Below are 250,977 nucleotides of genomic sequence, written 5' to 3' on the forward strand. Positions count from 1 at the left end.
GTTGTGATTTTTACATGGCTTAATTATGGTTGGAGTTGCACGTTGTTCCCAGTATTTATGAAAGAAGAAATATCACCATAGTTATAGTGCTGTTGGTATTCTCATGTGTAGCTCAGAGTAAATCCAGAATTCCATTGTTCAAGATGGCTAATTTCCTGGCACAAATTCCTCTCTTTATTTCCAGCAGGCTGGAAGAAATATTTGTTCAGAAAACATAAATCTATATTCCTAAAGACTGTAAAAAAAAAAAAAAAACAGGCAGCAGGGTAGGTCAATTTGGGGTCCCAACAGCAGCGGCTTTGTAATCCTTGCCACAAGTAGATCAAAGAGGGCGATCTTTGTTTTCTTCTGCCATTGTTTAAATCCCAAGTAAAAATAGAACTCTGACCAGGTTCAAATGAAGGTTGTTCTGAGAGCAACTTGTTCCTGCAGCGCTAGGAAAGTTTCTTGCCGCCAGTGAATCTCACAGTGTGAAGCCTAACCAGGACAAACAAAGATATGCAAGAGAATGAAAAGACCAATCCCTGCTTTTCTGGAAGACGTGTAACCTCTTTTTAACCAAATAAAGATAACAGTACCCTGGCACAAATATAGGATAGGTAAATGTTACAATAGGTCCAACTATCATTATGGAATGGAATGCGGAAGTGTAGAAGGAAATACTTAGCATTAACAGTATTGCAAATTTTGTTCAGCTTCAGGCTGCAGAATGCATTCCTCTTACTTTCCTGTCTCTGCCCATGAAACCTTCTTTTCCCTCCCCACCCCCTCCTAATCTAATTTGGAATTGGATGCACCAAGTTGTGACTGCTACAGAACTTTCCTGCTGAGTCATGACATTGCTTGCTCAGACATTGCTAAAGCAGCCTTTTCATGGTTTGGTTGGTTTGTTTTTAAGGGAAAGGCTCCGCACCGCCAGCTTGCTGAAAGGATGTTCGCTAGCTATGATTGCACCTCACCAAAGTAATGGGCTCTCCTACTGCCGTCATTTGCCAATGCTTCTTGATGTGACATAGGCCACATGACTGGGATGTCCAAATGGCAAGTGTTGACAGGTAATGGTCACTAGAAGAAGGCTTCTGTTGTTTATCATGGTGCTACTGAAAGTCTACTGGGAGCTGACAGATGCCACTCCAGAAGGTTAATAAGATGAAGGCAGCTCCTCCAGCTGGACCATAAGAGGGATTATGTCTGAGCAGCAGATAAACAGCTTATTCCAGAAACAGACACTGCTTTTTTTCCCCTTGTTTAAACTTCGTCACTCTTCTCCGAATTCTCACTCCAGTTCTACTTTCATTCTCTCTGGGTGACAGGTGTGAGCTTGAGAATTTGCTCAGGTTTTCTGCATCGACACCTGTTATTACACATCAGGCCAGAGAGCATTCTAAACGACTTGGGGTTTGGCAACCCCTTTCGGGGGGGGGGACGCAGCTAGTAGGAAGTTTTGTTCCTAAAGTCAGTCCAACATAAGTTCTGTTTCCTGAATAACCAGCCTTGAACATTGTGAATGATAAAAAAGCAGCATGCATCTGAAAAGTGGATTAATATTTCTTATAATTTGGCTCGCGCTCCAAGTTCAAGGAAGCAAAGGTGAGTATATCTTAAAATACATTGATGCTTCAGTTGGGGGTGGGGAAGCAGGGGGTTTAGCTGAGAGGAACAAATGCCAAATTTACTGTGCGAATGTTAAAATGTGTTTTGCACTCCAGATTTGGGCATGCTTTCATCGAAGAGTAATTTTTGCTATAGAATTTGTTATTCCTATTCAATATCGCTGTATTGCAGAAACTTTTTGTGCTACCCTTCATAAAAATTCCTAGTATGCCTGATTCAGTCAAATTAGCCTCTGTCGATGATGCACTTCACTTTAGACCTTTTAGTAAGACACATATAATCTCAAAACCAAAAAAGGCAATAAATGTGAAGAGGTAAGTATGGATTTCTCCTGAAAATGTTTAATCCAGCTAAAGTTGGTCATTTAAGTTAGTTGCAAATTCACTACCAACTTTTCCTTTTAGTTTCAGTGAGGCTTAATTATAAATAACTTTTGGGTGAATAATGTGATTCCATTTCATTTTAAGAGAAACTGCTATAGTTCAAATTGCAGATGTATTTGCCATCAAGGTGTTTATGTGTTAATGATAATGCTGTACAGGGATTAAAAACATTATTTAAGTGTTTGCTGAGAAAGGCATGAACTAACAATGATAATAAAATGGTACATACTACTTTTGCAGTGAATTAATTTAAAAAAACAAACAAATAAAGTCTCACTTTGTTTTAGAATGGAGTCCTAATATAAGCAAAGGCATTTAGTCTACATCAGAACTGGGCTATCTTCCTTCTGATGAAGTGAAAAGTTCACATGCTTCGAATTTTGTGTAACAGAAACAGCATTGTCACTGTTACGTTTCCCTTTTTCTTTCTAGACAGAAAACAGCAATTGGGTGGGGGATTTTGTTATTATTTAGTAGTTCATTTGGTGTACTGATTTTCTTTCATTTTTAATAAATAGATAAATTCACATTGCTATGATTGGATTTTTTAAAAATGCAAGGATTCAGTCCACGTTCCAACTCTGGGTTTGTCCAACATATTTCCATGAAAAGTGAAGTACAAAAAATGAGTGGATTTTAGACTGCCTCACTCATTATTGAATAACTTCATACATATACCAGACATCTCCACTGTGCAGGTAAACGTCAAACAGGATTCAGGATCAAATCTATTTTTATTGGATTGTCAAAATGAGTAGGGATAGATTAATGACAGTGTGTTCCCAATACTGTTTTGAAATAATGTCTCTAGATGAAACAATGCAGTCATTTTTCTGCTATTTTTCTTAAGCTGCCTGATAATAGGAAGTATAATCATTCACTAACGTACTCAAATAGCTGTAGCAAACACTGATCAGAATCAACGTTGAGAATATTTGTCTAGAGAAAAATATAATTTAGCTAAGTAGTAGTACCACTTACAGTTGTCTTTTGAAACCATTGTTTGTTATTCCATCTTTCATTTTCACAATCTAGTTAATATAATCCTTTAATACTGTTTTAAAAATTGGGACACCTGGATGCTAGAGAAAAGTGAATGCTTATCTGCAGCAAGAGCTATAAGCAAAATGTGGGCAGAGATTCACTGCTCTTGCATTGAATGAACCTTTTAAAGCAATTAAAACAAACTTATTTGACAGATTGTCAATTAACAAGGGTATGAATCTTGTAGCCTTTAAAAAAAAAGGAAATTTATTATACGGAAATATATGTTTGTTCTTATATAATTCTTGAGGATTTCAACCCGTCTGAAATTAGGAGTTACTGGATGACATTATAGGAAGAAGAAAGTGACTATCTGAAACTTCCTGATAGAGATAATGAATTATTTCCCCAAGAAGTCGTCATTTAGAGGATAAGGCACAAGGCAACTACCTGGGTCAGGAGGGGATAGGAAAAGGATTAAATAATAAAATCTCTTTTTTTATATACTTTGAACCTGCACTAGACAGCTTAACTCAAGATTATTTCTGTGCATAGGGGCTATGACAGATCAGAAGATTTATCTTAAACAGTGCTGGTATTTGTCAGTTTGTGTTATAGTCTTCCCAATGTGATTTTCCCCTCCCCATTTTTCATTTTTGGAAGTATGGCATGAAAATGCATGCACATATTTTGATACCCCTACCCTACCTGCTTGATACTAGAGTCTTGTGGCACCACAAAGACTAGCAAATTTATCATAGCATAAATTTCATGTCCACAAAGCAGTCCACAAATTCATAATAAATTTGTTAGATGGCAATCCTAATTCCACAGACCCAGGGAGTAAGCCTCGTTGAATTCAATAGGACTTATTTCTGAGTCGAAATGGTTAGGACCACACTGTTAGGCTTTGTTGTTTTGGGTGCAGCAGGCTAACATGGCTAGCCTCTAGAGATTTGGGCAGATATATATTTTATTTAAATGTACTGCCAGAAAGTTGTCATTATACCTGGGCAGAGATTAACACTATGAGAGTTGCATTAGGAAACTTCAATTATTTGTTCGGATGAAACGACCACTTTGATACTGGGCTCATCATTTTCTTGCTTGAGTAAAGACAGAGACAGCAATTATGCAGCTGCCCCAGAGCACATTGTGATGTAGGTTCTCCTCATCCAACTATCTTTTGGAAACTTTCCACAACAGTAATGTCATCTTCCAGGAAGGTCTGTCATGTTAGATTCTACACTGGGATGTGGCTTTCTGTGATGGTGTGTATACGGGCCTACTCTTGACATAGCAATATAAGCCACATCCTAGAATTCAGTTTATAATCTTGGCTCTACCTCTGTTTTTCAGCAACTATTAGCTTTGGTAATGGGTCTCAGACACGAAACACCATTTCAGAATGAATCTGATACCCAAATGAAAGGCGGATGCAAGACATTCTGTCATACATGGACAAAGTGCTGCGAAAGCATTAATTTGACTTATATACTGACTTCCTACTTATATTTAAATAACTTTGTTATCCTTGCAACAAAATTCCCCCATGACACAGTTGAAATAGTGTATCTTCATGGTTTGAAGGTGCAACTTCAAGAACCTTCCAAATATCAATGCACAGGTATAAAGAATAAACTAAAATAATAATAATTGTAAGTCTTCTTGTTAGAGAATTAGAGGGAAATACACCCAATGTTAGGAGGAGACTTCCAGATGATTTGACCCACATCAGGGATATAGGAAGCTGCTGTTTACCAAGCCCAAATCCATTGCTCCCTCTAGCTTAGTTTTGTCCTTACAGTGATTAGCAGCAGTTCCCCAGAGCTTCAAGCAGTGCTCTTTCTCAACCTGCAGCTGCCAGAGATTGAACCTGGGTCTTTCTGCCTGCTAGCCACGTGCTGTGCCACTGACCTATGGTACTTCCTCATCCTTTCTTAGCACATTAAAGCTATTTGGAATTTCCTCTTAGGGCTCCATGAATATTAGGCATAATTCCAATGGTTGCTCAGACAAGCTAGCAACATACACATATCCCTCCTAAGCAGAATTCTAGTCATATTTTTCTTCCACACCCTGAACTACTAATATAAGATGCATGATCATTCTTGTCACAATATTATTGACTCCTTTTGTTATACATGAAAATTATGTAGTGGTGAAATGTTGCTGAAAGCATTAAAAAAAACCTATATTGTATTTAATTGGGTCAGCCACATGTGAATGTACTATCTCTTGATGATGTTCCATCGCTTGATGGCTTATCACACACTGTGTTGCCTTTGTTGAAACAGTGCAATATTGTTGAATGGCATCAAAGCATAATTCACACATCCGTGTTATCATCACATGATTCAGGAGTTACTCGGTGAGTCATATGAATATGTGGACATGTTCTTTGTCTAAATTACTTACACATTGGTATCAAGTACCTCTACATTGTGTCCTTTCCTTTTCAGAAAAGAATACGAGGATCATGTGGTTCATGGAAGCCTAATGTGAGTTTTAGGTCAGAGAATAAATATTCACCAGTTTATTCAGACAGGCGCACAAAAGCTTTCTATGTGCTTTGAGAAATCATTCTAATTACTTCTGGCTTTCCACTTCCCCTCCTGACGGCCTCAGCAGTGACTAGCAACTGTTAAAGATCTCTGTTTATATAACTGACCTCAAGAAGAAGGTTAAAAATATCTGTACCAAGAGGCCCTCATCACAATTTTTCTTTTGTTTATGCAAGGCTACAAGCTTTTGAGTGCTCATCGCCATTCCACAAGTTAATTTTTCTGTTCACAGTGGAAATGCTATAGGCAGTTGTATTGGCTGTGTTAAACACATGCAACCTGTTCTCTGACACAAGACCTGGGAGTGACCTTTTTGTATTATTGAAGTATTACTTATTAATATGACATAGGGATAAACTAGTCATCATGATAGATATGCTTGTCATATTTATTGTATACCATCCATCTGGGTCCAAACTATTATGTTTTAAGATCAGGAGGGGGGAGCCTTTTGCCTACTTCTGAAAGAAGATATATACAATGAAGTGTTTGAATTGACTGTGTTGGTCAGTTAGATTAGATAGAGGCGTTGCATGCTTGACTCTTTATAGCATGGTGACTAGTGTCTTATTCCTCTGAGACACGTAGACTTGATAATAACAGGGAAAATGGGGGGGGACTCTGGAGTGCGAGAACAAGGCAACTAATGCGAATAACAGACCCTCTGTACAATAATGATCCAAATCAATAGGTCCAAATTAATATCGAGTAGTAGGTGGCGCTGTGGGTTAAAGCCTCAGCACCAAGGACTTGCCGATCGAAAGGTCGGCGGTTCGAATCCCTGCGGCGGGGTGCGCTCCCGCTGCTCGGTCCCAGCGCCTGCCAACCTAGCAGTTCGAAAGCACCTCCGGGTGCAAGTAGATAAATAGGGACCGCTTACCAGCGGGAAGGTAAACGGCGTTTCCGTGTGCGGCTCTGGCTCGCCAGAGCAGCAATGTCACGCTGGCCACGTGACCCGGAAGTGTCTCCGGACAGCGCTGGCCCCTGGCCTCTTAAGTGAGATGGGCGCACAACCCCAGAGTCTGTCAAGACAGGGCAGGGGTGCCTTTACCTTTTACCTTTTAGTACTGTACTCTTGGCAGGAAGCTCACTCTATTGCAGTCTGTGGTCTGGTGTTTTCTTTTTAATTTCATAATTTTACTGTGACTTCCAACCGGTCAGAAGAGCATTGCAATCTGTATGCTGTTCAGTTGCCTGTGTGTTCAAATGGATGCATTTGCATCTGTGTGCCCTGGAGACGAGCTCTATCTACTCCCCCAGGAAAGTCATGTGCCCATATTTACAGAGGACAATCCTAGCCCAAGCCTGGTTTAAAGACAAAGAACCATAAAGAGAGACATTGAAGTTGCTCATCAACAGATTGATGAGCTTACAGATCACCTGATCGCAGTCTTCCCAATATGGTGACATGTACTGAGTTTCTATTTAGAACAATCATTTAACAGGAATCATTTCTAAACTAATTTGTATATATCCATTTCAGTTAACACATGCAAATTTAATGTCTTTACCTCCTCTTTTTTGGTGATCCCTATTCTAAGTCACTTCTATAGACTCTGTGGCAGGGGTGAGTGAATCGATGGATTGGGGTTTATTTGTTTCTCTTTTTTCCCATTTTAAGTTTACTTCTCCACATTTCCACATCCATTTGCAAATTCTTCTTTTTTAATCACAAAAATTCATCAGCGTTTTAGTGTGAATTTCTCCTAATACACACAATTCTATATGGAATTTTGCCTAACATTTTTATGCAAAGCAATAATACAGTTTTATGGTATCTTCATTAAGGTAGGCAACCTTTTTGTGCAATCTTTGCCATAAAGTATGCATTTTTGTAAGCATTACTTGACTGGAAAACTCACTCGCTTGCAAAATACAGAGTAGTGTAGATTTCTAAGGCTGTTTAGCTTTCAGTTCCTGTATTGGCACATTAGGTAGGTTCATCTTTAAATGCAAACTCAGGTGAATATCCCTCCCATCTCTACACTGAGGAAGGAGCTGGTCACTGAAGAATGGTAACCCTAGGAAGTCAAGTGAGCAATTTGTTAAGAAGGCATTTTGAAAAGGCACAGAAGGGGACCAAAAAGCCACCACCATTTTTGAAGGGCAAGTACCAAAATGAAAACTGTTCTTGGTAGACAGGAATATTTGGGCATACGGTACCTCAGTATATATACTTGCATGGGAGAATAATTAGTGTGTTTAATGTCCCTTCAATTGCTGTATTTTCTGAATTTTAAATTATTTATTATTAATAACTTCTTATTTATTCCACCTCTCTTAAAAGGTGTTGCAAGTGGCTTAGTGCATGAGTGTGTGTTGTGTTTTTCTTCAAAGAACCAGCCAGCTCTTTCCAACTCAGCTCCTTTCTTATTTTCCCTAGAGGACCAAATCCTACTTTGAACTAGTCTTCACACTCTTTCATAGTATAAGTTTGGAACTGCCTTATAAAGAGGCAAAATGTTAAGGTCAAGGCATGTAATGGGTGTGATGGCATTTATATAGAGCCTGTATAGCTCTATACATTTGTTGTGCTTACTGTTTGTATTTTAAATAGTAAGATTCCCTAAGGGCCAGCTGCTTTAGTACATCCAGTTGAGAGCTGATGAATGGCTGAGAAACCAAACTTTTAGCAAGCTGTATCCTTTCGCAGTAGAAGGGAGCAGAATTAGTCCTACTCTAGCAGCTTCAAATACACAGCCAAAGCTCTACACAAGCAGGAACTACCCTTTTAACTTGTATTATAAGAAAGGGAAAGTTCTGAATGTGAATATTCCTCCCCCTTCATTGAACTGAATGGGAAATTCTGCTACTGGAAAAATTTGCTCAAGTTGTATAGTATGTGAGTGATACGTCTTTCTTATTCAGCTGGCAGACTCAAGTATTATTTCTTTGTTCTGACTGTATTGCAATGTTCATATGATAATATAAGCATATTCTTGATTGGATTTGCCCATCTGCCACATTTAAATACTGATCTGTATTTAATTATTAAAGCTCCCTTTCCATCATTAGTTTTGCCTGGTAATTTAAATACAAGCAGTGCAGCAGCTGAAAATGTAATTCTTGTTCTTAGCTTGCTTAGCAGCATATATAAGAAAGCTAATAAAATTATCCACTTGATAATTTTTGGAAGGGGAAGTTGTCATCCAATACTGCTTTTGTCTCTGAATTTATGCAACTTTTCCTATTAGTAATTGCTCTACAGTGGTACCTCGGGTTAAGTACTTAATTTGTACTGGAGGTCCGTTCTTAAACTGAAACTGTTCTTAACCTGAAGCACCACTTTAGCTAATGGGCCTCCTGCTCCTGCTGCGCCGCCGGAGCACGATTTCTGTTCTCATCCTGAAGCAAAGTTCTTAACCCTAGGTACTATTTCTGGGTTAGCGGAGTCTGTAACCTGAAGCGTATGTAACCTGAAGCGTATGTAACCCGAGGTACCACTGTACTCTGAAGGCAGTATGCCTTGCTAATCAATCAGGCAATCCTGCCTGCATTTTTACAGTATCTTATGGGACAGAAATAATTTGCTTTTCATAGCTTTCCAGCATTAGGCTGACCTTCAGGATATTATTGCCCCTTCCTCCAAAATGATTCAAATTTCAGCAGGTTTGTTTTATGCGATCACCTACAGCTGTTTGGTCCACATTCTACATTTTGTTAGTCTTCTATTTTACATAACTATATTATTTATGCTTTTTGCTGTGGGCAGCTGTGACAGTGCCCCTCAACTGAATCCACTATTTGTCAATCAATTTGTCATCAACCAATGAAATGATCTAATGATCTAATGTTTGATGCTATCAAGTGCTGCCATGAATAGGGCACCAACATTGAGGGCTAGCTTGTTCCAGGAGGACTGTCAAAAGAATTTAGGTGGCATGGCAAGGGGAAAGAGTTGTTAAGAGAAAGAATAGTGCCTCAAAGACACACCAGTGAGTCAACATTTGCACAGATTTGTGAATAAGAAAAATGTTACATAAATGTTGAGTGATAATGAAAGGTCAGCGGTGTGTGACAGATGTCTGCCTATCTACAATTGAATTATAATTGGGGAGGAGGCAGAATATTTCCACAGCTGTCTTCACAGTACAGAAATCAGGAAATGCCTTTGCAAATAACCAGAACTAAGTAAAAGGGCAAAATTATCATGCTTAGCCAATATGTCACATGCAGATACAACACTGATAATAGCATAAAATATTTGTTATATGTGGCAAATCTGAGGCTGGAGATTGGCTATCCATGCTTCTGAGGTTATTTGAAAATATATGTATTGACAAACTCATATATGTAGTGCTTCTAAAGAGCGAGAAGCTGGATGGAGCCCAAGACTGACAAGTCCTGCCATTAGCTGTGGTAGGACTGAAGTAGAACGCAACATGGTTACTCAACAATGCAGGATACTCAAAAGCACTTCTTAAAACTGTTACTTTACATATTCTAGAATTGGTCATAACATTAAAAATGGATTCTAGGGCTAAATCCTTTCACAAATTACTAAAGCATGCTTACACCCAGCACAATTGAACAGCAGCCTCTCTTACTGAGAGAGGGAACTAAGCTGCCCCACCAAGTGAATGTTTTAAAGTGAGTGGGTGGGGTGCAGGATAAATGGGAAATCCTTCTCAGACTTGGATTTTAATCCAAGATGGAGAATACATTGGGGCTTGTGATACCATGCACCAGCCAGTGTGGTGTAGTGGTTAAGAGTGGTGGACTCGTAATCTGGGGAACTGGGTTCGCATCTCCACTCCTCCACATGCAGCTGCTGGGTGACCTTGGGCTAGTCACACTTCTCTGAAGTCTCTCAGCCCCACTCACTTCACAGAGTGTTGGTTGTGGGGCAGGAAGGGAAGGAGAATGTTAGCCGCTTTGAGACTCCTTCGGGTAGTGATAAAGCGGGATATCAAATCCAAACTCTTCTTTCCTGTTCTTTGAGCTGCCAAAGTTTCCTTCTTGGGACAAGCTAGGTGAGCTTCATCAACACCCCTACATTCTTGCCCTGCTTGTGGACTTCCAAACAGTTGGCCACTCTCAGACATAAATCTATATGGTCCGATTCAGCAAGACAAATTCATATATCCTTGTCCTGAATTTTCACACGATGTATATATGTGCTCAGTGTGAACAGATTAGCTATTTAATCCTGGAATACTCCTCTTTGTCACAAGCAATTGAATGGGAGGTTGCTGGTCTAGCACTGTGTTTTACAGCAAGGCCCTTTGCTCCTTTCTGGTGTTTGAATTGTATTTCTTTAGTTGAATATAGAGAGCAGCCTTATGCAGAGTCAGGCCAGCTATGCAACTTGCCACAGTTCAGAAAATGGTTAAGAGTCAAGACACACGGTGAGTTCTGCTACTATGCATTTTGCCCTCCCCAGGGAGAAAGCAGAACTACACCTTTAAAAATGATTTGGTTGGCTGTGGTATCAGGTGCAAATGGGAATGGATCGTCAACACCCTACTAATCAACTTCTGTTGACTTTTTAAAAAAGAGAGAACAGGTATATCACAGTTCACCTGTCAAGGATTTAGAATTATGTGAAGCTAGGATGAGTCAAGCTTAATTGCCTACAGAAGGAAAGGAAGGGAATTCATAGTAGTACAAGTAATTTTCATGTCACAGGACTTCTTAAAGGATATATTGGTACTGAGCAGCTATAGAACTTGGCAAGTGAGATATTTTAAAAGGTGCTCAATGTGATGGCCTGCATTTTGTTGGTTTTGCTCTTTGGTGGAAAAAAGGTATGTAATTACTAGTAACTATATCTATGTAAGTAAGATATAGGGGAGGAGCTGGTGAACAATGAACTTTCCAAGTGTGGAGAGCTTGAAGACACGGGATATTGGGTTTATCTATTTATATTTTAGAAATGGATTACAGGGGAGATACAATTACCTCACAAAGCAGGCAAATGTGTTTTCGTCTTTCTGTGAATCCTTTGTCTGGCTTACTTCCCCCTGGTCTGGGAGGGGAGGGCCTTGACTGTGCCCAGTGATGAAAAGTACATGAAAGATCATGTGAGAGCAAGTATGTGCGGTTTTCACAAAAGTGATGGGAAATGAAACCTCTGGATGCTTCCTTTTTGTCCTTAACAGCAAATATTTATGCCATCTGCAAGAACCAGCTGCAAGGGACTGTCTTTGTTTAGGCCAAAGTTTCCCAAACATAGGTCTCCAGCTGTTTTTGTACAGCTCCTATCATCCCTAGCTAGCAGGACCAGTGGTTAGGAATGATGGGAAATGTAGTCCCAAAACAGCTGTAGACCCAAGTTTGGGAAACCCCAATTTAGGCATTTTTAAGGGGAACCAACCCCAAAGAGACTTGCATTTGCACCATTTAAAGGTGTCAAAATGTAAGCACCAGTTAGGAAGGTTGAGGCTCCTAATTATTCATTTGCATCTGTGGCTTTACCTGCCCTACACCTAACATCATGTGGGCATGGCTAGCTAAAAACAGCTTTCTGAGCAAAAGTAGAACCCCTGATGGGCATAATTTAGCCTGCAGGCCAGAAATCCCTCCTGCAGTGGAGTGTTTGATGGGGACTAGGAAGGCCTGAGTTCAGATTTCACAATGTGTTAGTGAAAAACAGATCTTGAATGAAAAATAATAGATTTGTTTACTGGGCCCAGGAAAGAACAACAACCCAGCATGTGAACTACATTGTGTTGTCACTTTAATGAGGCAATCTGAGACAGTTGTGTCAGGCACCAAGCACCGTTCCTCCCACTTGCTTGCTTCACTGCCTGAACCAGCCATACTCTACCCATCTCTGTCCACCCACCTCGTGAGGCTTTTTGCCTCACTGTCTCATTCTGAAGAAGGGCCAGAGGTTTTACCATGACTGAGGAAGGGAGGAGGGGGGGCTGCCAGTACTGATGGCAAATTAGCAATACAGTGGTACCTCTGGTCACGAAATTAATTCGTTCCGGAGATCCGCTCTTAACCTGAAACCGTTCTTAACCTGAGATACCACTTTAGCTAATGGGGCTTCCCGCTGCCACCACACAATTTCTGTTCTCATCCTGAGGTAAATTTCTTAACCCAATGTACTCCTTCCCAGTTAGCAGAGTTTGTAACCCAAAGTTTTTGTAACCCGAGGTGTTTGTAATCCGAGGAACAACTATATAAGAAACCAGCAGTGCAGTGAGATAATTTTAGATCCTGGACTTAATGGTTGTGTCCATGTGCAGTACACCAGTTGTAAAGCACATGTTTAAGACTTCTCATCTGCCACCCTGCACTTGACCCAGTCTATGATTGCCACAGCCTCTACATTCCTGATAGATTCAAACCAAAACACCAACCAAAAATAGCATGGCAACTCTGTTTAAAAAAGAAATAATCTGAAAACGAACAATTTCTATACTTCACACTCGCTTAAACCATAATGTCATCTCCACAACAGGAGTGAAATGGAGTTTGCTGTGTCTCAGGAAAAGAAGTAGGAGAAAAGTGCAATCCCTTATGCCAGCCCTACATGTTGCTGTGCCTATTCTGCATGCTGGATCGCAGAATGAACAAATAACAACTAACTAAATAAAAATAAGAACTTTTGTGAATCAATTTAGGCCAGTGCTGGCTGGGGCTGATAGGTTCAGTATATCTGTGGGGCTTCAGGTTGGGAAAGACTAAATAGAAGTTTACAGCAAAATCAAGGTTTTATTTTCCCCACCCCTTCCTTAGAATTGTAGAGTTGAAAGGGTCATCTTGTCCAGCCCCCTGCAATGCAGGAATCATTTTGCCCAATATGGAACTCGAACCCAAGACTCTGAGATTAAGAGTCTCAGGCCAACTGAACTATCAAGAAGTTGTTCCATACATGCTTCACATTTGTGCCTTATGATTGAAAGTTTTTGTATAGTGCTGCTTTTCCACTTTGGCAGTGCCTTAGTTCATGCAAGGCTGTTGTTGTTATTGTTTACAAGTCCTTGTTAGGGGTGCTGTTTCGGCAAACTGTTTTATTTGTGTTTGATGCTCATTTTGCCTGGTCACAGGTTAGTGAAAAACAAATGATTGTTGATAGAAATGGAGCTGAGAAATATGGCAGAACCACATTGCTGTCTTCTCTTTCCTTGTTGTCAGTAAGATATTAGAAGCTGTGTGTGTGTGTGTGTGTGTGTGTGTGTGTGTATGTGTATGCCCTGCCCTTGCAACCAACACTAAGATTTGTGCAAAAGAATAGTTCTGGACCAGACTCATATTATCCAGGTGTTTTAACTCTCTGTGTGGAAGAGCACTTGTCTAAATGGTCTTAAAACGTACTGGAATAACTGTTCCCAGCTTGTGTGTTTTGAAAAAGACATCCATTGGAATGTTAATTAAGAAATTATGCAACAGTCCAATGCACAAAGGAAGCTACTTTTTCTCTGACATATTACCGGAAGTGTCACTCCCCCCAATTTTTTTCCTGTCAGTTCAGATTCAATTCATTCAATTCCAAATCATCACAATGAAGCATATATTCTCTCTTATTTTCTTTTCATCTATCTAACAACCACTGACATAATAATGAATGTTTACGGCTTTGCTTGAAGCTATATTCTTCATTTCAGAGAGTAAGAGAAAACTATAGACGTAGATCATTCCTGCTACGTGGAAACTTGTCATGCTCCACTAAATATTTAGCTCTTAGTTTTCCTAATATTCTTATTTTCTCGTAAGCTTGATTCTCTTGAAAGACATTTGATTCCTTTTCTCTGCCCCTTACTGAATTTGAACTATTTCCAAATGCAATTACCATCTACAGTCAATTCATTGGTATCTAAGTTAGCTACACACATATTGTTGGCCTCCTAGACAAATATTTTCTGCCTCAGAAAGTTTTCCAATTATCTACACATTTTACCATTTCCTTTTCATGGAAGGTCTTTAAACAAATATTGGGATGCTATTTACCTTTCCTTCTTTTAGGTTGCTTGTGCAATTAAAAGACAGAACTGCAAAAATGCTTCCAAAGCATCTTGAAAAGTTCATTTAAAATCAACATTATAATTTTTTTTAAGCATCAGTGAATAAAATTGAAAATATAATTACTTCACTGACTGCTCCTTCATTATCTCCATGAAACTGATAATGCAGCTTTTTTTTTTTTGAGCCATTGAAATTCAAAGCTCATAATTTCCTTACTGTTAACTTAAAAATTCACACGCACCTTGAATTAGTATGTCATGTATCAAGTTGTGTTAGGCATAATATCTAGACTAGCAAATACACTGTACAAAGTTCTGCTCTCGTTTATTAAAGATTACTTTCCTGCATAATTTCCCACAAAAAGGTTAGTGACAACTTTCCCAGTGCTTTGGTATCTTTCATGCTCCAGAAGCAGATGCATCCTGATGGGGCTGGGAGTGCCTGGAGTGCATGTGACTCAAAACAGCCAAGCATAAGCTGCTGAATGATGCAACAGGCAAACCCACTTTGACTTGAAAGAGAAGATAAATGTAGCACAGTGGACAGTAATGCATAGGTTAGACAGCAGATCTACACCCAGTTCCTTGTAACAGAGGCAAGTTATAATGAAACATTTGTCATGTTGTTGGTATTTTGAGGTAATAGTTTGTTTCCTTATTCTTCAGTAAATGGGGGTTGACTACCCACAACCATCTGTGTACTGTATAGCATTTTATTGATGTATTTTTTTCTCTTTGCCTTTCCTTTAACAGAAACCCCTAATAAAGTGAATCGCGGTGAAGCAAAACATCTTGCAGATGCTTCAGGGTCTGAAAAGTCAGAAAGAACGACAAAGAGGTCTAAAGTATCCACCATCCGAAGGATATTTGATATGGCGAAACATCGAACAAAGAGGTCTTCTTTTTTCCCAACTGGAGTGAAGGTTTGCCCTCAAGAGTCAGTGAAACAAATTTTAGCAAGCCACCAAGCTTATTATAGGCTAAGAGGTGAGCATGCCACAATTTGACCTGCTTTCGATATACCACGCAATTATTTTTGTAACAAGTACCCATAGCCTATTGGCCCATAACCTATTGGCCACATGTTTGCTTTTTCTTGCAAGAAAAGACTTTGAAAGCGACTCTGTAGGCAGTGTTATATCTTTCCTGATATAAGTGGTACAACACTGCCAGTATATTAAAAATGACCGTGTGGGGTCCCAGTGTTATACATCAAAGTTTGGCTGTGGAGAAGTTGGTGTCAAAATTCTCCTCAGCCGTGAAGATCAGTGGATGACCTAAGGCAAGTCAATGAAAGTCAGCCTAGGCCAGCTCACAAGGTTGTCTAATGCTAAAATGAGATAATTTTAAATGTATTTTATGGTGCTGCAATCTCCTTGGAGAGAGGGTGAGGTATAAATGTGACAAACAGTCTATAAGCAACAATTTATACTGAATCAGACAAACAGTCAGCCTGGTCTTGTGCTGTCAGTTCTGCCTGCGTTTCATCTCTTCATAAGTAACCATGTAAACCCAGGGTAACCAAAATTGTGTCCTCAAAATGATGCTTGACTACAACTCCCAGAGGATTTCACAGAGGAAGGTAGTTGACTGCTGTGGGAAATGGGACTTGATGAGCCCTTAGTCTTCTGATCCAGTAGGGTTCTTGTTGTTTGTTGTTTTCTTAAATTGCAACTTAATTCTAGAGATGTTGTGTTGAACCAACAGCATTCCAGAGGCAGCTTACACACTGAATCCTAGTACAGCCCAATGTGAGCTGTGTCACATGAATTTCTGGATGATGTGTTTTCATTATAGGAAAAGTAGCACAAGGCAGAAGTAGGATTCTTTTATGCCCTCCTGTGTCACTTAGAACTATATCTAACCTATGGACATCTGGAGATTTGTGCTGCACCACACCAAAAGAAGGGTGTTGGAGGAAGGTTTTCCAAGACACACAGGCTTTTGAGGCGCTGTTTATAATGATGTAGCTGCTTTGAATTAAAAGGATCCAGATAGCGTACACCTGCAGTCCAAGACAAATTTAATAGTTTAGTGAAGCTGTTTGAGTTTGTCTGCTAAATATGATAAATGCTGTCCCTCTTCTGGAGCATCAGCAAATGCAGAAAAATTGTCATGCAGTTCCACATATTTCTGCATCTCTCATATTTATGTTTTGTGAGTTAGAGTTAAGATGTTCCACAAGAATGTTTGTAGAACGTATATAATACATTATCTTGAATAATTCATCAGCCGCGGTGCCATAGGTTTTGTCACACATGAGTTTTGCAAATGGGTTAAAAATGATTCATGTGTATCAGGAACTTGTGGTGTTTACAGAAAAACTGCAAGCAGATAAATTTTCTGCCATTTTATAGAATGGAATAAATCCAAGCTAGAACTGTAAAAGTTGATGGCTTCCTATTTGCCCAGAATGGCACCTGTTTTCTTCAAGACCTAAATACCGCAAGAGGCAGCACTATTACTAGGATCACAGGGATAGGAGGAGTATGGTTAACCATTCCCTTTCCAGCAAGATCCTCTTCCTGCATAGTAATTATGCTTAGGAAGAAAACTGGTGCTGTGTGTGCTCCTGTTTTTATGCTATGATCCCAACAAAAATCCCATCAAAATCCCCACAAGATGTGGTGTGGGGCAAGGAGAAGGCATGGTTGGGTGTGGCCTGCAGATTGGTGTTCTCTGACTGCAGGTTTTCATGCATGCTCTGACTGTTACTTGGTATCATTAAACAAATAGTGATTGAGCAGGAGATGTAGTTCATCTGCCAAGGAACAGTTAAAGCATCAAAGACTAGGGGGTGGGGCGGGTTAGCATGGTGTGCTGGCATATTCTGGGTATAGCTACTTCAATAGCCTCTGAGGTACCCCTTAGGTAGTGGTTTTACTCAGTGGTGTTTCTCTGTTTGTGGAACAGCCCCCTCAGTGTGATGTTTCTGTCTCCTTTGCTCTTAACATTCAGGAAGTTGAAATAAATTTAAAAATTTAAAAAAATGTCCAGTAGCACCTTAGAGACCAACTAAGTTTGTTCCGGGTATAAGCTTTTGTGTGCATGCACACTTACACAAAAGCTTATACCCAGAACAAATCTAGTTGGTCTCTAAGGTGCTACTGGGCAATTTATTTTATTTTATTATTTATTTTTACTACATCAGACCATCATGGCTACCTACCTGAATTCAGGATGTTGTTTTTTTACATCATTGTATTACCCTTACAAAAAAGTACCCTAAGCAGCTACCTAGAATGAACTAATAAGGATGGAAAAGAAAGTTGCGCAGTGATTAACCCTTTTATTTCAGCAAGACTATGGCAGAGATGGTACTCTTGAGAATGCATTATTGAATTCACCAAGTCACAATGTTTGCTTCCATGAAGTAACTGTTTTGGGCTTCCTTGGCAATTTCCCACTCAAATCTATGTTGAATTTGGTAGCACCATGGCAACTTTTAGCAATCAGTTCAACAACACTTAAATCTTGCATGTCACCAGGTCCTGTACACCGTTCAGGTTTCTGTCCATGGATGCCTCTCGTCTGGTTGGTTCCATGGCCAACTGTTTTAGGTTAGTCATTAAGGGCACCTAGAAATGTTACCTCTTTTTCCTCACTGGAACATTGTAATCAAAGTCACTCATTATTACAATGTTTCTTCCTACGGCTTCCTCCTTTATTTCACTTTATATCTCAAAATCACTCAATGTTTTCAACAGGGGATGATGGTACCTTCCTAGTACTAAATTACTCTTAGGGCCTTGTATTGCCACCTAAGTGATTCTGTGGAGAAGTCCTTTTTGGATTTCTAGTTCATTCGACACTATAGTAAAGAATGTTGTGACTCCTAATATGCCCTTTCGGTTTGTATTTGTATCCAGAGATAGCCTTGTTCCACTGGCTTTCTCTCCACTTCACCATGTTTCTGTTTTGCCCATTATATTGATGCTCTCCTTTAAAATCAAGCACTTCATTGGTTCACCCATCTTGGCTCAGAAGTTTCTAGCATATAAACACGCGTACATGGTGCCTCTCTCCAAATTTCTCTGGCATGCGTGTTTTCCTCTATGGCGCTTTGGCCTTTGTGAATGCCTGTCATGCCCCTCTGCACTTTCATTGCCTAGTTACTCTAATCAAAAACATTTTCACCCTCATCCCTTAGGGATGATTCATCTGTAACTGCACGGCCCTCCCCTCCAGTTGGCTTTTTCCTAGGGATCAGTTTAAAAGTTGCTCAGCCACCTTTTAAATTTAAGCACAAGCACTCTGGTTGCACTCTGGTTCATGTGGAGCCTTTCTAGAGGTCTGGCTTGGCCCAAAATATTCTCCGGGGCCTAATAAATCGAAAACATCCATCTCATGCACACATTGAGGCTCATCAGCTGTAGATGGCCTCACATGTGGAAGAGGTTGCATTTGGAAGGTTCTGCTTTCTACCTAGCAACCTAAACTTTGCTGCCAAGATCACACAACTACTTTCCCTCATGTCATTGATACCAATACGTACCATGATCATGATCTCCTCCTGAGCTGTACAGGCTATCTAGATGACTTATGAGTTGTGATCTGCCATTTTGCACCAGGCAGGCAAGTCACCATGCGGTCTTGCACACTCATCACAAACCCAGCTATGTTCTGATTTAATCACCCACTGCCAGGAGCCCCTGACCCACTGAAGGACGCAAGGTTATTTATTCATCCTCCAAGGAATGAGCCCATTCAAAGGGATCATTTCAAAAGAAGGAATATAGTCACATCTATCATATCACTTTAAACAGAAAGCAGTGGGAAGGGGGACATAGTTCTTATTTTGTGCACATACTTTTGTAATATTTCTTACCTGTTCCGTGATTTATAATTTACTGTAGTGTTAAAGCTTCCGGTGGCAAAGGCTTCTTTTGTTAGGCAGTTGGATTAGTTGATGGCTCATCAATGGGTTATTTATTCACAGTATTTACCACTTTTCAGGCAGACCTCACAAAGCAGTTTACATAAGATTACTACAACAGTCAGCATTGCTTTTTAAGAAACAGTTGCAACAGAATGGATAAGGCAATTTGTCTGTTTGGAAGAAGCTGCTGCTTCTCCCCTCCCCTCTGGGCAAGGTGGTCCTTCAGAGCCCCCAGCCCCCCCCTCCATGGTGGCAGTTGGGCGGGCGGAGAGGCCACAGAGGGATATCAATGGTGACAGTTCCTCAAGTTTCTTTCTTCTCCCCTCCCCTCAGGAGAATACTTTATTTATGAGTTGCTTCCCAAGATACATTCCAAAGTGATTCATAATATGATCAAAGTTATATATCTTAAAACGGTTAAAGCAATTGCATATATAAAAAAGCAATCATATACAGGCACACATACGACAACAGCAGATACATAAAATCAAATCCAGCATACCAACTTTTGCTACCAATTTAGATACCCAAATACTAATAATGATGATAATAATAAAGGTGCATTGATTATTTAGTATGTAAACTAGTCTGTCTCCTAGTATTCAGCGATGGTAGTCTACTGTAAATTTTTGGGTTTATTTGCCTAAATTATGTATTATACTACTTTTCCTAACTATCCAATAGTAAGATACAGATTGCAGCTGCGTGAGCTTATTTCTGTAATCAGTCCCATACCTGAGTTGAGCATCAAATTATGATGCCAACCCGGGCCTTCACCATGCAGGGCAGCAACACCTATGGCAGCACTTCATGTTGATTATACGAGATGCACAATAATGCTTCTATGTGTGGTTATTCACCACCATATGATTAAAGAACAGCAGTTGTTCTTCCCAATTATGAAGTGTGAGAATATCTGTCTTTATGAGGTTTGTGATAAAAGCTTACGGAATCTTTTTTTCGTTCCTTCGTTCAGTCATTCTTTCTTGCATTCATTCTTCCTTGCATTTTCTCTCTCTATGCAGTCCTTGCCTATATATTCTACAAATGGATTTTCAAAAACATTAGCAAAATTAAATTGCATAGCAATTCTTGATTTTAGACTGCAGTTCTCTTCATGCGTATGGGACTGAGCTTTCTTTTTCAGGACTGTCTTTAAGGTATGGAGGTTTTTATGTCATGAGTTTCATTGCATCTAGAAACTAAGCATTTCATATCCAGGTGAATATGGAAAGAACTCCCACAGGCACCTGTTATATTAGGGTTCAAAAAGTAAAATTCCTGACACCTACAAAGTTGTTGAGCCCCGAAAATAGTGATTTTAGGCTTTTAGGCTTTTAGCTGTTTCTGCTACTTTTTCCACCATATTGCCATACATCTGGGTTTTTCCTGGCACCAAGCACCCCCTGGCCAGCCCCAGAGGCACCATGCACCTCGGAAGCTTGTAGCCTGGGCTGCTGCAACAAACAGCTGTGCAAGCTTTTGGTAGGTAGAAATGTGAGAGGGCATCAGAGAAGGGAGAGAAGGAAAAAGGGACAGAGGCCAGTGTTGCCCACGGCACTCCTGACCATCATTCAAGGCATCACAGGGTGCCATGGCACACTGGTTGAAAAACCCTGTTCTGGGGAAAGGCCCTGGCTGCCAGTTTCCTCCTCTTCCTTAGTTTCCATGTTGCTTTTGTAGAGCTCAGCAGGGAGGATGGAGGCATTAGAAGTAGAATTAGTTGGCTCTGCCAGTCATTGGCTCTAGCGCCACCTGCTGTTGGCTCCCTCCTTTCTGCCCCACCAGTTCCAATGTATACCAGCCACTACTGCCATCTTCCTTTGCATCTATACCCTCCATCCATTGTTTGAGGACAGGATATTGTGCTAAAAGCAGTGGATCAAGGCCACCATTGATATATCTCGCTCCCCATCAAAAAAGGGGGGAGAGAACCAATTGAAATTTGTTTTTGGCTTGTTTTTTCCTCTCAAAGACTCCCCTCAGACAACATACGTTTCCTCTGTGTAGTGCCCAGCTCCCTTTTAAAGCTATTCAAGCTGGTTTGTACGATATGGCAAAAAAACAAAACCTTGTTGCTTTTCTTTGTTAGGAATTAATTAATGGGCTTGTGTAGTCTGACATGCACACATTCATTTATGAACAGCAGGTTGTTAAATATTTGTGTGCACGTTAGTCCTCCTTTTTGGAGCTTGTTGTATTAATTGCACTAGGCTGCTGACAGAGGCTGAGCAGAGGGGACTCTTGGAACTCTTCCTTGCAGCCATGAGATTTTACCCTACTGTGTGTTTGTTCTGAAGCGTCATCCCAGCCTTATTAGTTTTGTGCGTTTGCACATGCTTGCTTTTATTTCCCCAAATGATACAGAAGCCAGCAGTTGTTCCACAGCTGCGATGGCTGTTATTTTCCACCAGTAGCTACAGTTTTGGCATGCGGTTCGGTTAGTTATTCAGCATCGAGAGGGAGCACTTTAACTTTTAACAAATTAGAGCCAATGTACAAAAGAGGAGAGTTGTTTCCATGGGGACTATACATCAAAGCAGGTTTTCTTTTCTTTTTCCTGGAGGGTCATTTGAAACGACAACAAATGAAGCAGGAATATAGATGTATAGGACCACATAATTATACTTCGGACAGTATAACATTTATGAGTCAATAGATTCGGGAGGGGATAAAATGTACACTAGAATTGGCATTATCTATGGCTAGATTATTTCCATCTGTGCCTAGGATTCTTTCTGAGGAACAATAGGAGAGTTTTTCCCTTTTACCACAGGATTCTGATCCTGCTTCAGTAGCTTGGTTACTGTTCAAATGTAATGAATGAGAGGGCATGCCCAGAGAAAAACATTTTTTTTTCAGAAATACACCATTTCAAGAGCATTTTTGTATCATATTGGTAGTCCTACACTGTAAAAGGCTGCAGTAGGAGCCATGAGGATCAGCTGATAAATAACTATGCTTTCAGTAAAGTGTGGGTTTTAAAACCCTTTGAAAACCATTTCAGGAATTATCTGGGCACGAATATGAGAAAAATACTATACTTCCAATAGGAACCAGCCATAGTTACCTTTCGTTATTGCAGCAGCACTAGGAACTAGTTCTGATGGCTAGCTTTAGGTTTTATAGGGTACAGGTATAAAGCACTGTGAAATCCTGGGGTGGGGAATAGTTTTGCAAGGTCTAGAACAGGATATAAAAACTGGATGGGTGTATGTACTCAAATGATGGTTCTGTAGTATTGCCACCAAATATCTAAAAAGCTATTACTTGGGCCATAGCTCGAATCTCTTGTTTATATGATTTGTTCTCACCAATTCGCCCCACCTCAATCAGTGCAGCTTTTTGCAAACAGCAGCTTCATCTATTCAAATCACTGATTATTCAGATGCCAATACATGTGCAACTTGCACTTGCCCTTCAAAGCACTTTCTTTCCCTCAAAGAGTTCTGGGCCGAATAGTTTACTGCTCACAGAGTTAGTTTCCAGCAACCCTTAACAAACTACAGTGCCCCAAATTCTGAGGTAGTTAATGTGCTTCAAATGTGCACTAAATATGTCTAGTGTATACAGAGCCTTAGAGTAGTAGGGGTATAAAACATTTCTCACAGGGAGTTTGAGTTGACATATTTTATTGCAGCAGAAGCTTGTTTGATTGAGGTAGAAAATCAAGAGGAAAGGCATTTCTCATTATTGTACTTGCCAGGGTATTTCCACCTGTCAATGTAACTTTTAAAAGCCACTCTTTGGAGCCTGCTATTTTATTTACTACCATCATACTTAATGCAATTTTCCTGCCATAGGCCTCGTTCTTCCAACCATCATCACCCCAGCTAAAGGAGCCAACAGTTCAATAACCACCCCATACCCATTATTTTCACTATTGATTGATCTGAAGAAATTAGTGCTTCATGACTCTGAGTTAACATGTTCACCTCCTAATTACTGCTGAGCAAGCTGCTGTCCTTTCTCTGTGTCTTCACTTCAGCTGAGACCTCATGATTTTCTGAAACGTTTTTTAAAAAATCATTTTGGGGAGATGCCTGAATAGAACTATAACCGTGTAGAATTACAGTCGCAAAAAAGCATATCACTTGGGAAACAATGTCTATCGTTTGGTGTAAGTGGCATTACTGTAAGCTTTATTGAACAAATAAATAAATACTTTTGAGTAACTCCCACTTAAGTGAAATGCCCTCCCAATGCATATTTATCAGGCTAATCTTTCTATGCCCGTCTGGCAAAAACATGACTGTTTTGGAAGACATTTGGTTATTTTATTCACTTTGTGGTTTTATTTCTGATCCTCTATTACTGTCTTTTGATATATGAATGTTGTGTGTGTGTGTGTCCATTTTTAGTGGGTATTTTTTGGTATTGTGTGATGTTCTTATATTGTAAGCTGCTTAGAACAAATGTGTAAAAAAAATGAACAATGAAATAAATGTATGAGGACTAGTTATGACTAAACATACTGATGAGCATACTGCACATTTCTTCCCAAAAGGAAAAGAATGGGTGTAGGGGGGGTGGTTTCGCCTAGCTTTGAAGTTGCTTTGAAGTTGCTAGACAAGAGAGAGGCCGTCAGTGGTCCTTTTGCTTCTCAAAAAAGTTAGAACTAGTAAGTGATTGAATGAGCTTCAGAGTTTGGGCAATTTGGGTATTTGTGGAGCAGAGTTCCATGTAACCCAACATTTCAGCTGCATGTGTGAGACAGACTGAAGCATTAGTAAGGGATCAAACACCTTTAAGTCTCTATACGGGTGCTGTTACTAAATTAAGATTAAAGTTTTTGCCCAGTAAAGTGCAGGCATTCTTATTCTGTTTTCTCAGTCTGCCAAGAAGCTGTATGGGAAGCCTTCCGGATCTTTCTGGATCGGATTCCAGATGCATCAGAATACCAGAATTGGGTCACCGCCTGTCAACGAGACACTTTCTGCATATTTGACATTGGGAAAAATTTCAGTAATTCTCAGGAGCATCTGGAGATAATTCAACGGGTAAGACCTAAAGACTGTGTTTTCTCACACAGAAGAATGTCTCTATTAAAAGACCAAGGCACATCAAAAAAAGATTTAAAGGGTCCACGGTGGAAAAGAAATGGCATTAGACTGAATCATGGAATAATGAAAGAAGAAACTTGCAAGTAATCTGTTTTTTTCTTTTTAAATCTTTTTCCAGCGAGTAAAACACAGAACCTTCCAGGATAGGTAAGTAAACCAAAATAAGAGTTCTCTTCAGTTGATGTTCCTGCCTTCTGTAAACAAAAATGTAAAAGGTATGTAAGCATTTTGAATGTTATGTAGCTTATGTGCATGACATACATTTATTACACCTGCTACAATTAAGAAGAGTGTAAAAAATCCTCTGAGTCTGGTGTGTCCATGAGTGACTGCCTCTAAAGAGTGAGTGATTCAGAATCACACTCTGTTCATAAATAATTTGATCCACAATCCTATCCAGGAAGATTTGGCCATTAGCTATTATAGGCTGAAGATCTTTCAATCTCCAAAACAATTTCTAAATAGACATAATGCAATATTCACAGGAGAACTGAGATGGATAATGTCAAGATTGAAGTCATATAAAGTTATTTACTTCTGACTGTATATTTGTTTGTTTAAAATTCCATGAATTTTTCAATAATGTGCCCTGTTACATATACCATTCTGTAATCTGGTTTTTATCAACATTTCCAAATTCAAGATGTCCAGTCCAAACCCTTTTGAAACAGTTCTTGTGAGCTCATATGATTGGAGTAAAGTCTGGCTAGGAAACCTCACAAATTCCACTTTCAGCAGAGTGTGAAAGTTGATATATAAGTTTCCTTTTCATTGGTTCTCATGTCTAGACCACTTGTGTGAGCTGTTAAATGTACAGTACAAGAAAGCATTCCTGTGGCTTTAATCTGAGCTTTAGCAGCCACCAGATCAAGCAGAAAGAATTTTGAGACGACCTTTCGTTTGGAAAGATGTTACTTTAGATACAAGTGTGTTCTTGATCTGGCCAGTTATAATCTGGGAGAGAGAGAGAAGAACATAGAGTCCTCTTCATTTGTTCATTCTTTCTGATTGCCAAACTCTTTTCTCCTTACAGTCCTCCCCTCCCCCTCACTCCAATCATTCCTCCTCTGGCAATGCCATAGTAATAAGAGGGCATGTTTTGGATGCATAATGTCCCAAAATAAGCCTCTGCATGGCACCTCTAGTTGAAAGTTACCAGGTTGCAAAGGTAGAGGATTGAGAGAATTTGGCAAATGGATGTTTTAGAAAGGGTCGACACCCTAAATTAGAAGAACGTTTAGCTTATTACAATGTAAGACAAGACCCTCAAAGAAGGAGAAGATATAGATTTCCTGACTTTCATCTGTTGTGTGGTAGCCACATGAGGTGCCATGTCATGCAGAATATTGGAACAATTCATCAGAAAGGAAAGGAAGTATTTTACCTCCGTGAAAATGACCCCTGTGGTTGTTTGTTGTGGCACTTGTTCATTTTATTTACTATTGCTTCCACTACTACTCTTTTGAAATTGGATCAGTTTTGTAGAGGGCAAAAATTAAAGGAACAGCGTGAATGGAGAAAAATTGAGTTATAGGACCAGTTCAAGCATCACTGTAGAAAGAAACAGAAGCAGTCTTTTACATTGCCTAAAAAATAACCCTGACAAGAGTTCATTACAAGTTTAAACTGAAGTGAGGCTACATTTGGTGCACTTGTATATGAATTTGTTTTCCCTTCTGAGGCCTTCACATCATTGCCTCACCTTACCTTTCTCTGCTTGTTTTCTGTTATACCTTTTTATGACCTTCGCTCCTCCAACTCTATTAGCGTCAGCTTTTTGCTCTCTTAGAAGCAGGCACAGCTGGCAATGATGGAGCTGGTTGTTATCCCTCACTGCCCCCTGTGTCTGAGCTCCTTTTCTGACTATGAGAGCAGAACCACCATTTTATTTCAAATCCCTCCTCAGAACCCACTGGTTTCTTAAGGATTTTGGTATAACCCCTTAATTCTCATCCCCAGCTTTAAGCAAGTCCATGTAATATTAAAAACATGATAACATCAAACATTAAAAACTTTCCTAAACATGGCTGCCTTCATAAGTTTTCTAAAAGTCAACTAGTTGTTTATTTCCTTGACATCTGATGGGAGGGCGTTCTACAGGGCTTTGGATTTCACACTTCTCTGAATTTTGCACTGTAGCTCTTGGTTTTAAGGACATACACATTTTAAATGTATATTCTAGGATAAAATGGAAGGAACTTGATACCACAGTAAACATTGCCGGATGGAACAATCACCTGTTCTGGGGATTTCCCCCATCCCCACCTTGAGCCAATTTTGGGAGGGTGGGGGGGTAGAGATGGGGGGAAAGCAAGTTGTGCAAGTCCTTTGTGTAGGACTTCCACTGATAGGACTCATTAGTTGAATCTCACCCAGTGTGTTTAGAAAATTTTACTTTGAGATAGAAAATGTATTTAAATCATTTGTGAAAAAACAAATATATAAATATAAATTTTTGTATGGATTTATTTATTTATTTTAAAAAAGAATCAGGATGGCATTGAATTATGAATAAACAACTTGCAAAATGGACAGAGACCAGAAACAGACTGATTCATTCATGGATAGTGTTGTTGTTGTTGTCACTATTGACAGAAATGTTTTAATTATTGGGGGGGGGGTATTTAGAAGCATTTATTCCATTATTTGGGCTGCGTCTATAAAACTAAGGCACCTGCCCAGCCAACATAAGCAGTTTTAAGTTCCATTGATGTAAGTGCAAAGAGAAATGAAATAGAAGATTCATTATCCTATTGAGACCAATAGAACTTTAGAGAATACCTAGTTGAATCAAGGCCTTAATCTGTATGTCAAAGAGGAAACAATTCCTGTTCCTTTCATCTTCACTGCATAATTTACAGTGTTCCTTCTTTCTTTCTGATAGAAAAGAGGAAATTTCTACAGAGAAAACTAGTGGCAAAAAAATTGAAGAACCTTCTGTTGCTACAGGTAAATTAAAAGATGCCATATGCTTCTATCCATTAACCCTGAGTATTATTGTTACTTGTTGTTCAGAACTCTGAAATATAATGGGTGTCACAAGTGAAATATGCTAATGGCATATGTTTGGATTATAAGTCTCATATCTTTCCAGTAGCTACAAACTGAGCTTTCAGTGCTTAAACCAGAGCGTTTAACTGTGCACTATTCATCTTGTTTCTGCTGTAAAATACTTCTCAGAAAAGCTGCTGGGGTTTGCTAAAAGAAATAATCAGGCAGGAAATTGGCAACACAGAATTTCATCTGGATGGGGTTTGATGGTATGTTGTTGAAGGTGATGCTATTGTTCATGCAACTGCATGAATGGCTTTCAAAAACTAAATGGCAGCACTGAAGGGGCCATTTTGGAGTGTGATCCTAGCAGGGTTGTAGGGGGTTCAAAACCTTTGTCCCTTGTTATGGTTCTAGTCTGTGTTGGGCCCCTCTGTACCTGCTAATTGCAATGAAATAAAACCTTCCACTTGCACCAACAGTCTTTCTTCTAGTGCAAATAGTAAGTACAGGGCTCTTAATCTGGATTGGGGCTACAGCAGAGGAACAGAGGCTTAAAGCCCCTACAGTCCCACCCCAGTCAAGCTCCTGATCTGAATTTGGGCCCTTATGCCTACTATTTACTTCAAAACATCCTTTACGTAATTGTTAATTGCCTGAATGGTGGCACATGTTGTTTGGCCTTTAAAGTGAAGTTCTAACTCATGGTGAATTCAGTGAGTCTTACTCTTAAATTAGTGTGTGTAATATTGTCACCCCAATCTGTGCCTTTGTTTCTCTTGAATTATATACATCACAAGTGGTAAATGTATATTTTAATTCATTGCTTACGTTCAAATTGGTTCTGTTATTTTCCTAATTCACAATATTTGCTTCTTGGGCAAAGAAAGAGCTCCCACACCTGTTTTTAACCCCCCCTCTCTACCTTTACTGCACACAGCAGCCCCTACAGGCCCCGTTGTTGACGACACCAAAGTTCCTGTGAAGGTGAGGGCACATTAACATTCCATATCGCTAGCCAATTGCTCTTGGTTTTCTGACTCAGTGACTTGTGTGCCATTAGAGAAAGCCATTAGGTTTTCTCTATATTCACTTCAGTTATGATGTAAATGTTGTATTAGCGTCTCTCCTGTGAGCTAATTGTGAATGATGCTTCTTGCCCACACTTGTGGAAAATAATGGTCATTTGAAATGGCTTTAAAGCAAAGGTTTCACCCACCAGTGTTAATCAAGGCTTTTTGTCCTTATTGCATAATCCATTCCCATTACACAAACAGAAGCCTATGCTTTGCTATGAAAGGGGTGGGAAAACAAATCAAAGTTTTCTTTTCTAGCTTCTGGGAATGAGGGAAAAGGCATTGAGGAAACATTGGTCGAGGGAAAAAGCCCGCCAGGAATTCATGTAAGGAATACTTTGAAATACTGGCTGGTATACACAAAGTAACCACAAAGCCATGAGCTGGGCATACCTTGGTCCATTGTATGTTGCAGTCAGGACCATTCCAACTTGCCCGTGCCATTCATGCAATCATTCTAGAAACCTGTATGTTTAGGGTCATTAGCAAAGCTGTGTGCATTTTGTGATGTGCTCCCCAATAGCCCTTTCATTGTCATAGAGGATGCTACAAATCTTTGGCTGTAGTCTTCAGGCTCACCAGAGCATCCTCTGTGCCATTACAAGTTATTATGGGGTGCACCTCTCAGTTTTTGCAGCATAGCTGGGCAGTGAGGGAATGAAGTATTGGGATAGATGTTATTTAAACTTACATATTTTTTACATCCTGTCAAATCATCACAGTAGCCCTACCCACCAACCCAAGGGAAGACCCAAGCAAACTGGTGGCTGGCATCAGAACCACTAAGGGCACCCCACTTGACTTATTATTGGAAAAGTCTCAGCTGAAAATAGCAGTGACTGGTACATCTCCTTGTTGTGATGCTGTTACTGATTGTATCCATCTACGACTGGGAGATGTTGCTTCTACAGGGATTTCAGAACATGGGAAAATATAGACATTTGCATGCTGACAGTTTTCTAGGAAGTTGTAACTAATATGCATATTCATATACACATAAATATTCATGATTTTAGAGATTAGTGCTGTATTCAGCCTTTTAATACAAAATCAGTTGGTGTAGATTCTGTGCCCAGTTATTTTTAAATGATATGTGCATGCATCTTTAAGAAATATCACACAAAATTTATTTAAAATATAGAATTAAATAATATTAGTGAGTTCTGCGACAAGGTGTTGTAGTGTGGAGTGCTAGCTTGAAGCACAAGCCAGCCAGTATTCCATTCCCCTTCTCTAGTTTTGTTGTTCTTCTTCTTCTTCTTCTTCTTCTTCTTCTTCTTCTTCTTCTTCTTCTTCTTCTTCTTCTTCTTCTCTCCCAGAACCTTCGACTTTTTTCTCCTTTTACTTTGTCTCCTTTCCCAAAGTTTATGTGTGCATGTGCATGCTTCTGCTAACCTCACAGGTTAATACCTCTGTCTTGTGTGTGGATGGTGCAGTTTTGATCACATAAGATTGGCAGTCAGAGAATGAGTTCACTTTCAGTATACAGAATATTGGGTGTTGCCCAGGTAGGATGGCAACTCATTTCCTCTCCTGTTTTTCTCAGGAGCCAAAGCCAGAGGTCCCGAACATAGTCCCCGAACGTCCTGTGGAGCAGATGGTGGAGTTCAGTGTGACCCTCACTGACCAGGAGTATACTCCAGAACTGAGTGATCCTACATCTCCTCAGTACCAGAAACTAGCTGAAAAATTTCAGCTTCAAGTAAGAGCGCTCAGTTATTCAATGACAATACAATTTATGCTTGTTTGATTAGAGGGTTGGTTTGGTTTGGGTTTATTTAGTGGGACATTATAGACAGTGATAAATAAGAAATGTGTCTGTTGTGTGCTTTGCTGTGTGTTGATATAGAGTAGTGAAATTATTTAGACTGAAATCTGTGGGAAGTTGCTTAGGTTTGTGTTTCCCAAGTAGTTCAGATTTGCAAGGAAATAATGAAGTGCTCAATATAGGCAAGTTAAGCGCTTTTAAACCTCATTGATTTGATACGGGAAGGTCTTGTTCTTTCAACAAATGATAAGGAGTCCCATGTTTCAGTGGGGAAGATGCATCAGTCCATGCCAACTGTTCAGTCCACAGTTTTGTACATGTGCATGCCAGTGTCAAATCAATATTGAGATGCCAAGCTAAGTAAAGAGCTTTCTACCATACAAACTAATTAAAAACACCAGTCCTTGGTTTTAGCAAGGTTTAAAGTACATAGGCACTGTGTCCAAGAACCAGTTTGCCTGATAACCCAGCACCAGAACCTGAACCCACATTTCACAGAAACCAGTTGACGCTCTACTACCCTGGACCACGCTAGCTGTCAGGAAGTAGTAACAGTGATGACATTCTGGCCTTATGGTAATTGCTCTTTATATCAGTTGGAACCTCAGTTAGTTTAAAAATTCAGTCATTCAAAATAGAGAACACCGCTTGCTCCTAACTCTTACGTCCAACACTGCAAAGGTACCCTGCACAAACTGTGAGCCATTAAGCCAACAGCCATCCATGCAGAGGTGCCAACTTGAATTAAATATTGTGGGGGCCCAGGTAAGCCCTGCCCCGCATAATTGATCAAATGATGCAGTCCACACACACCATTTGAATGGGAATGCCCATCAACTTTGGAGGTGGGCAGCCCCCTCAAATACTTTCTAATAGGAGCTGAAAGCCCCATAGCCCCTAGGAGTTGGCTCCTATGCATCTATGGTTGCCTAGAGATTCAGACTTCCTGTTTTGGTTGCCTACCTGAGACTGCAGGGTTGAAGGGGGAGGTGGTCAAATACCTGACAGGCCCCACAATATGTGATTGGTTGGTTGTGTTCAGGGTTGAATACTTAGGTGTGTGTAAATTATATGAGCTGTACATTCTCTGTTGCTGTTTATAGATATGGTAGCAGGAGGAACAGTGAGGTGGTGATCATCTTGTGGGGTAGAAATGATGTGGCCCTGGAGAACCCCATGTTGACACACACATTTACTTCATCTTTAGATGTATCAGGGAGATCACAAAAGAGATTGTGTCAAGCTGCTGCTTAAAACTCACCAGGGGAGAAGGGGGTTGAGCTGACCCACATTGTGAAAAGGATCAATTTTCATGGGGTGGTTCTTCATTATCCCTTAGCTGATGCCTGTTCATGCATTTTGGGAAAAATTGGTTTGGAAGGAGACCTCTAAAAGCCTGTTTAGCCATTTAGATTATGCTGTGTGAACATGATGTGGTGTTTTCCATTGTGAAGCCCAGCCTTTGGAATTCCTTCTCCCTAAATATGACAGGTATTGACCTTACCTGTATTTTGACATCTGCTAAAGACATTTATTTCACCAAGCATTTGCTGATCACACACACACACACACACACACACACACACCAACCTTCATCTGAGGATCAAAGATGGTTTGCCATATAAAAACACAAAAATAATTAACATAGTTACAAACAAAACAATACCCTCCCAGTTTAAAAGACCATAAAATATTTAATTTGCCAAAGGCCTGGGAGAGATGGAATGTTTTCACCTGGCACCTAAAGGTATGCAATAAAGGCGTCCAGACCAGTCTCCAAGGGGAGAGCATTCCACAGGGAACCATTGCAGAAAAGGCCCGCTCTCATGTTACCACCTTCTGGACCTCTTGTGAAGGGGGCACATGAGGAAGGGTCTTATGAATATCACAGGGTCTGGATTAGCTGCAGGAGATGTGGTCCTTGAGATATGGCAATGCTGAGCCATCTTGAATTGGGCCCAGAAACTAACTGGCAGCCAGTGCAGTCTTGTCCTGGTGAGCAACTCGGCTGCTGAATTCTACACCTCCTGAAATTTATGAACTGTCTTCAGAGGCAGCCCCACATATAATGCATTGCAGTAATCTAACCTAGAGGTTACCAAAACATAGATGACAGAAGTTAGGCTATCGCTGTCCAGATGGGGCACAACTGGGTCGCCAGCCGAAGCTAATGGAAGACACTCCCTGACACCAAGGCCACCTGAGCCTCAAGTGACAGCAATTAATCTAGAAGTACCCTAAAACTATGTGCCTTCTCCTTCAGAGAAAGTGTAGCCCCATCAAGAACAGGCCACCTCTCATCCATCAAGTCTAGGAAACCACTTGGTGCCTCGGTCTTATCTGGATTGAGCTTCAATTTGTTGGCTCTCATCCAGTTCGTTACTGAGGCAAGATAGTTTCCCAGCACACTCACAGTCTCCCTTGAAGATTTAGCCTTTAGTGATGTGTTTTCTATTTTTTCTGATGTGGATTGCTGTATTTAATTTACTACTGTTTTAATATTTTCTGTAAACTGCCCTGAGATTTGATAATGAAAGGTGGCATATGAATATTTTAAATGTTGTTGTTTAGTCGTTTAGTCATGTCCGACTCTTTGTGACCCCTTGGACCAGAGCACACCAAGCACTCCTGTCTTCCACTGCCTCCCACAGTTTGGTCAGACTCATGTTGCTAGCTTCTAGAACACTGTCCAACCATCTCGTCCTCTGTCGTCCCCTTCTCCTTGTGCCCTCCATCTTTCCCAACATCAGGGTCTTTTCCAGGGAGTCTTCTCTTCTCATGAAGCTGCCAAATATTGGAGCCTCAGCTTCACGATCTGTCCTTCCAGTGAGCACTCAGGGCTGATTTCCTTCAGAATGGATAGGTTTGATCTTCTTGCAGTCCATGGGACTCTCAAGAGTCTCCTCCAGCACCATTATTTAACAGTTTAAATAAATAGACAAAATAATAGAACTATGTGTGCTTGTAAAAAAGAAAAGAAAAAAGCAAACAAACTAACTTAACAGGAAGATGCTTCTAGCTCAAATCCTCTGGGCATGTTCTGAGATGGTACAGGCCTATGCGAGGCCTATACCACTGTGCTGCACTCCTTCTCCTCAAGTGGTTTAAGCATCTGTTCCCCCATTGCCAGCATCTCCTCAGCAGCATAAGACAGACTATAGAGATACCCAGTCAGCAGAGAGCATTAGTCGTACTACACACCATTAGGAAAAGTCATTTGAGCCTCATCAGGAATTAATGGACAGTACTTTGTAGCGATTTCATTTCAACAATAAACCTAATGAGCAATCTAAATACGAATGTTGAATGAAATTAGCCACTGTTGTCTGAACTACTTTTCAAAGGAAGCTGCCAGGGGACCCAAAATCACACATTCTCCTCTATTCATTTGGGCATTATCCCATTTCCTCTGAGTTAGAGGAGAGATGGCATGTTTATATCATTACTAAGGCTAATTGCATGCTTCATTAGCTATTTAATAGCCAGCAATTAATGATCTGAAGGTTGCTTAGTTGAAAGTTAAGCAAAAGTCAGTATGGCAAGTGAGGAGGGAGGTGTTGCGGGAATGCTGCTTTGGGGTATTCCCTTTGCCTTTTGAATTCTTAAATCCTTTGCAAATGCAGTGCTTATTCAAAGTGCGTTGGAAAAAACTTCAAATAACCTCTTCCTAGAATGTAACACAAATTTTTATGCAAAGTTGTGGGTAAACTTTCCACATTGTAAATCACCCTACTGAGATCTGAGAACTAATAAACTGACAGCCCAACAGCTTTTAAACAAGTTTTGAGAGAGGTGTATGAATAATAACGGGGAAAGCGTGTGTTTGCATGTATCTATCAATCTATAATTTCAGTCCAAATGTATATGTATTGACTGAAATTGCCACTGACTGCTTTGAAGGGCCTGCAGCTTTGTTCTCGAGATGAAGTATTCATCAATGAAATTGTTCACAGCTCTGTCTTTCATGCCTAGACTCATTGGCCTCCTCCAGAAAGAAAATATAAGAATGCAGTGGGCGATGCTAACCAAATACAATGCTCTCAATTCTCTAGCTTTTGATGCAAAATGGATAGCGACAGATCTCATTATTCATGGCAAGGTCTGTAGCTACCCTGCCACCACTGCCATGACAAAGAGGGGGAAATTAACTGACATGTTCGCTGCATTGCCATTGCAGCACATATTCCAAGAATAAGGGGGTACCTCTTTTGACTGTTGAACAAAACAGTGGTTCTCCTGCCCACTTGGCAGATAGGCTGCTCCCTTTCCCCTGATCCAGCCCATCATGAGAAGGAGAGGAATGGCCATGCATGGACAGAACATCTAAGTACAACCACTGTTCTTAAGTCAAAATTGCACAGTTGGGTATTGTATTTTTCCAGGAGGTTGACCGAGTGTTTTTTGACCTTCATTTTTGGATTACATACACTTAGGCAGTATTGGGATGTGTGGGGTAATTGAAGGAGAGGCAGGTGTGCCAGGTCAATGGGGAGTGCACTTGCTGTCCTCCATGTGATGGACCAGGTCAGGGGAGTGGTTTCATCCAATCCAGCTCAAAGACAGCCAGCATTTCAAGTAGTTATAAGCACCTCTGGTAAGTTAGCATTTGATCATCAGTCTGTGTTCCTGATGGTCAGTAATCCTGAAGGTCTATTTATGGTGGACTATAAATACAAAAAAGAAGATGATTGGGCATGTATAGTATATGTACCACAGTGTTTAACACAAAATATTAACCAAGAAATGGCAACCAAGAGAATAATAATAATAATAATAATAATAATAATAATAATAATAATAATGGCCCATAATCAATCTAAGCTTCCCATGGGAAAATGAAGCTTAGCAAATGTTTACTTTACTTGCTTCAGTATGGGAGGATTCTTTCGGATAGCCATAAAGTTATTAACGTATACCTGAAAAGCCTTCTGTGATTTGTGTTTTCAAGATCCTGTAGTATGTTTGTAAAGAGCTGCCGCTGTAGTACTGGTTTTGCTTGGAAATGAAGAACTATTTATATATTTATTCTTTTTATTTCCACAATTTATATACACTGTAGTCTCTAGGTCAATAAAGATACAAAAGAAATAAATTAGATAAAATAGGTTACAATTAACCACAACATCAGAAAAGCTTATGTAAACTTCGGGATACGTAAGCTGCAAACCCAGAAGTCTATTTCTGGGTTTTTGCCACACGCACATGTGCAGAAGCGCTCTACCACCACACGTGTGTGCGCAGAAGCGGTCCCTCCAGTTGCGGAAACCTGGGGATCCAACCAGAGTTCCAGAATGGATCCCGTCTGCAACTGGAGGTACCACTGTACTTTAAATACCTGCTGAAATAAAAAGGTCTTCTCCAAGTGCCAGAAGTTCAAAAGGGAGGAGACCTCTCTCAACCAGAAGGAAGGTCCACAGAGTCCACAGAGTTTAGGTATTGAATGGGTACCTCAAGATCAGGCATTCAAGATACCCAGCTAAGAAGCTAGTGCCAACTTACCTGGAACACAAATATGCAGTCACATGTGGGGTAAATAGAATAAAATAAATAAGGAAGGAATATTGCAAAGGCAGCCTCATCGTCATCAAGCTCCTTCCAAGGTCCACATTGGAGCAGGGAACTCACGGCCAGTCCTCAGAGCCCTACTCCTCTTCTTTGATGTTAATGTTGGTCACTTGCCCTCACCTAGCTTTCAAGGGCAAGAATATGGAAGAGCGCCCACTGCATGCTTTGCCCTCTGTGCAGCAGTAGTGTGCATTTGGCCCAGAAGGAGAGCGGAAGACAATGGGCTGTGTTGAGCGTAGCAAGGAATCTGGCCAACTCAATAAGGGAGGGCACTGAGGGCATCTTCCACAAAAGAGTGATGTCAGAAAGGCAACATAGCCATTCTCTGTCATTGTTCCCTCCTCCCCAACCTGATCTACTGAAACAAAGTACCTAATAATTTTTCTGTCATTTGTATTATGCACAGTATCATTCAAGGGCTAATTAGGTAGCAACAGCAATAGTCGCTTCCTGAGCAAGCGGGCTAGGATGGATAATTAGGCTGCATTATAAGCTGGTGGATTTAGGAGAAGGCCATTAGATTGGTTGGTTTACTTGGGTGGGCTTTTGGGTGCATCATCCATGTATGAGGTTCAGCCATTATCTCCTGCATCCCACTTTATAGTGTCTCCATATATACCCATCACTTAGTCACTGGAAATAAACTGCCTTATGTCATTTATCAGGTGTAGGAAGTGATTGTTGTGTAACACAGTGGAAGCCTTTTCTAATAATGATTTGTGGATGTAGGAAGTTGGTCATTCATGAACTAAAGAAGTGTTTTGCTTCAAACCTGTGGTTAAATTCTTTTGTGGGATTTAACTGCCACAAGTGCAGGGAGAGGTGGGACACAAGTATTATAAATGAATGCCAGGAAGGCACACCCACCCACTGCCTACTGTTAGGTGGTGTGAAACAACCACCCGGGTAACAGATTATTGGCAGTAGAGGGGTGTTGGGAGGACTGAACAGCATGCGCCATGTATCCTGCATTCACAGGCCTTTTGCTTCTCTTGGCTAGCCTTTCAGTGGTGAACAGTGTTCTGCCAGCAGTGGTGAAATCAGATTTCATTGTCATTCCAGGTAATGGGGAGAGGACACCCTATTGCCCATTGCCTCTGGCAGAAAAATGCCTTGATCTTAGGTCTCAAAGCTTAGGTCATATGGTTTCCCAGCTTATATCACAATGTGGTAACCAACTTAGATTTATTACCAAGTGTACTCTAAACAGCTTTACCAAAACCGGGCTCCCTGATAAAGTGAGCCACCATGATGCATTTGTTTGCAAACACATGTTCCTACCTCATTCGCTTTATGTATTTAAGGATGCATCAAAAACCATAAAGTGACTAAAGAGGCTGATAGTGGAGTTTGGTGTTCTGCACATGCTGAGAGGAAGTCAAACTCTCATATTGCTTCATGTAAACTGGAGGAGATCCTGGCCCTGGAAACCAAGGCCCTGGGCTTAAACAATGCCCTCTGTAACCTTATTGCAATCACCAATACAAATAATGCATACAGGCTCGCTAGGTGAGAAAAGCTGCAACATTGCAGGGCTTTGTCCATTAATCTAAACAGTATCTCAGCATGTCCAAGTTAAAATGCTTAATTAAGGTCTCCACTAACCATGCAACGAAAGCAAATTCCCCAATGGTCTTTCTAAATTCCAAAGTTCTGTTTTACAAATGCTAGAATAGGCTCTGCTGGGAGTAAATGCTTATTTAGCTAACATCTGTTAGTTCCCCTGATAGAAGAATGAACATATAATTAACTTTTTGCCTCTCTGTTTAATAGATGCAAAAGATATTTGAGAAACTTGCAGGATTCAAAGAAATCCGTGTATTAGGATTTAGGTAAGTGATAACGTTATTCACTTTCTAGTTAGGGGTAAGTGTTCCCTTCTCACTAAGGAAGCAAATAAGGCATTTTATTCTAGGAAACATTTTGTTGTACGCTAGCATTTCAGAATCTTCTAATCAGTTTTCTCTGTGATCTGTAGCTTTGTTCTGTGTTTATTTGGCTTTGGGGAATTTTTCTGAATGTTGCTGTGTGTCCTTTTATTATTCTCTGGGGACCAGATTCAATTCATCCATTCTGCTAGCAGAAGCCAGTGCAAGAACTCCTGCTAGCACAATGGGACTCTCCCCCAGTTCCCCCCCCCATGCCTCTCCCTCTGGAGAAGCCCTGGGACAGCAGTGGGGGGGGGGCGGAGAGGAGGGGAGATGGTTCTGATGGAGAACAGAAATGCTTGCACTGATGGAACAATCTCCTTAGCAGTGTGTTGATCTCCACTCTATGTGAACAGTTTAGCAATTTATTTTTTAAGTGGTATAATTTTTAGTGATTTCAATCAGTTTTGAAAGCCGGTAGAGAGGTTAGTTTAGACAAAAGTATTTCTAAATTGGCACTTCAAGACAGTATGAGACTGTAGACCCTGCCAATACCTCTTCCTCTGTCACCTCCCTTCTCCCCTCCTCTATCTGTTGCTCCACCTTTCCGAAAGCGATAGGCAGGAAGCTCCAAATTGTAGGTGCTACCATACTATAAGATCAAAGGGAACATGCAGTGATTTCTTACATACAGCAGAAAAGAAAGTCCCTGGGGACATTAGGTTATTACTCACATTCTTTACAACCCACATAAGTGGTCCCACAACTACAGGTTTGTTTGCAGCGCACTGAAATTTTCAGGGATCCCAAGGGACAGCAAGAGCTCATGTGGTGGTGCGGACAGTGATTCTACTTGGGGTGGAGGCTGACATGCGAGGGAGCCTCAGCAGAACTAGGTCAACATCCCATTCAAGCTCAAGTAATGCAGGAGGTTGGCCTCAATTATTGTCTCCATCTTTATGCATTTAGCTTTTCAGGTTTTGTTTAAGACATCCTAGTTAATTCATGACTACGGTGAGATTTCAGTTGAGGACATCCCAGCTTGTGCTCTTCACCACTACAGTACTACCTGTGATGCTGTAGGTGATGTTAGTTTACAACTCCCATCAGTCCTGAGGATGTGCCAGGCTGGCTGGGGCTCATGAAGTCCAACAACTTTTGGGAGACTACAGGTTCCCCACCCCATTCTACCATAATATCCATCTAGACCAACGATTCTCAACCTGTGGGTACCCAGATGTTGTTGGACTACAACTCCCATCATCCCTGAGCTCTAGCCTTGCTGGGGACCCACAGGTTGAGAACCGCTGATCTAGACCCTTTCCATGCCTTGAAGAAAGCTTTCTATCATTCCCCCGCAGGTGCTGATGTTTTTATCAATATGATACTAATGTGTTATCCCACACCTACATTTTAACCAGATGTGGGGAACCTCTGGCTTCATATGTTGTTGAACAACAACTCCCTACACCCCTGGCTATTAGTCATGCTTGCTGGGGCTGATGGGAGTTGTACTTAATAATAATATTGTTATACCCTGCCCATCTGGTTGGGTTTCCAGGAGAGACAAATATTTCCAAAAAACTTTGATAAAACTTTGCAGCACATCACCACCAGAAACAAAGTTTGACAAAACTTTGCAGCACATTACCACCAGAAATAAAGATCAGTTACACAAGGATTAAAGATATCCTCCTACATATAGAGAAGAAGCCTCCATATATATCATTCACTTACCTGGCAAATTTAATATATAAATGTTGGGAAATAGCTAGTTTAGAACCTGGCCCTACACAAAGATTCTTTCTATTGACCTCTGAACATTTAGCAGCACTAGAAATGGAGTCTTGACTTTCATGATTACCTCTGAGAGAAAAAGTAGTCTTTGTTTTGGTGCCTTCCCTTCTTGTACATCTCAAGCTAGGAGAAAGAAAGCTGTTCTGGGAGAGCCACATGGGTGTGCGGGGGCAGCTAAGGAGCTCCATATATGGCATGGAAGATATGTCAGACAAACAAAGAGAGGACAGTATTACAAAGTGTCATGGCAGGACATGGCCTCAAGAAGTGTGCATAGTCAGAATGATAATTAGGTCAGGTTACTGAGGCCCGGATTTGGACAAGAGCCAAACAAAGTCAATCCCAGCTTCTTCGTTGCCACGGGAAAGGTACAGATTAGCACCCGATGAATTGCAATTAGTGACCTGGGGAGGGGAGGGGAAATGGATGGAAAGAGAGGGGAAAGCTGAAGAGCTTTCTTTTACTCCAGGAAGGGAAAGAGAAAAGGAGCACTCACGTTTTGTGAAGAAAGGAATTTTAATGATGGAAATCACTTGCCCTGGCAAATAACAAAGCGGAAAGATGCAGAGTATATTATCAACTGCAAGTTAATATGTTTGTATGCTTTAATGTTCTTCTTTCTTTTCCTTCGAAATACTTCCATCTGTCCTGCCTTCGTGTGCTGGAACTGAAGACAGAAGAAGGAAAAAGATGGGTAATTTCCCCGCACTTTTTTAATATAAAAAAAAACACATGATATGACATGCATAGTAATGTCAATGTGAAATTACCTAGTTTTAAGATACAGAATCTGGAAGGAACATGTAGGCTTGGCTGACTTTAGGCCACTTTAGCCTAAACCATTATGTAGCATAGGCAGACAAAGACTGATGCGAATAGCAGAAAGTTCCTCCATCTACAACATAAAATAGACAAGGGAAATGTTTTTGCTTTTCTGTTCTGCTGAGAAGACCAGATTCCTTCTCCCCACCTCCCTCTTGATAGGGTCATCATCCTATCACAGAGCTACTGTAACCGCCACCTTCTGTGTAGGAGTAGGAAGCGATAGTGCTAGCACAGTAAATTAAATGCATTTATACATGGCTTTAGAAAGTGATAAGAAGCAAACTTATTCTCAGGCTCTCTTTATGTATCTTGGAAGTGCTGATGGAAGGTCAGTTATCATCTGACTCACAAAAGGAAGTTGTCTGACGTGTGGGTTTTTTGGAACCCCTTAAGTGCCTACCAAGTAACTATTGATTTTCAATGTATGATACAAGTCTAAAATATTTTTGAAACCTATTCCCTACCCCACCCTGCCATTGAGGAGATTTGCCACGGAGTAGAATATGGAAAGCACAATTCAGTGTCTCCCCCTCCCTTCAGATGTTTGCCATTGCAGAGCAGTTTTAAGCAAGTTTAGTCCATAACTATTTGTTGTTCCTTTTCCCATTCAGAAAAGTGAAGATTGATATCCTGATCCTAAACATTTGTACTGTTAATTGTCTGTGAGGTTGATGTAACATTATTGAAGCACTGACATGATGACACTTGCAGTGTGGTGTAGTGGTTAAGAGCGGTAGACTCATAATCTGGGGAACCGGGTTCGCGTCTCCGCTCCTCCACATGCAGCTGCTGGGTGACCTTGGGCTAGTCACACTTCTCTGAAGTCTCTCAGCCCCACTCACTTCACAAAGTGTTTGTTGTGGGCGAGGAAGGGAAAGGAGAATGTTAGCCGCTTTGAGACTCCTTCAGGTAGTGATAAAGCGGGATATCAAATCCAAACTCCTCCTCCTCCTCCTCTTCCTCTTCTTCTTCTTCTTCTTCTTCTTCTTCTTCTTCTTCTTCTTCTTCTTCTTCTTCTTCTTCTTCTTCTTCTTTCCTTAAGGAGTCATGTTCCCTTACCCTGGAATCCTTTATCCTAGAACATACCAGCTCTTTCAGGTCTGCTTGTGATTACTCAGAGGTGAAGAAAAGGCACACTGATCTGCTTCATATGACGTATTAAATTCTAGTCAAATTTGCTGTGGTTTAATATGAATGACACTTTACTCCTCCCCCACTTCTGCTGCACTGCCAAGGAACAAACCATGATCTGACTTGTCACGCCATCTGAGCTTGGTCTCATGATTTATTTCCCTCAAACAAACCATGAGTGGCAAACTAAGAACAAACCTTGGCTTCCACTTGGGGTTTGTTCAGAGAGAAACAAACCACAAGTCCAGGTTTGGACAACAAGGCAAGCCATACCATGGTTTGTTTCCTAGCAGGAGCAAGGGAAGAGAGAAGCACTGCTTGTTCACATTAAATTGTGGTTTATTTTAACTATGGTTTAGTGCAGCATGTGAACCAGGCCTCTGAGTACATAGTCACTCCTTTTTTATTTGATGTGTCTCCTAACACAGAACAGGTCTTGTCTCCTGGCACTTTTATTTATGTGCCCTGTTCCTCCTGTTGTTCCAGCAAGAAGGGTAGAAATACAACTGCTTTTGTTTGACTGTTCAGCAACTATTCCTAGGGACTTACCCAATTAGTGCTATAGTCAACATTACCTTTTGTACACGGCATGATATGGTTGCCACAGGTACTGAATGTGGGAGGCTGCCTTGTCCTGAATGTGCCTTTTTGCTGGGATCTGATAACACCAAATTATAGGAGTTGAGGTGACCTAGCACCTAGCTATATGCATGCGCACACAAACCTATATCATCATATAGTGAGTTATTACTTACATGAACACTTCTGCACTTGACAGATTAGGAACGCAGGAACATAGGAAAGTGCCTTTTACTGAGAAGTCAGGCCATTGGCTATCTACTTCAGCATTATGAATGCTAATTGGCAGTAGCTCTCCAGGGTTTCCGCATCGTACCTGGAGATGCTGCAAACAGAATCTAGAACCTTCTGTATGCAAATAATATGCTCTAGTCTAGCAGTCACCTACAACCCTTCCTTATAGGTTCAAACAGGGAGTGTCCAGGCTCCAACTATGTCTTTTAAACATTTTAAACTGCTTAGAAAGACGCCTTACCCCATGGGTTGAGTGGGATTTTTTAAATCCAGCACTAGTTATATAATAAGTGCTGTTCAGTAGCTGCCCATGCCATGTGTACCATCCTGCAGTACAATTAGAAAAGCAAGGGATGTGCTTGGAGAAGAATATTGCTATTTGAATGCTGAGGAAATGTAGTCATTCTGTTTAGGAGATACTGGTTATAAAGACATCTGGTTTTCCATGCAAGTGAGAAGCAAAGTTCATTTATTATGCTAAATGGGATTTTAAGCATCTCCCCCTTCACAAACACCTACCTGCATGCCTCAACCCAAACTAGGAAGGATGGGAAATCTGGTTTTTAAATTTTGCATCGTTAATTGTGTTGCATTGTGGATTAAATGTTATTTTCCCTTGCTGATATTTTAATGTGTTGGTTGCCTGGAGAAGGCATTTCAATAATTTAGCCAAGTTGACCTTTACATGACTGGAGTGAGTCATATTGCAAGAGCTCCTGTTAACTCGCATCAGTGGCAATATCTCCTAACCCATCTCAGTCACCATAAAAGCAGTGTGACTGGGTTTTAACCAGTGAAGAGGGCTGGGTGACCGAGGGAAGTTGTGACTCATTGCTACTAACTTAGATTAGCAAGCTAGCCAGTGAAATCAATCACCTAATGACAAGCAGGTCTTCCATGTCCTCCTCTATTACTAAACCAATTTCAGTGAAATATGAACTTGGCACAGGTAAAAGCATTTATCATACACTTAGTTTCCTCCCACACCCAAAGGTCAAGCAGCACGGTAGCTCGGTATGTCATCAACTTTGAGAGAGAGGAGTCCGAAGTTAAAGGTCCTGCGGATGACATCTCAACTATCAGCTCCAACAAGATTGAAAACGAAAAAGGTTCTATTAGTACGGAGGGCGAGATACCAGCAACTAAACCGAGAGTGACAGACCTCCAGCAGATGGTTGCCATGGCACTACAGGAAGATAAGTCACTGTCCATGGATCTTGGGACACTTCAGTTTGCTGACGGTCAGTCAATCAGATTTTCCTCTTTGTGAACTAGGGAGCCAGTTGAAAATGACCTTGCGCTGTGCATCATTGATTCTCTCTAAGATTGCAGAGATCCAGTAAAATGAATAAATATATGTATGAATGCAACAAATGGATTCGAACAGCACATATATTTCACAAGCGTACCACATTTGTCAGCGAGCTAGAATTAACTGGCGCTTTGAGCCAAATAGACACTCAGTAGTAAACCCAGACCTGTTGCTGTGTAATGGGAACAATAATAGTAATAATAATTTATTATTTATACCCCACCCATCTGGCTGGGTTTCCCCAGCCACTCTGGGCAGCTTCCAACTGAATATTAAAAACAATACAGCATTAGACATTAAAAACTTCTCTAAAGAGGGCTGCCTTCAGTTGTCTTTTAAAAGTAAAATAGTTGTTTATTTCCTTGACATCTGCTGGGAGGGCGTTCCACAGGGCAGGCGCCACTACCGAGAAGGCCCTCTGCCTGGTTCCCTGTAACCTTACTTCTTGCAATGAGGGAACAGCCAGAAGGCCCTCGGCGCTGGATCTCAGTGCCCGGGCTTAACGATGGGGGTGGAGACGCTTCTTCAGGTATACAGGACCGAGGCCTTGCAATGTGGACATCCTGAACAATCTGAGTTCATACTGCTCTTTCCCATTAGTTAATTTAGAGAGAAAGCTCAGTTCTCTCGAGTAAGCAGCATCTTTAAAATTTAAATTCATATTGAATGACCAACTCCCCCCCCCCCAGCTCTGTAATTGTATTTGTCGTGTGGCATTACTCAAGTTTACAACATAGCACCTTATGTAACATTTTGCACACTTTGATCAGTAAGCATGCTTCTTGTCATTTATGCAGATTTACTGAAAAAAATCTGTTTACATTTGTCTCATTTTGCAGAAACCATTAGGCCATCAAGTGACGTAGATAATGATATCCAATCCATGGTAACCGATGGTGTCGCTGGACCTGGGTTGGTGAGTAAATTTTCCTGCCTTTGTTCCTTAAGGTAAGATATATACCAGGAACCCAATAAAATCATTGCAAAATAAAAGTTTGACTGTGAATATGAGTAGCATCCAACAGACCCAGGCTGCTATTATATCTTCTCTGTCCAATACAACTCCTTCTGCTTGACGCAATTTTCGTTTCCCCTCTCCCCCCACCATGTGTTCACATCCTATGAAACCCTAGTGCTGGAGTGAACTTTTTAACACTGTTGTTTTTAAGGCAAAGTTTCCAACACTCAACCTCCTGCCCTACCGATCCCCCGCATAAACTCCTATTTTGTGAACTTGTATATTTTATTCCATTGGTGGCTATTAAACTTTGTTTGCTAAACCAAAACAGAGCTGGTGCTCATCTGCCCTAGTTTTAAAAACTAGCAAAGGAGGCAGGAGTGACCTACCTGTGACCCTCCATATGTTGTTGGGCTCCTACTCCCATCAGGCTCCACCAGCATGGTCAATGATGATGGGAGGCATAGTCCAACAATATCTGGAGGGCCGCAGATTAGCCGCAATATCTGTGGTTTCAATGATACGTTGAATCCAGGAAAGAAGGTGGCCTGTTATAGATGGAGTTGACTCCTCTTAAAGGATCAGGTCTGTAGTCTGGTGGTATTCCTTGACTTGACCTTGTCATTGAAGGCCCAAGTGGCATCTGGTGTGGAGTGCCTTTCTCCAGTTGAGGCTGTTTCACCAGTTATGACCATCCTTGAGTAGGGAATGGCTTGGCCATAGTGATCCATTCTCTAGTAACCTCCTATTTGGAGCACTGCAGTTCACTCTGTGTAGTATTGTCCTTGAAGATGGTCAGGAGACACCAGCCATTTAAAAAAATGCAGCAACCACAGAACTAATGGGCATGCAGTCCTTAAATATCTGGACTGCCTGTCATATTTGTCACTGGGCCTATTATAAAGTAACAGTTCTGATGTATAAAGCCTTAAATGCCTTAGGACCCAGTTACCTGAAAGATGGTGTCTTCTCCATATTGTCCTTCCTTTGATGTTGACTATGGAGGCTCTTCTGGTACTGCCAATGTTAACTGAGAACAAACAATGAATGTTTATTATTTGTTTACAGATAGTTGCCTTGGTGATACTACCTTCTGTCAATTGCAATAGTCATTGTATCGCCACCCTGTTCATTGTTTTAATGTTAACTGAGGCCAGGATATCTATGACCCTCTCCTATAGACAGACACACCAAGGGCCTTCTCAGCAATATAACCCTGGGCTATAGAATATTCTCTCCCCTGAAGTCTAGCTAGCACCTACTCTGTCAGTTTTCTAGTGCCAGATGAAGCAGTTCTCTTGCTTCAGAGTATTTTGAATATTTGTGAGAGGACAGGTGAATGTGTTAATGTTACGTTTATATATTTATATTGTTATGAGCCACTCCAGGATCATATGTGACAAGTAGTGTAATAATAAACTCTATAAATAAAAATACATACATGTGTGCACGCACATACGTACACAGTTGTAAAATATTTTCTGGAGTGTACCTGTATACATTACACCAGAGTTTCCCAAATTTAGGTCTCCGGGGGTTTTGGACTACAGTTCCCATCATCCCTGACTATTGGTCCTGCTAGCTAGGGATGATGGGAGTTGTAGTCCAACAACAGCTGGAGACCCAAGTGTGGGAAACCCTGCATTACACAGAGGCAACCCCTGGTTTGCAGCACAGTTTATAGAAACCAGAGCAAATCAAGGTTCTATAATGTACACTTAAATCATAATAGACAAGCACTTAGCAACCTTAATGTGTGCAATGGCCTTCCATGGACCACAATTAAGTATCATAGCAATTGTTCCTCTCTTCAGGTTTTCTTCATCCTCTCTTTCTTCTCTTTGCTAGACCTCTGAAGTACCACTGGTTTATGCAAGTCCAGCAACAGTTAATGACATTGAGGATACAAACCTCATTCTAGATTACCCAATGCCCACAGTGCCTTTCAATGCCTTGGATAGTACTGGGGTTCCTCTCAGACCAGGAGATCCTGATTCACCTCCTCCAGCAGATCAATCAGCCAGCAATGATTTAAGCCCAGCCTTTTCTGAGATGCCGACTGAACAGTTATTCACACCTGCAACATTTACTGCTGGTATCTTTCAGGAGGTTAGCGATGAGGAGAGTGAAGATGAGAAGATGAAAGACCAGATCCCCAGCACAGACTCAACAATCCTCTCTGAGCAAGGTAAGCTATTTAGTACCTTTCCAGTACAGGAGATCCTGTGTTCATACCATGTGTTGACAGTAAGCAGATAATGGCATTATATGTAAAATGTGCATTTACTGTTGCAGAAAGGCTTGCATTTCCCTTCCAGACATCTTTAATGAACTGTGCTTATAATAATGTTGAGCATGTATATACTGCATGTCAAGTGTTCAGTTCACATACATTATCTCAGTTAATAGTACAACACTCTGGTAAGGTGAGCAAGAATTATCTTCCCTATACTGCAGATGAAGTGAGTGGCATAGCTGAGGCTGAGAGAAAGCAGCCACATGTTGATGTCACACTGCACTGTAGTTTAGTGCAGCATGAATGGGCCTAGCCCCCTCCAGGCAGATCTATACAGGGCAAACCATTCACATAACCCAGTCGGAAGCAGTTTAGGGCTTTAGGTAAGTACAAAAGCCTTAAACTTGGAATGGCAGTAGCGTATTGGCAGCCAATGCGGTTCTTTAAAAAGCAGTGTTAAATGTTTGCATTAAGCTTCCTTAGTCAGCAGCCTAAGCACTGTATTCTGCATTAGCTGCAGCTTCCGTACCAATCTTAAAGGTTGCACCTTGTAGAACGCATCACAGTAGCCCAGTCCTCATGTTACCAAGTCAGTGTGGCATGGTTAGCGGGACCCAAGAGCAGTCATACCTGCAACACCAATCAAATGTGGTAAAAGGTGCCATTCCCACCACCTGGGCATTCTACACACCTGCTCCTTCAGGGATTGTGTAGCATTATAAGTTGCCTGCCAGACTCGGGGCCTCCATCCTACTGGCATTTACCTGAAGCTTATTAGCTCTCATCCCATCCGCCACTACATCCAGGCATTGATCCATCACTTTCATAACTGAGACGTGATTCAGATGCAACATAGAAATAGAAGCAGCATCACAGCTGGGGAAGGGAGGTTGGGACAGTGGGCAACCAGCAGCTGCCCAGCCAGGCTACCAGGTGATGTGGGATGGGACCTGCCTCTTTTCAGTGTGTTATTTTCATGATCTTGGTGTTCTCTGCAATTGCATTCATAGGCATGTTAATTGTCCCAAAATATAACATCGGAAATGAAATACCTCAGTGTGGTGTGCACAGTTAGCATTCTTTTATTCTGCAAATCATCTCTTTGGTGGTCTGCATTCTGTAGCCTTCCAGGCTACTCTGGCACCCTGGGTCTAGAGCCTTTGCCTGAATGCACTGTAGGATTTTCAAAGTCTCAGCTGGGATCTGCAAAGCAGTTCCATTTTTCTTCTTTCACATTGCTGTCACTATCAATTTAATGGGGCTCCAGGTTTGCTGGAATCATCATGAGGTGCATGAAAAATGCACACGCGTCACTGGGATCCTATAAATTCTCAGCATCTCAGAGCAGAGTGCCCAGTTCATGGCAGCAAGGAAGTGTTAAGATGCTGAATGTGAGGCAGTCTTTCTTGGCATACATCTGGCGGTTTGTTGGGAGTCAAGATTATCACTGTCCCTTTCAGAATAAGGTTTACGAGGGCAAGGTAAGAAACTTGGCTTCCCAGGAAGCTCATTGTTCACACAAGAGAAAGTGATCCAAGGTGTTTTCTGTTAGGGCTTGTGACAAAACACTCAGACAGGCAGTGATGAAATGGAAGTTATACACTCGGGGGGTATGAAGGGATTTGCTGTAACTCATTCAGCTGATGGCAAAGTGACAGCAATTCCCAGTCTGCTTCCACGTGTGATACATTAGCTGCATTTCCCTTATCTGGCTTTCTGGTTTGCAGCAGCTAACAGGGTACTCTGAAATGCTTTCCACAGGCAACGGAGGAAAAAAATAACTGTGCCAACAAGCTTAAACAATCACATCTTAGTTTATTAAGCTGAGATTTTCAGAGGGCTTCTGTCCCCTTTACCCAAGCCATAGTTAAATCTGGGAGCTTTTAATAAACCATAGTTTCCCAGTTTTGGAACATTCCAAGATAATAAACCAACTTCAGTTTGTAGTATAGTATCCCGGATTGTTCCAAAACTAGTAATCCTAGTTTCAGATGGAGCAGGAAACTGGTTAGTTAGATGCCTCTTTGTTTAATCATGGCTCACAACAGAGGCAGTTTAAGGGCAGAGCAACCAGTTGGGTCGCACTGGTCACCATGCTGTGTAGGGTGCCATGATGATGCTGTAGAATGGAGCATGAGAGGTGGGGTGGGCACTGGATTTTATCAGCACACAGGGTACCACTGAAATTTGAGAGCTCCAAGTCCGCCATTGCTCGCAACAAAGGGGCTGTGTGCATGGGCAACAGGCTCATGTATATCTTTAAGCTGACGTAAGATGGTTCAAATGTCATATTGTATGCCTCTGCTCTGTGGACCTGAAAAGGAATGTGTAGCCTCTCTTCTGTCAATTTAAAACTGATCATGTTTTCTGTTGAAATTGCTTTGATGATTACCGATGGTGAGTTTAGCCGACACCTGCAGCAATCTGTTTGCTGACATCGTAAAGATTAAAACAGCACAGTCCAAATGATAGAGTGTATCGTGGCTTTTTCCACTTTATTGGCAGGGGCTGCCACTTGGCATGAGCTGTTGGAGCACCTGCACATACCTATAACTCCAATCATTCCACCAACTTCTCTCCTTCGTGTGGCGTTTTGTAACAAAATGAAGCTGCATTTTCTGGGCAGCTCAGTGTGTTGCAGGCACGCTTCTGCATGAACTAACTGGGGGAAAATACTTGAAAACAAAGGACTGTTTAAATAAGGGAAACTATCAGTTCTCATTTGATTTCCAAGTACATGCAGGCAGTTTATTCATGCAAAGGGGCCCATCTCAGTGCTTACAGAATGTTGAACAGATCAAAACAAATATGGTTTTCTTTCAGACATCGTGGACACAGCCTGCAGGCAAATGCAGCTCTTGTCTCCATCTCATTAGTTTGTAGACGTTGTCACAAATCTGTCTCATGTTCCAGATTGCTGGATTTTAGACAAATCCTTTGTTTGTTTTTTAGTGGGCTGACAGGTATTAGTGCTTTTGGTTCCTTAACCAAAGTAGCAGAAGGGAATTATTCATTTCAGAAATGATTTGAAACAAACATTATGCTAAATAACTTGCTCCCATTCTATTCTGATCTAGGAGTAGCCTTACCATGAACTGACGGGAAGTAATTTTCTCAGCAACAGATTCCAGCTAGAGATGCCCCTTTGGCTCCTCCAAACTTCATATTTTGATCTTATTTTTTTTAAAAAAATATAATGACTAAAGTGGGCCCAAGATGGAGCAGACACTTAAGCTGAATACACTGGCATAGCCATGATGGTGAGATTTTACCTTACGAAAGCTATTCCACCTCTAGGGACCTAGTGTTATTTGCTAAATACAAGGGAAGGTAAACAGTGCAGGACAACAGAATCCAGTGCTCAGATTATGTGCAAAGAAGATAAAGTCACAGGGCATTTGAACATCGTGGGCCCCCAAAAAGTGCATTTTGCGGGCTAGAGTGCGTGAGGTTATCACCCAAAATGGCCACCGCAATCTCCTGCAAAAAAACCCCCAAGTGGTCCCATTTTTACCAGGGCCCTTGGCAGGTATGTGAAGTACATTCATGCTTAAGTTACCACTGGAGAAGTGTGCCACTGTTCGTGGATGTAAGTGAGAAAGCGTCCGAAATGACATGAGACACAGGACCTTTTAAAAATTCTTTTGGATGAGCAAGCCTTGTCAGGTAAGAACTCTGATTTCATTATCCTTACTTTTAGTTCTTACAAATTCTGTTTGATCACGAACTGACAAAGTCATTGTTAACGTTTTCATCAGGAGCACCATCCACTGTCTGCCAATATCATTTCCTGCTATAGATGTGTTGAGAATGATCTGGCTGAAGTCAATGCTTTGAAGATAGAAAAAGTAAGTCCAGATATGTACCTTTTATGAGAATTACATGAAGTTTTGATGAATATAAGGCTTTCTGTTTCCACATCTGGATGGATGGATAGATAGATAGATAGATAGATAGATAGATAGATATAGAGATAGATAGATAGATAGATAGATAGATAGATAGATAGATAGGTAGATAGATAGATAGATATAGATAGATGATAGATATATTTTTTGTGTGTGTGCTGCTTTAAGGTTAGAAAGCTTTTCAATCCTGGGAGTTGAAACTCTGAAAGCAATATTAGATTGCATGTGCAATGGTTATTTTTGGGGTTTGGGAGAAGCAACATGCAATTTCATCAGCAGCACAGGGTATTGTAATAAAGACACTGATCTTGATGTTTTCAGACAGCTCATATTTCTATGTTCAAACATCCATATTTTTTGTCAGGTTTTTTTTAAAGTCAGTCATTATTCTGTAGTTATTGTTTTCTGCAAAAGGGCTGCTGTACAGATACATTTCAGGAATACGTTCACAACTTTCAGGTTAGATATAAACTTTCCTTCAATAACACATTGCTGCTTTCATGTTCACCCAAGATTCAGCCCAGCTATTTTCCCGAAAAGCACTGTGCAGTACTATGCATGCTTACTTGGAATTTAGTCCTGCTGAGTTCAGTGAGGCTTCTTATTGCCAAGTAAGTATGCAGACAATTGCAGCAGCGTCATGATTGACTATAGGCCAAAGTTGCAGATTTTCTTCCACACAAATTGCTTTTTAAAATGTTCATTCAAAGGAACTCTGGTTCAGGATGTTCCCAACATGTGAAAGGGTGGGAGAAACAATTGGAATTTCAAATCAAGATCCTTCATAGCCAGTCATCCTTTATAGGTTATGCCTTAAATCCACCTTAAAATGTAATTCAAACACACCAAGATGTGCCAGGGCTAATGTGCCCTAGGTATTGAGAAATAACAAATAGTTTTAGTCCACCTAATTGAAGAGAAACAGGCATTACAGTTGAACCAGTAGGATTGGTGTTATTCTTCCGTTTCTAATTTTCTGCTTGCTTTTTTCTTTTCTTTTTTAGGAATCTTGGCTTATTCTTTCACGTGTTTTGTGCCTTGTTGACTCCTGTCATTGCTCCATCCAATAAACGCTGATACCATAGAGCTACGTTTCCGGGTATTAAATTAGCCTGTGAAAGGGTTTGCCATAATGTTCAATATGTCATATAGCAAATGAGAAACAAAGGGTTTAAGCATCCTATTTAAGATTTGATTTGGAATCACATCTCCATTTACAGAGAACGTGCCTTGTATTGTTGCACGCCACTCCAATCTCCCAGCAGTGCGAGATTCCAGGGGTTCCAGGTGTTTAACCAGGCTCCATGTTTCCTTTGGGGAATGAGGCACAGCAGAGACTGTACTGTCTTTATGATATATTGTTTATTTACATACATACACAACCTGAACCTGGAGGGGTTCACAGCACTAACACTCCAAGAAGGTCTTGCTTCTCCCATAGGCACAGCCTTGGATCCAAACAGACTTAAGATTTCATGCTCATGCTCTCCAGCTTGCTGCCTTTAACAGCCTGACACCTTTTTGTCCTCCCAGGTCACATCACAGCCAGCTCTAAAAACTCTCCTTCAAACTTCTAAGTAACTCTGAGTTGAGGGAGTGCCTCCTGTCTTTGGTTTCCTAATCACTCATTGTCTTGCTTTTGTTCTCCTAATGGCTCATCTCCCAGGCGACTACCTCATCAGAAAACTGGTCTGGCTTATATTTTAACATTTGCTGAATCCAGGGGTTCAGTGTCCGGCACCCAGAAACTCATAACAGCAGGGAGCCTGGAACTCATAACACAGGGGATTCTGGCACCCACAAACTCATAACAATGTACTGAGCTTGTCAAAATATAATTTTAAAGTGCTGCCAAATAGTATGCTTATACAGACAAGCAGAGTTATTTTAGTTCTTTACACTTCTTTTTTTTACCTTCTGTAGATAGCTTTTTGGCCCCCTTGCGACCTCTCTCATTTTGAAAAATGTTAAGTATGCTGAGAATCAGGCACTCCCTGCATTTGATTACAATTTTTGGTAGTGTTTTGGAGCAAAGGTCATATTTTTGTTGCCACTAGTAGCTTTCCATCAAAATGCTCTGCAACTGCTAAATGTATGTGTAGCAGCAAGGTGTAATCCGAAAGCCAGTGACAAACAGTACAGTGGTACCTCAGGTTAAGTACTTAATTTGTTCCGGAGGTCCGTTCTTAACCTGAAACTGTTCTTATCCTGAAGCACCACTTTAGCTAATGGGGCCTCCCGCTGCCGCCGCACCGCCAGAGCACGATTTCTGTTCTCATCCTGAAGCAAAGTTCTTAACCCGAGGTACTATTTCTGGGTTAACGGAGTCCGTAACCTGAAGCATATGTAACCTGAAGCATATAACCCAAGGTACCACTGTACTTACATGGTTCAATTTAGCAAAGGTTGTTCACTGGCTTCTAAATTCCCATTCTTAGATCTTCCTAGATCATTTCCTTCAGGACTCAGCTGCTTAGGGCTAAGCTACCCTGACCCCCTGTGACATCAGAGCAGCTAAGCCAGAGGGGACACAAGTCTTTCAGAAATATTGAAACTTGAAGCTGTGTTCTAAAATATTCTGTCCCTGTTCTTCCAGCAACACTATGTCTGCATGCTGAAGTGCATGCTGTTGGTAGAAGCTGAGAGAGAGAAAAGAGTTAGACATTGTACATGAATGTAAGAATCCATCCACAGTTCTTCAGTATGCATACCTACTTGCTGCTTATTTCATTTTCAGTCTTTCTAGAAATATAATTGAAATGTTCTTTTGGGTACAGGATTCCAATGTAAACAGCTTTTACCTGGAAATTTACCTATAGATTCTAAATCAAATGAATAATATTCTGCCCTGAGAGTTCTGTCGTAACAGAGTTAGGTGTGCTTAAACTTGTTTAAATTAGAGGACTCAATGCTTTTTTTCTAGAAAAACAGGTGCCGGTACTCACCACGCAAGGGAGGGCTATCGGACCCTGCCAGAGCATCATGACAAACTTCCCCGGCTTTGGGAAGGAGATGTGAGGCTCTGATTTGAGGCAGAAAAATACACTGCCAGGAGGAAAAAGCACTGAGTGGACCTAACCCAGATTTAACACTCTGTTGGATTGTGGCATATGCCTTTTTGTTCTTAAACTACATGTTGCTTTCTATAATGTTTTGGTAGTCCTTACATTTTTTTTTTTTTTTAACAGCATTTGAGAAGCAACAGAATATAAAAGCAAAACAGGAAGTTGAGTTACGGATAAAGGATTCTTTCATAGACCGCCTCTGACCTGCAATTCCCCTCCTGTCATATTAGCCATCTAATTAGACTCACGCTGTTTTGGTACTGTAATAGAATTCAGTGGCATGGCTCTCACTTTATAATCCTTTCATTGGGAAACACTAATTCTCTAAGCTGCCCAAAATAGTTAAAGTACAGTAAGCAGGAATAAAAAAGTGCATTCCCAGAAAATACAGTGGCAAATAATAAGCATACTGCAATGATTACATTTTTCTCATGAAATGAATTTCTTCACAATACCAGAGAAAGTATTAATAATGAAGATGTAATTTCAATCTATCTTGTGTGCGTGTTAGATGTTTTATTACCAACTGATTATATAATAGATTCATATGAAAACTTAACATAGAAATATTACTACCTTGTATAGTAAACTACTTCTGTTCCTGCACGTACCCGACTGACATGTGGCTACCGACACACATCATTTTCGGCCCTGGAAAGGGGTGGAATCGGCAGAATGGGGTGGGGGCAGAATGGGCTTATGCGCTGCTGCAACTCCCCCATACAAATGGGGAGTTGCCTGCAGTGGATCACAGGGATCCATTTCTGTAAGTCATTTTTGAATTTTTTTTGTATCCTTCACCGTAGCTGTCCATTTCACCGTAGCTGTTCCCATAAGTTGTGTATTGGTTCTGTTTTAGAGAAGCTTTGCATATAACTTTTTTTCTGCTAGTGAGTATATAAATTTATTTTCTACGTGGCATGCTCTTCAATATAGTTTGACATAGAATCATAGAATTGTGGAGTTGGAAGGGGACCATGAGGATCATCTAGTTCAACTCCCTTCAATACAAGAGTGGCTGGGTGGCTAATAATAATAATAATAATAATAATAATAATAATAATAATACCATGGGGCTCGAATCCACAACCCTGAGATTAAGAGTCTCATGCTCTACTGACTGAACTATTGCAAAGCTTTCATGTAAGGCCACCAAACCCCTGGAAGCTAGTTTGATAGATGATCTTAGGAACGTGTATTTAGGGACAAGGTTTATAGCCTCCATATGCTGTTAGGTCTTCTCAACCTCACCTGTTGCCCAACCTGTTTGCGGTTCAGATCAGTAAAGTTACTCAAGGTTATCTAGGTACTGTACTTGGTGGTGGTGGTGGTGAGAATATTAAGTTTATGAAATACAGCTTTTTAGAATGTATAAGCTAAAAAAGTTTCCCTTTCCCTAAGTAGTAGTAAGCCTATCTGCTTTTTGTAAGGGGATGGTGCCCCAGCCTGGGTAATAATTCTCCCCCACCAACCTGAGCACTGAAGCTCCCTGCTTCTAAGTCAATAAGTGACAATGAGAAATATCTAAGAAACTAAAGCCAGCGTCCATGCAACACTGATATTTGTCCCCACCTGTTGCTGTTGCAGGAAGCACCTCCTGGTAAGGGGTCTCTAAACAGTGATTATATAGGGTGGGTAAGTGTAGCGTAACTTCAAAGACATTTGCCAGCAGCACTGCAATAGCAGAACAAGTCAGTAGCATATGAGAAATGATGGCAGAGACTTGAGTTATCTGTTTTGCAACACTCACTAGGATTGTGGAGGGGAATAAACTGCAGATCAGACCTAAATCTATTCACAAAAAGCAAGTAAATCACTGCGTTCAAACAAAATGTAAGTTATTCCACCATATTCATTCATTTGCACCCAGTCACACTCAAACTTCATTAAAAGAAAATAACCTAAACAAATGTCAATAGCAACCCACTTCTGTGTCTTGCAACCACTCAGCCTTTGACCAAGGTATGTTGGCAAGTTATTAAGGAAATATTGAATCAGTGAATTTGTGGAATAACTGAAGAATGTGCATAAGTGTATTCAGCAAATTTGTATTGACTACACTCTAGGAGATAGTCAGCTTTACCGTTTTGATGTTCAAACCAAAGGCAAATCATTGTCATCTAATTTGCACCTAATTGCACATGCTTCAAAGGTGTGACAGTTTGTCAAACCAATTAGTTGCTGAAGATTTAATCATAAAAATGAAGATTCTGAGCAAGAAATGTCAGCATAGCAACTTGTAGGACACAATACTACTGAAGCGAATTATTCTTGATATAATTGTCATCATCCCTTTATCTTTATGCTGTGCTCCTAATTCCCTTTCCTGTCATATTTCTTTTGGTTACAGACTCTTGAGTACTCTATATTGCTGTACAGAATACCAAGGCCTTTGCACATTTAGGAGAAAACATGATAGGGAGGGGGCAGTCTGTAAGGAGATTTGGTAACCTAAGATAAATTATGAAAGCAATCAGGTAGAGCTACCATTACTAAAATAATAGTTTAGGGGGAAATGTTTAAAAGTGACACAATGGGTATCTGGGGGGCAGAAAAGGACGGCACCCACGGGCACTGTCCACAGTGTCATGCATTCTGCCTGCCCTACCATCCATGCATTCAGCACATTTGAAAAGGGCAGCCTTCGGCCTTCGGCCTCCCCCAATAAAATATTTGAGGGGGCGGGGCCCTCCAAAGTTGATAGGCATTGCCATTCAAATGGTGTGCGTGTGCCATGTCTGGTGGTCAATTATGCAAGGCACCCAATTATGCTCCCCCACCCCAAGATGTCAAATGCAGGTGCATAACATTGAGGTTAGGGCTAACCCAGGTGGTCCTCCTTCCTCTGTATGCATGCACCAAATGCATGGAGATGACTGTATGAACAGAGTTGAAGAAGTAGGCCAATTTTTCATCTGAATATGGTCCTTACTAGAATAAAGAGAACAATGTTTGAGTTAACACATTAAGATTTTCCATGGAATTCATATTCCACATGCCTTCTCTGTTTGAATAAGTGTGTTTGTGGGAGAGGAGGCATGGGTAAGTCCTTGTGGAACTCATTCCATATGGATGGATGCCTCACTTTCACTCAGCCAGGTGGTTAGCTAGAACACTGTTGTTCTGTTGGACTTTTGAGACTATAACGGATTGGAGTTGAATTCCTGTATTTATTTGCTGCAGCTTATTGACATTTTAATAAGGCGCCCTGATTTGTATTTTGCTGAATTACTGTCATTTCAATTACCTGAATTGGATTTTAATTATTCTTTAGCCATCTTGTGTGCGTGTTTTCAGTGGCAAGTAGGGCATAAATGCCATAATAGGGAAACAATTCCACTTCGACATCTTCCATAGCAGACCTTAAATGTGTGTCTTCTACAGTGTTGTTGTTCAACGTGTTGTTTCCTTTTTAGATGTAAAGATCACTGATGAACTGGAATCTTCAGGCGATGAGATTTTGGCTGCAATAACTACTATACCATATGTCATTGGTTCTCCTGCCCTTCCCACCTCTCTTCCTGAAGATGATATTTTGGGGTCTACAGATCAGATCATTTTATTGCCTGCTGTGACTACCAGTGGTCCTTCTGTTGTCATTGGCCAGTCTTTCGAAGCAACAAGCTCTGGGTGGGCAGTGACTGACGGTGACATCCCTACAGGATTTGACATGGGGGTGCAAGATATTGCTACTGAACTAGATACGGTTGACATCATGAGGCCAGCAACAATTAGTGAGGATGGAAGTGGCTACTATGCACTGCCTGAAACTCCGGATATGACTCCAGCTCCTCCACTGAAGTACGTCACCACCAGCTCAATGACAACTGCAGCCAAAGGCAAAGAGCTAGTAGTCTTCTTCAGCTTGAGAGTAACCAACATGCGGTTTTCCGATGACCTCTTCAATCGGAGTTCCTCAGAATACAAAGCACTCGAACAGCAGTTCATGCAGCTGGTAGGTGGCAAAGAATTGGCTTTAATGCATTTATATTTGCAAGCTGTTACGCCCCCAACCCCGTGCCATTCCCCAAGTTAAAAACAAATTCCAAATAATGGAAAGCATTTAAAAAAAAAAACTGGCACCTACTCTTCTTACTACCCAACCCTGTTCATGATGCTAATCACATGTGATTCTCACATGTTGCTGTTGTTGTTGTTTAGTCGTGTCCAACTCTTCGTGACCCCATGGACCAGAGAACGCCAGGCACTCCTGTCTTCCACTGCCTCCCGCAGTTTGGCCAGACTCATGTTTGAGGCTTCGAGAACACTGTCCAACCATCTCGTCCTCTGTCGTCCCCTTCTCCTTGTGCCCTCCATATTTCCCAACATCAGGGTCTTTTCCAGGGAGTCTTCTCTTCTCATGAGGTGGCCAAAGTATTGGAGCCTCAGCTTTAGGATCTGTCCTTCCAGTGAGCACTCAGGGCTGATTTCCTTAAGAATGGAGAGGTTTGATCTTCTTGCAGTCCATGGGACTCTCAAGAGTCTCCTCCAGCACCATAATTCAAAAGCATCAATTCTTCAGCGATCAGCCTTCTTTATGGTCCAGCTCTCACTTCCATAAATCACTACTGGGAAAGATCCTCAGATGAAGGGCAGCAAAGAAATGTTATTATGATGATGTAGTTTCAACCTCATCCCTGCCTCAACTTGGGTTGGAAGAGGAAGTCAATTCACACTTAACGGCAAACCTAACCTGTGCTTTCTGAAACAATAGAAAACCCCAAACTCATTTTTCAAAATCCGCACTTCCCTGAATTTTATCTGTTTATTCTTCACCTGAGTTGTGTATTTAGCTGTGGTGGTGGTTAAAGTCTTCCTCTCTAATAGCGGCTCTATCACCAGCACCTCTGGAAGAGGGGAAGCTGGAGAGAGAATATTTTAACTTCTCCCACAACGCAGAGCCCAGCAGGCATGAGAGGATAGGGCCTCCCTTTTAGGTGTGCATGAAGTGAAACCAGCACCAGAAGATAAAAAAGATGACATCCCTTGAACTACCTTAGCTACCACTGATCACTCCTGCTGCCATTGCAGGGCGGGACTCTTTTGGCTTCCTCAGCCAGAAGGCTGAGGTTGGAAGTGTGAATAATCATAGCTGGAGGGTGCTAGCTCTCCTTGCCATGAAAGAACATACAAAACATGCTCAGTTATTGGCTATGCAATGCAGAGCTCCCAGTATACACAAGTACTTATTGTTGACTTTGGCAGCTGGGACATAAATATCCAAGGCTCGCTTTTTCCTTTTAACAACTAACAACACGCAAAACTCTCTTGAAACCATAGAACTGCCTTGCCTATGGCTGCAATTCACATTTAAGCATGTTTAAGTCCCATTGATTTCTTTTTTAACTGGATTGCAGCCTATGAAATTTAATTAGAAGGAAAATCACACTCTATCTATCTTAATAGATTATTGAAGAAGATCTAACCAGAGAGACAGTTAAAGACTAACTGAGAAACTTAACCTGGTAGCAGATGTAAAGTCTGCTAATAAAGTCAGTGAAACAGAGCAGTTGATTTATGTTCCCTAAAATGGAAAGTGAAAATAAATGGAATCAATGATACATGGGCAGTGATAGAGGACTTAAAGCAGGCATGTCCAAAGTCCGTTTCGGAGGCCTAATCCTGCACTCCGGTCGATTTAATCTGGCCCCTGTGGCATTTTATTGCCTTGGGTAAAATTGTAAAAAAAAAAACCTCAACAACTTCAACCCTAAAAGAAGCTCAACAACTCCAACCCTTAAAAAAACAAAAAACTTTAGTTGACCCTTTGGTCGGCCCCCACGGCCCTTCACTTCGTAAAATCTGGCCCTCTTTGAAAAGTTTGGACACCACTGACTTAAAGTTTTCTCTTTTCTTTTTTCTTTTTGTAGCTTCTTCCTTACCTACAGTCCAACCTAACAGGCTTCAAGCAACTGGAAATACTGAACTTCCGCAATGGAAGTGTGATTGTCAACAGCAAAATGAAGTTTGCCAAGTCAGTGCCGTACAACATCACAGAGGCTGTCCATTGTGTGCTGGAGGATTTTTGTGACGCAGCAGCTCAGCGCCTTAACCTTGAAATTGACAGCTATTCCCTTGATATTGAGCCAGGTGATGTAAAAAAATGGGGCAGTGGGGGAAGAAACATTGCTCTCTCCTGCAAGCATTTCATGATGTCGGTTGCTGTCTGTAAGACAGGTGGCCCTGGAAGAATGAAAAGCCCCAGGTTGTCTCTAAGTCATGATCAGGGTCCCTCCTGAGAACCCAGTGAAACATGGCACAGAGCCCCAGAGCTTAAATAGCTGCTTTTTATCAACAGAAAATAGCAATTGGGGAAATGTGTATTTTGACAAGAAACATTGCAAGAAATATATGCATTCTAAGCTAACACGAGGTACATGTTGTTTGCACTTTTTTATTTATAACAAAATGTAAAGCTCTTAAGCATTCCTGAAAAGGTAAAGGTAAAGGGATCCCTGACCATTAGGTCCAGTCGTGGCCAACTCTGGGGTTGCGGTGCTCATCTCGCTTTTCTGGCCAAGGGAGCCGGCGTACAGCTTTCAGGTCATGTGGCCAGCATGATTAAGCCGCTTCTGGCGAACCAGAGCAGGGCACGGAAACTCCATTTACCTTCCCGCCGGAGCTGTACCTATTTATCTACTTGCACTTTGAAGTGCTTTTGAACTGCTAGGTTGGCAGGAGCAGGGACCAAGCAACAGGAGCTCACCCCGTCACGGGGATTCAAACTGCTGACCTTCTGATCGGCAAGTCCTAGGCTCTGTGGTTTAACCCACAGCGCCACCCACGTCCCTAAGCATTCCTTAGCATTGACAAAAAGGAACCTAGAGAGAAACTGACTATACTGCATATTTACTTTTATTGGGGAAAAAGGATGCATAGGCCAAAATCAAGGAAGATATTATTTTGCCCACAGTCCAGATGAAGTCAGTGGGAGTTCTGGCAAATGTTCTATGTACTTCACACTTACAGGGAGCACCAACAGAATCACTCAAGAGTAAGAGGCCCATCCTGCCAAGTGCAGCAGCAGTAGCAGGGATCTTGTGCCAGTTAAAGCTACTGGCTGGGAGGGCCCCGCCTGGTGACTGAAACAGTCCTTCTGCAGCTGCAGGTCTGTTGCAGCTTTTAATTGGGAGCAGCTCCTGTAGGGCTGTGGGGAGATTTCCTAGCTGTTCAGTGCCCTGGCCAATGTCCGGCCAAACATCATGTAGAACATGGCAGAGAACTGAGTCTCTCTCTTAATGAATTGACCTTTCCCACAAGCAAATCTAAGAGTAGAATGAAAACTGTGGACTCTTCTTAGAATGTGCTCCCAGAATGTATCTCACATGTCCCAACACAGTCCAAGGATCACTTGGTTTTCTGGTCTGTTACTCTGCTGATTTGTACACACTTCCTATGACAGCTGCAGCACTAAAGAGCATCTGTTTATTTGGCCACCCATTCTACAAAACTGGTGAAAGAGTTCATCAGGCATTGCAGACCTGAGTTCTCATTCCTTTGAAGAGTCACACTTCAGGAACATGGCATAATGGGCACTGAGTACCCTGCTGCGAGATAAGCACATGTCACATTGAGGTTATATGCTTGGGTGGAGTAGGAAGCTGAGTGTGCATTTTTAACAACAGAAAACTGTCTGCTGACCGAGGAAGTGTAAGGAGGCTGGCAGCCAGGCTACTGTAACTGAGAGAACCTTAATGCAAGCACAGACAGTAACTGTGAGAAATATCTCAAGGTGGCATAGCAACTGTGCAATGTGAGCTCCTTATCTGAAGTTGCATGTGTACTTCATGACTTAAAAATGTTGTCTTGACAACAGTCCTGTAGGATCCTCCTTCTACCTCACATCCTGGAATGTTGATACCACATTTAAATGAGATAAACAAGATGGGTGTTAAATTGTGTCCCTTTTCTGACTAGAACAAAGTTTGTGGATTAAAATGTGAGATTCCATGCAGCACTGTAAGCAAAACCAAACATACTTGACCATTTGTTTTTATGTACGTCTGAAGGGATGAGACACTGCAATAGCCAGAGCTCCTCTGGGGGTTCTTCAGCACTTCAGTTTGAGAAGGTTGTAGACATTTGGAGCTGGTTCAGAGGACAACGATGGTCAAGGGTCCTGCAAAGAAGTCCTATGAAGAACGGGTGAAGGAACTAGGTCTCTTTAGCCTGGAGAAGGGAAGACACAGGGGACATGATAGTTGTAGTCAGATACCTGAAGGACTGTCACCTATAAGAGGGCAGAGACATCTTGTCTGCTGCCCGAGAGGGCAGGTCTAGATCTAATGGGATTAAGTAACAGGATGACTTTATAAAAGGATTAGACAAATTCATAGAGGCTAAGGCTTCCAGTGACTACTAATCCTAATAGCTATGTTGTTCCTCCACTGATGGAGGCAATATGCTTCTGAGTACCAGTTGTTTGAAATCATCAGTCAGGTGCAGTTGTGCTCAGGTTCTGTTTGTGGGCTTCCCACAGGCAGCTAATAGAACAGGATACTGAGACTAGATGGGACACTGTTCTGATCCACCAGGGCTGCTCTCCTTGTGCTTTTATGAGGGTGGATGTCAACTGAACGTTAGGAGAAAATAATTAAAGTTAAGAACAGTTCAACAGCAGAACCATTTACCTGGGTGGAGATCCATCTCTTGGGGAATGTTCTTGGTCTGGATTTCCTGCACTGAGCAAGGGATGGGACTAGATTAGGGTTTCCCAAACTTGGGTCTCCAGCTGTTGTTGGACTACAACTCCCATCATCTCCGACGTGTGCCAACTGGAATAAAATATTGGGGGACCCAGGTAAGTTCCACCCCACATAATCACTCACAAGATTCACAAACCATTTGAATGGCAACACCTATCAACTTGGGGGGTCCCTTCAAATATTTTATTGAGGGGCCCTAGGAGTTGGCTCCTATGATCCCTGACCACTGTTCCTGTTAGCTAGGGAAGATGGGAGTTGTAGTTCAAAAACAGCTGAAAATTTTGGGAAACCCTGGACTAGATGAATGAATGAAATATGAATGAAAACTGAAGTTGACAAAAGCCTGATTGGTATATGTAGAAGAACAAATATATCTTGCTTTCCTATTATTTGTTTTAAGGGTAGGATGAAAACTCATTACTTGAAAAAATAGGATTATGTCTGAACCAACTTTGTTCCTAAGATTCTGCAGAAATATATAATCTCCAGATTAAAAGATGGCTTTTATTTCCGAGTTGGGGATTGCTAACTATAACAGATATTCTAATAAATTCTGTGCAAGGCACACAATTACTTGAACCAGTTTCCTTAGCATGTCCTAAAGGATTTTTTAAACACTGTTACATTCTCTTTTTTAAAAAGCCTGGGAGATATAGAATTAAAAGTTCAGTGTTGAGGGAAAATGAGGAAAAGATCTACATACTGGTTCTCAGATATCTGGAGATGAGGCAGACTGCCAAGGAAACTGAGCCAAGTGACACACACAGCTATGAGTCGCAGGCTTGTGTGGGTAGCAGACTATTTCAGAGAGGGAAGAAGACTCCTTTCCAGAAATAAAAGCCCTTCTGGATCAGACCAATGACTTGTCTTGGCCAGGATCCTGCTTCCCACAGTGGTCAAACAGTTGCCTTCAGGAATCCTACAAGCAGGGCTTGAGAGTAGTAGCGCTCTCCCACAGTTGTTCCTAGCTAGTGGTTCTAAGAGTTCTCCATTATTAGTCTGAGCATACGACTGTCACAGGCAGGAGAATCAAGTAAAGAGAAAGCCAGATCACCAAAAAAACAGAATCCATAACTGCAGCTTTTAAATGCAAAATGATGCTGGCTCTTCTTCTAAGATGTATTTTATTGATAGACTCGTACTGTGGGGGGAGCTCCTGTTTCCCTCCTCAGTCAAGAGTAAGTTTTTGCCAAGTGTACGTGGCACTGTGGCAATGGGCCCATTTTTTAAAAAAGATTATCCTTTTCTTTTACAGCTGATCAAGCGGATCCTTGCAAGTTCATGGGATGCGACGAATTTTCACAGTGCGTAAAGAATGACTGGACGAAAGAGGCCGATTGCCTCTGTAAGCCTGGTTATGTACGAAGAGATGGTCTGCCGTGCCGTAGCCTGTGTGAAATTGAGCCACACTTGTGTGTTAATGGTGGCAAATGTGAACTGGTTCCAGGAAGAGGGGCAGTGTGTAGGTAAGTGTCACCACTATTATATTATTATGTATTTATTTATACCCTTCTTTTCCCTTGGCAGTGACTCAAGGCGGCTTAAGGGGGGGGGGATAAGAACAGCTAAAAACATTTTTTATATAAATTATTTGTTTTTAAAAATCATTAAAAACAATTAAACACTAATCAATCAAACACACACACACAATTAAAAACATACAGATATTTATAATAACAGCTGCAGGGCACCAACCCTTTCATTAAAAGAAGTCTGTTCCTTGTTGTCCTTCCGGAAAAGGAAGGAGCCAGTCTAGCTTCTCCAGGGAGGGAGTTCCAAAGTTTTGGGGGCAGCCACTGAGAAGGCCCTATCCCCACATCCCTACCAGGTATGCCTGTGAGGATGGCAGGACCGATTGTGATTATGAATATTGTGAATATCAGTGCTGCTGTAGAATTTGAAATATTTTATGGAATCTACTGCATCATTCAAACAGCATCACATGATAGAATGCAGCCATTATTCTTGGTTAGACATTGACTAGGGAGGGAACAGTGGTTTATGGCATCCGTACAGAAAATTCCCAATTGTAAAGCTCTCTGGTAGCAGGACTGGGAAGATCCCAGGAGAGCTCCCTGCTTGCCATAGCAACAGTACTGGCCTAAATGGGCCAGTGCTATGTTATGCGCCTGTGCTCAGCATCAAGTTTTTGGTTCCCACATAGTCATGTTGACTTCCGGCCTCCATTGTTTGCCATAAGCCGGAATCTACTTCATGCAGCTCAGCGGAAAGGGCTTCAACGTTAAAGGTTATTTTTGTCAGATTTGAACATTGCATGTACTTGTCAACTGTGTAATGGACCAGATGCTTTGTTTAGATTTAGCTCATTTTAAGAATCTGTAAATTGAAGGAGGTAATCTTCGGGGTTTCCTCGTAGTCTAGTTGATAGATACTGACAGGAAATCCTTCAGTCGCCTCATCAGGCATAATAGAAAAACAAAATAAAAACGCAAATCTTCCTATATTCAGGTCCGTTATGGAGAGAGGAATGCATGTGCTTTCTGGTAGCCTATGCACCTGTTATGCTATTGCAAGGGGCATGTGCTAGCAGAACAGAACATTTCCCTCCTCTCCCCTGAAGCCCCCTGCACACCCTCAAAATCAGCTCCAGGGGTTGGGAGACCCTCTGGAGAACATTTTGGGAGTGGGTCAAGTGAGGAGAGGAAACGGAAGTGTCGCTGCACCAGCAGAACTCCACCATGTTGCTTTGGCTACAGTCTCCTGCTTCTATATTCTAAAATGGGAGGTTTGCCTTTCCTTGCCCCCTGGGCACCTCTTGTGAGGAAGACCTGCTCCAAGTTCTTTTCCTTATAGGACCTTCCACCATTCCAAGTGAGCATATGGAGATTCCTGAGGTAAGTATCTGAGGCTTCACCGTGCTTGTGGTGGGAGATGCCACCGTATAGGAAATGAACCTGAATGAACACACATTTGCCTGTCAGCTACTTACACCACGTTATTATTAGCAATTCTATTACAGTGTTATCACCATAATTTATGTACAGCATTTATAGCGCACTCTATAGCAGTCCTCAGGGTGTCTTACAAGAAGAAATCAAACAATTTAAAAGTTAATATGGAACCATAGAATTACAGAGTTGGAAGGGGCCCCGAGGAACTCCCTGCAATGCAGGAATATGCAGCTGTCCTATAGGGGCATCGAACCAGCAACTTTGGCCTTATCAGCACCACGCTTTAGCCAAGTGAGCTATCCTATAAATGACTGGCATTCAGTGGAGTCAGCCCACTTGTGGAATTGACATCCACATGAGCTATAGGACTTCTCCTTCACTCTCTTGCCCCTGTGTGCCTCCAAATTCCACTCTGAGTGGTTGTGGGGACCCCTGGAGCATATCTGAGCTGGGGGAAAGATAGGAAGGGGAAGTTCTACTGGGTCTACTCACACTTTGGGTGCTGGCTGATAAATATAAATGCAGCATAAAAAGTGGAATAAAAAGAAAAGTCCTAAAACCTAACACAGATTAAAGGGTTTGGGACAGGCATGGAGAACCTGTTTTGAATTGTTTTTCCTGCATGCCCTACGTCTTGTTTTGAGATAAAACTGCTATGCTTCCCTTTCCCTCCATGTTTTAGATGCCCAGCCCGTAGAAACAGCCGAGGGCGTTGTGCAAAATACGCTCCAGCACCTACCCGGTCCAACATCTCCAAAGCTTTGATGCTTGGCTTATTAAGCCTAGTTATTCTTCTCGTCACTTTAATATATAAGTTGCGAAGAAAATGCAATACCAAGCCTAAACTGGAGTAAGCAGCTTAACCCTCCCCCAACAGTTTTTTGGAACTTTTAAAAACTACAGACAGGAAGTCTTACCCTAAACAAACATGTTCTGCCTTGTAGAGGTCCTCCTCTCAGCCAAAGCAACACAGAGAATGCTGTCAGAATTAATCCTGCCTTTGACCACCATGAACCCATCAGTAGTTTGTGTCATGGGCCATGTAACGTAAGTGTTTGTATCAGTCCTTCAGAGAGCAGTGATCAAGGAGCATTGCAAAAGCATGAGCACAGAACAGAGCATGGAGGTAAAATGCATGCAAATACTACTCGTTCCTCTTCAACATGTGTCTTCTCTGAGTTGCCCTCGTTAACAACCAACTTCAACTTGCCTCTGGTGTTCCACAACTAAAAAGGACTAACCCTCACTGTCTCTAAAACCTCTTGTCACAGCTTCAGACCAGAACATTCTTTTTAGCACTTCTGCACTGTTAGCACTTTCTGCTCTAGCGTTTTGGCTTTGATGGCTTGCATAGCATGCAGTAAAAATTCATATCCTTCTTTTCCTTACAGGCCACCTGATACAAAGCAAAGACTGATGAGTTAGTATCTGACGCCCTGAATTCTAGGCAACAGTCAGCGGACATAAAGGTTTGTGGTTTTTATTTTTGTAAATAGCTATATATTGTGTGGAAACCTCCTCTCAATACCTTTGAGAGTCAGAACCCACCCTTCATGTATTTATTTGCCAGTGCTATAGTTGAGCCCTTTTTAAAAGAGCCTAAACAATCATTGAAGAGTGGTGTGAAAGTTAAAACTGAACACTACAAAGGCCTGGTACAAACTACTAAAGGAGAGGATCTTGGAGTATAAACTGGATTCCAGGGGTGAGCAAAAATGTCTGTCTGTCATCGTCATCGTCCCCCCTCCCTGAATTCTCTGCCCAACTTGTGGGCAGCAGCATGGTGTGGGTATTGGAAGAAGGAAGCATTTTTCCAGATCTTGTGTCCAAGTGAGGTAGAACCTTCTACTGTGAAATTTCAATTCAGTTAATGATTAGTAGAATACAAACTTACATTTTTGTTTGCACTGGTAGATGAAGGTAACAATGGAATAAGGGAAGGATGGAAGAAGGACTAAGCCAGAAGGACTAAGCACTTTGCTTCCTTCAGCAATTCTAAACAGTATTAACACTGGATCTGTATTTAACTCTGTTAGTGGGCAATAGGGGGTGGGGTTGCCAAATACTCTTGGTGGGAATGGAAATATCCAGCAATTCAGAAGGAGTCCAAAGAAGAAAATATTCTCAGAAAATGTAATAGTTATTTTCTGATAAAGTTTGGCCAATAATTTATCTCAAAAGAAGTCTAAGGTGTGGGACAAGCGTCACTCCAGAAATTAACTCTGGAATCTGAGGGAAAGCTCTCAGTGTCTTTTGAGTCAATGTTGGCCACATTATTGGCACTTTGTTTCCACAGATTTTCACCAAGAGGACTGCTGGTTATACCAAGTTCACTCACCTGGATAAATGGAGTCTTTGGGGGAGGAGGGAGGCAACAACAAAGCTTCAGAAGGCAACCCATACTTTTTTTCCACAACAGTGAACACATTAACTGAAGTTTATATCTGAGTAAAAAACAACAAGGTGGCTGCACCTACTTTCCGTCTAAACTGTTGTCCTCCATTACATAATATCCATGTTATCATGAATGCAGTGCTAAATGTATTTAATAACTGTACAGTGTTTATATGATAAATATTTTTTATTTTAAAGCTTAGATTCAGATGCAGAAGTCTCTGCTGGAAAAGTTACCATTGGTGGTATTCTATCCCAAAATAAATGAACAGAAAAGTGGCCGACCCATATACTAACTACTGGAATGGTTGTCAGTTATGTGGTAGTAACTGTTTTATTATAATTACTGGAGAATCGTATTGAAGGCTTACCATGGGGTTTTCAGCCCTAAACACCACCACCGGTGATTATTATAAGTCTTTATTAAATTTGTTAGTCACTTTCTCTTGTTCAGGGCAACCTAAAGTGACCTACAATCAGACAGACAGAAACTAAACCCCACAACGCTGTTCTTTTACAGATATAAAGACATTAAGTGGACATTTTTATTTTAACTATAATTGCTAAGATATTTTCCTATATGCATTTGAGAATCGGCCTGTAAATTTTAGGCTGTGTGTATAAGGGATGTGTTTGCTATCATATAGTTGTGATAGACTGCAGTAATTGTTTTTGTTTGCACAGAACAGACACCAAGCCACTAATGTGGTGTGATTTGTTACTGTACAAGACTTCTCAACTAGCAACATGCAGGCACATCTAGTAAGATTTTTCAAAAAATGGACACCCCCCCCCCCAACTACAACCCACACTTCTGTGTTGGGTCATTTGTCTAAATGGAATAATAGGTTGTGCAGAACGTTCAATGCACGCTAAGCACCCCATAACTGGTAGTGATCCGAATTGCTTTCAGTAAAAACAAAGTGCTTCAGGTGTCTGCAGCAAGTAGGGGGTAGAGACTTGTTGGATAGGTTGGTGCATGTGCATAATGCTACAACCAGCCGGGAATATGCATGAGCCTCAATTTCAAATATTCTAAAGCAGCAAGAGATGAGGAAGTGCAGCTTAGAGGTCCTTTTTCACCCCAACCCCCAGATGTACAGAATATCCAAAGGCAGAATTATTTAAAGTTAGGTGTGCCTAGGAACCGAGCACTAAGGGGAAGTCTTTTACTAGGGCTAGCATTGCTTCCTTTCTTTTTTGGAGCGGCAGGTGTTTTCCTTTAATTATCAAGTGCATTTCTGCTCTGGGTATAATCCTAGTGCCCTGAACCATCTCTCCTTCCTGCGTGCATTTAGGCAATACAGCTTATATAAACAATACCATGGCTAATTGCTTCTCTTAAATGTTTACTCAGAGCCAATACCTGTAAGAGTTGAGCTAACTAATCTTCATCTATTTATTTTATGGTGTCAAGAAAGTCGCCTGCCAAGTTATATTCTCATATGGGCTCTTAGACGCCGCGTTAGAGGTAGTCAGCCGCCTCAAGGTAAAAAAAATGTTGAGTTTACAGTCAAGTGTAACATTATTTATATATACATGGAGAAGATCTCATCTTAACGTCAGTGAGGAAGCTTACATGGATGCCAAGGTACCATTTCACAGCCTAGATGACATCTTTAGGGCATATATCTGAAGATATCCCACTATACACCAGGCACTATTGGAGGTTGTGTAAGTTAAGATTCCTCATTGTATTCAATATATTTTCATTTCAGAGCTATTTTTTTTGTATATGTTTATTCATACCAATTTCTATAAGAAAAACAATAGAAATCGTTTTTACATGTCAGTTTTAATAATGAAACAATTGTTCTTGACCATAATTTATCATTTTCAAATATTAATTACCAAATATCTTTGCTGGATGAGAGAATGTTTTGTATTTCAATAAAATAATAAAATATTTAACTAGAGTGTAGACAGACTGTATTTCTATGTTATATATCAGAAAAATGTCTGCTTAGTAGTTAAAAGGTTTTTTCCTTTTTTGCGCATCTGGGATGCATGCATATATATAACATAAAATATTTAAAAGCGATATAAGGGCAATCAAAAATATTTTATAATCTTACAAAATATTAAATCCAGTGCTTGTTTTAAAGTAAGTTGTAAACAACTTCATTTGATTCCAGTTGGCTTATGGTCACAACTATCTTTAATTGGGTCGTGGAAAATAATGGTGCCTATTTGAGAAAAAAGCATTAGTTGGTAAGAAGAATGTTAGAAACAATGACAACCCTCGACACACACACCCCGCCACCCCCCAAAAGTTCCACGTTGGAATATTATGCAAGCCAGTTCATGAGACAGTTTTAGAAGCCAGTACAGTGGTACCTCGGTTTATGAATTTAATCCGTTCCAGAAGTCCGTTCTTAAACCAAAACCGTTTTTAAACTGAAGCATGCTTTCCCTAATGAGGCCTCCCTTCCACCATTTGTATTCCGTTCTTAGACAGAGGTAAAGTTTTCAAACCGGGACACTATTACCGGTTTTGTGGAGTTCGTAAACCAAATCGTTCTTAAACTGGACTGTTCTTAAATCGAGGTACCACTGTATTACTTTAATATCAAATGTTGTTCGTTTATTTGCTTTAATGGTTAAACTGACTTGAGAAAGCAAAGTGCAAGTTTCACAGCTCCCCCAGTCATTCTCACTCTTTCTTAAATAAATAATATCCCAGAGAGATCAATGGAGTGTTTTTATTTTGCAGCAATTTTCAGTACATCATTAAGGTCATTTGACAAAGTACTTAAAACAGTTTAGGGTGAAAATAACCCAGGGATAAAGTAGGCAGAGATACCAGAAGCTGAGGAAATTTTCAATGGAATGTTAAAGACATTGTGCTATTTTCTGAAGGGAAACTTCTGTATAGGTTTTACGTTCCCAGTAAAGTAACATGAGTTGAGACACAGGGCATGTTTATAACTGCATTTTCATTACTCAGTGACTGCAACCAGCATGTGAAACAGTCATCGCAGACCAAACACTATAGAAAGAACTTCAGCAGAACATCACATCCCCTGAAACAATAATCGGAATCCATTCAGGTGTATTCAAGTAATGTACATGCATAAGTAAAACAGCACCGCCCTTCCAGAGATCTCATAACCAAAAGACAGCAGTAGGTCCATTTCTAGTTGCAACACAGGGCTTAACTTGTTTTCTCTTAAGCAACACATGGTGGTTACTAATTTTCATGACAAAGCATGTAGCCAGTTTATATGGAAGTGTGAGATATTGCAGTTATCATCTCATCACATGCAAGCAATTGGGGGCTCCTTTTTCACAACCACTTCCTAGGATTCATTTGCTCATGGCCTTGCTTCCCAAATATAATGCATACAACTCATCGATTATGCAAGCCTACGCTCTTAACTTTCAGTTACTCCTCCCTTTTTTGTAAGCTGTACCTTTAAATTACAACACAGAAAATATTTTAAAGGAGAAAGTGCATCTTCTATATGCCATTAACAATTTGATGCGATATGGGGTCCATAAGAAACAGCCCCAGACATGCCAAGGAAAGTGAGCGGCAGCAGTAATTAACGAGGGTTTCTTTAAAATAAAAAATAAAAAAGCATGCATAATGTCAATAACTGTTTGGGAGGATACAGAGACCATAAGAACATACACAGGGTAAGAGGCATTTTTAAACTGAATGTGATTCTAGTAGGAAACACAGAGAGGTATGAAACTCTCATGTAATGTAACATATCTATTCCTCATTAACTATTCTCCACCCCACTTTCTCGAAACCTCTTCGCCATAAAAATCATTGTGTTATCCACAGTGCTTTTTTAGAAGAAGAAGAAGAAGAAAAAAGGTGCCGGTACTCACCATGAAGTTGTTACAGTAAGTGACACACTTTTAACATCTGAGGGAGAAAAGGTGCCAATACCGTGTGCCCTTGAGTACCCCCAGGAAAAAAAGCTCTGGTTATCCAACTGGCCTTGTATCTATTTGTGACACCAATCAGATCTAAAGCATAGCCTTCACCTAGTGAAGTATCTGATTAGATCATGGTCAGTTAATGCTTAGCTTATGACTATATCATTAATTCTAACATCCAGTCCCTATGGCCTCAGTTCAGCAATTTTGCATGAATATACTAATCTTGTTCTGCCTAACATTGATTAGAGGGGTTCTGCGAGTTCAGGACCAGCACAAAAATCCTCTCTCGCTCTAGCCCTACATGGCAAAAAATGTGTTGTATGCATTGTTCCTCTTGCTGGATCCTAACCATCCAAAACAGAGGGCTCCATACATAAACTTGGATCCCATGAACTGCAAGCAGGCTCTGTGCTGCCTCCTCCTTCCTGTTGCTCCTTTTGACCTAAAATCAGGGTTTTTCCAAAATAGCAAATGGCGCAATGCAGGAGGCTGGGGACAGCAAGACCCTCCTTTGTGCGATTAGAAGTGCCTTTAAATTGGGGCATGCTTGTGACCCTCTAGATTTTGCTGGGCTCTGATTCCCATCAACTTCAGCCAGAACGGCCAATGGTGAGAATTTTAGTTCAACAACATCTGGCGAGCAACAGGTTCCTCATCCCTAGATTTAAGTCATGGTTCCCACTGGGGGGTGAAGGTTGCATGTGCAACCTCTGATGGATTTTTGGTGGTGGCAACTTCGACAATCAAGGCTGTCAGAGCTGATCATGCCAACCAGATCTTCAGAAAGTTGATGTGCAGGAATAGGGGCTTTTTACAGACTGAAGACAAGATGGAAATAGACAGGGTGTGAACAGTTTTAAACCATGCATTAAAATTGGAGGTTAATAAATATTGCAGTTTTACATCCTCTCGACCCTGTCCCAAAGTTGGGAGCCATGTGGCCGCTTAGCGTTTTACATTGATAGTTTTTACACTGCAGAGGGTATTTTTGCCAAGAGGCATGCTATGGCAGAAGGCAGTGACAATGGTGTGCTTAGAAAGTATATTGAAGAATTAAAAACTACAGCCCAGAAATGTAATTAGCTTCTTAATATAATAAGGGAGGGGAAGCCTCCCCAAATTCAATCTGTTTCCCTCCCAACCAGACAATACTTATTTCCCCAAATCTCCTAACACTGAGATAACACCAAGGTTTAATCTGTTGATATTAGCCAGCTATAGGGCTATCCGGCAACATCAATAAAAGGCAACTTCCATCTGTGTGAAACAAGTAATCGTTATACATAAGAAATTTAATTACCATCCAGGGTACATTAGCAAAAAAAAAGCAACCCACAAAGCCTGAAGTTGGAAGATTAGCTGCAAAAAAAAATAAAAAAAAAAATCTGTAAGATTAGAAGAAAAGTTTATTACTTTAACACTATGAAGTTAAGCCATTTGAAGCAGCATGGCGCAATTAGAAATTCCAGTGCTGTGCCACTCGTCAAGAGTCTGAAAGTTTCTGACAGAAGCCACCTAATCCCATGTGCATTGCACTGAAGTACAAAGGAACAGCAAAATTCAGCTGACAAATAGGCTGTGCTGTCATGAAAAATGGAACCCACTTCCCTTACGCTTTCAGTCCTAAATGTATCTAGATATATATTTTTGTAAAATATTGCTTAACTCTGTCTTACTTTGTTTGACTAAGAAAGTTATAACCGAAAAATAAAAATGAAGAATTGCCTGAACAAATTTGTCTTGTAAAAAATAGTTAAAAAAGGAAAAACCCACTGCTTAGTAAACTCAGCATGCATCAGCAAATCTATCCCTAAGTACTCCAGACACAATTGTCCTGCTCTCAGTATTTGAAATCCTGCAATCTACCTAAGACACATTTCCCAAAATGCTTTCTTGTGGACATCTACCTAGATGTCAAGCAGTTTTCATAAGTTGCACATGAAGTCTTTCATCTTATAAAAGTTTTTTTTTTTAACCTCTACAGTAGAAGTTAACAATAAGGCCTCACAATTCCAGTTATAAGATGCAATGTACTTTTTTTTTCTTTTTGCTATGCTATCTTGAAGGAGAGACTAACATTCTGGGTATCACAAAGGAATTAACAGTGTAAAGAGGAAGACAAAATGCAGTCATTGTTATGTAGTTAAATCCCAGTAGAGTGTTACTCTATGTTACAGCACTTTGAGTGTCATGACAGATGCTATGGGCAGGGATTGGTGCATGAATGAAAAAAGCAAACCACGTAGTTGGCTGAAACGGATGCTCAGACCCTCAGAACTAGTGAATTCACTACACAAATTAAAACATCAGAAATACAAATTAAAAACTGCCACATTAATAAAATCTGTTTACTTTATATTAAACATCTCTAGACAATTACAGAATGTTTAAGTGTCCTCTGCTGCTCAGAGGAATTCTTCCCTTTATTGTTAAGGTGTGGGGGGGGACCAAGTGTTAATGTAGAAAGTGACTACTTATTTCAACAGGTTCTGCAACATAGCAGTTGCATACGTAGGCCGAGCTTGTTTGCTCTCAATCGCATTTTGAAGATACTGGATTCCCCCACAGCGCTCCCAGATCTCTTCAAACTGCCTCGGCAAAATCTCAGCTCCACGCTTACGAGTCAAGCCAGTCTCTTCAAGATTCAGCTCACACATCTCCATGTCATCCTTGCCTGGGATGTCAAAAAAAAAAAAAAAGAGGGGGGGGGGAGAGGAAAAACACCACCAGATTTAACAAAACATACAATGGGTTTCCAGTTTCTCCTAGACTTACTGGACTTACTGTGTTGTGTTTATTTTTTAACACATACAGTGGTACCTCGGGTTACATACGCTTCAGGTTACATACGCTTCAGGTTACAGACTCCGCTAACCCAGAAATAGTGCTTCAGGTTAAGAACTTTGCTTCAGGATGAGAACAGAAATTGTGCTCCGGCGGCGCGGCGGCGGCAGCAGGAGGCCCCATTAGCTAAAGTGCTGCTTCAGGTTAAGAACACTTTCAGGTTAAGAACGGACCTCCAGAACGAATTAAGTACTTAACCCGAGGTACCACTGTACTCATAAAGTTGAAACAAAGTGACAGTGAACATGAGAAAGGCATTACCTCAGTACTAAAAATATTGCCAGAGATCTTAAGAGCATACACGCATACACACACACACACACACACACACACACTTTGTATTTGTACACATAATATAAACTCTGGGAACCTTCAGGAACAGTTATGTGATACAACATGAGATACTGGGACTATAAATCAAAAACTAGAAGCCCAAAGCTTCTTTAGATACAAGACATTGCTTTGAGAGTAAGGAATAACAAGACTCCATTCTTCATAAAAGGGCAAAAGAAAAATAAGTGAAGTAAGATATAATGTCTTGGATGTAAAACCCCAGTCTGAAAATGTTTCAGTGATACTATTCAGTTCTCTTGCCAGCCTGTACCACTTCAGAATCTAAAAGTCTCCTCTCATGTGGAGAGAAAGCTGGACTTAAGAGTCTTCCCCATAGCAATATTGCCACAAGGAGGGCAACTGCAACACAATCACACGGTGATCAAATGACAGAAGATTTGAGTGTTGGCACGTGCACAGCACACTTAGAGAAATATTGCATACTTTTACAGGGCTTCCTTTGGTTTGGTTATGGGCACTGTTAGCTTTCCACACCACTTACTAGTGCATTTCCTTAGAAGTGAGAAATTAACAATAGCAGAGGATTGGTTCACATTTACACGCCCATCACTTGATGATTGCAGCATCAACTACAGGCGAAATGTTATGACTTCTCTGCCTTGTATGTACACAGTGCTTTTCAAGGGGATCAGCTCAGCAATTTAATTGCACACCAAGTGATGTAGAAGGATGTATGAACTGAACCATGGTCTGTGGCACTGTAGCTAAACAGTGGGTAGTGTGGTTTTAAACGCTAAATGCTTACCCAGACATTTATGATGACTTTTTCTGAAAATGTGAGCATCCCATTTTTTTTAATAAACAAGAGATAATCAGTATTCGGTTTTGCTTCAGTCTCATTAAATGAACTAAATTACGCTTGCTTGGATATATGGGATTTTGTTTAAAATCAGGCCATATAGATTAAGAGCAGTGTCTTACAGTAATACTCATCTGTATAACAGTCTGTATTAAGTACTGAAATGTGTTTAGGAGCTGCCAAATAATGTAGTTATTCTCATTACTCTAATTAAGGACTGATGTCTTTGGAAATTAGGGAGACCAAGCTTAATTAAACACATCCATTTTTATCAACAGGTCCCTTTCCCTCCATTCCTTGTAAAAAATGCATTGTGCTTCATACATTTCCTTTAGCCCAGTGACTCAAGGTTTCTCCATTCCCTCCAGTGTCAAGGATACTGGTGCATGAAATACTGTTCTAACCCTTTGTGTAAGCCCTATTTGTATTGGAATTCTAGGATAGCTCTGGAGCAAAATGGATCCTGGATTTTTTGGTACTTCCTGCTAGACTGGCCTTTGAACACATTTTCTTCTATTTAAAGAAGAAAATGAGGGTGTGAGAGGCATAGGAGCTGCTGTTTCCCCCTATTTTCCTTGAAAGTAGCAGCAGAATAACTTGTTCAAAGGCCAATCTAGTAGGAAGAATGAAAACTAAGTTAAAACGTCTAAAGCTGTAAGGATGCTCTGCAAATAAAATACTGATATAACAAAACCATCATTCACTGCTTTGCTTAAGTGATTATGGGGTGTTTCATAATAAAGTTGGTTATATGATGGTACAGCCTTTTTGAATACAGCATTTGGATTCTATTTGTAACTCCTCTTTCCTGCAACATAGCTCAAATCTCAGTTTGTTTGTTTTTTTCCACTAAAAGGGGCCCAGGATTCCACTTTTCATTGCATAACAAAACTAAAAATGAATACCAACCAGCCACTAGCAAGATAGGTGGCTTATCAGGATGAAGCTCCATTTGACGAGCAATCCATGGTCCATCAAAGTGCGCATACCACCAGCCTTTCTTCTTGTTCTGTGGATCTTTGTATTGGTCCGCCGGGCGGATGAACGGAATACGGAAGTAACGCTGCTGCCGACTCATCTCTGCCTCTTGCTGCTGCCTGGCAGACAACTGGCTTGTTGGGTTCTGTTGAGCTACGAGGAATAACTAAGGTTAACATTCGCAAGCCAAGGATCAAAATCAATCTTCAGTACAGTTACTTCTGTTGTTTAATCTACATAGAAAGTAGGAAAATTGTGAAAATATGATTACAGTGGTACCGTGGTACTCGAAGGGCTTGGCTCCTGAACAAATCGGCTCCCGAACGCCGTAACCCTGGAAGTGAGTGTTCCAGTTTGCAAATGTTTCTCAGAAGCCAGGTGTCTGACACAGCTTCCAGTTGAATGCAGGAAGCTCCGGCAGCCAATTAGAAGCTGCACCTTGGTTTTCGAATGGTTTCGGGAGTCGGACCGACTCCCGGAATGGATTAAGTTTGAGAATCAAGGTACCACTGTTTGTATTCCATAGCAGGGAAATGAATCACAATACTGCTCCCAAAGGAAACACCTTAAAGCATAGTTTCACAAGTTAAGTTACCCTACAACCTGGAGTAGATACGAACGGCATAAGAGAAGGTGAATGATAGGTACAGGTTGAGAAACAGTCACCGCTTAGCTTACCTGAAATCCCACATTCTGAGAGAGAGAAGGGGAGGGCCATTTCCTGAACTTTGAGAGACTTGAACTTGGCAAAAATGCCATTAATATAATTAATCATGAATTCACAATAGCATTACATAAATCTGATCCAGTAGTAGAAACTGGTCCCTTAGTTTGCACTAAAACCTGTTGCAGATGTTAACTGGAACCAGGCTCAGAAGTAGCCTCAACTTGATTGCAACTTCCCACATTGCCATTGAAACTCAATGCATACTGTTCAAGTTCATCTAACAAAGAACTCTTCTCAACAACTGTTTATGTTGTGAACCACCCTGAGATCTATAGATGAAGGGTGGTATGCAAATTTAATAAGTAATAATATATATATTTTAAAGATGCTAAGAATACAACTGTTGTAGGCAACTAAACAGAAAAGACATTTCAGTAATTCAGTATTAAAATAATTAACATTGAATTCCTCTGTTAGCCAACCAACTTTAAGTAGTGAATCTGGTTATGAACTCTGCCTGGCTCAATAAAAAATGATGAGCTGCTATAACATCTGATTTATTTATTCCATCCCCTCCCAATTTATAGGCAACATATTGGCAACTAGGAACAGAAAATAAGTGTATCTTGCCCTCATTCATACATGTGGTGTTAATAAATCCAGAAATAGCCATTGCTTATCCCAGTGTAGAAATGAGTAAAAAGACCCTTTTGCTATAATTAGGCTTTAAACCATAAATATTATGTCCAATTTATCCATTGGCATCACCGGCAAACATTCATGTAAATAGTTAGTGTGTATTTTTCTGGGAGAATTATTAATCCTGTTTATTTTCATTTAAATTAACTGACATGCAAAGCAATACATCTATTTCTGTAAGTCTCCTCAATATACTCTGAAGTAAATGGAGGCTGTGGCTTTCACGAATGTGCATAAGGGTGAGCCATAAAGAGGGCTGAGAATTAAGAGCATTTTATTGGCACTCAAAGGCAGCTAGACAGGTCTTTTTCCTCATCCTCCTGTACTCAGACCAAGGATATTCTGCAGAGTAAACAAAGCCCTTTGGAAAAGAGAGATTAATTTCCTCCTCCTAAAACCAGCACCGTAGATGTTAATTTTTATTCTAAGGTTAGTCGATTAACAACAGTTTGAGTGTTTTGCTACAACAGAAAAAGATGTCTCTGACAGGCACAAGCTGCGGAAATGCCGCATCATATGAATTTATCACCATTCCTTTTTATAATTAAGAACAATATTCTTATGGTAACATGAATATCATCATGGGCTGCTATCTTTTTCCTGCAGCTCCCTGAGCACTTTTAGATGACAAAATAATTACCAGGCCAAGTATGATGTGACACAAATGTAGCAAAACACAGTATTTCGTTAGGGTTAGTAAATCGGAGCCTATGTTTTTCCTATGTGCAAAGTTAGCTGAAATAAACCAATTCCCTCACTTACTTGAGTTGGTCAAAAATGGTGCAAAATCTGCAAACAAACATTGGACACTGAAGAAACCATAAAACTTTTTGATCTGAGCAATCTGAAAAGGCACTCTTTCAGCAATTCAATGGAACGTGCCATTAGCCACATGTAACCACTGAATGGGATGGCAACAAAACTGGAAAGAGGGGCTACTGGCAGCTGGACTGTTGTGCTCAGCAGGAGGGAGAGTGGGCAAAACCATCAGGATGCCAGTGCAGGAATAGTGGTGGGCATCCCTGTTTTGGCTCCATATCTATGACTGCACTGTGTCCATCTCCCCACTGCCTCGCCCTTCCCCTTCTTGGTGGGCACAACATGGCTGCTTGGAGGCCAGGTATGTGGCAGCACACATCCCCACCACCCTGTCCCTGGGAAATAGCTAATATGGATAATACACGATTCTCCCTTCCTGGTTAAAAGGGGAACAGCGCAGGGCCTTAGCTTGTTTCATATCTCGTTTGCAGATAGAACAGACTGGAGCCCAACCAATTCAAGACACAGGGAATGTCAAAGCAAACAGTATACCATAACTATGACGTGTGCAATGCCACCCAAAGTAACAGGAAAAGGTACAAAAAAATGCAAGAAACAGATTCTGGTAATCACTCAACTGTCTAGCTATCCTGTGATAATATTGGTGGGTACCCCACTCCAGTAACCTAGAGACTCAGGCTCTCTCAGGCTTTTCCCATTCATGTGTGCTAGCAGGAGAGTCCCATTCCCATACATCTACTTCTCAGAAGCCAATAAATCTGGTCCAGTCCCTTCTGTAAGATCCTTTTGTCCAAAAACTGACACACTACACTGTGGGCTATACCCAATGCTTCAGAGGGTAAAGGGAACCACCAGAGCAGATTTTGGGGGCATGCAGCAGAGGGGAAGAGGAAGACTCAAGTTTTTAGCACCATGAAATAGAGGGAAGTAATTTGAACCATCCATGCCAGGATAGACACAGATGCTTTTCTACTCAGAAATTATTCTCTGAACAAAACAAAGGAACAGTTCACAGAGGCACGCTCATCATGATGACTAAGGTAAAGGGACCCCTGACCATTAGGTCCAGTTGTGACCAACTCTGGGGTTGCGGCACTCATCTCGCTTTATTGGCCGAGGGAGCGGGCATTTGTCCGCAGACAGCTTCCGGGTCATATGGCCAGCATGACTAAGCCACTTCTGGCGAACCAGAGCAGCACACGGAAACACTGTTTACCTTCCCGCCGGAGCAGTACCTATTTATCTACTTGCACTTTGACATGCTTTCGAACTGCTATGTTGGCAGGAGCAGGGACCGAGCAACGGGAGCTCACCCCGCCGCGGGGATTCGAACCGCCGACCTTCTGATCAGCAAGTCCTAGGCTCTGTGGTTTAACCCACAGTGCCACCCGCGTCCCTATCATGATGACTACAGAAGTTCTTAACACTAGGACATTTCCTCTGAAGGCTGCATGGACTGACAGCCAAAGAAAGCATCCCTGAAGAAACAGAACAAGAGAAGTGTTCTTTTAGTTTTAGTATCACATAAAACAATGGGCTATCAATGTAGCATGGGTGGGATGTAAATTAAACAAATAAATAAATAAATATCAATCTCCTATATGTTACAATTACAGTGTTGTTGTATTTATTAACTATAAATCTAACTTATAAAAAAGTAGCCAAAATATTTGAAAGGCATTTCAAACTTGTGGAAAATAAGTCTTGCTAAGAACTGGGTTATTTGGAGATAAACTGGACCCAAGCAAAATTACCCTTCAAACCAGAGTCTCCTATGACATTTATGTTAAAGCTGTACCTGGAAAAACAGAGCCAATGTGGTTTACTATTTGGTAACAAAACTGAATGCATTATATGAAGTCTTTGGATTCTCTCTTTGTCCTGAGCATCTGACTAGTGGTAAGCAAGCATTAGCTCCATTTGGCAAGGCAAACTGAAATCTTTATTCAGGTAAAGATAATGGCAAATCAGCCAAGATATAGTATTAACTGTTATAGATTACACCAGTTAATGAAATAGTAAAACCCCTTTAAACAAAAATATTCCTGATGGTTTTGCTTTACTCATGAACTATATTTTGAGTCCAGAAGACAAACGGGATAGTTTTCTGGCTACCTGGCTTCATTTGCCTTCCCGCCAACATAGCCAGTTTCCCAGAACATCCAGAGCTCTTGGTCCTGCAAGCCTATTTGTGGAACACACTTGCTTTACATTCGTAGCACATACTGCTCTAGATCCCATGGATCAAATTAGTAGGACATGAAATCAGCCCTGAGTGCTCACTGGAAGGACAGATCGTGAAGCTGAGGCCCCTATACTTTGGCCACCTCATGAGAAGAGAAGACTCCCTGGAACAGACCCTGATGTTGGGAAAGATGGAGAGCACAAGGAGAAGGGGACGACAGAGGACAAGATGGTTGGACAGTGTTCTCGAAGCTACCAGCATGAGTTTGACCAAACTGCGGAAGGCAGTGGAAGACAGGAGCGCCTGGCGTGCTCTGGTCCATGGGGTCACGAAGAGTCGGACACAACTAAACGACTAAACAACAACAAAGCTACCTTTTAAAATATTCTGAAGGGCAATTAAAGTTCTTACTTTATTCTAAGGTAACTATGAACTTTTCCAGGAACCTCATTCAGGTACTCCCTATCTCCTTAGCTCTCTCTCCCAGCATTTTTTAGGGAAAAAAGGATTTCCCCTCACCATAGTCGGTCACTGATTTGGGTGCACGCTGTTCTGTTTCTGTATTGCGCTTCTTATTCTTGGACTTCCAAGCATGATAAACCTTTAGCCGCCTGTGAAACTCTTCTCTGCAAGCTGCCAGCAGTTCAATATCTGTCTCAGACAAAACACAGCAGGGGTGGAATAAGTGAGGAAAAGCAATAAACAAATATGCTTATGAATTGTGTTGACAGAGGAAACAACCAAAATTATTTCGGAGCAAGTTATAACATTACTTCTCACAGTGTAAACTTATCAAGCTGTGGAAGAGAGAGAGAAAATTGGGGAATAACTTTTTTCTTTTTCTTTCTCACGGTTTAGGCATTTTTAAATACGTGACAGCAGAAAAACGACATAAAAACAAAACGAAAAGAAACCTACCAAAAACAGTGTTTCAAAAAAGTATTCAAGCTTTAAAATCTCACATTTTATCAGATCTAAAGTTAACCTTCTGCATGCAGAAAGAATCTTCCGCCCAAGGAAGGGCTGTTTTACATCTTGCACTCAACTGTGGTACAATTGAAAGGGAAACAAAAATTCAAAGATGTTTTGCTTGTGCAACAGGTTTTTGATAACTGCTATAGAAACCACTATTATGCACATTACACAGACTCTTGCGCGTACACAGTTGAATCTCTTAATCCTTCTATTCATGGTTCTTTGAACTCAGACTGATAATACTTGAATTTCTCCCAATTACTGCCTCCCTCATTATGGGGGCGGGGATTATTTGGTCTCTGCCTCAACACAACATTGCCAGTGGCATTAGGAAGGGTGAGAGCAGACCCTCCAAGTATCCCTATTTTCCAGGGACATTCCCGGATTTACAGAAGCCGTCCTGGTTTCTGATTTGATCCCGGGATGTCCCACTTTTTGTTAGGATGTCCCTCTTTTCATCGGAGAAATGTTGGAGGGCATGGAATTATCTGACCCCCGAGCCATCTGTGACATGCAGTTAAGAACCCTTTCCGCTTTGATATGCAGGGGACAGAGTGCCTCACACCAAGTGTTGACCGGGAAATGCCTGAAACACACACAGCAAGAAACAAGCTATCCACTTTTATTAGATTTCTACCACAGACCTAATTGTTCACATAGTTGCTTAAGAGTTTTGCCATGAAAAAATAAGCAAAAGTGCTCCTACTAGCCAACAGGCTGCTTCTCCCCCAAATGGGCAGCTACTTACCACAAGAGGTATTGATGGTATCACGTAGCTCTGCATACTTCCACTTGCTAAGGTCATGCTTCTTAGTGCCAGCTGCAGCTTTGGTGGCTTGCACTGTGGGTCCCCTGAAACATTTTCATTAAGACGTTATTGCAATATTCACAACAAGAAGAAGACAAGGCCAGGAAAACAGGAGACGAGAAGATCATGAAAACAGGGACCCATACAGCTATAAGGCAAACAAAAGGACAACTGCACTGATTGGTAACGCACAGGACTTTTTTTCCAGCTCAGTGGATGCCATTGCCATTATAAGAGAATGAAGGAGGCGTTCATGGTGAGTTCTGCCGCCTCTTTCTCTAGAAATATAGCAGTGGCAATGCACCCAGCACTTTGGAGGGAAGGTTTTTTAATCAGAGGGAAACTTTTTCTGTACTTCTTAAGAAGTGAAAAGCATTCCAAGCTGTCTTTCTCTTATTCTTTGACAAGAAGATGCCACCATTTGCCCCTCTTGGAATACTTTCATGACAAGACCAAGGACATAGCAAAGCTCTTTCACTTGAATAGTGTTTGATGTGCTTCCTTTTGCAGGAATAGCGATCGATTCTCATTTGACTCCCATTTTCTGTTACTGTCCATAGTCAGGCATGCTTGTCTGTGTACAAACTACATATGTACAGCGACAAAGCAAGCATAATTGGGCATGTGTTGCTTTTAAGAAGTGTGAAGCGGTTCCGAATACAGCTGTTAAAGGTAAAGGGACTCCTGACCATTAGGTCCAGTTGTGGCCAACTCTGGGGTTGCGGCGCTCATCTCGCTTTATTGGCCGAGGGAGCCGGCATACAGGTCATGTGGCCAGCATGACTAAGCCGCTTCTGGCGAACCAGAGCAGCGCACGGAAACGCCGTTTTCCTTCCCGCCGGAGGGCTACCTATTTATCTACTTGCACTTTGACGTGCTTTCAAACTGCTAGGTTGGCAGGAGCAGGGATCGAGCAATGGGAGCTCACCCCATCATGGGGATTTGAACTGTCGACCTTCTGATCGGCAAGTCTTAGGCTCTGTGGTTTAACCAACAGCGCCACCTGTGTCCCATACAGCTGTTACAGAGTGATTAATAATAAGGAGGAGGAGGCATATGCCAAATATTGTACACATGTACATCACCCTTCACATTTGACAACATGTACCTATAATTCAAAGAGTCAGATCTCTTGCATTACTATTCTTAATTAAATTTGTATGCCAGGGTGCTTTGCATCAGAAAAATACAAAATGAGAAACAAACCAGTAACTCTCCATCTCACAAACACATGTAAAAAGCCATAGAATGTTAATCAGCTGGTTGAAGAGAAACATTTTTGCTTGGCACCTAAGGCTATGTAATGAAGGGGCCAGGTGAGCCTCCCTGGGGAGATCATTCCACAAAAGCAGAGCCACCACAGAAAAAGCCTGTTCTCATGTTGCCACCCTCTGGACCTCTTGAGGAGGCACACAAAGAAAGGCCTCAGATTATGATCGAAGGACCCAGGTAAGTTCATATGGGGAGAGGCAGTCTTTGCATGGCTTCATAGCTTTGTCAAACAGACATATTGATCAAAACAGAGACTGAGGATCTCTATTCTCCCTTCTGGTCATTTATTTAATTTTCCATCCTGTCGTTCTATATAAAAATCCATCCAAAGTTAAACATCATCTTTGAGAATTCTAAAAGCTTCTAAACAGGGAGAAAGGATCTGCAAGAAGCGGCCACAAACAGGAAAACAACCAACCAAAGGAAGCATTTTTACCTCTTGAATACCTGGACGATTGTCTATATACCAAGAATAGCTAAATATCCTTAAAGCTTCAGAGCAGCAGCACATGAAACAGCCACATCCTTGGCCCAAGGGACACATGTGTGCGCGCACACATCATTCCACAAAACCGTGCAGCCTATTCTATTGCTAATAAATCTCCTCTCTGCCTACCGTGCCTTATCTCTCACCTCAGACCTGGGATTTCACCCTCCCCCCCCCCCACTCCTTCAAGCTTTCCTTTTCATCCTACTTTCCCCTCTCCTACTCAGCCTACTAATTCTTGATATTCACTCTTGCTGCATAACACAGAAGTATACAGTTCTCTAATATTGTCATTCTTTGAGTGAAAGGAAAACTAGCTGACAGTCTTGCTTCACTCCCACATTTCTCTCTAAATTCATTCTGTAGTAGCTGCTCTAATGGCCTCAACGCAGAGACTCTAGGTACTGCGGAGATACGATTCCCATCATCCCTAACCATTTGTCACTTTGGGGTGGGAATGAAGGGTCCTGTAGTTCTAACAACATCTGAAAACCCAAGGTTCAGGGAGGATGCCCTATAAAGGACAGGTGTGCTTTTATCACTGCAGTTATTATACTGTTTTCAGTTACAGATTTTTGTGTACTGCTTAGAGATCTTAAACATTAATATGTTTAGAAATGCTTTAAAATAAATAAATAAGGTTCTGGGTAAAACTGGTTCAATTTTCCTTAAATCTTCAGTATCAATTTTTACTCTTTTGTGCCACTTAGATCCATTATCCTTAAAAATATGTCTATGAGTGTCTGAGAATTTAGTTAAGAGTGCCTTATTATGTTACAAGCAGTGTCTAATGTGATATTAAAGTGCAGCTTTAAAAAAAAAAGTTTAAATGCTGTTAGGACTAGACAAGATTCTGCAAGTTTATTATCAAGAGAACTCAAGAATGCCAGTCATATTGATCCAACTATCCTTACCAACAAGAACTCAATTTTTATTATTAAAATATTAACAATGTGCTCTGTTCCTTACTGTTTAACACAATCTCAAACGTGGTGAGTGGCCTTTTGCACAGCTGAGAAATCAATAGCCTTTTATTGCAGCCATTACATTAGTGCATGCCATAAAAGTATATCTTAAATGACAAATTAATTCCCCATTTGCTATTTAAGCAGCCTGAAACTCAAATACATTTTAGAGACTCTCATTGCCCTTATAACTATATATACACAAAATGCAAGTGCATAAAATCGTGCATTGTAACGGCACAATGAAATGTAAAGGTTATGTTTTAAACTGCTGGCACACTTCCTGTTAGACACAAAAACAGTGGTTGTTAAATCTAATTTCCTCAATATAATGACTAAGCCTCTTGAACAATTAATGTGACAAATCCTGAGGATTTTCTTTATTTAGCTGCACCACCCGTAGGCCTAAGTATCCCTCAGATAGTTTAGATCAACAGAACTAGGCCAAAAGATCTCTGGTTAAACAAGTAATCTTTAAGAATGGTAATCCAATTGAGTAGCTTAGCTTTTCTTTGATGGTTCTGCTAAGATCACGGTTATGTGGACACAACAAACCTGTGATTCATAACTGTCAGTAAGATGTGTTTGGTAGTGTCTCCATTCCCATTGTGCCCTTTGGGACAAACCAGGGTTTATTGCTGTGCAACTTGTGAAACAGCCCAAAGTAATGGATAATCTGCCAAATACACATGCTCATTTATTCGTTTTGACATTGCAACCTCATCTGTCACATGAGCAAGCATGTCATTCATGCATAAACTTGCTAAAGGCAAGCACCCTATTCCAGAGGCTCAGATTCTGTAACACCCAATATGAACACAGAGATGATGATGATGATGGTAATAATAATAATAATAATAATAATAATAATAATAATAATAATAATAATAATAATAATAATAATAATTTATTATTTATACCCCGCCCATCTGGGCGGCTTCCAAAAGAATATTAAAATACTGTGATACATCAAACATTAAAAGCATCCCTAAACAGGGCTGCCTTCAGATGTCTTCTAAAAGTCTGGTAGTTGTTGTTCTCTTTGACATCTGGTGGGAGGGTGTTCCACAGGGAGGGCGCCACTACCGAGAAGGCCCTCTGCCTGGTTCCCTGTAACTTGGCTTCTCACAGTAAGGGAACCGCCAGAAGGCCCTCGGTGCTGGACCTCAGTGTCCGGGTAGAACGATGGGGGTGGAGACGCTCCTTCAGGTATACTGGACCGAGGCCATTTAGGGCTTTAAGGGTCAGCACCAACACTTTGAATTGTGCTCGGAAACGTACTGGGAGCCAATGCAGGTCTTTCAAGACCGGTGTTATATGGTCTCGGCGGCCGCTCCCAGTCACCAGTCTGGCTGCTGTGTTCTGGATTAGTTGTACTTTCTGGGTCACCTTCAAAGGTAGCCCCACGTAGAGCGCATTGCAGTAGTCTAAGCGGGAGATAACCAGAGCATGCACCACTCTGGCGAGGCAGTCCGCAGGCAGATAGGGTCTCAGCCTGCGTACCAGATGGAGCTGGTACACAGCTGCCCCGGACACGGATTTAACCTGTGCCTCCATGGACAGCTGTGAGTCCAAAATGACTCCCAGGCTGCGCATCTGGTCCTTCAGGGGCACAGTTACCCCATTCAGGACCAGGGAATCCTCCACACCTGCCCGCCTCCTGTCCCCCAGAAACAGTACTTCTGTTTTGTTAGGATTCAATCTCAATCTGTTAGCCGCCATCCATCCTCCAACCGCCTCCAGACACTCACACAGGACCGTCACCGCCTTCACTGGTTCTGATTTGAAAGAGAGGTAGAGCTGGGTATCATCCACATACTGATGAACACCCTGCCCAAACCCCCTGATGATCTCTCCCAGCGGCTGCATGTAAATGTTGAAAAGCATGGGGGAGAAGACAGAACCCTGAGGCACCCCACAAGCGAGAGCCCAGGGGTCTGAACACTCATCCCCCACCCCCACTTTCTGAACACGGCCCAGGAGGAAGGAGCGGAACCACTGTATGACAGTGCCCCCAGCTCCCAGCCCCTCAAGACGGTCCAGAAGGATGTTATGGTCGATGGTATCAAACGCCGCTGAGAGATCCAGCAGAACTAGGAAACAGCTCTCACCTTTGTCCCTAGCCCACCGGAGATCATCAACCAGTGCGACCAAGGCAGTTTCAGTCCCGTGATGAGGCCTGAATCCCGACTGGAAGGGATCCAAATGGTCCGCTTCTTCCAGGCGTGCCTGGAGTTGTTCAGCAACCACTCGCTCAATCACCTTGCCCAAGAATGGAAGATTTGAGACTGGGCGATAGTTGGCCATCGTGGCTGCATCTAAAGATGGTTTTTTAAGAAGCGGTTTAATAACCGCCTCTTTCAGCGGGTCTGGGAAGGCTCCCTCACGGAGGGAAGCATTCACCACCCCACGAAACCCATTGCCCAGCCCTTCCCAGCTAGCTTTTATAAGCCAGGATGGGCAAGGATCAAGGAGACAGGTGGTTGGTTTCACTCATCCAAGCAGCCTGTCCACATACTCGGAGGTAACAGATTGGCATTGATCCCACGCAATTTGACTAGACAGGACTCTAGCACTCTCCCGCCCCGGCCCTGCTTCCACGGTGGCGTCTACCTCTTCCCGAATCTGAGCAACTTTATCTGCAAAAAACTTTGCCCTGTGGCCAGGAACTCCTGCATTCTCTTCAATGTGGGGAAGTGTGAACACAGTCTCCAGAATTCCTGGACTTTATTTAAAAAAAAGAGGGGGGGGATACAACTTAATGTGTGTATTACAGGTTTATTACCTTTGACCTGAGCTTTCAGAAGTTGATAGTTAGGGGTGGGGAATTGGATACAGATGACAATCTTTACCTGCCCCACATCTGACATGTGGGCATGGTTTGGTCAAAACAGCCTTGGAGGCCAAATGGGGAGGCCCACAGAACGGAAGGTTCCCACTCCTGCCACAGACGCACTCAGCACACCAATATACAAATGCACTGAAGGGAAACTAAGCCACTGTCAATAAAGTAAATAAAGGAAAGGGATACCATCTTGGCAGTTGGAATGTTAAGTACGAATACAAATGAATTGAGACCCAAATAATTATTTCTGGCAAGTCCAAAGCATGTGCTAAACCAGGGGTCCCCAAACTAAGGCCCACAGACCGGATAAGGGCTGAGGGACTCGTTTATCCGGCCTGCGGCGACCGCTGCCATTGCCCACTCTTACCGGCACTGTGCTGCACGGCTGCCCACTTCCACGTCGGAGGAGCACCGGAAATAGCTTGCACACATGCATTATTGTGCAAGCGTTATTTCTGGTGCACATCTGGGTCGGAGGAGGCCCGTGCACATGCGCACAAGCTATTTCCAGTGCTACTCCGACCAGGAAGTGCGCCGGAAATAGCGTGTGTGCACGCGTACGGGCACACACTCCCCTGCCCTCCGGGCAATCGGCGCTGGAGACACCAGCCCGAGGCGTGGTAAGTTTGCTGAGCCCTATGCTAAACCAATGTTTTTTTCTGTCTCCAACTCCCCTCTTTGAACACTCTGTGTGTGTGTGTGTGTGTGTGTGTGCGCGCGCGCACACACACACACACACACACCACTAAAAGTAACCACCTTAAAGGAGTTGGTTCCCAATCATCATTCCAATGCCACAAAGTTCCTCTGCAATTCTTTTTACTTTCATACATTCATTTCCATGTGGCATGCAGCCGTTCATATCCACAGGACCCTCTCTTTCTATTCCCATGCAAAACAAACTAGTCAAACTGTTGTCTGGATTTTGGCAAATATATATAATAAAATTGTGATGTTCTGGCAAATCAATTACTGGGACAATAAGAACGCAGTTTGATATACAAAACGGTCTTTTGCGAAGAGCTTAATATCCAACATTTGCTTATTTAATTTTGTCAAAGCATTACTTTTATATTTTATTTTTTAATGTTTCATCTTAACTTCAGGCACCAAATGCTGTTAAAGCTGCATCTGGCCTGGAGGTGAGACTGGACAACGTTTAATTTGCAGCTCAGTAACACAGAGAGTCTTTTTACTAGAAAGGAGGAGTGCATTCCAACATTGTCTGTACAACAGTACAATAAGAACATTATTGAATATATGCCACCTGTCTGTAATTGGTTTAGGTAGTACTATTTGGCAACAAGGTACGATTTTGATCCTGCTGTTCTTTAAAATAGATCTGTCAGGATTTCAAGATTTAATAGCGTTTCAGAAGCCACATGCTAAGAGGCAGTTACTGCGGCAATTCTCAATATGGAAATGCATGAAATGCAAGTTTTTTTAAAAGCGGCAAGAAATCTCTTCAATTTATCTACATCAATAATATTAGATAAGAACTTTGATGAAAATTAATTCTTCTTCGTGCAATTCATAAATCTAACAGTGAAATTATTTCTTAAAATAAATCTGATGGGTGCAAATTGGTACTAAATTGGTGCAATGAACAAATCTTGATTAGAAGTTATTTCTTCATTTTCCCAAAGCAATTCAAATAGAACTTAATTGTCCTTTATTTTGATTTATTATGATTATTTCATATGGCGAATGAACTGATTTGTTTCCGACAACCTGTTACACCCACCTAGACAAAATTTCTGACATTTCACTGGCCATTTGCTCCCTATAAAAGAATTAAGAATATATGAGGGTAGAGGGAATATAAAAGTGCTAGCATAGTAATTCCAGTGGTTTTATACATCTAATACTGGATCAGCAGACAGATGTCTATCCTAAAAATTATGCTGCACTAAACCGATCCAGAGTTTTATCAGTAAAACAATAATTAATCTTTGTTTAGCTGATATCAGAAATATACACTTTGATTGAATCAAACAACTACACTTACATAGGTGACATTTAAATTACAACCAATTGCACCTGTATATAAGGAGTCTGAAAAACTGACACTCAAACAGGACTCATGCTCAAATTATAACTATTCTGCGGTAAATGGAAATAAAGAACATTCGTTAGCAAGGTGGCTTACATTGTGGAAAATTATTTTAAAAAATTTAAAGCCCACAGATTTCTACAGAATACCCCATAAAAAAAAAGATTGTCATACGCAGTCATTTGACATCTTGTTCCATTGGGTCTGCAAATAGAAGATATTTTGGTTAGTGTGGCATTTTCCTAAGTTAGTTTTGTACTAATTTGCGACATTACAAAGCCTGTTTGGGCAAATGATTGCCTTTTATTATCCAGAAGGCCCAGCATCCGCTTCTCAGGGGTGGCTTAAAATGTTGGTTTTTTCAATTAGTGTTTTTCTATCTAGCCCTTATTCCAAATTGCTCAAGGGAGTGTATCTGGTCTCTCCACCATCCAATTTTATCCTCACCACCATCCTCTGAGGTAGATCATGGTGAGACAGCCAATCCCCCCCCAAGGTCAACTGGTGGGTTTCCTAACAGAGTTAGGATTTGAACCTGGATTTCCCCAAAACTGAGCCAATACTCCAGCCATAGCACCATATTAAGCCTGGTGGTCAGAATTAACAGAAGGCTTTCGCCCAACAGGAATATATATGATGCAAAGGAAGGACAGAAGACCTAAGCAAGTTTAATATTTGGATATGTTCTAAAGTTAATTTGACTGGAGTCTTCTTACTCATTTATACAGCACTAGAAGGGTATGTGTCTGAAACGAAAGGATAGCTGGTAAATTCTTGTAAAGTTTCTTTGGTTTGGTTTCTTTGGTTACAAACCACACAGAGTAGAACTTATGCTGCACTTAAATGGCATGCTGCTATTAAATTGGCTTAAACTAAAATTATGGTATGAAATGCCAAGTTAAACCATGGTTTAGCACAAACAAGCAAGCACATGGGTTCCTGGAATGAAGATCATCTTTTAAATGCACTCGTTTTCGTTTTGGGCTGGGTGTTTGTTTTATTACTGCTCAGTTCAACCCATGTGTGTGTGTGTGTGTGTTATTCAGAAGGGGCTTACCAGGTTTATCAATATTTGTGATGCTAATTGTATTGTAAAAGGTAAAGGCAAAAGACCCTTGACAGTTAAGTTCAGTCGCAGACGACTCTGGGGTTGAGGCGCTCATCCTGCTTTACAGGCCAAGGGAGGAGGCGTTTGTCCGCAGACAGTTTTTCTGGGTCATGTGGCCAGCATGACTAAGCCATTTCTGGCACAACGAAACCAGAACACTGCACAGAAACGCTGTTTACCTTCCAGACGGAGCAGTACCTATTTATCTATTTGCACTTTTTGGGGGGGTGCTTTCGAACTGCTAGGTCGGCAGGAGCTGGAACCGAGCAACGGGAGCTCACCCCACTGTGGGGTTTCAAACTGCCGACCTTCTGATCGGCAAGCCCAAGAGGCTCAGTAGTTTAGACCACAGTGCCACCCACGTCCCTAATTGCATTGTAGACTGTGTTTATAGGCAATACTTGGAGAAAGTGCTCATTCTTAAAGGTGGCATACAAATGCTTTAAATGCAGTAAATAAAATAAAATAAGACATAATGTTAGCTTCCTATTTAAGAAAGACACCTTTTCAATGGCAATATCTTTTTTGAAGGGCAAAACTAACAAAGTGCAATACCTGCGCAACCCGGGGTCCAGCTGAGATTCATCATTGATGAGTTCCGACTCACTCTGGGCAATTCTCATGGCCAGCTCATGGTCTCTGCGCTCTTGTTCCAGAACTGCCTGCTGCTGGTTCGCTTCTTCGCGTTCTTGTGCCAGCTGTGCCTCAACTTCAGCCTGGAGAGTGACGTAAAAATTGATCACTTAGGTGAAACACACAGTCGAGTTTCCAAAATACAGCCTAAAACACCTGTGCTCAAATGGGTTACTGTAAGCCCATGGAGAGCTTGCAAACAGCATGGATCAAGATGAGAAAAGAAGTATAAGTTCAGTATAGGAAGCCCTTCATATGTTAATTTAGAAACCAGGTTTTCATGATAGCAATCTTCAGAGTTGGGAAAAAGCAATACAGCTCACAGAAAATCAACAAATTTTCGAAGAAATTCTATATACCTCTCAGGCAAAAGACATTTAAGTGGTTTACATAACTAAATTATGGGTCCAGACAGCTGCAGAATTGTCTGCAATTGTACATAGCAGAGTTTTATCCATTATCATTTTTTAAACAATAATAATGCTATGTAGTTGAGACTGCTTGGCTGAGTTCATGAGAGAGAGGATTGCAAAATGCATTTCTCAAAGCACTTGTAATGTACTGGCTTCTCTGTGTTCTTTTGCATTGCGTTATTCTAGAATGGTGCGTTTAGTGAGCTGCTTCTATAGGGAAATATCAAAAACTCACTCCGATGATATCTTTCTTTTTTTATTGGCCACTTGTGAATGGAACACAGCGACCATGCTACCGTTTCCTACCTGAAAAAGTTTAAATGAGTAGAATCTTCCATGGAATAGATGACCCATGCACCTCTTACCAAAACTGGGGTAACTGAAGGTGTAGGTTTCCTACAGCTTGAGGACCCAAGCAGCTGTCATGTGCCAAAATACCTCTCTACCAACACATTCCCAACAGTCCTAATTCAGCAATGCCTTCCCAGAACGGTGGGCTGGATGACCGTCACAGACTGGCATCGGCTCTCATTCCGATTATGGTATTATCGAGTAAATCTTCATTTCTGCGATGGAGACTTTCCCTATGCAGATCCCTACTTTGGATTACCCGGTGGCAACAGACACAAGAAGGAAAGCCGATTGAATGTGGCCTAAGGAAAAGCCCCACTGAAAGGAACAGCTGCTCTGCTGCTATCGCCAAGTGAAAGGAAATCCACTGAAAGGTCATAGACTGAACTGAACAAGGCATCCCTTTACTTATATCAAGACCAAGGCACACAGTTACCAGCATACTTGGCTGGCCGACCAACCAGTCTTGTGCAAGCCCCATTACCAGGAAAGGGAAAAGCAGGAAAGAATGAGGATTGAATAGCAGCAATTGATTATGCCCTCAGTTTGGTAGCAATGCATGCTTCAGTCTTGAAATGCACAAAGGGTGCCTTTTTTGTTGTATCTATAATCCCTTGTTTATTTGCGTTATTTAAATGCTACTCAATAACAGCATTACTCTATGAGCTCCTTGGAGGAAAGGTAAAATATGAATAATAAATCAAATAAATGTAACCCAGGGCACCAGGCGCAAGTAAGAAAGATCCTGCTGTTAGATCACTGATACAAAGCTGGTTCTCTGTCTTCGGCTCTTAAAATGTGTAGACAGAGATTATAAACAGACTAGAGAATTAGCTACTGTAATAATCATGGAACTACTTAATTAGGCATCTTTCCAGTAACCTAGTCAGTTACAGAACCAGTAAAAAATACAGAAAAAGTAGTGTCCTTGTTTATAACAGGGAACAAAGGATCCAAAAACAGGTAAAGTACCTTCATTAGATGACTTTTCTTATATGGAACTTAGGTACACAGCTCTATAAAAAATGTTCAGAACTGACAGTTCGGCAAAGCTTCATATATGCTACATATCCTTTAAATATATCCCAAGCCAGGAGTTATTTAAACACAAAGCGGGCAAAGATTATCTTGCAATAATGGGTATGATATCAACAGCGATCTTTTGCTTCTCTTAATTAAACATAGTTTAAGAGATTAATACAAAGTCACATTATGAAAAAGAAAACTGGTCTATATAACAAAAGAGTGCAGAACTCAGCTATCAAGTAATATACGTTATCATTATGATTCCATTAAAGAGCAGCCAAAAGCTTCCGCAAATGAGTGTTACTTTGTAAGGAATCTTTTTAACAAAACTGACATTTAAATCATGGTTTCATTATTCTGTCATATCTGTGAGTAGCAATAGCCCTCTCATTAAACCTCCATGCTCAAAACTGACAAATTCCTCCTAGCAGGTACTTTTCTCTTTGAGACAGCGTAATCTCACTCTCCTTCGGTGCTCCAAATTATATTAATGTTAGTAGAGGATTTAAAGCGCAGAACCAAATCTAAGGGCTGAAGCTCACGACTGTCTTAAATCTAGCTTGGTGGCTTGCATTACAACTACCTATTTTAACACGAATATTTAATCACTCCCTGTAGCAATATCCTTAAGGATGTCTTACCTGTTACTCTGTGAGGCCACAGAGTATCTCACCTGCCCTTTTGCCAACACCACCTAATTGTTCTATGCACACACACTCCAGCTTCAACAAATTGTGACTCAGAACACTTGCTTTAGTATTACATTTGAGCAGGTTCTATTCAGTCCGTTGTGGAAACTTTGAGGGAGTGAGGGCATGACTGTGAGACAGAGAAAGTGCTAGTAGTGCAACTGTCCCACCTGAATTCGTCTTTCTTCTTCTTCCCTTTTTTTCCTCTCCTCCTCTTCCTGTTTTCTCTTTGCTTCAATCTCATACTTTCTAGAAAAACAAAATTGACACTCAAAGAAAACGAACATTCAGGAACTGTTCTGTCCCTTCCCCTCACTTTACCGTTACGTCGTTGTTTTCTCCCACAAGAAAGCAAACAAGTTTACATCAAGAGAAGTATTCGGGAGGGAGAGAGAGACACTCAAGAGACAGTCTCTTAAGAATACAGTTTCATTGGGATTTAGTCTTTTACCTATGGTTAAAACAAGGATGGATCTATCTGGCCCTTGGGCTTGCCCCAGGCCACATTTCCCACCCCCATTGAGTGGTTTTGCCTGGTCAGGTCTTCCATTTTCTGGAGGGCAGAGGGCGGGGGCATGTGCAGTAATCTCTGGTTTTTCATGTCTGGAATATCGCCTACTGTTCCTCTGACCACTTTTGCCTCTGGCTTCATACACCACTGGCATGAAGCCCCTGAACAAGTTCCCCATGGGGGAACATGGCTGAAAAGGTTTCCCCAGCCTGGATCTCTGTAGGATAATTTTCTAAGATGGAAAGTTCACTTTGGATGGTTGTCCATGCCTGTATTTTTGTTGGCCCTAGAACTGGCAATTGCATTGGACACTCACAGTCGCCTTTCGTCCTCTTCCTTCTTCCGACGTTGCTCCTCTTCCTCACGCCTCTTCCGTTCTCTTTCCATTTCCTCCTGGATGCGCCGCAGCCTTTCTTGCTCTTCTTCCTGTTGCTTCTTTTTCTGCAGTGAGCCCAGAAGCTGCTCTGAGCTTCTCACTAGACCATCGTATTCCTTCTGGATCTGCTGCCTAGGCATTTCAGTGGCCTGCAAAACAAACCATTAGTCACTAGCCTTCATGGCTGCAAAAAATGTGCTTCAAAAAGAAACGGCAACGACTGCTGAAATTTCAAAGACGATGACAGATTGTTGAATAAGATATGCAGTAGCGTGTCCTAGGAAAATCCTGTTTCCTCACTCCTTTAACAATGAGCAGAACCAGAAAAAGGGTTGTAGAAACAAGCAAAAAAAAAAAAAAGGCACAGAATTACACAAAGTAGGAAGAAATATGCATATTTACATGCTTATTTTTTTAAAAAAGCTATCACACAATTCATCTTTTCTGTGTGCTGCATGGATCATTAGGGTGCCAAATTTTAAAGATTTAGCATGAAACACTAAGCGCCTTGCATATTTTTAAACTTAACCCTTAATAGGAATTTGATTCTGAATCCATCAAATGCCTCCCAAGACCTCATCCCTAAGAGCAGAAGATCTACAGGACATAATATGCTCTCAATATGTTCTCTTACCTTGCTCTCAATATGTTCTCTTACCTTGATCTTGATCATCAAAGCATCAATAGACGTTTCAAGGTCCTTGACCTGCTTGCTCATTTCTGCTTTCCCCTCTTTCAGAGCACTTACTACTTCATTGAATTTATCAAGCCTGTTCTTCAAGGTGCGGACCTTTATTAGCCCATCAATGCTGTGAAAGGAACATTTCTCTACATTTCAGAAAAGGCTCCCTCCTTTGAGAAGCAGACAGCAAATACAGAATGAGATCCAACATCAAGCAATGGGGCATCTACTCATTCCAGGGGATACTTCTTCCTCTCCTCTTCTGGGAGACCCTGGTGAGGAGCACATTTCTGGGGGGTTGTGTCAGAGCAGGATAAACACCAGAAGCCCTGTTTGTGCAACCAGATTTCCACCGCACAAACTGTTTCTTGAATTTATATGCTGCCTTCATTCCAAGTTCACAGAGCAGTACACAATAGGTATCACTGGATGTTAGCTATGAACCACTGTCCCATGCTGTGCCCTCAGGTTCCCCTTGGACAAAGCCATGGAGTTCAAAAGAAAAATTACAGACAGGGTAACAAACAGAGCAACTGCACCAATCTTATGAATTCTGTCTTGCATTGCAAGTTTTATGGCACACAGGGACTGTGATGGAAGATATGCATTTTTTAAAAAAAGTTTGCTGCGTTACCGTTGTTTTTCACGCCTGGCTTTATTCCAGTGCTGTTTTTAAACTGTTTAGGGTTTTCTCTCTAGGTTACTAATTCTATACTTCATAGCTGAAAATTATTTGTGAACCGCCCAGAGATTCTGTATTTTACTTTTGCAGCTGGGCAGTTCAGAAATGTTGCAATTACATCACATAAATAAGTAGTTTTGAAGGCTCCCCATAGAACTTAACCTTTCCCAAGATGAGGGAGGGCAGCACCAGTAGAACTGAAGTCTTGCCCACCCACCCCTCATCCTTTATAATGCTAACTGCTACACGTGTGTGTGTGTGTGTGAGAGAGAGAGAGAGAGAGAGAGAGAGAGAGAAAGAGAGAGAGAGAGAGAGAGAGAGAGAGAGAGAGAGAGAGAGAGAGAGAGAGAGAGAGAGAGGGAGAGATTTATGAAGATAATATCTGGGAAATGTGGGGGCAAGCAGATTTTTAATTTTACTTCAATTAAAACAACAAAAGTGTGACCACTGCTCACGGCACTGGTGTAATGTGAAGTTGGCCCTAAGATGAGCAGTACAGCATCCTAGAAGGAACACCCATAACATCCCTTAGAACTCTTTCCCAGGCTCTCAAGGCCTTGGATGGGATGTACAGGTTCTGCCAGCAACAAAACCGGACTGGTCATTCAGTACACTAGTATTTAGGAGTGGGGTGCAAGCATATATATAGGATTGCTTCTTCTTACCGTGGTTTATGCTTTCTCTTGCACAGCCACATACGAATCGTCTTTTGTATTTTAATGCAGGCACCGGCTCTGTATTTTATTTTGTTTTTCACTGTGAAATACAAAGAAAAAATTGAAAGACCATCACAAATGTGCAGGTAGGGCATAAGCCAGCGTGGTGTAGTGGTTAGAGTGTTGGACTAGGACCTTGGAGACCAGGGTTCAGATCCCTGCTCAGACACGAGGCTCACTGGATGATCTTAGGCCAGTCGCAGTCTCTCGGCCTAACCTACCTCACAGGATTGTTGTTCTGAGGATAAAAGGGGAAGGAAGAAAACTACGTATGCCACCTTGAACTCAGAAGAAAGGTGAGGTTTAAATGTAATGAAATAATAACAATATATAATAATGCCATAAAATGGGAGTTGGGAAGGTAGGGCAAGCAGATGACAAAAACCTCACACAATGTTGTTTGGGTTTTGTTTTTGTTATTTAAAAGCAAACCCTAGAGCAGGAAACCTGTGTCCTAACAGATGTTGGAATTTAACTCCCTAACCACTGACCATGCTGGCTGCAGCTGATATGAGTTGCGCTCCATCACCATCTGGAGGGTCATCAGTTCCCCAAGCTTGAACTAACATTCCCTTTCCTCATTTGTGGTTAAGACAACTGTGGCCGTCAACAATTCCTGTGTGAGCAGTACTCATGCTTCTGAACAAATTTATCTGGCTATGAGCCCCACTCCCATGTGTGGGAGACTTAAATTATAATGTACGGGGCCTGCTGGATCTGACTAAAAAACCCTCAAAACCGAGCATTGGGTTTGCATCCGTGACCAGTTTCCAGTAAGCTCCCAAATTAAGAGTACCAAGTTAGCAGCCCCTGTTGTTATTTTTCTACCAGCTTCTGGTATTTAGAAGCACACCGTGCCTCTGGGAATTTGATCATTCAGTCTATTAATCTATGAGCATTTCTCAAGACCCCTCTCACCCAGGTGTGCATCATTTTTAAGGCATCTAAACCAGGGCTGGGGAACCTGTGGCCCTTGAGGTGCTGTAGGACCCATCAGAGCCAGTCACCGTGGTCAGGGATGATGGAAGCTGCAGACCAACAATACCTGGAGGGTCAAAGGTGTCCCATCCCCTGGCCTAAACTGACAGGCCATCGCAGCAACTTGTGATAAGGAATTCCACAACTTAATACAGGGGTCAGCAACCTTTTTCAGCCGTGGGCCCGTCCACCATCCCTCAGACCATGTGGTGGGCCCTGACTATATTTTGAAGAGAAAAAAATGAACGAATTCCTATGCCCCACAAATAACCTAGAGATGCATTTTAAATAAAAGCACACATTCTACTCATGTAAAAACACACTGATTCCCAGACCGTCTGTGGACCGGATTGAGAAGGCGATTGGGGCATATCGAGCCCCCGGGCCTTAGGTTGCCTACCTCTGACTTAATATATGGGCATAAGAAGATCGCCTACAGGATCATACCAAAGGTCTGTCTCGCCCACTCTGTCCCATTCCCCATGATACCCAGCCAGATGCCTCTGGGAAGTCCATAGGCAAGGTACAAAGGCCCCAGACCTCTCCTGTTGCTGCTCCCTAGCAACAAGTACTGAAAAACATCCTACCTCTGAAACCATCCTGAGTAGTAGCAACAGCTAAGCTAGTGCTCATCAGGGCATCTTGTGGCAGTGAATTCCATAAATAATACAGTCCATAAATAATGCACTGTGTGGAATGGCTGTTCAGAACATACCCCTGATCCATTTCATTGCATGCTCCAGAGTTCTAGTATTTCCAAGTAAGTGTGTTTTAATAGTCTGCAGCTTTAGGAAGCTTTCAGTGCTGGCTCACAAATACCCCCCTCCAGACACCCCCCCCCCAAGAGACCCGTGAATACATACATTTAATAACCGACAGAGAACACCACTGGACCTTCTTCCAACGACTGCAGATAAGCCAGTGGTTGACTCGTTTAACCAACTCAGCAAGGTGATCTGGGTCAGACTTCATGATCTGATCAAACTCTGCAAACTGAAAGTGGACACCAGCATCACAAAGAGGAAATACTTTACATGAAAGCTGTTTTGGAATGTTGAGGGGGCTCAGGTGGGATGAAGCACAAACAGAATGTTGTAACCATGGCAGTGAAGGCCATGGCCATGGGGGGGGGGGGCTTCTGGGCTCTATTCAAGGTGATGGTTTTGACATTTAAAGCCAGACTGTGATTGATTGATGGATGGATGGATGGATGGATGGATGGATGGACAAATGTTAAAAATAAAAATGGGCCTAGGGTCCTTTAAGTACTGCCTGATTGCTTAGGCTCCACCTTGATCACTGAGACCATCTGATGAAGCCCTTCTGGTGGTTCCACACTCCCCTGAGGTTCAGCTGCCATGCCCAGGGACTGAGCATCTAGTGTGCAGGCCTTGCCCTGTCAAACTCAACACCAGTAGAGGTTCAACAGGAACCATCATTCCCTTCAGAAATCTTCTGAAAACTTTTTTTGTGTGTGTGTGTACAGACAGGCCTTTACAACTTGACTCCCCCCCCCCCCATCTCCTTTAATCTATCGGTATTTATTGATGTTTTTCAATGCTGTTTAATGGGTATTTTTTATTATTTTATCTCTATAGGTTGTATTCCACCTTGTGGGTTATGAATGCATGAATAAAAATAAAGAACTAAATAGATTTCCTTGCATGAGGCACATGCACTATACATCTGGCCGTCTGATGGTCTGGCAAATTGCTTTGCCCCAAGTCTGAGCCAGCAGATGAGGATACAGCTGCGAGAGCAATAAAAGAGGGCTTTTGCAACTGTAGCCTCAATAATAATAATAATAATAATAATAATCTCTCTAAGAAAGTTTGTTATCTCCCCTGGCTTTTTGAAAAAGGTGTCAGTCCTATTTGTTTACTAAACCTTTTGGCGCCTAAGGCTTTACTGCTCATTGTGGGGTTTTAAACCATTGCTCTCATTTTTTGACTTTTTGTGTTCCAGAGATTTAGGTTTTTAAATCTGTTATAAGCCAATCTGATTACAGGGAGAAGTTTGATCAAGGTATTTTAAATAGATAAGTAAATAAAACTTGGAAATGGCATTGCTAATATCTGCATCATCAGAAGAGACAAAATTAAATTGTGGTTTTGTTTTGTATTTTTTTAAAAACAACCCAGCTTTCACGTGTCTTAGTTACCAATTACTTTACAGAAAGAATGAGTAGAAAATGCTCACATTCATCAACTCTCCTTGGATAACAATAACACTTACCTTGCCAGGTCTAAAAAACACTTTGGTTAATCCAAATTTATAATCATTTTCATTTAATCCAAGGGCTTTGAAGAGTGCCTGGGAGAGGAGAAAAACACTTTGATGAATAAATCCTTTGAGAGGACAAAGATTTCAATGAATATCAATTCTCTATGATAAAAAATACAAAAGAAGTGTATTTAGCATTCTAGACGTTAATACCTTGCAAAAGAGTCTAGGATCCAAACGAGACAGCTTTGCAGGCATGTACTTTTTGTACATGTTATATAGCTCATGGAATGAGGCTCGGGATGGGAAGCCACCTTGCATCAAATCCAAAACAGAGACCATGCCTAGAGTAACGAGAATGCAAAAACATGTCACCAATTAAGTTAAAGGGACACAGCTGTCACTCTCACAATGTGCTGGGGCGGGGATCATTAAAACTTTGCAAGCATTGCACATTTATTCTGAGACACAGTGACGGGCTGAACATCACCCAAGGAGCAACATAACCCAGGAAGCCTCGGTCACATTTTACAGAAGGGAATGGTGAGAGTGTCTGTCTGTACTAGCAGAATTGCTCAAAATCAGATCAATTGCTCAAAGGCAGATCCCAAGTGAGTCACATCACCACATACACCAAATGTTCAATATTATCAAAGGTGTCAGGAAGTCCAAAAGGATCAATAGAATAGCAGAGTTACTCAAGCATCGCCAAGCAAGTAGCAATTTGGAGATGGCAAACGGGCAAGAGCTGGGAAATACCCACGCGACTCAAAACCTTTCCCATGGAGACAGAATCACTGGACTGTTTGAAGGGGAGTGAGGTTGAGCAGGGATGACATGAGCAAAGGTATAAGGTAATCTGGTTGTCTAGCCTCCTGAACAAGATTTAAAACTACCAGTTCTTGTATAGACTGGACTCTAATTATAACGTGTGCATGGGTATAATGCATCCAGGAGTACACAAATGCACATATGCTGGATATTTGTGTACTGAAGTTTAATATTTTATTTTAGAGACAGTGAAATTTCTTACTGGGTGTGCTATTAGCTATTGTTTTATTGCCTGAAATTTGTGTTTGTTTGTTTTGTGAGAGTCGCCTCTTCTGCTAAATTTATATTATTCTGTTCTGGCTAGGATGGTTTCATTTTATCAGCTGTTTTATCTGTTTTTATAAGCGTACGTTATGACATACGTAACCTGCCCTCATGGTGAAGGGTTAGCTAAGAACTCTTGTACAACAAATCAATAAATGCAACCTTGGAAGAGAAATCCAAATAAATGGGAGATGTGCAGTCTATCATGTGGCTAACAGTCCTTTCTATTTAAAAAAAGGGGGGAGACAGAAGATGCTCTCTGCCGCATTTATTCTTGGAGACATTCATGTTATTTTAATTTCTCCCTCTCCTGCTTCTCATATTAATAAGCCATTTATTTTTAGCATGTTTCTCCCCCTTTAAATTTGCATGAACTTGTTTCTCAACGAGAAGAGGGAAACAGAAACCCATAAAAGAAAACCACGGCTTGTGAGCAACACAGAAGTACGGAGTTTTATTTCTTCCCCACCTCCCTCTTTCACAATACTTGCCAAGAGCGATCAGCCTTCAGATTATCAGCCAAAAATGGTGTCAATAGAACCCTAATTAAAGCAAAGTTGTTAAGCGTTTATGACTGATTTGCTAAATTAAACTTTAAATGTAACTTGACATGACAAGCAAGAGGGAGACTTGCCAAGATGAACCAGATGCTTAAAGTCTCAGGGCCCCTCTGGCATGCTAAATTAAGAGAAAAGCTGAGGTGGCAGCTAATGAAAACTGGAAGCCTAACTGGAAACGAGGCTTATTTCAGAGGAAATTAGGTGCCTCCTGAAAACCTGTTCTGTATCCCAGATTTTCTGATGTCCAATCCACAGCTCTACTTGCTCCCCAGATGACAGCGAGTGAGAGCATTTTGCCTAGTCTGGCAAAGATTTTGGCTGCAGTCTTATGCATAACGTACCTGGGAAGTCATTCCACTGAAGTCAATGGGGCACACTTCTAAGTAAAGGAGTACAGGTTTGCGCTATTATTTGTCACTTTGCTACTCATGTACCCAAAGTGACTTAGATGCAAAATAACCGCCAACAGAAGTTAAACAATTAAAATGCTAGAGAAGGCAATAGCTCTTTGCGCATGTGTGGTGTGAGGCAGGTGTAGCCCATAGTTAGGTAGGTACACGCACACAGGATTTGTGAAAAGTGGATGCACTGGGTCTATTGCACCTGAATTATAAACATTCCAGTGGGGAAAAGGTCCATGAATGTCAATGGAACCTCCGGCTGGGTGCATTAAGGGCTACAGTCCATCTTATGAATGTATCTGCAGAAGTAAGGTTCGCTGAGTTCAGTGGGCGCTGCTCTCAGATTAATGCACTGCAGTCTTAAAGTATATGAATCCACATACCATTGATTTCGCAGGTTTGGAGTCAAAACCTTCCTGCTCCCAGTAGAAAAAGCTTACTTTTAACAGAAAAAAGGAAACATTTTGATCCAATCCACAATACCAGAAAAGCATCCTGATTTGGTGAGGTTGTGGCTTCTTTTGAATAAGTGTCTTAAATAATAATAATTATTATTATTTATACCCCGTCCATCTGGCTGAGTTTCCCCAGCCACTCTGGGCGGCTCCCAATCAAATATTAAAAACAATACAGCATTAAATATTAAAAACTTCCCTAAACAGGGCTGCCTTCAGATGTCTTTTAAAGATAAGATAGCTGCTTATTTCCTTCACATCTGAAGGGAGGGCGTTCCACAGGGAGGGCGCCACTACCAAGAAGGCCCTCTGTCTGTTTCCCTGTAACTCGCAAGCTACATTACTCTCAAATAGTTTTAAAAAACAGGTTTCTAATGTCATCATTAATGCTGATTTTTCCCCCTCCAGGAGAAGTCATTAGGGACAAGCCATGCAGGAATGTGGACAACTCTTTTTATAAAAAATAGAAGGAATTAAATACATCTCCTCCAACTACTTTGGGAATTTGGCACAAGAACTCACAAGGAAACGAGTACTGTAATTTACATGAACCTCAAAAAAGTGTGTGCCTTCAATGTTTGCTGTCATGACACATAGCTTTGACTAATTACTACTCCAGGAGGAGCTAATGGGGTCTCTCCATGTGGTCATGGTGACTAGGGTAGATGGAGTTCAACAACATCTGGAGGGCACGATGCTGTCTACACTTTATTTACTTCCTTGTTTTTGTAGTCTAAATCACTGAGCCACTTGGGCTTGCTGATTGGAAGGTCGGCGGTTCGAATCCATGTAACGGGGTGAGCTCCCATTGACCTGTCCCAGCTCCTGCCAACCTAGCAGTTCGAAAGCATGCCAGGGCAAGTAGATAAATAGGTACCGCTGCGGCGGGACGGTAAACAGCGTTTCTGTGCACTCTGGCACTCATCACAGTGTCCCGTTGTGCCAGAAGCAGATTAGTCCTGCTGGCCACATGACCCGGAAAGCTGTCTGTGGACAAATGCTGGCTCCTTTGGCCTGAAAGGCGAGAGGAACACCACACCCCATAGTCACCTTTGACTTGACTTAACCATCCAGGGGTCCTTTACCTTAACTTTTTTTAGTTTGACCCCAGTGTCTAAATATGTAGCCTCTGGGCTACCTGTTACAGATTTCCTTGCTGCCCTATGGAACTGGATTTCCATGGGTAGGGGACGTACAGAACTAAGTATGATCTGACTTTTGTTTTTTTAGGAATGAAAGGGGCTTGAGAAAGGTGGAATGCCTCTCCTACAAACACAGCGTGCTGTTTTTCTCTTCTCCTTCCCTTCCCTTCTCCTTGATGCTAGTGCACAGAGCAAGACCTCGAAGTTGGATTTGTGAAATACCAGCTCTGCACTAAAGATCTAAGGGGATATACTGGCACCTTCCAGGACCACCTCCCCAATACAGTTATTTTGCATTTGTCGGGGGATGAATCTGGGGGGATGAATCTAAACTGTAAACTTTTCGTAACAGTATTTTCACCCAATGCTTCACAAAGAACTGCTATATGGAAGATTAATTAGTATAGCAGTAATTAGATCCAAATTCAATATATGCAAATGGGAAGATGGCAATATAAAATATTTCAAAGGTGCTCAGGTGATGATGGCATGGTGCTCTCTTTCTAATCTGATAATGCATTATGATCTCATGCTCAGACCGTTACCATTAAGCTTCCCTTTTACTGTAGACAAGATTGTGACATGGCATTTTAAGAATGGACAGGTGCTTTCTGGTTGCTGAAGCAGCTCTGACCAAGCAGAGGTTCCTGCTGGAAAAAGGAGGGCTTTGGACTGATTCTCCTTTTTACCTACAGCTCCCAGCACCACCTCCCATGCTGCTCTGGAGGATCACCCAACTCTTCACAGCAGATTTTCAGGAAATACCAGTAGGTTGCAGAGTGAGGGAGGAAGAGACAAAAAAAAAAAATCCCCCTTCCTATGGAATGTCCTGCGAGTGGGAAGTTTCGACCCAAGCCAAGTGCATAGAATGCCCAGTTCTTTCCTCTCTGCTTTTAAAATGCTTAAGAAACAAGGATTAAGTTGTTGCCCTTTAAAAAGTAGCTGGGTTAACTAAGAATCAATATTATCTCCCACTTATTGTTATGCACCAGTAATCTTGCTGCACTGGCAGAGCTTTGCTGAAATTAAAAAGTAACCTGTTGTTTCTAATTAAGGAAGACTTGTCTAAAGCCCTGTTGTTACAACTCCGCATGAATCTTTTCATCTACATGACAATCGTGCTACAGAACTGAACAAGACACATCAAGTTACCTGAACACTGGAGCTGGGAGAGGATCTGGGCGCCTTCGAAGTGGTGGCTTGTCATCTTTAAATTAGGCTTGATACAGCGAATAAAGCTAGACCCCTGTTGGAAAAGACAGCAGGTTGGCAACATCACAAAAATACATGCAAATCACTTATAAGTAAAATAATAGATTTTGAGGCTTCAGGCTTTACTGTCCCCATATGAATCCAACTGCCCATTAAAACCTCAATTATTTCACCTTCGGAAAAGCTGGTGTTTAGAAGCATTATCTAAATCAAACTGCTATTGTACCATATTAGTGCATATTAATATTTTCTCCATTGTTTGGATCCTCTTCTTTGAGGTGGGAAAAGGGGGAGAGCAAGACAGACAAACTTTGCAAAAGATTAAACTTCCTGTACGTTCAAAAAGTTACACACCTTTTGAAGGAAGCCAGCCAGCTCAGATCATCTGAGAATCGCATAAAGATTCTAAAACTGAGCCTTTCCCTTTCTAGACACTACCCCTCACTTCATGACCAGTATTTTCCCTCCAGGCTTCTACGGTGAAAGATACCTTGTTTTCCCTTTTAAGTAAATGCAAATACAGAGAAAGGCACAGGAATATTTTATTCTTTGAAGAACAAGGTGCTTTGCAATAGTTTTCCCTAGCTAAAGAAGAATTCCTCCCTCCTCCTTTTTTTTTATTGAGACTAGTATTGATACCCAGAACTCAAGTGCCTTGGGAAAGTTATATTTCTCAGGGTCCCTTGCAGTAGTGTGCAAATTCTGAAAAAAGAATGAGGGAGGTTGTACTGCCACTGTTGCAGTTACCAAAAAAACCCCCACAACATTTAAGTGGGGACAGAACTACAGGGCAGACCACAGTGGCTTTTGAAAGAGTACTGAGTAGTTTTCAGATCACTGCATTCCTGGTGGTGTTCAGAGAGTGTGAGTGGCAAGTCAAGTTCTGAATAGGATCTGGAATAAACTGATATATATTTCCAATGGGGGAGCAGCTCAGTTTATAGATATTGGGGGAAGAGAGTTCACTCATCACCACTACTCACTCATCATGGGGTATGGAGGAGAGGATAAAATATTTTGAGCTTTAGGCTGAGCTCTGAGATAGAACAGATGCCGTCAAAATAAGGCATTTTTTAATCTGTCTACACAACTTCAGAGCCATAAAACAGCATCCCAAAAGGCTGATAAGCATTCATTTATTAAGGAAGCATTTAATGAATACATGAATTGACAAGTCTGGCTCGAGGTCTTTCTGAGGGGCTCTTAAACCAACTCATAATTATGCGGCAATTATGGCCAGAACATCTCAGACACTTATTCCAAACATCCAGAGGACAATATACAAATAAGACTGCAGCTAATGAATGACACCATCAAAAGACAGTCCAAAAAGCTTGAAGAACATTTACTCTTCCTCTAGAATCTCCCTTTTCCACCTCCCAAGTTTTCATCTGGTTTTGAAGTGCCTGTTATATCTAGGCAAGAGAGGCAGAGAAAACCAGCTTTCATTATTTCACAGCATTTGTTCACATGCTGCTTGAAAAGAACGACGTTTGTTCATCAATTTAAAAGGCTCCCAAACCCTGTCCAGATTCAATAGTATTGGGATGCTCCTTCCACAAGCATTTTTTGCTCTGTCTCTCTGTCACATGCACAGCTTTATCACATCACATGCATGAGTTGTGGTGGCACCTGCTGGCGGGTGGACAACACACAAAAAACACCTTAAATCCATATCCGGATGTGTTGGATACTATGAACTCAGAGCCATAGCCTCGTGGTCTCTTCTAACTCTGTGATTCTATGATACCATGAAACTGAAACATGAGCACCCAGGAAGGCTGAAGAGATTATTTATAGAATGAAAAAAGGATGAACACCTCTCTATACACAACCATGAGGATTCCCTCAATTTTTTCTCTCTCCTTTGATAATTTTTAAATGGAGAATTCTCCCAAAAATAAAAAATGCAGAAGAAGTTTCTTGCATAGCACTAATTTACATCAAGCTTACATCAAGTTTTTAAATGTGTTTGTTAAAGACTATGTGAGATTTATTTATTTTTTTAAAAAAGAGAGAAACACAATTACACATCACTTGGAAAGACAGGCGAACTAATGTTAGTGTACTGGAAGAAGCAAAGATCACCAGTGTCAAAGCATTGATTTTTCAACATCAATTTCGTTGGACTGGTCATGTTGTGCAGATGCCTGACTATCGTCCTTCAAAGCAACTACTCTATTCCCAACTAAAGAATGGAAAGTTAAATACCAGTGGACACCGAGAGAGATTTAAAGATGCTCTCAAGGCAAACCTAAAAAAATGTAGTATAAACACTGATAACTGGGAAACACTGGCCTGTGAGAGCTCCAGTTGGAAAACAGCCTTCACCAAAGGTGTCATGGACTTTGAAGAAGCACAAACTCAGGGCAAAAAGGAGAAACGAGCTAAGAGGAAGGCTTGTTTGGCAAATTCTCACTGTGATCAACTCCTGCCCTGAAACCTATATCCGTACTGTGGAAGGATGTATGGCTCCAGAATTGGCCTCCACAGTCACTTACAGACTCACTGTTAAGACCCTGTTCATGAAGACAATTTTACTTGGCTATGAGTGACTGCCAAAGAAAATAAAGAAGTGATGTTTTAGTAAGTACTTGTACTTTGCATGCTAAGAATAGGGCAGATAAATGGTCTTAGATGTGTAAGCAATGATTCTCAATACATCCCATTGTGTTTATCATGGGCAATTACAGTGGTGCCCCGCAAGACGAATGCCTCGCAAGACGGAAAACCCACTAGACAAAAGGGTTTTCCGTTTTGGAGGTGCTTCGCAAAACAAATTTCCTATGGGCTTGCTTCACAAGACGAAAATGTCTTGCGAGTTCCTGCGGGGTTTTTTTCCTCCCCCCCCTTTTTCCCAAGCCGCTATGCCGCTTATCAGCTGATCCACTAAGCCGCTAATCAGCTGATCCGCTAAGCCGCTTATAGCGCTAAGCCGCTAAGCTGCTAATGGGCTTGCTTCGCAAGAAGAAAAAACCGCAAGAAGAAGAGACTCGCGGAACGGATTCTTTTCATCTTGCGAGGCACCACTGTATCTGCTAGCAAGTCTTCCCCAATGCTTTGATCCGGCACTGAAGCCCTCAAGGATGGGATACTTTAAAAATATACATATCTAAAACTAAATAGTACTTTGAAAATGGTTTGAGCCACATCGGAAACACTCAACCTATGCACAGAGAAGGTGCCATCAATTCATGTATTGGATGGTAATATCCAAAACGTCTGACCCCTAATAACTAACTTGTTGACATGGATCATGGAACAGCCATGCTTCAGCAAATAAGAGCTTGCCTCACTATCAAATGCAGTGGTTATACAGTTAACTTATTCCTGCAATACGTCATTTGAAATCTATAGATTTGGTGTAAATGCAATTTTAAAAAAATTAAAATAAATGTGAGTGAACAGAAGGCAAGAATCTCCACTTACTGTACTGCGAAGCTTTTCCAGGAGCAGATTCAGCTGAGTCTGTAAAAGCAAAGAAAATTGCATCAGTATGGAGAATGGGAGATTAGGCACACAGGACATACATGGGCATGGCCAGGCTTCATGTGGGGGGGGGGCAGAACCTCAGTTAGTTAAATATTTTATTGATTTACTTAATAGGGGCAGCTGCCCCCCCGCCTCCCCCCGGGCTACACTCAAGAGGACACATCATTCCTTGCATGCATCACTTAGCACGAGCTCCCCATGCACACATGCACTTGCTCAAATGGAGGTGAAAAGGAGAATGAGTGCATAGGATCTGTCGGTCCACGATACCAACACCTTCACTTGCTACTCGTAGTCAAACTGTATTAGCAGCAAGAGAATTAAGGTGGGAAGCAGCAACACCATACCATACCATACCACTACCAGAATTCTTCCACCCGACTTCATATGTACAACTTGGTACATAAATGCTTCTCGTACCCAAGTGGCCTCTAGGAATGTTTCCTTTCTATGCAATGGAAAGCACCACCGATTTGCTAAATGCGAGCTACTCTTTTAAACACTGAACACAAGGGTAAGCCAATGTAGTGCCCTGCAGATGTTGTCAGACACCAGATCCCATCAGCCCCAGCTAGCATTAGCAGTGGCAGGCTTGGCAGGGGCTTTGGCCCAACAAATCTGGAGGGCACCACTTTGGCTTCCCTTGACTTACACTACGCATTCACCTGGCACATAGATATCCTGATCCATGTTATTACATGAACCTTACATGGATTAAGTGGATGGTGTAGGATCAGATACAGTATCACAAATGATATGGGGAGTCTTGTACTTCGCCAGATGCAGTGGATGTTTGCACATAACTCATCAAGAACCAGATAGGTTTCAATAAACACTTTTTTCAGCCATTAGGGTGTGTTGGTCGAAGTTACAAAATGTTTAAAATATAGACTATGCATTGACTTAGTGGTCTAGTTTTTGTTTCAAATGGTGATTCACAAAGCCAATCACCTGCTAATGAAGACACACCCACCACCAATTTTTTTTTTGCCTCCCCCATGGACCTCCTTTGGCATTGCACAGAGCCCAGGGAAATGCAATTTTCATGTTGGGCAAAAGAGGGTCAACCCATCCAATGACTCACCTGGCATGCACAGAGAAAGTGGTTGGAGGAGCAGAGTCAGTTTCTTACCTGGCATTGCAACCAAGAGGCAAAAACAGCAATGTAGGCTTGAGCACTGGTGTTTAATTTTCTCTTGCCCCAAAGCCCAGTGAGTAGTAGGAACAGACCTGCCCACCTCCCCAAGTCCTCTGTGCATACTAGCGGACCCTCAGGAAGAGTGGGTTTTTGTTTCATAGCGTGCTGGGCTTGGCAGAAGCCAGAAGCAGGGAGCATCTTCCTCACTTGTTTAGCCTAGCACAGAGACTGGCTCTGCTATCCTATCCCGTCCCACTTCTCCTCCAACTCTATTCCAGCCCCCATTATCAGGCCATTCAAGGGGGCTGGGGGGATGGGAAGGCTCTGTGGCAATCCCAAGTAACAGAGGGATCTTCAGCTAAGCTGAAAAGCCTTGGCCCTGCTATAATTTCACCTACTTCTCTGCATGCCTGAAATCCTCCTTTTGCATTTTGATTTCGGAAATACACACCTACACTTTCTACCCATGGAAAATGACTTATCTTTGTAAACCCGTTTTCTATTTGAAAAGCAAGCAAGTTGCCTTCTTGGTACATTTAGCTCAGGATTGTCTACATTAGGAGTAGCCAACATGGCGCTCTTCCAGATATAGTTGGACCACCTTGGCTGTCTCTTACTGCAGACCCTGCTTGTGGAGCCCGAGTTCCCACAGCCATTAACAGAGTTGGCTGCAACAGCTGCAGGTATGTTCTGTACTCAAGAAAGTGTTTTATTTTCTTGATAATTTTGCTGCTTTAAATGTACATTTTATATTTGACCTCCATTAGTAAAGATTTCATTTGAAATCTTTAAGATGATATTTTAGTATCCTGTTAATTATGCTGCTTTGGATGCATACTTTATATTTGACTTTCTTCTGTAATGTTTTCTTTTAGATTGTTTTATTTGGGTACTTTGAGATTCCCCCCCCCCTTAAAAATGTAAAGGAGGATGGAAATGAAATTATTATTAATAATAATGATGATTCACAACTCCCATTCATTCTAACCAGGAATGATGGGAGCTGTGGTCCATCATCATTCATGTTGGCTACGCCTGATTCTACAGTGTGTGGCAGCCTTTCTTCAGAGTTTCAGAAAAGGAGTACTGCTGGAGGAGAAAAAGAACTAAGGCAGATTTCATACATATCTTCTGGGATTGTGCAAAAGCAAAACCTCTCGGAGTTACAATTTTGAATATAGCAGGAAATCACCGGCTTTGCATTACCTAGAAATGCAAACACAATCCTTCTTTGCATGCGGTGAAGTTATAAATCCCGATCTCTAATTAGTAACTACTCTTTTGACTATGGCGAAACTCTATACAGTCCAGAAATGGAAAAATAAAGACCCTCCAACCAACCCACAATGGCTGAGGAAAGCTTGGGGATATGTCACAATGATAAAGCTGACAGAAACACTTTAAAATATAATGATCAAAACAAGTTTATGGGCTCTGTTCATTCAACAATCAAATCGCAGGCAAAGTACCCCTGTATATTCTTTTTATGTTAATTTAATAGTATCTCATTATGCAAGCTATTTTCTCCAACCATTTTCTCCCTTTCCATTTTTCTCAATATATTTTGCTTTTCCCTCTATTTGGATGATTGTGGTATTTAATTTAAAATTTTAAAAACGAAAGTGAAAAAGAAAACGAGCTTTCCCCCCCCCCCAGCTCTAACTGAATTGAACCCAAGACCCTTTGCATGCAAGGCACACAGTCCAACCCTGAGCTACTGCCCTTCCCAAGTCCCACTACAGACTTAATATGTGGTGTTTAATGCATGGGTTGTTGAGGGAACCAGCAACAAAAATAAGAACCCTGCTGTGGAGTGGAGGCATTTTTCTAACGTTACATGAAGCAAAACTGATGTGCTAGAAATAAGAATTCTGGCTGAAATTACTGCAGTTTGATAAATAATGAGTCCACGAAGGTGATACATTTACCTGCAGCCCTTGGTTTTGCCTCTGCCTGCTTTTCCTCTCAACTCCCCTATAGCTTCCCCTCCAGCCATCCTGAGCTGGTAAAAGCCAACTAAAATAAAAACTGATGAATAGGGAAAGGAAGCAGAAAAACAGAGAAGGCTTAACACAGAAAGAGCAGAAGACACAGAGGTCAGATTTACAGCTAAGAACAAAAGGAAAAATTAGGAAAAGCATCAGATAATACTGTTAGAAGGGCAAGGGGGTGAGAAAAGGAATGCTCAACCCCCCAAGGTTTTTTGGGTTTTGTTTTGTCTTGTCAATGCTATTAATATTTTTAGAGGGTTCAGAGAAATGATAACACTTTAAATCTACTTTACTGTCTCAATGGGACACCCACAGCTAGCTTCTGTTGACTGAAGGGGCTCGCTTCAAATGTGCAAATTCTCATTATACAACAGAAAGCAAAGCTTTTTAAACCACACATTTAGCTCTGATAAGAAGTTGCTTCGGGGTCTGCAATTAATACAGACGCTAAACACACAGTATTAAACTAATACAGATTCCCATTTTGGCAATTCATTCGCTCCCTGTGCAACATTCAATGCTTTCACATGTGGTGAAGTCTCGGTCGCAACTTTCGGCAGCCACAGCCCAAGAGAAGGTGGAATGACAGAGGCAATGGTGGAAGTGTGTGCAAGTGTGAGTGTGCGACTGAAGAGTCCAAGAAGCCCCAGATAAAACGTTGCAGAGGCAGATTGCAAAAGCGGGTGTGTGTGAGAGAGAGAAGCCATTCATGCTGTTTGTGAGTCATAAAGGAAGGGCAAGGAACAGAAGTGAGGCAGAGGGACGTGTGGAAGAAATGAGTGGTGCAGTGTTACCTGGAGATCACACAGGCCTTTCTGAAATTCAAACACGGACTACGAAAAACAGGGAGGGAGGACAGAAGGAATACCCCAGTATCCTCAGGGCATGGAGAAATGTTGCTTCAATATGAGGAAAAGGCAAAAAGCCATTGAAGATTTGCCTCAGTTTACTACAGCAAAGGCCAGACTACATGAGCTATACCTGTCATATCACAAAACTGTTTGAGGTTGCAATTTTGAGCATACATCCTAGAAAATGGAAATCCTGCTGAAACCAGAAGGGATTGTTTCTGAGTAAACAAGGATGGTCCGACGAGAGGAATACGTGAAACTAAAACCACTCATGCTGTCTGCCTAACTTTACAGTCTCGTTGTGTTCATAGAAAATGGAAAGGAGTCCCGAGAAAGGAGAAGGTTTGTCACGCCCATACCTTAAATTTGTTTCCCACACTGATGAAACTGAGCTTCCCTGCTTTTTGTTTATGGTCCTTGTTGTTGTTCGTGTTGGATTCAAAGAGCTGCCGGATAAATTTATCTTTGGATTCACATATAAGGGACTCCAGAGACATATGCAGAGCGTCGTTGTTTTTCTCCACAAACTGGGTCTGAGGAAAATAACGAAAATAATGTTAGGTAGGAGGGAAAGGCTGCACATGTCTATGGTATCACTTGATCACTGTGGCACCTGGGCAGAAATGGCACACAGGAATATGACCCTGCAGACCAACCTTCAATGATTTTAAAAAGCAGAAGCAAAAATTGTTTTACTTCATTAGGTTACACCATTCAGAAACTTTTAGTTGCTCTCACAAACAGCGTTGCCAACTTAGATTAACACCTCTTCCCAATGAAACTTCTTCAATATTCAAATGATCTGGTGGGGTCCTAAGCATGATGTTGAGTTCTTCCCATAGCCTTCGTAAATTCTCACCATGTAGCTGAATATACTTTTATCTGCTCAGCCACACTCACAAGGATCCACTACACGACAGATATAAATAATTTATTTTTAAAACTATACAGAAAGATGAAATTCAGTAAATCATGTTCACTTACTGTCTCGTAACATACTGCTCCTGCAAAATGTCTGATTATAAAGCCCTCGTCATCTCGGATATTTCTGTGAACAGCCAGTTTAGATTTCCTGGGTATCTGAAATTTAAAACCAAAATTTTATTTATGTTATTTATTTATAGGTGTCATAGAACTATAAAATCATAAAGCACAAAACAAATGACCAACTACGTACATAAAACTGCAAATTAAATAGATTAGAAAACTACTCTGCCTTGTAAGCCCCATGCATTTTTACATGCCAGTCCGAGGCGGCCATTTTGACATGCCACAAATTAATGAACTGCTAAATGGCAGCTCTTCACTGCCCTCATGGTGTTCAACTAAAAAGGAGAAGAAAGTGAAGGCAGCTAAGACTTCAACCACATGGACTGCATTAGTTCCTGGTTGGGTTATGTATTTATTAATAAAAATATTAATGCCACACCTTTTGTGTCAGGGCAGATCAAAGCATACAAAACATACAGAATAGCTTTGACACCTATTTTTTTTTTTTAAAAAAAAAACCCAGCAGCAACAACTAAAATGCGCAACGGCAATATCGCAGCTATGGGTGTCTTGAATGCCCTCTGAAAGAGAACACTCAACATGCAACTGAAAACTAGCAATGCAAAGGCAGACCACACTTCCCCATGGACAAAGTTCCAAAACCTTGAGCCCAACATCCCCCCCCCAAAAAAAACCCCTGTCTATGAAGCAGATCTTAATGAACAGGAATATGAGAGAAGACAGTCCTCATGTATGTTGGACCTGGGCACTTTAGGTCTTTAAAGGTCAAATACAACTCATTAAACTGAACCTAGAAACAAACCAGGATCCACAGCCAGCATGTCAAAATTGGTGCCACATGCTTTCTTCAGCCTACTCCATTTAACTGTAAGGAAGCCATATTTTATATTGAGTTTGTGACCAAGGCAACTAGATTGCAATCACAGCCAGCAGGGATGGTGGTCAAGGTTTTATTAGGGAGCTAGACATATTCGTTTTTTGCAATATGATCACATTAGTGGTTTCATTTGTAGCTTGGTGGAGTATTGTGTATCGGAATCTTATCTGTCTATGTCACTTGGAGAGTTCTTGTGGAAAGTGGCTAAGAAATTAAATGTGATGCACTGCAGATTCTTACCCACCTCCTTTTAAAATTATGTGACTCAAATGAACATTGGAGACAGTGTGCAATTGTACTGACTTTCTCCCAGAACCTCAGAGACCAAATGCTTCTTTATGCCTGGTCATGGTAAATAAATCAGGACTGTACGTTTATAATATTCCCTTTCGTTTTGCTGTAAAGACATATGGAGATGAAACCTGCCTTGACTATTGCCAAGGACACTTCCCTGTGGTGGGGTCAACACACTGGGTTTCATAACAAATGGGTTGATTCGGAATTTAAGGTGACATGATTGCTGCCATCGGTGCATCGGGCATTCATCTGTGTAGCCCATCCATTATGTAAAATGGCACCCTTAACTAAATATTTTTGTTATTTTAGAAATATTTTAGATAACGTCCCATTTGTGGAGATGGAAACTTTTTGCTAAACCAAGCTGTCATGCGGGAGGTGATTTTTGAGGATTGGTGAGTAACCAAACATTGCAAAGCAAACATTTCCTTGTTCCCTGCAGTCAATCTCTCTGTCCTTGTGTCCTGAATTCACACATTGCAATTAGAAACCAAAATACATATACATGTAATTGTAGCTACACTCTCTCCAAGCAAATGAGCCTCTATAGGACCAGTATTGTCAGTAGGAAAGTATTCTGGAACATCTGACAGAAAAGGGATAATGGGGGAATCTTGGATGTAATGTACAAAGGTTTATTTATGACAATTTATAACTTGGGGTAAACAAACTGATGCCAATATAAAAAAAATAAGCCTACCGAGAGTCTGAAGTGATCTTTGTGCTTTTGATGTACCATTGATGTAAAGTGCTGATCACTTGGCTGAGGAAGCCGATTTTCTTCATCCAAAATGTCAAGAACACCTATTAATTTCCCTTCGATCAAATCTGTTTGCAAGACAGAAGCCAATAGGCTAGTTAATACAGTATATACAGAGTAGTGACAGTATATACAGTATATACAGAGTGTTACCAAGCAATACAAAGCTTGTACCTTTGCTAAATACATCTGCTCTTGAGTAATCTGCAGAATCTGCCAACAGCTATTCTATTAGCTGATATATTAAGTGGCTTAGCAGTAAATGTCAACAACCTAAGCAACAAACCTGTGGTTTGTCAACAATATGTGAATTCAGACGTTTTACAACAATTAGTTTTTGCAAAGTACCTCCAAATTGTGATTTCGTATTTTGATTTATCAGTCCCCCAAACAATCCAGGTTTATAGTGAGGCTCAGAACCAGACCTTAAAGTAAACTATGTTTAAGCAAACCACAGTTTCACATTATGTCCCTTCATTAAAATTTCAAAATATGGATCTCTTATCTAATATGAAAGGAGCAGGTGTAAAATACAGAACGTTTTCATTCAAAAAAAATCATGTGAAATGGCCCATTTCACCCTCCTGCTGCTTCCAAGAATGTTAAAGGTTAAGGAAAACAAAACAGATATACTACCATTCAATTTCAATGAAAACCACAGCAAATAAAACTTTTTTTACACAAACGGCATCTCAGAATTCAACATGCATACCTATACAGTCTTGGTTATCTACATAGTGGACTTCATTGACACCTAAACCTTCTTTCTGGTAAAGTTCTTGTTCCTATAATAGAAATAATGAAATTATCGTATGAGTAAAATACTGCTCATCTATCCAACTTCTCATATCCTTTACGTGAGGGCCGAAGGTACATGCTAGCAATGTCACACATGAGTGCCAGCACCATCCCTGTTTCTGACTTGGTTGTATTTCAAGTCAAGCTGATCCTGTGATAGAAGAACGAGTAATGTTCTCAGTGATGAGCCACTTGACAGTCTTAAGCAACCTGAACTTTGTGGCATGAAACAGTTCTGAAATAGCTCAGCACTTTTGCTCAAACTTCCCAAAAAAAACCAGCAGTCCTATATTTTTCTGGTGCCCTGAACCATCTCCTATGTCATTTGCTTTATTTGTTTCTGGGAATATGATTGTTCAGTATCTCGAACATCAGGCCTTTGTCAAATTGCTAGAGGTGCTATGAAGGCTGACCTTGTTCAAACAATTCCAGCATTGCTGTCTAACTAGCATCACCATGTGCACTGAAGTGGAAGCTGAAAAATAATGTTGTCATTTGGAAGTTTTTCTTCATGGTTTTCAAATCCAGAAGGGCATTCAAGCACATCAGTTATATGCATGCTCTTAAAGTGTTAATGATTCAGACACAACTTTTCTGTGCATCTTCGTAGAAGGAATTTCAAATCACTATTTTTTTATTTTAAAAAATTACATATATGGGGTATCTATGTAATGCAATATTTGTGTAACTTTTCTCAAAAGTCCATGAGACTCAAGGAGTTGACTCCTAGAATTGCTACAGGCAAAGATCTGCAGATGTATTGTATCTGCAGATCAGACACTGGTAATAGAAAAACCTCAGTGAAATGACTATAAACAACATGCATCGCATTCTAAAATGGTAGATGCGTTAAACTGTTGTGGCAAAAACAAGAGTCTTGTGGCACCTTAAAGACTAATGGATTTGTTCACTGAACAGCCTTATTAACTGGTCACTGTAAATACTTTGCTTTCAGGTACGTATCACTGGATTCTCCTGAATTTCACTCTGCATTCATTGTTGTATGTCCCATTCCCACCACCTGCCAAATGAGGATTACACTTCATGCATCTGAAGAAACGGACTGTGGTCCATGCCATAATAAATTTGTTATGGTTGTATACAATTACCTCTTTGAGAATCCTTTCGTTAAAGAACTGCTGCAGCTTCTCATTACAGTAGTTAATGCAAAACTGTTCAAAGCTGTTGTGTTCAAAATATTCTGTAAAATAAAGGAATTAATATGCTTTAAAATCAGTGGGGGCGTCGCTAGGAAATACACTTTTTATAATCTTATGTTGGTTTAAGGCACAGAGTTCCAACATTAGGTCTTCTGTGCAGGAAACACAGTTGCAATTCAGAAGAGTGAAGTTAGACTATCCCCTACTGTTCTCTTTTAAAATACAAAGGAAGTGCTCAGGTAGCAGCTCTGACTTTCTGCCGGTAATTGCATACAGAGTCGTGGACTCAATTCCTCTTCCCACCATGGGAATTCCAGTTGCATCCAAGGCTTAATGAGAACAATTTGTTGCCATATTTCTTTAGATTACTTCACATCTTCCATTAAGCTGAAGACAGGTAACATAGCCAGGGTAGCACAGTGGTTTAAAGAAGGAGCTTTGAAACAGGAACTCAGGGTATCTAATCTCTACCCAGCTTACTTGCTGATGTCCCAGTCTCCGGCTCCCACAGCTCCTTCTGCTATAGGTTGATAACACTGCTTGTTTATTGAATAATACCGCCAGACTACATAGCACTTTATAAAAAGGAAGTGTCACCACAACATAAATGCCAACATCTTGATCACTGCTTTGGGAAGGTTTCCTGGGATCAGGCTTAAGTCATTTGGACTTTTAGCTTCCCCCAATCCGATGTAACGCTCACTCTGCTTTGAATGTCAACAGACTTACACACAACGCTAAGTGATCACTCCAATGGAAGAAATACAGATCACTAACTAGGTCCCAGAGCACGGTCTGAAAGCAGATGATGCAATACAGCAACCATATTAAAGCTAAACAGCAATTTAGAGTTCCCTAGGCAAAAGACTTACCAAAACCTGCGATATCAAGAACTCCAATGAAAAAACAGGACGTCTCAAAAGGGAAACATTGGTTTACCCTGTTTACCACGTGGTCAAAGAGGTGACTGTAGACAGTTTTTGCCAGAGCATCACGTGCATTGTTCGCCTGTTCTACTTTGAGTGGAACCCTGCATGGTAACAAGAGGATATTTGTTCATTTCAGTTCTCCCCATTTTTGGTGGCAAGCCCTCACAACACAACTTCCCAAAATAAATGCAAAACGACAGAACGAAACAAGATATAATCTTCAAAACCTCAGATAACACCATGAATAAAGATCTAGTGATATTGCGTAATTTTCTTTTTCTTTTTTTTAAGCCTTTTTTGTCCTCTTAAAGGCTACAAGAAAAGGGGACAAGTGGAGTTCTTAGGGGAAGGAATTCCAGAAGCATGGGGGCCACCAATAAAAAGGCCGGGAGCCTAACACCCTTCAACTTTGGTGGAGGGCCCAATACCAGTAAAATCTTAAGTTTGCTGTTCCAACATGCATGCATTAAGGCAACAGACAGGAGTTTCACCACTTGAACATAGCTGTAGGGTGCCTGTACCTGAAAAGCAAAACAGAATGTGTGGAGTGGTTCATATGCCTTGGAGATAATGCTGGTCTTATGGCTGAGCTGAGCTTGCAAAATTGGAGCTGTTGTGTCTACAGCCCCAATGTGGAGACACCAATTTGCATGAATGGTGTCTCCCCCACATGGGTGCTGTATACACAGCAATGTCAATTTTCATTATAGCAGAGGATTGAAAAATGCTGCCACCCTCATGGAAACTGGGGCAGCCACAGTCACGCTACCTACATGGATGCATCGGTTCACGTGAAGACGAAGAAGAGTTAGATTTGATATCCCTCTTTATCACTACCTGAAGGAGTCTTAAAGCGGCTAACATTCTCCTTTCCCTTCCTCCCCCACAACAAACACTCTGTGAGGTGAGTTAGGCTGAGAGACTTCAGAGAAGTGTGACTGGCCCAAGGTCACCCAGCAGCTGCATGTGGAGGAGCGGAGACGCGAACCCAGTTCCCTAGATTACGAGTCTACCGCTCTTAACCACTACACTACACTGAGCCCAGACTGTCCGCAAGCCCAAAAACAGCCCCATGTGTTAGCAAGGCGATTATATGGAGTGCTGCTCTGTGGTGAACTCCTTTAAAAGAGGTCATACATCCTCTCTCTAGGCTCCCTGGAACTGCGTGAAAGCTGTATCCAAATACTGAGCACATAACATCTTCCTTCATTACGTAATACCAGGAAGAGCAGAAATTGATGTACTAATCCCTTGCATATCCTCTAGTTCCACTCTGTGGTAATAGGTAAAGAAGCTCTTTGGCATTGCTCATTTAACCACTTCAGTGCCCTCTGCCTCCCCCCCCCTTTTTAACTGTTTACATCCTGTTTAATGTAAGAAAGCACGCAAGATGAAAGATTGCTATTTAAAATGCTTAAAAGCCACAATCGGAAGGAAGCAGACTCAGTTAAAGTGGGAGAGCATGGAAGATGAAGGAAAGGCCGGATTCAAAACACTGGACCCCGAGGAGAAACTGCAAAGAAGAGAAGGAAGTGTCTCAAACAAGGAAAGGATATTACAGGTATATTTCTTTGAGGGCTGAGCCAAATGTGCTATTCTCAGCACACACAAAAAAGGTGTTTTAAAATTGACCTTCTTCCTGGTAACAATGATCTCATCACACAGCAATTTAGGTTCGGCAATGTGACACCACCCCTGAGGGCAAGAGAGACTTATTTGGACAATGCCTGTTCAGAAGAATTGCCCTCACTCAGAATTATTTTTATGGGCTACGTGATGTCACATGATGGGGGGTGGCATGAAATTATAGCCAATCAGGGACTATTGCAGCTACCTAAAACTCAAAATATTGGAGAGAAAGGAGGATCATCTATAGCCCAACCTCCTGTGAGGAGTGCCTTCTCATTGCAGTAACTAGCTACAAAAATGCACACCCTGTAACAAACCACCAGGAGCAGGGCGTGCCTTTTGTGGAAAGTTTGATTCGTTTTATTCACAAGCATACAGGTATGCACTGAAAACAGACATAGACACAAAGAAAGCTAACAATGAAAATAAGTTTTCCAAGACAGCTTTTCTGTTGTGATTGGGGGGGGGGATAGAAACTTTAAGACATTTCACTTCTTTGCCCTCTTCCCCCTTACCTTATTTGCAAAAAGAAAAGAGAAAAACAACCGAAAGCTGCACAGGGAATCTGATCTGTTTTGGGGGCAATTTTAAGCCCAGCCTGTTGAAAAAACACAATCCCATTTGCACTGAGATGCTGACACTGTCAGAGAAAAGGATTAGGAGTTACAGTCCTCTCTACACTGCGCTCTTCTCTAGGTCAACACAGAGAGGAATTGTAGAGAGCCTGCAGGGCAGCTGTCTAGCATTAGACCATTCTTAGGGGTATAAAAGGCAGGCTTTCCTCTATCGCAGTAACGCCTCTCCTTTGTGTAAAAACCCTATGTAAAGGCAAGCTGCTGTGCATTGGAATTCCCCGCTATTGCAAACCAAGTATCTCGGAAATGAAGGCTCTGTTCATCTGTTCATTAGGAATGGCTGCAGCTACATTACATTAGAGTGTAATTAGCCTTAATGTACTATCTCTTGATTTATCTTAGTGTAATAGGTACTGACAGCAATCCTATCTTATAAATAGAGGGAAGGTTCCTTTACATTCCCCTTCTGATACGTTTAAGAGCTCAGCGCTGTAATCCTCGTCGTTCATGTCAACTGCCAATCTTTTATATAAGGCACTAGGCACACCATAATTTTAGCCCCCCCCCCCAAAAAAATAACACCCCAGCAACTTTCCACAGTAGATTTCAGAATTAAAGGAAAATTGAAGAAAGAAGAAAGTAGTATACATTAACACCTGTAGTTTAGAAGTAACTATATAGTCATCTATACTATAAAATATGATGCTGCAGAACCTCTTCAAAACAGAATGCAAACTTATCCCTCAATATTATTTCTACAGTGTTGAGGGGTGGGCACACCAGCCCTAGAGATGTGAAGGCCTGGGAGGAAATGGAAAATGTGGGGCAGAACTCATTTCCCCCGTATTGTTCTGGATCCCCCCATTGTTTTGGAAACACAACAGGACAAAAAGCAGAAAAATGGGGGGACTGGGATTTTCCCCAATTCTTCCATTTCCCCCCTCCTCAGGCCTTCATAGCTCTACCCAACACTTTGGAATCTTGAAATATTAAGACAGCCAAAATGCTGTGGCTATAAGAAAAGATCAAATTCCATGCTCCCAGAAGTCACACAGGTGTCAAATTGCTCTTTTACAGGTTTATGGTTTGTCATGGGAATACTGGCGCAAGCAGCAGGGGACCAAGAATAAGGCAGGACCCATCTAAAATTCAAACCTGTGCCCCCATTACTGCATAATAGTTACATTAAAAACTATTTATTTATTAACTGTTACTATTATTAATAAATTGATTGCTCGCCCTTAACCAACAGGTCCCAGGAAGGTTACAACAACAATTAAAAAATCAGAAATTAAAAATGGCTAAATAAATTACAGAAAGGAAAGGAAAACACACACCTCAAGTTTGAAAGGCCAGGGTAAATAAATATGTCTTCAGCATTCGCCAAAAGCTCTATAGGGAGGATGCCAGATTTACCTCTGTGGGCTGAGAGCGGACTAAGGGTATGCCATGGGGAATGTCCTCTCCTAGGCCATCACTACCCCGAACATCTGGGAGCAGCAGAACTACTAAGAGGGTCCCTCTGCTGATCTTAACACCAAAGAAGGTTTGTAAGGAAGGGCAAACACTAGCACAACTGGTTCCAGAAATTAACCGACAATTTATTTGGACAGGGGCGTTTGAGTGTTTTCTAGGGACACACACATACACCCAAGTTAATAATCTGGCCACTGCATTTTGAACCAGTTGAAGTTTCCAAGTCGCCTTCAAGGGCAGCCCATGTACAGCGCATTAAAATAATCCAATCTGGAAGTCGCCAGAGCCATAGAGTACCATGGCCAAGTCATCTCTGTTTATCTCATCAAGCTCATCCCCACTACCTATTAAGCAGCTCATTCTTCCTAAATCTTAATACTTAAGTATTCTCTGTACTTTCAATTGGGAAAGTGCAGCAATCATCTTTTTTTTTTTTTTTTGTTCTTCCTTTAGTCATTCCAAAAGTGGCTGCATTTCCCACATTTTCATAGAATCACCGGGTAGTATTCTATTGTGTTTTACTCAGAGCAGGCCCATTTAAATTAACGAATGTGACTAAGTCAGGCCCATTAATTTGAGTGAGCATACTATGAGTAATGCCTGCTTGAATACTGCCCATAGAGTCGGTCAAGACCTCCAAGGTCACCTAGCCAAGCCTGCTGCAGATGTAGGAAATCCAGCTTTACAGTTTCTTTAATCAGTAGCCTTCAGCCTCTGCTGAAAACCTTCTGAAAATGGATGGTCTATCATTTTCCAAGCAAGTTTGCTCCACCGCTGAATAGTTAGTCATGTCAACAAGTTCTTGATCATGTTTATAATCTAAAAATGGGCACCTGCTTTGGTTTAGAAACCTGTTCAATATTTGACACAGAATTTAATCTAGACCTGGGGCTCCTCCAGATGCCCTAGTTATTGAGCATTTATCCTGATTTGCTTGCAAAAAGCTTATGTGGAAGTTAGATGATATCTGTTCTTTATTGAACAGTTGTTCCAATTTGTTATACAATCAGCATTCATCCCAATTTGCTTGTGGGGTGTTTATACATGTTCTCATTGGCCAGTCGGTCATCTCATGTTTTCCCGTCACTTTCCTAACTGCAAAAGTTCTGTTTCTGAATTAGGGCGACCCCTTGAATAGCGCAAACCTAAACTTGAATCCCTCCCACAAAATACTGACAGCTTGTTCGGTTCTGCCATCCTATAGCACGGAAAGGAAACTTTTGGTTAAAGATGAAGTTCATCTCACCTTTTGTACCCTGGGAAAGTACACCTTGATTTATTAGAGGGGGGGTAGAAACAATGCCCACTGAAAGTTGTTGAAGTGAATGAAGATGGAAACTCATGATATAGCAGTGTTTTAAAGGCCCTCCTGGATGGCAAGTAGGTTTACTGGCTCCCCTCAAGAAAACATGGGAGGGTAGTGCACCAAATGGGCTTTCAAGTCCCCCACTTCTGAAAGGTCAGTGTGTGATGGGGCATGGAGGGCTACAACAGTTGAGGAAAATTGGGGCAACTCAGCAGGACTGCCTTGAACAAGTGGAAGTGTCTTTTCACCATGAGCGCAGCAGTGATTGCAGTGTCTGCTGCTCTGTATCCTTCTCCTTGTACAGAATGACCTCCTTCCCCACTGCTGCCCTCCCACCAGCTGCATTAAGTCAGAGGTGATCTCGAAGTGGCAACACATTCTCATTCTGTCCATTAAGACTTCTTCCCACTGGATTGGCGCCTTCTCTTTTTGAGGAAAAGCCAGCCTCTTCAGAGAAAGCGAACCTAAGCACATGGTATGCAAAGGTACGAACTTTGGGCTCTTGACACAATGTCATGTAATTAAAATGGAAATTTGGGGTGAAGCCCGCGTCAAACCAAACCAAGTCATCTTGCAGAAGTAGGCAAGGTTCTCAGATAGCGTAAATCACTGGTAAGATGAATCATTGCGAGCGTGAGCTGTTAATAGCCGAAGTGACTGAACAGAACCCATCCACAATTCAAGCAATGTTGACAGGAGACAAACCGTTTACATAGCAGGCTATTTGCATAACTCATGCCTATAAAGCGGCAGTTCTGCTGCACAGTGCTGCAAACCACACACACAAAAGAGTAAGTTGCAGTGCTTAAAGAACTGAGAGAACATTGGAGTTTTCCACTTCCATCTTTAAAATGTTCCAAGGAGCCGTGCAGGCTGTACGCTTAGTACAAACATCATGCTTACTCCCGGGTTTTAAGCAATTATTGTTATGCGAATATGGATTCAAGCTGTGCCGAGACACACTGCAAGGCATTTTCACTTTCCCTGCTAGCGTTTGACAGGTTAATCATTAACAAAACTGCCAGGCAATTTTTTTCCCCTTACCGTTATTGCACAGATATATTCTCTCTTGCACACTGGGATGAAAGGGAGACAGAAATAAATTTGGCACAGCAACAGATGTTTTATTGCTCTTCGGAAAGTGCTATTCATCTTGCAGAACAAAGCAAAAAGGAAAAAGGAAAGGAACGCAACTCTAAATTTCTATTTCGCCATAAACAGTTGCAAGTAAGACATTTCCGAATAGCTCAAAGCAAAGATTTAATAGGCAATTTTTACAATCTCCGTTTTTTTTAAAAAGACAACTACCATGTAGGGCAGCTGTTTGGGGTGGGTGGGGGGAGAGGAACAAAGAGAAACACACTGCTTTTCTGAGCCACTTACTTTATAACCGTTCCTTTGGTGCCCCCTGCTGTTGTCAGCATGACTCTGGTGGTGAGGCTTACACGCAAATCATCCTGGTCCAAGCCGAGGAGCTCTGCACAGCATTCCAGAGACTGGCTAGATTTATTCTTCAGAGTGCAACCACCTATTTTTTAAAAGCAAGAGCAAAAGGGGGGGGGGGGAAACAGTTAAAAAGTGGGTTCAAAAAAAAATCATTAAAGTAAGGAACCAGCAACTGCCTACAAAGTCCTTTTCTTTATACAGCTACTTGTAACACACAGCACAAACTATTCCACAAAGCATGAATGAACAAGGCAGAATCACACACATAATAATAGGCATATCTCTTAAGAAAAAAAATACCGTATTTTTTGCTCTATAAGACTCATTTTTTCCCTCCTAAAAAGTAAGGGGAAATGTGTGTGTGTCTTATGGAGCGAATGCAGGCTGCGCAGCTATCCCAGAAGCCAGAACAGCAAGAAGGATTGCTGCTTTCACTGTGCAGCGATCCCTCTTGCTGTTCTGGCTTCTGAGATTCAGAATATTTTTTCTCTTGTTTTCCTCCTCCAAAAACTAGGTGCGTCTTGTGGTCTGGTGTGTCTTATAGAGTGAAAAATACGGTAAATCACCACACACAAACAAGGAATCCTCTGTGTTCCTTTGCTGAAGCGCACCAACTTTTCACCAAAGCTCGATGCAAAATGAAACAAAAGTTACTGATCTAACCAGAAGTGCTGCCAGCTTCTTCAAAATCAATATTCCCGAGGTGTAGAACGCCAGCCACCACCCGGAAGAGATCCAGCTTCTCTTCATCGTCTAAACCAATCTTCTTCATCGCAGTGCACATTCTGTTAAAGTCTCCGTGATCATCGAGCAGAGGATCTTTCAGGGAGCCTGATTTCAAGTACTATAAAAGCAAAACAAAAGCAGTCTCAAAATGCTTGGAACTAATATTTCCATTGGTGAACATCCAGCCAAAAGTGTATTTGATGGAAAGAGCTCAGAAATACCACACATAAAAATCAAGATTTGTTTTCTAGCAAGGTTTGTCTAGCATTATAGATCAATGTGGAGGACTATGCTGAATGTGGAGAAAGGAGTATATGGGGCAGAGTGATTTGAAACTTCACAAAGACCTACTAGAAGAATGTATGGAAGTAGTGTTAAATATGAGAAGTATCTTCTCATTTAGAAAATCTTCAAGAAAACAGCCCTTAAGAGTGAGGGCAGGAATTATTGTCCTCACTCTGAATAGGCTTCATAGCATTCTGACAGGGTAGCGTGACACTGTCACGGATGCTACATGATCCTCAACTGTTTGCTGTCACATAATCAGGTCAAAGCAGCCTGAGAAAGCAGTCAAACATTTCGGCATTAATCAAGTAGCTGCATAAGGAGGAGCCAAGGGCAAAGGAAGTTGCCTCACACTAATTCAGATCATTGGTTGATGTAGCTCAGAACTGTCAAAGCTGACTAGGAGCTCACTCCAGTGTTTTGGAAGGGAATCATTTGCAGACCTACATGGAAATGTCAAGGGTTGATCTTTGAATAAGTTCTAACACTGAGCTACAGGCCCATCCCCATTTTGGCCCCCATAAAATGGAACAAAAATGTCTGCTTGCGAACATTTGGTTCAGGCCCAATGTTAACATTCCTCAGTTTTGGCACAAGAAAAGTCAGGCGACAGCAATATACACAGATTATGAATGAAGTGTGGGATCATAAAATTCAGCAGAAAAACAAACACTGGTCTGGCAAACAGAACTGTGTATAGAAGTCCATAGCCCGGTTCTTATGAACTTTTATAGTGCATAAGAATTCACCAGGCAATGGGTTTTTTGTGGGGAGGGAAAGTTACACACAGTCATGGTTATTCAGCTGTTTTGAGTTCAAACATCACACACCACCACCACCTCTAAAATCTAAACATTTTAACTAAAAAGCAAGCTACTACATGCAAGGGTGTGGGGAAGCATGCAGAAAAATAATCCTTAAATCTTAAAAGTTCACTGTAAACCCAAAGAGAAGATGCAATTTGACTTGCATTGTACCCACTTTAATCCCAAACAAGGGAAACACTGATCTAATCATCTAAGAATAAAAATGCTAACATGCATCTGAAAAATTCACATCACGTAGCAATTTAATGAAATTAAAATTTCAAATTATACAAAGTGATCACCTCATCTTCCTGATAGGAAAAGGATAAAAATAATGTAAGCATTAATTGATTACTCCGCTTACTATTATTAAAACATGTTCAAGGAGGTTTAAAGATGAAACAACAAAGATGACTTATACAATGGAATAGCTTGATGAAAGAGAATAACTTATAGTTAGAAAGGGCAGGTGACATTCTTAGGAATCAATTCCAAGATCCATACCGAGATCACAGACTATATATTTGTTTAAAACCGAAGACAGAATTTGCATTCTAATATACCTCTGAAAATAGGTCATCCTTCAAGATCACATATCTATATTTAAAAGGATCCCTGTATTTACAAGATGGATCTTCTCTTCATTTAACATTAACAATCCCTTCAAGTTTTTGACACCAGGCTCATTCACATGGCTTTTAGCCCACAACAACCAAAGCTTTTGATCAGTAGAGGGGTCAAGTAGATGTAAAAGACACATATCACCCACTGAACTGAGAGGAAGTTAGTTTTTTCACATGGCATCCACATAAGATGGACGGGTGGAAGGAAAAAGAAAAGTCAGGGCTCCCCGCACCTTTAACAGTTGAACTGAAGAGGGAATTTCAACAGGTGAAGTTTGTGACACAGCAGAAACCCTATCCCCTTTTTTCACCTGACCACCCTTCACCCGCACCACAGCTGTGAGAGCATGTCTTACGCCAATGATGGCCAAACTTGGTCCTCCAGCTGTTTTGGGACTACAATTCCCATCATCCCTGACCACTGATCCTGTTAGCTAGGGATGATGGGAGCTGTAGTCCCAAAACAGCTGGAGAGCCAAGTTTGGCCATCACTGTCTTATGCAATCCGTGGCTAAAAGTTTATTTAAGACCCTCAAGTGCCACTGGTCCAAGCAGTTGTGTGTGTGAATAAATACATAGTTATAAAGCAATGCCCACTCATGGCTAAATGAAGTTGGTGGTGCATTCTTTATATGACTGATCCTTTGGAGAGAATACTGTCATTTTTATTTAATTTTTTTAATTATTACTTACACGTGTCTTATAATAGTAATAAAAATTAATGTCTCCGCACTACATAGTGATACTAGGAGTTGGGCAAATTACTTGATTGGACATTGCAACAGCTCCAAGTTACCACGAACAGATGAATTACTAAATAATCCTAAAGGTGCCAGTACATAAGCCAACTGTTCTCCAATGTGCTTTCTGGGGTACGAATATAAACCATTCCTACATGCCCAAAGAGCATTGCAAGTTACAGAGAGAAACCATGAGTAGCTACTAACCTAAGCCCATTTTAGGCTTGTGGTACCAGCACTTCACTATAGGCCTGATGCTATGCTGCCATATTAGCGATAAAGCACTGATGTGGCAAGAAGATTTGCACTGAGAAAGGGATTTTTTCCCCTCTTGCCTCACTAGCTAAGACTTCATGGCAGCCCCCTTGTAAGAGCAACCAATAATGGACCACAATTGCAATTGTTGTGGGCACTCACATGGGGAGTGAAGCATTTCTGTGAACAGGTACCCACCTGGAGGCTATATACTGGCGATGACTAGGGAGTGGGGAGGTAGGGAAATCAGGATCAACAACAATCCAGCCCAACAGCATACCTTTACTGAATTTTGCTTTTCTGCTTTTTTAGTTTACTGAGACCAGCATTACAATATACACTCTGTACGTTTGGGCTTCTGCAGGTATTTAAACTCAACAATGTAGTGAAATGTTAAACTACACAGCAAGCAAAAAATACCTGCTGTGTTGTTGTTGTTTAATTTCTTTAAATAGTCAGATTGGGGTGGGGTGGGGAATCCAATTGTGTATTCAATTATAGGCCACTTTCCCTAAAGAATGTGTGCCAACGAAATTTCAGTGGCTACAACTTGGGCACATAGGCAAGAACAGAACCTCCCAAGATTAATCCATATATACATGAATAAAAGTTCAGTTCATAAAGGGAAGCCACAGCTGAGACAATGGGTCCTAGTTGAAATGCCCTTACATAGAGCAGTGGATAGGTTTTCCAGCTGCACATTAGGATCTGCATGCACTAACAGATGGCTGCTGTCATTTTTGACAGTGCCAATCATTTGTCTGAAGTAGTAGTGGTGGTGACATTCAGTCCCTGTTCTCAAACAAGGATCAGTGCTGCCAAACTGCTTGCATACAAAGCAAAAATAAGTCGTACCATGTGAACCAGATGTGAAATAGCAGCAAGCGATGGCGGCAGCAAATGCTGCTGCTGCTTTGCAAAGTCTGAGCTTTTAAACATGAATGTAAAACATACGGAGTAGCTCTCATACCTGAGGACTTTTGCGGTTCTGTAAAATTTGCTTATCTGTTTCTTTGGTGGCAAAGTACTGAGTGCAACCACGATTCAAATACTGTTGTGAAGCAAAGGAAAACAAAAGATACAATTAACAACAAAAATTATAGAAGGAAGTAGAAAAATATGGTGTATCGTCATCATGTTACAGGATGTAATTGTAACATCATGTTACAGAATTGTAAATTTGCCTTGAGGCCTACTTTATGGTCTCATTTACATCCTAAGGTAAAGGTAAAAGTAAAGGGACCCCTGACTATTAGCTCCAGTCGTGGATGACTCTGGGGTTGCGGCGCTCATCTCGCTTTATTGGCTAAGGGAGCCAGCGTACAGCTTCCAGGTCATGTGGCCAACATGACTAAGCCACTTCTGGCGAACCAGAGCAGCACACAGAAACGCCGTTTACCTTCCCACTGGAGAGGTACGTATTTATCTACTTGCACTTTGACGTGCTTTCGAACTGCTAGGTGGGCAGGAGCTGGGACCGAGCAACGGGAGCTCACCCCGTCGCGGGGATTCGAACCGCCGACCTTCTGATCAACAAGTCCTAGGCTTTGTGGTTTAACCCACAGCACCACCCGTGTCCCTCTCATTTACATCCTATTATACATTTAATTATTTGAAAATGCAGGTATTATTTCTGGGTTAGATCAAGACTTGCTCTTCCATGAATAGAAGGGGTCCTATGTGGAACAGACTGATATCCAGTGGAAGTTCCCACCAGTGGATAGGGAGGGGAGATTTGAGCTAAATTCTTCCTATGACTGCAGCCCCTCAGCACCACTTTCCGTACTGTTCAGAAGAACAGGCCAACTTTTCAGTGCAGATTTTTGGGGGTGGGTGGGATGGGGAAATCAGCATAAATCGCCTCTTCAATTCCTCCAGTGGAAATATTGCCTGAGCTGTTCATGAGACCTCTGGGTCAAACCCAATATACTTTAAAATCAGGACAGTGGAACAAATGGACCCTTAAAACGAAATTCAGAGAAAAACAACACCCATGGACTGTTCATAATACATCGCTACAGCGAATTGTATGGTAAAAATGAACTAGAGCAGATAGCAATTTTTTTAAAAAAATAATTAAAGCAAGTCATAGTGGGCAGTATTTGTGCTGTTGGAACATTTTGTTTTACCACGACACTGAATTCCTTCCTAACATTTTGTTCTGATTTCATATTATGTGTCAGCCTGCAAACCATCCCACGCCTTGTGTAACAGGACACTAACACAAATAAAATGCTTATATGCCTGAAAAGATCTAACTGATAAAAAATAAGTTAAGAGGAGAATGCATCAATATGATGACAAGTTGAAGATTCAACCACTTTGGGCACAAAAATCAAGGTTTAGTACAGGGATAGCCAACTTGGCAGCTTCCAGTTGTTGTTGGATTCCCAACTCTCATCAACCCAAGCCAGCAGGGACAATTGCCAGGGATGATGGGAATTGTAGTCCAGAATCACCTGGATGGCACCATGTTGGCTACCCTGGTTTCATGTCTGAATTGAAACAACAACTTCACTGTAAGCATCCTGCAAGATGGAGGAAAGTGGGAAGGAAGAACAATCAACTCACTCTAAAATTATCTGGCGAATTTAAATAAAGTTTCTCTCTTATATCTTCAGAGGCTCCAGCACACAGCCTGTAGAAAATATGGTAATTCCTTTCTTCTTTGCCTTGAACGCAGATCCTCGATTTCTCCAGCAGATAATGTGACACAAATCCACCAACTACTGAATTCTAGGAGGGGAAAAATAAAGCTTTTCTGAATGAGGAAATGGTTATGTTTAAAAGGATTTCCCAAATGAGATTACAGAAAGAAAAGGGAAGCTCCTGTGCAAACCTACCATGCACAAAAAAGTACTGATACCTTTTCATTGAAATGGATTTCGACAAATTTTCCAAAGCGACTACTGTTGTTGTTACGAACGGTCTTTGCATTTCCAAAGGCTTCTAGAAGGGGGTTGGCTATTAAAATAAGAAGAATAAAATGAAAGTGGCTTAATATGATTTTTTTTCCATTTGAAGCAAAGGTGGGGAGAATAACTATTTAAAGCACAGAAAAGCAACCTCAATTTTTAAATCCCTAAACGTGTTACTCTCTCAAAGAATTTGAATAAAATTACATTTTTCAAAATAAATTATAAGCAGATCATCTTATATATTTATAGATAAACACACAATCATTTCCACCCTTCCATCCTTTTTTTAATACACAATTCAAGAAAGAAACCCTCAAGAAAATCTATAAGGCAAGTTAGACTTTGCTCCAGTTCTTAAGATGCTGCCTAGAAACGGTCAGCATTATCAGGTGAGCAAAAGCTAGCTTTGGACAGAAAAAAAGTCACACATTCAATAGCTTGTTTAAAGCAACTGCAGCTGCATCCCCAAGCACATGAATTATCTCATTCCTTGAGAGAAGGACAATGCACAAGGCCTGCTAGCTGCTTCTGTGATCCCCAGATCAGGGCAACTATCTGATGATAACGGAAAGGACAGCCCTGATCCCATGGCTCAGCTATAAACACAAACAGAACCACTGGCCTTGCAACAAGCAGGTGCCTGGACTCTTGCCCAGACTATGGCGTTTAAGCTGTGCTGTCGCATCACTGGGCCAGCAAAGACTGCACTCCTCCTTCAGCAACTAACCGAGCCATCAAAAACAATGCAAAACAGTATAAGCACGTGGCCACTTGCAATGGTGGACTGCTTTCCCCAGGGAGACCCCTCTGGCACCATCTTTATCTAGTTTTAGGCTCCAGGTAAAAGCTTTCTTTTTCACCTGGGCTTTGGCCCCTGGATTTGAAGGGTTTTTAAGTATCTAGTGTGGCAGGATCTGTAAGTCCTGTCTTTTATTGAGGTTTAAAAAAGTTTTTATTCTGCTTATTGCAGTTGGTTTTAGTATTTCTACCGAGCCTATGAGTTACTTCCATGAGTAAAGCAACTAATAACTGATACAAAGTAGTAGTAGTAGTAGTAGTAGTAGTAGTAGTAGTAGTAGTAGTAGTAGTAATAGGCTATAGTTTCCCAATGGTGAGGAAATTTTCCATGCAGGGCAGGTATGAGGCAAATTAACAATATTATGCAGATGCAGGCATCATTTGTACAAAACAAAGCTACTGATATCGCTCACAGCAATATCACCGTAATGCAGGGATGGGGAACCTGAGGCCCTCAAGTTGCTGTTGCACCACAACTCCCATCATTCCTCACCAAGAGACATGCTGTCTTGCTGCTAAAGGTCCAGCACCAGTGGGGAGGCCCACATGTTCCCACACCTGTTCTATAATTGTCCTGCTTGACCAGACCACAGCTTACATAGTCCAGCATTCTATTTCCAACAGCAGAGGCTTCTGGGAAACCTTAAGAAAGGTATATTTATCACTGGCTCTGCTGTACCTCCCACCATTTGGCATGTAATATCAAGCCTCAGCAGGGATGTTGCACTCAAGGAAGTCCCCATTTAGGTCCCGTCCTCCTCAGATTCACATTACTGCTACACACACACGTTTAGCTAACGCCACATTTTAAAATTGCCTTTGCCTCAGAAAACATTTATTTATTTAGTCCCAACAATGTTTTAGGAATTGGGAAGGGGGGGAGACAGAAGTACAAGCATTAAAAAGGAATTTGGACTTCTGTCTCTAAGGATGTTTAAAGAAAACAAAAAGTACTGATCTCAAAATACCAAAGAAAAGCAAAGATGATAGCTGACAGCTCTCAACCAACTTTTTAGTTTTCTTGCATGTGTGTGTTTCTTTTTTTATCCTTGATTTGTAACACAGAAAACAATTTGGGTTGGTAGGTGACCTTTCAAGCTATCCAATTTGTCAGGCAAACACACAAAAGAATCACAACAAAGACTCAATGTTTACAAGTACTTCAAATGTGAGAAGATTTTTATTTTTTTTGAAGAGGCTACAAAAAAGGCTTTGTGAACAAGTCCTTCTGTTGTAACAATGCAGCCACACTGCACACATGCATGTTAAGATGTGCAAAAGAAGACGGGTGCTAGTGTGCAGCAATGGCAGCTGTTCTGGGTAAGATTTTTTTTTTCAAAGCTTCCTCCCCAACCCTTTTGCAAAAAAACGCAAACCTCTAGGTAGCAGGGTTCAGGAACTGTGCAGCTTCAAATGCTACGTCCAACTGTTAGGCGTGGATTTGGAATGCCTATGTATTTGACTGTTTTTAAGAGACATCGTCCTCAGGTCTTTCATCATTAACTAAAGGTGGACACATTGCTCTCTGTTTGACACTGGCTAGAAAGCAGGGAGAGAGATGCTCAATCTAGCCCCAGTGCAATGTGCCCTTTCACAAAGGCTCAAATGGCAGGATTTCCCTTTTTTCTTATGTATCTAAATCTATCTTTCTTTCTGTCCATCTATCTATATCTGTCTGTAACATCATATGGGACAATTTTAATTGCCCAGCTGAACAGGAGAATCTTGCTCTCACATGTTATAATGAGCATACTGACTCATTGAAAATCAGGCCTAAAAGAATTAAGAATGAAATCTGGCATAAAAGAATTAAGAACTGCAGGATGGTACCAAAGGTACAGAAGGTGGATGGTTCTATCCTTTGCTCTGCGCCGTTCTATCTTTTGAAGCCTTTGAAAGAGGGATGCAAATTTGGAGAAATTCTTTCTCGTAACCCTGCCATGGATTCAAACCTGCCGTTCGCAGGAGGAGTGCTTCTCACCTAAGCCACCTTCAGATAGTCTCCATGCAGAGAACCTACAGGTGGGAAGGGGAAGTGGGACTGTGCCACTGGCTCCACTCTCAACATTCTGCATGGAAGGCACTAGCCATGCTCCCTGGACATCCATGTGCTGACGGTTGCTCAAGCATGCACTTTCCCTATGTATGGACAGCCAGGGCAGGAGGTGGGGCTTGGCCAGTGGCACATGGCCTTTTGCTTCTTTAATCCATGCATAGTGTCTACATGTGGATAATGCCTCGGTGAGACTACAGTACAGAGGTGGGGGATCGTTTGCAGCCTGGGGGTCATATTCCCTTCTTGTGCAATCTTCTTAGACTTGTTTCTACACACGTTCATACATGGGCACTTTCTGTGCTGGCTCCCAGATTGTGGAATGCTCTCCCCAGAGAGGCTCGCCTGGCACCATCATTACATGTTTTTAGGTGCCAGGCAAAAACATTCCTCTTTACCCAGGCCTATGGCTATTAAATAATCTATGGCCTGTGAAAGTATGGTGGAGTGGACTGCTATTATTATGATTATTTTACTATTAGGCTGTCTCTCAGTATGTTTTTTATTATGTTTTTATCATTGATGTTCTGTAATGTGCTTTTAATGTTGTACACTACCTGGGATCTTCTGGTAGAGGGCAGTATATAAATTGAATGAATGAAATAATATATACTCCTCTCCAGCAAGAAAAGTAAGAGCTAGAGGCAGGATCATAGTTCAAGGGAAGACTTCTGGGTCTGCAGAGAAAGGTTTAGAGTAGGGTTTTCCAAAACTCGGTTCTCCAGCGGTTTGGAGTTCCCATTATCCCTGACAACTGGTCCTGCTAGCTAGAGATGATGGGAGCTGTAGTCCAACAACAGCTGGAGACCCAAGTTTGGGAAACATTGGTCTAGAGGGTGACTTTTGGCCTCAAGGCCTGAACCCATTCCTGCTCTAATGTGGATGAGAAGAGTGACTCCAAACCCAGATAAATTATTGTTCTCGTATGCTATTGCACAAGACTTTGCCCAAGCTCCAAAACCTTTCATAGCCCTCTCATTACCGGCTCACTCATTCTGTAACTCAACCCTGACACACTGCAGTGAAGAAGTCTTCCACTGGTGCTAGTACAAGAGTTCATAGAACAGGTTCAGGTTCTACTTCCACAGATAGTTGCTTTTGCATCCAAGGCCCTGAGTCTGGTGGCAGTATTTCTGATTTGGATTTAAAGAGAGAAAGGAAGCTCATTCCCAATTCCTACAGACCATAACCATTCCGAGGTCAAATGCTGAAAGTGCCTACTGTTTGAAAACTGAAGCTTGACAGAATGAGACACTCTCATATTTGGTATCTTGGTAAGATAACTGGGCACATTCATCAGTATGCTTTCCAATACATGGCCTGTTATAAGGATGTTATACAACACCACATTTCAAAATGGCAGTGTGATACCTATTTCTTCCACCTCAGCTAGTTATTGTTAATTCATACAAATGAAATTTAAGCATGACAAAGTACCTTCTACAATTCTGTCATCAATATCTTGACCACTGCCATAGGATTCAGTCAAATACCTGCGGGAGAGAAAGAAAAGAAACGTTATCAAATATATGTTTTCATATTTATATAACCACCACCACCCCAGGAATAATTATCGAAGGGTGGCTATATAAATTGGATTAAATAAATGTCACCACTTTTGCATTACTTTACTTGAGGAACAGCAGACACTGCCATTTCCCTCCTTTCTCCCTGGTTTGTGGGCTGCATCCAAAAGTTATGCAAGTGAAAGAATTTTTCTGCAGTCGGGACCTCCAAATTACAACTACCTCTCCTAGTAGGTGTGGAACTTTCCAGAAGAAAGAGTGTGGTGTGGCACCGGGATGTAGTGGAAGAGTGGAATTGGAAAAATCAGACAGACAAATACAAGGAATTCAGGAAGACTTCCCTGAGGGGTATGATGCCTAGGAAAGGGTGACCTTATAGGCATGCATTGGTGGGGGGGGGCATGGTTGAGAGGTTGGGAAAAAGCTGCTATATAAGCAGCATTCACACATGTAACGTTTGGGTGGAACCCTAGAATATATGTCCTGTGTCTGAAGAAACTGTTTTTTGTCGTAATATTTTTTATCCAATGAGACAGCATGGCACATTACTAGTGTCTTGGTATGGGAAGACTTCAGCTGAAGTTGACCTCTGGGTCCATCACTGATTCTCAGCCTAGGCAATTTCACAGGGCCATTGGGAATGTAAAATGATGTTAAACCCATGAACGCCATCCCTGAGTTCCTTGGACAAAGGGCAATAAAAAAAGTAAATTATGAGTGCAATGAAAGAATCATGATGCGTATTTTGAAAGCTTCCTGTCACCAGGAAGTCTCTGGGGCAGGTGGGGCTCCCTGTACATAATGGAATCACCCTGGAATTGCCATCCATGCTGTTTTGTGTATCTGAATTACACCCATTAGGAGTTCCACGATTTCTTAAGAGAGATTAAAACAGCCAGCACACAGTATTTTATTCAATGGTAATGTTTTCAACTAGATATACAAACCGTAAAACAAATTTAGTGTTTTCTGTCTTGCCAGCTCCGGACTCTCCAGACACAATGATCGACTGACTCATCTTGAGTACTTTCATATCACGAAATGCTTTATCGGCTGAAGTAAACATTTAAGAGGACATTAAAATGGATTCATATAAAACAACACAGATCAATGTTTTCATTAGCCTTTTGAACACTATGTAATGTTCTTGTGTAAGCATCATCTGAAGTAATGAAATCGCAATGTTTTGAAGTATTCACCTGAAGTTATTTACTTCCTGAGAATTCTTTCCAATACCAACAAGCAATATCATGCTAGACAGACAAATAATGCTACTTTATTTATTTACAACATTTATTTCCCACTTTTATACAATGCAATCTATAAAGTGGATGACAAATATATGAAATTCACATTTGTTGTTGTTTTTAAGAAAACAAACACATTAAAGGAACCAGGTCCAAATAGAACAGAAGTAAATAAGTAAAAAATAAAATGGGAGCTGAAAGAGCCCTCAAGCTACCTGTCTTTAACATGGCACCAAAATGAACAAAAAGTTGGTCAGAAGCAAATGTTGTTTTGGAGACAACACCACTGAAAGCACCCACCTCACCTCCGATGGGGAAAGCCCATTGGATGAGAATTGTGGTTAATGGGCAACCTCACAGAACACATTGCATTAATGTAATCTGGAGACAGCCGATGTACGGACAACAGATTAAGACAGCTGGAGTAGGGTGACCATGTGGATCTAGGGTGTGATGCATCCACTCCTTAAAAAGCCCACTCTGGGTGCAATGGTTTGCAATAACTACTAGTCAGTTACCAATACTCCTTTGGGACACAGACGCTGGAACAACTTCAGTTGTTCTTGGGTGACACTGATTATCTGGATTCACTTCCATCAGGGTTCTAGTTCTGAGACTGAATCAGCCTTGGTAGTGCTTTATGGAGAGAGGGAAAGTGTATGACCCTGTTTTCCCCACTCAATCTCTCAGTGGTTTTTGATACCATTGACCACAGTATCCTCCTTGATCGACTGTGTGAGATGGGAATTGGAGGCGCTGTATTACAGTGGTCCTACTCCTATCTGCACAGTCAAGTCTAGAGTAGCATTAGATGCGTGTTTTTCAACCACCTGTCAGTTCCGTCATGTCCCCAGTGCTACTTAGCATCTAAGAACCTAAGGGTCTACTTGGGATAATCTGAGCACTCTTCTCCATATATTTGTTAACCTCAAGACTGGATTGCTGCAATGCACTCTATGTGGGGATGGCTGTGGCTGTGCTTCAGAAGCTTCAGGTAGTGCAGAATGCAGCAGCTAGACTGTCCCAACAGCATGCAACACCTTGGCTAAAACATCTGCACTGACTGGTCATATTAACCATGCCACTTTCAAGGCTCATATACAAAGCCCTGAACTACCTAAGGACCTTAACATGCCTTAAGGACTGCTTGAGCCCTTATATCCCAGCTTGATCAGTAAGATCATACAGGGGAATACTGTTAATTGACTCCTAAGTTACAGAGGCCCAACTGGCCTCTACAGGCCTGCCATTTAGCGTCACTGGTCTCATGCTGTGGAACACTCTTCCAGCAAAGATTCAGCAGGTACCATCACTTTTTAGTTTCAGGCATGCCTTGAAGATATTTTTAAGCAGAGAGGCCTAGGCAACTATTTAAATTTTTTGATCATCCATTTAAACCATTTTGTACTGTTTTATGGTGTTTTATATTTTACTGCATACACTACCGTGTTACGTTGCACGAATCAGGGATATAAAAATGCTTCTATAAATAAATAAGCAAGCAAGCGGCAGCTAGATCATTTTTCTATCAGACCATACAAAGCAGGCACACCAAACAAGGTGAATGAAAGGCACTTCTGGCTCCAGGTGCTATGCAGGCATCCATGAGTGGACCTAATCCTTGAAGGATATCATAATCCCAACAAGAACAAGCAAACTACCTTGACCATGTTCAGATGGACTTCCTACCAGTTCTCCCATATTGTCTCAATTCAGATTCAGTTTAATTAGACTTCCTAAAATCCATTACTAATACCAGGCACCATCTTAGTGACAGGAGACAATTACAGTTTTTTCTCTGTTTAAAACAAGTGAGAAAACACCCGAATATCATGAGCCAAATAAACAACGGAAAAAAATGCATCAGGGTTGGAAGCAAAGGCAAAATGGTATACTACTTACCAATTGCGTAGACATGCGGGGGCAGTGTCCCCAGTGATCTACCCTGATACTTTTTAATCGCATCTGATGAGTAAAGTTTAGGTATATCAAAGTACGGGTTCACTGCTATCAGGATGTTGGCTACGTATGTCTGCCAAAAGAAAACATAAAAGACAATCCATAACGGTGTTTCATTGATTTGGAATTTCTAAAGACTCTAGAGATCTACTACAAAATTCAAAATGAGAACGTGACTTTGAGATTGGACTCGTGTATCTGCCAGGTCAATCTCATTGCTTCAAGAGCCACTTGAATTCAGAACCATTTTGAATTCAAAGTATATATAACAACTGCATGTGTTTTTTAAAGCTGCATTTGTTAAACGTATAATCTGCAATTAAGAACCTTTTCCAAAATTGTGCAATTATACAGCAAGCAATGAAATTAATAGCAATAATCGTAATAACAGCCCAATGCAGACAAAATATGTAACTTAGGATTTAGGGTGCAGGAGTGCAGAAAGGAGGGGAAATGTATTTGATATAATTGCGTATCTGTTTCTGGCACCCTTGCAAAAGTTTCTTCCTTCTATTTCACAGCTGTCATTTGCCAGAGCAGATGGTGGGGACTATGTGTCATTTAGTCAGAATTCATTACATGCAATCAGGCAATCTGATAGCTACATAAAAGATTAAGGTGGCCAACTGAGCTAGGAAGGGTCAGAGGTGGCATGTGCTTCTTTTGTTTTGTTTTTTAAAGGAAGGGGGGAAATGCATCTTCGCTATTAACATGCCATATTCTTGTAACTCAGGGGAAGAGGGAAAACATGTAGAAAGGGGCTGTGGGGCCAAACTTTATAAGCATGGGCCATCTGAGGTAGAGAAACCTTTGCAGGTTTGCCTCTTCACACACAGGTTCCCCTGGATTCTGGAGCGTGGCTTGAGCCGTTGTTTGTGACAAACACCTCTACCTCCACATTTTACAAGTCAGTACAGTACTTACATAAATTCTGTCCTTACTGTATCGAACTTTTACATTGTGTAGGAGTGTAGCTTCATTTAAATACATTAGCGAACCTACAAGGAAAGCACAGTGATGTTTTATAACACAGCACACACACTTGTTCCAGTTTTTATTACCTTTCTTCATCTCCAAGTAGTACACAGAAAACAAATGCTCTCCCCAGAGAAGCTCGCCTGGTGGCTTTAGGCAGCAGGCAAAAACAACCCTCTTCTCCCAGAGCTTTGGCTAATTAAACAATCTATGGCCTTTAAAACTTTGGGGGGGGGGTAATTGTTTTGTTTGTTGTTACGCTGTATATTTTTTTATTTAATAAAAAATATATACAAATAAACTTTTAAAATAAAATATAAATATAGAAATAAACTTGTTTATTTAATAAAAAATAAATACAGTTATTATTATTATAATACACTCAGGCATAATATGTTTTAAATAGTACCTAAACATACATAGTGAGCCCTGGGGGGGGATTTATGTTCCTCTCTTGGAAACACACCTACAATACAGCATATCAGCTGAAATGGCAAGACTGATGGGAAAGATTAGAAATCAGGAAAACCAATTTGTGAAAGACGGGATTATATTTTCAATATATTTGAGAGACCACTGTAAACAGTTGAAATCATTGGTAGGAATACAATGACACTTGTAAAGTAACATGAACTTTTTATATGATGGATATATAATAGATAGATTACAGTAAAAGATGCGGGGGGGGGTCAGAAATAAAACCCATGGAGGGAGGTCTGAAGGTTCGAGAGAACTTTCTTTTTCTGTTTCTTTTTTGTGTGTAAAACTTTATGTAAAACTAATTTTTAAAATATTATTTTTTAAAAAATGGAAACATACCTACAGGAATGAACCTTACTTTTTGAATGGCTGTAGTACAGGCCATGATGTGTACAGTGAGAGCCAGGAAGCAGCAACAGCACTCTGCTAGAAAACTACCCTAAACCCACATTTTGTGCTCTTGCACAAAAAGCTAGTAATAAGTCTTTCAGCAGACTTTCTTCAATCATAGGCGGAAAGGAGCAGTTCAAAATAAAATGTTAGCTGCCCATTTGTTCTCCAGGGATATATTGGGATAGCTTTCATTCTTTCCCCATGCTATCTAACATCTAAACAAGCCAGTCAAGGGCAACACAGCTGCAGTTCAGATCAAGGTCTGTGTTGCTTTATTCTATTTGTTATATTTCTGACTCAGTGAGCTATACATCACAAAAATGTGTCCCCTCTCTGAAAAGCAAACCAGGGTGAACAGAGTTCATGGATTTGCGCATGCAGTATCCCCACGCCCCAAACTTTTTATGTGCAGAAGGTTGAATCCAAATTCCAACCTCCTCAAATACAAAGGCTGCTTCCGCCTGCCGTGTTGATCCAGTAGAGAGATCCTGCTGGCAAGAGGTGGAAGAGAGTGGTCTTTTGCCAATTCCCTCTCTGTCCCCCGCACCTCCTTGCAGCCCTAAGGATCACCTTCCATGCTGTTTTGGAGGGGCTGCAAGAAGAAGAGGAAGCTATCAAAAGTAGCCTTCCTCCCTTCTGCTGGTGGGAGTGTGCCTTTGGTAGAATTCCACTTCAAGGATGCTCCCCCACCAATGGCAAAGCCTGGTTCTGAGCCAGAGTGATTCAAACTAGGTTTGGGGCTCAAGACCCAAATCACTCTTTCAAGCAGAGTCTGGATCACAAGACAATATGCATCTTGTCTTCGGATAAATATAACATATGGGTTAACTGCAAAAATTAAAGATCTGAATGGGGAAATAAGTACAGCTGGCTAGCCAAGCCAGGTTTTACAACTTTCACTTACAATTATCTTCCACATCCTTCTTACTGTCTTCTTCTGCAGGAAAGACTTGGTTGATAGCAGCATGAAAGGTCTGTAATTGAAAAAGAAGGTAATGTTGGCTTCAGCTATCAATTGGGAAGATATATGAAGAAACAATTTACATGAAAGCACTTTATTTAAAAACTGAGCTGCACGGGGGGAGAGGGGAGGTTCAGACATACCCAGTCAGTTTTTTCTGACACACAGATTTCCCCAAAATGCTAATACCATTCAAATATCAGAAATACAAAAAAATAAACACTACAGATTGAGGCTACTGCATTTGTGTGAATGGTCATGAGTTCCTACCTAAGAAGTATGGCAAACATACGGCAGCACATGGCTTAGTCCCATCTAGATTGAATTATTGCAAAGCTCTCTACTGGGGCTTCATCTGAAGAGTCTTTGGAAACCTCAGTTGAGCCAGTGTGCATCTGCAAGGATGTTGGAGATGACTGACCATTGGTCCATATTACCTTCCCTTGTCCTCCTCAAGTTAGGCAAGCCAAGGTATCTTTCTTTGATTTCAAACATCCTGGATGTTTCATTTAATTGAGCAGCAAAACTGTTATATTTTGCCTACATCTACACTTGACTATCCAACTTGTGATGTTGCAGGTTGGGTTAATAAAGACTTTAATGTAATTCAGCCTTCAGAAACATTCCAGTTAAAACAAACTGCAACCATGCACCACCATATCAAATATTTTGTCGACTGCGGGTTACACACAGAACTGCTACAACAACAGAACTGCTAATAATAACACTTGGTAGGCCCCAAACCCTTCTACTCATCCACAAGGTTTTTGAAACTGCCCTTCTCTAGAGCAAGCCCACAACACCTCTGGAAGCCCTCCCACAAGGACCTCGGCATGGCACCCCATGGGTGCTAGAAGCTGCTACAAGAAAGGACTAGTGTCCTCTTCCCTTTGTGCAAATTGTAGACGTTCCATCAAAGAGAAGAGAGGTGGGAAGTTTATGTGGGTAACATTCTATGCAAACTTGCAACTGGTTGAAATGCAACCAATTTATTTTAAACAAGCAATTACAGGTCAGTGCAAACATTAAAATAAACATATGGTTCCGCTGAGATCAAAAGAGGATCAGTTTTGTCAAGAAGAAAGCAGACGGCAGAGGGGGATAAAGAGCTCATGCTAAGTAAGACATATAGACAGTCATAATATACTAGATCGCTTAGCATACTTTTTAAGCACATTTCCTAGATTATACATGTATATTTGCAGTGCTTGAGCATGTGTTTTTACTTCTGTGTATCAGCTGCCCGTCTCAGCTTTACTGAAAATGGTTTTCAGACACCTCACATCTGAGATTCTTTGAAAAATGATTCTTAAAAAGACATTAGAATTAAAATAAACTATAAATAAAGGGTATCACTGTCATCCACTTAAAAAGTGATATCCAAATAAAAATGTTTCACAAGGCTTCACAAGTTGATTTTCAGCACAATTCAGTAAAATTTAGCTATGACCAAGTCCCATTAAAATAAATGGGATTTAAGCTACGAATGAAAGTCCGATTCTATCCCATTATCAGAGATCTCTTGATTTCCAAAAACATACCACTTATCTGCAATGCTGGTTGGGATTCAGCCAACATGTTAAATCACATTAATTTTCATGGAGAAAAATGAAGTTTAATTTAATATAATATCAAAATACCACGTGACATTTATATAGCATTTCCATATTTTCAAGCTGCTTCACTTACATTATATTGCAGAAATCCTTACAATAACCCCATAAGGTAGATTAGTATTATTTACCTGCAGAAACAGGACTAACACCAAGAGAATGGCTTGCCTCAGGAGACCTAGTGAACTCACGGTCCTACATGAACTCACAGACACAAAATGGTTCTTAGTGTGGACTGCTCTGGTCTAGGTCCAGTGAGGAAAAAGTGTATTAACAGCTAAATAAGGCTCAAATGTGGACAAGCCCATGTCTCATGGCAACACCTTCTGGAAGCCTGCATTTACTGAGAAATTGGACATATTTACAACACCCTCAACATTTTCTTGAGTCAAAATGAGAGTAACCCTAAACATTTATTTAGAAAAAAAGCACTGATTATGCCTGAGGAAAACCCACCAACTTCCTTCTCACCGGACTTCTTCCTTAGGAGACATACCTAGCTTCCCTGGCAGAAGGAAGCCTGTGGCTTCACCTCTTGACCTACAACTAGGATTTCCACCAACCATCAATGCGTTATTAGTTGTTTTGCAGTCTTACATTCCAAATTTAGATATACAAAGGGTAAAAATAAATAAACCTACAACCTATTGATTTTCTGTACATTGTTTACCTGTGCCTCATGGATTCTTTGCGAGTCACGCAACAGGAACAGTTGCTTTTTTAAAAAAAACTGCTACAAAATAGCAACCTTTTCAAAATAATAACCATATTTATTAATAGCATTACTAACTTCAGGGAACTCTAGACATTATTTTAACCTCTGGCCCTCCAGATGTTGCCCAATTACAACTACCACCTGCCCCAGCAAGTGTGGTCAATGGACAGAGCTGATGGGAGTTGTAGTTTGGCAATTTTTGGAAGGCCCAAGATACTTCTAGTTGTATGACTGCAGCTGAAAATGGCAGCTAACTATCTAGCTTCCCCAAGTAACATCTAGTACAATTTGCCTTGTGTTACAATGTCACAACTTCCCACGTTTTGCACCACCAACAAACAATGGAAGGTGAGGGAAAATCCATATTGTGGTGTCACAATATGAAGTAAGCTGCACCAGGCATTGAGTCAGATTCTAACTTAGTTAGTAAACTTTGGTCCTAATGTAGACTTAATCAGACTTAAAGCATAGCTAACTTGATCCACTGATTTCAATTAAGCCTAAGTATGGTGCAGGACACAAATTCTTTGCTAGAGTGCCTTTGCCAGTGTGTCCCACCCAAGAGGCTCTGCTGCCATCACCACCACTCCATAGTGATACCTCACTTATGGAACTCCTTCCCATTGAACATACAACTGGATCTCTCAATGTTGTCTTTTAAGAAACTTTTAAAGTTGCATTTATTTACTTGGGCATTTGGAGGAAGTTGAGGTATTAGGGCTCTTTTGAATCCTTAACAGTGTCCTCTGAGGTCACTTAATTTTAATGTTAAATTTAAGGACATTTTAATGTATACTGTAGTTCCGTTGTGTGGTTTTATATTATGATGCACACTGCTCTGCAGTCTTCAGATAAAAGGAGGTCCGCAAATAAACTAACAATAATTTATATTACTACTACCACTGCCTATATTACTACCACCATTGCTAGTTGGTGTGGACCCAATCCATTATGCGAGTGGAGTGAGCAGAAGCATGACCACGTTTTTCAGTGTCTAGTACAGATTTACAGTAGAATCTAGTTCAGCCTGTAATCTACCCAGAAATAAAGTAGCTCAAGATCCCAGATATATTCTGTGCATAAATTGGTATGAAACACGACATTTGCCAAGTATTCTTACATAGACAATTAGCCATGAGTAACAATTTCACCAAACAAGTATCTCTTACAAACTAAAATTAAATACATCATGACAGCTAAAGTCTTGTTAATAGATCCATCTTAGCTTTAACATTGAACGAAGTTACCGTATCAATTTAAGTGACAGCGATAACAAAGGTGTAACCCTTCCGGTTTTCTGTGGCCTACATCCACTTTGCCTCTGAAGAGGTGCTGAATCTTAAACAGACACATCAAAATCATTGCTATGACATTTCTCAATGAGCCTCTTACAGCCGTTGCCTCACAATCCAGCAGACTCTCAAGTATTATTGTCTCCCATGAATGGTGCTTAAACATGCTGAAAAGTCCCAACAATTGTTCATACAGCAGTGATTAATCTCAATTTTCTCAAAGAAGTATCCACAATGATTTTATAATGGATAATTTTAAGACATCTCACCTACATTTTAGGTTCCCTCAGCTAGAGAGCTACAGAGATTCATAGAATTGTAGAGCTGGAAGGGATCCTCACACTATAAAGTACTGCTCTTCCAGAAAATATAGGTCTTTCACTTGGGTGGGACATAAGATTGACAACAAGAATACATTCAAGATTAAGTTGCCCAAAGGTGCATTATAGTAACACTTCGTGGCTGCTTGTTATATCTCATAAAAGACAAAAATACAGTGGTACCTCAGGTTAAGTACTTAATTCGTTCCACAGGTCTGTTCTTAACCTGAAACTGTTCTTAACCTGAAGCACCACTTTAGCTAATGGGCCCTCCTGCTGCTGCCGCGCCGCCCGTGCACGAATTCTGTTCTCATCCTGAAGCGAAGTTCTTAACCTGAAGCACTATTTCTGGGTTAGCAGAGTCTGTAACCTGAAGCGTATGTAACCTGAGGTACCACTGTATACCATATTGGCCTGAATATGGCCAATATTCTTCTTCTTCCCCAAATTCCGACCGTGAAAAGTTAAAGTGCAGCTTATATTCACGACATTACGGTATGCAGCCAGGAGCGTGGGGCAAACAGCGGCAGGAGCGCAGCAGGAGCGTGGCACCCGCCCCACACGTAGTCCCCCGTCCTCTCCCCCAAGGCCAGGAAGGGAGAGAGCAAGGAAGGGGAAAGGCCGCCGGCAACACAACATGGCTCCCCCCGCCCAGTATGCAGCCAGGAGCAGCAAGGAATGGAGCGGCTTATATTCGGGTGTGGCTTATATATGGGCCAATACGGTAGGTTTTCCTGAGGAATGATCAATCACCTGAAAAAATCTGGATCTTGACCAACTCACCCAACCACAACAACTTCCAGTTCAAAACTAGGTACATGATAAGGCAGAGAACTTTGATCAGAGTAGGAAATGCAGAAAAGAAGTGTATTTACAAGTCCCCATATGGCATAGTACACATTTCCTACTTCCGCTTTCAGAGGCCTTAACAGAACTGTGTACTTTGGAATCCTTTTTTTTTCCCCCCAACAGCAGGCCATAACACAGATCAAGCCACTGAGTGGAGCTTCAAAGGCAGTCTGGTGCCCCAAATTATGTGTCACAGGAACCAAGCTACAGGTATGATCAATATTCTAAATTACTTGACAAACAGCCTCACCCTCATTGCATACACCTTCTCTTCAACTAAAACAATTTCTTGAAAGGTTTGTAATCACCTCTTTGGAGATACTTACCTTGCCTTTTTGATTTAGAGGTTCAATAGTTAAGGTATCAGGGCCAATATCCACAATCAATCCCATCTGAAACCCATCAGTCGCATGCGGAGCCCAGACAGGCTTCCCGTCCTCCATTTTGAGGAGCTATTTTCTAGAGAGAGAAGGGGGGAAAATGAAGGTAAATCAATCAACCATCTCGTAAGATTCTCCTTACAAGTTTAACACTGCAGGTTTATTCCAAATATTTGGAGAAGGAAAAGGTCTAGCTCATCCACTTCTTAGGAAAAGTTATACTAACTCAAGCAGCATGTGCTGATTTCAGTTCCCCAGTTCTCCAAACACACAAAGGGATACAACTGAGCTGAGAAATATTTAACAAATATTTTTGCATTTATCAGAGCTTGAATGATGACTGGACTCCAAATCCCTGATGCTGTAGAGTTGCTAAAACTAAGGAGCTATGAATTTGATCAGTCCCCTCAATGAGAGAGCCATGCTGCTTTAAGTAATATTTTCTGAGGAAAGGCTATGGATTGTTCTCACACTTCAAAGACTAAACTTTGTTCCATTTAGCAGTGTAGATCCTATGTTTTTTAAATGTTCCAGTGCTTGGGGTTTTGTTTTGTTTTTTAGTTCCTGTTTACTTGACTTTCAACACATGTGGGCATTACACCCACAACTTTCTCAGTTCTCTTCTCAGGAACTGGAGATAGGAGGATAACAACCACAACGCTAATTCCACAATAAGACAGATGGAAGACAGATAGAAAGTGTGAATATAATATTAAAAACCCAATACATTAGGCAGGAGTTATTAAGGTGCAAAAGGTTGAGAATGAAATCCTTAACAGTAGTAGAAAAAGTCATGATGAATACAAAGAGTGGGTTTCTGGTCCAATAGCAATACTTCAGTTTGTCTCTTGAACGAAGCAACTGAAAGAGGCAGTTGCTACATAAAATGGATCTCTTTTATTTAAGCATGGTTCTATAAATTTCTAACTATGTATAGCATTGCATTGCATCATATCATATCCATTTTGGATCAAGATTACACAGCTTAAAATTAATCTAATACTCTTGGTAAGCGATTTGTCAACTCACATCCACACTATTAAATACAAAGCGTCCTGCAGTAAGCTTCCATTGGTAATTAAATACACCCAAATCTCTGCTTAACAAGCAACCTTTTTTTTCCTTGTCCCTTTATGCAATATGTTACTGATTTATTATTTCAGATCTACATAAGGACTCAGGCCAAGAGATCCTAGGCATCTATCTACAGAAAAACAGGTATCATATTTATGCATCTAAACTATTTAGTATGCTGATCCAAAACATATTTTATGATGGTAATAAAAAAAGTTCCGTCTACTTAGAACTTCCCCTTCACAAACGCTGCTGAAATTTATGTAACACAGCAAGTGAATATTGGTGGAACTTTTCCAGTGTTTGATGTTTCTCATTCTATATGTCAAATTTGCAAAGCCGAGGTTTTATTGGTAAGTTCAGCGACTCTCATCAAGAGAGAGAAAGAGAGAGAGAGACAGCTCCATTCTTCAGAATGAAAAAATGTATACAAGTTATAAGGAAACACCGCAATGTAGATGGGCAAGGTTGCCTCAAGAGCCATTCAGGTTGTTTCTGAAGTGCTTCACTTCTTTGATTTGTTCCTCCAAATCTAAAAGGCAAATTGGGATTTCACAAGAGAATTTTCCAAAAGTAAAACCGACAGAAAAAGGAAATAAACAGCATTCACCCTTTCACCACGCACGCCGAGAATTGTGCGCTTCCCAGTTGTCTCTTGGGAGACTCTTACTGAGGTTTCAAAGGAGCAGCTGTAACATGGGGGGGGGAATGTCTCAACATTCTATTGCGCACATAGCTCTTGTACAGAAACATGACCTTAAATTCAAGGAGTTTGCAATGAACTTCTATCCTGGCAATCCTCAAACTGTTTTGTTTTGACAAATTTCAACAAATTTTAAAAGAAAAAGACTTTTTTGTATTGCTATGGAAGCAACTAATTTATTTACTTAAAATGTGCATTTAAATTTTGGGTATTAAATTAGAATAATAAAAAAGAGGGGACACCTTGTATGCAATCTAACCTGGCGCCTCGCTTGATGCAGGAGAGAGAGATCATATTACATATATGTATACTAAGCACACATACAACTGTTTTCATATATAGCGTTGTTTTCAAATGTTTGTAATTTTTGTATATGGAATTGTTTCAAATTGATTTATATGTGGACCTGTTTTTAACTGCTTCTACATCTTTATGGCTTTACGGCTGTAATTGTTCATTTGACTAGTAAGTGCATTTTATTGCCCAGGGACTTATGGGAAAGGGCAGGTAATGTTTAGGGGTACTCTCATTTTGACTCAAAGAAAATCACCATTTTATAGTTCGAATTGGGGAAAATAAATACAGTAAATGGACAAAAGTACAAAGATTCACAAAATGTTTAGAGGTATGTATCTCCCCAGAAAAAGCACTGTATATACCCATAAATGTACATATTCACATAAAGGCAGAGAATTCTGAACAGGGTGTTGACAGACTCCCAAATGGACAATACATGGACTGAGTGGCCAACCCCAACTTTTGGATTACATGACTGACGCTGCCCATGCCTTCATGTAAATGTGCCACAGCCTTTTAACTACACTGTATTTAAACGATTTTTGGATCTCGCCCCTCTCCCCCACCCTCAATGGTTGTTTCATTCTTCTGAGTCCCAGCTGTGGCAACTTCTGTGTCACTCAAAAACAAAACCCTATTGTAAGATTTTTGTGTGCGATGAAACGTTGTGACACAATAAATCAGTTAGAAAATATTCTGCCACAAAGTGCCAGTCATCAGTCATAAAAGCACCTCGGTTACCTCAAAGTAGTTTGCTTCCTTTTATTTTTTATTAACCTGCAGCAGTGCACAAATGTAGACATTATCGCTAGGCAATAATGGTGTGAGCTACATTGGACAGGAAGGGCTCACATATCCTTCCTTTAAAAAGGCCTGTCAAACAAGCAGATTTTTCACTCCTACGTGTAAGGAGAGAGCCATAACAGGCATTGAAATCATACTGAGCTGATAGGAGTCAAGCTCAGCTTGATCAGAGAGATTCCCACAAGAGTGGCGACAGTCGACAGCAGTCCCTCAACAGCAGAGGTGGAAAGGGAATAAGGCTGTATTTGCTTCTAGAGGAAAGAAATCCTGTCAAATAGCAAAAGCATTCTCCTGTGAGGCAGCTGCCTCAAGCAACGCACGTTAGACACTATCTTACTGACAAGATACTCCCCTCATTTAATTGAATTTTGCATTCTGTTTTTTACCACAGAGGACAAGGGTGCTACCATATGCAATTTCTACATCTCAGGCATTAGAATGGGCTTGGGCTGGTTCTACTGGGCTGAGGTGAACAGGAATTTAGGCAGAACTGGGAGAAACAGGTGCCAAAATGTTACCATGGTTTGAACATGGCCACTGCATCAAAGGAGCCATAGAACTGCATCAAGTCGTTACTGCCACAGCCTCTGGGAAGAGTCTTCAAGAACTGTGATCTCTGGTACTCTGGAGTTGTCTATAAATTTGGAATCCAAAAGCCGTTCTACACATTTCCTTGTTCAGATGGTGGCTTAGAGATGATTGAGAACAAGGTGCAACGTCAGGAGCTCACGTGCGGTCTTCCCCTCTTCTCTTTTGCCCCAAGTGGACAGGAGAAGAGCCAAAGCTCCTGCTTCCACTTTGGATTAAACCAATTACCCTTATGTATGAACTGGGGGAAAGGAAAGCACACAAGCCCAAGGCTCATCGTAGGTCATTCAAATCATCTAAATGTGGAACATGTGGCCCTCCAGATATTGCTGAGCTACCACCTCCACCATCCCTGATCATTAGGCATGCTTGCTGAGGCTGATAGGAGTTGGAATCCAACAACATCTGGAGGGCCACGGGTGCTAGACCCAAGCCACAGAATGAGGCGATATGGTTGCAGTAGTGGAATTCTGCCTTATTTCAGAATGCTGATGGGTTGTGTATGATTATTTTTAAATGTTTGCCCAATCAGAAAGAAGTACTCTGCATATAACCCATAGATTGGGGGGGGGGGGAGCTTAGAACAGTCCTCTCCCTGCTAACTTACTACATGCACAGTTGTTGTTTTTCAAAAATAGGAGAGCAGTAACACACACAAACACACACAAAATGAATCTCTGCATACACAATTTGGCACTCTACCATCTCATTCTGCATTATGTAAAGTTCAAAACAGCTCTGGATTTCTGTATGGGCATTTCCCCCAACTCAAGGGGAAAATAATATGGAATGTATAGAATCCCTGCTTCCAGACCACAAAAAACCCCAAAAAACAGAGATGCCTGCATATGCTTTCAATCCGTAATTGGCCTTATTAATCGCAAGGACAGAAGAAAGACTTCAGCTTTTGCCAGCAAAACTAAAGCTTGCAGAACCTTAAGTATTAAACATGAGCACTTTTGTCCACAAAATGAACGTTTGTGGCTCTACACTGTGAAGTCAAGTCCAGTTTATGTTAACTTGGAAGCCTTCAGCTACATTCCAAGCAGTTCACAACACCCGATTATCCTGGTCATGTGTGCTGAGCAACATAGAGCAAATCCTTTTGAACAACATCTGTATTCAGTCAGACCTGGCCGGTGGCCATATTTATTTCTTTATTTAGAACTGTACAAATCAGATATAAGCCACATTTTCTGTAGGTTGAAATATATGCAATTCATTCTTAACTCTGGGCTCCACTTTTTATCCAACCTCCAAGCATCCAGTAGCCACAGTAGCTCCAAGGTTACGACAGAAGTCAAGAAGCAAGTTTTTACCACTAACTAAGGTGCCTATGAGAAGTTAACTGGCTCCTAAATTTTGCACACGCTAAAAATCCAATGATACGAATGGTAATGGCTCTTTAGAATATTGAAAGTGTATTGGATCTAAAGAGGCCATGACTTTCACTAGCCCCTGATTTATTTTTAGCATATAGTACTTGGAGAACAACATTCATTTCGGACAACCACGAAAACCAAAGGAACATTGTTACCAGGGCACACACTGCCATTTCTCCAGATGTTCAAGTAGGCTGCACAAGCAAGCTACCCTGAAATTAAAATGTATAATCTCTTAACCACCAGGCCTACAATAAAAGGTCAGTCAGTTGTCTGAGGAAGTAGCCACTTCTTAAATTCCAGTTCCACAAAGTAGGAACTTCAGATCTTGAATTCATTTGTTTACTCAAGAGACTCCTTTTTTCCATTGACAAAACAGACTATTTCTTTCCCTGATGCCACATTTGTGTCCAACAATTGAGCTATTATACACTACTGAAATTAAACCAGGGTATTTGCAATGGTTTCTTATTTACTATCAATTCAACCTAATGTGAGGATATTTTTGTTCGCACCTCAAACTGTGCCATTACACACAGTAGAGTCATAAGCCTTTATTTTATGAGTTTTTTGAGATTCCCCTAAAAATAGGTTAAAAACTTCATTTTTGGAGGGGGTTTTTTTAAAAAAAAAAAAAGCTCAAGAACTTTTGTGTCCGGATTTTCACATTTTGAGATATGGTAACCATATCTTTTACGATATAGAACTTTTCAACTACTGGAACCTATACTGTTTCCTTTAATGAATTAATAAAGGGGCCTCTGATTCTTTTTTTTAAAAAAAAAAGTGCACTGCTGCCAATTAATGTGCCTAATTTTGTTTTGAACTGTATTGTAGTTTTATGATATCTTGTATGGGGTGTGTCCCTAATGGTAACCTATGATTAACTTTATAAATTTATTTATAAAACAAATATAAAACATAATTCAGTATTAAGCATGTGCCACAATACTGTGGTACAAATATACATCTATCATAAGCATATTTCAGTTTTGATTAGTTATTCATAGCTTCCGGCAAACACTATTATTTTGAACGTATTTTACTACTGATCGTTTTAGATGCGATTCTATGCAAGCATCTGCCCTCCAGATGTTCCCATGCCCTTCAGCCATAGCCAACATGGTCAATGGTCAGAGCTGATGGTAGTCTAACAACATCAGGAAAGTCACAGGTTCTCCACCCCCATTTTATACCTTGATAATTCCAACACGTGTAAATATCTGAATCACTGAAAATGGCATTGCACATGTGCCCTCTGATCAGCAACTCAGTGAGAAACAGTCAACAAACAGGCAGCTATCTGAAATCTGGGTGAACCAGTCAAATTTCTTTGGGCCTGTTAATTAAGAATAGTGTACTATATAGCATTATGCTTTGAGAATGAATTCCACATGTAATTGCATATTATATGAAAAGTATACCTTTTCACTGCTTCAAACACTTATCCTGTCAAAACAGGATAACATCCCTTAGATGTTCTTGGGCTGGAAAATAGCCTGAACCTCAGATAAAGGCATTATGGTTTGGTTTTGGTTTTATTTAAAAACGTTTCTAAACAGATTAAGATCTTTAAAACCTCTAAGCGGTGTACACTTTGCACAATATAAATAAAGTATCCATTAAAAGAGAAATACAGCCTAAAATAAATAAAAAAAATATGAAAGCATAGAAAAGCAAATAAAACAGATTCGGGAGTTTCATACACATAAATCAGGGTCCAATTTTATGGGTGACAGGAAATCCGGGCAAAAAAGTAAGTCTTTACAAGATGTCTGAAGCAACTGTTTCACATATCACGGGGGAAGGACATTCCTCAAAACAGGGGAAACAGCAGAACATGCCTGTTCCCCAGATGATCGAAGTGAACTTGCAGGTCTACACAGGGGTCGTTGGTCTTTCAGGCAACCTGATCCTAAGTTGTTCAGGCCTTTAACATGGCTTGCAGCTGATTGGCAGCCAATGTCGTTGCCCTGGCACAGGTGTAACATGCGAGTGCTCAGGTGTTTCGCTCAACACCCTGACTGCAGCTTCCAGACCAATCCTAAAGGCAAGCCCCACATGGAGTGAATTACAGTAGTCCAATTTTAAGATTACAATGACTAAGCTATCCCTAGCCAGGAAAGGGCATAGTTGGCACACCAACCTAAGCTGGACACCTGAGCTTTCAATGGCTGAGATGGACCTAGGAATACCACCAAACTATACACCTGTTCTTTTGGAAGGAGTGGACCCCAGTCCAGAACTGAATCCTATGTCTATTATATCCAGAGCTAGCACAAATAAGAGGCACTTATAGATTTGGTGCTGGTGAACTGTCAGGGCGTGGTGGGCAGAAGCCCTGAAAACAATATGTGATTATTTACTTCCGTGCATTCTCTCATTGTATCTTACACTATCATTATACTGGTATATTCAATCAAATATCGACCCTTCATATATTATTTAGCCATGAACAGTTTCATTACTTATGTTATTGTTTCTGTTTTTAGTAGGGGGTCTTGGATTATCCTAAGACTTGAGCAATGCTACTGCAAGTAGTAAGTGAATTTCTGTTGTGGCTGCAATTTCTAGCTCTAATATCAAACATTTATTAAAAGTGCACTGAATTATTTATCTAATGCCATTGACTTGGTCTATCAAATGGTCTAAGGAGAGGAGACTGGGGGATGTAATGGGAGCTGAAAGGCGATTTGATCAGCAGCATAGCTTTAAATTAAGCTGAATTTTTATTTTTATTTTCATTTCTATACCGCTTTGTATTTTTAGGGGGGGGGGATCTCAAAGCGGTTTATGATCTACTTTAAAATATCAAATAAAACAATCCAGAATAAAACACTGCTGAAGAAAGTCAAGTATACTATGGCATAAAAGAGTAAATTGTAAAAATCCTTTATAGATCCCATGGGCTGCAACCATGTAGAAATCCATGCTTGGGAATCAACTGAACTACATGCACAAGCTTACCTTGGCTCTTATAAACACTCCATTCCATAATTCCCGTCCATTCACCATGTTGGCTTGGACTAATGGGAGCTAGAGTTCAAAAACATCTGCAGGGCATCACATCGGCTATCGCCCGAGTGATAATACAACTCATACCCTCTTCTTTCTATTTATCTTCCCACAGCTAAAAGATTTTTTGTATAATGAACAGGAAGAGGTTACAAATCTTTCCAAGAGTGAAATCATAGCAATGCGTTCCCCTTGGAAATTGGCGCTTGCTTGCACATCCGTTTGGTGACGCTACAAGCAGTAATTTCATGACATCAAGAGGATTCATTCCTGCACATAAATCTCAGCAAATTGCAGCCTTTGCCATCTGAACATTTTTTTAATGCTCTACTGCATCCAGTATGCTACATTTGCCTTTTTTTCTTTTTGCCACTGTAACACATGAGTAGTTATCAGATAGCCTTGAGTTCCCAGGTAGCAGATCTAACCAAAAAGCAAAGGTTATCATTAGTCCCTAAATCCATCACAAAAATCTTCCACAAGATTTCACTATCTTTCTGTTACTCCATCTTAACCTACATAAGCTTGCCACTCCTGCTATGAATTAAAAATACTTCCCAGTGTGATGCCATCTACAAATCTCACCAACCATATCACTATTTTTACCAAAGGTCACCTGTTAAAATATTGAATACATGGAATGAAGGACTGATCCCAGAAAAGTCTCTTCACATAACAACTTTTGGATTATGTCAGGCAGTTCCTCACCTATTTGAGAAACCAGGATAAAGCTCATTGAAGCCCATGGGTTGGGCATTCATGAAGAAATGTGCCAGTCTCAAAGCCTAATCAGACGCAAAGACTTTGAATAATAGAACTGTACCAATAACAGCCCCAGTGGCAGCATATAGTTTCCTCCCAAACAGGTATAGACTTGACCTGGTAGGCAATAAATGGTAATGCAAAAAGTAAACACAGACACCCAGGCCTATAACAGAAGTTCCAAAATCCACATTACCTTTATTAGGTAAATCCACATTACCTTTATCCAGATTACCTTTATTAGGCTGACTAAAATGTCACCATAGGGTGCAAGCTTTCAAGTTCTCCGGAACTCGTCCATCACAGAGTCTGCATCTATTCAGATCCCTAACACAGAATGGAGGAAGAGGCACGAAGCATTCAAATGGGTCTCTATTAGTTGCTGCTCAGGTTTCAAGCTGCACCGAGTAAAAAATAAAAAGCTATTGGCTTTAAGTGATGGAATGATCACATACAGAAAGTTCTGCTATGCATATTCAAATCTCATATGGTCAACCAGCCGTCTCAAGGCACTGTCGCTCCAACAACTCCCAACTATAAAGACCTTCATCTCTTCAGCAGCCCAGCCTGTGACCCAGTTTGAAGTGTTCGCTTCACCACATTCTTACGGAAAGTGTTGCTCTTCACTAACTACATTATGAAGCGAAAGTCACCACATGACTTGCAGCCCATCATGCAGCAAGTCTGCCTGTCTCCAATTTATGTCAGTAACAGGCAGAAGACAGAATTCCGCTTTACACCTTGGCACTGGGGAGGGCAGGGAAACACTTGCGCCAACACTTTACCCCATGGTAAAAGTTAAGTGGAGACTGGAGTCTGTCTGCATACACACCAAACATCTAAAGCACATGACTTCCCCCAGAGAATTCCATGCTGGGAATTTTAGCTATGCGATAGGTAAACTCCAGTTCCAAGAATTCTTTACAGGAAGTCATGTGTTCTAAATGCTTTTTTCAGGGGGGACACAGGGCTACGCATACCCCTAAACATTTTGTGAATCTAAGTTTGGCCTCATTGAGGGGCAATATTTCAATATGAGTAGGAAAACGAGAGTTACCCCTAAACATTTTGGGATATGCCATAACACAGATAAGTCAACACAGCTTCCTGGGCTAACACAAGCATTAGCAACATAATCATTAGCACAGTAAATACATGAGCTTGCTTACAATAGTGGCATGTTTCATAGGTGTTGTCTTGCAGGTGTGACAGTGGCCTTTAGAGAGCAGCTTACAGGAAAGAGGTTGCATCACCCGGACACCCATGTGATTAGGAATACTGCTTGTTAAATGACTTCGCACTTTTTTGGCGAGCTCACAATGAGGACTACATTTAGAAGCAGCAAATTAGGATTTGCGCACACATACAAACCTATAGTTACTGGTGACTTACTTCCCCTCCCTTGCCGGTTTAATGAAAAGATTAACAAAGCAAACACAAAAGTGTGCTTATATAAATGCTCGATTTCTATTTTTTAAAAGGAGGCAATGGAGCTGGAAAAGTACCCTTGGAACCAGATGCCGTCATCTCCTACTCCCCGACGTGTGCTGAAATTATTTGGAGATGAGGGAATTGCACTCTTCACCTGCTCAGAGGCACTTTCATCTATTTTCACTTCATATGAGCAAGGGGAGCCCACATTGGCCAAACTATGCCCTATGGACTGTCACGGAAATGAGCTTTTTCTGCTGTTGCCCCTGCCCTTTGGAATGTTATTCCTCCTGCTAAATGGGAATGCTTCTTCCATTGTTTGTTTTATGTGTCTTTTAAAGACCTAGTTCTTTGTCCAGGGTTTCCCTGACCACTAAATTTAGTTACTGAAGCTGGATCCTGCATTTGGTCATTCTGACTTGAATTTTATCTACCGTTATAGATAATGGCAACCCGGCCAGATGGGCGGAGTATAAATAATAAAAGTATTTAATTTTTTTAAAAATTATTATTATTATAGTGATGTTGGGATTAATTGTTTTATGTTATTGTTTTTATATACTGAGTTTTTCACATCACTTAAAAGAATGTTTTCCTTAATATTAAGGTGGTTACAAATGTTCTTAATACTTTAGCGCTGAGCACCGGCACCAAATACACATACTACAGCAAAAGGAAAAGGAAATTAAGTTCTGGCAAGACGGAAAGGAAACTAAGTTCTGCATCTACACACAATTTTTGCAGAATGTGTTCAGTTGAGAGCATCGTAATGGCTATGGTGAAAATCTTTTTTCTTTTTTTAAGGCGGGAGGGAAGAGACACCCAGAACTAAAAAGATAGCAGTTGGTCTTGACAGCAAAATATTCAAGGAAATAAGTGGGGGGCTGCATGTTATCTACACGGAGGAGGAAAAGAAAAGGGAGGGAACATGACAATAACGTCCAAATATGTATATATAGAAGAATATCAAAAGTTTCCAGCTGTCACATGGAACAATTAGCAAGGGACCTAAATAGGGTGGCCATAACATGACTCAGACTATCTCCATGACACCTACATTCCATTCAGTGTCACACTGCAGAAGCTGGAAACTTCAAGGCTGCTTTCCCTTCTGGTTAACTTTACAAAAGCCACGCGCCAATAGCAAGAAGAGAAGCAAGAGGCATTATCAGAGTTCATGGACACCATTCCAGCCAGGCAAAAACATTCAGGGTGTGAAGTGAGGATTGTGGCCTGGGAAAAGTTCCAAGGGCCAGACAGAGAGGGCTGAAGGGGCACATTTGTCCCAGGGACATGAGGTCCCCAAACCCATTATACAACTATTCCACACCCACAGAAATCCATGCCACCTCATGATTGGTGAGTTAAAGATTATTGCAGAAAGAGACTGCTGTAATTCCTGTCAGTGACAAACCTTTTGGCAGGCTTTCACAAATTTCAGCTGGGAGGAAGAACCAGTCATTACTGGCGTCACCATGGACTTTGCTTCTCTAGACTCCACTTGCACACACACAAGACTTGGGAATCCCTCCTTGTACTTCTGAGACTCTCCAAACCTCAGTGTGAGGTGAGAAACTGAACGCCTCTTCCTCTGTTACCCCAGATATCCTGGGAGTGTGCAAATAACTTAGAACAGAAGCAGGGACTCTGCTATCCAGAACAAAATAAGACCTCTTGTGCCTCTGAGTTCTCTGTGATGTATGAAGAGCCTACAGAAGAGAAAGGGACTCTCATTTCGTGTGATCAACCAAGAACTGTGGTCACCACTAGTCATCTGCAAAACCCCTGGCAAGCTGGTAGCCGAGGGACAGTTGTTTATTTAAAGTGTACATTAGACTGTGCCTAGAACAAAATGGAAAAAAGACTGCTTTAAAAATAAGCGGGGTGTGTAATCATTTTTAATTATTCCACTGCTATCCCTTATCAGGACAACCCAATTAATTGCTGCTTTTATGCTTTCCCCTAGAGTAAAACAGTGGCTCTAGAACCTTTCTCCAAAACATAATTAGATCAACTGCTGTCAGTCACCGCAGCATCTCTGTGTTTTGTTATTTGCTGCATTTAAACCTATTATCTTGTTAATCCATTAGGGAGGAGAATAAAGCCAAAATAATTCTTAAATGTGCTTCAAACAAACTTAAATGGCTTAGACTTGTTAAACTGGAACCTTCTGTGGCTGTAAGAGCACATTCACAACCACCCTGGCTATGAAATGTTATTTTGTTTTTTTTAAAAAAAAGAAATTTAAGTATCATTTCCCTTCCATCGCCAATTACCTAGCCAACAACTTCTCATCCATTTCAGCTTCCCAAATGTATTTGTTAAAATTACCCAACAGCCCTAGAACAGAGCTGGGGAAGCTTTGACCTCCAGATCTTGTTAGACCACAACTGGCATCTTCCCTGACCATGCTTGCTGTGTCCACAACATTGGGAGCAGAGGTAGTCAATGCCACATTCTCCAGAAGGTTTTGACTACAACTCCCATCAGCCCTAGCCAGCATAGCCAATGGCCAGGAATGACAGCAACTGTAGTCCATAATTTATAGATGACACCCCATTGGTTATCCCTCATCTGGAGGGCCAGGGCAGCCAAGAAGTCACTCCAATATTTCATTCAAACTTTTAAAGGTATCTTCTACAAGGGATTCTCTTTTATACAACAAACCTTATGAAAATATGACAAATACACTGCTGGGAAAGGGAGTCAGGTCCAACACTTACTATAAACTTTATGTGTATTTTCACACTGTTACCTTATTATATATAATTTTGATCTGCATGGATGTTGTTTGAAACACTAAGCTCCTAAACATTCAATTCTTGGAGGAGGTTGCAATCTCAGAAGACAAATCACCACCCAAGCCAAAGCTCGTATCCACATTCAAACTTTCAATTTTCTTACATTTTCTGAGCAAAACTCTATTCACTATCACTCTGAGAATACACAGCTATTCCCAACATGACATTCTAAGAAGATGACTTACATCCTGCAATAATTACAAGTCGCTCATGATAGGCAAGAAGACGCAGGTCAATTCAGACAGTCTAGTCCCACTTACACCAGAAAACCAAAACAAAGCTATTAACGTAAGTAAGGATAACCCATTGACACCATAATAATGGGCCTAGAGCTTCCACCCACTCTTCATTGTGACTCAAATTACCTCTGAGTGGCCACACCCTTTATTAAAAGTAAAGACAGATCAAAGGGTAGTGAGACAATTATTTTTAACTCGTGAATCTATTAGAGAAGTCATTTCCAAGGTATTCACTTTATGCTTATCAAGAGTCACCCCAGTGGACAAGCTGCCCTGACATACAGCTTGTCTACCACTATCAGTCTTGCTTGACATTGTAGTCTACAGCCACCAAGAAGCATAGGATGTGTTCCAGGATGCACAAGGTAGCCCAATGCCAGGGACCGTCTGGACACTGAGGAGTGGTGGCTGGGTACTGATGAGTGGGAACCGGGAGAAGGGGTGTTGTTGGAGATTGACTTGGGAGAAGGAATCAGTGATCTGGGGAAGCCTGTAGCAGCCGGGAGATGAGAGTCAGAAGCAGGAGAAGCTGCAGGATTGGAGAGTGAGGCACAAATGCAGGAGTCTGGAGAGATAGGTCAGCCTGGTATAGAGTCTAAGGCTTCCATGCCTCCTCCTCCTGCCCCCACCTCTCCTGCTCCACTGTCTCCCAAGACCATAGAGGACTGAAGAGGGAGGAGCAGAAACAGGTTACATGCAGGTGTAGTCTTCGCCTGCTTGCGTGCAGCTTGGGTGGGGGAAGATATAGAAGCTGAGGTTGGTTGGAAGGGCTCTCTGTTGCTGCATCTGCCTCATTGGGTACACACCTAGGAGTATCTGAAAGTCAGAGGACTGATGGACCTGCCTTTTCCTAACTTGTAAGTGTGCTTTTATAAAGAGTTGATTCCTCACTCTGGACATGCCTTGCCTGGCAGTGCTGTGTCAGGTACGGTCAATGCTCCATGGGAACTAGCAGCATGCCCTGGAACATTCAACAACACACAAGAACTACAGAGCAGCTAAACTGACATGGAAGAGGCATTCTGAAGGTAGAAAGTAAGGAAATCATTGTATTATCTGAACAGTCCATATAGCTTGGAACCCACATTTTATTTTCTTTCTAGCACTTCTCCCAAATGGCTCCCAACAGCCAAACAGCAAAATAATGCATTTTTTAAAAAGTTGATATATTCACTTAGCAATACAAAATGTAGACAGATGACTTCCAACATTATTTCATTTCTTCTCAATGGGAGTGCTACAGGGTGTTCTGGGTTATTTTAGTTTCAAAGTCATTAACAGGTGCTATTTAACTTGCCTTACAACTGGGCATGCCCAGGAAGCATACCTCTTGCATGAAAGTAACTTGACGAGCCAGGGATTTGCAAATTAATTAGAACAGCCAATCACTCTGAACCAAACTGGGTAGATTTTAATATGTAGGCATTTCTCAACAACAAGATTTAGTAATGAAAGGAGTTATTACTAAAAATGGTTGTCTACTAAGGAAGCCCAAGTATAGTTTGCACTGCAAAGTTTCTGCCCATACTCCTGAGCAACCTTCCTCAACCAAGTACTTTCCAGATGCTTCTGGATTTGAATTCTCATCAGCCCCAGCCAGCATGACCAATGGTCAGGACTGATCAGAGTTGGGAGTCCAGAACTTCTAGAGGGCCCTCAGGTGTGGGAGTCTGCTTCACTGCTTTTCTTCATTTACAGAAAAGTGCATTCATTCTTATAATTTAAAAACCATTGTATATTAGCCATCAGACACTCAGAATGGGAAACATGAGTCACTGATCCAGCACATTCTCACAAGCTACAGTGATAGACTGGCATTGCCAATACCACTGCCTCAAATGTATGCAGCATAAATATTTAGGACTTGGTTGCTGAGTGACCATTTCAAAGAAAAATGTTAGTACTGTTTTTATAAGTAATATAAATCTTCAGGGATTTAATCCTATCCAAAAGGATCATATGGTTACAAAATCACTTCAGTGACCAGAAGACTATTCTTATTTTACACATTTGATAAAGATCACACAAAGTCATAACAGGACAAAGTGTTTTTAATTAAGTTTGTCATTCAAAAAGTACAAACAAATGTTTGTTTTAAAAAAATAATAACGCATGGGCATTCTCTCAATGCTGCTTTTGTCCAAGAAGAACAGACAGTTCTTTCTCACACAGTACACAAATAAGAATATTTATATATCAACATATTAAAACAATGTTTTAAATACAATAGCTAAGATCCAAAGAACTACATTAGGTGTGCTCAGCAATCTGGACATGCTCAGTGGGATTTTTTAAAAATATATTCACCTCTCCTTTGAACAGTAGATCCCCCCGCACACTATATTACAAATGGTTTTTAAGAGGGGTTTTTTTCAGTTTCAGAAGAGCTTTGCCATGTGTCCAAGGGCAGCTCTTCAAAAGGCAAAGTACAAGGCTCATTTGACTGTGGGGAAGTAGTTGTCCGGCATCCAAAATGGCACACAATATATTTTTACATAGCTTATTGAGCCAATGTACTTTCTCCTCTTTGAATCAGTCTTCCAATGACAGCCTAGAACTGTACCTCCCAGTTCTTTGGACTACAACTCCCATCATCCCCAGTCACTGGCCATGCTGTAGTAACACATTGGAGAAAGCTAGTCTAGAGGGATTGACAAACTAATCCAGTGTATCTCAATAAACATTTCCACATAGGTTGCATTCAGTAAAAGGTCTCAAATACAAGCTTTTCAGAAAACAGTGGGGATCATATTCACAGTAGCAAAGAACACTAAAGGGAGCATAAAGCTGGTTCTCTGTCAAATTCAATATTTATTTGGATTTTATGAATATGGCATGGTTTTCCTCGTCACATTTGAATTGGTCCTTTGTCCAAGTTGCTCAAAGCAGAGTTCATTTAACTTTATTCTTGGATTCACCCTGTGGGTTAATTTAAGTAATACACTATGTGGCATTGGGCAAATGAAGTAATATCAGGCAATGTACATTTGTGACTCTTTCCAATCAAAATCCTACGAATGAACACATCTCACAAATACAAGCTGTTCATTTAAAAGCAATAATGAATATTAGTCTTAACGTTATGGCAGTCCACATGAAGGATGGGAAAGTAGCTAATCGCAGCAGCCGATTACATGGAATGACCTCAAAGAACAGAAGCCTCCAGTTTCAACCTCACCTGTGCTAAGGGGCTTTAGGCAAGCTACGTTCAGAGCATCTGCAATATGGGGGGATATTAATATAGACAGAGTTGTTGTAAGGAATGCAACAATACAATGCATGTGAAGTTCTGTAAACACTTGAAAATCCTATAAAAAGGTTAGTCTGTGGATTTCAAAGCATTTACCATGAGTATGATTAAATGTTACATATCACCTTTTATTTCCACTGAAACATCCTTAGGGCCCAGCCACAAATTTTCATTTAGATTCCACAAAGCCAAAGAAAAATGTATTTGGGATTGTGGTTTTTCTCTTCTCTCTCTCTTTTTCTCCAAGTTGTAGTTTCTAGGTGTATTTTTCCTCTGCCACCATGGGGATCAGTTTTCTGCCTCAAAGAACCTACTCTTTCAGTAATGTTGACTAATATATTCAACACTGTATGCAATTCAAATTAGTTCTCTCACCAGAGACAGATTTATCCTGAGAGATTAGTTGTGCCAAAACAAACAGGAAAAGTCCCTGGATAGTCTTCATTCTTCAATATCATGCTACCCTACCATAAACAGAACTCAAGAACACAGATGATTCTTCCACAAATTTTGTACTATCAAAATTTTATCCTTGTAAAAGCCTACTTGCTATTCTTTTAAGCATTCCGTGCTTAAAATGCAAAGGAGATTTCCATTTATTTCCAGCAGATGGACTAAAATGGCTTAAGGTTTTCATCTGCCTCTTAGGATCTCCTAGTCCTATTAGTCTGTTTTCATTAAAAATTTACCAGGCTGAAATATTGTGTTTCTGCCTTTGAGGCCATTAGAGGAAACCAAGTACATGCTCTACCTGTCTGAGAATGAAGAGCTACAGTGAAAAGCTAGGTGAGCCACAAAATGCCCTTAGCAAATATACTTATTTGGCAGACGTATGAGAAGAATTGCTTATAGAACTGATGTCGAAACTAGTTTTATTTTGGCAAATTATGTGCAAAAATAGAAGAAGAAATCTATTAGTATCAGTATAGTATTGTTATTTTCTAAATTTGTATACTGCCTTCATCCAAAGATCACAGGGTGGTTCACAACATAAAAATACAAAACAAAAACAAACCAATAATCTGAGAGCAGACCATCCTAATAGGTCCCCCACCTCTGCAGAGGCTGTAAGGTGCTGAAAGCCTAAACCTCAAAAGGAAGTGATCTGGCCAGGACAAGGGACTAATTACCCCACTTTCAGATCACCCTCTTCCTGCCCTTTTGCGGGGGGGGAAACAAGGCCCAGAGTGTGGTTTGCCCCATCCATTGGGCCAGTGATGTTGATCAGTGATGGTCATCATGGCAGCTATGAAGTTCTGAGCCACCCCAGAGCCTGTAGCCTCAGCAGAGATGTTGAAACCAGCATTCTGGGAATCTTCAACACTGCGTCTCTGCCAGCTCAGGCAGGGAGACTGCTGGGTAGTGAAGCGGGTGTTAAACCAGCAGAATCCCTAATCTGTCCCAATTGCCCAATGCCAGAAACACACACACTAGATCCCGTCTCAGTTGGGACAGAGAGCCTGGAGAAAGAGACAGAATCTCTATAGATTACAGCAACTCCCCCTCCTCGACTCTCAAGTCTGCCCCGATGCAGCATCAAGTACCCAGGTGGGCACAACTGGGTGAGACCAACCAGATCTGTCTCCTCATCAGATCGTGGATGAGGGAGGTTTTACTCAGAGCTGAGCAACAGCAGCTGCAGAACCAAGGGCTGGCTGATAGGACAACCACGATTCCCCAGGAACCACAATTCCCTTGCCTGACCCACCTCAACACCATACTTCCCTCTGCCCAGAGCCATTGCGATTAGCCTCACCCCTGCTCCCCTAGCTCTTCCCTTCCCATGTATATCTTACATCCCTTAATTTTAAAAAACAGTAACAGCTATGTAGAATTACATTTATACATCATTTAAAACTAAAGAAATAAGACTAAACATTCTAAAGCAGCTGACAATTTTACCCACTCTGCCTTCTTGATACAGATATAAGTAAAAGGTGAGGGTTGCCACTTCAAAACAAGATGCTTTCGCTTGAATGTGTCCTTGAGACACGACTTTTTGCATGAAACACTTTTCTATGCCAACTGTACTCACAACTGTACTCACATCTACTTATCTCAAACAGGAAGTGGAATTGCACACAGAGAGTAGAGGCAAATGGCCATCAAAAACCTGCTTCTGATATTCATGCAAAACTCATTTAAATGAAACCTATCCCTGCACATTACTTTAAAGTCTAAGGAGGCTTCACAGCAGCACCTGCAAGATGGGAGAAGCCATCTCCTGGTTCTCAGGTCAATGAGTAAAGCACACCCTTTTTTAAGAGTTTACCGCATAATCAGCATGCAAGTGGTCCCCTCCCACTTCCATGAAGGACTGAGGCTTGAAATACACCAAGATCCAAAAAGGCAACTGTTGGTTTGCAAGATTTGGGAATACCCCTCCCTTTGGTCATTGTGCTTGTTGCCTATTGGTGCTGCCCTCCTACATTACTTGAGGTGTACCACAAAACTGACTCATTTTCTTTGAAGGAGTATACAGAGAAGTGCAAAAAGAAAGAAAAAATAACCTAACCAACAGAGACTGCTCTTGTCCCCATATAAACACTTCACAGAAAAATAGGGGTGGGGGATAAAATAATAATTGATAATAATAATACATTTTATTTATACCCCACCCTCCCCAGCCAGAGCCAGGCTCAGGGTGGCTAACAATAGTAAAATTACAGTAAAAACATAATAGGGGGGAACCAATTTAAAATACAGGTTAAAATGCAATTTAAAATGCAGCCTCATCAAAACCATAAGGGGAGGGAAACATAAGGGTCAGACTGAGTCCAGACCAAAGGCCAGGCGAAACAGCTCTATCTTGAAGGCCCTGCGGAAAGATGTCAAGTCCCGCAGGGCCCTAGTCTCTTGTGACAGAGTGTTCCACCAAGTCGGGGCCAGTACTGAAAAGGCCCAGTCTAACCACCTTGTGACCTGGGACCTCCAAAATGTTGTCATTTATGGACCTTAAGGTCCTCCGCAGGGCATACCAGGAGAGGTGGTCCCGTAGGTACATGGGTCCTAGGCTGCATAGTGCTTTAAAGGTCAAAACCAGCACCTTAAACCTGACCCTGTCCTCCACCGGGAGCCAGTGCAAGTTTGTACTAAATACAGCTTATTTTAGTTATTTTTCATATCACCCTTCAGTTCAATAACTCCTAGGCTGGTTTACAATAAAAATAATTCGGGGGGGGGTGGGAATAGTTCCAAAGATGTACAAGTATGTGAGTAATGATGAGCGAAATTTCAGAAGCCAGAGAGAACAAAAAGAGGATGCCCAAGAACTGCAGGCAAAACTATGAAACAGTAATGATTCCTACTCATTACTAAGGTGGGGGCACCTTTGTTCCACTCATATCTTAATGCAAACTTCTCAAACGAATACGTGAACAGGTCTTTGAAACAGAAATTTGAACTCCTCTGAATTTTGCGATGCAGTTCTCCAGCCAAATCATGCATACAGAAATGTATGCATTTCTAAAAGTGCTTGGAAAATGTAATGGTTTCTAAGGGGTTGCTCGTGTGTAAGCAGGCACCTATCTCCCTGGCTGGGTGCAAACACCTGGCTGGGCTGCCAAAGTGAACCTTTTCTGTCCGGACCACCATTCACCCGTGGCTGACTCAGTCGCTGGCAGAATCCGTGAGTGGGCGTTTCTTAAACTTCTTCCAGCAAAGAAGCTCTTTGACGCCTAGTCTCCGCCTACCCTCTCTGCGCGAAAGCCTTCTGCGCAGGGAGGGCGTGGCAACGGAGGACCCCTACTCTCCCCGCTGGTCCCAGGCAAGGAGTCATGGGACCGCCTTGCCACTTCCCCCACCTGCCCCCTTCTCCACTGGTGCTACGCTGATTCTCTTCCCCAGAAGATGGGCTGCTTCTCCCGATCCCTGGATGCTCTCTGGAATCCCTCTGGCTTTTGCGCTCTCCCTCCAGTACTGATGGCAGTTCCCTGACAGAAAAATAATGCATGAAAATGATATACAAACATGGATTTTATCAGGGTGTGTGTAAATTTCCATGCAAACTTTTTTCATGAAAAGCTTTGCAAATGTTCAGCTGTTTACAAATGATATAAATTGCAAATGAAGAAAAAAGCACAATTAGAAGCAGAGGGGACTTTGTACTTGTATGTGGAAACGGGACACATAGAATTTAAGATCAGAAAAAGTGGGAAACTGGAAGAATTTGAAACAGAGAGATTTGTTCACTCCTGCACTGACCCCAAAAGACACAGACCTCTGAATAACTAAAATTATATTGTTTTAACATATTGCATGTTTCAATAATGTTTCCCTAGCGAAGCTCCTCCTTTCTGTTTCCAGCACCACCCAAGTTTAAAGCAGCAAAAGTTTCTACTATTAAACAAGCTTTTTTAAACTGTAATATCTAATCCAAGGAATATTTAACAGTATAGAGTAATGGGATTAGCACACTTAAGAGTCCAATGGACTACAGCTGTTATTTAATTCTCAACAGCCCAACTTTGCTTTAAAAATGAATTGAGCTCGATTTTTTCTATAAGGCCACACAACAGGGGTAGCCAATGTGGTGCCTTTAAGATGTTGTAGACTCCCACTCTTACCTGCCCCAGCTGGCATGGCCAATGGACAGGGCTGAGTTGGAGTCTATGATATCTGGAAGGCACCTAGTTGGCTACCCCCATCCATTTAAGGATCAATGCACTTTCTGAGTCTTCTGCAGAGGTGTTATTATGAAATCTACACTGACGTAATTACAGGTTTGCTCAACTAAAAAGCCTGGCATTGCAGAATTGCCTGCTCACAACACACATCAGGGTGCCTACGTTAGTCCTCATGCTGGTTGTTGTCAACGCTACAGACTATATATCCTTCGGCATTCAACATCTTGCCTGGGGAAGATAAAGATGTTCCACATCAGCTTCATAATGACCTTGTCTGAAACAAGTTTGGCGAAATACAAGCTATATTTTTAAGCAACAGAGATTAAGCATTTGGGTGAGGAGGAGTATGGCAGTTGTAATTTAATTGCTTCTTGCCCTGCTGAAGTCTTGAGAAAATAAACAGAAATTTATTCTCCCTCATGTTCCGCACCTTCCTTGCCATGACTCTCATCAGGACAGAAATGACATCATTTCTCATCTACAGATATAGATATACAGTGGTACCTTGGGTTACATACGCTTCAGGTTACATACGCTTCAGGTTACAGACACCGCTACCCCAGAAAAAGTGCTCCAAGTTAACAACTTTGCTTCAGGATGAGAACAGATATCATGCTCCGGCGGTTAAAAACGGACCTCTGGAACGAATTAAGAACTTAACCCAAGGTACCACTGTATATATACATATTGCTTGCAAAAAGTTTAGTATGTTATGCTAGAAGATGACGTGTCATCTACATAAAGATACACAGAGTGCCTTAAAGCAGCCTTCCTCCACCAGGTGTTCTCCAGATGTTTTAGACTGCAACTCATGTGCTGGCAGGGGCTGTTGCAGTCTAAAACATCTGGGGAGCACCAGGTTAAGGAAGGCGGTCTTAAAGAAAAGGAATTCGGCTTATCTTGTATTTAACACAACTGCACCAGCAAATTCTTGAACAACCTGTTTTATTACATACATTTAAACCCTAACATGGTCAGGTATGCTCACCTAAAGGCCTGCTTTTGCCCATAATCACCAGCCAGCATTTCAAGATCACCATCTCGGGCCCTGCTCTCTGTTGTCCCTTTAAATCTGGACTCGTTTGGCAAGAGAAAGGACCTTTTTGCAGTGACACTTCAGCTAGGAACTCCTTCCATGGAGAAGCCCACCAAGCTTCTCCCGTTTTTTGGTGCTTTTAAAAAACAAATCATGGTTAGTGAGGGAAAAGTTTAACCACGAGTCTGGGTCTGAGAAAGTTTCTCCGCCAAATATTGGCTTAGCTCAACGCAGCATGGGAGTAAAAAAAATACTCAACAAAGTGCCTGTGTCCTCCTCTCCATGAGCCAACACGTTTGTCCAGTTGCAGCACTGCATAATTTGGTCTACTGTGTTGTGTGAACCAAGCCCATGTTTTTATCCGTGGTATCCCCCCCCCCGTTTCTTTTTTAAACTGGACGGGTCAACCGGCTTATTTTTAAAACTGGATGGGTAAACCTGCTTTTCAAACTATTTTTGTTAGCTTTGCTGCTTTAATTATGAGAGTTTTCATTTTTATATCTTCACAGGCCACCTTCTGAGAAGATTTCCTAAAAGACAGAGTATAAATCTATAATCTATCCTCCACAAGCGGCGATAAAAATTTCCAAAGAAAAAAGGCTAGCTCTCGAGATTGTCGCATCCCAGGAAAAAACAAGGACCGAACAGAGTGATGCAGATGAAAGGGAGAGGCCTGCATTCATGGGAAAGAGTAGGCTTTCATTGCAACCTGGAGGATAAAATAACTATGCCACAAAAACAGGCCACCAGATCTGCCCTATAAATTTCCATCCCCGCTGGCACAAAGTCACCAGGGGCACCCTACAGCTAACCCTTATATGTTGATGGTTACCTTTCCCTGATAAATCACATGGCAAACCGAATGTTTTATTCCATAGAGTTTCTTCCTAGTGTAGGAATAAATCAGTGCTAATCAGAGTGCATTACATATTAATTATAACACTTTAGTTTTACTTGTCAAGTTCTTGTACTTCTGTTGTAAAATCCATGTGATGCCCTAGATACTGGCCCAGTCTTGATCTATACAGATCCCTCAGGGGAGATCAACTGTACCACACAGGGACCCTGTTTGTAATATTCAGCTCTTCACCTCCAAAATGATAAGAACAATGCTTGCTGCAGAGTAGGCTTGCCCAACAGCTGTGACATTACCTAGCTTTCTAAAACGAAATTCAAGCTGCGTTGCTGAAGCCAATAGGATCTCACCTTTCACTTGACAGATAAGCTAAAGCTGCAATTCTAACTAAATTTACCTGGGAGGAAGCCCACCGAATTCAGTAGGACTTCTGAGTCAGCACAATTAGGAGTGTGCTCTAAGCTCCTCAAGCAAACATTCTTTGCACTGTCCTCCTATACTGGAAATAATGTGTATTCACGAAAAACAACTATCCTTTACTTGTCAACAACTCAGTGGAAAAGCACAGTCTATGATTCTCTGTTTTGCTTGCATTAGGTCTCACATGGAATCCCTGGCACCTCCAGTTAAAATGAGCTCCCATAAGGAAGCGTACAGAAATTCTGCCCACAGTCACTGCCAGTCACTTTAGGCAATATTGAGCCTAGTCTCTGTCAATCCAAAACAAAAGGCAAAATTTGGCATAGCAAAGGATCTAATATGATATTCAACTGGCAATTCTTACTTCACTCATATTCAGTTGCCTTCACAGACTTTCACCAAATGTGGAAAAGTATCGCCTTTTCATTCTTTGCATATCAAGCATGGCCATTTTAAAACAATTCATTTTGTAAGTGAAGTACAAGGTAGACTGTAGACTCATGTGTCCAAGAAAAATGAAAAATTCCTCATGAGCTAACATCCATACAGGAAGAGATGGAAGACAAATGCAATCAAAATGAGTTTATTTATTTATTATTATAAATATTATTATAACACTTAACATGAGTGTCTCACCAATGCATCTCTCTTAGACACAAATTTATTTTTATAGCTATATATTTTATGTCAGGGCCTTTCTGCTAATTTGACAATGGGTGAGTTGCTGGAGTGGGAGGAAAGGAGTATCCATCCATCATTACTTTGGTCAGCAACTGCCTAGAGCACTGTTTCTGTCCCATTAAACTTTAATTAGTTTAATGTAAATGCCCAGTGCACTTCCTTCTTTAAAAGTCTCACCACGGCAGAGGATTTCGCGCAGCAGCTAAGAAGGGCAGGAGAGGCAGCATCTTCCCAAAAAAAGGAGTCCTGGAGCATGCGGTTTGTAAATCAAAAATAAGGTTTATTTACAAAACACCAAAAAACAACCCTGGCGACGAACCACACATCTCAGCAAAACACACACCCAAAAGGGAGAAGGGGGAAGAACAAACAAACAGGGGGACTATTTATACAGACTCATGTTCCTGGAAGCCTAATGACCTCCAGCTGCTCAGTGATTAGAGCGTTTCTGCTACTCTTTTAACCCTTTGATAGCAACACCCCCTCTCGCTCGTAACACTGAGCTGTACCAACCTTAATACAAATTTAAACCTGAACAGAAACATTTATGAGATTGCGGACTCAAAGCTTTTGTAAAACCGTCTGCGAGATTTTCTTGGCTTGGACAATACTTTAGTTCAATTAAACCTTGTTTTACACTTTGGCATACATTTTGATAACGGATATCCAAGTGTTTTGTGTGCGCCTTGAATTGACCTGATTTAGCTAGTTTAATACAAGGTTGATTGTCTTCCCACACTCTGATAGGTAGGGAACATTCTCCAAACAATTCTTGTACCAGTTGCTTATAAAATTCCAGTTCTCTACATATATCTGATAACGCATTGAACTCAGATTCAGTTGAACTTAAAGCTATAAGTGATTGTTTTCTTGATCTCCAACCAATTAGTGCATTTCCAAATTTTATCGCCATTCCTGACACTGATTTTCTATCTGGTCCAGCATCTGCCCAACTGCTGTCGGCCCAACATTCAAGTTGTGTGCTGCCCTCTGCTGATAGTTTTAAGCGAAAGCTTTTGGTAGTTTGGAGATACCTTAAAACTCTTTTTACTCCTTGCCAAGCATGCATTGATGGTTTTTCAGCTTGTCTACACAGCATGTTGACAGCATATGTTATATCGGGCCGAGTCCACTGTGCAATGTGGAGTAGACTGCCTATCGCTGACTGGTAAACCCCGGGATTACAGAACTCTGCCTTTTGCTCAGTTTGAGCATCCTTTGTGTAACTTAACTCCATTGGGGTTTTAACACCAGCACAGTTGTTCATTTTAAACCTTTCCAGCAACTGCTGGATTTTAGCTTCTTGGCTAAGCCAATAGTTACCATTTTCATCTTGCTGAATTTTAACTCCTAGATAAACAGATACATTGCCTAGTGATTTTATCTGAAACCTTTCTCCAAGCTTTGTGGCAAATTGTTGTGCAAGTTTATCATCCTTTCCACTGTATAATAAATCGTCAACAAATATCAAAACTGCTTCTTGTTCACATCCCGAGCCTTTTAGATAAAGACACGCATCTGCTGCGCTCTTTCTGAACCCCATGCTCTCTAGAGCATCGTTTAAGCAGGAATTCCAATTACGGGCGGACTGTTTCAACCCATAAATGGATTTGTGTAGGCGCCAGACCTGGTTTGGCTTGTCTCCTTCAAAACCTGGTGGTGGTGTCATATAGACTTCCTCCTGTAAGTCTGCATTTAAATAAGCCACATTGACATCAAAATGAAACAGCTTATTACCCTTCTTAGCTGAAGAGGCTAGAAGCATTCTTAATGACTCCGATCTTGAAGTAGGGGCATAGATTTGAGAATAGTGAACACCTTTGCGCTGCGAAAACCCTTTTGCAACTAGTCGGGCTTTATATTGCAACTCTTCAGTAGTTGTGGGCTTTAAACGATATACCCATCGACAACCTACAGCTTGTTGCCCTTTCGGAAGCTCTGTACTTGTAAACACACCGAGAGACTTCATTGAAGCCATCTCTTTTTCCATTGCTTCCTGCCACTTTACGGCTTCTGAGCTTGGAAGCTGTTGTACTTCCATATAGCTTTCTGGCTCACACTGTGCCATATTTACGTATACACTTGTCACCTTAAACCGCTCTGGCGGCTTGCCCTTCGTGGCGCGTTTTGACCTGCGCAATTGCTCCTCTTGTGCCCCCTCTGACCGTTGGCTGTCAGAATCTGTCTCAGACTTTATGTCTGGACGTGCCCCTAGGGATAAAGACCTCCGTTTAGATACCTCCCTTGGGCTTGATGTTGCAGGTGACCTGCTTTGCTTTTGCTGTCTGCTAGGCCTACTGACTGGCGAAGTTGGAGCACTCCTAGATTCTGGCTTTTCTACCTTAGGAGAAGAACCTCGTGCCTGATCAGAATCTGCATCTGAACCATGTGCACCATCCCTTTCTGGCTCATCACTCTCTGGACTTTCTTTCTCAGCATGAATGCCTAAATCATCTCTCAAAATGTCAGGGTTAGCGTGTAAGTGAGTCCATCCGGACTGCTCACAAAAATCAGCGCTCCTACTGAGGACCACTCTTGTAGTATCCCCACCTGGGTCCACAAACCTCCAAGATTTGGCATGTGGTTCGTACCCGCAAAAGATGAGTTTCCTAGCCCTTGGACTTCCCTTTTTCCTTAACGCTTTTGGGATAAGTACATAGGCTTGAGATCCAAACACCCGAAAGTAATTAACTTTGGGCTTCTTCCCATATAAAGCAAAATAAGGCGTAGTATCAATTACCGAATTATATACTCGGTTCAGAATATGAGTAGCCGCCTGCCAGGCTTCCGCCCAGTAACTCTGAGGAAGTTTAGCATCAAACAACATAGAGTTTGCCAACTCTTGCAGAACCCTATTTTTACGTTCGGCCACGCCTCCTTCTTGGGGGGAATAAGGTGTAGACAGACGATGCTTAATTCCCTTTTTCTTAAAGAAATTCTGCAACACAGACCCGGTAAATTCTGACCCTCTGTCTGTCTGAAAAGCAAGTACTCTAGTACCGAATTCAAGTTCTACCGCATGAACCCAATTTTTAACTGTTTCTGCAGTATCTGCTTTTGTTTTGAGAGGAAAAAACCATGTAACCTTTGTTTTGTCATCCGAGAGACACAGTGCATACTTTGAACCTCCCATGCTAGCAACAGGCATTGGGCCACATAGGTCCATATGCACAAGTTGGAATACTTTGTCAGATTTCCTATCTGAACTGGGATAGCTGCATCTATGAACCTTCACACTTTTGCATGCAGTACAATCCAAATACTTAGTACATTTGTTCAATTTGCACCCTTCTGATAATTCAGGTTGCCTTTTAACATACTGAAAATTAATATGCCCTAAACGGCGGTGCCATAAATGAACACAAGAATTATGGGTAGGTGTGTTCACACAACCAGCATGAACCTGTTCAACTTCATCTGGACTTGTCTCAAAATAATATAACCCATTTCTGCATTCCACCTGCAAAAGAGATACGTTATTCTTTGAAATAGTGCAAACCCCATTTTCAAACACAGTTTTAAACCCATTTCTATCAAGTTCTGACACAGACAAAATACATCCCTTCAGTCCCTTTAGCACGTAGGCATCAATTTCTGTTTGCAACCAATTTAAGAACACTGTGCCTACAGTCTCTAAGGAACGTTTAGTTGAATCTGCCATTGTCACAACTTTAGGGGTTTGCAAATGTCTGCAATTCTGCAAACGGACACTAGATGGCGCCACCAGGTGGTGAGATGCACCACTGTCGATCAACCAGCGTAGATTGCTGCCTTGGCCACGCCCTTGCATCAACGCCATTGCTGAAGCCATGTGCTGTGTGCTGTGGGAGTAGCCACGACCTCCTCCTCTTCTTCGACGTCCCCTGGAACTCCTTGTCTGGTAACTAGGGGTAACGGCCTTGTTGCTGTCTTGACCAGGTTCACGTGTGCAATTCCTGATTAGATGGGAAGGGGAACCACAGCGAAAACAGTGTCTAGCTGCAAAAGCATTTACTGTGTGCTCAAACTCAGCATCAACACTCTTAGGCACAGCATAACTCCCCTTTAAAGACAAACCTCTTTCTCTTTGCCTTTTATCCTGTTCATCCGCAAGCCGAGAAGAAATGTATTCAAGGTTTAATTCAGTTGAAGGCATAGCTTCCAAAGTTAGAGCTAGAGTCTCATAGCTTTTATCAAGAGAAGACAACAATATGTATGACTGCTGCTCCATAGAGAAAGGAATGCCCAGCTGTCTTAGTTGATTAAAGGCAGACACCATTTTGGCAATATGTTCTTTCACACACGCTCCCGGTTGGAGACGTAAATCAAACAAACATCTTGTAGCATGGATCTTGGCCCCCGCAGTTTTTCTGGAATTTAACCGCTGCAGAACCGTCCAGACCTCATGCGTGTTCTTTAACTCAGAAACATAAGGCATTTGCTCTGGTCCCACTGCCAAAACTAGTAGACCTTGGGCTTTCCTGTCGCGTTTCTGTGAAGCTGCTGCTGCTGCTTTGGCTTCTGCAGACGCGTCTGCAGCTGCCTGTAAAGGCGGTGCTTCAGTACAGCTCCACAACTCTTTTGCTTGCAACCAAACCCTTACTCTAGCCTTCCAATCTTGCCAATTTTTCCCATTGAGTCGCGTAAACGGGACAGTAAAACTTTCCTGGGACTCTGCCATCCTCCCTGGGGCTTAGGAACGATACTCACACACCTGTAGACCGTCTCCCAGCTGCTGAGGTGGCTCCTTGAGGAATCAGACGTCTTCCAGCGAGTACAAACTGCGCAGTGCCTCTTTAAAACTTTTCTAGGCACGTTGCAGGACTCAAGCTGCTTTGGAGGCTTTCGTTGTCGGCAACCGCTTCTGTCTTCACTCCAGTCCTTGCATAAATCACTCTGAACTGCTCTCCTTATCTCCTTCTTGACGTACAAACATCCATAACCTGTCCCATTAAACTTTAATTAGTTTAATGTAAATGCCCAGTGCACTTCCTTCTTTAAAAGTCTCACCACGGCAGAGGATTTCGCGCAGCAGCTAAGAAGGGCAGGAGAGGCAGCATCTTCCCAAAAAAAGGAGTCCTGGAGCATGCGGTTTGTAAATCAAAAATAAGGTTTATTTACAAAACACCAAAAAACAACCCTGGCGACGAACCACACATCTCAGCAAAACACACACCCAAAAGGGAGAAGGGGGAAGAACAAACAAACAGGGGGACTATTTATACAGACTCATGTTCCTGGAAGCCTAATGACCTCCAGCTGCTCAGTGATTAGAGCGTTTCTGCTACTCTTTTAACCCTTTGATAGCAACAGTTTCCCAAAGGGGGCAATACCGCCCCCTGGGGGTGCTGGAACGACCCAGGGGGTGGTAGTAGCCTTGGGTGCAATTGGGGCAGGGGGGGGGGTTGAATAAAAATAAGGGGGGAATGGAAGCATAAAGAAAGAAGAATTTTTTGAAAAACCATCCATACATGTTTCATCTGTTCTGTAATTATGTTTACTAATGTAACACAGAGTTAAAGACGTCGTGATTATTTTCCAAATAAACAGACAAAATGCAAGTTATAACTCGAAATCAGTGGTCACGTCCGCCGACAGATCTTAAGAAGCATTTTTTATTTTAATATTATCCTTTCGAAATTAAAAAATTGTTCAGTAGCACCTTAGAAATCAACTAAGTTTGTTCTGGATATAAGTTTTCGTGTGCATGCACACTTCTTCAGATACTTCTTCGTCAGACCAACATGGCTACCTACCTGAATATTATCCTTTGCGTGTAATGCACTATGTTACTATGGTTGATTTTAATAAGTAATTTTATAACTTAAAGCTTCAAGGTGTCTTATTTACAATAGCATCTTTCTTTACTATGTTGTAGGACATAGGTAGAAATATAGACACATTAAAAAACGCCAATTTGTCACTGCATCTTTCTGTTCATTCACTTAAAGAAGGCAGATTTCCAGGAGGGTGCTAAGTACTTATTTTTATGAAAAAGGGGTGGTAGGCCAAATAAGTTTGAGAACCTGTGGCCTAGAGGCAGGTTGAACATTATGATCAAGTCATAAAACTCCATGAAATCCCCCTCTTTGCTGGCCCCTCTCATAGTGCTGTCATGCTGCCAGAATTGCTTAGAGATTTCGCCAGTACCCTTAGGAAGCACTGCAGACATTTCATGAGGAAAGCTACAGAGGGTGAAATTCTAGCTGCTCTGCCCTTTTCAATGCACAGTAGCCCTCAGGGCCAGGGCCTGGCAGCTACCTCCCTGCTTAGGCAAGAAAAGAGAGAGGCAAGCAGTAGCCTTCCAAGGAAGCCCCACCCTGAAAGCGTTTGATTAAGGATGAAAACAGCTATGACTAACAGTGTAACAATGCAAAGTCCCAATGGGCAGAGCTGCCAGATCCCAGCTGCCAAGCTGCTAATAGTCAACGAGTTTCACCTGCTACTATCTGGTATCAGGTGCTTCGTGCTCAAACCACAAGATCATCTCACCGGGTAACTTGGCACAATGACAACTGACGGCAAATGGCTCCTGATACAGGCACACTCTAGAAGACAAGTTGACCCTTCCAAGTGGCCCTTCAAGAGAGGGAATCAATAATCAACTTCCACTTTGCTCTCAGCTTTAGGTTCTCCCATGCATTGTTTGCTTTAATGTTGTGGGTGCCCCAAAGGGAAATATCCCTGAAGAAGCATGGAAAATATCCCAGGTTCGTTCCCCAACATCTTTAGGTGGGGCTGAGAATCATAGAATCATAAACTTGTAGAGCTGGAAGACACCATGAGCATCATCTGGTCCAACCCCCTGCAGTGAAGGAATCCTTTTGCCCAATGTGAGACTCGAACCCAGACCCTGGGTTCTCATGCTCTACCAACTGTGGGAAAGACCTCTGTTTTCAACCATAGAGAACTGCTGCCCTTCACTAGCAGCTTTAGCTACCTACATCCTGGCAAGATTTCTTGACTAGTCAGTAACACTGGATACGTTCTCCCCTGCCCTCCTATGATATTGTTCATTTTTCTTTTCTTTTCTATTTTTAACAGACATGCTGCTCATAATAAATACAACTAAGGGTGCAGCTAAATTACTGTTTATCCATCTTTCTGTGAAACTTTGTTCCGTGTGTATTGTCTACAAAGTTGCCTACAGCTATCCACAATAAGAAAAAAACAGCAAACTGCCTGGGAAAGCAAGCCTCTATACAAAAACAACAACCAAAAAAACACTCTCATTTAAAAAAGAAAACCTCTTTTACTGTGGGGTAAATTGAAGTCAGAAAGGCTTTGCATCATTTCTTTTGTTTTGAACTTTTTGCAAGACTCCAGTCTTGGCCTACTAAGTATTAAGCACTGCAATGCTCTGTTGGTTTTCAATAATAACTTGATAAAAATAAGAACTTGATGAAAACCATTCGGAATGGCACAGACCCCTTCAGACAACCGGGCCAGTTCCTTATGAGCTCTACTGCAGCAGTGTGAATAACCTGTACCTCTTACAAAGGGTCTCTCATTTGGTGATATGCTTCAGAAAGGCAATTTTCCCCCAGGACTAAACCTGGAGAGATTATTTATACTACTGAGTATGCCTTACATAAATTAGGTTTTATTAAGTATGCTGTGAGTGTGTTTTATTTTTACCTTGTCAGCTACCCTGAGAGGGCTTCTGCCCTTAAAAAATACAGCCTAAAACTCTTTCTAATTAATTAAACATGCAACAGTTTGGCTTTTATTCCAATCTTTCTCTTGCCAGTAAAGATAACAATGCATATTTTTTTTTAGTTTTTATTATCGCCATAATGCTGTAATCCTTGAAAGACTCTTGAGGGATGTTAAAATAACCACCATCAACAATTTATAGTGTACTTGGGTTTTGGCAGAGCTTGTTACTAAAGCTGAATTGGAGAGCAAGAGTCTCATTTTTCACCTCTGTTAATGTGTCATACTTGCAGCACAAGAAGGCTTGCTTCAGTTGTCAACCTTTGTACTCTCCTGAACTGAGGATCAGGTTCACAGGCCATTTTACAACTTAATGATTTCAAGAACTGTGTGAGGGAATTAGCTCATCTCTCCATCAGCATTAGTTGCAAATGACGAGATCTAGTCCTGCTCTGGGATCAGAATCTGTAATTATTATACTATATTTATTGCTCCGAAAGACACCATATTATCTAGACCAATTACTGCAGTATCTTTAGTTATTTTGCCTCTGATCTGAAGGGTGAAAGCAATAACACCTGTTAGGAACTGCTTGCATCACATTCACTGCTAAGGGACCTCCTGCATATGAGATTTTCCTGCATCTGTTCATATAGTACACCCAAAACTCACGGGATACAAAGCCCCCATTTACAGCTTGTTGAAATGCCCTTTCTACACAGCACACACACAGAGAATCCTGCACTATGGGTGGGTGGTGCCATCTGCATATGGGAAAATATGATGCGAGAAATGCCATGCTATGGAAAATGCACACATTTTCTAATTCAAAGATCACTCCTGCAAGCAATTCCCTTCTTCCTTTGCCCAGGAAAGTGTCACATGTAAAAATAATGCATTATGTCCACAGTCCAAATTAATATGTTGCATCTCAGGTTCCCCTGGTTAATCTGCAAAATATCCAGCACCATCTAATTATGTCATATAGTCAAAAGTACTGTCCTTCAACTGATAAATAGGTTGGCAAGTGGTTTTGCACAGGTTACAGGAACATAGGAATACCTTATACCAAGTCAGAACATTAATCCATCTAGCTCAGCTTTCTCAACAATGACTGGCAGTAACCCTCCGCGATTTCAGATGGGAGACATTCCTTACCCTACCTTGAGATACCAGAGATTGAACCTAGGATATTTTGCATGTAAAGCTCTACATCTGAACACTTAATAGTTTGTGAAAATGTCCAATTAACAATGGCCAAGATCCAAATAGAGGCATAAGTTTATGCAAGAGGCTTGTCCTAGTCTAATGGAATCTACAGTATAATTTAAGATTCCCTTGCCACCCAATAGCAACATTCTCTAGGTGGCTTGCAGTATCCTAGACAACTTTTTAAGAAGCTTCACTTACTGATATACATGTAAATGCCTCGTTCAGCTTTGCATAATTCAAGAGACAAATAGCATAATGAAAGTCACTCCCCTCTACCTTAAGGAGCATTTGAAATACCATGTCCCATCACGAACAGAGAATTTGTCCAAGGAAGAGGCAGGCATGGTTCTTGACTTTAGCAATGCCATTCCAGTGTCTCCACTTTTCCCAATTTCTGTACAAAACCCACACAAAGAAAGGCACAGCTTCCCGAAACAGGGGCCATCAGACAAACTGAAATTTAATATCAACAGCTAATGCAAGACCAAACACTTAAAATGATTAATTTTCTGCCACACGCCACAAAGGAAGCAATTTCTCAAGATTCGTAGATAACCATCACCCTTCCTTCCTGAATTAATCCATGATAAAATGTATTATATTATCATTTTGCAGCCCAGTTCCTGTTATCTTTCATTCTCACCTTGCTCACTGTGGGCAGTCAGCACAAGTTACAGTTGCCTGGAGATAATGCCAGAAATTACCTCCTAGCACCCTCTGTGCTTTCTGTCTCCATCTCCTATTCATTGCGGCCTTGGAGCCGGCCAGGATGGCATAGTTAGTACTTCTAAATAGAATGTATAGCTTCTTATAGTACAGGCATGATAGAGATCTCCATATACAATAAAATACACTCACTACACAGCAGTTGCTTTTAGTAACATGTATGTGGAGACGGCAATGTAAACTTAGGCTCACTATTGTATCTCCATTTCCTTATCTGTGAACCAAGGGTACCCAATCTGGCTCCTCCAAATGTCACAGTACTCCAACTCCCATCAGCCCCAGACAGGATGGTCAGGGGTTCTAGGATGGTGGGAGTTGTAGTCCTTCATTATCTAGGGAGCACCATATTGGCTGAAGTCAGAGAGAGAATACACATATGCGTATAAATATACGCAATCTACTTAGAACACCTGAGAGATTCAACAAGAGATCCGGGCCAGAGTTTGTGAATCACAATTTCTGGCACAGAGAAATGTGTGCACTCTGTTCTCCATCTAGATTATGAAGACTTCCCAATGGGGGAGACCCCCCCCCCCCAAGCCTCAGCTTCAGACATTCAACAGGAGTCCATAAGCACCAAAGTACCATTGTTGCATCCTGGTAACTTCTCTTTCTTACCTACCAGCTATCCAAAGCTGTTCCATTTAATGGATCTCACAATTAGTTCCTGGCTCTGAAAGCTGATGCAACTTCTTTTTTTATAAGTTTTTTATTGTAGCAGACAAACATAGATATTCTTCTGTAACTTGTACTAATAACCTGTGACCTTTGATCTCAGGTGTGCATTTTGGGTCAGAACCTTCCACCAAATCCTGGTGTTTATCTTTTCCCTAAAAGTCTTGAGGAAGGTTATGCTGTAATAAACATCCAGATAAGGAAGTCTAACTTTTCCCTGCTGCAAAGCCCAGAGTGCACCCTCATTGCTTCCTTCTTTAATTATAAGAGATTACTCAGGTAAGGGCTCAGGCCTTCTCTATTAACACCAGAGACTCAGGTTCCACAGTAATCATCACATTCTGAATTAATTAGCAGGCGGCATGTTAATTTAATGAAAGAGGCAGGCAAGGTAACAAGTACTGTGTGCAAGGAAACCTTCTTTCGTAGCTATAGTTTCTAATGTTTAGATGTTGCTGTTATTGTTAAAAATAATAATAATATTTTAAACCTCATGAGTACCCGATATCCTCCCACATTATAAGGCAACACACAGCATCAGGAACTTTAAACCCCACTCCCCATCCTCCAAATACCAACTGCTCTGGAATTATAACTGTCAACTTTCCCTTTTCTTGCGAGGAATCCTATTCGGAATAAGGGAATTTCCCTTAAAAAAAGGTAAAAGTTGACATCTATGTCTGGAACGTCAGCTTCTTTCTTCATTTCAGAATATCTGATATACCTCAAAACAAAAAAATTCCTTCCAGTAGCACCTTAAAGACCAACTAAGTTAGTTCTTGGTATGAGAAGTGCATGCACACTTCTTCAGATACACATGCACACGAAAGCTCATACCAAGAACTAACTTAGTTGGTCCTTAAAGTGCTACTGGAAGGAATTTTTTTGTTTTGACTATGGCAGACCAACACGGCTACCTATCTGTAACTGATATACCTCAAGTAAGCAAAAAAAACCGTAAACAAACCCAAGGTAAGTGTGTTTGTGAGGAGGAAAATAATTTTCAGAACTCAGAAACCTTCAAAGTTCTCTTTAGGTCAAAAGTTCTGCAGCCTCTCCCAGCTGCAATCACTTCCTACGGAGAGTAATTACCGCATTCAGAAGTTCTCCTAAAGGTGAGCAATCAACCTGCAACAACTGCCACCCAAAGTTTCCAAAATCAGAGAGAGAGAAGCTAAATCATTCCATAAAACAACATGCCAAGAATGACGAACAGGATGGAAAGCCACCCTTTAACCTATATATACACATATACGTAAATTATGACACATACATATGCACAAACATACTGTGTGTGTAGAAAAAGAGATTATTTGCAAGGTACATAAAAAAGAGCAGGCTAGTGTATTCTTTTGGAGGTGACTTTTAATGCGTGTTTGTGGGAGGTGATCTTGGAAAGTGTTAACAACTTCCCCCAACCAAAGCCTATGTTGCTGTTCATATCTATCTATAATAAAACAAGTCGTATTCCAAGCTTTATCTAACAAAAGTCAACCAGGGGTTCCCAGATGAACAGCGTCAGCAACAAGAGGGAAAAGCCCGACAGAAAGCAGACCCGAATGTAAGCCAAGGAAGGGAGAGAGGGAGGAAGGGAGAGAGGGAGGCGGAGAAAGAGAGAAGAAACTCGGGATGGAAAAAGAGGGAAGGGGCTCAGAGATGGGAAGGGGGGAGAGAGCCAGAAGAGGCGGAAGGGGGGACAGGGCAGCAGCGCAGCCGCCGGCTTTCTGAGCCGGGAGGGAGGAAGGCAGAGCGCGGGGCTCTCCGTCTGGCCCCCCAGTTTACCTGCCGTCGCCGCCGCCGCCGCGCTTCGTCCCCAGCTGATGCCGACTCGGCCCGGGCGTTGCGCGGCTGCTGCTGCTCCTCGCAGCTCCGCCCCGGCGCTCCTGGGAGCCGAGAGCGGCCGGGCCGGGGCGGGGCCTCCGCTGACGCCACGGCAGGAGAGGGAGGAGGAGGAGGAAGCGCCTGGTGCCGGCCGGAGTTGCAACTTGGAGCGGCGCTGGTCCGCTCTCCTCCCTGGCCGAGGGATGCTGAGCATGCGCGGACCCGGTCGAGCGTGCTCAGTAAGCGGCGCCGAAGTCGCCTGCCCAGTTCGCTGCCCTTCCTCGGACTTCTAAATCAGACATGCAAGAAGTAGAACGCGAGCGATCTGCTCCGGGGCAGGAGGACTCGGAGGGGTGTTCAGAGAGCAGAGGCTCCCTGCTCAGGGCTCTCGCCTTGTCGTCCCTTTGGCTGCCCGCACGAGTCTAATCTTCCGAGTGTGTTGCATGGCAAAGCATCGCTTCAGCCCCCCCCCCATAGAAAAGAAGACAATCGGTACCCACACCACGATCATACGCAAAGAATGCAGAGGTTTTATCTAGCACAACACCAACAAAGCTTGTGCGCAGCTACAGCAGCCCATGTATTTTAATATTTTGTGAAATATTATATTTAGTATTTTTTCCCTGTCTTTCCATGTATAGTGGTACCTCGGGTTACATACGCTTCAGGTTACATACGCTTCAGGTTACAGACTCCGCTAACCCAGAAATAGTACCTCAGGTTAAGAACTTTGCTTCAGGATGAGAACAGAAATTGGGCTCCGGCAGCACAGCAGCAGCAGGAGGCCCATTAGCTAAAGTGATGCTTCAGGTTAAGAACAGTTTCAAGTTAAGTACGGACCTCTGGAACGAATTAAGTACTTAACCCGAGGTACCACTGTGCCTGGGACGCAGGTGGCGCTGTGGGTTAAAGCCTCAGTGCCTAGAGCTTGCCGATCGAAAGGTCGGCGGTTCGAATCCCTGCTGCGGGGTGCGCTCCCGCTGTTCGGTCCCAGCGCCTGCCAACCTAGCAGTTCGAAAGCACCTCCGGGTGCAAGTAGATAAATAGGGACCGCTTACCAGCGGGAAGGTAAACGGCGTTTCCGTGTGCAGCTCTGGCTCGCCAGAGCAGCGATGTCACACTGGCCATGTGACCCGGAAGTGTCTCCGGACAGCGTTGGCCCCTGGCCTCTTAAGTGAGATGGGCGCACAACCCCAGAGTCTGGCAAGACTGGCCCGTACGGGCAGGGGTACCTTTACCTTTACCTTTACCACTGTGCCTGGGTATTTTGAGGTTCTTTTTGTGATTCAATATATTTAGGAAGTGAAGACTGAGTTTTCTTTGTTCACCCAAATGTGGGTTTCTGACGTTCCCTTCCCCAACCCTTCTTTTTTTAAAAAAAAAAAAAAAGAAGAAGTTTTTCCTGTCCTGACATACAGGTTTCTGAGATGAATGAATATCTGTAGCAATAACAAACACTTTTGGAACATTAGGAGAGAAAGGATAGATGTTCAATGTGGGTATTTATTAGGGAGATACATAAGGAAGGAAGGAAGCTCGGAGCAAGTAGGACTCATGCTGTTTGAGCAGAGTAAGGCAATAAATCCACTGTCCAGCCCAGAATTTCCTGTGTTATTGAAACCAGCTCTGAGCAAGTTTGTTTTCTTTTTCTTTTCATCTTTGTGGGACGCAGAGTGGCGCTTTCAGCTACAAAGCTGACCTGCACATTCTTGCAAAGAATACTTTCCTCTTTGGCCTAGAATGCAGGATCAATGGAACACCTTTTCTTCCCATGCCCATTGTCACAGGAGTGCAGTAGAAATCCCATTTCTAAAATAAAAAGCTAACAAGCAAAGTTCACAATTCAAAGACTGAATAGTTTCACTTCAGGCTTTCCAAAAGCAGTTTCTGAGATGTGTTTGGGCAGGACTCTTACAAAAGGCATGCTTTGCAGCTAATTATGTTCCTCATTCACATAACATGGCATTCACATAACAAAACAATTATTGCTGGGATGGTTAAAGTGGGTGACCCATTTCTGTGATGTCAGTGCAAGGTTATTTCCGCCTTGTTTTGCATGCCACTCCCACTTTTCTTTTTAGTTCCCTGTCACATACCAACAACCTTAGGTGATGACCTCTATTAGGCTAGAAAAAGCCTTCATTTGTTTACTGGCACACACAGAGGGAATCACAGAGCATCTTGTTAATGGGAACTTTACAGGACATAGATGGTCTTTGGTTATTTTTATTTTCCCTTGTGTCAATTGTGTATAAATTTACAATACTGAAGGGTTCCTAGAGCAGTTATCATCCAAAAGCTACCAATGACCCAAAAGCCAATGGTTTCACTAACAGAGCAAGCAAACAGCAATAATTTTTAAAATTTTAACAGGCAAGGTACCACAGCTACAACCTCACTCCCCAAATTAACCCTTCATACCACAGTATCTTCATCCTTCAGGATGGCACTTAACTATTAACGTCACAAAAATCATAGTAAAACTGCTGTAGCAAGCAAAATATATAAACTGTGGCAGGCAGAAGAGAAAATCACATCTATTTCCCACCACTGCCCCCCCTTTTTTGTCCAACTCTGCCTGGGCCAAAATTATATCGTATTATCATACAGTAGGGGTGGGGAATCCCATGGATTTGGAGGTTTGGTAATTATTCAGGTTGCCATAGGTGTGGAGAGAGAATTTAAGTCTTTATTAATGTGCTGGAGTCCTGAATAAAATTCCTCCCCGAAAGCTGCTAATTGGCATCAGGATTTCCTCACAATGCACAGAGCAACAGAGGAGGAATCTTATTCAGGGCTGTAGCACTCAAATAAAGGGTTAACACTCACACACTTGCTGAAACTTGGGTTATGATGAGCCGTCCTCCCTGCACAGTTGATGCTATTAGCATTTGCTTAAAATTTGCCTGTTAAATGCTATGATGCATTTAATGTCATGTGTGCTCTGGTGCTCTTCTCTGCTGCATAGTTCATGAGCAGGCTTCACCACTATGAGTATTTTATGTTACGAAGTGGTATGTAGAGCATCTATGGAATTTAAAAGAGTTGTTTTAAATTTGCTCTATAGTGTTTTGTTTTGTTTTAAGGGCTCAAGCAGGATGCATAAGAGGAAATAGTTTGCTGCAGCGTAATGTATTTTAATGTATATAAATCGCTCAGTTCCATTCTTTTTTTAAGGCCAGAACTGCTGCCGCCCCAGGAACCATCTTGTGTGACAAACCTGTGGTATGCTTGGGGTTATTCCAGTTGTAGCAATGTCCTACAAATATATGCTTCTCCATATACATTTTGGAAGCAGGCCAGGAATGGGTTTTCCCACTAGAAGTACAATTATTGGCAGGCACTAACATGAGAGTGCTGTTAAATTGCAACTCATGTTGCACTTCAAAAGGAAGGACAGGGTCAATCCCACTTATAGTGGTGGACTGTGCTAATATGGCACCCTGAACAAGGGCACACTTTGGTACCCACTAAATATTTATGTGCTCTTGTGTGTAGAACCCTGCAAGGGAATTCTTGAAGTTTACATGATCCAATTGCCCCTTTTTAATACAGTCAAACCTCAGTTCTTGAACGGCTCAGTTTTTGAACGTTTTGGCTTCCCAACGCCAAAAACCCAGAAGTAACTGCATCGGCTTTCGAACGATTTTTGAAAGCCGAATGTTCTACGTGGCTTCTGTTTTGAGTTTTCCTATTGTACTGAGGCTTCCGCTTTCCGTTTTCAGTTGTTGAACGTTTCAGAAGTTGAACGGCCAAGTTCAACAACCAAGATTTGACTGTATAGGAAAAGCTGTAGTCCTAAGTTCCTTTCAAGAATTTGAAGAAAGGACTCAACACTACTTCTTTTTATAAAGTTTGTATTTAGGAAACAAACAAAACTCAAAAAAGGCAAGATGCGCTCCAACCAGATTGGTTAAATTTTTGGACAAAGTACACAATAGTCTGCATTCAACTAATCTTTACTCAGAGTAGACCCACTTAAATTAATGAAACAAGTTGGTTGTAGCCATTCATTTCAATGACTCTATTCTGAGCAAAAGTTCATGTTTCTGCTTTTTTTTAAAAAAAAAGAAAAAACGTAGTATGCTTTCTTCTGACCAGCTTTGGTTTTAATGCTATAAAGGAAAATCTTTGTAGTGCTTTACAAGGAAAGGTGAGAATGAGTAATCTGATGCATTATTTATAGACTTGAGTACATTCTACCCAAATACTCCAATGAAAAAGGAAATGCTGCCTTGGTTTACTGGCCCACAAGAATGTCTGGTTTCTGTAAAAGTTCTCTAATGTTACAAGGGAAGGAACAGATCAAACTAAAGGGCAAAAATGAACAAGAAAATTAGAAATAAAATTTAAGTAGTGAAATGCATGCTAGTTGTACATACTCCACCAACTCAAATGATTTCAAAGGTGAATATACTCACTTTTAACTCTTCGACCTAATACTTGGGACTACCAATTCTAACACAAATTGCCAGGGTTGGTTTCTTACGACAAAATGAAATCTAGCAGTATTCAGAAAGGCTTCCTAGAATGAGGAAATTTTCCTAGCCAGAATTCTATATACACTGGCACTGTAGTAAGTTCAAGTAAAAGTGTTGGGACTTGCCTCCAAGCAAGATGTGTTTAGATCAGCGGTTCCCAAACTTTGTTGTTTATCTCTGGACCACTTGGAAATTGCTATAGATCTTGGTGGTTTTGCTGCCTGTTTAGCAATTGTAAAGCACTGTACTTATGGTTCACCATACTGGGGGGGGGGGGGAGTGACAAGTATGACACCGCTGGGATCTATCCTGGCCCCAGTGTTGCTCAACATCTTTATAAATGACTTAGATGAAGGAACGGAGGGGCTGCTCATCAAGTTTGCAGATGACACCAAACTGGAATGGGTAGCTTGTACTGCAGAAGACAGAATCAGGATTCAAGAGAAGAGTAACACATTGGAGAACTGGGTCAAAACAAGCAAAATGAATGCCTTAGTCATACCCCACCTGGAGTACTGTGTCCAGTTCCGGGCACTACAATTAAAGGAGGATATTGAGAAGCTGGGATGTGTGCAGAGGAGGGCAAGCATGAGAAAGGGCCTGGAAACCAAGCCTTAAGAGGGATGGTTGAGAAAGTAACAACAATACTACATTCTCCATTTGCAAAACCAAACCAACAGGGAACATCTACTGAAAACAAGAGGAAAATATTAAAGCATACAATGCTTGGGAGAATTTTTAGAGGTCATGAAAGCTGGTGCATAAAGTTTCTCAAACAAGTGTCTTCCCACTCCCGCCCCCACACTTTTCCTATCATTTTATAAAAACCTGCTTTGAGCACCATCTCACATTTTAAAAGGGGTGTCTGAAATGTTTCTTCAGCTAAACTTGTCACGGAGCCTTTGGGAAAGAAAGATACAAACATCTAAATAAAAAGGAAAGTCCTGTTACACTAGATTAACGGGACCTCATTTTAGAATATTCCCCAAACGTTCTGCACTCTTTAAGTGTAAGCAGGCAATTCTCTCAGCAAGAAAAATAAAGAATGCCACAAGGGAATATTAAATGTCACCTCTCCTTCTGCCTCTAGCAAATGTTTACCAGCACATCATACATTTTTCATGCTAAGTAACCTAAAACTTTTATAAGAATTCCTAACAGTTATTCTATCCAACATGAAAACCAATACAAGAGAGACATCTAATTAGTAAGCTATTTGATAGCTTTATCTGAAGAACTCATTCATGCTGCTTTTAACGAATACAGGTCATACTGTCTTAAAGGCATTATTATGCAGGCAAGAATGTATTTTTATAAACACACCCACTAAGAGTACACCTCTGTGTATGTCTACTCAGAAGAAAGCTTCATTGACTTCAATGGAACTTATTCCCAGGCCAGTGTGTTCTGGACTGCAGCCTCTATTGGTGCATTCCCTCCTTTGGTTTCTCTGTATAGGATTTCAGCTCGACTTTTATACTTGAACTCAGGTGCTGATTAATGTCAGAGGAGCATGTGCTGTTGTTTTTCAATACACTGTAGAAACAAATCAGGATTAAAGCTTAGGCAACATGCAGCATAAATTACCCAAGGTCTTCAAACTTGTTTTTGACCATTTTATTAAAAAAATAAATTTCCTATATCAACATGTGTATCAGGTTGCTGCATGACTGATCCATTACCATAATATTAAGAGAAACATTGCATTCTTCACATCTTGAAAAGGAATACAAGCTCCAGGACATTCTGAAAAACAGAACCATGTAATCAGAACTAAAGTATACCACAACCTGTTTGTTTTTGTTTTTTTAAAAAATCATTTCAACAAAAAACCTTGCCCAGGTTGGTATGCATTTTGCTAAGTCTACTCTTCTAATATAACTTGTTCAAGAAGTACTATTATTATTATTTTGCCACACCAACAAATGTTTACATTTGTTGTCAATCCTTTTTAGGTTTTACTCTAGCTAGCTTTCTAAAAAATGACTAGTAATTCTCAATTTTGAGGCATAAATGCTGGATCATTAGTGCCACTTGTGCGCTTTTATATCTAATGCCAAGAGTTGTTTCTTCAGTCACAAGTTATCCCTATGAATTTCTTGAGTGTAACACTGACAATGCCATGAGGGTTCTACAGCTGGTCTGACCACGGCAAATATTGGGAAGGTATGGAAAACCTAAGGCTGCAATCCTAAAGCTGGGCTCCTTAAATTGAAGCCAATTAGACAGAAGCAATTTTGTGTGCTGCACTACAGCTCCAAACAGTACTGCACTTGGTCTTCCTCTTTGGACAAAGTAATATCAGAACTAGCTGCGCGTAAAAACAAAAGCAAAAAGGTGTACTGAGCGGGTGACACTGCTGTAAAAATCAAGAACCGACGCAAAAGTAAAAAATCCTGTGTATACAGGTTAAAAGGACATACAGAGTCATGATGGTCTAAAACTCAGCATATTCCAACGGTATATTTCCTCCCATTCAAAGTCTCTTTTGGACAAAAGCATTGTTACACCAAAACGTATCTGCAAAGGAGTTTCTGTTCCCCAGTTTTCAATATCAATACCTTGTGAATATTTAAGGAGTTATGGAAGAGACTTGATTTCTTTTGGACTTTTTAGAAAAGCTGGCATCATAAGGCTGTACTTCTTGAAACGTAATTTAAAAATCAAATTACATCGTGGAAATATGCCAACAAGTTGTCTCAGTATTGGAAGATAACTCTACTTAAAATTGAGGGGGGAAGGAAGCAAGCAAGCAATGACATCTAGCAATATTTTGGTTTTCTGGACAATACAAAAAAATAGTACTCGTACATTTAAGAAATGTTCCATCAGATAGATAAAGCACATATGAATGCACATTCAGAATTCTGACACAGAAAATGTAATGTGGACAATTTGCTGCTATTTCCAAGCACACTTACAAAAAATACAATTTTATAATGAAAGAATTGTCAAAATACAGTTGAACAACGATCGGGAGCCACGCCCCCAAAAAGGATTCAACAGTATTACTTAAGCTCTGTTTCAGACTGTATTAAATACTGCTTGAGTAAACTTGTGGTCATAAAGCAGCATTATTCCAAGCACTTGTGAAGTTCCTTCTTTCATTATCTGAAGTGTCCTTTACTAAAGATTACACTGCCTGGCACTCGGATTCAAAGTGCAAACTCCTCACCATGGAAACACAATGCATTTAGACACATTCTTATATTGTTGTACATAGCTGAAGCAGACAGATCTTGTATATGGCAACTGTAAATCAAAGTATGGGTTTGATCACCTTGCTACATAGGTATTCCCCATGCATTACAGAAGTCTTACTGGGAAATGTTCAATGACAACTTTACTTAAACACAGAAAGAGTTAACCAATTCATCCTATAAATATCTTCTTTATTTGCTTTGTGTCTAGAAGTTTCTATTAAGTTCTATTAACAGAAATACATAACAAAAGGTCTTCTATGTAGTGAAAAACTTAATTACAAATATTGAAAAAGGTTGGACTAATTAACATATATACAGATTTGTCTAGTTAATATATTGAGGGGAATCTGTTTAATTAATGACATACATTTATAAGCATCAACAGTAAGTTTCAGTTGATAGTACTCCAAGTCCTTAGTTTGGGCAATGAGGATATGGTAAATTTCAAGATTGTGTTGTTTTTTTAAAATGTAGCCATAACATGCAACAGAAAATATTCAGTCTGAACAGCTGCTGATCAATTGTTCTATGCCTTCCTGAAAAGATTTCTCTGCCAAATTAGTGTCCTTCTGTCCCTTCTTTTCTTTGTTCTGCTGTTCCTGTAGATTCAGGATTATGTTTCGTATTTCTTCCCGTTTTGTTTTCATTCTTGGGCGAGGAAACCAGTCTGTTAAATTCATTGGTAGTTCAAAACTTAGAATAGGAGTCTAGTAGAGACAAAAGAAGCAGGTTTATAGCAACAGGGCCTATAATGTATGACTTTTATATGACGTATTCAAAAATTAAGAATATCAGAAAATGCCAGATTTGTTGCATTTCTGCCCTTCCTCCAGTTTCCTCTTAAAAGAGCATACACATAGTACAACATACTTCTAAAGAAAACAATCATACAGAAATTCTCAACAAAACAATAAAAACTATATTTATTTCTGCTTGCTGAAATGTACAAGGTCTTCATGAGCGGACTGCATAAACTAGCTTAGCTAAACTAGCTTTGATTACATTGAAACATTGGTTACTATATTTGGTTCTATTCAGCTACTTTCTTAAGGTCCCATCTGCACAATACATTTAAAGCAGTGTCATAACACTTTAAACTGTCAAAGCTTCCCCCATGGAGTTCTGGGAACTGTAGCCTGTCACAGCTGAGAATTGTTAGGAGGACCCCAATACCCCTCATAGATCTACAATTCTCAGAGTGGCTTAACAGTCAATCTGTCTTCTCAAGAACTGTAGCTCTATGAGTGGAATTATGGGTCTCTTAACAACTCTCAGCACCCATAACAAAATGCAATTCCCAGAATTCTTTGGAAGAAGCCGTGACTGTTTAAAGTGGCACGATACTGCTTTAAGTGAATAGTGAGGATGGGGCCAGGATAAAGCTGTGACAATGTTCTGTAGACCCGGGGCATTAGGCTAGAATGCTGGCTTAATAAGGGAAGCAGGAAGGTTGTCTTGCTCACACCTTACAGATTAATCTATCGTTAGAAGCAGTTTATAGTCTTCTACCAGAATGCCCTAGATAACTTTTGCACAGGCTCACACAATACGGCAAAAGGGAGTGAGGTGTGTGTTTTTTTGGTCACAAGTGGAGCACAGGTTTGCTTATCTGCCATTGTTGTAGTGCTCATGTTGGATCACCACCTGCAAAGAATTGTACAGCTCCAACACTCAGCACAATACAACATGCATTGGAAAGGGTTCCTACTGACACCTCACTACACAATTTAAATGTGTACTTAATCCATTTGCATCTATAAACTAGTTCAAGGCACACTGGGGAACTAGAGGCCCCACAGCATTTTAAAGCTACTTTACATTTAATATGTGTATGTTTATATAACTTATAGAACATTAAATGTGTGCATGTTTATATAAGCTATAGAACAAAACAAAACAAAGTATCAACAGAAGCATTAATCCTAGGATTCAGCCATTCTCATTATTCTATGTTGTGGAGCAAGTTACACTCTTGCTCATTCTTCTTAATTTAACCTATAATAGGTGCTGCCGCCAGCTAGTCATCCTGACACAGCAGCCCACTGAGAATGTGGCAAAGATAGGCAGAAGTTGCCTTATCAAATCCAAAGCAATCATAACATTGGGAACTAACTGGTCTTTTACAAATGCTGTACTGCAGCTTGTTAACTACCTCTAATCATTGTAAAATAAAAGCCATGGAGGTAGAAAAATGTGGAGACAGGGCCAAGAGGTGCATACAAGCACTGCTTCCAATGTCCCTGGGTACATGAGCTTCCGTTCAGATGTCTGAAAAAAGTGATTAGCTCTGCATAAAATGCCATATTCCACAAAGAAAGCAAGATAGCGTGACACTGAATTCCACTATTTTTGGCTATTATGAACATTTCGCCTGCCCGAGCTTGCCAGATTGAATGATCCCTCCCCCCTCCCCCACTGTGGGGGTAGCAGGGAGCACATGGGGGAAGAGAGTACAGTCATACCTAGGATCCCAAACGCCTTGCGACTTGAACGTTTTGTCTCCCGAACACCACAAAAGTGAGTGTTCCGGTTTGCGAATGTTTTTTTTTGGAAGCTGAATGTCCGACGCAGCTTCTTATTGACTGCAGGAAGCTCCTGCAGTCAATCGGAAGCCACTCCTTGGTTTTCTATCCTTTTTGGAAGTGAAACGGACTTCTGGGACGGATTCTGTTCAAGAACCACAGTATGACTGTATAGAAAGCCCAGCTGCATGGAGTTCATTAGGTGACTCCCATCCACCGGCTCTAGAAATGTGCATGGTGGCTAAATTAAGCTTGATAATTTCAATGTCCCTAAAATTTTAAACTAAAAATACCAGTAATCTCACCTCAAAAAAGCTCTCCACATACTGTAGCACATAAACTCCACAATCACTAAAGTTGTTCTGCTGTGGCACTTTAGGGTTTGAGCCTTTCATAACATCTTTGGAGAAACTCCTTTTAGTGCCTTTCCTGACTTCCCATTCCACCTCCAAGTATCTGCAATATAAAATCAAGAGGATGAGAAAAAAGCTTTTATGGGATGTTCCAGGATTGACTGAAAAGGTTTTGCTTGAGAGGTCAACTACTTACTCCCGTAGTGTTCTAACGACGTTTGATCGGGAAGGCCCTCGCAATGAATCCATGAGCAGAATGCAAGGCCTACAAGAAAGCAAATTGTTTTGGTCTCATTAGAATTTTGCATATGCCACAGTGTTAAAACAAGGAAATGATATTATTTGATGAAGGTTCATATAGCTCTCACAGGTATGTGTAAAAAGAAAGAAGTAGATTTCTTTCATGATCCATACACAGTAGAAGTGTCTTTTTTCTTCTTCACATCTGTGCACCGAGGAAGAAGTCACAGTTTTTGCTTCACTCCACCTAAAAGCTATACTGCATTTTGCTTTCATTTCATTGTAAATGCTACATGAATGTAAAGTAAATTACAATGAGATTTAAGACAAGACTAAACACAAATAATTTGAGCAGCCATTTACATGTATTATTTCATTACAATATAAGACTAGATCAGGAACAGGGAGGGAGCTTGCTGCCCTCAGGATGTTGCTGAATGAAAACTCCATTCTTCTCTGACTATTGGTCATATTGGCCATCCCACTGAGTGATGGAGTCCAAAAACCTCTGAAGGACCACAGGTTCCTTAATCCCTTGTCTAGACAAGACCCAGAACTACACTCGAAAGATCAGAACTTTACTTCATTTTCCCTCTAACCTGTATATCTCAAAGCAAGTGGATTTAGATTTGCATAAATATGCCTACATTTTTAATCACCTACTATTATTGCAAAGAGAAAAGTTTATGTCCAACTCTTTATATTCTTATAAGGCAGATGGAAGTTGAGGTTTTGAAAGAGTGCTGAAGGTAATATAATTACTTCATGATGGAGAGGAAATAATAAGTCGGTCACAGCTCAACTGTAGAGCCACAATGCTAAATAATCTACCTAATTCTTAAAGCTGGAAGGTAATTAACAACTATACAACAAATGTAGCCCCGGTGTGTGTACAAGGATAGCTATCCAGCAGCAATTCCAAGGGTCAGATCCTGCATTAGTATAGCAATTATATTCCCCAAGCACTTCACTGGTAGGACTTTTCAAGCATAGAAAAGAATTATGTACAGTTATATTTACCCATATCAGTTACTCTATTTTTGGCCCATTAAACATTTAAGAGGAACAACATATTAAGAACAGCTTACACATAAGGTGCAAAACTGAAAAAAAATCAAGTGACTAATAATAATAATAATAATAATAATAATAATAATAATAATAATAATAAATTTCTATTGAAAAAGCAAATTTAAGGAACTGGTTAGCAACATAAGGAGCCATAGCCTAAAATATGTGGATATTAAAGTAGTTGTGCCCTTTTTGCTAAGCAAAGCTGATATCTGAAGTAGTATTACATCGACCGTTAAGCCTTTGGATTCGAGCTGGATAGAAAGATACTTGAGCCACCATCTGCTTGAGACAATCCATGCCAGGCTGTGGCACAGAGTCACAGTAGCTCTGAATGCGATATTCTAAAAGCTTAAAACATTAACACGTTTCTCTCTGGTGGAGCAGGCAGACTGTTAAGAATACTTCACTGGTGATGCAGATACTTACAGCAAACATAAGTCATAATAACGTTACAATGTATATTAATTCTTTTGTAAACCCAGATTTGACAAATGAAGAAAAAGAGGTTGAGTAAGCTAAATTCTGAAAGAATGAAAAAGCAGAGATTTTATACAAGCTTATTTACAATGTTCAAATCCTGCCTGACCAGAGCAGGATTTTTTTTTTAAAAAAAATTGAGCTCTAAATTTGGAAATGACAGAACAGGGGAACAAAAAGAACACTGGATTAAGAAGACACATTGTGATTATTAATGGAAAGCCATAAATGTGTCACTTCAAAACTTACTGTTTACATATAGTTGGCTTCAGATGCCATTGTCCCAATTCTGAATTACAATGATCATCCGCAAGACCATCATCATCACTGCTGTTGTCCTAAAATAGAAAATATGTATTTGTAAGATTCTATCTTAAGAAACCTAGGAGAAGCTAGAATTACATATACAGCAAGGTGGCATGATCCATGTGGTTATAGGACTCAGGCAAAATGCTAGCTCCCTCCCCTACTCATGCCCTTTATGTTACAGGCCTTGAGGCTGGTGCACATTGGGATTGGTTGGGCAAAGGCAGTAGGTGAAGCTGGGACCAATGACAGAGAGAGAAAGAGCCAATGAACTTTTCTTCTTTAAGTAACCGAGTTTGGCGGGAGTGGAGAAAAAGAATTTAAACTTTTTGTGCAGCAAAGACCGCAACCTGTATTTGAACTACTCCTTGTAATAAAATCAGGAAGCAATTATTCTGTTCCAGGAGAAACATTATCTAGAAATTAGAACTTAGAAACCAAATGAACCTATCAGTACAGAAAACCCCCACATCATATAATGATGGGAGGAAAATCATCACACACAAATAATATGGTTTCCATTTCTGCAGTAATCTCTGCAGCCTGCAATGCAATGTAATGGGCTATATACATTTCTGCCTTTATGCAGGTAAGTGTGATACTTCAAAGTTTTGAAGTTCCACCTTTATGCTATGCTTAGATATTTCACTGTGAATATTTTCTTGGAGGACAACAAATGACCCTTCACCCTTCTGAAAAACTGACCTGTTTACCAAGGCAGGTGCAATCCAAGTACGACTGCAAATATATGAATTATATATGACTATATAATTCAAGCTGCCCAGAACACAGAAACTACACTCAGTAGATTGCCTCTAGCTCTTGAATAAAGGCAGGAGAACTAGCCAAAAGAAAACCTACAGGAAAGGCTAGAAATAACCCAGACAAAGATTACAAAGTATTTTAAGAATATAAAAGCAAGATAAATGGTTATGTTTAGAAATTTCTAGGTGGAGGACTATAAAGCCAAGCCATCTTCCCATTCAGAATCTAAGTATCACAGGATGAGAGTATTTCAAGTGTACCACAAGGACTATGAGGATAGAACTTCTTTCTTGGCTATTTTTATTTCCTGAACAGCTGTGAAAATGCTTTTCAAAAAGATTCTGAAGTCCCTCTAGGTAGAAATTACTGACCTGCATCCAGTCTCACTATGCCTCACATATACAGCTGATGAAAGGAAAAACAACTCATTGGATGAAGGAACAGGACAGCCTGTAAGTATTAGTCTGTATAGTCTTTGAAATTGCAAACCACACTACTAACTCTTCAAATAAAGACTGCCATTTAATATATAACTGGACTGATATCCTTGAATAACAGAAGAGGAAAAAAGGGAAAAGCAACATTCCCTTGGTGCATGTAATGTGGAACAAGTTCCACATTAAAGTGAAACTTTAACACAGTCCGAAATTTTGTTTAACAAAGAAGCACTTTCTGCTCAATTTTTGATGATTACAATGATGGATAAAGCTCGCCTTCTAGTGGCTGGAGTTGGGAACATAACCATGGAAAGTGCTCCAGAGAAGTACTGGAGAAATGCTATGCTGTATGAAATAGATATACAGTGGTACCTCGGGTTAATTACTTAATTCGTTCCGGAGGTCCGTTCTTAACCTGAAACTGTTCTTAACCTGAAGCACCACTTTAGCTAATGGGGCCTCCTGCTGCCACAGCAGCACGATTTCTGTTCTCACCCTGAAGCAAAGTTCTTAACCTGAAGCACTATTTCTGGGTTAGCGGAGTCTGTAACCTGAAGTGTATGTAACCTGAAGCGTATGTAACCCGAGGTACCACTGTAATGCTGTTTAGACTTTTTACCTGGTTATCTTGATCTTCTGAAAAATCTATTAGTTCATCTTCATTGAGTTTAGTGCTGTCAGTTGAATCTTCACTGTAGTTTAGTCTAATTTTCTGTAAACCATCTGCATTAACCACAACGATTAGTAAAAAAAATGAAAACAGAATTGCCACAGACATATACATTATATACATTACCTTCTGGACAGGAAAAGTAAACCACAAAGTGGAATAAATGTTTTTTTGTCAGCATCATACATGAGAACAAATGTCTAACTGAAATCTATACTTCCAACAGTGCAATCCTATCCATGCCTATTCAATAATAAGTCCCATTGAGTTCAACGGGATTTACAGGCAAGTGGGTTCAAGACTTTGGGCTCAGCTATCAACCTAAAAACACTCAGCTAAATTACATCTCACAGCAGTGCTGAGACATAGCTTACTGTACGGACTGGGAAGCAATATAGCACACACAGCAACATAGCAGCAGGATGTCAGCTCGTGAAACAATTTTTTCTGTTGTGTGTTCAACATAACATTAAGCCAAACCGCATTCCCAGAGAGGAGATTGCAGCCACTTTGCTCCTTCCCTGGTCCTGCTATTGTGACCTAAATTGTGGTTTAGCTTAGTGCATTGCCAGAACCTGGGCTTGTAATTTGTCTTGCTCCAGACAGAGCAGGAATTGCAGCCAAAGTTTGTTCTTGGAGCTCAGGTTGAAATGACACCCTAAGCCAAACAGTGGCTTAGCTAGCAACAGGACTAGAGGAGGTAGGTAGGTAAACAGTCACAATCTTCCCACTCGCATTGAGTCCACCCATTCGAAGTGAGCCAGTTTGGCTATTATGAATTAGGCAGATGAACACTTTCTATACAAGAACTGCTTAAACGGACAAATCAAATGGTTTGCTTGATCAGAACTAAGTAGGCAGTTTTACTCTTCGCCAGTTGTGAAATGATATATTTTTGTTTAGTGTGATTTGCAATGTGCATAAGTAGGAAAAAACACACATCAAACTTTGAGCTCGGACCTTCTGTTCTCTCCCTTCCTCCCTTGTGGCCAGTAGGATTTCAGAAGTTGTAGCTTTTACTTTCAGTTTATCCACATCAGCCCAAGGCTCACTGCAGCTTGTGAATGCTGCACTAAAACAGTGTTTATTGAAATGTGTGAACAGGACCACATATTTCACTATGTAAAATATGTTGTAAAAATGGTGTCGGGGGTGTGTGTTGCCAAATCAGCAAGATGTCAGGGAAAATCTGGACGTGTGGCAGCGCAATAAAAAAAGCTGTGGAAACAGCTCAAAAAGCTTAGGTTTACCCAACAATGTTGGGGTCATCCTAAAAAAAAATCTATCTTGAAATATGGCAACCCTAAACAAGCTGATCACTTGACTCTAGCTATACAGGGTGAGTCCTTTAAAAGAGGCCCCATGGGTAGTATGACATCTTCCTCATACATTTACCTCAGCAACGAATTACTTCAACAAAGTACTGAATGCTGCATATTTTTAGAAACCAGTAAAGCTTAGTATCTTAAGGAGGTATCACTGATTGCATTTCTGATTTTGAAAATTGGGGTCTTTGAATTCCACATCTGAATCTCCAGAAGGAGCAAAACAGTGATGATCTGAAGAAAATCTAAATTTGAAATCTATAACAAAATTTATATTAGCTTTTCTGCGGCTCTAACTAAAGAAAATATAAATTTTAGTTTTTAGTTTTCCAAGCCAAGATTCACCAACCACTGCACATTTACCGTGGATCAGCTGAAATTCTTACATTGGTGTTTTTGCAACACTGAAATGTTACCATTTGATGCACAGCTGGAGGAAAATGTGTAGAACAAATCTTATTAGTGGCTGGCTGATTCTAAAGAAACGGGATTCTTAATGTGAATCTAGAAAGTGGTCTTATAGTGAGCATATACTTGGCTTATCTAGCACAGTATTGTTTACTGCCACTGGCAGCTATTTGCCAATGCTCAGAAGAGGGTATTCCCACCAGCAATCCCTGATATGCTTTGTTTACAAGATATGCTCCATATTGAACTCCCACTTAGTTTTAGCAGTGCTACAGTCTCAACACTCCCCCACTCCCCCCCATCATTCACTGGGATTTTTTTTAGCAGTTTAATTATTTAAAGGAAAAAAATATGTTATATTAGCAGTCATAAGGTATCAAATTCCAAATATCAAACATATATAGCCAAAAGTACATACCCGTAGCCTGGATGTGAATTTTATCTTCGTTTTGCATGCCATTTGCCTCTGAAATCCTATGGTCATGTTTATGAAACACAGATTCCACAGTTCTCAGTCCTTCTGGGGTGCTGTTTAACTGATTTAGTTTTTTTAAGCCACTTTTCACAGAAGGGGTTCTTTTGCAATACTGTGATTCAGTCTCCCCGGCTTCTATGCTTGTGTCAGTTAATGCTGCAATATTTTTCTTGTTCAGCACCTTCTTTGTAAAAGATGAAGAGGAGTGATGTAATGTATTCAATTCACTAGGTACAGGAGAAGAAGTGCTTCTTTCTTGATCCAAAGAGGAAGATTTAACCTGCATAGATACGTTTTCGTGGTAGTATGGATTGGTCTCATATATTGCATTTTCTAAACCAGGGAAACAGATGACAGCCAAAAACCAATGGGCCCTGAAAAAGAACCAAAAACAAAACTAAGAATTGACTCAACAGCTATCATCATATATATGTATTACTCATTTAGTATAGATCAAATAACTCCGAAATTATTTGTTCGTTATTTACATTCTTATCATAGACATCTGTTTCACGCATTCAGATATGTAAACAGTGTGGTCACATTTAGAGAACAAGGCACAATAATTGTATGTATAAACTGTAAAGGGAAACTTAAAAATTGCCTCCTCCTGGAAACTTCTGGTAAATTGCACTATGTTTTAAACCAGAATCCCTGACCAAGCACAATGCAAAGCCAGGATTCAGTAAAAAGGGAAACCAAATGTTGCTGAAGTACAGTGCAATCACATCTTACGTGTTCCATTTCAAAGCTTATGTGTATAGGCAAAAAACACATATACTCAAACCCTTAGAACTGAACCCCCAACTGAACTTCCTAGGGCTTTTGGAGCTGGTACATTGGCTCTTATGAGATCTTGCAGGGCCATCCAAGTTCCCACGAAATCTCACAGGTGCATCCCTGATCCAAGAAGAGGAGACAGCTATGCTTGGGAAGCAAGGCAGAGAGCTTAAAAAGCTTTTTTTGCACCAGGAAAACCTAGCACAAAAAAACCTTGCGGGATTTCAACCAGCTAGCCTTCAACTGCATATATTTGAAATTGCGCAAGTCAGATGTGCTAAGATGCGATTGCATTGTACTCTTCCTGTGTGGTCAGGAGGGGAATGGGGGAATCTGTGCACATGAGTGCCTGATGCTTTGCTTGGGCTCATTCAAGCTCATCCTCATAGCACTACATCATGGTTTAGCATTACGTGCAAACACAGCCAATGACCTGTGCAATCCTAGCATGTGTTTCATCATAAAAACAGTCTGTACCAAAAAGACAGCTGGTTTTGCCCATACTAGCTGCACTGCTCAGGAGCAAATGTGTCCTTCATACAAATAGAGAAGCGGCATTGTAATGCAACCACCTATTCCAATTTTCCCAGATAAGTGATTTATGCAAGGATCTCTCTGTAGACCTAGTTTCCCTATGAGGGGGGGGGGGGGGACTTGAACCAAAAGAGAATCTTCAAGGACATCAGAGAGGTGGAAGAAGAATACTCAGTTCATGGTTCTGACAGTTGAAGAGAAGTGGGGGAAAGGATAGTTGGGGAAAAGGTGTGTATATTGAGAGAGTAATAACTCAGGCCCCACAGAAGATGGGGTTACATACAGATGATATCCAGGGTTTTCTGGACAGTATGATAGTTGAGAACATGGCTCAGATAACAGACACACAGTCCCACAACCAGTCATAGCAGAACAAATTCTACTTACGCTTCATTAAGAGGAACAAAAATAAAATCTTTTTCAAAGATATCAACATGTCGTGTCCATGTTTTCACTCGTCCATGCCGTTTCTGCTGAATTCTGCGAACACATCAATATAAAACAATATAAAACACAAGGATTGATATTTAGGTGATATTTATGTATTCTCCTCTCCAACAATGAGGATTTGACTATTATCACAATCTTGTGGCACCAGCTATGTGAAGATGTTTAGGATTTCTCCTGCATCTTCAGTTGTTTGGGCAGAAATAATATTTTTAAAAAGTCAAAATGAATTGCCAAGTGGTAAATCATACAGCTTTTACTTATAAAAAGTACCATTCTGTTCTTCTACTCAACTTATAAATGAATTTGTCGCATATTAATCTGGGACGCGGGTGGCGCTGTGGGTAAAACCTCAGCGCCTAGGGCTTGCCGATCGCATGGTCAGCGGTTCGAATCCCCACAACAGGGTGAGCTCCCGTCGTTCGGTCCCAGCTCCTGCCAACCTAGCAGTTCGAAAGCACCCCTAAGTGCAAGTAGATAAATAGGTACCGCTTTATAGCGGGAAGGTAAACTGGCCACGTGACCCGGAAGTGTCTCCGGACAGCACTGGCCCCCGGCCTCTTAAGTGAGATGGGCGCACAACTCTAGAGTCGGACACGATTGGCCCATACGGGCAGGGGTACCTTTACCTAATCTGGGTCAGATGTACATGACCCTGTGGCTTGTGTGCTCCCTCCCTCTCCTTCTCTGGTGCAGCCAGAGGCATATGGGAAATTTTTATTTTCAAGCTCCTTATAACCATATTGGAAGGGGAGGGCCTTGAGTCTGAAGTTCATATTTTAAAATGCCATTGTCCCCACAGGGGATGGATGAGACATGCTGAAATTGGAATTTTATAATACATATTTTAACCAAACTTACGTAAGTTTTGAGGTTTCTTGGAGATTTCTCCTCTCCCTCTGATTAAGGCGTTTGTAAAAGAAGGAACTGAATACATGAATTCTATCAGCATCTTCTTTTTTCAATTGTTCAAGCACCAGATATCTTTATTTTGAAAAAGAGAAACAAGAACAAAATAAAACAATGCTTTCATTCTTGCCTCTAAAGACCTGTTATTCTTGAAAAGACTGCCACATGCTGGCCATTCTACGCAGACAAAAGTAGACAAATGTAAGAACTTTATAGTTTCGGCAGATATACTTTATTTAGAATTTAAGGTTTGTCCATCAACTTGCCTAAGTTAGACAGACACCACAAAAGGTTTCAATACACTCAAACAACTTACTTCAAATAGAAATCAATGATTACGTCATTTAAAAATTCTCCTTCATTTAAGCAATGAAGGTCTTCATTGGTCACAGAAATACCACCCTTTGCAGGAGGTGGGGGATAAACGATCAACCTGCAAAAAAAAAAAAGTTAAATAAATACTGAACTTGTTATTTAGGAAATAATTACAACACTCAGAAAGATCTCTTACTTTTCTATAGGACCTATAAAGACTGTATGTGGTTCAACACTTTCATCATCATCAAAAAACTGGAATTGTGTTGCATTTCGCAGCTGCATTTTGGATTCAGAGACCTTAGGGGGGGAAAAATACTTATTTACAATGCAGTACCAAAGTCATAAAATATTAAAATCCTTTCCAATTCCCAAATAGCGCAGCATGTCCCTCTTTCTATAAAACTACCTGTTGAAACCAAATAGAATATGAATTTGAACTCAGTGGGCACATAGAGATGTAATGTTCCCAGCATCTTAAAACCATGGTTTATGGTGCAGACAATGAGCACCAGGCCTGCACCCTCCTCTGTTACCCCTTCCCCTTCCCTGCTCTATGTCACCTCCAGTGCAGATTTCCTGGACTGTTTCAACCAGATTCCCCATTATGTGTGAAACAGGTAATTCAATTTTAATATCAATTTATTAACCAGGATATTAAGTTAAGATCAGAACCTGACTAAATATTCTGTTTAGTATACTGACATAAAATAGCTGAAATATCACATTGACAAAATATGTTATATGGAAAGCATATATTTTGACTTGATAACATTTCATTTTTTCAGTTTTACTATCCAAAAATATATACTCTGGCCCTCTCTTTAATAAAATTTATCTAGAACATGGAAGCAGCAGACATTGCAAAGGGCATTTCTGAACAAATGACTTCACAACTTATTTAACATTTTAATTCAATTTTGAAGAAAATGAGTAGTACATGTTTTGCTTTGCCTTCTTTATGAGCCGTGCTTCCTCTAGAAGTGTCTTCAAAGGATTTTGTAAAGGCCACAAGCCTACTATTTGCTTCTTCAAATGTAATCTTCACAAAAAAATCAGAAATGTTGTTCCTAACACCAATATCAACGATTATTTTTTCAAATATTGCATTTGCATGTGGATCAAGGCCCGTCTCAAAAATTAAAATGATGTATTGTTCTTCAGGATCTATGGAGGGGGGGGAAGAGTTAGGAGACAATGAAAGTATACATTTAAAACCATAATGCTTACATTTTCAAAATTTAAAGCTGACAATAATAATTTTATTATTTACACCCAGCCACTCTGGACAGCTTACAGCATATTAAAAATGTTTGATATCTAGGAATAACAATCGCAGCTAAGAGGTCCCTAGCTGAACCAATTAAAGAAAGTATTCTTAAGAAACCGCCATATAAATGGGGAAAAAACTAAAATTCAATGCCTCATTCTAAAGAAAAGGTTATGCTCATGAAAAAGCTAGAGTAGGGCACATTATGTCAATTGCTACTCATGCAAGTTGCTGAAGAGACTGATGGAAAGGGAAAGAAACGGACACCAAACTCAGTTCAGGCACTCCCTTTTTTACTCCACAGCTCAAGTGCTTAACTACTTTCCTATTCTCTGGAATGGTAGCAAAGATCACCCAAGTGGGGGGGGGGGAGTGGTATTAAGATAGTGACCCCATTTTTATTTTTATTTTGTAAAAAAAAGGGCAGCTTGAGCATAACAGCACCCACAGAGTTTTGTGCCGCACACAATTATCTCTGAGTAGAGAAGAGAGAGCTGTGGTTCCTAACCTATTCTGGGCCACAGATCCCTTTAAGAACCTGCCCAGGAAAAAAAGGACGTAACACATACCAGGGGTGCCAACTCCTGGGGGCCAAACCCTTTTGCCCCCCTCCACCGATATTCTTTGGGAGGGTCACTCCCAGAAATGCAGCAAAATTGCAATAAAACATTCCAAACCAGTGTGTTACTTAGAACTTCAGGAAGTTGGGAAAAGCAAAATATGCTATGTTGTCCTCAACATGATCTAGACAAAATTTTCTAAATATGCCAGACAAAAATATACAGTCTCCATTTATTAACCTAAAAGTACCACTGAATTCTGGTGCTGGCAAAATATGACTATTTTTTCCTAGTGCTATTTAATTGGAGCATTTTCAGAGAAACCAAAATAATGTTTGGTGAAATACAGCTCATCTCTAACACATATCTGTTTCAAAATATTTTAAACCACCTTAAGTTTCAATACCATACAAAGGTTCACTTACTTGCACCTTTACAGTCATACCAGACATTATCTTTTTGCCTGTTCATCTTCAGTTGGGATCTCAGGCTCTGACAGGCAGCAGGTATAGTTTGCAGGAAAACTACTGGCAACTTGCGAACACCACACCACTCACACTTTGTAAGGTCAGATGTTCTTAAAGAAATATCTCTAGTATCGTTTTCTGATTCTAGAAAGATTCAAAACATATTTTGGTCAGAGTTACTTACATTAACATTATCTGAAAAATGTAACCGTTTGTATGCATTTCAAGAAAATAAAACCTGTTAATCAAAGACAGACTACGTTTCTAACTCTGAAATTTGCAATAGGTATATTTGCGCTACTATCAAATTTACCCTCGTAGTGTGTCTCTCTGCCTGGCTTGACAGTTTTAAAACTGAAATTCATGAAGTTAATACTTAAGGTGTGATTATTATTTCCAATATCTTTTTTTTAAAAAAAAGGAACCACTGAATAGTCATACAATATTAGATATATTCCCTGCACCATCCAATTTTACTTTACAAGGGGGAAAACTGTCCCTTAAAGAGTTATGCACTATTTGCATGTGATGATATTCAATACCCATTATTTCAATGGGTCTACTATGGGTATGACAAATATTGGATCATAAGGCTAAAACAATATATTCAGCAGCAAACACAGGAGCTTGGATCTGCAACTGGGCAAGCAGAACTTCCACTCACAGAAGGAGCACATTCTGCGCTTCTGCCATTCTCTGTAGCCCACTCACACCACAACCCGTTATCATTCTGGAGTGACTTTGGGGGTACACAGAGGAATGCAGTGGAAGGGGTGAGTGTCACCAACACTTCTTTAGTTCAAATCCAAGATCCCCATCTTGTAATAATGTTTACAAGTCAGGCCATCTGTCTCAGTACTGTCTACACTGACGGGCAGCGGTTCCCCAAGTTTCAGGCAGGACTATTCCAACCCTACCGGGATATATTAGGAATTGATTCTGGAATCTTTTGCATTCAAAGCAGGTAAGTCTACCCCTGTTCTTGCCTATTATATGCAAAGCAAGGGCAGGACATGGTAAATTAGGCTTACCATATTTCAAACAGTGAAAAGGTGCTAAAGATTTATCTTCTGTGGTAAGCATATTAAATCTGAAACTCCAAATCCAAATACATATTGTTCCACCATTCTCAGTATTTAGTACAGCTGTTGTGCACACTAATAATTCCAAACCAAGCACTGCTAGCTGCCCAAATTATAACTTTGAATAGGGAAATACAAACCTTCCAGACGTATCTTGATATAGTCTAGGCAAAACTGAAAGAGAAGGTCCAAATTACTGAAGTTATACACACAGGGAGAAAATCAACATCACATTCTTCTGATTGTTCTGTCAGCACGAACTTTTCTGCTTGCCAGATAGAACAACCCAATCTTTCCCCCTCCTCCTGTGTGCAGCTCTGGGGATTTTCTTGACCCTCCAGAGCAGATCTGGGGGAGGCGTGAGGAAAAGCCCCACTGAACAAGTAGGAGTCCTTATGATGGCTTCCACTAGTGCATTGGGTTAGTTGAATCTAGGCCAACTAACCCAATGCACTAGTGGAACCTTCCCATCCTATTTTTCAAAATCAAAGCCCTAGTCACAAACCAGATTAGAAATTGCATCTCCCGATATAAAAACCCCACTTTCTAAACCCCAGCATCATTTGATTGTAAAAGAAATGCATTTTAAGAGGTATGCAGGATACAGCGAAGTAGCATCTGTGGTTGGTATACTAATTTTATAGAAGTTTAGGAATGCATGGCTTTCTAAACCTGCAGGAACTATTCCTTTTTGTGTAAACGGAACTACGTTTCATTGTGGTGGAAATGATAGCTGCTTTTCAATCTAAGTAGAACTAGATTTTTTATGGTGACACAACTACGTCTCCTGAAGCTCTACTAAGTGGTGAACATGGACCTCTAATACATTTGAGTTTGAACATTTGTAGCACACTTCTGAATCAATATGTACACGCACCCTGAATGTGCAGTACAAGTATAGGTAGAATTATCTTTAAAATGGTAGCACATGTCTACAACAGTGATGGTTACCATCTGATTTGTTGCATGCAAGTACAGATGGCACACATGCAGAAGACTCTAATAAATGGGCATGCTGTCTTTTTGACACCTGCTAAAGACTTTCTTCTTTCAAAATGCTTTCTAAACAGATTTTTATTCCAGTTGGCATCTGTATTGGAATTGTTTTTATATACGTAATTGTCTTAACAATTAAAACTTGCCATTGTCATTATCATCTTCATATATCCAATTGCATTCAGTTCATCATCTTACTGCCACCCAGCCCACTAACTGCATTTCCAACCTGTTCCTCAAGGATTTCAAAATTCATCTTGTTGGCCCAGCTATCTTCTGCCTCCCATCCAAATCTCCATATCCTTTGACCTCCATATTTTGAAAGACTTCCCAAATACTGCTATTGTCATTCCCTTGTTCTCAGCTTCAAGAACTGCTCTTCGCAGCCTTTACAATGGAATTTCCTTTAAAAGACAAGGTGATAGAAGAAAAACACTTCCTGTGTTTCTCACGCTTTGGCTCCTTCCATGACCTGCTATTGATACTGTAGCTCAGTCATTTTTCATCACTCCATTTTATCTGCTGATTCCTTAAACTCTTCAAAGTTTCCATTTTCAGCTGCTTCCTACCTTCTACTCTCAACCTGGATGCCCCATTAACCTATTTGTTATTATAAAGAAGGAACTAACCAAGCACAATATTAATTCTTTTACTTACAATTACAGGCTCCACCACCATTCTTCGCAGGGTTCCTATTCTTATGCTTCGACAGTTTAGGATGACGCTTTCATAATTATTCTGATATTTTAAAGATACGACGACATCAGTAGCAAGTTCTTGGGAGAGGACTTTGCGCCGTTTTACTGGAGCATTGGCTACAACATTGCCAAACTGAAAAATAATTATCAGAATTCATCAAAACATTTTTACTTCAAAAGTTGCCTTTAAAATGTGCCTTTAAAGATAATCAGGCATTAAAGGCATTGATGGGGGGAAATGTGCAACTGAAGCTTTTCTTTCTTTAGAAAAAAAAAATCCGAACTTCTGCAAACATTAAAAACATAAATACTGGAAGTATGCAAGAGATAAAAACATTCCAGGGAGGGAGGAGACACACCAGAAGAGTCACAGATGGAAAAATAAAATTCTGAACAAGGACAGCAAAATAATTGTAATGACAAAAGAAAAAGGCATTAAGTTTGTTTGTTCAGAGAAAGAAAGAAAGAAAGAAAGAAAGAAAGAAAGAAAGAAAGAGAGAGAGAGAAGAGAAGAGGCATCCTAGCCAAAAGCAGTTTTCACGCAAGCTACTGCTGTGATGGTCAAAAGAGAATTGGCTGGAAGGCTGGAGCCACAATCTCTTGATACATGTGTATGGAAGTTAGAGACAAGGAGCCTACCAAGCCCATCGTCTAGCATTAAGCATTTCCTGAATGAGCTTGGCACAGGCACCAACGCCATATGTAGGACTACACAGAGACTACAAAAGAATATATACATTTTTTGATCTGGTCTAACTGTTTCTCTGCCACATGCATTTATTGGCTTACTATATTTACCCGCATCAACTGCACTGCGTATCACCTCACACCAGTTATAGCTTAAGAGTCCTACTCAAATCAAGTTGGGGAGACTGAATAGTAGGGTAGCAGAACAGAGGACATGCAAAATAACAAAAAGGAAACACTTCAAAACCAACCGTAAAAATAGGTTAGATCGAAATAATGAAGTAACATCAGACTGCATTATTTTATTGTACAGCAACACCACAGGCCCAATCCAAACAAATCCCACTGATTTCATCACAAGATTTAATCATGTCCTCCCGCTGAAATCAATGGTTAACTGGGAATGAGGGAGGAGTACGATCCAACTAAGTGACTAAAATACAAAATTGGAAGATCACAAAAAATTATAGAAAGACAATCCAGTAATTTAGGTTCCTTGTCAGAAGTAAAAGAGATATCATATATTGAAACCAGTCTGTTTCTTCTTTTTACATTATTATAAGCCCTGGACAAGCACGCTATGTGAAATTTATTTCTGTAAAGTTTCTGTGACTCTCTAATTTTGCCAAGAATAATGTATATTAGTAATTTGTTATAATTTCTATTACATAACTTCTAATATTAATTTACCAGGTTTGCCTAACAGTCTGTATGGGTTGTTTAAATGTTGCCTTTTTGTCAGCGTATGTTTGCAGGTCCTCTGTTCAGCGGACTTCTCTGGAATATCTTTTGCATGTTCCATGTATAATATTTCCACAAATCTCAAGAAACCACATATTTAAGAGCTATAAGCAACTTCAGAGGTTTGAAGATAAACTGTTACATAGAACACGCCCTTTTTAAAGAATTGCTGCCACGACTGTTAAGTCTTAAATTAACATACCGTGAAAGTTGTCCCCCTTGACAGCACTGCTCATGGTGCATTTTTGTCTTTGTTTATCCAATTCTTGCAGAGATGCTCAAACTAAAAAACAAAAATCCCCACCACGAAATCCTTATATTAAAGTGCTATTAATTGGGACAATTTTCAAAGTACTTTAATTTTAAGGAAATTATCGTCCTTGCTGGGTGTCACTTTGCTTACCGACAGCTAGTTCACACATACCAGCTGCACTGTTGAAGCCACTTCCCTGTTGCTACTTTCCATACTCCACTGATACTACAGAACTAAAAATAACACATAGGACGAGTGAACCACATGAAAGAATCATCCTCTTCCCCCAATCTTACTGATCCGACACTAAAGTTACCTTGCTCCTCTAAAATGGCTCTGACCATGTAAACTACCAGAACAGTGCGAAAAGCAGTCACAGGAAACTGGTTCTCACATGCTTGAAGCAAACTAAAGTCCCAATCCAGGGAACACTTTTCATGATGCATATGGACCTGCTTGTGCCCAGTGTGCTTCCCCACCCCCTGCTTTTTGAATGCAGCTTTCTCTATTCAACCTGCTTCTAAATCTTCCAAGTTTCAAAAGCAGCTTGTCACACAGTCTGTGGGATCCGATGTTTTCAAACGCCTTGCTGGATTTATACTATTAGCCACACACATTTCCAGATTGCGGTCCAGATTTGTGAAATAGCATTTGAAGATGTTAAGACAATCCAATAGAGAGAGAGAGAGAGAGAGATGAAAACTATAACGTCATGTTTTGTTTCGCTCAAGAGTAGATTATTTTCCCATAAGAATACTGCAGAATATTTGCATGTATTAACTACCATATGTTCACATTTATCTATCAATATTGTATATGCGCTTACACAATCATTTCAAACTACATATGGATGGACTACCTGGTCTTTCATTCTTGATTTTCTTGGTAATATGACTGCAGGTTCTGTGTCTGCTGTAATACTAGTTAACCTTTGTTCTAGTTCACAAGTGTTTTCCTTCAAGGCTGCCTCCACCTTTCCTGTGGAAGGGGCAGGAGAAGAGCAGGCTGAATCTGCTGGACGTGGCGATATGCTCTCAATTCTGTTAGTGCTGCCAATCTCCTCCTCCTCTTCATCATCGCTGGATAGGACAACTAAAAGGAAAAGCATTTGTCTCAAGCTCAAAATACTAGTAACTGGAGGTGGTGACCTTTTAAGATCTAGGCTACTGAGGCCATTGTTACCCCACAGCCCTTTCAGGTAACGAACGGTTTAAGACAGAGCTAAAGAAGCCTAGTTTTACAGGGTGATAATCCTCCCTACCTTCTCTACTCAGTATTAATTACATTTATACCCCACTTTTCTTCCATGGAACACAAGGCAGCATTCCTCATATCTCCAGCAAAGCAGTGGCAAGTCCAGAACTACTTTGCTTGCACCAAAACCAATAAGCAACATCTTGCATTTTGTTTCCTCCTCAGAAATCTCCCTACCAAGAGAGGGACTTTTTACAAATTAATGTATAACCAGCATTATTAGGAAGTCTAAGGGTTCAAAAGAACTCTGTATTTTAATGTTTGAAATCGCTGTTTTATATGTATGCATTTTTTTCAAAAACTTAGTAACACACACACACATATAACCAGCATTATTTGTTCTATGATTTAAAACTTACTTGGATCATTTAGATCAGATGCAGTTGTACTCTTCTGCCTTAGGTTTCCTGTAATTTTAGAACTGACTTTTCCATTCAGCCGCAACATAGGAGAGCCGATGTTACGCCTCGCTGTGAAATCAACTGAAACTGCCCCAGGAGAAGATCCATAAAACTTCTTTGTATTTAGTCCTGTGTTTAAAGATTTTTGCCCTGTTGAATTCTCATGTATTGGTTCGCGTGCTAAAGGTCCCAAAGAATCATTTAATTGAACACTTTGCATGGTCTGCCTTTGCAAGCCCCCATTACAAAAATTTCCACACATTTGGCATTTGATCTGACTTTCATTTGGTTTTCCTACGCATAGGCAAACGGTGGAGTAAGTATTCTGTTCCAAGCCCTAGAGATTAAAAAGAAGGTGGGGGGAGAGAATAAGCAGCTGTATTTATTTTGATCACATTTTCAAAATAAACACATTAGACATCCTATAAGGCTTAGGCAGATTTGAAGCGATAAGATGGAAATCTAAGCAATCTTTTTGTGAAATTTCAGGTTGAGAACCTGCCACAAGAACCTGGCTGCATAACTCAAATTATTATTTCACATCATTTTACTTGGGCCTGTTCCTCCACTTCTAGTCTTCCCTCAAGTCAGTGTTGTTCAACCCACATTTTACTTTACCTCTGCCCTTTACTCACATAGTTTCTAAGTCCTCATATCCTTTTGCCCCCGTCAGCCCCAGAGCTTCTTGCCATTCACCTACCAGGCCTCTAAGTATCACTGTCTACCCAACATCTTCAATAATTTGGAAGCAATGTTAGAATTGTTGAGGGGCAGATGTTCAAAATGTAATCACTATTCATTATGTTTACCATTATTCTATCCCCTCTCCATACAGCAGAGTACATGTATGTGCGTGCAAGCCAAAAAAGCAGGAATCAGCAAGTTTACCTTTTGGGGAACAGTACTGGGAAATCAAGTTCTTTGCTTTCCAATTAAGTTTTGACAAGCAACAGTTTTCTGCTAAAACAGTGCCAGTGCTGTTGTGGTAGCAATGGCACCTGCAGCCAAAGTACAACTACTACAAGATATTCTGTAGCCCAAGACCTAAAAATGCAAATTAACTTTCTAACAATATCAACTTCTGAATGAATTTAACAGAATTTAAGAAAATTTCACCATATGACCCACCTCTAAGTGAGTTGCACATTTTTTGGTAGCAGGAGATGGAAGCAAACCGGACTGATACAAAGTGCAGTGACGTTTCAGTTGTACCTTCCTCGTAATTCCTGAATCTGACTCTGAGTCAGACTCTTCTCTGTTCTCCATCACACTTTCTGAAAGGGGAGAGTGAAATCATTAACAACTTCCCAATGTCCTCAGCTGAAGAACAATGTAACTCTAATTTACTCCTTTATATCACTCCAAAAACAGCAGGGAAAGTTTCTAACTGCCTAGCTCCATGTTTAAATGGAAGGTCTGAGGTGGTACTTCTTGAAAGCAACTACTGCTCACCCAAAGTGTGTGAGAGAGAACAACAAGTTTTTTCTGCCTGTTGTAGCCATTGTAAGCACTGTGCTTGATGCTGTATGATTTTTAATTCATTTCTACAGATATACTGCACACCACCAGAATGAAACTCAGCTTGGAAACTCCTTCAGTAGGTTAATCTGTAGGTAACCAGTGCACAAATGACAATGGCCAGCTATGTGTAATCTTGCAGCATGTATTGCTAACATACCAAACAAAGCCAAGAAAAAGCACTGCAGGCCACAGCTGCCACTTGGAAATCCAGTAACAAATCCAGGTCTAAACTCTGGTCTATACAGTATAGAATAATTTGATCTCATTTAGAACAGGCAGATTTAGCCTACTTAATCTACCCACTTTGATCAACTGTGTGTTACCTGGATGAAGCTTAAGTTTATTCACTCCCATGACGTCTACCACTGATCACCAGCACATTTAATGACCACTGATGAAACCAAAACATACTCCAGTCAGCTCAACTAACACATTTCAGCTACTGACAGAGCAAGCAACATGCGCCATTCTAACATATTTTATCAAGAGTGCTTCTACTCAGACATTCGTTAATGCACTTAATCCATATACAGTGGTACCTCGCAAGACGAATGCCTCGCAAGACAAAAAACTCGCTAGACGAAAGGTTTTTCCGTTTTCGATTTGCCTCGCAAGACGAATTTCCCCTATGGGCTTGCTTCGCAAGACGAAAACGTCTCGCGACGTCTAAAAACAAAGACATGTTTTGTTTATAAAGTTAATTTATTTTCCCTTCAGTTTTTGAACTGCTCTTTACAGTATGTGTGACTTTAAAGAGCAGTTAATAAACTGTTGTTGTACCAAATTTGGCTTTGTTTAGACCTTTTTTGACCATAGGAACGCATTAATTGATTTTCAATGCATTCCTATGGGATTTCGTGCTTCGCAAGACGAAAAATTCGCTAGACGACAAAAATTGCGGAACGAATTAATTTCGTCTTGCGGGGCACCACTGTATAATGTACACCTATTTGACAGACATTTAATGGAAGTAAAAACAAAGTAAAAAACTTACGCATCCCCTGAAGCCGAGACAAATTATCATAGTCATTTTCTATCTTCTGGATGTTAGGAGGATATTCTTTTCTGGGGGAAAATAATTAGAAGCTGTATTCAGAAAATATATGGCTTATTTAAATGGAACAAAAACAAAAGATTTAACACTGCAGAAATCTTAATTTAGAATATTGAAGCTTGCCATGTTCTAAAACAATAAATGTGCATATTCAAACACAATTCCAATGCAAACAAATGAATAGTCAGGATAAATGAGAAAAGATAAGTTTTGCAGTGTTTTTAACGAAATATCTCCCCCCAAAAATGCAGTAACCATATACACACTACTTTTCTGATTGCAAAAGTATCCATCATACAGCACTGCAAACTAAAAGTTTACCAGAAAGACTACAACTACTACTAGTTACAGGTAGGTAGCCGTGTTGGTCTGCTGTAGTCAAAACAAAATTTAAAAGTTCCTTCCAGTAGCACCTTAGAGGTCTCTACTGTGCTACTGGAAGGAACTTTTTAATATTGTTACAACTACTACTGTCTTGTTAAAGCCCAGCTAAAATTTGATTATGTGCAGCATATTTTTAATTTTCCAAATACCTGTTAATTTTCCAAATGTTTACTTACCAGAGCCTGGTAAGGGTCTCCCGCGACCTTCCCAGTACCCAGGAAGTAAGGAAAACAGACTTGGTGCACAGGTGTGTGTGTTTTATTTATTTATTCTTTCTCTACACGTGGTATGTTGCAATAGTATACGTAAAGTGAGCACAGGTTGCAGGCCCACTGTGGGAAGTGGCCAATATGCAACTGATCTATTATGGATGCAATTCACTGCATAAAATGTGGCTGTTTTCTCTTGCGACTGTGTGTCTGACACAGCCTTTAATACTTCATATCTTTTTATTTGAAAGATAGACGTGTTTATATAGCTGGCTCTACTGTAGTTTCTACCTCAACCCACTTAAGTGATTTAACCGAATTCCTGCTTGAAATTTTCTCATATTTAATAATTGTCCAACATCTAAAGAAGTAATGTATAAGACATATGACATCGTGTCCATAGTGCACATGTTGCTATTTCTGGCCACAGGATAAATTCATTCAGCTTAATTCCAGCAGGGGTTGTTAGAATAAATTCTCAAATAAAGTTGTTTTATTCCATTAACAAGTCACATAAATTACCACTTTAGTATTAGTAATCTTTAATGAGCAATCACAATGAAACCCCTGCCTAAACAAACCCAAGTACTAGGAAAAAGAACAATGATTTGAAGATTCCCTCTGCCTGAACAAAACTCAGGGAGGTACATAGAACAATTTTAGTTCTAATAAAATGGACAGCAGCTTAGTGTGGTTTACTGAGAACAAATCTCAGCTTGTGGTTAACAAGGATAAAGCTTAACCATTAGTCCTGGTTTGGCCCACATGCTATGCCATACATTGGCTTATCTAAGCACATTTGTGCTTTCTCTCTAAGTCAAGGTGTAGTTATTGTGTCAGACAAACCACATCAAAACATATTCACATGTGAGAACTTCTGGAGAGGCAAGATGGCGAGCACCACGGCCCCGCAGAGCTCCTAAGCAGCACCAGCTGCACTGCTTGACTGGTCCCCGCACTACTAATACAGCCACTGCCGCCACCATGATCCAAGGAGAGTCGGAGTGCTCACCACAGAAACCAAAGAGGCCACACAGAGCCCCTGGGACTCCCCTGACAATGTCAACCCCATTGGGACCAAGAGTGCTCCAGCAACAACTCAGTGGAGCTCCAGCGCCCAGAGGCTCCAGAGCTGAACTAAAAACAAAGCAGAGCAGTCCACCCCCCCAGCCAAGCACCCACCAATTGCCATCGCTGCCATAGAAACCGCCAAGGGAGAAAGGTAGGAGGGGACCGGGAGAGAGTTGGTGCAAAATGAGCAGGCCGGTGCCCAACTGAGAAATGCGTGCCAGGGTTCACCCAGGAAAGCCAAGGCACGGCGCAGACCTTCACTTGCTGGCATGTGGGTGCTGCTGGCTGCCAGAGATGGGCACAACAAGGATCCTAAGACTAGGATTTTTATTTTATTTTTATTTTTTATCCCCTTTTTATTAAATAAATAAAATATTTTATTTTATTAAGAATTGTAAGGGCGGCACCCACAAAGGAGGCCTGAACCATCAGAGGCCACTTCCAGGGACTGCTGTCTTAGCCTTGACGCAGGGACCTTCACCAATACCCTTTTTAACTACATATACAAGCCTCCATTTCAACAATACCACTATATTATTACTCATTTTCTACTCATTTTTTATTCACTTTTCTTTTCTTTCTCCCTTTTCTTTGTTTTTTTAAACTGCCCTCTAATTTTTAACACATATCCACATGTATAAAAGAAAGAAGCTCCCATGTATAAGGAAGTTGCAGTAATGTTCTGTCCTTATTATAAAACGTATAAGATAAATATCCTCAGAATAAAAATCAAAACTGCACTTTTCCTGACAGAAATCACTCTGACTATTGAAAATTTATAAAGGAAAAATGCTATTTTTATCCACTATACTCCCTTCCTAAATAAGTGAAAAAGCAAACCAAACATGTACTTTTGTGTAACAAGAGTAATATTGTGTATATTTGTTTCATATACTGCTTTAAATAAATCTAAAGCAGAAAACACAATGTTGCAAATCAGTTCTGCTTATAATCCAACTACACACACACACACTTATATAAACTATGTAAAGAAACAACTTGCACAATGGCTCCAATGGTTTCTTGCACCAACACACTATCTCACCCCCACCTTTAGGATACTAGTGTAAAGGCTCCACCACACCAACCAAGGCACATACTAAAATGCTTCTTCTTTCTAAATCCAATCAAGGTTGAAACATCTGTGAATGTGAAATTCCTATAGTAGAAAGAGAACTGCCTAAATAACTACAGAACAGGCCCAGTTCATGGTCTCACAGAATGGCCTATCTGCCATCAGGAGATCTAGAGCAAGGACTCCCCTTGTTGATATTAACTGACACGAAGGGTGGCATGGCAAGACACTGTCCCTTACGTAGTGGGACCCATGCAGTTTCTGGCTTTAAAAATTAACACCAAGTGATTGTAAAAGACAAAAATATACACCTAAAAAGTGATTGCAACCCTTTCTATACCCACCCTGATGATCTGCACAAGTCAAGTGCTGGATAGAGTAGCAGTCCAGGATGATATAGGAGAAAACTGAGCCCTCTGAATCATTCAGCCAAGTCTCTAATGCAGCTTTGGTTAGCTGATTTTTTACTGGCAGTCAGTTTTGCATTTACCAGCAATAACGCCCATTCTGGTAGGCCCAGTAATAATCTTAAGCATGGGTGTGGGCTTGGAGCTAGATCACAAGGATTTAAGATGTCCCAAGTTCCCTTCCCTTCCCTTCTGAAGCCGTACCTTCTCTTGCTCCAAACCTCCTGCATATTTGCCCTGGCCAATGTCCTCCTCTGTCCAATCTCAATGGAGGCACATTTCTCCTTCTCCACCCACCACAACCAGGAAGCAAGATCTTGCATTTAAGATATTGCTACCCATTTTGCTACACTGGAATTTCTGTTTAAATTAGCATGTCACAGAACACAGTTTTCTTGACTAACAGTGCAATCCTAACAAAGTCTTCACAAAGTCCTATTTAATTCAATGGTGCGTGCTTCCAGTTAAGTGGAGTTGCTGCCTTAATGCCTGTGCTACATAGATGGACATATGTAGTGAACAAAGATGTATGCATACATGTATCACAGGTATTTAGTCAAGAAAACACACCAATTTAAACAAACAAAAAATCATTACAGCTAAATGTGTGGTAACACACCAATTGTTATTCTAGCAAAATAGTTTTTTCCATCAATGTTGACCATTAAGCTTGCTAGTGGGGATTTAGCTATCAGACACAACTTCATTATTTCCACCACATTTTTATTACCATGCTCATGTCACCATTGAGCTTACCTTTCTTTTCGATCCAGATTGCTTAAAATATGAAAGAGAAAAATATAATAAGATACAAAGCCCTTAATTTGTAGAACATCAGTAGATTTGAAAAAAGAAATCTGTATCTGGATATCCAATATTCAAATTAAATTTGAACTCTTTGCTGTAAGTAGCACTTAGCATCTAAATTTGCCAAAAAAGATCACACTTTTTAGCTGTGCAATACTATATCATTCCAAGTCTGTCAACAGTTACTGGCATAATGCTCCCTAGAATATATGTCAGAATATAACTGAATGTATTGTGTCAGCATATTATAGTTCTGTAAGGTTATTTAAATAACAGCATAACAAACATTCATTAACACTATTGTATAACCATTGAGTCCCTTTTGCTAAGAATTTAAAGGCCAAACTATTAAGATGATCCTAGCGAGATTTCCACTAAATAGTGGGAACACATACAAAGGAGATTTTATGATGCAGCAGCATCTAGGCCATATGGTGTCATGCACCAGATCACATTCAAGCAAGTGTCTCTAAACTTCCTATTCAGGTCTCACATGAATCTGCCTTCTTCCAGGTCTAAATAATTCCTTAGTGTTTTTAAAAAAGTGGGGGAAAGAAAGAGAAAGGGGGACAATCAATCTCTTGTGTTTATATTATATGAAGAAAGAATGAAAAGGCTCACATGTTCACATGGTTGGGTTTGTAGAAAAGTTTGGTAAAAATAGGATTAAATAATTAAGGATTAAATAATTACCGTATTTTTCGCCCTATAGGACGCACCGTCCCATAAGGCGCACCTAGTTTTTTGGGGGGGAAATAAAGGGGGGGAAATGTATTCCCCCCCCAGGTGTGGGGCTGGGGAAGCCCGAGCTTCCCCCAACCCCAGCCCCCAGAACAGGCAACTCTCCGCAAGCCGCAGGAGCCCAGCGCAGGGCTCCCGCGGCTTGCGGAGAGGTGCGCGAAGTATGTGCACGCTGCCTTCGGCATGCAGGCAACTCTCCGCAAGCCGCGGGAGCCCAGGGCGGGCTCCCGCAGCTTGCGGAGATCTGTGCGAAGCCTGTAGAGTGAGAGGGGTCGGTACCCACCGATGCCTCTCGCTCTCCAGGCTTCAGCGAAAGTCTGCATTCGCCCCATAGGACACACACACATTTCCCCTTCATTTTTGGAGGGGAAAAAGTGCGTCCTATGGGGCGAAAAATACGGTAGGCACAATGGAGTATGCCCATTTGAGCCTCAACATCCCCATCTTATTCCCAGGCTTTGCCATCTTTATTTTGTTTAGTTCCCATCTTGTCTTATCTTTTCAACCCCTGCTTCCTACACCTGCATCCTTTTTCAAAGACTTGCACTGTACTCTGTCAGTTTCCATTCCCTTAGCCTCTACATACCATGTTTCTAAGCCAGGTATTTAGCATTTTAAAAATCTGAACAAAGTAACACTTCTATTCCAAAATGTCTGGCAATGGTGTATTCACATTTGACAAAGTTGCCATTTTAAAAATATTTATCCTTTTGCCTCTTCATAAAAAAACATTTTAAAAACTTTCTAAATATGGCAATCGAGCTGCATAGGCAACCAAACCTCAAGTCACAAAAGCAATATATGATGCAAATTTGGGGATTTATTTCAAGAGAAGATAAGTTTTGTTAATCTTACTGAAACTCTTATCAGGAATATATCATTTGGAAAAGAAAAGTTTCACTCTGAATGTTTCACTCTGCTTTTCTGTGGGTTGAATCCAGGCTTGGTCATGCCTAGAGTAGATCTATTTAAAGGTAAAGGGACCCCTGACCATTAGGTCCAGTCGTGACCGACTCTGGGGTTGCGGAGCTCATCTTGCTCTATGGTCCGAGGGAGCCGGTGTTTGTCCGCAGACAGATTCTGGGTCATGTGGCCAGCATGACTAAGCCACTTCTGGCGAACCAGAGCAGCACACAGAAACGCCGTTTACCTTCCCACTGGAGCGGTACCTATTTATCTACTTGCACTTTGACATGCTTTCAAACTGCTAGGTTGGCAGGAGCAGGGACCGAGTAACGGGAGCTCACCCCGTCGCGGGGATTCAAATCGCTGACCTTCTGATCGGCAAGTCCTAGGCTCTGTGGTTTAACCCACAGCGCCACCCGCGTCCCAGATCTATTTAAACCAATGTAATTTAAGTTAGTCGTGACTAACAAGTCATAGATGCATATGGCATAAGTTGTGGACATATCCCAAGTTGCCTGGGAGCACTTGTTATAGTACACAGATGAAACTAAGTAACTGGTGGACTACCGTTGTCTAAGAAGTTTGGGGATCTTACACCACTCAACTGTATTTTGGTAGGATATAGTAACAATTTCCCCTCAGTATACAAACAGAATACTGTGGTGCAAATGACAGTCTTGTCCCCTCACCAGCTGCTAACCATGGCTCACTTTGGGAAAATCTGTTAAGATAGGGAGTAGTTACCTAAATTTTAAACTATTTACAAACTTAATGTCTGACTGCATTATTTACATGGTATAAGCATGGAATTGTGGGGGGTGGGGTGGGTACATGAGGGCTGTTAACTTTATTTTAGTTTCTAAAAATATACATAAGAAGAGGAGGGAATATTCTATTACTTCATCGCCATCCTCCACATAAAGTTTGAGAGCTTCTGTCTCACCAAAAAACCTCATCAAGGAAAGCAAAACTCAAAACTATTTCCCTCAAAGTCCAAACCTTGATTCCTTAAGAAATGCACTATTAAAACCCATGGTGCAGTAGGAAGACTGCACAATCAACCAGACTTTAAATAAGAAACATTTTTTTTATTTATCAAATTTCCATGTCACTGCTGCCCCCGCCCCCCGCCCCCATATCTGAGGTTCACAGGGTCAGACTTTAGATTAAGGCTCAAGTGTGGTTAACAAGTTCAGGACCTGGCATATTATCATACAATATCCAAATTTGTGATTCAGTCAGGGTAAGAAAAGGTATAGAGGAAAAGCCTACACCACAGACACAGTAAGCAGACTGAGCTTGGTGGACCTTCAGTGCTCAAAATATTTCTTCTTCTAGATTGTTAAATGAGTACTGTAAGCTGGTGAAAACTCAAAGCTTCAACAACGGAGAGTTCCATGTATGGGTTGACCCATAAATAATACAAGTAGGACAGAAGTAAGTAAAAGATGACAAGAGATGCGGTGTCTTTATTCCCCAGTGAAGCTTCATTGTGGCTGCCTTAGAAGTACAACTCATTGGGCGCCATGCAGTTATACTACGTACCACTTACTTGGTCTAGAAAATACCCTAATTCGCTTACTCTATCTTAGCCCCTAGCCAGATAAGGAACAAAATATTCTAGAACCACTTAGACTGGTTGCAATACATACAATTTAAAGTCTCAGATAACCTAAGTGACTTTTGTGCTGCTTCAGCACATGATGAACCCACTATGGCAGCACTACCCTTTTTCAAAGTTTCTACATTTTTGTAAGGTCTGGAATATTTTCTGATAGATCCTTTTTCTCATCAAGTAGTGTTTCACAAGTCTACACCCAACCTGTTTTTGTTGTGTGCATTTAATGCGAGTCTTTAGCTGTTCTATACTCTTGGATTTGGATAAGGGAAAAACAGGACGAAGCTCTGGGTTAGAAAACCAGCCAATCTGGAAGGAGGAATCAGCACAATTATACTACCAGTGGGGCTTCTCCTGTCCTCAACACTCACTGTGGAAGCACAGGTGGGATATTTGACTAGGAGTGCCTTTCCTCAACTTCAGTTGATATGCCAACTATAATCTTAGTTAGAGATATCAGGCCCTGCCTCAAAGCCATGCCTTAGGTGATGCAATCAACAAGGGCACCTTTGAAGACTGTTTGGAAGCTTCGAGTATGGCACTGATTCTGTACCAGCTGCACTGGTTACCAGTTTCTGAGCCCAAATCAAAATGCTGGTTTTGGTTTTAAAGCCCTAAATTATTTGGGATAATTATTTGAAGGACCACCTTTACCTATATGAACTTGCCTGGGCACCGAGACCTGCCTCAGAGGCACTGCTCATGTGGCCACCTGTTAGGACAATTTGCTTGGTTGGCGCTATAGAAAAGGCCTTTTCTATGGTGGTTCCAAGTTGTGGAACTCTTTCCACACAGAGGGGTGCATGATCCGTCCCCCCAACACTACTCCGTTCTAAGCAGATATTTAAAGAAAGACCCACAGCGTACAAAGCTGTTTTTTTCACGAGAGAAATTAAGTATGTCCTTTAAGTCTTACCTTTGTGCTGCTGTTTTTACTAAAGATGTTTGTGCATGAGAATGGTGACAGCGTCTAGCTTGTACTACTGTTGCAGAACAAGGAATATTTTGAACATTTTCACTGCAAACAGAAAAAACAGGTAAGAAAAAAATGTTAAAATTCACAGCATGGAAAGAATTATAAGTCTGCTTAGAGAAACTCCTCCATTACTTCACTTTCTAAGTGATACCTGAATCAGCACTTCCACTATGCTACCTAATCATAGTTACACTGACACTTTTGATTAGCCAGCTGCAGCAAGAAATGATGAGATATTTGCAACTAGTGGGTGCAATCCTTCTTCTCCATAGAGCATCATAGTCCATCATAGTCAAGATTCCAGGTCTTAGTCCACATCAACACTTGCATATTACAAATAGAGCATCTAAATCTATTTTCCAAAGGTGCAAGTGTAATAATAATAATAATAATAATAATAATAATTTTTTATTTATACCCCGCCCTCCCCAGCCAAGGCCGGGCTCAGAGCGGCTTACAAGCAAAATAAAAACAAGATGAATGATTACAACTTAAAAACAAAAATAAAATACAACATTAAAATAATGGAATATTAAAATGTAGCCTCATCGCAGGAGGAGAAGGAAAAGAAAGGGAAAAAAAAGAAGCCAAAGGCCAGGCGGAACAACTCCAAGCCAAAGGCCAGGCGGAACAACTCTGTCTTACAGGCCCTGCGGAAAGAAATCAGATCCTGCAGGGCCCTGGTCTCATGAGGCAGAGCGTTCCACCAGGCCGGAGCCAGAGTTGAAAAGGCCCTGGCTCTGGTTGAAGCCAATCTAACTTCCTTAGGGCCTGGGACCACTAGGGTGTTGTTATTTATGGACCTTGAGGCTCTCCGTGGGGCATACCAGGAGAGGCGGTCCCGTAGGTACGAGGGTCCTAGGCCGTGAAGGGCTTTAAAGGTCAAAAGCAGCACCTTAAATCCGACCCTGTACTCCACCGGGAGCCAATGCAGCTGGAAAAGCACTGGGTGAATATGCTCCCATGGCAGAGACCCCGTGAGGAGCCTCACTGCAGCATTCTGTACCTGCTGGAGTTTCTGGGACAGCTTCAAGGGCAGCCCCGCATAGAGCGAATTACAGTAGTCAAACCTGGAGATGACCGTCACATGGATCACTGTGGCCAGGGCAGGGCGGGAAAGGTAAGGGACCAACTGCCTGATGTAACAAACTTAAGGTCCTTTCACAAGCAGAATTCTCACAATCACTATTTCCCCCAGAAACAAGCCATTTACTAAATAATTTTTAGTATATTAGGAATCACTATACCTCAATTTCTTGCTGCTTCCCAACATGTTGAGTCCAATTGGGGTTACTCTTAAAACACCAGGTTCAATTTTGCTTCGTCTAGCATATGTTCTCATAGAATCACCTCTGGCACCAATAGTTCCTGAGTGAAATCGCAGCACCTGAAACAATTAGCAAAAGCTTAATCTACAAAGCAGCAGCTCTCAGATGGAGACATTTTACATTTTTATTAAGCTTTCAATACTAAGATATTCTCAATCCTCCAAACACCTACAGCCAACACAAAAGTCCTTTTGGACCTGGAAGAGGACAGAACAGGGGATGGGGTCATGCACACTCTGCCAACGCACTTGGGGGCCAGGAACAGAACTCCCACACAAACAGTTGCCACCTGTGATAATAATACAAATGAAACTGGTTGTCAGATGAATTATGTTGCAAACTTTAAATGTGAGAGAATGTAGTGATTTACTATTTACTGTGTTCCTTTGCAGGAAAACAATGATTGTTTATTGTTTTTACACACACACAAGAAGCCAAAAGTTCCACTTTGCCAAAGCTGCAAGGCCATATAGTAAGTTGCTGATAAAGTTTTAGAAAGCATGTGTGTGCTCTTTTGTTAGCGGCATACACACTGCATTAGTTTGTAGCAGTCACCTCCTCATATTAGAACTTCTTTTTTAAAAAGTGACATACTGAAATGTTTCGCTCAATGTGAAATATAAAATATGCATTTTCATGTACATTATATTTGATAAATACTCACTTTTTTCCCACCAGTGGGACTGCAGCTTCCATCACTCTCATCCACAGTCAGCAGACTGGCTTCACTTAACAGGCAAAGAACAGGAAACAAAATATGTATATTGTAATTCAATAATAGCAAACAGGGTTTCAACAACTACTGCAAAAAGGTCCAAGTAATGTTTTCTCAATCTGTTAAACAATCACGTGGTTTACACTTTCCTCTAAAATATTTTGGTGCTAGTTTGCCTCAAAATAAAGTGTATACAAAAGACAGGGGGAAATACAATGTCAGTAATAGTATTACAAACCTGGTAATATGTAGAATTACTTTAGCAGATGGCTTCACAGTACCACTTTTGTATGGATTTTATGGACATTGTTCTAAGCAAACACAGAATTTGAGATCTAGACCTGAAACTAATTTTGTAACCAGAACATTTGCTTGTAAAGAGGCAGTACAATTTAGCAGTAAATCTAAATATGATTCTCTTCAGAATGCTCAGCAATAAATGTGTAGCTGTGTAGATCAAAGTATTTCACACTGAAGGTTGTACTTCTGTTTTTGGAATATACAGTAAATCTTCTTGGCACCATACTAGGTACCTAGAAAAAATAGTATTCCTCCCAGAGTTAGTACATCCATTGCATTTACAAGGGAAGAATAGAATTAATACAAGTGGAAACTGCAGAAAAATGCATCCTTGTATCCCAGTAAGAGTGCTTCTGTCCAGGATTCTGCCATTCCACTCCCTACCCCTTATATTTTATCTGTCACTCAACCTTCCATGGCTACAGCATGCTCAGTTTTTAGCGGAGTTTTTTGGGGGGGCCGCAAAAACATGTTCATCCTACTAAGTCAGTTCTTGCATTCTTGGGAAAAGGTTCCATTGTTATCTCAACAGAAACTGGGTTTCAAAATCCAGTTGATACAACCACTTGGGCCTAGAACATCCACTGTTCCTAAACTTTGATACTAAACAATTCTCTGCATCTATGCTATGATTTAGGTTCCTTTCTTTTCTAAATAATTGCAGTATAAAAGGATGGTGGAAATGAAGCACTAGAACCTGGGCAAGAGCAAACACAAACATTAGAAGTCTGCGAGAAAGTTACTGAAAATAGAAACACAAAATTCTTTTTGTTAATTAGCAGCACAGTGCACAAATAAGTACTATTATTCTGAAACTGAAGCACCCAAAATGAGTACCAACTGTGGTATATTAGAAGGGGATGTCATGACTGCTTCAAACATGACCTTTTTGTTTTTAAAGGAATGATCCTAATATAAGAAAAATGTGCACGCAATCACTGGAGATGTACAGCATATGTTACCATGTGCACACATCAGAAAGTCATTGTGTACACTGGCCTATACACACAAATGCCAAACTTCATAAGTATAAATGTCTTCCTATTTACAGGATTATCTCTCTGAGGAAAGTGTCATATGGTATAGAACACACCTGACTTTGAGATTTGTGAGAGAAAAAGAATCACCTATCCTTTGCGTGGGATCCAGCTATCTGTTGTTATGTTTCACTTGTCACTTTTTCACCCTGGTATTGTATTAGTATTTTTAAACGTTCATGAGATCAAATCCAATTATATTGTTAACAAAAATAATTAGCTCGCTTACCAGTAGTTGTTCCATAACTCTTCTCCACCAGTCTATTAAGCAAGGAGGCTGAATGTCAGTCTACCACTCATCCCCAATCAGTAAAATTCAAAAAATGATATACTCCCATAAATATATAGTGTTGTAGGAGATAAGTGAATGGAAGAATTTGTTGTCTATAAACTTTCCAAGCCAGGATTTTTATAAGACTCCAAACTAAGAAGTTTGCAAGACAGTAGTCTTCAGTTTAGGTAAATAGGACAGGGTAGGGTGGAAAGCCATCTCAAGAGACACATAACAGCATGCATGTAATGAAGTTTCTATATGACCTTCAAGTTTTTTTATTCTAGAAGAAGTGCCAAAAAAAATTGAATTCTTTTGCTATTTAAAACATTTCAAATGTTCCTGACTCGATTGTTTTAACCTGAGCTAGGTAGGCTCCATAACAGAACTAATTCCCCAAGATTCTAGTTATTAAAGATTAAAAATAAGAAACCTACTATTTGCTTCTGGAATAATCCGTAACATCTTTAGGCAATAACTAGCCTGAGAAAAACCTTACATGAATGTGACCCTCTTGTGCGTATGAATTAGTGACCCTCTAGAACACTTCCACTTTAGAGAATTAGAATTGAAGGGGTGCTCAGTTTTCAAATTACTGTAACGTTCCACATTTTACTTTCTGTAGCCTAGATTAAGGTATCCTTACTCTTTTTCTGCATCTCCTTCACTTTCATCTGAACAATTAAAGCCCCAGGTATTTTTGAAACCTCCATCTCGCTTGGACTGTGATGTATCCAAAGCTGAAACAAAAATAAGTTAAAATCAGTTCAGGTTCCAAGCAACACATACTAAGAAAGGAAAAATTACAGCTAACAATACTTTAAACACTATTTTACTTTTCTATTTATCAGCTTTGGAACATTTGAAACAACCACTTAAGGAGCGTGCAGAACAGGGCCAGGGAGGTGCAAAACCTGGGAAAGTCTTGAGGGCCAAATAGAGAAGCTTGGAGGATCCCATGTCACCCCAGGGCCTGAGGTCCTTCATTCTTGATGTAAACCAAAGTCAGGAACATAATGTTGATGATAGCAATAATGTTTAGTTACACTCTGAATTCCGTTACTGTCATGAGAAGGTTTTTAAAAAAGCAAGTTATGTTTAACAGTATTATTTCAATAAAAACCTTAAGGTTTATTTTGGTGAACAGTGGAACATTTTATTGTAGCAGATTTAATGACAAAATAACTGCTAGAACTTAATGGGTCTAAAAGGCTGATCCACATCTGCTTCCAAATGATAATCATAGAACTCACAGCGCTGCACAGAATGCTTGAAAACTCTAATGTGGTATTTACAGACTTTTCTGTGGAGGGGATATCATTTTTTTCTTAAAAACTGGGGTGGTACAACTGCCAAGACTACACTGCTAAACAATGGCGGTTCCAAAAGGTACTGGGATTCTTCAATTTCAGTGTCACCAACAATGCTCTCTATCTCTACTAGAGTGGTACCTCTGGTTATGAACTTAATTCGTTCTGGAGGTCCGTTCTTAACCTGAAACCGTTCCTAACCTGAGATACCACTTTAGCTAATGGGGCCTCCCGCTGCCGCTGCTACACCACTGTGTGATTACTGTTCTCATACTGAGGTTCTTAACCCGAGGTACTACTGCCAGGTTAGCGGAGTTTGTAACCTGAAGTGTTTGTAACCCCGAGGTACCACTGTATGTATTTTGCTAAATGGTTTGTCTGCTTGTTTTCTATGTGTTCAGATTCCTCTTGAGATACTGTTGCCAAACTCAGTATAAGGTTGAAGGTGGTGGCCTTTATCCCCATTTGGATGCTGGTCACTCTTTTGAATCAAGATGGTTGACCAAAACATCACTTTGGTGTGACTTTGCCTGTTTGGGGGCATAGGTTTGATTGCCTCTCAAAATATTCTCACCAAATTCAACATGAGGATTCTCGAGATGGGGATAGAGGTCTCTGTCGAGCACCATTTTGAATCAAAATGGTGGACAAAAATGTGACTTCGGTGTAATTTCACCCAGTTTGGGGCACAATGGATCCAAAATCACAAATTATACCACCCATTTAAAAATCACAATATATTTTTGGTTTCTAAAAATGTATGGGCAGCACTGGGCACTCCACACTAGTTGGGACTACAGTGGTGCCCCGCAAGACGAACGCCTCGCAAGACGAAAAACCCGCTAGACGAAAGGGTTTTCCGTTTTGGAGGCGCTTCGTAAAACGAATTCCCCTATGGGGTTGCTTCGCAAGACGAAAAAAATCTTGCATCCCCCCGCGGGGTTTTTTCGCTTTTTTCTTCCTTTTTTTAAGCCGCTAAGCCGCTTATCAGCTGTTCCGCTGATAAGCCGCTTAACAGCTGATCGCTGGAAGCCGCTTGACAGCTGTAGCGCTAATCCGCTAAGCTGTCAATGGGCTTGCTTCGCAAGACGAAAAAACCGCTATACGAAGAGCCTCACGGAACGGATTAATTTCGTCTTGCGAGGCACCACTGTATATGTGGCATCCAAAAAACCTTCCAAAAGAATATTCACTCTATGAATTTCTATCTGCGATGCCACTGTCTTTTACAATATCAGGGTTAATTAATATATCTTATAATTCTTGCAATTTACCACAAAAGCAGTGTTTCAAGTACATTACAGTGCTATTTCATATTTTGAAATTAAATTCATATGACTCTCACTACAGATAAAATTCATTCTCATGCCCAATTAGATTCATTCATGAAGTATTCTTAAAAATCTATACAACAGCAAAATCCAACATTTCAAACATGTCTTTTTCCTGGGGACTCATACAAATCAAAGAGTCTCCAAGTATTTTGTACAATTTGTACTTTTAGCTTAATAAAGTTGCTCACTGCAACCATGGCAAATTAGGCTGCATACATATGATAATTTTACAAGATTCTGAAACACTCTTGCATAGCTATTATTACCCATAATATACATAATCATTTTTCTATCCTGCTGTGGTCTCTGATCAACCAGGTTTTCAGATTTCTGTAGCATTTTAAACAGTATCTGAAAGGGAAAAAACTGGCTCCCAACAACTACTGCAACAGATGCACATACAGCTGTTGCTTAATAGTTAAAAGAAATGTTTAGTAGGCAAAATACATATACATATCCACTTGTGATTCCATTTCAAGAGAAAAATAATAACAAAAGGATACCTCCTTCCACAGTGTCAAATCTCATTGTTTCAATAACATTTTCTTAGTTTTAATAATCAGTCCCCTTCTTCAGTACTTTATTTTATCCTTAGGAGGGAACATTATTAGAATAGTAACTGGTTTCCATCTGGGCTATTCACTTTCACCACTCAACTGAGACTCTTCAATCCACTTTAGTGCATACATATATCAAAACGACAACTGCTGGTTCAGGACTACTGCCATGGTAATAGTAATGAAGAGGAAGCTCTCACTGTTCTATATAATAGCTGAATGTACACCACCTTAGCATGCATACCACCTTAGGAATGCAAAGAGAAAAAATGCCACTGTTTTAGAATATGAATTAGCATCATGTTCCTCAATTACTGCTGAGAACTAAATGTACTCTGTATCGCATTGCACTTATGCAGGTAAATCATCTGATGATCATTATTTGAATTAAATGTGAGGATTCATTTAGCTACTCAGGAAATAAAGTAATTCACAATCCAGCTTCTATGAAGAAACAGTGTTGAGTCAGTCTAGCTGTGATTTAAACTGAATACAGGAGCAAGCACAGGTCAGTCTAGAGGTATGTGATAAACAAAAACTAAAACACAGAAAGCTCAGAGGAAAGATGGTTTCAGAAAAAAAGAGAAACATGAAGGAAAGTGGCTGCATCCCCTCAAGGGTAATCTGTTGGGTGTACAGGTGTCATGTGGGGTCAGATCCAAAAGTGAGCAGTTTGTAGCACTGCAGAATTGCATTGTTCCTTTTCTGAAACACTACTATCGATAGGCAAATATGTCAGTTTCAATCGGTTTCTCATTTTTACCATCTTAAACTTAGCTCTCTAGATCAGATCCAGATTTTTCTGCAGAAAGAGCCTCATGAAAATTTAACAGCATTTTAATATGTGTTTTTCCTAATACAATGGTACCTTGGTTTATGAACTTAATCCGTTCCGGAAGTCCATTCTTATACCAAGGCGCACTTTCCCTAATGAGGCCTCCCACCGTTGCTGCCCTTCTACTGTTCGGATTCCGTTCTCAGACCGAGGTAAAGTTTTCAAACCAGGACACTATTTCCGGTTTTGAGGAGTTTGTAAACCGAATCGTTCTTAAACCGGACTGTTCTTAAACGGAGGTACCACTGTACATATACATATGTACCGGTATACATATTTTGTATGCAATTTTGCCTAATGTACACATTCTTGAAGCATTTCCCCTAATTTGATGCATCATGTTATTTTAACTAATATAGGCATTTATATGAACACTTTACCGCCCTAATATATGAATTTTGGTACATATTGCTTGGCTGGCGAACTGCACTGCCAAATTCAGAGAAGTGCACATTTCAAATGATGGCTTTGTTTTTGTTTGCTTATTATTTCAGAAAGCACAAATTCATCTTCAAATATAAGCTGATTCAAATCCCTCCCATCCTTAGACACCTTTCCCAAGCATACACTTTATGTGGAAGAGGAAGTGGTTCTCAGAGAGGTGGTTCATTGAGCAACAATGGGTACACAGCATCCCAGTGAGCACATGACATATGATGCAAGGCCACAGGCTACCCACCACGGGGTGAGAGAATCGGAAGGGAGGCAAAAATGGGAGCTCTGAAAAAACTTCACAAAGCATAAAAGTAGCAGGTGGCTAGAAGGAATTTGAACTAGGTAGCCAGTGGCTCAAAATAAAAAGACCTAATAAAACTGCAGGAAATAGAAGCATGAGATTAAATGATGAGCCAATGCAGAAACACGGGACAGAAGGGGGGAGGTGCTCTTTCAGGTAAGCTGGCCCTGAGTATACAGTACTAGAACATACAGTATCCTAAAGCAGAATATTTCACTACTGAGAAGAGAGACTTTGCAGAAAACTGCTTAGAATTGGAGGGGGAGGTCACAGTACATTATCTTATGTAAATTAGAAACCGGCTTCCACCTTGTTCTCTAACTGCTGATGTCCTTATTACTAAACAACACAGAGGGTGGAGAGAACACTGTCAGATGTGTTTTTTCTTAGCTACCCTGCCCCACAGTGAGCCCATTTCACTTCTTTGCCATTCAGTGTCCTAGCTGGGATAAAAAATCTGCAGGAGCGGCAAAACTGAAACCAGAGCAAGTGCTAATGGAATCCTTTTATTCACTTAAGTCTGAAATAAATATATCTAAGGGGAAAATATTAGAAATTGTTCGCCTCCTTGGAAGTCTGTCTATAAACAGTTTTTAGTCCAAAGTGCCGTACAACAAATTGCAGAGAATGGTAATAAAGCCATGGTTTTCAAAGTGGGAAGCAGTTTTCCAAAATGTGAAATGGTTGCTAGGGAAGACATTACCAAGCACAGAGAATAAAAAAGTGGGGGGTGGGGGATGTGAAACACACACTGCATTTTCTTTTAGATATAAGATCCACTCATCCTACCAACAAAAATCTTTCCTTTTACATATTATGAAGTATGATCTCATCCATCATTAAGTTTGTTACCTACGGCAGACTAGCTTTTCAAAATGTAGTCATGCCCTGTGTTTACCCACAGTGAGCAATCTCTCCAGGCGCTAAAGAGGAAAGCACACGTCCACTTACCTAGCTCAGAAAATATGTTTCAGATATTGTTAGGTTGGTGGCAAAGGCAGGGGAATAAGGGGGAAATAGTTCCTTCACCTGAACTGCCCTCAGAATGGAAATTATTCATGGCCAGTGACACTGTCAAAAGTACAAGGCCATCCAAAGTCAGGAGAATAAGACTACCAATGGTTACTAGTCATGATAGCGCTGTATTATCTCTAGTATCAGAGGCAGCATGCTTCTGAACACACTGATGGGGATCATGAGCAGAGGAAGACTATGTTCTAGTTGCGGCCTTGCCATAGGAATTTGGTTAGCCACTGCAGAGATTAGGGTGTGGGCCTAGCAGAGCCTTTGGTCAAATCCAGGCAGCCTTTTTAAAACTTACATAGAGGAATACTGGGCATCTTCCCCTGCCCCAAAACCACAAACCAAATGTAGCCTTTTAGTTTTCCTGATAAGAATGAAGAAGAAGAAGAGAAGAAGAGTTTGGATTTGATATCCCGCTTTATCACTACCCGAAGGAGTCTCAAAGCAGCTAACATTCTCCTTTCCCTTCCTCCCCCACAACAAACACTCTGTGAGGTGAATGGGGCTGAGAGACTTCAGAGAAGTGTGACTAGCCCAAGGTCACCCAGCAGCTGCATGTGGAGGAGCGGAGATGCGAACCCGGTTCCCCAGATTACGAATCTACCACTCTTAACCACTACACCACACTGGCTCACGTTTCTGAGAGGAAGTAAAAGGGATGCTTTCAAAGATCATGAGAGTGGGCTCCTAAACTAGCTCCCTGCTCCTGGTGATGCTGACTACAAAGAAGCGAACCTGCTTCAATCTACATAGCTCCCTCCATCCTATGTTTTGTTTCTTGGGCATACTAAAGTACCAAAGAACATTTGGAACTTGGTTTTATAAATTGATTACATGTAGGGTTTCCCAGAATCCTGTGCCCCATGATCAAAAGTTCCTTACAGACTCAGAAGTGCAGTGATGCTTTAAAGTTACTGAATTTTTGAAATCAACAGAAGTCATTAAAGAATGCAAACATTAATAAATAAACAGGAGCAGCTCAGTAAAGTAAAAGATAGGAAATTGCTACAGAAATGGTTTCATTCTCACTAGAAGTCATTGCTTGCTTTCTGTGGGAATTATATAGAAATACATTTACTCTATTTAGTTATTCTATACAAAAAAAATTATGACAAAATCCTGATGCCCCAAATCCTCATTTTTGTTCATTCCTATTGGAAATGAACACCATTCATTGGAAACAATAGCAAGAAGGGATTAAACATGCCTAACGTTCTTGACACTGGATGGCCCAGCCACTTTGATAGGGACCATCGCATATCATAGTCAAAATTTGTTCATGCAACTATGTTCCCATAACATGATTGTGTGCACTGTTCAGTTAAGTCTAAAATGTATTCATAGCCTGAAAAGCTGTGCAAGTTGAGACCTATGCCATCTCCTAGAAACTATATAGATGTAGAAGTTTAAAATACTGTTAATCGGGCTTAAGAATACCAACATGCCCTTTCTTGTGAAAGAAAACACTAACTACCAGACCAAGCACTTCCTTCATTTGCAACTCCTGCTGTGGCCACCTGACATAGTCAAATTTTAGTAGCAAGGGACAGGCCTTGCTTTTCTATTTTGTGTTTATTTAAGATAATTATTTTATGCTTTGATTCTGTTTAGCTACCTTCAGCACATGACTGAAAATAATCACTATTTCATTTAACTGGAACTGAACGAAATATAGTGTATAAATGCAATACCTAGAAGCCTGTCATACCCCATATATATGAGATTACTAATAAAATTAATTTGTAATCTAAATAGTAATCACCTATCATACATTCCACACTATTGTTTTTGTTGTCATAGTTCTTAACCACCATGACCAATAATGGACATCTGCAACAGATGGCTTTGTCTGCATATGTTCCATGCTGGCATACTCTGAACTGTTCTTGGCACTCAGTATCCTTGTTACTGACCCAGTCAAGACTTTAAAAATATTAGTCCAATAAACCTTTCTCAAAGAACTGCAAGTCATGGCTTGATTCTGGTTAGCAAGCCAGAATTATAGTCATCACTTCAACCTCTGTTTTCTAATTTAGATGTAAGGGAATAGTGTGGTTTAACAAACCCCAGAAAGTTTTGGATTAAGGAATGTGACCAAAGGGAGGAAAGACTCCTGCCACAACACTCAGTCTTAGCCTGATAAGCGATCAGATGGAGAACATTTCATCTAAACAGGGACAACATATGTCCGCTTTCAGATTTTCATGTGGAAAGGAAATATCTCACTGAGGAGAAAATCACTGCCCCCACAATATTCCTCACAACACCTACCAAGACTCTGCAATACAATGCCCCCATAAGAATACGGCCTGGAATAGCAAACTGGATTACTTCTTTGAGAATCACAACAACACCCTCATCATCTTGCCCATTTAAGCAGCAGGCCGGTGTGACCAAGCAAACCAATTTGCGGAGACTACAGATGCTGGCTAAAAGAGGTTTAAGCTTGATTCACAGTTGCAAGAGTGCAAGCCTGACCTATTAAATGGGATTGCAAATGTGTAAACAGCAGTACTGCAACTTACTGTGGCAGGGTAGCAGAAACTAGTCAGTTTCTTTGTCCTGATAGTAAATCAGCTTCTGCAGATATTGGCAATATTAAATGCAAGCAGCCTTCATTCACTTGGAACACACAACTCTTAACAGGCAGCAGCAGACTCAATTCACACATGCAACCATTCTTGTGAGTGGCAACGTGAATAAAGGCTCCTGTGCATGTAAAACTCATTTCTATATTGAGCACCCACTAGTGTAGATAGTTGCATTTGTGGATCAAGCTTAAACCTTTTCTTTCAGCTTGCATCAATTGTGCAGTGTCATTTTCTGACACTGCACTGCTACATCAGCCATCCAAAGAACTGTATCGGAGAGATTCTTCACATTACTTTCTAGCCATTGATTTTGCTCTTTGTACATTATAATAAATTAGTGTTTCTCCTAACAGATCAATATGAAAGAAAGCATATGAACTTGTACTCATAATTCTCCATCTCTCAATTTGAAGCCTCAGTACTATTTGATTTATGGAACAAAACACTAAAAATAATATGTTTGACAGGATTATCACATATATTATCTTTCTAATTATGTGATGTATAAATGCATACTACCATTTAAAAATAGGCATAACAGGAGAGGAACTATTCTTTGAAATCTATCTCCCAGATAAAGTATTTTTTAGAAGACAGCATGTTGCATTATCACTGTGGGGAAACAGGATGCAAAGCTATCATGCTTGCACAATTCATTAAACTCTCTGTACCCTAAAGAGAAACAGAACAATATTAGAACGAATTATATGAGTACTTGGCAAACTTTTTGCTGTACTTCATACATTTAGTGCTGCAAAAGCTACCTTTTTACAAATAGGACTAATTAAGTCTAAAAACCCTATCTACACTTTGCTAGAAGTAACACAGTGGGCCCAACCAATATGTATAGGATCATGCTCTATATATGGTAAGTCGTTCCCTTACCTTTCCAAGTGAAGCAGGTATGAAAACAGAGAGAGAGAGAAAGATAAGAAAAATAGAAACCTTACATGGCAATATTCCCACGTTAGGATTCCCACCAACCCACCTGTTCTTCCTTCTCAGTATATTCAACATGACATTTCTAATTTCCTTTAAAATAGAAAATACGAAGGGGGGGGGCGAGGAGAAAAGGAGATGAGGTGGAAGGATGAAAAACAGGCCACTGCCCTTAGCAACTGACCACGGCGAACAGCCATACACAAAAAAGTAAAACCCGCTTGAGCTTCTCCCTAAACATTCACCTTTGCCAGTCACCCTCCCCCCCCCCCCACGCTCTCCTTTGAAAGCCCTCGAAACTGCATGGGAAATATCCCCCCCCCCGCCGCCACACACACACCCAAACGGGGCGGGAGGAAACCTGCCGACCCCCTTCTGAACCTCCAGCCTCTCTTTTTCCACGTCTACTCGGAAGCAAGCGGTGTCCTTAGGCTGCCCACCCTGGGTGGGCTTCCCCCCCCCTTCCCGGCGCTTGCCATAATAAAACAACAAACCCAACTCACCCTCCAGGAAGAGGCTGTGTCTGGAGCCCCCGACGCTGCTGCGGCCCACTCCGCCCCCGACACCGCCGCCCCCGACGCCAGCACCGCCGGCCATCTTCGCTCGGCCAGCCCTTTCCTCACACCATCGCGCCCCCGGGGAGCAGCTGCTGCCTCTCGTGCCCAGGCGCCGGCGCCTCAGAGGCGCAGCCACGGCACTAGGCCTCGTTCCTCCCGCTTCGGCCTGCCTCTTCCGCCGCGGCTGAGGCCCACTCGGCGCACGCTCGGGGACTGGATGCCGGAGGGGGGAGGAGAGAAAGGGACTTCCAATGCCCCTCACCGGCCAACCGCCTATTGCAATGGCGGGCGGTGGAGGGGGGGGGGAGGGAGAGAGACAGACGGCGGTAGACCAGAAGCGGCGGCGGTGGCCCCTTTCCCCCCTCTCTCTGTCTCTCTCCCGCTGCCTCCCCTTATTGGGTGTCCGGCGTCAGCGAAGCTTGCCCCCGCGAGAGAGAAAGGCGGCAGCCACGCCGGCTGCCCTTTCTTCTCCGCTGCCTGGCACCCGAAGGCGGGGGCGGCGAGAAAGAATGGACGGCAGCGACCGGGTCGAGCCGCCCCTCCCGTGTTGCTACTGCTGCTGCTGCTGCTGTGGTCAATGCCTTCCCTCAGAGCGAAAGCCAGCCTCCCGAAGACGACATGCACCGCTCAACACACCACCTCTCTCGCTCTTTATTTATTTATTTTCCGCTCCCTCCTTTCCAGAGGAGGAGGCCAGCCCTTAAAACACACGCACACAGAAAGAAGGTGTAGTTCGTCATTTGCAAAAGCAAAACGCAACACCTCTATCCCTCCCGGCCCCCCACCCAATGTTTAAAATGGCCGCAGCAGAGCGAGGCTGCTTGCCACTGTTGCAGCAGGGTCGCCCCCGTGGCTTTTCTCTTCTTTGCTCGCTCGCTCGCTCGCTCTCTCCCCCCACATGCAGCTGCAGAGTATGTGGAGAAGGCGACGACATATCAGCAGAGGAAAGTCGAGGAAATAACTTTGAAATTGTTCAGGGTGAGGGATAGGGTGAGTGCCTGGTTGGGCAAGCAAGCTTTCCTCACTCCTTTCCCTTCGAAGCATTAGAGCATTTATTTTTAAGCATTATATGCATAAGGCATTTCCTTATATACACATAAATGCACAAACATTTACCGGTATTTAGAAACATCTCCCCCCCCCCCACACACACACCTCCAGGCCAACCCCAGTTCAATGGGCTCTGGGCTGAGTAAAGCAGCCTCAGCATGAACAGGATAAAATATGGGATGTTTCCAGTGGCATAAGTATAGCAATGCAGTGTGTTTTGTTTATTAAAAAAGAAAGAAAAAAGACTGTTGCAGGTGCAACATCCTGCCCTCAAGATGCCTTCTGGTATAACGGATACAAGTAAATACTGAGTATCAAAATGACATTCTTGAATTTTACTGGATAGAATAGTGTCTTATTCAGCAGTTATTACAGTATGTGCTATAGTTGAAAGTGCGGAAACATCTGCCCAATTTGGGAGTACATAGCTCTAATTACTCCAATTAGTTTATACCAGAATCAAGGCCGCCTGATCTGCTAGTTCTGCAATACCGTGATTCTATGGTCAGGGAGATTGTTTCCTCCCTGCTAGCAGAGGGGCACTTAAGCATCACCAAAAAAGAGGATGTTGCTTGTGTAACTTTGCATATGCTAACTAAATAGCTATAATTTAAATATAGTGAAAACGGAGAGCTGAGCGCCAGCTTCAAGGCCTCTGCTCTTTCTTATCCTTAATCCTGGCTTGGACTGGACAGTCATTCAAATAAGGCTTGTTTTATATATAAGGTAAAAAAAGGTAAAGGACCCCAGATGGTTAAGTCTAGTCAAAGGCGACTAAAGTATATGGTTGCCCTACTCTTCACCCAAAGTTTTAAAGGCCACTTGTGTTTATACGTCTGAAGGATATTCCTGTTTTGTTTGTTAAATTACAATCCCAAACCTGGGAGTAAGCCACACCAAATTCGTATGCATTTATCAGAAGGCATAACTAGGATTGTACTGTAAGAGGCCTGTCTCTTCCACAGATACTGAAATATGAAAAAATAAGCCTTTCTATAAATTTGCTTTCTCTTTGGACAGTCATCCCTAGTGCTACTGAAAGTTTAGGTCTTTGCAAGTTGGTCTTCAAAGGCAGCCCCACATAGAGCACAGTGCAGTAATAACCCTGGAAGTTAATGAACCGAATATCAGTTTACCAAAGTCTAACCTAGCCAGAAAGGACAGAGCCTCTGCACAAAGAGCAAGTGGAAGAAGGTCTTCTAGTACCAACATTCAGTTTTTGGCATCTCCAGGTAGTGTTGTGGGAAAGAAACTTGTCTGAAACCCTGGAGAGCCCCTGCCAGTCAATGTGGACAATACACACCCAGATAGATGGACAAATGCTTCCATTCAAGTCATCTGGTTTTCATTTTGTATATCCCTTCCTTGGAGCACGCTAAAAGTACCGTATTTTTTGCACCATAACACTCACTTTTTTCCTCCCAGAAAGTAAGGGGAAATGTCTGTGCGTGTTATGGAGGAAATGCCTACGGGTGGCATGCCTACGGATTTTCCTCCTCTAAAAACTATGTGCGTGTTATGGTCGGGTGCATGTTATAGAGCGAAAAATATGGTAATAATGATAATAATGCTGCAACATAGGCATGCACACATTCACACATATTTATGCACCTCTAAAATGCAGGATGAGTAAATATTTGTTAAAGGGTAATGTTACTCCTCCAAGATTTATTCAGTAATGGTATTTTTGTCACCATTCCAGTATCCAGCTGTAAGATTCTTTCCCCCATGAGAACTTATCACAGAAATCCAGCTTTCCACTTACCTGTTTACCAAGTATTTCTCAAAAGTAACATTGAGTGTGGTTGAGTGCTGTAAATGCTTCTCATGCAGCCATTGACAAAGGATCCATGACAATGAATAAATTTGACACATTTTGCAGTGCAGTTCTGCAGCCAAGTAGTGCGTACAAGTTGAACATAAAAATGCATGTATTAGTGGCAATAACATACCAAAATGCATCATATTAGGGGAAAGTGCTTTGCAAAAATATGTGCATTAGGATAAATTTGCAAGGAAATATTAATGCATTTTCTTGAAGACTTTCAAAAATCACAAACTGATGTGGAAATGTGAGGAACTGGACTTTAGATTAGAAACTGAGAAACTGAGAGGAACCAAAACTGACACCCACTTATTTCTAGCACGTACACCACACCTTGGTGAACCGAGACAAACGGAATGTACTTTGTTCTCTATAAATCATCTCAGGAATGTGTAAAATCATTGTACTACATTTTTGTCTTGATTAAATGCCAAATTGCAACCACTACTTTGAAGTGGTGCTCAAAGTGAGAGAGAGAAAACAATAGAATAGTCAGACCACACTCAGTTATGTCCACCTGAAAAGAAATGGGTGTTATAGGTCCACCCCATCCCACCCCACTGAACAAAATCTGCCCTTTTTCCCTTATGGGGTATCCAAGAGCCCATATATAGTGCTTAAGTGGGTTCCCTATCGGTAGGAGAAAATAACAGAGGCCAACCAGAGAATATTGAGAAGCAAAGCACCTATTAAGCCTGATCTTTATTAAACTGTTGCAACAGGGTGCTCCCCCCACACGCAGGAGAGAGGAGAACCCAGAACAAAGGTGTGCCAGCCCTTATGTAGACTTTTCAAATTGCCCCCCCCGAAACTCCAGACCACCCCCAGAAACATCATACAAACATCGCAGAAGGGGTGAGTCAAAATGGTCTCAGGACTGTCTTCCTGTACTGTTTCAGACATGTGGTTTATGTATTTATGTACGTGTATGCCTTGTGCATTTAGTTTACATATTTGAGACCTTAAATTCTTATAACATAGCACTGTTTTGAACAAGAAATGTTTAGGGATTATGTTTTTTTGTGTAGGTGGGGGATGGTCAGTTGTTAGCCTGTGGGTTGGCTCTGGCCTTGAAGGCAATGTTTACCTTACCCACAGTGGCTGTACCAACTTTTAGTCAATGTGTAGTAAAAAAGAGGTTTACTGCTATTTCCCTCCCAAGGAAAGTTTGTTTTCCAAGTTGTAAGGAGCAGAATGTGTGACGTTATGCTTGAACACCTAACTGTGCAACACTTTCTGCAATAGCTTTAGTAGGGGGCCACTTTGTCTGGCATAATACACTTCTGACATGCATGCAGACCATTTGGAGAACAGAGTGGTCCTCAGGGGCATGAAAGTTGCCCATGTGCTGCTGTTGGAGGCTAAGGATGCTTAGCCTAAACTCTACACAGAGGTGCCTCCTGACCCAACAAGAGTCAGAATATGTGTTCAAGCCATTCTTCCAAGTACAGCATCTTCACCATGCTGTGGGTTTCTAACTGAAATAAGCTTCTTTATTTGGAACATAGCTGACTGGCAAATTGTGCCCCAGAAGATGACAACATTGTGCCTGCTGTGATATCAGTGCCAGAGCCTCGTCACTGCCCATCCCTGCTCATATCCACCAAGGGTTTATTGGCAACATATAAATGCCTCCCTGAAATCCAATAACAGGGTATGTTTGGGGGTTGGGAGAGAATCTGTTGAAAAAACACCAACCAGGCAAATTATACTACCTCTGGAATAATCAAGTGGGCTGTTGTCATTTATCATGATGCTCTCATCCAGTGATGCTGCTGCCTCTTCTCAGAATAATTACCTTACAATGTGAGTAATCCTCTTTTTTATGTGTGAAGGGCCAGTTATCAAAGTAGCCATGAAAGATATTTGGGGGAAGACAAAAGAGCTGGAAATTCGTGCATCCTTTAGAGGTAACCCGTTTATGCATTGACTCTTTAAATTCTGGTGGTTGTTTTTAACCATTTTACATGGTTTTAAACTTGATTGTAAGTCTCTTGGAGACCCCCTGCCCTGTGCTAGGTGACAAAGAAATAAAATTAATAAATAGTGTGTGTGTGTGTGTGTGAGAGAGAGAGAGAGAGAGAGAGAGAGAGAGAGATTGGCATTCAGCCTGACATATCCAGGCAGGGTTGGGAATGTCCTTTAATCTGAAACCCTGGAGAGCTGCTACCAGCCAGTGTAGACAGTAATTAACTAGAGGGACCTATGGTCTGACTTGGCATAAGGCAACTTTCTATGTTCCTAATATGCTTTCCTTTTTTATTTTAATGGACAGGCTAGGTTTCAGCATGCATGGGCAATATTCAGGGATTGTTTACAGACTGTGATAAACATCCCTGAGCTTGTGAAACTTTTTAAAGCATCATTTTTCTGTGCCCACGAGCTGGCTGAATATAGCTTCCCTGTTAAAGAGGAGATGATTGATCTGAGAAAACCTATATCCCCACCTTTCCAGTGTAAAAAATAAATGATGGTTTACGACAAATTTAAATTTTCAAAATAATTTATAACTGTTATTTTGCTCTGCTTATTTATTGGTTCTGGACTGATGAGGAATACAGTAATAAATGAAATAATATTAGAGCAGCTAGCTTAATTGAACAAAGGATATCTAGGGGTGCTATTGAGCATTTTTCAGCTCCAAGTTGAACAGAGTGGTAAGCTAGCTAGAAATAAAAATGATTTTTTCCCCTGTATTATTTTCATGCTGTAATTCTTTTGCTCTCTTTTTGACAAACATGTCCTACTTAAACTACAGTGTTTTTGTCCATGGTCACTAAACGGATTGTGCTCGTTTACTTATTTATTATGCTGGGCTGTTGGTATAATTCCTCCAGGATGTCTGAATCAAAAACATATGGTGGGTAAATGTTTGTGCGGACCAAAGGTGCCCAGCTCAGTCTCCCTACCTGTTGAACTTTATTAATTGAGCACAAACCTCTGTTTTGATAAGCCAGTAAGGTTTAGTGGTCAGAGCAATTAGACTAGGATCTGTAAGGATTCAAATCCTGAATCAGCCATGAAGCTCACTGGGTAACATTGGACCAGTCAGTGTCTTGCACCAGTCACAGCCTAACCTACCTCATAGGGTTGTTTTGAGGAGAAACTGGGAAGACTTGAGTACTTTGGAGGAATTATGAGATATAATCCCATTTATTTATATAAAAGCTTTTCTAAATGGCTTCCTATTTTAATATCTCTATGTGGTATACAAAAACACAACATAAAAACAATTTAACAGTACTGTAGAAACAGGAATTCAGTAATAAAAAGGTTGACTTGCAGGTCAGGAAATCCTGGGCAAAAAGATATGTCATTACAAGCAGGTAGCTAATGGATGGTGCTTCATGTGTGGCAGAGGGAAGGGCATTCCAGAACGCAGGGGCAATGGTGGAAAATGGCATTTTTAGGTCACCGTCCTATGATAGTTCTGTAGGATGTGGTGCCATGAGTAAAACTTCCCAAGATGATCTATGTAAGTGATCTTTCGGGTCTACACAGGCAGAGGCAGGTGGTTCCTTAGGTTACATGGTCCTGAGATGTTCAAGGATTTTATACATGTAATAAGAATTTGAACAGGGCCTGGTAGATATTTGGCAGCCATTGAAAATGTAATGATAAAAGAATAAACCTAACAAATCATTGGCATTGTATTAGAATCATATGCAGCTAGATGCTTGTTCTCATATTTGTTCTGTTTTCTGCACTGAAAATTCCTTAATACTGTGTGTATCCATCTTGTCTTACTGTTTCCAAGGTTTTCATGATAAAAAGCTTAATAAACATATCAAGAATGCTTTAATTATGTGAAACATTTATTCGGTGCACATTTTACGCCTTCTGTTAAGAGCAGTGCTTTATTTGCTGTTTTCAGAATTCAGTATAAGATAAAATTATGCATAGTTTGGATGTAGACAGTACAGCCCACTCTTAAAGAGAATAAAAGAATTCTTTCAGACTCACAGACCAGTTGATAAACATCCGAAATGCTAGTACTTTTGTGTTTACTGCAGTGTGTTAACATATCCTTCAGAATTTGACTATAATTACATTTCAGATGGATTGACTGTATAAATTTTATTTCATTTGACTCAGGATTCACTAAGAATGCCAGGACAGTTTTGGAAGAATATCACTATAGCTCTGGTAAGACACTTTCATTCAGCCATTTCTGAGTAAAGATACTATTCAGTATGACAATATTATCTTTGAGATTTAAGCTTTACGCCATTGCTATAAAGTAACAGTATTTAATGCCTTGGGTTTTATGTAATGGCATTGATAGTTCATTTGCACATAGTTATATGTTACAAAATTTTTATACTTTGCTTTCATTGCAGTACTAGTGTTGAATAAACTTCTGATTCTAAAAATGCATATTGCTTCCTACATTTCAGAAAGCACTTTAGCAAGTTGTAGCAAAATAAGAGTTAAATTGTTTAGTTACAGGAGTAAACAAATCTTTGTGTTGTCACATTTCTTACAACATGAAGAAAGAGCCATGGATATGAAAGAGGAAGCTTATGTAAGGGCTGCAGTTACTTCTGACAATAACTGTTCCTATTTTGAAAACAAACTAACAAAAAACCAGTATGTGCAAATTGAGTATTCACTTTAAATTCTAAGGTAGGGTTGTCAAATTTCAAAAAGTAAAAATCTGGACACAAAAGTTTGGCCAAAGTTGTTGAGTTGCTTTGCAGGGGTGGGGGCAAAGTTCTGAGCTATTTTTAAATGAAAATCATCAAACTCTACACTACCAACATGGGCTGCCATATGTCCAGATTTTCTTGGACATTCTGGCAATTTCCATCTGGACACTGTTTACGAGGGCTGCATACTACTGCCTATGTCCAGGAAATTCTGAGCCTATGGCAACCCTATCCTAAGATCTAATTTCTATGCTCTAAGGCAGTGTTTCCCAACCTTGTGCCTCCAGCTGTTTTTGAACTACAACTCCCATCATGCCTGACTAGCAAGACCAGTGGCAAGAGATGATGGGAATTGTAGTCCAAAAACAGCTGGAGGCACAAGGTTGGGAAACACTGCTCTAAGGATTGTTCCGCATGCTATCAAATTACAGGAATGCAATTTCTGGTACTGATGTGGGTGGCGAGAGACAGAACTCACTAGAGATAATTGGCCAAAGATGCACAGCAAGGCTCAAGGACCTGTGTATTCTTGGATAATTTTGTGCTTTGAAAAGGACACTTAAAAGTGACTTAGCTTTTATATGCATCATAACAGAAAGAGGGGTGAGTATGGAGAATAGCCACACATTGTCTGAAGCACAACAGGATGGGGAAGCCACAATGAGATCTCATGTCTTGTTCCCATGCCCTCTTCCTGGCTAATCCACTGTGGCCATGTATAAAATTACTGGGCTGCACCTGGCGATGCTGGCTGCTGATGGTGAACCTGTGCTGTGTCACTGCAACACGCTCACTGGGAACAATATCCACCTGGAGCAGCGTTACTTGTGTCCTGTTCTGAACACCTGCTTGGTAATGAAAACAAGGGGCAAGCCATCATCCCAAACAACATCCTTACCACTTGAGTGGCTCAAGCTTCAGTCCATCTTTGATAGCTTGATCACCACAAGCTGTAATAATGGAGACTCAAGGCATCAGGTTGGAAAGGGGGGGTAGCTTTGATGTGCAGGACATAAATCTTATTTGTTCATTTTATAAAAAAAAATAATTGCAGGTGCTATTGGTGCTAGAGATGGGAAGCACATTTTTTTAAAAAATGCTTTAAATAGCTGGAGGATAACTGGACTGAGAAGTATACAGCTTATTTTGCCTTTTTAAAAAAATAACCCTAGAGCTTCTTTAAAAAATGAGGAATCAGGGTTTTTCTCTCTCTGGTTAGTGATAATTATGCGGAAAACCTGTATAAGCAGTTTAACTAGAGCCTAAGATATTTTTAAAAATACACATACTTGGATTGTGGGTGGTGACATGATGCCATCATACAACTTCCAGCCCTGGAAAATCTTATGTGTGTTTCCACCCGATTAGGCTTTCTGAAATCTGTTATTTGGCCCAAATGCAGCACACTCCAAAGCTGTGTTGCTGTATTTATTTCTGTGAAACCTATGCTCAAGATCCCATTTCGGGTCTGTCAGATGATATTATACTTGTTCTAATCCAGGCTTCCCCAAACTCGGCCCTCCAGAAGTTTTTGACCTACGACTCCCATGATCCCTAGCTAGCTGGACCAGTGGTCAGGGATGATAGGAATTGTAGTCTCAAAACATCTGGAGGGCCAGGTTTGAGGAAGCCTTTTCCAATTCCAAACAGTCCCTGGTTAGGCGCTTTCTAACATTCCTGGGTCCATGTGACATATATGAACATGTTCATGGCTGGCATCAAAGGTTGGCATGGCTGAGCATGTGCCAGGGGGCTCACATGCCAACGTGGGGGTCACTGACAAGAACGCCACCAGACCTGTTCCTTCTCTGTTGCCACCAGCTTGTTTAACCATCTCTCTCTCTCTCTCTGGTCCAAACATTGGAGAGGGGTGAGAAGGTGGGGAGGAGATGCCGTTGTCTGTGTGCTCATTGGCTGCCTGCCTGGCAAGCCAGGAAGCAGGTGATAGCAGTGATGAGGAAGAAGAGAAGCAGCTGGTTATAATGGTGGTGAGGAAGTAGACTCAATGAGGGAGAGCAGCTAATGAAAGGTGTCCTGCCCGAAGGCATTCGAAACAAAGAATGTGCCATGTAGAACAAACTGATGTTATTATTTCCTTCAATATCATAATGCCACCACATTTGGAATACTGTGTACAGTTCTGGTTGCTATATGCTAATATAGATGGTGGCTCAAAAAACAACAACTTTAAAACAACTTTGGCTGCCTTTACCATATCCTAGGTGTAAAAAAGATTCAGAAAAGGGCAACTAAAAGGTTACAACATTTGGGACTTTTCAGTTTAGAGAAAAAGCGAGTGGTGATATGATAGAAGTTTACAAAATTATTGAGAAAGCAGATAGAGAACTGTTCTTCTCCCTCTTGCATTACACTAGAACCCATGGACATCCAGTGAACTGAATGCTGCAAGATTCAGGGCAGATAAAAGAAAGTCCCCCTTCATGCAGCACATAGTTAAACCATGGAACTCGCTCCCACAGGGTTGACTGCCAACCTAGATGGCTTTTAAAGAACACTAGCGAGGGCTATCAATTGCTCCTAGGCATGATGGCTATGCTCTGCCTCCACAGCTGGAGGCAGCTATGCTGGAAACCACAGGAGACGAGAGTGCTCTTGTGCTTGAATTCTGCTTGCAGCTTTCCCATAGACATCTGGTTGGCCACTGTGAGAACAGGATGATGGACTTGATGGGCCATTGGCCTGATCTGGCCTACTCTTGCTAGGTTCTTGAGTTCTTAGTGCTGCAGCCTGCTTCAGAAGTCACGTGGCCTTAGCCTCAGAACAAGATTCTATTTTGAACTGGGAAGCAAAACCTGCAACATATTAATAAATATATGTATTGTATGTAGCCTACCAGGTACTTGTCAACCTCTTATTTTGGTGGGGTTGGGGAGCAGGCCCCAGCAAGCAGCAAAACCTGGGTGTTTATCAAGACTCTGATGATGCATCAGCATAGCTTAACCTAAACCTACCTCACAGGATTATTGTGAGGATGAAATGAGGATGAGGAGAACAATGTCCACAACTTTGAGCTCCTTAAAGGAAAGGTGTGGTGTAAATGTAAATAATAACGCAACCATTTATGGCTAGTGGACTATGTTCAATTTATAGATTATAAGGTGTACAGCTGCATAGAAGGTTCACTTCTATGAATTGGTGTTTTGTCCACAGATATAATGTATCCATAATTGTGAATACTAACAAAAATTAAAGTGTATGCAAAAATGTAATGAAGAACATTTGACTGAGAATTCTCCCCCCCCCAAAAAAATATACAAATTTCAGCAGGGTCCTATTTTAAAGTGGGAAATTCTGATAGCACAGTAAACAACTTAAAATGTTAGTTTAATAATAGTTTGTTATAAGGAATGACAAATCATTGTTGCTTAATCTAATCTTTCTTATGCTTACGGTAAATCTTGCGCATGGTTATCTGGTGGTAAGCACAACCAAACACAGCACGACTCGTTTCCAAGTCACCCTCCATAAGATTGCACATTAAATGAACACATTTCAACAGAGCACCACGAGGTGGCATTGTTTTGTAAGCTTTGGATGCTGGTAAAGGAAAGTCTTAACAAGAATTTTCATATCCCCAAATGTATAGTTGTACTGCAGCCGATCCATATGGAGTGAGCACAATTAATGGAAATTAATGGGATTAGAAGAAGAAATCAATGGGATTTGCAGCCCAGTCCTAATAATGTTTACTGAGAAGTCCCACTGGATGCAGCTAATAATACCTAGGATTGCAGCAGCAGCAGTGGAGATGGAAACAAAAGGAAGCAATTCAATTAGCAATAGTAATTAGAATTCACTAAAATTTAATGGAGAGGGGGTAGTGTTTTCTTAACCTCAATTTGACAAGTGGACATAATTTCCTCTTCACTCAAGTGGCAGACCCACAAAACAGTTACTTTGGACACAAAACAAAAGTTGCACATTGCTATTTCCAAATGACAGAGAATTCTTAGTGAAAAGAAGGCTATAAAGTCCATGCCAGGGGTAGCCAACATGGTACCTTTCAGATGTTGCTGGACTCCAGTTCCCACCAGCCCCAGTCAATATGGCCAATAGCCACGAATGATGAGAGTTGTAGTCCAACAACATCTTGGAAGCAACTTGCTGGGTACACCCCTGGTCTATGCGATAGATCATGACCTGGGGGAATGAACACAAATCCTCCTGATGCGCAGTTGCTAATTTTAGCTTTTCAAAATACAACATGTGAGGTAATGGTATGAAATCTGGCATAAACAGGACTAGGTGGTGACTCAATAAACATTCCAGAGATAACCAGGGCTATTTTATGGCTTTCTGGCATTCTGCACTGCGGTGCTGATCCTTATTTACGTTGGCTTTGATTGATGCAAGAGAGACAGCGGAGTTAATTTATGTCAGCTGACCCAAGTTTAAGATCAAGCCACGGGACTTAATTTGAAAAGTTGGGAAAGGAATGCAATTTGCAAGTGACATCATATGTAATCTTTGAAATACTAGTTATAACTTTAGGTTATTTTTGCAACCCACTGATCATGTATTATTTGGTATAGGGGAGCACAGCCAATTTTTAAACTGGGGATTAGTTATCTGACTGGAATTTATAAAAGTATCTGGCATTCCTCCACGATCTCCCACAGATTGTTTTCCCCATGGAGGCATGATTTTCCTCCAGACGACTCTGGGGACAGCGTAAAAGACGGTTACTGTCAGTTAGCTCTTGCACGTTATATATTTCCCACATGTAAAAATACTGGCAGTAATTTGGTTGGCCTTAATGAAAGAACAAAAATGCTCTGATGGGAGTTTAACACTCATGGAACATCATATATTGTAAACTGTCCTGTGATCCTCGCATGAAGGGCAGTATAGAAATAATAATAATAATAATAATAATAATAATAATAATAATAATAATAATAATAATAATAATAGGAGTCTGACTCCCTACCAGGCTTTGGCTGGGCTCCAAGGCAGGCCACAACTGCGGGTCCAGTTCTAAGCAAACAAATGAGAGTTGAAGAGTCATGTAACATGGCTGAGGACTATGTCTGAGGACTAGGTGGGGTCAGATTCTGAAGCAAGCGGTTTAGGCAGGCAAGGCAGCGAGAGCAGTGGCTCAGACAGAGGAACTAAGACTGTAGCTGCAGTTATAGGGAGTCAGCCAGGAGCAGTAGTTATGAAAAGGCAACTATTGGTTCCTAACAGAGGCACCATATTCCGAAGTACATTGAGGGAGCCTGATGCAACGTCACACAACATCCAGACATTACTCTGCTCACGGCTCTGCATTCAGCCTCAACAATGGGGGGGGGGGCATAAAAAAAAGATTGAGGGAGCCCAAGGAGCCTTTGTCCCCTGGAGCAAGTGCCTATGGTTCCTAAAAAACACCCCAAGTTCCATATAGCCACACATCATATAGATAGGGTATCACAGCACCATATTTTTCTGCTACTCTCAAAAAGTACCCATTATACCATGCATACCAATACCTTGTAATCCTCTCCAAACCTTGAACATTTCAAACACAGTTTACAAAAGTTTGATCCTTGTCAGAGATATATTACTGATTTTTAGTATCATCAATGGTAAATTATGATGCACTGCATCTTTCAGTATGTAAAGGAAACTCGCTTTGCAGGAGTGACTTATAGGAAAGACTGACTTAGGAACAAAAATGTGTTCTCACTAGACTACAGAAATTCGATAACTTGGCAAGAGAATTTTGGATGGTCTCGGGAGTAGACTACTTTACACTGGTGCTTGGCAGTGAATTCAACAAGTGTTGAAATAGGATTGAAGCTTCAACATCTCATCTCTCTGTGGTATGTGTCAGCTAGTTAGGAGAGCCAAAGGAACTGAAGGTGAAAATACAACTGTTTTGGTCACATAGTAAACAAGTAACAAAAATTAGGAAGCTTGGAGTCCACACTTAAAAGTGATGTGTTAAAAAATTCTAGCTGTAAAAACCACAAAGGTTGCTAGTACTGTGCTAGCGGAAGTGAAACTGAACTGTTCCTTCTATGGAGAGGATCACATTTCCAGCCTAGCTGGAGAAGTTAATCCATGTTTGAACCCTTTCCTTGAGCTTTTGGGCATGTTTGCAACATTCCTGATCTCATAAATACATTTGCCCTCTCCTTGGCTCTTCTCAGCTCCATATCTGTGACCTCCTATCCTCCCTCAGGTGTGGATAAATATAGCCTACACCCACACAATACATTTAAAGGACTCTTTAATGTGGAGAGCCAGTGTGGTGTAGTGGTTAAGAGCGGTAGTCTTGTAATCTGGGGAACCGGGTTCACGTCTCCGCTCCTCCACATGCAGCTGCTGGGTGACCTTGGGCCAGTCACACTTCTTTGAAGTCTCTCAGCCCCATTCACCTCACAGAGTGTTTGTTGTGGGGGAGGAAGGGAAAGGAGAATGTTAGCTGCTTTGAGATTCCTTAAAGGGAGTGAAAGGTGGGATATCAAATCCAAACTCCTCTTCTTCTTCTCCTCTTATACCACTATCAACAGCTAAGGCTTCCTCCAATGAATCCTGGGAACTAGTTTGTAAAGGGTGCTGGGAGTGGTTAGGGGAACCTTAACTGACTATGTGTCCTTGTGTCTCATCTAGTGTAATAAGTAAAATGTTCTGCTCATATCTAGAAAATTCTAAAACGTTTAAATATATCAAGCTTGTTCTCTTGGGGGCTGTTGGTTAAAAGGCAGCAGGCTGATATTGCATTGATGAGAAATATTAGATATGATCAATAAAATATATTACTCATAACACTAAGCTATTCCTGAGTGGATTTTACAGATGTGAACATGATTCGTCATTTTAGGCAAATATCATTCAGAAGCTTCTAAAATAGGATCTAATCCCAGAGGCAACAATAACCTAAACTGCAGGTAAAACCTTTATTACAAACCAAGCAAAAACGTGTCAAACTTTCGAGTTATCTTGTTAACGCTAGTACTACTCCCAAACTAACATCAGTTCAACACACCTTAGTGTGTTCCCAAGCTAGTTCTGCCAGATGGAAACGTTTTGACTGCTACCACTTACAGCAAGCTCCAATCTTCAGGCTGTTTTCTTTCTTTCTCAATATTCTCAAACTGCAAATAGTTAAGCCCTCATCTAAACAGCTATCGTCTGCAAGTTCCAGTGAACTAGGCTGCATACACACTATACATTTAAAGCATTAACTTCCCCTGAAGAATCCTGGGAAATGTTGTTTGTGAAGGGTGCAGGAATTGTAGCTCTGTGAGGGGTAAACTACAGCTTCCGGGATTCTTGGAGGGCGGCTTCTCTAATCCTGAGGTCGCATGACCTAGCTGAATGGCATTTGGAGTATGGTTGTCTCCCCCTGCTTCATCTGACCACACCTCTTATTTGGGACTTACCCCAGCCTTAGTTGAGTCAGGGTGGAAGATATAAGCCCCATTAAGTTTGAACCTCCAAATTAAGGATCCAAGTTTGGAGAGGATCCCATATTTTGGGGGTTAATTTTCCTGAAGATACAAACTGCTGAGGGACTTCAACTGGCATAGCCCTAACCAAGATCTGAGTGTTGTAAATTGGAAAGGGGAAATACTGGTCTTAATTTTTACATCAAAACATGTACTTAAGTCACACAACCCCCCTCAGTATTTAGATATTTTAAAATCATTTACAGGCATCAAGCAAAAATGAAACCAATGTCAGCTTAGGCAATTATGACTTTAAAAATGATTTTAAAATAATAATAATTTTAAAAACCACATGTG

At 41.0% G+C, this 250,977-nt stretch overlaps 3 protein-coding genes and 5 long non-coding RNA genes across 20 annotated transcripts; 5 read left to right on the forward strand and 3 right to left on the reverse strand.

The window, feature by feature from the left end:
* The first annotated feature begins 901 nt into the window (after nt 1-901).
* On the forward strand, nt 902-70,662 carry IMPG1 (interphotoreceptor matrix proteoglycan 1). Of its 6 annotated transcripts, none has more exons than XM_081904861.1 (19): nt 902-1,590; nt 15,214-15,447; nt 24,173-24,339; nt 24,521-24,549; nt 27,287-27,351; nt 28,334-28,380; nt 30,016-30,171; nt 37,576-37,634; nt 40,141-40,161; nt 43,230-43,477; nt 44,388-44,464; nt 46,355-46,694; nt 57,132-57,670; nt 59,586-59,805; nt 63,676-63,886; nt 66,015-66,182; nt 66,277-66,458; nt 66,724-66,801; nt 67,629-70,662. In XM_081904861.1, exons 1-18 carry the CDS (start codon nt 1,524-1,526, stop codon nt 66,747-66,749), a joined length of 2,856 nt encoding a protein of 951 aa, XP_081760987.1. In that variant the 5' UTR covers nt 902-1,523; the 3' UTR covers nt 66,750-66,801; nt 67,629-70,662. The 6 variants fall into 6 exon arrangements, with proteins under 6 accessions (XP_081760987.1, XP_081760988.1, XP_081760991.1 ...); XM_081904862.1 differs by having other exon boundaries at nt 66,277-66,379; XM_081904865.1 differs by lacking the exons at nt 66,015-66,182; nt 66,277-66,458.
* Nucleotides 39,965-42,314, reverse strand: LOC309366391. Its single transcript, XR_014166681.1, has 3 exons — nt 42,179-42,314; nt 40,238-40,362; nt 39,965-40,134 (listed from the first exon to the last, which is right to left on the reverse strand). It is a non-coding gene; the product is annotated as an uncharacterized lncRNA (long non-coding RNA).
* MYO6 (myosin VI) lies at nt 70,415-183,384 on the reverse strand. Of its 5 annotated transcripts, XM_081904849.1 has the most exons (35): nt 183,229-183,357; nt 147,181-147,313; nt 142,009-142,078; nt 140,181-140,254; nt 139,200-139,329; nt 136,998-137,103; nt 135,962-136,017; nt 131,622-131,719; nt 131,327-131,491; nt 129,726-129,806; nt 125,984-126,164; nt 125,258-125,402; nt 118,832-118,989; nt 117,909-118,000; nt 116,714-116,786; nt 115,942-116,069; nt 114,041-114,136; nt 113,416-113,589; nt 109,014-109,052; nt 105,525-105,618; nt 100,933-101,063; nt 100,732-100,809; nt 99,360-99,489; nt 97,468-97,558; nt 96,097-96,247; nt 95,379-95,587; nt 94,722-94,800; nt 91,995-92,155; nt 90,506-90,535; nt 90,023-90,061; nt 82,650-82,753; nt 81,446-81,577; nt 78,724-78,750; nt 76,527-76,748; nt 70,415-74,294 (listed from the first exon to the last, which is right to left on the reverse strand). In XM_081904849.1, the coding sequence occupies exons 2-35, from the start codon at nt 147,295-147,297 to the stop codon at nt 74,095-74,097; spliced, it is 3,861 nt and encodes a 1,286-aa protein (XP_081760975.1). In that variant the 5' UTR covers nt 147,298-147,313; nt 183,229-183,357; the 3' UTR covers nt 70,415-74,094. The 5 variants fall into 5 exon arrangements, with proteins under 5 accessions (XP_081760975.1, XP_081760976.1, XP_081760977.1 ...); XM_081904850.1 differs by lacking the exon at nt 78,724-78,750; XM_081904851.1 differs by lacking the exons at nt 90,023-90,061; nt 90,506-90,535 and having other exon boundaries at nt 183,229-183,356.
* Nucleotides 83,914-85,291, forward strand: LOC309366404. The gene is made up of 2 exons (XR_014166695.1): nt 83,914-84,311; nt 84,405-85,291. It is a non-coding gene; the product is annotated as an uncharacterized lncRNA (long non-coding RNA).
* LOC309366396 lies at nt 99,556-102,383 on the forward strand. Its single transcript, XR_014166687.1, has 3 exons — nt 99,556-99,650; nt 100,462-100,521; nt 102,208-102,383. It is a non-coding gene; the product is annotated as an uncharacterized lncRNA (long non-coding RNA).
* On the forward strand, nt 146,563-157,684 carry LOC309366382. 3 transcript variants are annotated; one of them, XR_014166657.1, is made up of 5 exons: nt 146,563-146,729; nt 146,978-147,064; nt 148,398-148,452; nt 154,578-154,622; nt 157,341-157,684. It is a non-coding gene; the product is annotated as an uncharacterized lncRNA (long non-coding RNA). The 3 variants fall into 3 exon arrangements; XR_014166658.1 differs by lacking the exons at nt 154,578-154,622; nt 157,341-157,684 and adding an exon at nt 150,504-150,785; XR_014166659.1 differs by lacking the exons at nt 154,578-154,622; nt 157,341-157,684 and having other exon boundaries at nt 146,563-146,819; nt 148,398-148,592.
* Nucleotides 183,385-189,350: 5,966 nt separating the features above from the next.
* SENP6 (SUMO specific peptidase 6) lies at nt 189,351-235,879 on the reverse strand. Of its 2 annotated transcripts, XM_081904858.1 has the most exons (24): nt 235,646-235,879; nt 226,464-226,557; nt 224,159-224,222; nt 223,414-223,553; nt 222,107-222,208; nt 217,875-217,895; nt 213,913-213,983; nt 212,526-212,671; nt 211,356-211,734; nt 210,602-210,834; nt 208,021-208,194; nt 206,508-206,541; nt 205,244-205,429; nt 203,929-204,155; nt 203,185-203,288; nt 202,990-203,106; nt 202,626-202,748; nt 201,705-201,797; nt 199,947-200,377; nt 197,745-197,848; nt 195,867-195,955; nt 194,023-194,091; nt 193,779-193,929; nt 189,351-191,658 (listed from the first exon to the last, which is right to left on the reverse strand). In XM_081904858.1, the coding sequence occupies exons 1-24, from the start codon at nt 235,737-235,739 to the stop codon at nt 191,449-191,451; spliced, it is 3,456 nt and encodes a 1,151-aa protein (XP_081760984.1). In that variant the 5' UTR covers nt 235,740-235,879; the 3' UTR covers nt 189,351-191,448. The 2 variants fall into 2 exon arrangements, with proteins under 2 accessions (XP_081760984.1, XP_081760985.1); XM_081904859.1 differs by lacking the exon at nt 217,875-217,895.
* Nucleotides 235,880-236,533: 654 nt separating this feature from the next.
* On the forward strand, nt 236,534-241,114 carry LOC309366401. The gene is made up of 3 exons (XR_014166692.1): nt 236,534-236,689; nt 239,297-239,429; nt 240,410-241,114. It is a non-coding gene; the product is annotated as an uncharacterized lncRNA (long non-coding RNA).
* Nucleotides 241,115-250,977: the final 9,863 nt, after the last annotated feature.

Source organism: Podarcis melisellensis, assembly GCF_964234715.1.
Source record: "Podarcis melisellensis genome assembly, chromosome: 3".
Classification (NCBI taxonomy): domain Eukaryota; kingdom Metazoa; phylum Chordata; class Lepidosauria; order Squamata; family Lacertidae; genus Podarcis; species Podarcis melisellensis.

Bases quoted from the DNA above. Each gene is read 5' to 3' on its own strand.
- IMPG1 (XM_081904860.1), top strand. From the start codon at position 1,524: ATGCATCTGAAAAGTGGATTAATATTTCTTATAATTTGGCTCGCGCTC. The intron at 15,448-24,172 runs GTGAGCATGCCA...CTGTTTTCTCAG, and splicing joins AGCTTATTATAGGCTAAGAG to TCTGCCAAGAAGCTGTATGG. The intron at 24,340-24,520 runs GTAAGACCTAAA...ATCTTTTTCCAG, and splicing joins ATCTGGAGATAATTCAACGG to CGAGTAAAACACAGAACCTT.
- MYO6 (XM_081904849.1), bottom strand. From the start codon at position 147,297: ATGGAGGACGGGAAGCCTGTCTGGGCTCCGCATGCGACTGATGGGTTT. The intron at 118,001-118,831 runs GTAAGTCTTTTG...TTTATTTTACAG, and splicing joins TCTTGATATCGCAGGTTTTG to AATATTTTGAACACAACAGC. The intron at 113,590-114,040 runs GTAAGTGAACAT...TATTTTCCTCAG, and splicing joins GAGCAGTATGTTACGAGACA to ACCCAGTTTGTGGAGAAAAA.
- SENP6 (XM_081904858.1), bottom strand. From the start codon at position 235,739: ATGGCCGGCGGTGCTGGCGTCGGGGGCGGCGGTGTCGGGGGCGGAGTG. The intron at 211,735-212,525 runs GTGGGTCATATG...TTTAATCTCTAG, and splicing joins AATGTGCAACTCACTTAGAG to GGCTTGGAACAGAATACTTA. The intron at 203,107-203,184 runs GTAAGAGATCTT...TTTTTTTTGCAG, and splicing joins TTTATAGGTCCTATAGAAAA to GTTGATCGTTTATCCCCCAC.